General features: G+C 38.9%; 2 protein-coding genes across 7 annotated transcripts in view; both read right to left on the reverse strand.

Annotated features, from left to right (window-relative positions):
• The window catches only part of prkacbb (protein kinase, cAMP-dependent, catalytic, beta b), a 13,194-nt gene extending 2,463 nt beyond the window's left edge, over window positions 1–10,731 (reverse strand). The window contains exons 1-9 of the mRNA XM_084731512.1: window positions 10,356–10,731; window positions 4,326–4,387; window positions 4,123–4,251; window positions 3,784–3,882; window positions 3,600–3,682; window positions 3,382–3,508; window positions 3,194–3,289; window positions 598–720; window positions 312–476 (exon numbers count right to left, since the gene is read on the reverse strand). Of these exons, the coding sequence (XP_084587638.1) occupies window positions 312–476; window positions 598–720; window positions 3,194–3,289; window positions 3,382–3,508; window positions 3,600–3,682; window positions 3,784–3,882; window positions 4,123–4,251; window positions 4,326–4,387; window positions 10,356–10,401 (930 nt within the window). The 5' untranslated portion in view covers window positions 10,402–10,731. The remainder of the gene's footprint in view (window positions 1–311; window positions 477–597; window positions 721–3,193; window positions 3,290–3,381; window positions 3,509–3,599; window positions 3,683–3,783; window positions 3,883–4,122; window positions 4,252–4,325; window positions 4,388–10,355) is intronic.
• Window positions 10,732–61,305: 50,574 nt separating this feature from the next.
• Window positions 61,306–197,625, reverse strand: adgrl2b.1 (adhesion G protein-coupled receptor L2b, tandem duplicate 1). Of its 6 annotated transcripts, none has more exons than XM_084732759.1 (23): window positions 196,623–197,625; window positions 160,177–160,389; window positions 137,460–137,673; window positions 128,658–128,767; window positions 123,249–124,049; window positions 108,443–108,742; window positions 105,590–105,690; window positions 103,325–103,510; window positions 100,119–100,157; window positions 94,500–94,683; window positions 92,283–92,405; window positions 91,519–91,724; window positions 90,162–90,335; window positions 87,312–87,521; window positions 84,887–85,107; window positions 81,684–81,750; window positions 78,041–78,132; window positions 74,938–75,106; window positions 73,248–73,376; window positions 70,875–70,971; window positions 69,004–69,129; window positions 63,966–64,019; window positions 63,224–63,360 (listed from the first exon to the last, which is right to left on the reverse strand). In XM_084732759.1, exons 2-22 carry the CDS (start codon window positions 160,250–160,252, stop codon window positions 63,982–63,984), a joined length of 3,663 nt encoding a protein of 1,220 aa, XP_084588885.1. In that variant the 5' UTR covers window positions 160,253–160,389; window positions 196,623–197,625; the 3' UTR covers window positions 63,224–63,360; window positions 63,966–63,981. The 6 variants fall into 6 exon arrangements, with proteins under 6 accessions (XP_084588880.1, XP_084588882.1, XP_084588883.1 ...); XM_084732760.1 differs by having other exon boundaries at window positions 63,238–63,360; window positions 63,981–64,019; XM_084732754.1 differs by lacking the exon at window positions 63,966–64,019 and having other exon boundaries at window positions 61,306–63,360; window positions 196,623–197,620.
• Between the last annotated feature and the right edge of the window lie 50,833 nt (window positions 197,626–248,458).

Consider the following 248,458-nt stretch of genomic DNA (forward strand, 5'->3'; position numbering starts at 1 on the left):
GGTGATTTCCAAGTGGAAAAAAAACTGACTAGCCAGTTATGAAATCACTGTTAACATTAAACCATAAAATCCAGCTGCAAACAATGATCTTTGTCAAGAGACCATAAACCACAAAATGATGAGGAGACATCAGATAAATATCTAGAGACAAAACAGTATAAAATAATACAGTTTGAGCATCATAAATGGAGACTTTACAACTAGCAAAAAAATCAATATTAACAAATCAATATCTAATTAACTTGTTTTTTTTTAAAGGGAGAACACTAACAGTGTTTAGTGTCACTACAAAATGTGTACTGGTGTCTTGCCTTTCTCTCGTAGATTGCGATCCAGTCTGTTGTTGCAAACCATTTGTGTCCCTTGATGTCGTTGACTCCGTTCTTCAGGTTTCCGTAACGTTTCGTCAAATCCACCTGCAGCAGGTTTCTCAACAGATCCTTCAAGTCCGAGCTGAAGTGGGAGGGGAATCTCACCTAGGAAGTATGTACATATGTTTTTCTTTATTACCAGTTGAAACATGGGTTTTGTACGTGCACATATATACCTAATTTCTCTCAGACTACAGGTAGGAAGCTCATTCTAACACCCGCTTACCTTCCCAGACACGATCTTCTCGTAGATCTGAATAGGCTGATCTGCGAAGAATGGAGGGTAGCCAGCTGCCATTTCGTAGATGAGGACACCGAGAGCCCACCAGTCCACAGCTTTGTTATAGCCCTGAAAATATCCAACACAGATGCTGCAATAACTGACAAAACAGAAACATGACACAGCTCTGATGTACATATATATATATGTGTGTACTTTGCTGTCCAAAACCTCACAAAGACATAACTAATTAAAACCATTACTTAGCAATTCCCCGCATATTATGAATAATGACTAACCGGTAGAGACAGGACTAAAAGGAGGCATCTTGTACAGTGATGACAGGGATTATTACTGTAGGATCACTGTCACACACTGACCAATCGACTTAATTACCAACAAAACACACAAACTAGGATACAAGGCCCAAACAGCTTTTGACTTGTTAATCAGGGAAAACACTTGTGTTCTAAGATTATAAATGGATGCAGAAAAGTTAATAATCAGAAATTTAGCATCCACTTCTTGCAATTATGATCACCTGGAACAAATTTTGTACAGCCAGTCTGTGCATTCGTTACAGCTGAACCACTGGGATGGTGACAGAACAGACATAGGTTACTTCTTGAGTTTTTGGTGAGGATGGCTGAGTGTGAGCAACTACAGAAGGATACAATCTGAACGCAATCGACTGACTTAAATAGCTAGCGTATGGAAGCATCTTAGCTTCTGTGAAGTTGAAGCGATAAGGGATCTGGACAAAAGCTACACTGTATGCTAGTTGTGTCTAACTTAACTAAATATACATCACTTCAAATACACTGTTTCAAAACTAACAAGTAACCATGCAGTGAGAGCATTTAAGTTGTGTATCCATGTATTTTTTATCAAATTGCATCAATTTATAATCACACTGAGTCGAATCATGAGATGGCATATGTATAGAGAGTGAACATATTTCAGGTTCAGATCAATTTATTACTAGTTTAGCTTCTGAAATGATGCTAAAATTACATATCTGCTGTCATAAAATCATGTGGTTGGGTTGTTTCCTTTCATACCACAAATGAAGCGCAAGAGAAGAAGTCTCTGTCCTGTTGTTTGGCCCACACCAGCTCAAATGAACTGCGCAATACTGGCAAATACACCAGGGTCTGTTGTAATCAAACCAAATGGTTTAGGTGTGAAAGCACCCTAAGACTTCTTCTTCCATCTGAACTGGACTTAATGAAGCTGTCTTTGTTTCTACTCTTTGTATTAAAATCCTAATCACAATTCATTTCTCTGTGATGTACATTATGAAAAAAGAAAAGAAAAGAATGACTCTTAAGTAGTCCGAGACATAATACATTTATGATATATTGTTTTGTTTTAATTCACTGTTTTGTAATTTTCACTTTTCCTCAACCTGACTCATCTACTTTGGATAAAGGTTTTCTATATTTTCATATTAATACAGTTGTAGGTTTTAAATGCCAGTAGAGAGAGAGAGCTGTTGCCATACTGCACTGTGAGTTTTTCCAGCCAGCTGATAAAAAAGTGAGATTACTAAAAAATGCAATGTGTCATTTTCCTGTATTACATTTATGCTCCACTGAGGAAACTGACAGTGCAAAAAATGGTATCTCCTCATCTCATAGAGTGGATTTTGTTATGTATGATTTTTCAGTTGAAGAGACGGAAGAAGAAAGCCTGACCTTTAAAGGACACTTGACACTTCTCAGCTTTAAAACTTTGCATTTTTGGGACATAACTGAACCTGAAACATGGACCATGTTTAGCAACGTTGACATTTCCAGCACAGTTATGAAGAGCAAAGCTAAAAGAAAAGTGTGTCCAGTGAAAGGAAACTAGGACTGTCCCTAATATCACTTATTAAGCTTCAAAGCTTTGGCGCCACAAATATTCAAAGCTTTGGGTCAGGGCACAGGGTCATTGCTATTACTGTTACTATGACAAGTAAAAAAGTGTTGATCAGTTGGAAGATCATAGGGAGGATCAAGTTTGTGTTCGTCATAACCTCGTGCTCAAGGAAAGATGAGGCGGCTTTTCCAGATATTTTTGCAGATACTGTTATGTGCATTCAGGTTCTGAGACAAATTATAAAACATATAGGAGCTTTATTTGCCTTTTTTTTTTCAGCGTAGCGGACACAACAGGTTCTTCATCTCATCAAAATACAAAATAAAAATACTGATTTGGATGTTGATTTCCGTGGCAACAGTAGAAGCTACAAAGCATTCAGGTCAGCCCTACAGGAAAAACTTGGACAATCAGAATTTATGTTCAGACCCTGAACGGTATGGTAAAAAAGTTGTATTGGGATTGTTTTGACTGAAAGTTTCAGTTTTAGTGAAACAAAAAACCTATAAAAATCATGACAATTTCATATCTGTTGAGATCTGCCCCAGTAAAACAATGTTTTCTTTCATCTGAAGAACAAGATTTTTAGGCCAGGTCACCTCTGCATCACTTCATTATAATGCGGTTTTCTCACACACTCACAAAATTGTGATTTGGTTCTGATTCTGTGATTTGGATATTGCACTTGTGATTAACTGTGCAGCCCTAGTTCAGACATTAAAAAGCAGGAACTCCATACTTTGCTGAGAATGATTTCTGGCGCCAGGTACTCCGGTGTCCCACACAACGTCCAGGTCCTGCCTTTTACCCGCTTGGCAAATCCAAAGTCTGTCACCTGGAATTCAGGAGCACATATACGCCATACATACGTGGGCAAAGTGTGGACTTATAAGTCAGAGCAGCATTACGTATTAATTCGTTCCTCACCTGAATGTAGCCGTGGTGGTCAATGAGAAGATTCTCAGGTTTCAGATCTCTGTATATGAGATCTAATGAATGGAGGTACTCAAATGTCAGCACTATCTGGGCGGCGTAAAACCGTGCATGTGGTTCACTGTAGAGGAAGAGGAGGGAGAAAAAAGTGTGCTGAAATAAGTCTGCTATAACCCGCAGCAGAAATGAGTTAATGATAATATAATACTTACCTGAACCTTCCGATTCGTCTTAGATGTGAGAACATCTCTCCTCCTGGAACATATTCCATCACCATGTACAAATTGGAGTTGTCCTATGAAAAGTAAAAGGACTCTTGTACCATGCACGAAATTGAATTAAGGAATTTAAGATACTTAATAAAAAAAATAATAATAATAAAAAAGGGCACTGTACCTTAAATGCATACTCAAGTTTGACAAGAAATGGGAAGCTCACAGCCTGTAATATCCTCTTCTCATTTAATGTGTGTTCTATTTGCTTGAGTTTCACCACCTGACAGATAAAAAGAGATAAGATGACCTTGTCTGGTAAATCTCACTTACACTAGCAACAGGGATAGCAGACACAGGAAAAGCAGCTTTTAGCTATTTGTTTATTTATTTTACTTGTATCCCTGGTAACAACAAGTTTTAATGTCATTTTTAGGGAGATAAGAACAACATTTACGGCACATATCAACAGTATTATTTATTTGAAGCTGTTCTCTGAGGGCTGATACGTGCTTCCACTGACCTTCTGCTTGTCCAGTATTTTCATGGCAAAGTATTGCTCTGTTCCTTTGTGTTTCACCAGCATGACTCTTCCAAATGAGCCAGTACCCAGCGTCTTTAATCTGTCAAAGTCATCTAGGCACGTTGTGCTCTGTGGAAATAACAAAGTGTTAGCGAAATCTGTGGACGCGGCTGAAAGCAATATTAAGTTTTCATCGTTCTCACCTGTGGTGGGCATTCCCATTTCCGTAAGAAATCTTCTTTGGCTTTGGCTAGAAACTCTTTCACTAAAAAAGAGAGCAAAAACAAACCCAGTTAGTATGGAGCTCTTAACATTGAAGGGATAGTTCGGATTATTTGAAGTATTTAGCGATAGTCCATATATTACCTACAGCGGGTGGCAGTAAATACGTCCCCAGTTTGGAGAAGAAGGGAGGAGTACCAGCATCAAATCTAGGCAATGTACTGCGTTGCTTTAGCCATTTAAAAAAAAGGTCAGTGGAAATTTTTAAAAACCTGTATCAGTTCAAGGGCACGCTATACTTTCACCACTTTATCTTGCCATCAGACAGCCACTTCCGACAGGAAACCCTGGTTACATGAGCCAGATATCACTCTCTCTTACTAAACCAGACCCTTTAGCAAAATCGTTTTACCCCTCACAACATGGGAGTTGCTGGTCTACGGCTGCCTTGATCTGTTAGTTTGTTTTTGTTTTTGCTAACTGATCAAGGCAGTGGAAGACGAGCAACTCCTGTGTTTGGTGAGGTAAAATTACCAATTTTGCCAAAGCAGTTTGGTTGGTTTGGAAGGAAAGATATTTGGCATATATAATGGCAATTTACCATCAAAAAAGGCTGTCTGACAGCAAGGCAAAGCAGAGAAAATATTCTAAATACTGCGTACACTTTCTAACTGATAGATTTTTGTGGGCCTTTTTTTGAGGCTAAAAAGGTTTTGCTGCTGTCACAGCAGTTGATTGCTTAGTCTCCTACAGTGGGACTCCTGCCGCTTCCCCAAACAGGGGGCATGTTGACCACCGTCTACTGCAGGTATCTCAAATAATCCATACTATCCCTTTAACTGGATTATTGGCTTTAAAACACACTTGGATTTTATATTAAACTGGCAAAAAGACCAAATGCTATCGTACTAGAAGGGTAAAGGAGAAAATGTGGGAAATGTAAATTAAACTGTAAATCAATGGAGAAGAACATGAGGAAAGTGAGCTCTCATCTGGATATAAATTAAACAGGATACTAAAAACATCACATACTTTGTTCTTAAGAACAAAGCACACAAACACAAGACAACAACATCCAGGACAGGCGGACTAGTGATGCATGCCAAGACACTCAGTATATTCGTTTCTGTTATTTATTAGCATTATTCACAGGAGGGGGAACACAACAACACTTAGAATTACAGGAGTGGTCTCTCTGAGCATCTTGTGCATCACTTAACACAGTTCGGGGAAAGGCTATTAAACACAGCAGAAAAATGGTAAGCAAAGACAAACCAATGTATGGGGAAATCCAGATTGAGAGAATGTGGATAACAAAAACACAAACTTATTATCAAAGCACACAAAAAAGAAAAAGCAAGCACATCTAACAAGTCGTCACAATGAGACCAATGCCGTTCTGCAGCCATTCTGGTCATCTTTTGGAGGAATGAGCATACCAAAAGTCTCTATTGATCACCAAGGTTTTGCAGGAACAATCACCCACATGGATGGTGATGATACGGAAGAGAAGACAGAGAGAAATATAGAGTTCATGTACATAACAACAAGTATAACACATCAACAGACATGAAACTTATGTCGTGAGTAAAAGCAACAGGAATGAGAACAGAGTTGACGTTCATCTGAGGAATTTTAACAGAGACTGAGTGTCTGAGTGGTGTCTGAAGAACAGGTGTGCCACGATGCCATGAAGCAGAAATTCAGTCGTGCATATTAGGTCAGATTGACAAGATAACACTCCATACTGGAGAACAAAATGTTCAAAACCTATTGTACAACACAAAGATTTAGACTTTTGTGACACTTATGAGTGTTTTGTTCCTGCATGTCAGCCTGACAACTTCTCTCCCTATAACAGCTTTGAAATTACAATGACTGCTTTGAGAAAAATACAACTAAAACAATTAGTAGTTGACAGAAAAAAAATCTGTGGCTATTTTGATAACTGACTGATTGAAAGAAAGTAATTCTTCAAGCAAAAAAGCAGATCATTTCGTCGTTTCAGCTTCTCAATTGTGAGGACTGCTGCTTTTTCTGAGTCTTGTGAAGGACTGCAACTAACATTTACTTTCATTATTGATTAACAGAGATGTTCTGATACAATCTTTTCCTTTCCAATACCGATTCTGATACCTGAACGTCATGCATCAGCTGATAGTAGGCAGATTAGATACCAGAACACTACAAATAATGTACATAATATACAGCTGTACACTACTAACCATGTATGATGTGATATAATCGCTATCATTGTAAATGTAAATAAGGTTAAAAAAAAGTGGCGTATAGCACACCGCTGGAAAGCTGCAAGGTCCTGTTTCAGAGCTAATGAATTACATGATAATGAATCAGTGCATAGACTCACGCACTTACCAATAAATGAGCCAGCATTTTAGGCAAAATCAGAGTCATTCCTGATACTGGTAACCTAAAGTTATAGGAACAACCCTAAATAAAACATTTATTTTATCATTTGTTTAGTTTATAAGATGCGAGCAAATAGTAAGATTGCTTTTTTTAAAATTCTGATCCAATTCCAATATCTGAATTTGGATAAGTTTATAAGTTTAAGTTTGCTGTTTTATGTTCTACAACGCTTATGTCATTTTTTTGTTGTTTACTGTTACACAGGTGGCTAGAACATTTCCTCAGCCCAGCAGTATTTTTCAGTCACACACTTGGGAAATGTTTTCCCAGATATTTAGCACTAAGGTATGGATGACATGAAGTATTATGTTAATCTATTAATTTGCACAGTATTAATAAATAGATAACACAGTTTTTATGAACAACACATGGGTCTGTAGGATAGGACCGCAGATTGGTGTCAATATCAGCTCCAATACTGATATCCCACCTCCACCAGAGACAATGATGTCTGAACAAACAAAGATATTCAGTATATAACTAGGTCACAATGGGAGTGCAGACCTCCGCCAGGGCCAAATGTCCTATCTCACAATGTTAACAACAATGAAAACAAATGTTTGCAGTCGGCCTATGACCTGGATCCACTCTGAAATTTAAGTGGGTGTTTCACTGGCCCATGCAAACAAGTGCCATGAAAACTGAGCCAGTTCTTTTTTCTGTAATCCTGCTGACAAAGAGACAAACAAACAAATGACCTTTACTAGCAGAGGTAATGATGTAAAATTCAGAGAAAAGCAGCAAATATTCACATTCAGATGTTGTAATCATCAAATGTTTAGCATCTGGCTTATAACATGACTCAAACAATTAATCAATTATACAATAATTGTTGATTAACTGGCCTGACAAATTATAAGTTGCAGCCCTATAACAACCTAACATCCACAATGACTAAATATTCCCCATCCAATCACGGTAATTGTAAACTTTTAAATAATATGAGGTCTTTTTGCACGCACAAACGTCTCTCCAACATTTTGCACCTAGAGACCAGCACAGTTGGCCGGCTCTTCCTGGCAGCGATGCCAAAATCCAGACAAGCATAACATAGTTCAGTTATGTCGGTCTGCCCTGTTACACTACAGGGTGAAACACAATACACGGGCACAGTGAAATAAAATAGGTGTCATGATGGCAGCTGTTTAATCTCCCTGTGCAAGTGTGACTGCGTTGGTGTCGTTCCAACTGTTCCGGCTCATGGCAGCAGCTATATACAGTAAACACAGGTACTCTAGTTTATATACAGCGCTGTAGGTAACCAGGTCGTCTCGTCAGAGCGGCCGGCTGCACTCCAGGCAAATCTGCAGCTCAGGGCACAGTGTCAGCTTAGACAGGTTTAACAGTTAGCCACGCCGCAGGATCTAGGGATCATAGTTACACTCAAAAGAAATGCTTGGCAGTATAGGAACTATTGCTGATCTGATCATCTCTGTCTGTCTGAGAGTCTGTGGTTGGCAGTGTTCGCTGGGCCTGCCTGCTCTCTCTCAACAGGTCAATAAATCTCAGAGGAGCGTACTCACTGCATCATAAAGTGACGCTACTTTACACAAATGAAGTGAACACAGATGGTTCCCTGCATGTTTTTAAAATTATACCTAAAAATCCACGTAAGTGGTCAACAATTTCAGTGCAGGAGTGACCCAATCTAGGCCGTCATATGCAATTAAATCTGCAAAAAAAAAACAATAAACACCTACAGCTTTAATGTTTACAACCGGGCATAGGGAAACATTTCTGATTTATCACATGGGATGCTCAATGATGACGAGCTGCACACATCAAAGTATGTGAGTGCAAAGTAACACTGGCCTAGGCCTAGTTACGTCAAACCTTTCAAAGCTTGTAATACCCCTTATCCTCTGACGAAGGTCTGATGACAAGCTGCTCCAGTCAATGACGAGCTGAGTGTGAGAAGTGAGCCATGATGGACCTCTACCACAGCAAGATTAGAAAAGGGGGGCTCTAAATAAACATAAGGGACACAATTCAAGGGTGTGCGTGCAACTGCGTGTGTGTGCATATGCTGGGAAGACGGTAGTAGCTCCCAGTTTTATGAATGGAAAGAGGGCATTTGTCATTTCTTCACCATATTTGGTCACAGTGCTGTACAGAGGGAAAGCTTTGTTTATGTAGCCCAGAATAAAAATGTGGCAAGTGAAGCCTGGGGCAGAAACAGTCCCACACTGCCTTCAAGGAGAATTTATTGCCTATTTACAACAATTATTCATGGGTTTTGTGGTTTATTGCTGCAAATTTGAGATCGTGTGTGCAAACTGGGGCTGCAGCTAAAACATTACAGTCCTGATTGTTATTAAGTTAAGAATGACACCACAAACAGAGGAGAAGAAGAGGTGATGATTATCAAATGTTTTAAAGGGATAGTTCGCCCAAAAGTGAAAAATCAGTCATCATCTACTCACCCTCATGCTGGGTGAGACTGGGTTTAGTTTTTTAGTTGCACAAAACACTGCTGGAGTTTCACAGGAAAACAGTGTTGCAGAATCTCCCAGACAATTTAAGTAGACGGTGACCAGTTTTCAAACATGAGAAACAACAGAAAAAATACATAAAATGCCTCCACACTACTTGCCTGGAGTAATCCAAGTCTCCCAAAGGCCTGACATGTCAAGCTGACTTGAAAGATGTTGTTTTTAACGTATGTTTTTAGCCTAAATCTTCACTGTGGATCAATAGCTCGGTGCCACATTTACTATGCATGCACACCGTCTGAACTGAATGTGTGTGTTGTAATGGTGTTCGAACAACACGTTGGGGCTATAGAAGACTTCATGATTGTTTTTTTCCAGCTGTTTTTTCCATTTGAATTCTGGTCCCCATTTACTAACACTGTCTGGAAGATTCTGCGACACCGGTTTCCTGTAAAAAAAATCCAGCAGTGTTTTGTGGACTAAAAAAACTAAACCTGCCCTTCATTCAGCACAAGGTTGAGCAAATAAGGACTGAATTTTCATTTTGGGGTGAACTATCCCTTTAAGATAGGAAGCCACTGCTATGCAAGCCACAGTTAACTGTGTGTATATGTGTGCAGGCCTGAACAGCTCCCACCATCAAGAGGCAGTGGGGCCTTCTGAGGGCTAATCCCCCCTCTCCTAGCTAAAGTTAGCAGGCTAGCTGGTCATCAAGCTTGATCCTTCTTGTGCAGCATGCAAACAGACTTATAACGTGTGAGATTAATCAATACGAGGGGAGTGCATCGATAAGCATCGCTTTTAAAGGATATAACAGGATGTTAACAGGCTGTCAATGCTTCCACACTCCCTTGCAGCCAAGAAAACCACAACATCCATGGGGTCTCTTGCTGCTAGCTAACTTAGCTACTAATTTTACGTGCAAAATCACACAAATAGCTCCTTGCATGGTCATTATGGTGAACTAAAGGGCGAGTGTTTGCAGCGCTGATGGGATGACGGCCCTCCCCTGCTTACTGTAGCTGCCAGTTAGGACAGTTTTAAGGGGTTATAGCACACTAGCTATCAACATTGAGGAGCTTTTATGAGTGTCAAACGCCAAAATACACCATAAAACACAGCCGAAGCCAAACATTAGCCGGGACTCACCGCTCTCCAGCTCGTTGCCCTTCTTGGCGGTGGCAGCGTTGCCCATGGTGTGCAAGACACGGCGGTCGCTCCGACTCACAAGAGATGGCGGTGGCTACTAGCTAACCTTCCTGCAGCTGATACCACCGAGCTCCTTAAAATAAATAAACCTCAAATCGATACAAATATGTTCAAACGAAAACGAAATAAAGTCCGCTCTCTCCCTCTGTCTCCCCTTCTCTTCTCCTCCTTCTTCTTCTTGTTTCCTGTGAAAGATTTCCGCTCCTGCTGGCTCACTTCAGTACAGTCTGTATAATAATGTGTGTGGTTGACATGAAGCTAGCGGTCACTTCTGTTTCTGCTCCCCCCCAACCCTCAACACCGAGCTGCTGCTGCATTCACGGCATGCTGAGGATCTGGATCGGGGTTGCCAGGTCTGTGTGACAAATCCAACCAAATAGCCACTTAAAAACAGAACTCAAAATATGCCCGTACAAAACCACAAACACTGTTTTTTAAAGTCCAACAGCATTGCTTTCATTGCTAAATATATTGTAATATATACAAAATAATACCATAAGTGTTAAGTCTGTCAGCATTAAAAGCAATTTTCCCAAAACAGTTCTTTCACCTAGGTCCTAAAACGGCCTTGTATAAATATATTATCATAAATAAAATGCAGCTGTGAACCAGTGGCAGCTGATGATTTTTTCTCAGTGGTGGGCTATATTGAAAATGTTTAATCTAACTAAAAGGCTTTTATTTATATTTGCTGAAGTGAAAATTTTGATAGCCTAATGGAACTTTCAGAGCCAAAGTAAGAAAAGGTACTTCAATTAATGCAAATCTTTTATAATTACATTTTATATTACAATTTGTTATTCTGAAAGACTAAAATAACAACGTTAAATATTAAATAAATTAAAATGTGTTATTACATTTGAAAGTTCAAAATTGCCATCTTGTGACTTAAAATGTACTACTTTTTGGAGTTTATATAAAGGTCCAACTTTAAGTTGTTGTGCCCACTTTTCTGTGCAATACAGCACTATTTAAAAGTTTGTAAAAGACTAGCACCACACATTCAGCTTCTGTCATCTCCAGCTTATTGTTCTATTCATCTTTTTTACTCTTACTACTACATACATTTGCCTGACAGGTACAGTTACTAGCTACTGACAAGGAGCATTTTACTGCACAATACTCAACTTTTATTTTTCATACCGATAACAGCTAATAATACTTGCCTGCTGTTATTCAAGTAAGGTTTTGAATGCTGGTTTTGAAGTTTGTAGTAAAGTATTTTTACACTGTGGTATTAGTGTTTTTACTTAAGTAAAGGATCTGAATACTTCCATAATCCAGCATGTCTCACCTGTCTGAAGATCACCTGGACAATATAACTGTACTGTTTTTACTTAACATGCATGTACTGTAGTTAATGCAATACCTTACTTCACTGTGTTTTCATCATATACTTCCAGTAAATTCGTGTGGGTGTGTGCATGTGTGTTTGTGCTGATCTGGCCTGGAGTCTGTTTGAAAGGTTTGGGTATAAACATATAATTTCTTTAAAAAATAGGGATTATTCATTGATATTATTTATGTAATTTGCATACAAAAATAGTCTGCCCAAACAAAAATACTCGCGGCAACATTTCATAAGTATCTGATTCGGCGGGATAACAGCGGACCTGGCAACCCCGATGTGGATTGGCCGTATGTCTGTCTGAGTGAAGATACCAAACTTGACTTTCTGCCTCCTTCCTTCCTTCCTTCCGCGTTTTTGAGGCATCGTTCACGATTGCATTCACAGATATGGGATGGATGACATTTGACTACTCGTTTGCTAACTTTACTGGAGGCTAAATATAATTTAGGCGAGGCGCCTGTCTTTGTTTGATTGGTACTTTGTGGTTAATCCAGCTGTTAGTTGGTACAACTGCACCCTCAGGTGTGTTTATATGGTGCACAGAGTAATAAACCGATGCTAATATGATCTAACAATTTAGTATTCAGCAGGCGTGTAGCTTTTAGGTGGTGCTATAAACTTTTATCTCCTGACACTTACTTTTTATTAGCTGTACATATGTTATTATGATTCTGTGCACCAAGTACAGTTGTGAGGTACTTTACATTTTCATTCACTTTCTACATCTACTGTTGTACTTTTTACTTTACTAAATTTATTACTTTACTGATTTATCTTGTACATACATAATTCAAGTATTCATTGTCAGACAAGACAATACATGCCTTTTTTTTTCTTTTTTTTCTTTTTTTTTTTGCATGTTTAGGCCATAGCTCACTTTTTATTACTTTTTTATTATTTTATATTACATTATTTTACTAAATAACTAAAGCAGAAGTACTTTCTGTTAAAAGGAAAATTAATTTTATATGGACGAAAAATGCTGTACATATCAGATTTATTATTTAATAAAAGACTTTGTCAAGTTGTCATTTTCTTTGTTTTTCAGTATCACAATAAATAATATATTGTGGACTATTTTATTTTTTAAAAGGGATTGTACTGACTGCTGAAGTCTTTTTGTGTTACAACTGTACATACATAATTCAATAATTCATTCTTAGAGTCAAATCATGCATGTTTTTGCACATGTTTAAGTCATGGCTGGCTGCTTTTATTTTGTAAGGAATGAAAGAAGAAACACTTCAAGTTAAACGGAAAAAATAATTTTACACAATCCAAAAAAATGCTGTGCACATCAGATTTAGTGTTTAACGACAGACATTTTTTCAAGTCATAATTTTTTACTTACTTTCAATTTTTACTTGTTTTCAATATCGTGATACATATCATACTGTAGACTTTATGTTTGTAATCACAAGCTTTTGGTACGATATCATTACATCTCTACTAGTTACTACAAATCAAATCTTTTACACACAACACAATACGTGTTTATAAAATATGATTAGTGTTTTAAATTAAAGTACACAACAGTTTATACAAGTACAGTTTGAACAATTAGTCAATTACCAGAAAATAAATTGGGGACTAATTTGATATTTCTCTAAGTCATTTTTCATGTAAAAGAATTTAATTGTTACAGTTTTACAAATGTGAGGGTTTGCTGCTTTTCCTTAAATTTTTTTTAATCTATTTGTAATAACTTTGAGGTCTGGACTGTTAGTTGAATGAAACAAACATTGTAAAGGTGTCACTCTGGGTAATTATGATGATATTTCTCACTATTTTGAGAATCTTTAGAATTTTTACAAACCAAGCAATCAATCAATTATTCGTGGAACAGCTGCACCTTCAGGTGTGTTTATATGGTGCATAGACTCACAGACTGATGACATTATGTTATGTTATGTTTCTTTTTTTTTTTAATCCTAAAACATTTTAAGGCTTAAAAAAAAATGAAACCTCAAAATTTCACTTAAGTAATACTTGAGTAAACATAATTACTTATATTCCACCATTGCTAATCCAGCTGTTAATGGGTACAATTGCAACTTTAACAGTGTTTATGGTTTTTTAAGCTACCATATCAAATGTTTCAACTCTGAAAATCACTTTTTATGCACTCTGACTCATTGTCACAGGATTTCAAGTTTACGTATTTACATATGACAAGCATGAAGAACTTGACAGAGAAACAAACATCATAAAAAAACATATAAAAATATCCAAAGATAAAAGAATTAGGTCAGACTCAGTGGAAAAATATGTCCATTAATGTTTCTAGCCCAAAAACACTGCATTATAAAGAAATGTCCATCATTAATGCTACTTAAATAAAGCACAGCAGGCCTTTTATCAGCAACATCAGCAAAATGTAGGCCCAAAAAGTATCAAAAGTAAAAGTATGCAGCTGAAAGACCTCTCTCAGGGTAATCTTATGATATATCTTTTGATTATTACTGGTGTATTCAGCAGCATTTTAGTGCTGTAGCTAATATGTAATTTGTTCAAAAGCTGTATGTTAAGTTTTAAGAATCTGAGCTCACATGACTAAAGTTTATCCAGGGATTTGAGGGAATTATGAATTGTGCCTAAACATTTGGTGGACTCCTGACTACAGTCTCAACCTCCTCCTCTATTCTCACAGTGTGACCACATTTAACTGCGTGCAGTGAAAATTATATAATTACATGCACACATTTGCAACCTGATGTAATAACAGGGCCCTGCAGCACTCAGAATCATGGTAGCGACCACAGTGAGCCCTAGGTACAACTTTTTTGGTTTTCTTTATGCTCAATGCTAACTGTTACAGTAGTAATGAGGTGCAATTTTGTGGTGCAAGTACTTAACTTGAATTTTTCCATTTTATGCTACTTCTGCCTTTATAACCCACATAGGATCGCAGCTATGCTGCTGGCTAAATGCACATCCAATTAAGGTTGAAGGCAGCAGTTGGCTGAGGAAGTCTGTACGGAAAGCAATTGTGAAACGTTTGCATACAGACAACAAATTAAATTATAGTCAGAACAAATCAGAAAAAGAGGAGATACGATAAACAAGAATTTGTCCAAGGTACTGTCAAAAGAAAATAATGCTATACAGTAACAAGAAGTAAGCATAACTGATCATTTATAATTAGTCAACATTATATTTTCCCTCATGTCAGGAAGAAACCATGTAGCCTATCAAGTAAGTCTTCAATGAGGCGCAGCACACTAATTAATAAAGTAAACATGCAGACATGAGTCCACAAGAATAAGTAAAAACAATAAAATACAAAATGTCATCATGCTCACCAGTAAATGAAGCTATTTGCAGTGGTGGAAGAAGTAATAGCTTTTACTCAAGTGACACTGCTCTGTAAAAAATACTCTGTTACAAGTTAAAGTCCTATATTCAAGATTTCAGTTAAGTAAAATTACAAAAGTATTAACAGCCGAATGTACTTAAAACATTAAAGTAAAAGTACTTGTTGGGCAGAATGGTCCCTTTCAGAGATTTATATCATTATACATACCATGTTATTGGAATAATATCATTGATGCTTTTGGAGCTGTACCAGAATATGTTGCTACTAGCAACAAAATCTTCGACTGTAACCAACAGCTACACTGAGAGGGGAAAACTGTACATTTATATGAGAGTTTTCTCTTTTTTTCTTTTCTTTTTTCTGTTTAGAAAGATTTCAGAACTAAAGTGACAAGTTACTTTTTCGACTGAGACTGTTCATAAAACATCGGTTTACATTTTGCAATTTATAATTTATAATTTTATTCAGCAGACACTTTTATCCAAAGTGAGGCACATCTGAGAGCTAATATATCACAAGCAAGGATCTACGCATGCATAGAGTGCATGCATTGGACTTTTATTTTTACATATATATTTGCAACTTATAAAGTATTATTATATTATCAGTCATATTAATATTATTATTAGTGTTATAAAGTAAGCTGTAGCTTAAAAAGATTAAAAGAATTATTCTGCAGTATGGCTCAAATTAGGATTCTCTTTTAAAATACTCCTGATAACCGTATTTAACTTGGTATATGTAGGCCTGTGTATGTTCATATGTAATATATATGTCTATATATGAACTGATCAAACTTTCTACAATTTTCTCCTTGTAAAGCACTTTGTAATCCCAGGTGATAATTTTTTTATAAATAAATGTTTTATTATCATTATTATTGTTATTATTATTATGTAAGTAGCTCTACCTCCATCAGGCATGAGATTAAAATACTGCTTGTAATAATAGGCTTAAATATCCAGTAAAATATAAAAAATATAAAACTGTGAAAGGGGTCATTCTGCCTAATGAGTACTTCTACTTTGATGATAATATTTATATACTGTTAAGTACATTTTCGAGGGGTACATTTTGCAGGGCTTTTAATTATTTTCAAACTGTGGTACTGTATTTTCACTTTTACTCAGTGCTTCTGTTGACCAATCACTGGCTCTTTCAAGCTCGGATGGTCAGATGTTCCATCAGTTCTGAAGACCAACATCAAGTTTAGAAATTGTTGGATAACCAGGGATAAGCCGAATAATGTGCAGGGTCATGTAGAGTGTAGTTGTGGTTAGGATGACAGGACTGCTCAGCCCTATGCAGATACCATGGGTCTAATTATCATCAACATGTGGGATGGGAGGTCCCCTCCTTCACTGGCTCACTCAGCCAGCTGTCATATTTTGATAAGGTGTCCGATTTGTGTTTCATGTCTGAATGCAGACTTACTGTTCCTCACAGGCTTATTTATGGATTTGTGCCATGGAATACTTTACATGGGGCCATCAAAAGTGTTAAATGAACTTCATAGTTTTTAGTGCTGCAACAAAAATTTAGTTTTATTATCGATTCATTTTATTATTGATTGCAAAGTGACAGCTTCAGATGTTTTGTCTGACCAACAAGCAAAAAGCAAAAGATTCAATTTACAGTAAGAATACTAATTTTTGTAAAACCAGAGACCAGAAACCAAAGAATGATTTGTATTTTTACTTAACGAAATGACATGAGTATCATAACTATATGTACTCCTTCTGTCATCCTTGGTTGGACAGTCATAGACAATTGTCCTTGTGAAGACTTGGACTTATAGAGGGACAAGTTGGTGTGGTCAGGAGGGATGGTGTGGGAAGGTTGGGGTACCTTTCACACTTATAATCATTTGAATAATGCTGCTGTCTTGTGCTTTTCATTTCCAATAAATGTTGCAAACAAATGTATGGTGACTTTAATGGCAAATCAATAGCAAAAGCTTAACAAAACCAAAGACTTAAATGAGGAATTCATTATCAAAATGAGTACAGATTCATTTTCTCTGGATCATCTACAGTTGTATTTTTTTTTTTTTTTTAATGTTTAACCTTTGAAATTTCTGACCCACAATACAAATTGACCGTGATATGTGTGCGCTAACTGCATTTTATCTGAGATTTTTTTTTTCTTAAATTCCAATTCTCAGCTTGTCATCAACACTTTTACTACTTCTTCGAACCATTAAAGCAAAGTTCAAGCTAATTTACACTGCGTGTAATTCACCCATTTATATTCAGAACAGGAAATTTGAGCTGCTCATCATTTCAGCTGCTATTTAATGAAACTCTTGTCAGACAGATAATGTGCTGTGTGACATAAACGGTAGAATGCAAGCACATTACATTTACTCATGTTCTGTACTTAACAATAAATTTAAGATACTTGTATTTTACATGAGTAATTCCATCTTATGCAGCTTCATGTTTCTACTCCACTACAATTTAGAAGGAACCATTGCACTTTATTTGACAGCTATAGCTACTATTCAAAGTAAGATTTTACACGCAGAACAATTAATTATAAAATATGATGCATTCTTGCAGATAATAAAAATAAAAATTAACATGATCTCCACTTCACTCAGCTACAACAGAAGAATGCTATATAGGCTCACATTAATGCATCAATGATATAAGAGCCTGACTGATACAGGATTTTTGTGACAGATGTCGATACTGATTTTAGTGGTGGCCAATTTACCAAATTTGTAGATATTTTCCATGTTAACTGTGGACCAGTATGACTGTGCAAAGGTACTCATACGACTGCTTTCTAGAGATGAACACTGAGAAAATAAAGAATAAAAAAAAAATCTAATAAATAGCTGAATAAATATCAGCATCAGTAAATTACTGACTATTTCAATACTGTCAGTCAATTAGAGGCAGGTTCTGGGCGCTCATCTTGTACTCATAAATCACCTCCAGCATCATTTTCTGCATGATATGCTCTGTAAAAAAAAAAATAGTTTTCATATCAGTGCATATCAGAAAACATATATGCTGATATATCTGTGATAGACCCAGGCCCATTTCAGCTGAAAATATTGGGTGATTGATATATTTGTCGGGATTTAAATTATGTAATTATTATCCTGGGATTAATACTAACACGGGGCAATTCTAGTTTTGATACATGAAGTACATTTTGTTGACAATACTTGCATACTTGCGTTGTTCATTACTGCCTGCTCTCCTCTGGCTGTAAGGAATGAAATTGTGTTGAAATGACACTTTCCTGCACAAGAGGGCAGCAGATCTCTGTTACATAATCTGTGATGAAGCCCTGTGTCAGTGTGTGTGCAGTCAGTGATGTTGTTGCCCCGACCGCAGTCACAGGGACTTGATTTGAGTTCATTGTGGTCACTTATCCCTAATTATGTTGCATTTGGCTGATGCAAGTCTGCTGGCTGTCTGCTGTGTGAATGTCAGACACACAAACACGCCTTTCTCGTGTAAGTTAGTCGCACTTTTTGAGACAAACGTGATAGCGCAGTGTGTCCCGTTAGAGCTGTGGTATGTCTGATGGTTAAAAAAAGACGTGGATCTGTAGCTGTCCAAGAGTTTTTCACTCATCAAATGAAGTACAGTGCTTCATGTTGTTTTGTTTTTTTTTTACCAAAAATGCGTGCTAGCCTGTGAAGAAATATTTTGGTTATTGGATGTGAAGCTCATCTGTTTTCACTCTTTTATCTGCTCATTTCTCCTTTCTTTCTGTTTTCTTCCCAAGAAACAGCATGTCATGTTCATCCCAGCTGACCAGCTGCTCTCCATATTGGCTTTCTTATGTTCCTTGAAAACAGGCTCGGCTGTGCTTCAAAGGGAATGATTTATGTCCTTAAATGAATGAATGAAAAGCCATATCTTTCCTGTTTTCAGATTTGGTCTGTTTAGAGCTGTAACTATAGACTGCGCTGCATTATTTCAGTCTGACACATTCGTCTAGTTTTATCAAGACATATGATGATTATTATGTTGATTTCTTTGCTGTAACCAAACATCTATGTTCCCTTGTTTGTATATTATAACTTTAACACTATTTTGAGCCTTTATTTGTCCAGGCAATTGAAATATTGGGTAGAGTGGCTGCATTTCAGACACACCCTGCTACACATTCACACAGGAGCAGCCTCGTACAACCACAGATTTCCTCTGTTGGCTACCGACCAACTCCACTCCAGTGGTTGGGGCTTGAGTGCCTTCCTCCACAGCACATCAACTGAATTTATAGGGAGTGGGGTGTGTGATATTTGCAGCTCTCCAGCTTCTGCTTGTCACTGGATCCCTAAATTTCCTTCCTCTTGCTGGGATTCAAACCAGCAACATTGTATATGGCAAGCTGACTTCTATCATTTTAAGATTAGTGAGACCTGGAGAGCAGAATTATTTGACTTATTCTGCTTAAAAATCTGTCTATTTCTGTTTTCTCTGCGGGTGTGGCATGCATGGCGGCTTGGCGCTGCTTTCTATGAAGACTTTTACTGCTAAACTTGATATATTGCAGCTGTGCTGATTAAAAAATTAGACCATTATGATGTCTTTTGTGTTAAAATCAGCCCTATTTCAAGGTTATGGGCTTGAAAGAAAGGAAAGGTTACAGGTTGCAGACAGACAGAGATGATCTGGTTATCTCCTTCTTATCAGTCACCAGCTCCTATTAGGATGTTCATGTGGTTCCAGGACATTACCCATTTCCTCCTCTGTATATCAAAGCCTCTAGGTCCCCCTCCCTCCCGCAGCCTAATTCACTCCAGATGAGCACAATGGGACATTTGATTTAGTGCGCAAAGACACATGTATACAGCTGTGTCAGCCTGCCTCAAACAGCTGGCGTAGAGCTCCAGTACAACTTTTAATCATGCATTTGTTTATGTAATTAAGACCAAAAAAATGGCACCGAGGACTGTGTTGTATTGTCCTCAGCTGCAGCCTGATCAGATATTTCAGTATGATGTAGGTCCTGTCTTTGTTGTAGCTCACACACTGCTAGCAAATGCTCTTGGTTTAATGATATGCAGGTGATACAAATCATGTGCAAACTGCTGAAGGTCTTCCAAGTGTGTGTCAACACGCATGACAGCTCTCCCAGTGAATATATTTCTGTTGAATATGTACTTTGGATCCCAGACAACAGGCTCAAATGACCTGTTGCAAAGGCCTAAAGTCTGATTTTGTAACTTACATGTAGTTAAATGTTTTATCGGCTTTAATAAGATGTTCAGAACTTTTGACAGAGGAGGAAAAAATGGAGGCAATATGAGCTATAAGTATGCAGAACACGCCTTATCCTCACTTCCCATTTTTTGTTTTATGGCCATCAAGTATTGATGTCTGTATTTGCAGCTTGGTGCCCTTTTCCTGTGTTGGCTCCAAGCAGGGTCTCGTATGAATAGAGAACGCCTGTCTGGGAATGTTGATCTGGGGCAGTATTACAGAAACTTCCTAACTTGCAGATCATTTCTTAACTGTTTGGTAACCATGGTAATTATGGTTAAGGCCTAATTTGGGGGGGAAAAGCCATTACAGATGAATAGTTCCAGTCGTGTTAGAGAAAATGTATTACACAAGCATCCTAACCACCCACCTGTAGTTATAGCTAGCTATTAACTTACAAATTATATCTAACAGTAGCCAACTGTAGTGTAAGCTGATGGTAGCATCTTTTTACGGTAGTGTTTTGCTAATTTATTTAATCCATATGACTACTCTTTTATTACTTTTACACAATGGATGCTGCATTGGAGGTTGTGTCTGCTATCTTACCTTACTCTTTTTTTAATCTCCTAAATTAATGTTGTTGTAAATTTTCCAAAAAACCCCAAAACATCCTAGCTTAATGAATGTGTCAGCACCTTTAAACTATCTTAATTTTCACTTTTACACCTGTAGTAGTAGCTGTTAACCTACTAACTAGCTAATGTTAGTGTTCGCTAACAGTAGCTCATGGTAGTGTTTGCAAACAGTAGCTAATGATAGTGTTAGCTAACTTGTTTAATCTGTATGGCTGCTCATTTTTTGCTTTTTACACAATGGATGTCGTATATGGCGCTGCTATCTTAGCCCACTGTCTTTCCTTTATCTCCAAAGTTAGCGTTGTTGTAAATTTCCCAGAAGAACAGCTTTGGATCTTTCTACAGATGTTCCCAACACCTCTGACTCATTTGTCTTGAAGCTGAGCACCCATCATTGTTTTTGTATGCTTCAATGCATGTCTGAAAAAAACACAATGCTTGCAAAGTCGTTTGGCTCAGCAAGATGAGAGAAGTAGTGTCGGTTGCCACGTAACAGACATAAAAGTTGATAAGCGATGAGGGATTGAGTATTAAGGGATTTCCTAACTAGAGATAAGTTAGAATGAAGTAAGATGAGACAGGATTCAAGAATCTTATCTTACACTCTTCCCATCCTAAGACTTAAGGAAGTTTCTGTTATGCAGCTTCTCAAAAAACATCAGGACTTGTCTCTGCTCACAGTACACAGGTCTCCTGTGTGGCTTCATGCAGGGAATATCCAAGTTTTTTGTCCTTTGGCAGGCTCAGCGGTGCACTACAACATAAATGCCTGTAATTTCACAACCACAAGATAATGTATTCTTACCAACAGAGGATGGTCTCAAAGTGCTCAGACAGTTGCAAAGGCAGCTAATTTGGGATAGATGCGCAATATCCCTTTGAAGTTTTGCTTTAGTGCTAGTGCGCCTGTATCACCCCCCCTCCCCACAAAACAGCACATAACAGCTTCACTGTTTTAGTTGCTGAAGGGAAGGTAATGTTGCATTTGATTAAGTGTGGAGGGTTGATTCATTAACAAAACAGGGCATGCATGAGGAAGTCTAAGAGTAAAGTATAGCAAGGAAGGTCTAGGTCACCTTGCCACACTCACACTTGTGTATTCCATTTCAAAGAATTGTATTGTTTTCTTCCTCGACAGACTGAACCATGTGAATTTTTTTGATGTATTCAGTGTTCCCTCAGAAGACTCTTCCCCCGTTTTTTTCAGCCACAGATAAGGTGATTCATGCTTACTGCGAGGGGCGAAAATATCGGCCAAAGCATTGCAGAGACAGAGAAACCCTGTTAGTCAGTGTCTTTTCCACTGCAGCGTTTCAGAGATGGCAGAGATTATGGGAGGATAACACTGCACAACATGGCCGCCCCAAACCAGATCAAAGCAAAGACAATCAAAGCCAGAGTGAAAGCTACAGCAGTAAGCTCTTTTAAATGTCTGCCTCCCCCGCCCCAACTGAGCAAGAGTGTTACCCTCAACTCAACTGTTTCCATCCCCAGTCTTTCCACTTCTGGGGCCGACATAAGCCCTTTTGCATAAATGCTGGACAGTGAGTAGGCCGGACATAAATCCTTCAAAGCAATGTAAACAGGGCAGTAAATGACCTATGATAATATTAAACCTGAGCTGCTGTGCTGTAAAGCCTATGTAATGCCAGAGCTGATAAGACATGACACTGGTCGTAATCATTTATGGAGCTGGCTTTAGACTATATAAGATCATCATGACAAACGACTTGTCATGATTCACGTATGGTTTTACATGAAAGGGCGTAACCACAGGGCTCGCACACTACGCGGTCAAAGTTTTTGTCTCACTTTCTCACACCAGTTATAATGCAGGCTGTGGAAATCCAATGTCAGCTCACCATACATCTCAGAACTCAAGCCTCCTTGACTTTTCAGCCTTTGACCCTTTGACCCCTGCGACTTGTGCCCATATGTTTTTGGATTGATGAATGCATTTTTTCTACCTCCCAGACAGCTACTGGTTTCAGTTCATTTCAGCATGGTATGAAAATCAACATCAGAGACTTGCTTGAAAAAGGGTAATCCATCATAATGGACATTTAGTCATCATTATTCTTAGTCGAGGAGGTTATGTTAATGGTTGCATGGTAATGCACTTGAAAGGCTTGGATTGTTTTAAAATGTTTTCAAGTGCTGATGGGAAGCTCCAACGACCAAGACTTGGCTCAGACGTCAGCAGCTTAATAGCAAATGTTTTAATGCACAAAGCTACCAAATTCATATTTTCACCAAGTGAAGTGAATTAAACTGATGTTACACAAAGAGCTGTTGCAAATAACCAAAATTACTACAACTACTACAGCTTTTTTAACATCATTACAATTGATTAATACAAAAATGTGAATACCACGCATCATTTTGTATGACGTCATTTTAAGGACTCCAGCGTCCATTGTAGGAGGTTCTGTTTCAAGTTAAATGCTTTTCATGCCTTTCCTATTCTGGCTTTGAGATGACAGGAGATGGCGAGCAACCGCAGTAACCAATATGTTCGCATTTTTCCTTTTTTTCAACAGGCAACGCCTTTCCTGTTTTACACTTCAGTGCATGTTGAATGAATGAATCGGTGCTTCAAATAATTCAACAAACTACAGGAAGGTTGGTAACAGTTCCCTCAAAGATGCAAGTGCAAGTGCTGCAAGTTTTATACTGCATCACTAACATTCACTTAGTGAGTGTTAGCTTTGCTATTATATGGAAGCTCATTCTTCTTTGTACCAATATGTCTGTGTTACTGCTGCATGTAAATTTACATGATTGACATCTCCTGACGGTGACAATATAATTTTGTGTGAAATAGAAATTGTCAAACTGCAGGAATTCATTTGCACCACCGTGTCACTTTGACTAGCATCCAGCAGCTAGCTTGCTCAGACCATTAAGTAGCTTGCAGGGCAGTGAACAAACAAAAAAATGGTGCAAATACTGTATACTGTGGAGACAACCTGAATAACTCCAGGCGAAATCCTGTCACCATGGCAGCCCTAGTTAGACATTTGGTTTTAAACTTTTAGGAATAAGATCCAACTCTGCAGCCCATAGCTTTTAGACATTTTTAGTTCATTGTTTTCATTTTCCAGTCCACAGCAATATGTATGGTTGAGTCTGACTGCTCCCATCAACCCCTCTGTATAAACTCAGCAAAACCTCAGAAAAAATGACTGTACAGTGATTGTCGGGACTGAGTGGCAGAAAGCAGATGTAAACTAGTGCTGGAAAAGAAATTCAAGCACCTAGGAAGCTAAAAATACAAATATTTCTCAGAGCAGTTTGTGGACAAAAACAGAGATAAAAGGTGATTGAATGTTTGTCAGGTCTCTAGAAAATCCTTCCCATGTTGCTGGATGTCTGCTTGATTTGTAAGTAGTTTTCACTTCCTTTGCAGGCTTTTTACAGTCATGATATTTTAGCTGCGCACGTCACATATTGTTACTTTCAGGATAAGTTGGGCTCCACAGAAATGCCTCAATTTGCGTGAGTGAGTTGTATTTATTATTCATGTTTAGGCCATTTTTTATGCATAAAAAGTTTTATGCAATTTAAAATTGCTTGAGTTGTTTGCCTGTAGGTCCACAAGTTTTTTGACACATGGCGAATATCTGTATGTTAATGAGGCAGGTTGTCAGTATTTCAGTGATAAAAGAGCTGCATAGAGAAGACATGTTGAGCCTTAATAATGTCAAAAGAATTTCACAAATTTAAAACTTTAAAAGGTCAGTTAGGGTCACTTAGCATTAAGGACAAAGTCTTATGTGATAAACCTAAAGTTAACAGTCAGTGATAAAAAAAATCCATCAGATATTGGCAAAAATAAGAACTGAAGTGAGAAAAAGGCCTTTTATTTTCAGAACTATTAAATTATGGAACTGAATATGTGATAGGTAGGTACATTACAGTATGTGTGACAACATATAGGTTTTATGCATATATATATGTGTGTCAATAATTATGTGTTCAATTGTTTATGAATTATTGTGTGCTTCAAGCTATATTTCTGCACTGAAAATCTTCAGACATTTATATTTTGTTGAGTTGTGTACTCACATGATGTCAATCCTTCCATGGTTAAATTCTGCATCTTATTCAAAGTAAAAATATGTTTTCTATAAGCTGCCAGTTGCTATGACTTCTGTGAAAACATGGGATACATCAGATACATCAGAGAGGAAGGAAGTCGGCAAATGTAAAACCATAAATGTCACTCGAGTAAACCTTGATACATTACTTAAAGAAGATTGCAGCCTGAGTCATGTCAGATACATTTGTATTTATGAATTACCAAACAATGTTTTTTCATTATGTTTTCTATGATGCTTATGTTTTATATTATATGTTATGTGCTGTCATGTGTGGTCGCTGATGTCTTTTTGTGCTCCTTGTGCATAACGAATTCCCTTAGGGGCCATTAAGATTTCACTCATTTTCATCTGGTTGTTTAACAATGAAAAAACAACTCCCAGAATCCCTTGTTACTTAGATGTTATAAAACTATGTCTATTGATACATAATGCGCATTTAAATGTTTTTTAAACGCACAATATGGTAAAAAAAAAAAAAAAAAAAGAAAAAAAGATCTAAATAAATCAAATCAAGGTATCATTTCCCTTGGGGAAATTTGTCTTCTTTGAGTTACTTAAAGTATTTAGTACCATAGCACCTAAGATCCAACTCAGGTATTGAGGAGTATCTTTACGCTTTCAACATGTTTGTGTTCCAGGTTTGAATCCGAAATTTCCGCCAGCACTAGAATGCACCACCTGGATTACACTTCAAAGATATCTAACTATCTGAGGCAAGTTTCAAATCTCTGCAAGTTAAATTTCAAACTGAACTGACATTTAACAGCAAACAGAAGGCATGAGAAACACACTGATCAGTGCAAAATGCTTTTGATATGCTTTGGGAAATGTTTGGCAGTAGCATAAAATATACACAGTTTATACAGCAGGAAACAGGTAATGTGCAAAAACACGTATGGTCCTGTAAAAATATCCACAGACTGTGCTTCTGTCTCTGCTGTCTGATGTTTGTTTTCACCTCGGGGACAGAGGTGACAGGCAGACAGAAGTACCTCCCAGGGACAGGTTTACCTCAGGGAGCCTGGATCAAATGTTTCAGCTGGACCTGCAGCAGTAGGGGACAAACCTGTATCAATTAAGAGCATCGTAATGATTACGACTGAGATCAAACAGCCGACCTGGCGCTGCTTGTCAATTCCACAGACAGCAGCTTTTGGAGTGCCTATAATGTCTGTGAGAGCAGAGGGATGAGCACGCTGAGGGGGAACTCTCATTTTGATGATGTTTCATCAATCTGTTTGAAGTTTTTTTTTTTTTTTTTTTTTTCCTGGTCCCTTTTTTCTTTTTGGCCGTGCTCTTGCTTGGTTTGCAAAAGCTTTTCAGTCTTGGTGAATATTTTGCTGTCCTAAGTGTCCTTGAACCTGGATAAAAGCTAGCTGACAGCTCTTCATGGTGTTAGCAAAAATCCTGTGGCATCTAGCTACAGGTTAAGTGGTTTGTTGGACGGTTTGTGTAGACGTTTGCAGAGATAGATCAAATTGAAAATGACTATAGATGATAGTCGTCTTATCAGGTTAATCTTGGGCAGGTTTTTGACTTAACCCTAACTGTATTTACCCACCCTGTCAACCAGCTGCTGCTTATTTTTATCTCAGCCTTTGTATTATTTTTTTTACCATCAGTGTTATCAATAGAATTTATGTGTTGTCAGTTTAGAACTTTATAGGGGGAGACCAGGGGCTATTGTAACAGGGGACAACTGTAAGAAGAAGAAGTAAAAGAGGAAGAAGACATTTATTTATATAGTGCTTTTCACAGACAAAATTTACAAAGTACATCATTAAACAACATACAAAAACAAATATAAAAAAACATCTGTCTCTGTGGACATACTTTTCCGCTCACTTTTCTGCTCAAAATCTGGAAAGCTTGTTTAGTTTGTGTAATGTAACTTGTGTGATGGTGCCCTCCAAATGTTGTGGAGCACTGTAGGATTATGGCTTGGGACAGACACACTGTGGGACAGACACAATGTGTTGCAAATAGTGCCGAGAGACATCCTTCATTTCCCATGATGCATTGCTAAGAGTTTGTTACATTTGCTAGTTTATGTTCCAAAATGCAAATCTTTTACTTTTATTTTTGTTTGTTCAGAACATGGTGATTTATGTAGGCAGTTGCCATTTTTCTGTGAGTTTATTGCTTCAGAAGTGAGGTGATTTCTTCACTCCAGCTGTATTCAAAAGCATGAACTTGAAATGCATTTCCCTTTGATAATATGCTAATGCAGAGTAGACGTGAAAAGCAATGCTTCTTTAGTATTTATAAATACAAAACGTGTTGGGTTGTGGAATTTTGATCAGTGTGGATCTGTGATGAGTCCAGCATCCGTTGAGTGATTACAATAATATCAATATTGGCTCTGATCAGTCCCATCTCTATTAAATTTACTCAATTCAAATAGTTAAAATCTAGTTACCACTAGAATAGTTGACCAGTCTTCTGTAAAAAGAGAAATAGACTTTTGCTTTGAATGCATACTATTCCTGACATCTAAAAGAATTTGATCCATATACAAAAAAAATCTTACTTTAGTTTACTGTGAGGTGTGCTTTTATTTGAAATACAGTTTGTCTTTGTGACTTATTTTTGCAGTGTTACAACTGCAACGTCAATTGTTTCATTAAGTAGTGCACATGTAAAGGTTTTTTATACCAAAAGTGACTTGTGTTTCAAGAGGTCTGTGAGTTATGAAAGAAAATATTCTCTTTGTCAATATCAAAAGTCTCCCCTATTGTTCTGTTCCCACTCCTTAGCTTTCTGAGACGTTTTGGCATCAGCACAGCAGACTGCGGTTGTGTGTTTCAAGCAAATAAAATGACTCCTGCCTCTGCTCTAAATATTTAGCCATCGCAAACCTGCAGTTCATGCACTGTCTCTACTTTAATAAGATGTGACTGTGTCTGGATTTAAACTCCTTTTACGTTATTACAGATTTCAAATAGCTCTAAATTTTGCCTTGGACATGAGAGACAGTTTTGGCCTAAGGTACCAGTGTTCAGCAGGGAACAGGGTTGTTAAATAGCTTAAAAATCAGAGCTGAGAAGTCTGCACGGGCTTCTCGCACATGCTGTTCAAGACATTGCCGATTCCAGGAGTACTTTTCTGATGTTTCAGTATTCATCTTGACTCAAACTTTTTCCCTTTGTAAATCTAGAATGTGGGAGTGGTATATTCATCGCTCACCTTCAGCTTTTTTTAAGCTCTCCTGATAGCTCTGCCTCCTATGTTCGACATTTTTTTGTAGCCCAGGTCCGCCTGTTACCATTGTAATTAAGGCTAAGAATTATCAGACCCGAATCATATGAAAGGCTCATAAAGCAGCGCTGAATTTAGAATTCAGTATGCCAGGGGCCAGCTCAGTTACAGAGTTAATTCATATTCCCTTTGTTCGTCTCCAATCTCACAGAGGGCTTGAGGCAGCTGAAGGACTGGTGGCTCTAGTGACAATATAACAGGTATTAAATAGACCATTTCCAGTGTCACCATGTGGTAACTGAAAGCTTCAAAGAGCCAACAATTTGCTATGAAATTAAACCGGGGATCAGTCTGGCCCACACGATACTGTATATCTTCAGCACTGCAATGTGAAATGTTGTGATGCAGACATTTAGCATGCCCACAACAGAGACCCCTAAACAACATTATTTTCTTGAAGATATTAGTCCACTGTGGCAAACACGTGAAAGAGTTATGTTCACTCGCATGGTTTATAAATCATCATGTGTTCTCTGCACTCTTAGAAATAAGGGTTTCAAAATGAGTCTTTCTGAAGGGCGAACCCCTCTTTTGAAGAAAGGGTTTGTCAAGAGTTCTTTGTAAGACTAAAGGTTCCATTAAGAACTCTCTTTGTCCAAAGAACCCTGTTTGAGTTCGTCACTGATGAAGGAATAGCTGTTAAAAGATCACCACACTCAAATATACAACATGGTTCTTTGAAGAACCCTCAGAAGACAAGACATATAGGTGAATTGTAGGTGAAACCTATATTTTCCAAAAAAGAGAGGCATTTTTAGATCCACCTGTGTGGGTGGAATATAAAAGGGTTCTCATTAGAACACCCTGTGTAGGTTCTAGATGAAACCCTTTGAATTAAAAAGGGTTCTTGGTAGAACCCACTGGATGGATTCTAGATTGAAGTTGAGTTATAAAAGAGTTTTCAGCAGAACACCCTGGGTGGGTTCAAGGTGTAACCCTTAGAATATAAAAGGTTTTTCCTAGAACCTTGTTGAGTTCTAGATGAAACCCTTGAAATATAAAAGGGTTCTTGGTAGAATCCTAATGTGGGTTCTAAACAAAACCTAGGAATATAAGAGTTTTCAGTAGAAACCCTTGTGCGGGTTCTAAACAAAATCCTTGGAATATAAAAGGGTTCTCTTTTTTGGATTCTAGATAAAAACCCTTGAAATATAAAAAGGTTCAGAAACCCCTTGGTGCGTTCTAGATAAAACCCCTTAATTATAAAAGGGTTCTTGGTGGAACCCCATTAAAGATGGAAGGGTTCTGGATAGAATCCCCAGAAAAGATTCTTGGTGGAACCATAACATCATAGAAAGGTTCTCTGTAGAATCTCATAGGGGGGTTCCAAGTGGAACCTTTCACAGATGGTTTTAGGTATAACTCTTTCTGCTGGGCTCTAGGTAGAGCCCCCTGAATGTGGAACCTTATGAAGGGTTCTACCAGTAACCATAAAGGATTCTCCTGTGGAAGCGAAAAAACCCATTATGGTTCTAGTTAGCAACTTCATCTGTAAGGGTGTGGGCACGTGGCGTGTTCTACATCATCTGTTTTGCCTTCCTTTTTTGGTTGAAGCCCTCTAATAGGCTGTTTCAAGTCTATTTCTGTAAACACGGCAGAAATTATGCTACCTAACCTTGCAAGTAAAAGGACTCTGTTTGTGAAGGCTGCTTGGTATTCCAGTCATTCCCAACTGAACCATCTGGTGGCGGTCTTTGCACTCTCCCAGTGGAACATTACTCTTAGTGATCTTGTTGTCCTATCACTTGCTACCTCATTAAAATGAGTGATGATAATAAATCCCACAGGCCACGTTGCAATGAAATCCTATTGATCTGCATATCCCCAACATCATATGCATACATATCAATCCACAAACAACCCCAATGCAGAATCAGTACGGACCCACTCTACTATTAAAATATATCATTTCAAATTCCTTTTCACACTCCAGCACCTTTGTAGGTGCTCTGTACATGGGAAGTTATAGACACATACTGAAGGCTGGCTTTGCAGAATACAAACCAAAGAGGAATGTTTAATCAGCCAAGGTCACTGTGTGTTGCCACGCACTATTGTTGAAGGAGATTGTGGGAATGGAAGGGAACATCTCTCATCTGTATTCTCTTCAGATGGCTTGTGTTAGTAGGATCATGCAGATATGGGATTTTTTCCCCCAGAATTAAAACCCAGATGTCATGCTAACAGACACACACATCCTCGCCACAGTAAAATATTATTTATAGCTCTGCAGTCAGCATAACTAATGCCCCACACTCAGCAATCACTCACTGTGAACAATGCAAAAATAGTCCTCAATTTGAACTTGTTGGCAATAATCCACTTCCACCCATGTACCAGAATTTATCTGCCTCTTTACCTCTGCTCACACACTCGAACGATAAACATTAAATGATTTCACAGAAAAGCAGCAAGAAAGTGCTGTTTCCTTGATTTTAATCTTACCGTGGCCCCTGTTATTTCTGGATGGTGGTGTGAATGTCAAAAGCACTGAGTAAACTGACCTTTCTGCACGCTGCATAAATACAGCAGGTTTGGTCGGGCTGTTAAACCTTCACTTTAAGGATCATTTTCCATAATGTTTAATGTACACACTCTTTGAAATACGAGTTCCAAAGAGGTTCTTCCTGAAGGGCTGGGGTTCTACTCAGAACCATTTTCTTCTGAAAAAGATTTGTAAAGCACTCCTAGTAAGAACATTTAGAACCTTTTTCATCCAAAGAACACTTTTTGGAAAAAAGAGTGTTTCAAGGATTGTTGAAATCCTTGAAGAACTTTGTCAAGGGTTCTCTGTATTATAATATAAAAGGGTTCTTGGTAGAACCCCATGGGTGGGTCCTAGATAAAAGCATTGTAATATACTGTAGAAGGGATATCAGTAGAACCCCTTGGATGCATTCAACATAAAAAAAAAATGGCATTTAAAAGGGTTCTCAGTAGAATGCCCTTGGTGGGTTCTAGTTAACATCATTGGAATATAATTAGCTTTTCTGTAGAGCCCCCTCAGTCTCTTCTAGAGAAAACCCCTGAAATATAAAACGGTTCCCATTAGAACCCACTGGGTGGGTGCTAGATAAAACAGTCAAAACATAAAATGGCTCTCAGCAGAACCCCCTGGGTGGGCACTTGAGAAAACCCTTAAAATATAAAAGGGTTGTGAGTAGAACCCTTGGTGTGGGTTCTAGATAGAACCCTTGTAATATAAAAGAGTTGTCGGTATAAACTCCTGGATGGCTTCATGTGAGCACCCGTAGAAGGTGGAAAGGTTAAGGATTGATTCCCCTGAGCGGGTTCTGGGTGGAACCATTACACCATAGAAGGGTTCTCTGTAGAAGCACTCATAGGGAGTTCTGGGTGGCACCTTTCACAGATGCTTCTGGGCATAACCCTTTATGTTGGGTTCTAGACACAACTCTCTGCAAGAGGAACCAGAAGAGGTTCTCCTATGTTGACAAGCTGGAGAACCCTTTTACGGTTCTAGTTAGCATTTCTCAGAGTGCAGAGAATACCTCTGCCATTTGAATGATTCATGTGATGTTAGACCTGAAAAGTGTGAATGGAAAATGCAGTTAATTAATAAATTCATACCGAGGTGAGGAATGAGATCCTGTATTTACATTATGGAGTATCAAATAGCCTCTTCACTTTATAGAAATACATACAAAGAGAGTTAAGATCACATATCAGACGCCTTTCTCACAGAGAGGCTTTCTTTAATGCATTTCTCTTCATTTAATGTAGTTATGATAAAATTCGTATTTGCAGAGCCTTCCTGTATCTGCAGATAAATGTGACAATATGACATGTTCATACATTTTGTTGTGTGGCGGAAAATCCCAGATCCATCCTGAAGTGGCAATTGACTGAGCTACAGATATGAAGCCGCCGACAGCCTTTCCGCTGTTTTACATAGAGAACAGAGGCTTTGATGTTCCCCAATGAATTGCGCGGCAATAACTGTGTCTCAATATGAGGAATAACATCAACATGTTGCAGGTACACAAGCAATGCAACGGTATGACAACTGTGTTTCATGCAATATTTGATTATGCTAATGCCACAAACAAAGAAGGCCCAGGCATGAGTATAGACACCAAAGAACAGTTTAATATGTCGGTTCTTTCGCTTTGAGACCATCCAGATGCTGCAATAATTATTCTTGGGATTTCTGCCTTACAAAAGAGAACAAATATCCTGACTTTTCACCTGGTAATTCCCTAACTTGTTTTAAAAACCCCTGATGGGATGATACAAGCTGTAGTATGAACTGTTTTGCCCTACAAAGGAAGAGAGTATTACCTGCAGTGAAGATGAGAAAAAAGGGTTTAATGGTTTTAGACTTGCTAGAAAACTGGTAACATATAAAAAAGTTTGTAGTACCTTCATTTTATGTCTTCTTAGGCATACAAAATGCAGATGCTGCATTCTGCATTTTGATGTGCTAACTTCCACAGAGTGCAGGTGAAAACAATTATCTACAGTCTACAAATAAAATGTGTTGTGTAGCTTTCCTGCCCATTTTAACTAGTTTTTGAAGGAAAATAAACTTAATTTTTATTATTCTCATAACAGTTTGCATGAATTTGTTTTCATTTAACCTTTATTTTATCAGGAATATTCCCATCAAGATTCAGAACCTCTTTTTCTAGGGAGTCAGGGCCAACAATAAATTACATCAGACGAATTAAATCTCTGTATTGCTGGGTGTCTGTCCAACTATGACTTTAATTGAATTTATTCAATGTTACAGCAGCGCATTGCTGCCGCACCAGAAAAAGAAAAAAGGATCAGTGTTACATTTATTGCTGTAACAAGATGTTTTTCACATTATAACAAGATATTTTCAAATTATCATTACACACAAACTATCATGTCACAAAAAACTATTCATGATATAACAGTATACAAATTAGGCTAAATTAGTTTAAGCTAGTAATGGCTACCTCACCAGCTATTGTTGGCTTTTCTTACACCACTTTCGCTTTAGCCAGCTGTTACTGTGGTTTTTAGCTGTTTTGTAACTGTTTTCACAGAAAATACACATTTCTGTGTTATGATATGTTCCTCTTGAATACCTTAAAATAGACAAAATAGCTTAATTTTGACTAAAAACTGCATTTTGCCTTTTTATAGGCCAGTACTGATGTATGTTGGATTAAAATACTAATGCAAAAGAAATGATGGTCTTTATCACTGTTGTGTTTGTCCTGACATTTTTGGCAAGACGCGGAGTTCTTTTAGGTAACCTGGGAGTGAGACCTTGTTGAGCCGGTGCCAATTTTATTGCATTCTCTGTCCTGTCATTATAATTCCACACAACGGAAAAGCACTGTGAGCCTGTGCCAGCCACCTATACTTAGAGCGGAAGACATTAAATGGAGACATACCTGAAGTGACACAAACTTGGCAGGGCCGAAATAGTTTCCAGATAGTTAATTAACCTTAGTGACTGGTACAGCAGTCATGCGTGGCTGGTCAGTCGCAACCTGTGCAGGGATAAATACAACCAGTCATGTTGACATGTCACAGTACATACATGTCATGTGTGTACTGCCAGCCTTTACACTTTGTTTAGAGCTGAGCTCACGGGGTATTTTCATCAAGGAGGGGAAAACGCTGCGTGGCCATAATGTTATGCAAACATACCAGAAGTTTCTCTGCCATAATTACTCAAGTATTTTGTAAGATGATATTTACATAGACTTTTAGTTCATTTTTGATAATCATAGTTTAAAAAAAACAGATTTGGTCACTTCCCTATAGTGGTATCCAGCCGTGTAGTTAATTTAGTTTTATTTTCCCAAGTTAGGAGATTTGTGCTTCAACAGAAATATAATGGAAGTGAATGAAATTTGTATGTGTCACTGAAAGCTGTTAACTGAATCTTAAAAGACAAGTTGTGGTAATTTTGTAATTATTTTAACCAAATCACCTTTAAAGATTTGAAAACTTGATATTAATTCAGTTGTACTTAAGAAAATATGTTTGACCTTTGACATTTTCCATTTAAGTTTCCATCATGCATGTTTTCATCAAACTCAAAAAACATGTGTCACAGGAGAGTTTTAATTTTCAAACAATGCAAGTCTGCTAATATGCTGATCATCATGAGTTTGGGTTATAAGAACTCATGTTTATAAGTTCAGAAGTGTTCTGAAAATAAATAGTAGAATTTATATGTTTATTATGAATTCCACTAAATTCTTGTATGATTTTTACAGTGTATTTTTGATCTGGGTAGACTAAATTACACAAATTGCATCAGATCAGTTTGGAATGAGCATCTTAACTTTGTTATGTTGAAACCTGAGCTGAAACAATGATGTTTTGATAAGTCAGTTTACAAAAAATGAATTGGCAACAATTTTGATAGTCGATTATTCATTTATGTAATTCTTAAGCAAAAAATCAGAAAGTTGCCTTGTTCCAGCTCATTAAACGTGGATATTTACTGGTTTTCTTGGTCTTCTATGGCAGTAAACACAATATTTTGGGGTTCTGGACAGCTGGTTGGATAAAACATGACATTTAAATGTGCCAAGATGGCTTCTGGGAAGCTGTGATACACATTTTCACTATTTTCTTAAAAAATTGTGGACCACATAATGAATCTGGCAAATTAACTGCTGAAAATAATTGTTAACTGCAGCCTTACTTGAGATTTTTTATTTCTACATTTGAGAGTGAGTGAATACATTATTGAATTACCCTGCTGGGGCACAGTTTTAGTGCAGATAGGTAGTGACAACGACCCTGACGTTTGAAGTATTACAGCGGTTTGCTGCATGAAGTCCAGATGTCACTCTACTGTGATTTTATGGAGAGAAAATGTCAAACTAGGAGGTGGCTGCCCAGAGTAACTATTAAGAGCGGCATAGACATTCATGTGGATCACTCTCCTGGATTTGAACACTTCCACGTTTCTCACAGAACCATCACACACATAGCTACATTTCAACAAGATCTTTAAAAGTTATGTCTCCAAAACGCGAAATGTCTCCGTGAGCAGACGCACTGAGAATGAAACATCTGGCCGGTAACACCTCACAGCTCCTGGGGAAAGAGATTGCATGTGTCAGAAAAATGGATATAAAGTTGGTGGAATGAATGTCGGACTGTAATGAGGGGATGATGACACTTGCATGGCTGTGATTACACAAATAAATAGAAAGCAGGTGGAATCGGCATGCACCCACCAGAGACTCTCACTTTTACTGGTGTTAATTTTTTGCAGGCCAACTTTTTGTGAGGAGAATCCATCTCTTCTGGTGGTGCACAAAGAATTCACACATGCTTTCTTAGCTGCAGAGCCTCCGTGTAGTTTTTCCCTCTGTATACAAGGCTCATCCTCTTAGTTCAAAAGCTGAGGATTGAGACCTTTATGTCTAGACCTGGAGCGAGGCCAGTTAGTTCAGCACACGACTCCGTTCAAATCCTCAAATAGATGCCTCAAGACTTTTGTCCAGACAAACAAAATGACAGCAATATTTTGTAGCAATTTGTTGAGCAAACCTTGTCAGTTTGAAAAGGCATATTAGCGTGATATTGATGCCAAAAACAATCACGCCTGACACACTGGATATACCAGCCTCTTTCGTACATAAGCTCAGAAACACGTCAACCCCCCCCGATGTGTCCCTGTCAAATTGCACCCTGATATTTTGTTTTAACAGGGCCGAGGTGATTTAAGCAACCCTAACAGAAGAAGACATGCGGTTTGTATTCTCATGGCTGTCTCAGCTTAAATGTCTCCAGATTCTTTATGGAAAGGATTGTAGGGGGTGATTTGCTGACGTTATTTACATGGAGAAGGTTTTGTAGCCTCCCAGTTGGCCGGAACATCAGGATTTTGGAATTTTTTGGCAGTGACCTACATCTGGATTTCTGCACTAGAGGGTGCCCCACCCCCTGACAGCCTCTCACAGAGCCACAAGCCCGATTTTTCCTCTTTTCCTCTGCAAGCCACGCCGTTGTGAATGTAACCCTTCAGTGTTCCCTGTCACACCTATCAGAGCAAGAGTCCAGTTAAGTCCTAAATCAACACTTCCTAACTGCATCTCTGTTACAAATGTGAGGCGGAGGAGAAAGAGACAGGCAGCGTCCTTCGGGCCTTATTCTCCACGCTGCATGTGGAGCAGTACTATGTGGAGCACCCAATCTGGTTTTCATCCTCGGTGCCCCACCCTGGCTGAAATACAATGGATTGGGAGCAGGCCTGTGACTTCTAACTCACTCTGCAGATTCTATGCTCTGCCGCCAGTCTGGCCAATCTGCAGCCCAGAAAATTCCCTTGATGTGTCGGCCAAAGCAGCTTTGAATCCAATCATAAGGCCATAGGTTCCCTTGTAATAGTACATCCATGTTCTTTCACTTAGACACAGGGGAATTGCGTTTATGGTCAGCAATGTGGAAAAAGACAGATTGATTTTAGCCATGAATCCCAGCTCCCAAATGATGTATCGCAAGACACAGTTAGTTTAGTAAACCCTCTCAATAGTTAATCAGAGAACTCCCCAGACATCCTTTGGCTGGAAAACAGTTAAAATCTCATTTTTTTTCTCTGTCAGTTGTTGAAATTGTGTCATAAGTTTAATATACAGTCAAATACACTGAATCAGTGGTGGACTCAAGGCACCAGCTGTATGTGGTTAAACAGCTACAAACCCTGGTTTGATTAAAATCGTTTTATTGTCTGTCTTAAATTATAACTAGTACCACTCTGTAATAAAATACACTGGGAACTGTTTAACCATTTAGAGGTGTGTAGAGGCCAGCTAATTTTCTAGCATGTAGGGCTGCCTATAGGGCACTGCATCATGTTTTGTCCACTGGAAAGGCTACTGACAGGGCATTTAAGTGGGCTCAACTCCAGAGGGCACTTTATCTTTTTTTTTTTGTTCACTGGAAGGCACCCTAAAGGGCACTTTACATGTTTTTTTTTTCCACTGGAGGGGCACCCTAGAGGGCACTTTATTACATTTCCTCCAGAGAGCACTGTATCCAGTTTTCTCCCCTGGAGGGCAGGGCACTTTTGCATGTTTTGTCCACTAGGAGAGAACCCTGGATGGCGGTTTATCACATTTTGTCCAGTGCCAGGGAACCCCAGAGGGCACTTTCTACATATTCTCCACCAGAAGCCACCCCAGAGGGGACTTTATCCGGTTTTCTTTAAAGGACGCCACCCCAGAGGGCACTCTATCCTGTGTACTCAAAGAGGGCAATTTTGCATTTTTCTATTTTTTCAAACATGAGGGCAGTAGGGGTGGGCAACCCCCCACCCCCCTTTGAATCCACCAGTGTACCAAATGGCACACTATCCAGGGTGTGCAATCAAATCTATATTTGTCTTTGTTACTTTCAGCCTGTTATTGAGGCACAGTTTTCCATAACAGAACAAGAATGGACGCCTTAATTAAAGAAAGCTGGGATGAATGAGTGAGCGACTATGTCAGTCTTTGAAAGCCCAGTTGTTCATCCGTCAAACTTTGAACCGCTGTTCTTCAGACTTAAGTGTCACCGCAGTGGGTTTTGAATGATTTTCTTGTTGTAGCCACCGTACAAACAAAGGCACCCCTGTAGATTTATGTCTCATCCCTCTCTCTCATATTGGACTCTGAGGGCTTTAAGGCTGTAATTAAATTCCAATCCCCACTCTCACTTCTCCACTGACTGTCCCTGTCTCTGTGGGAGGCTGAGAAGCTGGGTTTTACCGCCTGTTGTGGTTTGTTTGAAAGATCCAGAGTTCTCTGGAAACCCCAGCCATTACGATAGAATTCACACATGTGGTGCAGAAAGAGAAAAGAGAAAAGAAAAAGGCCCTGTGCTGCTCATGCACAGACGCAGGACTGGTGGGACATCCGGTCTGGTCGAGCAGTTGAGACGTGTGTGTGTGTGTGTGTGTGTGTGTGTTTCACCCACATCGCTGTCTCTCCCTGTGAACTGCAGGATTTGAGCATTCTCACGTCAAAGTCAGGGAGTGCCATTCCAACACGTTGCTATTCCATGCATATGATAGTGCTTGTGGAGTGTTAAGATGCCCATATGAATAACTCCATCATTGCACCTATCAAAGCTTTTCCTTACCAGACGGCCACCCACTGCCAAAGCACAGATTGCTGCCATCGGCCCATAGCAGGGCCAACAAACTGGAATCAGCTGCAGCAGCAGGCTGTCAGTTGGGACTCCTGACAGCGATATGAGGGGCTAGACTGAGCAAGTCCAGTCCGGCGGGGACCAGCGGGAGAGGAAGGATGAGTTCTGCACCACTGATCCAGAGTGACAGTGATGGACAGGTTCAGAGAGGAGAGCTGATGGCCAAGGTTTTTCTCCTGTCTGGACACTGTTTGAAAAGATGGACATGACGGTCGCAAGGCTTCAAAGTCCAGCAGGGCATGTGTGCCAGAGTGTGTGTGTGTGTGTGTGTGTGTGCGGTGGGTGCGTGTGTGTATGAGTGCCTGTTCCAGAGTGTTGATGTGGGTGTGCATGCATGTCAAACGGTCAAGCAGAGCAATAAATGTGAAATGTGACACTGAAATCTCAGATCAAAAACTTGTTTATGTTCAATTTTAGGTCAATTTTTTTGACAGAGTGATGTATCACATACACAGTGGATGATGCAAGAATACAGGCGGGCTGCTGCTTATTTTCATTATCTATCTACAGATTATTTTGGGGATTAATAGATTAATCATATGTGCCAAAAAAAATGTCAAAAATTATTGAAAATGCACATCACAAATGATTGAAATGTAGGGCCACACAAGATTTAAAAAAAAATGCCACTGCATTTGCATATTGTGATTACTTTTGACAAATACTGCAATTGTAATATGATGATGCAATATGATTAGTGACTGATCGTTTTTACATCACAAATTTAATTTTCACTGAAAAGAAATATTAAAATCATGATGATCTGACATTTATTAGGGTTTGTACCAAACAAACACGTTTTCTTACATTTGGAGAACAAAAAGCCAGGACATCTCTGCTGGATATTTTCTTTTCTATTATATTCTACTGCACTTGGCCATGTTGCAGTTTGATTAGTTGTGCAGCCTTTCATATTGGAGATCACCGATAAGGTTCTTTCAAACTATTGGCACCAGTGGAACTTGACTATGATGGTGGCCGACGGCTGCGTGACCGCCACCAGTCACACGGGGACGAACATCACTGTTTTGCGCCTTTCAAGAGAGAATGCAGACAAGTTCTGTTTCCTCCATTATAATATCAAGCTTCTCAACTGGAGTTACTGACTTTGTAGAAAAAATAGCTCAAAAAGTAAAAATAACTCCCATCTACATTTTAACATTTAGTTTGATGTTTAGTTCTAGAATTATTTATGAATTACTTTGAGTTTGATGTTCACCGATCCTGACTTATTTATTTATTTAGGTATTTATTACTTGGACTTAGATGTTTAGTTCAGAGGCATAGCACAACATTCTGGATCCTGTGTATTATAGCTGCAACAATTAATCGATTAGTTGTAAACTATTAAATTATTAGTGTGATAACTGGTTTGAGTCATTTTTAACGAAACTTCAGGCTTTGGGAAACAGCAATCAACATTTTTCATCATTCGCTGCCATTTTATGGACCAAACAACTAATTATTCGAGAAATGAATAAAGGCAATGATCAACAGATCAATCAATAATGAAAATAATCATTAGTTGCAGCCCTAATCCACAGAGTGTTTTTGGAACTGATTAAATAATTGTTTGGGTCTATAAAATGTCATAAAATGACAAAAAATACACATCACAAATTACTGAAATCCCATCGTGAGCTTAATTAGCAGTTAATCGTCACCAATAGAAAGTTTTACAGACTAGCGTTTCAGCAGAAGTTGGCTCTGATGGTGGCCGACGGCTGTGCAGCCTCCACCGGTCACACAGGGAGGCACGTCATTGTTGTGCAGAGGAGTCGCCTTTCTGAAGAGAATGAAGACAAGCTCTGTTTCTCCATTATAATATCAGGCTTCTCAACTGAAGTTTCTGACTTAGAGAGAAAATGGTAGCTCAAAATATAGTTTGATGTTCAGTTCCAGATTTATTCATTAATTAGTTTGAGTTTGATGTTCAGCTTGTGCTGTCTGGCATCTCCTTGTCAGTAAAGTAGCCAGTTAAGTTAAGATTGTTTCTGATCAGTACAAGTAATTATGGGACTCCAGTTTTCCTTCATCCTTCATATTTTTACTAGATTTTATAGACATAAAATATGTCTTAAATTGCCTTCACAATAGTCTTAAAAAGTTCTTTAAAAGTCTTAAATTACTGTGTTGAAACATGCAGAAACCCTGTATTTTAGGTTTACATTACTGTGTTTGATGTTCAGTGATCCAGATTTTTTTTTTATCGTTGTTATATCAGCCTTTAAAAATCCACCATGGGTTGACCTCTATTTCAGATAGAGGATTATTTTCATTATCTATTAATCTGGCGATTATTTTTCAGGATTAATGGATTCAGTCTATTAAATATCAAAGAAATTTGAAAAATGCTTACCACAGTCTTTTGCATCGAAAAGTGGCGTCTTCAAATGGCGTCTTTTGTCCAACCAACAGTCCAAAACACAAAGACTCTTCATTTACTGTCATAAACGACAAAGAAAAGTAGTAAATCCTCAAATGAAAGAAGCAGCTAATGTTTTAGATTTGTGCTTGAAACATTGATTAATTGATTAGCAAAAGTTAATTAATTTTCCATCAATCAACTAATTGATTAATTGACTAATCCTTGCAGATCTAATTTTAGTCTTGCTTTGACTGACCGTCAGACTAAAACTGAAACATGTTCATTTTACTATCAAATGAAGAAAGAAAAGACGCAAATCCTCACAAATAAAGCAGCTATACAGAATTTTTGGCAATTTGGCAATTATTGAACTGATTAATCAGTTATCAAATATCTATATATTATATTATATCTATATAAATATCTATATATTGTCAAATATTTTACTGTTGTAATCAATAAATCCACTAATTCTTTCAGCTCTAAAATGCAGAAAGTTATGGAACAATATTAATATTGAACAAGACCTTTACTGGAGCTGCAATCACTGTACAAGCACCAGTCGCAGGGGGACACTTTTGCTCTTTATGGAGTTTGGGAATCAGCTCTGTCTTGTTAAAAACCTGAATTATTTGTCACAAAACATGCTCCTCTGCAGCTCATGCTTCATCGAGAGTCAGGGTTCCCTCTGACAAGTAATTACGTCAAGAACAAACGCTCCCAAAGGCAGCAATTAATGCTGAACTCATAACACACAATGATGCCCCAGGGCCTGCGATCTAATATGAACGCTGGCGCCCCTTGTTGTGCCGTTTACCCAGTTGTCTGCTTTGATGACTCACATACTTACACAGTTTTTCTTATTAAGTTGAGTGCATGTGTGTGCATGTTGCTCTATTTCCTCTGTGTCCTTTATTCTATGGAGCGATGTCCTAGAGACAGATTATATGTGCTATCGTACCCAAGGACGAGTAATAGAAGTCATTTTTTTTCAGACACATACATTATCGAATGGTCCAACTTCCAGATGCAGCCGCGCTGTATATCCTCTTCATGATGAAATGAATCTTTTTTGACTATGACTTCTCCTTCAAGATTTGCTGTTCCTCGAGGAAATATATGCCCAGTACATCCACTCTTCCCCCTCCTCTGGAAATAAGCTATAGCACAAGCCCTGTCCTCCCCATTCCTCCTGGATGCCTTCAAGGTCTCGGCCATATCTCACACACCTCATGTCCAAATTTGAATTATGTTTATTACAATTCAACCGTGGTCAGGAGATGCTTTCAAAAATCAATACTTGATAGGCTCAGTAAGAGGGATGAAAGTGAAAATGACCATGGCATCTGCCCGACGTGGAAGATTGACATGCAGCAGTTGGAGTCTGCGGTTTGAGGGACCGCTTCCTCTTTTGCGTGAGGTGGTCAGAGGCAGCTCTGGGTTTAGGCTTTGGGGGCTTTGTGAGGTTGTTAAAAATGTTCCTGTTCACTTTTCCAGCTGCAGCCTTTTAACGGTGCATTAAACGACGGTCTCACCCCCCCTCCCGAAAAGTCACCAGGGAAAACAAGAAATGCCATTTGAAAATCAAGGGAGGGTCAAGAACAATCCTTTTGCACCAGTCAATCTTCTCCCCCCCCTTTTTGAGACTTGTTTGGATGTGCAAAGAGAAAACCAGACATACTTTTAAGACCTTCTTATATAGGAAAAATATAATTTCAACCCTCATCAAGAAAGTACACGCTGAAAAAACATTCACTTTCATCTGTGAGGACATTTTTAACTGCAGCAATTACAACAAATAACCTACATCATACTAGGAAGACATATCTTTAATTATTCTAACTATGTTTTATTGTATTTACTGTCTGTTTCTCCACCAGCTTCCAGCTCTGCATGCCCACGGGAGTCATAGTGGTTGACAAATATATTTATAAACACTTATATCTGCTACACGATTAAATTTTTATTGCTTAGGAGGACTTGAAGTGTTATCCAGGGATGCTTGTTTTTTTATTCATTTCTTGCAAAACTGGTATAATTTTAAAAAGTTGTTGCATCTGTAAGTTTCAACCTGCACATTTTGGATACCACAGGTCATTTTTTTTTTTGTTTGTTTGTTTTTGTTGTTGTTGTTGTTGTTGTTGTTGTTGTTGTTGTTGTTGTTGTTGACCATCGTGTAATTTTTGTATGTAAACAAAATTATCTTTGGTGTCATTGTTTCCCCCTGGTACTCAGTAACATAACATTAGTTCTTTATGGTTCTCTGCTGCAGCTTGATTGGATGCAGTTGTCTTGTTTGAAACAAAGTGGACCTGGGGATTGTGGGGAATTAAAAGTTGACTTGCTAAGAATGAAAAATGTTAACATTTGATCACACCTTTGAATGCATGCTAACATTTGCTAATAAGCGATAAATACAAAGTGCAGGTTGAAATAGTATCGGATAAATGAAAACTTTGGCCTGTGGGTAGAACTATATGGAAAGTCATCATCATTTGTTATAGTTCATCCTGAGGGGAGCACGAACATCTGCACAACTGTCCAGACATTTAACTCAACACCACATAAGTAAACCTCATGACAGTGCTAGAGGAAAAGTTAGCTCACCAAAATCAGTACGGTGCAGTAAAGTTTTGTGCCAATCCATTTCATAGATGTCAAGATATTTCACTGAAAGAAAACTTTGACTTCATGGTGCAGGACAGAGATCAATGAAGTAAGTAGGAGACTGTTCGTTTGTACAAAATTTCACAGCAGTTCATCCAAAAGTTGTCAGGATACTTTAGTCTGTACAAGAGTGGTGGGCCGGCTGACATGGCTATCCCTGTAGAGCCATGCTAGCAGCAAAGACTCCACTGTCAGTTTTACACATAATATTTCCTATATTATGCTGTGTTAGGCAGACAGCCATGTGTTGATTTGGAGCTGTTAAAGGAGGTTAATTCCTATGTAACCCTCAGAGAAAACAGCTCGCACTCAAGGCCACATACTGTATATTTATCCTCATTTTACGGGTATAAACCTAAAGAGAAATACTACACCCAATGCTGTGTACTTCTTCTCTTATTTCTTCCACAACGTTTCATTCGGTTAACATCAAAATACGGAGCATCCACATTCTCAGCACTCTTGAAGCAGTTCTGAGTCAAGACCTTTATCGATGTAGAGAAAGCAGAGTGATAAGGAACGGGGCAGAGGGCACACAACACAGGCCCTGAGTGCATGAGTGCAGTCAGGGATTTTCCTTTATGTAGTTACTGAAAAGACCCTTCCTTGCCCTTTTTGCTCCGCCTAAGTTGAAGATGTGAGTTTCTAATCGCCTTAAGGGACTGGGGGTCATGTCCCTGCCAATATATGAGATATGGAACATTTGTAATGACCAGTGAGTCATCAAAATACCTCCAAACGCTGAAAGACAGCAAATTTCCTCCCCACAATATTAGTATTAAGTTGTCTCCAAAAAACTCTGGGAGGTCATGAACCCCTGCTTCATATTGTCAACCAGCAGAGGTGAACACAACAGCTGCGTGCTCTGCTTTTTGGCCGTTATGTATCCTCGGCACGCCATGCTCTGTTGATCACTCACAGGTCGACCACACAGGTAAAACACCGTCTGTTTAAATCACATCATCACTGATGCACAAATTAAATATAAACTGACGTGTTGTTTAGCACATTTGCTCGGGTGTTTGTCAGTGTAACGTTCTTCAGGTTGATCAAGTCTTTTGAAAAATGGGTTTGATGTGTCACTAAACTGTGTAGCTGTGAAAAGAACAACCAGGTTGTCATTGTGTTGTCGGTGAAAACACACACGCTCGCAGGTAGCAATTCTGTGCACTGGTGGATGCATTGTCTGTGAGACACAGTCCTCACACTCCTGTGTCCTGTGTGTCTTTTACCAAACATGTGGAAGCTAGAGTTAAAACTATAACATGAAACATTTCTGAATTTAAATTTCCAAAAACACAAGACGTACATTATCTATTTTGTTGAGCTGTATACTTAGACTGTCCCAAATGTTTTACTTTAACAAGTTGCTTGTTAACATTGTAAGTCTCATGTTGAGTCCCAAATACTAAACTTGAAGTTTCAAGTCCGAAATGAGTTGTGTTTACAGTGTTTTGCACCTCATTAATTTACAAAGTTACTTAGCTGTTAAGCTCAGCATATTTGGCCAAAAGAGAAAATAGAAATCTGTCTGGGACCAGAACTATTAAATTCTCTATTTTCCTCAGAGAGTTGTCTTTTTTTGTAAGCTATGACACAGATTTTAATTGACAAAATATATTTTTTAATTGGGTTTATATATAGGGTACAAAGTTTTACAACTGAAGAATGTAAGAATTACTTCAGGTCTACAACGATGATAAATGAAAATCAAAATGTTAAAATAAGAACTCTTATTCATCCATAGTCTTTTCTTTGTTTGGGGGCCCTAATAAAATCTCCTGTGACCCAGTATTTGGGAATGACTGGATTAGAGAGTATCATAGATCCAAGACAAAACTGACAGAAGGCTGAGAGAAAGAGGGGCAATTACAAATCGTGCTGCTAATTCAGGATCACGAATTTAGCACAGTTAGGCTACTGATACTGATATTCCAAAACCTCTCTGCCTCTGCACGCTCTGCTACTGGGGGGTGGAGAGAGGGGGCAGCAGGTTAACATGGAGGGTGCATTTTGGTCATTTGGCATCCCACCTCATCCCCTCTCAGATCATCTACTGCACCTTCACCTCCACTCTAGCTGGCCACCCTGGCGTCTGACTGAAGATTTTGCCCCCACTCGTGACTGGTGGGGGGCAGGACCAAGCTGTGCTCTCCATAGACTGACATATGAAATCCATGCGGAGGTGTGGGGTGAAAATTTGGAGATTTCCTGGGCTGCCTTGAGGATTTTTAGTCTGATCTCTCACAGAACAGAGAGCACAGAGCTTCAGCTCAGCATGACTTTACATAAAATATTATAGGTTCCTCCGCTGTCGACTTCTGAGTGTTCCTTCTCATATTGCACACATGAAAAGAAGAAGAAAAAGCAGTTGCTTCGGAACAACACAGGAGTAGATATTTGCCCTTGTATTTATTATTTATTTTGCATAATTTTACAAAATATTTTCTATCCAGGAAAACTAGCAAGCCTGTGTGAGTATTGCTCACTTTTTTATCAGCACTCTGATTCACATTCAGTCAGTCATTCACAACCAGCAAAAACTATTGAGCAGTTGGACCAAGGTCGAGAGGGTCCAGCTGAGAACCTCTCTCTGTCTGGGGACCCACAGGTCTGTGAGTCAGTGAGAGGAGAGCAGCAGTTCTTTTTAGTTTTACTTTACCAGACTTGAAAATGATTATGTTTCTGTGCTCTTTGAGAATTTAAGTAGCACTGACTAAATGTTTTCTGTCAGGTAAAAAAAAAAAAAAAAGCTATTCTTTCTTGATAAGACTTGAAAAGGCACTCTCTGGCATGAATTTTAATTTTAATTTCTTTGGCTGCTTGTGGGTCCCTGATAATACAACATGCATTAAAGTTTTTAGTGCACATGATGTATGGGATAAGGAAAACAAGCAACAGAAAAAGTGAGTGCAGCCAGTCACAATCAGAAGCTTTTAAGCCAAAACATCAAATAATCAAATAAACCAACTGCCTGTAATTACAGCTAACACCTCATGTATAAATGCTTCTCACATTTTCATATTAAACAACGTGTCTGGGGGGAACGTCATTCCACATAGGACTAAAAGAAAATACAACCTGGTTGCAACATAACATGCACATGATATTAGGCATTTATGGTAGTCCTATGAAACAGAAACAGTATGTAATATAATAATAGAAAAATGAGAACATAAAACTCTCTTGTGTTTGATTTCCATGAAGTATGCGTCTAAACTTGTCCTGCTCTCTAAACATGTACATAAAATATAGGATTTAAAAACTGTTCCTTCATACTCCTATATAGTTTGGACATTTATAAAACAAACAGTAATGTAAGCAAAACCACCTACAGAGAGCCAGCCAACCCACTCTTTACCCAATTAAAAGCACTAAGATTTAAAGACTTGGTCGACTTCAAAAAGGGTCAAATCATGTATGGAGAAAAAAAAATCAATTATTACCCAGCAGCGTTCAGAATTCAAGAAGCAATCAGTGAGGACTAACACTTCAAGTTTGCCTGGGTCCAGACCTTCGAATCCGCCCACTCCACTGAGCTGACTGATTCTCTGAATGTAGAAAGAGTCGACAGTTCAGTCGGTCTAACTAAAAGTCACTGCAAAAAGTAAAGGAGTTACTCAATGGAATAATTGCAATGACGAAATGAAGACACGTCCAAGAAGTTTAAATTAATGTTTAAAGACAATCTACTGAATGCAGCATGGACTGGATGATCACAGAGGGGATCTGTCGTAATAAGACAGGGGACAGGATGTGTATTTTTTGATTTTGATTTGTACTGTTTCATTTATTTTCATCTGCTTATTTGCTCTTGCTGTGTTATGTAAGCTTACGTTTGTTGATTGGATGGAATTTGTTTGTCTTGAATATTCAATCTTCATTTCACAAAGTGTATTGATGAAATATAAAAAAGGGGATGGAATTAATAAGTAATCGCTTCTTCCAACTCATTTTTTAACATGAAATATTTATTTCTGCTCAACATTTGCTGTTAAGTTCATGTATTTTACTTGTTTGGTGTTTTTGCACTTGCAGAAAATCTAGGCTAATCTGATCTAACAAAAACAAAATCATCACATCCAACAAGCTAATCTTCAAAAGCACATCAGCTGACGAACAGCGTTTAAAATCAGCATTAAGTTGAACCACATCTGGCTAATGTTAAACAAACATAAAAACCTGAAGATGAAGCTGCATCTCAAAAATACTTGAACTTTTGATTAGACTTGCACCGATTAATCTGCAATGCTCGGAATCGGGCCGGTTTTTACGTGACTGGCCTTGACCGGTGACCGGCCGGTCAGCGTCACAAATCCGGTTCTGTGCCCGTCATTGTCACACACGTTCTGCACGATCGTCACGTCATGCGCGCAGCAGACAAACTGACCGTGACGTCAACACAGCGCTGATAACAGCTACACACACTCAGACACACGTCTGCTTGAAGATGGTGTCAGCGACAGATTCCAAGAACAGGATAAAGAGAAGACAGACAGTCTACAACGAGACAGAGCAGCTGACAATGACGCAGAACAGCCGTTAAACTCTCTCGCGCTTCAGGCTAATGCTAGCAAGCTAGCGGCAGACTGCTGTTCACAGAGGGACAGTTCAAATCTCACCTCCTGTTCTGGCTGAAGAATAAACAACCTGTGTTGATGTGTCTCCTCAAACATTTTCTCATCCAGACTCCTTTAACTTCTGTGTCTGTTTTTCTCACGGCAAAGTTTTACTTCAAACTGTTGCACGCGTTAGTCTCCGGTTTGTTTACATCCGCTTCCACAAAAGATCACGTAAAATCGCGTCCCGCGAAATCCCGCGAGATGATCTCGCGAGATCACGTTCACCCAATTCACCCAATTCACCCATTTCATTAAAAAATATAATAAGGCCCGGTTGTAATCTGGATGATTTTGGAGAAAGTATTAAATGAATATTTAATAGTCAGTGTCTTATTATGAACACATTTACAAGAAAAGTTGCAAAAATGTTTGTGAATGCTGTCAATTACAGTTCTTAGAAAGACTGAAAATCGGAACCGGCCAAAATCGGAATCGGTGGGTCAGACCCCTCAAAAATCGGAAATCGGAATCGGCTAAGAAAGTTGAAATTGGTGCAAGTCTACTTTTGATTTTTATTTCACTTATTGCAGAATTTTAACACAGAAGATACCGTTCCCATCTCATTCTGTGTGAAAAGGAGTTAATTTAACTGTGAAAGCGCTCACCTATTTTCTTTTATACATTTGTGGCAGAAAAGGAAGTGTTCACTCATCTCACTTCTATAGGGACCCTTCTCTCTTCCTATTGGCTCTCACAGTCCCCAGACATGAAGTCCCCTGTCGGACCCTTCGTGGAAAGATGCTTTGCTTCGGGGCACGGTGATAGAAGGAAGTTGAAACAGCTGAGGAGCTTCTCCTTTCTGAAATATGATCTCTATTCTGTGGAGTTATGAGTCCACAGAAAACCATTTCTGATAATAAGAAAAATGCTTTATTTTTTTCTAAACATTGTTTGGACAGCAAAGCCTTCCCAAAACAAATGTCACAATGAAACATTTTAGTTATTTTGTTCTAGTTTTTCTTCTGTTTTCGTGTGTTTGTGGGTGGTTTGGCACATGTGTGTCTGTCTTAACTCCTAAACCAAATATTTTGATGAAACATGAACCTTTGTTGATGTTCTCTGTAGTAAAAGTCATTTAGTGACTACAAGAAAGCAATAATAAAACATGTCACCATGTGTAGTAGCTCAGTTCATCACAGCCCAACAAGCTGAAGCCAAACCTTTATTCAACTTTCCCTTTTTTTTTTTGGGAACATGTCACTTTGATTTTCAAACCAGTGGCCCAGGAAAACATTGCTTTGGGCATCTTTTGAAAGCGACTTCAAGCATGACATTGATTATCTTAGCTTCATAATTATCTCCACATGCTACTGTAACCACTGTATTTCACATTCAGACGGGGCTCAGTACATCCTGGGTGAGTGATTATAACAACTGTAAGTAAATTAGCTGTGAATAAAAGCCTTTTAAATAAAGCATTAGTCAGAGACACCCTGCAGTTTAATGCCATAAATGTTCTCAGTGATCCAACAGTGAAGTTTGTGGCAACACAATAAAGTACAAACAGCCACACTGTCACTCATAAATGATTTATGTAGCAATAAAACTACTATAACATTCACTTTACAGCTTTGCACTTTAAATTTAAAGCAGTATCTTTATAATAGCATAATTAATAATTAGTAAATTGGTAGTCAATTAAAGTTATTTCACTATTAGCAATGAAATTATAATTAAGTTTGTTTACTTATTATTAGCAATGCTATAGACTTATGTATATAGTAGACTTCTGTAGAAAAGCAGTCGGGTTCTCAGTAGTAAACAAGCAGAGTTTTGCTTTTTCGTGTTAGTGGTCAAAACACTGCTGCTTTGCTATACAGGCTTTTAAATACTCATCATGTAGAGGTTTTTCTACTAGCGTGTGTAGTGAGTCACAACAAGTCTACACATATCTGGGATGTAAGTAGTTATTTTTGTATGATTGATGAAACATTCCAGACTTTTAACCAACTTAAACTAAAAAGCTAAACAAGAGGCAGCGATGAAACAGTAATTGTAAGTAGAAGGCGTTTTCCTAAACCACACGCCATGTTCACTGTTTGCCTGTGTTCATTCAGATGATCATCTTCGAACGTTAGAAACTTTATTTGTAGAGTGAAAGAAACGCCAGACCGAGGGGGGCAAGTGCAGCACCAGCAGCTCCCACACACACAAAAAAAAATTACAGCAATTTCTGTCAATTTCATGAAAAATGTTGAAATAAAGTTCATGTGTTCTCATTCTTGTTTGATAAGAATAACTTAAATGCACTAGCAGACTGAACAGACAACTAGCAATGAATGTGTTCTTTCTGAATAGCTATTCAAAAGGGTTTGTGTAGAAATGAAAAGAAATTCAATAGAAATCAGTCGTGACACAACACATATACAGATGGAAGTAGTGATTCAATATGAATTGTGGAGATATACTCCAGTAAATGTGTAGGCATTGTGCAGATATTCAATAATAAATGTGAAGGGATGCATAGTTTTTTTTTTCATGACTGAAATTTGCACATTTTGTAAATGGAAAATAAATACTTGTGGTGCATCTACAAACATGTCTATGGTTATTGTAAAGTTGTAACTGATGTTTATAGTATTTGGTAATTGTGTAACAAATACTGTGTCATCCATCTAAACATTTGAACGGCCATTATCAGCTTGCAATTGCTTAATAAATATTTTTATAAGGCATACATGTTATTTGAATGTTTGTTAGTTAATTAGACAGCAAATTAAGTTGAAGTTTAATTAACTATCAGTTTACTCATATTTATTAATGATGGTACAAAAAGAATCAGTGTCTCATTTTGTCTCTTTGTTTTGTCCTTTGCCTCTCCCTTTTTGTGATAAATTGGGAATGCAAAACAGGCACAGATTTGTTTGTATGATGGTGGGGTTTTCGTGTAAATAATGGCTCTACAGTTTCAGAGAAAATATGGAAAACATCTGTAAGAATGACCCATAATTATCAGTGAAACACCACTGACTATAACAAGAACGAGGCTTTGTCTTGAAACATTTATATTCTATACAACATATAAGTTTCAGCGAGGAAAAATAATAATTCTCTTTCTTATTTATCAAAGATTTTTCAGTCTGAGCTGTTTTTGACAATTCTGTCTCATATCAAAATGCACTTTGAAGTGGGACACAGACTAAAAAATGACCGTATTTAATCTTCAGCTGTGTTTTTCACATGTTTGAAGTCGGTTATGACTGACTGGAATTTATTCACAAATTCACTTTTCTTTTTTTTTGACAGTCCACGCATGTTTTAAATTGCAATCATTACCTTTAGTCTCAAATGGCCAAAAACTGTGGGACCAATTGCTTAAATATGGGAAAATTCCTCTCTTGAGCTTTGGACTAATAGCAGTCATATGTTATGTTTGTGTCTCCGGGGATTGCATTGCTATTATTTCAACAGAGACAACCCAACAAAAACACAAGGCTCTGTTGAGTGTTTACTGTATAATGGGCGTGACAGGCTACCTTAGCCCAATTCTGAGGTCACTGCTGGTGTTTCCTACGAGGTATGACAGTTTTACAACTGCAGGGCTCAGACTCGGATTGTTTCTGACATCTCGGACTGCTGCTGCTCTCCGTCTGTCTCACAATCTCCCCCTTCTCCTCTTCTCTCTATCTGAAACACTTTCTCTCTTTCATTCCTTCACACACACACACACACACACACACACACACACACACACACACACACACACACACACACACACACACGCACAGGCAAGAAATTATATCAAGCCTTTCTCAGACGGACTCAAAGAGGACTCTTGAGCATATTTTAAGCCTAAAGTCTTAATCTCTCATAATAGGCTTCTTTGTGGAAGTCGAGGAGAAAGCCCATATTTCTTTTTAAACAGCCCTCTGTTGGAGGGAGGGTAGTTGTGGTGATATCCTAACAAGCATTAAAACAACAAACTAGAAATGCCATGAGGCTGAAATTAAAAATTTTGCAGCACAGTTAAATTGCAATAATTGCACATGGGGAGGTTATATGAAAACAGCACAGCAGGATTTCCAGGGCAACATGTGCAGCTTTTCTTCAGCACACATGTTTACACATTTGCGCCGACCCTATCACACAGTCTACACTGAAAAAAGACAATTGTTGGACCAAATTCAAAAAATACCTCAATTGGTAACTCTCAAATGAATTAAGCTTTTCACATCATGTTAAAAAGTTAGATGAACACAGTTTCTTTAGGTCAGATGTGCTAAATAATATGATTGCCCAAATCAACAGTTTCTAGTATTTTCACTCAAATTTAAGGCAAGTCATCTTAAACTATTTTGATTTTACAGCTCAATTATTGGTTTAACCAAAAGTAAAATGCTGCACCTTGACAACATGTGGTTTCAGGAAACAATGGCTGGTTTGGTCCAGTGAGTTCACAAAAACTTAAACACAATTTATCCCATTCAGGTGGACCATTTCATATCCAACATCATACACTGTTTGATCACAAAATATAAGTTTGCCTTATATTAGACTCACCTTCATTCCAAGTTCTTTCCAAGAGAAAAAACACAGAATTGTTGGTGCAAATTACAAAAAAATATTTCAGTTGGTGAAACACAAATGAATAAGGTAAATCATAGTTGTAATAGTAGTAATTAAGATAACATGAGTTAGATGAATGCAGTTGCTTTAACTCAGATATACTTAATAATCTCATTGCCCAAAAGTTTAAGGCAAGTCAACTTAAAGTTTTCAGGAAACAATTGCTTATGTTAGTCTGACTAACTAATTAGTTGGTTTCGTCCAGTGAATTTACAAAAACAACAAGGGTGACACATTTTCAGTGGTGGACAAAGTACTTGAGTCAAAGTATAGATACTCCTGGTCAAATATTACTCAACCACAAGTGAAAGTTGCTGGTGCCTTTACAGAACCTTGTAACTCTCTGAAACCACCTAATGATGCACTGATTTTCTTGTAGAACCACACTGCCACACAAAGCCTATAGAAACACCTATAAAAACTTAAGTACTGAAATGAAATCAAAAACAAAAAGGACAGCTATTGTTATTTTCTGACATAACTGTATTAAAATCACCAAATATAATTAGATTGAAGCCAACTGTAAGGAGTTCTTCCTAATCTGTTAAATAATTGAGATTTCTTTCTGGCTTCAGGGGCAGTATATACATTAATTATGGGGTATTTTTCCCCCAGGTTTTTTTTTTTTAATTTTTTTATCTTTTTGTAATTATCATAACATCTTGAGGTTTAATTCTTTTTCTCCTGCCGTCACCATTACCAAGTTTTGTTTGAATGAAAGAGGGAGATCTTGCTTGTGCTTGTTGCAGAGCGCACCTGGATGACGTGTTTCTGCTTTTACATCAATCCCAGTTGAGAACGGATACTGTGATTGGTATCCCTCTGAGAGGAACACAGCATGTGGCCAATTGCATTTTAGAAAAGAAAAAACAGCTGACTTCAAAGTTATGCTTCGCCTAAAACTAACGAGGAACAACAACCTTCCTAGAAATGTTGTGGAGTCAAAAGTACAATATTGTCTTTGAAATGTAGAGGAGTGGAAGTCATAAGTTTCCAAAAAACAAACACTCAAGTTAAGTTCAGATACTCAAAAAATGTACTTAAGTACAGTACTCAAGTAAATGTACTACATTACTGTCCACCACTGCACATTTTATATCTAACTAACACATTGTTTAATCACAAAATGTATATAATAATGTATATAATCTGACTGCCCAAATGAACAGTTTGCATTAATGTAAGTCAACTTAAATGTTTCCAGTGTTACAACTAAATTTTTGTTTTACCTAAAAGTAAAATACTGCTCTTCAACATCCTATAATATGGATTCAGTAAATTATAGTTGGTTTGGTTCTATGAGACCATTTTATATCTAACACTGACAATGACATAATCACAAAATATACGTTTGTCTTGTATTTGACTTTTATTTTCCATCTTTCCAAGTCACCAAGAAAAGAAAGAGAATTGTTGGATCAATCTAAAAAACACACAAAGAATTTTTTTTTTCTTCAAATCATGTTAACAAGTTAGATGAACACAGTTGCTTTAAGTCAGATGTAATTAGGAATTCCAGTTTTACAATTTATTTATTGCTTTATCCAAAAATAAAATATGGTTCCTTAACAACCTAATAGTAGGGTTTCAGCAAATGACAGCTGGTTTGGTTCAAAGAGTTTGCAGAAATCTTGAACAACAATTTTATATCTAACATCATACATTATTTGATCACAAAATGTAATTTTGTCTTGCATTGGATTGCAGATTAAGGGAACAGAGTATAATTTCAAGTTGTTATAATGCACAAAAGTAGACTGCCACACTAAAGCAGAAAGATAAATAAAACTCAATCAAAACATTACATTACTGCAGCTACTATATACTTTTTCCATTGTATAATTGCTAAATGCTTTTTGTGTCACAGCAATAAAAATGTGAGGGAACCTGATTTGGGCTTTTTCACTGGCAGGAATTCTCTGTTGTCTTCACCAGAGCTTTAAACACACACACACACACACACACACACACACACACACACACACACAGAAGCAGCCGAGTCAGCCGAGGCAGTGCAGTTGTTGTTCGGAGGGACGGTGGCAGGCAGCAGAGCAGGAGCGATTCAGATGTTCTTTATCTTCCTGCTGCAGAGTGAAATGTAGAGGAATGTAAGCTGTACATTTACAGAGGCCCTCAGGAAACATAATACTCCTTCTGCATTGTGGCTGTGCTAATGTAATTATGCATAGTTCCTCCTACATAAGCTAAGGAAGAGATTGCTATCCAAGGCTATAAACATTGTCTGTCTGAACACTTTTTCATTTTAATAATAACAATGTTATTATTATGGGTTTTTTTTCCTTAAAGCGAGACCTTGGTTGAGTGGGTCGCAGAGTTCAGTCTGTAAACATAATATAAAATGTATGAAAAACATACATTACATACAGCAATGTAGTGGAAATTACAATTTTTTTTCAGTAACATAGCATAAATATGGAGGGGTTTTTGTTCAAGTTGCTTAAACTTAAAATTCTAGTTATTTATTGGTAACATGAAGTCTTTTGACTTGACTTTAAATACACTAAAAGCTTCTAGAAACCCAAATCCACAATCACTTTCTAATTAATTAATTTAGGGTCTTTATTGTGAACATCTGAAAAGTAATCTGAAATAAATCTGAAATACTGTCCTTTAAGTTTTTGTTCATTTTCCTGATATCGGGTTTGAATTGGCCGTGCTCAGATATTTATTATGAAAATTCCGCAATAAATTCCACGAACCATTCATGAAAAAAAATCCTTGTCAATGGCAGAGTTGTCTCACTTCAAACAGGTGCAACAAAACATGCTTCTGCTGCTTCATCTACCTTGTTGAGTCTCAGCCAGCTCAACAATGGGGACAAAAGTAGTAATTTTACCTGTCAGAAATCAATATCGATTTAAGTGCATGCTATATAAAGAACATTTCCACCACCTTCCTTTCCATCAGAGAGCCTTTTCCGTCAGAGAACTGAAGCCGCCATCTATGCTCCTTTCACAGACATCAGACTTCTTTGAAAAAATTGTAAATTTACCTCGCAGAACACAGGAGTTCCTGGTCTGCTGCTGCCTCGAGCCACATGATAACACAAAAAAATTCATCAATCGAGGAAGCCGGTAGACCAGCAAGCAGCAAAGTGGTGAAAATGTTCTTAATGTGGCTTACACTAAAACTCATATTGATGTTTTTCAGATGGCTAAAACATGTTTTGCTGCTGCCTCCGTTTGTCCGCAGCAGTATATTGTTTAGCTTCCGTGTTGGGACTCCTGAGGGAGATCATCAATCCAACATGATGTGACACACCCTCACAGTCTTGAGAAATCATCTGAACAGCAAACTGAGCTGTTTTTTTCTAACCAGGATTTCTAACACTTTACTTTCACTCAGATCTTTGTGGATGCTTAATGAGAAACTAAACTTTGATAAATATGCATTTCAACTATTTAAAGCCAAATTTCCAGAGGCTTTATTTTTTTTTATAAATTCACTGGGAGCAGTTTCACATATTGTTTTTGTGCCAGTGCTGGAACAAAAAAGCTCCAACAGGAGCAGCTGCAGCTGTAGGTTTTTTTGTGTGTGTGTGTGAAATGAAGAACTGATATTTCAAACTCAGAAAATGTGACAGGAAATCAAATTTATTTATGATGTTTGGCAGTGTGGCTGAAGAGTTGTTGGTTCAACTTTATATCTTGAGTTTACTGAGCATGTTTTCTTGATTACACCTGAATTAACATCAAAATTATTTCACCAGAAAAAAAATGTTTTGAATCATTATATTACCTCAAGTTGTTGTTTCAAAATTCAGTCAAACTGAAATTTTAAGGCAGCGCAGACACTGATTTTTTAAAGTTAAAATAAACACTTTATTACAGTCAAAAATGATTTAGCATAATTCAAGAAAAATGTGTACACCTCAAGAGCACATACAACTATATATAGGCTACATGCAGTCAGCACACACTCACACACACCATATTTTTTGCCCAGACTCTGTGATCTGATTTTGAATTCAGCATCTTGTTTGAAGTCTTTTTGATGATGGACATGAAATAATGTCCAAATCACCAGAGGCTGGAACATCAAACAGATTCAAATGAAAACACGGTAATGTCTTCTCGGACTGAGCCTTATTGCGCCTTCATTTGCCACTGCCCCATGGAAGCTGGGCTTTGACTGCACTCAGATAAAAGATGAGTCGATAAATGAAGCACTTTCATCTCCAACAAACTTTGACAACTTTTTTCATTTGCAACGCAAACACTGCATGGCTAATATGCTGCATCATAATATAATCAGATCATCACAGATGGTAACAGTGACTCAATAAAAAGTCAGAGGTGCAGGGAGGTATCTTTGAAGGGGATGAATGGCCGGAAATCATCGCAGCAGGATAAGGAGAGCCCAGGATATGATGATCTTTGTATCAAGAACCCCCCGCTCTCCCTTGCAGCCTTATTGGGGAAAAGACGTGATCATCTATATATTGTTCAATTTCAGAATCCAATGTTCTTTAAGATAATAGGGTGAGAGAGCTAATACAGCGCACAGGTGACTTAGTGATAATGAACCAATATATATGCATCATGCAAAAACGATCCTTATGCTTGGCAAAGGGATCTCAGCACATTCATTCATCACGATTTTGTCTGTTATGAAAATGCAGACGGGGAAAACTTCCTCTCATCGCGGTGACATCACTGACACCCTGAAGGGTTAGTCTCATGTGAGCCGCCATGTCAGTTTCTCGAGTGTTTATAATAAAGAAGCTTTCGCAGACAATGCCGGTCCGTTCCTGCCTCGTGAAACGTGCGTGGGTCATCGACTTTGCATTTAATTTAAATCTATAACTGAACGGGAGCCAGGTTTCCGTATAATTTACAGACCAGTCCGGTGTCTCTTCAGGCTTTTGGACGGCTCTGTGTAAACTGAGAAGCTGATGCTCAAACAACAAGGCGGACAGCCATAGTGGACTCAGAGCTTTGCCTTGGCCTCCGTGTCAGTCTCTTGACAGCAAACTGGCACCCAGCTCCAACTAATAAAGTGCACCACCCATATCCTACAGCGACTGCATGTACAGTATGTCTGCTGCTCAGTGTGTGTGTGGTCATACCCCTGCAGAGCCACGGATGAAAGACACTAAATCTGCTAAATCAATGATGAGTCTCCTCTCCGGATGATGTGCTGCAGTTCAGCACATGGAATGATTTAGACCCTGATCACAAATGATTATTGTACTTCTTGTTAAACGTGCATAATTACTGTCATAGAGGGTTCTTACAGTGGCAGCGAGAAGATAAGGCTGGTGATATTCTGTTCTTCTAATGAATACAAAAAAACAAGTAATGAATTCGTCCTACTAATAAGTGTGCAGACGAATCCTGATAGCTTATTCCTCTGTGCTATAGACCTCCTAAACCTTATACACCACGTACCACCTCAGACAGCAGGAGGCAGACAGATGGTGAAGCACCTACTGCAATGCAACCGCAACTGGCAGATGCAGCAGAGCAGCAGAGATTTGAAAAGTTCCACCACTATTACCATGACGTACACATATGTTATCTCTAACTGAAACGAGATTTCAAATTGAAGCCGTTGTTGTGGCTGGTTAAGAAGACGGAGAGGTCAGCTGTCAATGGTTGTATAAAACAGAGCAGTAAAAAATTTAATTACTGCCTAGCAGTTGTATATCTCAACCAACCAATGAAGGAATTTAATAAAAGCTATTAAGTGCATGTATGAGTGAGAAACATGCTGTCTTCACTTAGAGACTATTTTTTACAGAGGAGTAGAGGGGCCTCATAGAGAGCTGAACATTATGATGTCACAGTGGAGTTGACCTTTGAGCTTTTGGATAAAAAAAAGTTCTGGTCAAAAATGACTGCCAAAATCTAATCAGCTCAACCTGTCATTTGTGTTTGAAGTTTGAAGAAATTCCCTCGAGGCGTTCTTGAGATATCACGTTCACGAGACCTGGAAAGATAATGCCTCTGTCCATAAAAAAACATGAAAACATAAAAGTCACCAAAAAGGCTTTTTAAGGTTTTGACAGAATTCTGAATCAGAGAGGTCCTTCAGCATGCAGTCATGAATTCGCACAAAAAGGCAAGCAAATTAGACTTATCGGTTCAGTAGTAATCAGGATTAGCTGTGGGCAAGCTGTAGGTCCAGTGATCATACACGCACTCACGCACGCACATGCACACACATTATCCCCTCTAGACGTAATTATTTAGAATTTCAGGTTTAGTGACTTTCTCCAGAAATGTAGATTTCTCACTGTATTATATTGTTGTGCAGCTGTCTGATTGCTTGTAATTATTTAAATAAGTAAAATATTCTATCTAAGTAACAATTTAAATTGATAGGTTTGAATTTATTGTTGGGTTCATTGTTTCCTTATTGAGTTTATACTGAATACAGGTAAATTGGTTACAAAACCATTACACTATTCTATGCATCTTGAAGAGAAGTGACTAACTATACTATACAAAAACTTGAATACATGTTGTTGAAAAAAACATATTAAAAAAACAATATACTACACTATACAAAAAACTTAATTCCATGCTTTTTGCAAAACTCCACTGGTTCCATCTGGCAGTTGTGGTGGCATTGCAGCCGGTGCTTCACCATCTGTTGCCGGGCAGAAATCTGCTCCCTACTGCAAGCACTCTTCTAGTTTTTAGTGCAATTCATCACATGCTGTCAAATGTTGTTTAACTCCTCATCTATCATTTCTCAAAACACATTTACACCACGGGCAACTAAACTGAGTTTTACACAGTGTCAACAGTGACGAGCAGACAGGCATGAGAGAGGGACAAAACAACTCCGATACAGAGGAGACGATGTAAAAGTGCACCGGCTGTGTTTTGGTTTGGTCAGTGGACACAGAGGAAGAGACGGAGGGAGGACAGAGACAAAATGTTGCTGTGAGAAGATAATGGCAGAAACGTGTACCATGCAAAAAGATTTCTTGTGTATTTTAAGGTCAAATATCAGAGACAGGAATATTTGAACAGACAAAAAGATGTTAGAGGGGATTTGCAGTTCCTCGTTTATAAGAATTTATTGCACAGAGAAATTTGTTTAATCTGTTCTGTTCTGTGTTTTCTATTCCCTTTTTAACATTACTGTCACATACTGTCCTTGTATTTGCGAGTGTGTATAGGAGTTCATTTGTCAGCTGTACAGAATATTTGACTTTTATTACATAAAGAGACACAATTTCAGTGTGTTCTCTCGTGCTGACACAGTTCCTCTGACATTTGACCACCTTGGCTTAAGCAATTATAACATTCAATTTTGGCAACAGTGATGAAGTTATTAATTTTTTAAGTTAAACGTTTTGAGCGAGTGCCCACTGCAGAGTATAAAATGATATCATGCTTGTTCTGAGTGTTTGGAGAATTGTAACAGTGTTTAAGAAAATTGAGAAAAACACATTACACTGTTGCACTGGGCGACATGTTCCTTCATTACACTGAACATTAGCACTGTGGTTTAAAAATCTTTACTAATACACCAAATGTGTATTAATCCCACCCTGAAAAGTTTCCTAAACTCTTTTTTATCCCTGTTCGATAAAAGTTAAAAATGTGCTGCTGTTAAAAGTGGCAATATTATGCTTTTGGGGTTTTTCCCTTCCCTTTAATGTGTTATACAGGGTTTTGTTCATGTAACATGTCAGCCAAGTCACAAATACCAAAGGTCCATGCCAAAGGGATTTACTCACTCCCACAGAAAACACTGCTCCTGAACTGCCTGAAACACCTCGTTTGTAATCCAGCGTCTGTTCTGATACGTGGTGACATCATGTTGTTGCATGATGTGCAGCTAGTTTGGAATTAAATTTTGAATGGGCTTGCGGCTTTAGGAAGACAAGAGCTAAAACAGCATGTTTCAAATACTGTTTTTACACCAAAATTAGTGTGTATATGCAGGGTTTTCTTTTTTTCTTTTTTTTTTTTTTTTACAGGTTTTCTAAAAATAGGTGATTAACCCTTTTCCTAGTGCCAGTACACCTGTTTAAATTTCTGTTTTTTTTCTGACGTGTGTGGGAGAGTGAGACGCAACCCCTGTGTGCAGGAGACCAGAGAGAAAAGGGGTTTTTAAAAAGACTGTGTGTTCAGGCTTTCAGTGCATTTGTAGCTTCTAACTGAATCTCTGTGGTGGAGTTAACTTTCAGATGAAAACCCAACATTTCCTGATTTTGCTGCTTCATAATAAAAATCTTTAAATGACAAAATAACAGGTGACTTTTACTGTAAAAAAAAAAAATGACACAAAGGTTGAATATTTATACACTGTTCAGCTGCTCAACTAAATACTAGCACTTCAAGCAGGTACAAAGTCCGCTGGGAATCGAAGCGAGTCAAGCCAAACAACACGTATATGAAAAAAGGAGCAAACGATACAAAATCCTTCTTTGCCTCCAACGAAAAAGGGCAAAAATTAGCATGCTCACCCCTGTGTGATGTTTCCATCATTCTTTCCATCAAAAATATATATATATTTTTAACATGGCAGCATCTAGTAGAAACCCAAAATAAAGGTATAAGCTTGAAAATGAGCAGAATATAGTGACTTTAAGGAAATTATTGAGCTAATCCCCAGACTTATCCTTTGTCATTTTCCAGCATGTTTTGATTATGACATCTTTTTTTATGCAAAGTGTGAATAAGCAGCCAGACATCTGCGAACAAGAAAAAATTTCACATTTATTTGATATCAAACAGGAGTTGAATTAAATATCAGCTGATGATGGGCTCTTACAAAAGAAATAAAATGAACCTAATCAGTGCTGCAACAACTTTTCACACTTTCCAACCATGTTCTTCTTTTTTTCTCCTTTTTTTTCTGAAGAGTTCAGTTAATAAATTAATTAGTGTCAAAGGATGAAACATGTCCGCAAAAACTGCTGCACTGATCGCATTGACACGAACATAAGTCTTTAAAACCTGACAATTTTCTTTCAAGTAAAATAAATTACACAAGTTTTCCAATTCACTCCAAATCTGTGCATGGCCTGGTGTTAACAAATATACTACTGGCAAAAAACTCATCATTCATGAAAGCAAAAAGCACTTCACAAGCAGAGACGTGAGCATGATGATTTCATATGGACTGATATCTCTCGAAACTTTTTTTTTTTCATATTCAAACATACTACAACGAGTCAAGTGTGAGAGGAAAAAAGCACATTTCCACCATTTTGATTAACCTTGTCTGAAGAATCGTATTAACATTGAAAGGGCATAACTACTGAATGGTTGCCGTTTCTTTTTTTTTTTTTTTTTTCTTTCTGTTTTTGACTTTTTACACTAGTGGTACAGCAAAATATATTTTCTTTAGCTGTTACTTGACAACAGTTAAATGTGCAATAGAGAAAATATAAGGCCTGAGTCTGAATTAGTGGTTTCTTAACTTTACAGTCCTGACTGTGTAGTGGAGCCACACTAGTTCTAGTTCTGTACTTCATGACTAAAAAGACCCTGGTTTTGCAAAGTCCCCCAGGAATATGACAGGAGTTTCAGAGTTCTTTGCTTGAGAAGAGTATTTTTTCATCCCTTATTCTTCGACAGTACAGAACAGAAATGCCAGACTTCTCTGTGACACAGCGGCCTGTGTGTTATTCTCTGCACCTCTTTAGTCCAACAGCAGAGCTTTCACAGTCCACATTTGTCTAGCCTCGGATGGACGTGTTTTGTGTGTTAATGAGATCTGTGTGCAAAAAGTCATTTCTTCATTACTTTTCCCACCCAACAACATCTCACTTCCTGTCTTAACAGGAAGGGCATGTGGAGTGCAGAGCCAGACTCGCCGGCTCGCTTGACATCAACCGAAAGGACCCATCTGTTAAGACGTGTGCAAACAAAGGCGGCCCGCTCAGAGGCTGGTAATGAGCTGCATCTGTCCGTCGCTGGGCGCCTCGCCCTCCTGCGCGCAGTCTTCGTTGTTGGGTGGGATGATGCACCCGTCGCTGGTGCCTCGGTTTATGTGGTAGTAGGACATGGGCTGCGGCGCATCGCCGAGCTCGGGCATGCTTTTATGATACGCGTCCTCGCCTTCACTTCGAGGTGAAGGGGAGAGCTCCTCCTCCTCCTCCGGGGGATACGGTGAAGCCGAGGGTGAGGGTGAGTCTCTCAGGTTTGGCATGCTGGTGTAAAGGGAGTCTCTGTTGTTGCTGGGGGACTGAGAGCCCATGTCCTCCACTGCGGTAACAGTCTCAGAGCCATGGCCGCCCTGCCCCTCCAGACGCCGCGGGGCCTTCTGGGCGCTGTAGAGCAGGGAGTGAGTCCTCTGGGGCAGGAGGGGGGCCTCCAGCGCCTCCTTGTGGTGGGGGTGCAAGAGCAGCTCCAGGGTGGCGTGGCCTCCTCTTCCACTTCCTCTCTGGGGGGATGAGGCCTCAGCGTGGTCCGCCACGATGGCGTCATCCTCACTGCCGCTCCCACCCCCGCCTCGGTCCACTGTCACTCTGGTCTGGGGAGGCAAGGCTCTGTCCCGTTCCCTTGGGGCGTCGCGACCTTTGGGGGCCCCGCGGGGCCTCAGGTTGTTGTGGACAATCTCAGATATGATCATCTTTTCAAATGCGGCATCGTCCAGGTTGAGGCCCCCCAGCTCACCCGGCGCTCTGACGCCCACGGCCTCATAGTCGTCGTCTCGCAGGGAGTAGCTGTTGTTGAAGTTGCCGTTGAGGGGGAGGGTGTCCATGGCGCTGATGTCCCTGCTGTTGCTCAGAGAGTGCTGTCCTGCAAAGAAAGGCAAAAAGAGAGCGCGTGAGGTATAATTTTTTGCCTTTTGATGGAACAAAACAGTCTCCACTACACCATCCACATACAACTGGATACTGCTCAGGACACTGCACTCTTGTGCTCTTTGATCTCGGGGTTAATTTTAATTTTATGCAAATACAAAAAGTTTTAAAATTCAAAGGAGAACCCAATTAGCTCCCCACCATGTCCATCCTCATCATGGCTGAATAGCATTAAAGCCAATCTAAGACATTATCCTGAACAATATTGGGAGAAATGAGAACAAAAGATGACTCAAAACTTTAAAAAAAAATCATACGGCAACACGCTGTACAGTAGCTGATGACCAGGTAACAACACAGCAGCATACAAAAAAGCAACAGGATAGCATGAGAGTAAAAATAAATAAATAAGTACAAGCTGATGAGGAAGTGTTGTGACATTAACAATGAATAAAACATTCCACCTGTTTAAAAGAAGGCAAGACAAAAGAGTAATGTCGAACACAGATGGCCAGCCACCTCTCTGCAACTGGGGGGGCCCCACAAGCACAGCAACAACCCCCACACACTACGACAGACAGGCACGGTGCAATGACTCACTTTGCCACCACTCACATCAAGTGTGTCTGCTCAGGCTATCTGGCCTAAGAACAGCTGATGTGCAAAAAAAGTAAAACAGATGCTTTTTTTCAATTGCAGCAGAAACAACAAAATCACTGAAAGAAGACAAAAGTGGAAAAGCTTGTAACATCCAGCCTGGATTCAGTCAATCCAACTCGGATTGTGTCCTTGCAAATTAACTGTAATTTAGCCCCACGTGGATGCTTTGCTCAAATTGTTGTAGGTGGATGGAGAATGACAGCAAAATGATGTGTTAAACAGTTTGAAATAGCTAAAGGACAAACCAAGGACAACTGAATCCTGGACTCAGCAGGTGAAAGGGTTCAGCAGCAAGCACAAATCTGTTTTTTTTTTTTTTTTTTTTTTGGTTGAAATAGTCTTCGGTAAAAGAACATTTTCTGATGAAATTATTTCCTCCTGAAAGACACATATTATCTTTTTCCCTTTTAGAAGTGTACATCTAACAAAAAAAAAAAAAAAGAAAAAGAAATACACACATACACTCGTGCACACACGGAGCGCATTACTCTAATTTCCTGTAGCCCTATGACTAAGCTCAAGTAGCTGCAGATGATTGATTAGTTTGATTTGATATGAGGATTTTATTTACTGGGTACACTGTGAGCCTGTACGTGAAAGGCTGACATTTTGTAGCGTGAGCAGGATGTCGTCACAGGCGCACAGAAGAGGGAAAACTATAGTTGCAGGGAAAAAGCTCAAAAACAACATCAAAGACATTTCTAAGAAGAGTGAAAGACATTTCTAAGAAGAGTGAAAGAAGTTGCCAAGGGGCAACAAAAGGGGTCGGGAGGGAAGATTATTAGGCACGAACAGCTAACCTAATACAGCTAGCCATTTCTGTTAGCACCTCCCCATAAAACCACACCCTGCTGTTTTTACAGTTAGATTTTGGTACAAATTCAACATAAACTCGCCCCTTTTTGCTCTGACCTCCAATAACAGTCTAGCAAACCAAATTTTAAGATTCTTAAAAGACGTTGCTGAGAGACCTGCAAAAGTGACAGACAGTCGCATCTTAAATTAGCTAATGTTAGCAAAGCTGGAAATAAAAACAAATTTTTAAGATGTTGACCCGCTACCTGCAAAGTCCAGATATATAGACACATTTTAAGTTAACTAATGTTAGCAATTTTACCACTTAGTAAGCTTGCTCTGGAGCAAGACACTACCTTAGTAGCTACCTAATTTACTAAACTCTAAATTGTTAGCTAGCTAGTTCCATCTGACAGCTGATATTAGTAGAATGCTAGCTAACCTGCTAGCTAATCTACAACAATTGTTAGCTAGTGATTTGCTAACATTAGCTAACTTAAGATGTGACTGTTGCTTTAACAGCATCCCCAGCAACATCTTTTAGCCATCCTCAAACTTTTCAAGCATGTAGCATATCAAAATACAGGAAATATGAAAGTTGACCAAAGTTCAAGTGCAAAAAGTGTGTGTGTGGGAGTCAGCTGTTTGTCTGGCACATACTCCAAAATATGCTGTTTTTTTTTTTTAGCTTTGGGGTTTACTTCTGTAGTATGTGGCCTACTGATGCACAGTAGTTTTCCTTCTGCTGGCCTCACCATCGACCTCCTCCTAGGTCCACAGAGTTTACATTGTGATTTTATGCAGCCTGATGATTAAGCTCAAGTTGCAGCAGATGAAACTGAAGGGAGGCTAGTTTGATTTGATATGAGGATTTTATTTTCTGGGTACACTGTGAGCCTGTAAGTGAAAGGCTGACATTTTGTAGGCTGAACGGGTATGTCGTCACAGGCACACAGAAAGCTGCAGTCTTAGGTTTCGAGCGAACGTGTCAGAAAATGGATGTTAGAAACTGAGAGAAAAAAAAAGCTAAAAACAACATCAAAGACATTTCTAAGAAGGAGCACAGAGAGCAAAAGGGCAAAAAAAAAAATAAGTGGGGGGGGGATTATTAGACATTTCTCTCTGAATAGACCCTACTACTTCCAAATTTGCATTTGTTTATGCGCAGGCTGTGATTTTATTGCAGGCAGGTATTGTCTACCGGGAGCGAGGGGAAATGATGTGAACAGAATTCAACTGGACACGGCGACAGCTGCACTCTGGGAACCGTTCCAGCAGAGGCTCATCCAAGATGTTCTCCTTACCGATTTTTACTGCATCGGATGAACATCTGCAGAGTATTACTTAGTATTAATACACTTATAATAGAAGACACGCTCATCCTTTTCCAGGAGCTGAATGTAATGACTATAGCAGGCGAAATTTTCAAAAAGCTTATGTTAAACTTGACAGCCTCTCTGCGCGTATTTCATACATGGTTGGTGATCTTCACACCAGGTTTTGACATTTGTGTGTCATACTGTTGCCGGGTCTCCTCAAACTATTTTCCATATGTTAGAGCTTTGAATTTTTGTCACCACTTCCTGATCTACTCCTGTGTTTGAGCACGGTTAAGTACAGCGGTTTGCCTCAGGGGGAAGAAAAATAAGAAGTGCTTCTACAGGTAGAGGGTGTTTACATTCAAAATTACCTGCTGATTAAATATTGTTTCTTTTTTTTTATGTATCTCTGGTGCTCCCATGTTAACATGCAATTATCCTACCATGATTAGGCCGGTAAACATTTGAGGGCAAAAAAGCACAAGCTGTCTGCATACATATATACTGCTGCTGTCTGAGCTGTTCGGCTGCTGCTGAGCTCACGCGCACACACACCCACACACACACCCACACACACACACACACACACTCAAAAAAAAAAAAAGGAAAATTCATAAAAAGTCTTTGATTTTCTGTGCAGACATTGTTTGGTCCCAACCCTGCTTCATTATCTCTGAGTGTGAAGTGCTCTCATTGTGCTGTAAGCGAGCTCGCAGCACAAAACAAGACCGTGATGACTGCGGTGGGTTAAAGCTATATGTTACTGAGTATCCTCTCCTTACACACTTTCTCCATACTGCTGTTTTTGTATATTCTCTTTTATCATCAAATGCCTCTGAATATCTGAGGGCTATGACTCTGCCCGCATTGCGTCATGAGCTTCTGTGTTTTTTTTTTTCTTTGATTGGGTTTCTTTTGCTCTGCCAGAGAGGAACTAGGTCACCATAAACACTGACATGTTTCAAATCGATCTAAATTGAAATAATTTAAAGAAAATGTAAAGATTTCAACATCCATGAATGCAGGGTAACAACATAAATGATGTGGACCGATGTGTGAAGCTCATACAGTATTCAGGAGAGAGGAATTCCCATACGACTGCTCAGTAGACGAGATTAGATAGCATTGACGTCTCTGAGTTTATCTCCTTCTGTGTTTACAAAGGAGAACCTTGCCTAGATAAGAACTACTGGAAATACAGAGGAGGTGTGAATAAAGAAGAACAAATGGCAAATCTAGAATAATTATTCTCAACAGTTTAAATGCATGCTGGGTCAGAGCTAAAACGAAAACCATTTTTCATGTCTTTAATAAATCTGACACACTTAGGTAAGAGAAGACTGATACCACTCTCCTATCTGTCTGTTTAATATAAAGCTTCAGCCAGGTGCTGGTTAGCTTAGCTTAGCACAAACACTGGAAACAGGGGGAAACAGCTAGCCTGGCTCGTTCAAACAGCTACAAAATCTGCCTACAACCATACTAAACCTGACACATTATGTCTCCTTTGTTTAATCCATGTAAAAACAATAATTCACTGTTTTACAGGGGATTATTATGTGCTGAACTATTTCTAGGCTCTGACCTGATTTGTTGTTTTTGTATGCATTAAACGTAGATATAGTTACAAAAATTATTAGTTTGGGTCCGTCAGGCTAGATTTTTCAGGTAATGCCAACTGTACAGTTCGATTTTGGTATGAATTCAACAAACGAGGCACAACCTGTTAATTAGTGACCTTTAGAGGTGCTGGGAGGTGGATTTTGTTTTTGAACCAGCTAACCTGGCCAGCATGTTTCCCATTAAACCACAATCTGTTTTTGTTGATTTTACTGTTCGATTTTGGTACGTATTCAACAAACAAGGTAAAACGTGTTAAATAGCAAGCTGTAGAGGTACTGGTGGGTGGATTTTGTTACTGAAATAGCCAACATGGCTGGCCTAGTCTGGCTCTTTCAGACTAGCTAGCTGGAGTCGGGCTAGCTGTTTCAGCTAGCTATTTCAAATAAAACTACAACCTGTTGTTTTTACCAATTAAAATATATATATATATTATATAATGTATCATGATATAATGGTATAATATATCAAACAGTGAGCTGTGGAGGTGCTGGTAGGCAGATTTTGTTCCTGAAACAGCCAGCATGGTTAGCCTAGCCTGACAGAATCAGGCTAGCTGTAAAAAAGAAAAAAAGAAAAAGAAAAAAAAGACAACAGTTTAATTTTACAGTTTTTGTTGATTTTTTTAAATAGTGAGCTTTAGAGATCCTGGTAGGCAGATTTTGTTTTTTTTTAATGAAACACCCACCCTGGCTAGCCAAGCACTGTTCTATCAGACTTGAGAGCTTGACAGTGACAGGCTCGTTTCCTATGCCAACTGTTTCCAATAAAACCACAACCTGTTATTTTTATAGTCTGATTTTGGTCAAAATTCAACAAACAAGATACAATTTGTTAATTAGTTAGGCTTAGAGATGTAGGTTGGCAGATTTTGTTACTGAAACAGCTAACCTGGCAAGCCTGACTAAGCTAGACCAGCTGTTTCATCTAATTGTTTCCTATTAAACAACAACCTGCTGTTTTTACAGTTCGATTTTGGTACAAATTCAAGAAACTAAGTATAATGCACTAATTAGTGAGCTTTAAAGATGCTTGTAGGTGGATTTAGCTGTTCATTTTCTCCTGTTTTTATGCTAAGCTAAGCTAATTGGCTGCTTGCTGTTGCATAATATTTAACATACAGACATGAGAGTTATATTAATCATCTCCCAAAAAGGTGTATTTTCCAAATTGTTAAACTTTTGCCTTAAAAAACAAAACAAAACAAATCTATGTAAGAGTAAAGGTGGAGGGTGGATGTGCACCTGGGGAGTGAAAGGCCGGTGGAGAGGGAGTGTTGCACACCACAGTTTCTGCCAGCAGGTTGTTATAAGGGTTAGTGTCGTGGGTTCGTAGGAGAGGGTTAGTTAGGAGGTAGTTGCCAGTCATCCCTGAAATAACAGGAAGAGAGAGAGGAGAGAGAGAAAGAGGGAGAAAAATCAGGAGGGAAAAAAACAGTTCAGGAAAAAGAGCTCGAGGAGGTACTGTACTGTACTTCATGGTCTGTGGTGGTGTGCTGGGTAGCTGTCGACATAAACAAACACTGACATTCGCTGTCCAACAACTGACCGCAAAAGATTTATGACCTGCGATCCTTCTGCCTTCTATTATGGACAAAAGACGCCATAGAAACGCTGGTCAGAGCAAGACATTACCCAAACATTCGGTCGATGTAACTGACAAACAATATTATTACGACAAGTGTTGACCAAAGCCTAGCAACACAATCAACTCCAGTGTTTACGTGAGACAAATTCATCTAAACAAACTCATCCAGTCGAGACACTAGACAAAACATGTCTAAATGGCCCGCCCTGAATAATACAGTATCCCTATCATCGTCGTCAGCGTGCTTGTGTAAATCTTCAAGAATGTAATAACTATCCTCCCTCAGTTATTTATTTGGACGGATGGCTGAGAAACTCTGCGCTGGCGTGTGTTTTTATTTAAAAAAAAAATCATCTAAACTAATTCATAACTACAGCCAAATCTGCTCTGGCAGGGGCTAGAGCCTGAGCTTCATGATGCCGGGATCCCTCCCAAAATCTGCTCTGACCTCAGCCTGACTTTGCTCATTTCCCCCAACCCCTACCTTCACGCTGACAATCACTCCTGGGTGAAGATGAGTTGGGAGGCGGCTGCACAGTCTGGGTCGCTTACATCTGAACTCGAGTCCTCATCAGTAACATTTCCTGCCGTCACTGTTCTGTCTCTGTTCCTCGTCTTTCACATGATCCACCAAAGTGCAGGGAACACGCTGCAAACTTTGATTCGCAGGCGCCATGTAACACCATGTCTAAATAAAAATACACTCTTAGAAATAAAGGTGCTAACTAGAACAATGGGGGGTTCCTCGGCTTATCCACATGGGAGAGAAGTGTTTTTGATTCCTCACAGAACCCTTTATAAAGGTTCCACCTATCCAGAACCTTTCAATCTTCTAAGGACGCTATCAAGAACTCGCTCAGGGGTTCTACTGAGAACCTTCTGATATTGTGAGGATTTTTACTAGAACACACACCTTTTCATATTCCAAGGGTTTCATCTACAGCATACTGAGGGCGTTCTACCAAGAACCTTTTTTTGTATTGTAAGGGTTTTATCTAGGACACTCAGGGGGTTCCACTGAGAACCTTTTTTTATATTCTACATGTTGTATCTAGAACATACTGAGGGGGTTCTACCCAGAACCTTTTTATATTGCAAGGGTTTTTATCTAGAACACTCAGGGGGTTTACTGGGAACCTTGACTGGGGAACCTTACTGAGAACCCTTTTACATTATGGCACAAAGAACCCTTGACAAAAGAGTTCTTTAAGGAACAATCCTCAAAGAGCTCTTTCCTCCAAAACGGGTTCTTCGGATGAGAAGGGATCTTACAAAGAACCCTTGCCAAAACCGTTCTCCATAAAAGGGTTCAAAAGGGTTTTCTGGGTAAAACCTCAGTCCTTCAGGAGGAGCTGTTTTGGAGCGTTTATTTCTAAGAGTGTAAAACATTAAATCGGGTTTTATCTTCCTCTTTTCCGAGCCGCGTGGCGTAAGCTGCTTCCATTGAAGTGTTTATCGTGAACTCAGAGCTTCTTCATCACAAAGAGAACGGGTGTATGTGTCTCATCTGGAAGAAACGCTTGCTTACCCTGGTTGAGTGTGGAGGTGCTGTTTATGTCTCCCGAGATGAAGGAGGACTCCGACTGCTTCCTCACAGTGTCGTTCCACATCCGCCTGATGCGGCTCTGGGTAGAGAGAAAAGCAACCATTGATCAGGGCTCGACATGGTGCCACTGTTATGGAAGGCTTCTGGCCCTGAGGACTGAGTGGCTGGCTGCGTGGGTTCGTGATTCAAACCTACACTTGTATACTCAACTAACCCGCTGCTTGATGACACGGTCATGCCGCGGTAAAACAAAGCACGGGCTATTGATCCAGCCGATAACAAGAATGAATCCACCAAGAATCTTACAGCCTGTAATATGAGACATCGGCCCTGAGCAGCTCTTTGTTCCCTGGACAGTAAAACCAGAAACCACCACCAGATTCCCAGAAGTGCTCTTAACATAGATCTCACAAAGTCACCATAGAAGAGATTAGAGACATGTACGTCTAATCGTATATTTTCTCACAAGTTATAACATTCTCAGTATCTTTCTTTTCAAAAAGCTCTTCCAACCACGATAATAGGTACTGCATGAAAAGAAACTTCAAAGAAATATTTAAATGGTGACCCGACCCCATACTTTACTCTAACATTCCCTGACATAAAACCTAACCTAACCTCTAACAGCTTGATAACAAAGCCTGAAATTAAGTAACTGAAATTTCTGTTTCAATGTTCAAACTGTGTGTTAAGCTGGAAAAAAAAAAAAAAAAATCAAGACTCTGCTTTAAAATAATAAACTTCAGCTGAAAAGGTTTTCACTAAAGCTGGTATCTATATTCCCCTTACTGTCAGCAAACCTATGAAAAGATAAAAACCAACAACGTGTCAGTCCACCTCTCCGTACTTTCAGACTTCCTTTCTGTGACTCTCAGCCACAAGGCCATTTGTCCCTACAGACATAAATCTTTAAAAATGGCAGACTTTATTGGATTGTTCTCCGCCATTGGAAGAGCAAGACAAAGCCTGTTTTTGATGAATGGTTAAAATTAATGACGGACATAGCCTCTTTTGAATCTTTAACTGCAAGGACTAATAATTATCAAGGGAAGTTTTATGAAGCCTGGGCTCAATATTTAATGTTTATAAAGAAAGAAACATAATGGATGAAAATACTCCTCACTTTTCCTTTTTTTCCTGAAAATGTACAACTTAATTTATGTAATACTTTTGTAGTATTTTATTTATATTTATACTTTGCATTCCCCCTCACCCCTTTTATTCCCTTACTTTATTGGTATAGTTATTTTTTTAAATTAAGGTTAAAGGTGCATGAGCATAGTGGTTAAAAATAGATCTGAGAGAGATAGGTGGTGCACAGAGGTGCAGAAGATGCTTCTTTGTATATTATATATATTTTTACACAAAATGTAAAAAAGTTAAATTGTAACTTTTCAGTGTATCAGGGGCCTTTTTCCCTGAACATAGTTGTAGTGTTTGCAGTTTCATATATCACAGACTGAGTTAAAAATGCATCTCCTAAAACTATAAACTGCACTTTTAACTACTATATTATGTACAGACATTTGTTTTGTTTTGTTCTTTTTGTTTTGTTACCTGGTCTTTATTCATTTACTGTAATATGTTGAAAACTTTATATAAGTTGAATAAAATGAATTATCAAAAAATAAAAAAGAGGCACAAATCTATACTTTCATCCAGAAAATAAGGTTCAGTAATTTCCTAAAATATGTGGGAATTGTAGTTTTTTTTTTTTTACAAACATTACTCAAGCTGGAGTAAATAATGCATTTCTAGTGGACTATTTTCAGCTGCAAATGAGTACACATTTGTTGCTCTCGTGAGTATTTACACTGCCACAATGGTGTATCTGGGATCGACTCAAAATAAACTACAGTGCTCATGTTTATTATAATGAAGGAACGTGTTACAGTGTCAAAGTACTGCTGTGTTTTTATGAGTTTTTGAAAAACAGCGGAGCTCTATGGGACAGAGGAATAAGCTGCTGTGTACCAGGTTTTGGCTACACAGAGAAATACTTGTTAACTGTATTAATTGCTTTTTAATTTTGGGATTTGTTGACAATTACAACAAAAGAATATCACCACAGCTTTTTCCATTAAAGAAGTAAACAGTAAGGACAAAAATACGTTTTTATTATTATTCTAAGGTGCCTAACAACTTCTTGGCAAAGGGAGTGCTAGAAACTAGCCTTTAGCTAACTCAGGTTGATTTTTATTCATCCTAATGTTAATTAATGTGCATTCTCCCTTTTCAAATAAAAAAAGGACACTGACACATAATTAACTGAAATTAATTTACATACAAACCATTTCACACATGGTTTTCTAAACCCTGACCTGATATGTCTGACTCCCCGTGGCGTTCACGTACCTGTGTTGCGGACGAGTAGCGGGCCGTGGATCGAGATGTGGCCGTCTTGGCTGAACTGTGAGGGCCCTCGGGTGGCAGCGCACCGCAGCACTGGGACTGACGGAAACATTTGCTGTACTCTTTGCGGACCTGCAGAGAAACAAGAGGTCAGGACACACTGAGCAGACAGGCAGCGACACAAGAGAGAACAATCCATCCACTATTAGCTATATTATCCTTGACGGGGCGGGGGGTGCGGGGCAATCCCAGCTGACACTGGGCGAGAGGCGGCGTACGCCCTGGACAGGTCGCTTTCACACCATTCACATTCGTACCTCTGGGCAATTTAGTGTGGCCAATTAACCTGCATGTCTTTGCTGTGAGAGGAAGCAGCAGCACTCAGGGGAAACCCACACCGACACGGGGAGAACATGCAGCGCTAACCACGACACCACCGCGCCGCCGCCCCCGATGAGAGATGCAAATCCCAAATCTTTATCAAATGCCACCCAGCTGACAGCAGTTTAAATGCCACATCTGTATGGATGGGGATAACAAACACTGTGATAACTTGTTGAATTATTGTAGAGAGGAAGCCCTTTGATACGAGTGAGAATGAATAAATATCACGAAATGTTACAATATAAATATTTACACATGCACACCTGCACTACAAGGATTAAATAGATTTGGAAGGAAATAGGTGATTTTTGGCAGCGCCGTGTAAAGCTGCAAATAATGATAATTTAATTAGCAATTAATCTGCAGATTAATTAATTGTTTTGTCTATAAAATATCAGGGGGGAAAAGCCGATCAGTTTCCTGAGGCAATGTTTTCAAAATGTCTTGTTTTGTCAGATCAACACTCGAAAACCCCAAAACCTCAAAAGTATAATATAACATAAAGAAACGCAACGAATCTTCACATTTGAAGAGCAGAAACAAAGACAATTTGCGTGAAAAGAATTACATGATGCTAAAAATTAAAGGCCTACCCCAGCTTTAATCAACTTATTGTTTCAGCTTCATTTTAATGAGAGTAATTTTTTTGTTTGTTTTGTTTTTTTTGATTCATTCATTATTTGTTTGGTCTAATTAATGAAAAATGTCATTACAGCTTCCGTGGTCGTCTGATCTGTCTTCTGATTTCTCGTTTTGTCTAGCCAACAGTCAAAAAACCAAAGAATATTCAATTTACAAATATAACTACAATTAGCACCTCGTGGTTGTAAAACTTCCCTAACTAGTCGAGTTCAAGCATACATCCCTGTCTGTATAATATATGTAGTAAAGACTTTGAAGGAAATGAATAAAGATAACGTGTATTTTTATCACTATATTGACATTTATGATTACAGTGAATAATTTCCAGTGAGAAACATGCTGCTTTCACATCAAACTGCAGCTGCTAAAGCAGTAATTGCAATAACTGACTGATGTTTTATCCTCATATTGTGTGCCATATTTATAAAACTATTTTCATATAAGTATTTCTTATTTCTTTTACATTTATTTTTATGTGTTGCTAAGTGGAGTGGATTGCTGCCAAATCATATTTTATTGTGTGTAACAAGCTATGGCAATAAAGCATGTCATCTAAATCTAATCTAATCATTTATGAGGCTGCAAGATGCAGTAAATGACATATTACTTGTTTAACTGATTAAGATTAACAAGCATTTCAAGAGAATGACAAGGGATGAAATCGTACCTTTTTCTGAAGAAGGCAGTGGAAGATGAAGATGAACATCCCTTGCAGAGTGTTGAAGATGGTGAAGAGGTACGCCATCACGATGGAGGATTCATTGAGGAAAAGCAGGCCGAAGGACCACGTGAGCCCCAACAGGCAAAGTAGGGCAAACGCTCCCAACACCCACGACCTGCGGAAGAGAAAGAAGAGCGATAATAACGAGCGCAACGGCAAAACTGCAGCAGGTATCATCTCTGCTCGGCTTGACGTTTCCCTCCCGGACAGCAGCTTGTTAAAAAGAAAAAAAAGCAACACCCTCATTTGCTATTTTTCCTTTTCGCGGCAGGATAGTGTATAAATGCTGATACAAACTTTTAGAGTGAATGTGCGTTCGGTATTTGACACCGAGTCAAAAAATATTTCCTTGGTCTTCCTTGGAGTTGTTGGCTAAAGAGACTGCAAACGCAGCAGGTTTCCAGGAAAGCCTAGAGGAAATAAGATCACTTCACAGTCACTTTCAATGACGGCGGCTGGTCGTTATCGATACACCAGAGAGAAGTGAGCCACCCTGAGAGCGATGCATGCAGAGGAGAGAAGAAATGGGACGACGACATATCGCATGAGAGAAAGACGAGAGGCGGTGTTCAGAGCGATGGCTGAGTGGACTTTTAAAGTGTGAAGATTCAAAATATTTATTTATTTATTCGTCACGTTTGTACGAGTACAACAGCAGTGGAAATGAGATCGGAAAAAACTGACAACAGAAGTCTGATAACTGGGCAAATATCAAACGTAGAAACTTAAACGCAAATGTAAACATATACAACAAATATGTCACCCATTTTTGAGAACTGGGACATGTCCTACCATATCACTACCGACACTCCAATTCTGTTTTTTGGGGTGAAAAATGTCTCTTTAATTATTTACATGTATGAAACATATGTAATCTTTAAAATGTTTTGGTTCACTTTAATTTTTTTTTTAATTTTGAAACTTGCCCTGTGCCAGAAAACACAGTTGTCTCAGACAAGAATTCACGACTTCAAACAATTAAAAAATGTGTCAAAAGCCTTCAAACATAATAACATAACATAGGTGTAAAAATGTTCCACAATAATCATCTTTATTTTAAAATATATTGTTTATGAAAATGTCCCAGGTTTCTGAAAGAAAGAAAGAAAGAAAGAAAGAAAGAAAGAAAGAAAGAAAGAAAGAAGTGTTCTCTGTGTCAAAATGATTTTGTGCTTCTAACTGAGTTGACGAAATTCCTCAAAGTCCTCAACCGCAAAAAATGCTGTCTAATAAAAAATGTAGTCACTATGTGGTTGGCCTGTGACAAGGTTTAATAGCCAAGAGTTTGACCTTTTAAAACATATTTTCCCAGCATAATTGAAGAGTAAAAATTAAAATGCCCTGAAGATACGGTTTTGTCACAGTTCTCCAGAATTAATGATTTATATAAAGTGACATACAGGGCAAAGTAGAAGAATATCAATACAACAAAATAAAATGAGAATAATAATTTAGCCATATACAGGGAAAAAAATAACAGAATCTCACAGAACTTTTATATAAATAATACAATACAATGACAGCAAGGTAAGACAAATATATACTATACTATACTGTCTTTTTATAATCATCCCCAGTTTATTAAAACACATAAAAATAGTCCTGGGCTTTCTGTTGTAGATACTTAAAGCTGTCATTAATAACCAGAAGTGGAAATATTCATCATAATTCCTCCTCACTATTGGAAACTGACGCTGTTTTCAAGAAGTGTGCTGAAGAGTCTCTAGAGAGGACTGACTAGAGCATGACTTAATATAAATTCAACCATTTTTCTCATATAAATTGCCAAAAACACTACCTACATTACTGTTGTTTGTTCTTGTAACATTGCTTTAGTTAGTTCTGTTCTTTCAGTCTGGCTGAGATTCATTTCATCATGGCTATTTAGAGCACATTTAATGCTACTTTTAGTTTAGTTTTTTTTAAATATCAATGTCTAAAAAGCTACACATGCCACATATTTGGTATCAAATTAAAGAGGAAATTGTGTTTTGTTCAGATGAAAACAACTTGTGATTGTCAATTTCTTTCTCTTTTTGAGACTGAGCAGGGAAATGCTCATTTAAATGAGGATTCGCAGTGAGCTGCAGCTGTTCTGCTGGGGCCTGGAGGGTTAACAAACGAGATTACGTTAAAAACTTTAGTGTCTAAAGCAATCACATATATAAAGGAATACTATTTTCTCTGTCTGAATGATCCCACAAAATTCAACCAATTACTTCACCTTTTTTTTTTTTTTTTAACCAGCTGCCACATTTGACACAGAAACTAAATACAAAGAGGATTTGAGGTAGACCCTAATTAATGACAGTTAATGAGTTTTGACTTCTTAGCGTAAAGTGTGAAATCCAGCATCCGTTAATGCAGCTTTCTGTGTGCTAAAAACAGACCTGAAAACCCAATTCAATGCCTTGTTTTTGGGTTTGGATCAAAATCCTAAAAATCATGCGCCCACATAACATGTGTTGGCTGGCCCTCAAACATATTGTTGAACAAGAATCCAGGCACAGAAATGTACAGAGACTTCTTCTTCGCTTTATCGAGCATATGCAACCCACTGCAAACGGAAAGATTCTTTTGGGGGGGTCCTTTTTTCCCCTTTTTACCATCTTTAAATCTACAAGGCTTGTGGTTTAGTCCATCTTCCTCCAAGGAAGAAGCCTGTAAACTATGCCAGCACAGGAGCAAAGACATACCAAAGGTCAAACATGCAGTTATGAAGAAATAAAAAAGGCAATATAACCCGGCGTAGTGCAAATACTGAAATCATAAAATGAACTAAAAAGGCAGGAACCCATACGGGCCAAAATAAAATCTGAAAGGCAAAAATATTGGTCTGCTCGGGTTTATGAGAAGAGAAAATCAAATAAACGTGTTGGTCAAATGCCGCTTTTTGAAAATTCAGGAGGGAAGCAAAAGCAGTAATGGTGCATATTATTTTTCTTTTCACACACAAGTGACTCGCTCACTCAACACACACACACACACACAGTCACAGAGCGAGCGACCACATGGCGGCCAGCTAATCTCCCAGAGTGACACCCCTCACCTGATACCCCCCAGCCTGGAGGAGTCGGGTTTCATGGAGGTGGAGTGCTTCACCATCTTGAACATCGTCACCACCAGGAAGATGACATTGACCTGTCAAAACAGACGCATATCAGGGTCAACAGACTGCACTTAGACAGGCATCCGGTTCCCACTGCTACTGTAACAGTGGAGGACTCAGATCCTTTGCTTAAATACAATCACTAACACCACACTGGATAAAAACTACAGAATATAATGTGTTTTACTACCGATCTTTGTTATTGACTGTATGTTTTTTTCTTTTTATGATGATTATATATGTTTTGTGATTGTACTAATCCTTTTCATGTGACATAAGGTGACCCTGAGCGCCATGAAAGGTAGAGATGCAACAATCTATTAGTGAATAATAGATTAGAATAAATTAATTGCCAAATGTTTAAGAAAAAATGTCCAAATTCTCTTAAACGTGAGTAGTTTCTGGCTTCTTTACTCCTTTATGAAAGTAAACTGACTATCTTTGGGTTGTGGACAAACAAGACATGTGAGGACGTCACCTTAGGCTTTGAGAAACAGTGATCGACCTTTTTCACCGTTTAGCTGATGTGACCGCCATACTGTTACGTACAATATGACAGTGAGAGTGACACCTTCACAAGGCTTGTTTGTCTAACCAATATTTCAAACCTTGAAACCTTGAAGGAAAAAAAAATAAAAAGAAAACAGAAAATCCTCTCATTTAAGAAGCCAGAACCATGAAATAGAATTTTTAGCATGAAATTGAAGAAAGCTATTATCACAATAGTTGTCAATTGATTTTCTGCCAGTCAACTAATCGTGTCATCTCTACTTGTATATCATGTTGGGTAGTTTAATTAATAACAAAGGATCAGATTTTATAAGCTCTTTATAGACATTTAATAGAAAAATCTTAATTTTTAAATCTTAAAACGACTGAGTAAAGCTGTCAGAAAATTGTGGAGGAGTGAAGCTGTTTTACACAGAACTGCAACTGATGATTGCTTTCACTGTGGAAAAAATTGGTTGATTGTGAGAATCAAAATTACCAATCGTTCAAACAATTGAAAGGAAATACAGCAAATCCTCACATTTGAGAAGCTGGAACCGAGAATTTTTGCATGAAAAATGAACGAATTGTGATAACATAATTAATTTTGGGTCTGTCAGCTAGGCCTGGGTGATAAAACATCAACGTATCAGAAACAGACACTTCATCAATGGCAAGAAGAAAATTGTTTGATAACATGTTCAGTTGTTTCAGTGAAATGCAAACTGCCATGAAAGCACATGTATTAAAACTGATAGTTTCATCAATAACAAATGATCATATTTGATAACCTCTTCATATGTTTTCAATGCAGAAATTGCAAAAATATGTGTAGTAACTATTGACTAAAAGTGTCAGGTAATTATAGTGGAGCAAAAAGTACAATCATTTGAATTGTATAATGTGTATAAGTATGTCAGACAATATAGCATGTCAAACTATTCTAACTATTGTACAAACTGTATTATGTTAATTATTTTTGGGTGCCAAACAAAATCTGGCAAAGGGACTGCAGATGAAAACTTGCCTCTCGCTAACTTGGGCGCATTTACATGTTTAAATGTTGATTAATGTACATTGTCCCTTTTCTAATACATGAAAACATATTAAAAAGTTAATTTTCATCCCACCAATTGTTGTTGTTGTAAAACTGTAAAATATTCGATCTCTGATACAAGATTTTTTTTTTTTTTTACTTCCTACCATCATTATCAGCCCCAGAAATCCAGTATCGGTCGGGCCCTATTTGCTAACCCCTGTCATTATGTTTCACACTGATTTAAGAGTATTGCCTAATCTTTAGTGGTTTTGGTTCAATATTGCGCGCCAACAGCAGCATACCTTCACAGAGAGGAGTAAGAAAATGTGAAGCCTCAGTGCAGATCATAAAGTGCACACAGAACAACAACAGTGAGAGGTTAAAGCTTTGGTCTACTTCACACAGCTCTCCCCTTTACCAGACGTTTCTCGTCCCTCTTTTGTTTAACATCATAGTCGATCCCAAAGTGCAAATCCACACTGAATATGAGACTGTATATCTGCTGAAGTCCAAACAGATCCGATGTACCGCGGACAAAAGCTCTAGAAGAGTAAAGAAAGGAAAGAGCGGAGCCGAGTGCCATATTTTAGAAACAATTTTTACTGAAGCCAGGAAAAACATTTAAGTGATTCAAGCCATACATGCAGAAAGGTTTCCATGCTCTCAGGATGTCTCTCTGTAAGCACTGCAGGGCCTGTGGCCACCGAGGGAACGGGAGGAGATGTGCTTCAATTTGGCTCGATACCATATTAAACCTTTGAAATGCACTTCTGTAAATATTCAACAACAAAAAAAACAAGAATATATCCGGATTCTTATGTTATTAAAACTTCTATCCCGTATCTGCTCAGAGCGAGTGTTACTGAAAGCGTGACCAATCTACTGTACATGAAGGAAAAATAAAGCACGAGCTGGCAGGAAAACAAAGCAGAATGATTTCCATGTAGTTTATCAAATACTTCATTTTCCTCTATTTTCTTCTTGTGGAAAGCAGATGGACAGGACCAGAAAAGAAAGACGGAAGAAAAAGGAGTGGCTACGACGACAGAAAGAGGCTTTTAGATCAGAAGCTTAGAGTAATTCTGAGTTTTGTCTCCCAGCCACTGGGGCCGATTTACGTCCGCATGAGTCGAGTGGCTGGAGATGCATTTAACACAGCCGCAAGAGATGACACAGATCCGATGAGACAGACAGACAGACAGACGGACAGAGAGGAGAGGCGAGGCGAGGGGAGAAGGCAGGGAGGCACTCTGCAGAAAGCTGAGGCAAACTACATATGGACTCCCCCCTCATGCCCCGGTCTCTGAGGGACTGTCCTCTACAATATTCAGGTCTCCGGATCCTCTGCCAAATACAGCGCAAAATAAAACAGCTCTGCCGACACAGCACTTTGGTTTTACATGTATTTACAGCCAATGAACAGATTTACATGTGTGTTTAAGTATGCGCCTATATGTGTGTTTGCATTCCTGCATTCCTGCATGGATGCATGTGTTGTAAATGTGTGTATGTGTGTGTGTGCACCCAGCGCACCGCATGAAATATTAAAAGGTGAAGATGGAGATGTCCGTGCGCTGCGATTGGCTGGGGATGTGTCATGATCCTCAGCAGGGCTATGAGCTGTAGTAATGGTTGTCTGGCCCACCCACTCATTACTTCCATGTTCAGCCCCCCCCCGCCCTCAACACCACCATCACCTTGTTTTCCCACTGAGCAAATGACCTTCATGCCTGAGACGATTTCTCCTCCTGATTGCGGGAGGAGGAGGGGAGTATTCTCTCTAGTTGTACAGCAAAGGACCAAACAGCTTTAAGTTGTTGCCGCTCACCAATTCTGATTTCAGAGGATTTCATAGCTGAGTGGACACTGATGTCCTCGTGTCAGCTATAATGGGACCACTTTCCTTTCATGCAAATTGATCGGAGAAAGCAGAGCTAAGAGGCTGCCAGCGCAGAGAGTAGAGAGAGAAAATCTATAAACTGGTTTCAAAGATTTTCTTTGAAAGAAAGAAAAAATACAAGTTATCACATGCGTGTGCACAAAATTACTACTTACCACAATTATGAAGGTTACAGGTCCGATGAAGCTCCAGATAAAATGGTTGTCAACCCTCAGCCAGCATCTACGAGATGCAGAAGGTGATGTACAGTCATTAAAAAAAATCTCATTGCCAAAACAAAGTTGTGTCTAATCCATTAGTGTAGCCAGAAAAAAGACTGTGGGTGTGCATCAGACAAACTGGGAGTGCCATGTCTAATTTTCTCTACAACACAGAGTAGGTTAGACTGATGAAAACATACATTATTTTCCATAAAGGCCCACCTACAACATAAACATGATACAGTATTAAAAGTGCTTTAGTCATTGTACAGTCCTTTCTTTGGTTGTTATATCTAATGTCACAGTCCAATTATTCTTTACACGGGCTTAACAACTAAAACAAAACATGCCTACAATAGCATAGATAATAGCTAGGCAGGACTAGAATCTACATAGAATTGCCCCACATAATAATACTATATTGGGACACACCCTACCTGTCCAAGTTGACAGCTTAAAGGGCAAGATGGCATGTCTCGGGCTTAAATGATTCAATTATTTCATTAGACTCCAAAGTCTCTCTAAGTTCCCTTTCAAACAGGAGGCTATTAAGTCTCAACAGTAATCTAGCATTAGCTGCAGACGTTGCAGTGATCACCACACTGCTAATCTCCCATGATGCTCGCTGGGGTTGCAGGTCAACAGCTACTTACACGTCTCAACTTGTATAGATTTGATTGGTAGGCAGGCTGTGCATGATGGTGGATGTTTTTTTTTAGATCAAAATAAGTGAAGCCATAACTAAAAAAAATTATTCAGTATCTTATTTTTGGCACACTCACGGCTCATTGATCAGGGCCCGGCAGAACTGGCTGCATTATCGGCCACAGCAACAGAGGAAATGTGGGACAAAATCAGTGCTAATTTCATTTATTAATACTTTTGGTCAATTACATTTTTTCATTGACGAAAATTAGTCCACGGCTAAATAAAAACTAATTTTGTAAAACTAATTTACATCAAAAATGATGCCAAGATCTATTGACACTTTTGTCATTGAGTGATTGAAGAGAAAACTGTCAGGGAAGGATGAGCAGGGAGGTTTGATGCACACAGCTGGAAAGCACTGATCTACCCAGGAGGTCAACCAGCATGCACTCGCTGCATGTCTCATGAACTGTACAGAAATCTCAACGTCTGGGAGAAAGAGAAGAACAGATATACGGATAAATGTCGCATCTGATGTCAAGGAAAACAAGACCCTTTGCAAACTGCATGGAGCAACAATCACAGGATAAAACACAACTTGAAGCGACATTTGCACGAGTCATCACAAAATTCATGTAAAGGTAATGTTAAGCATACATGAATGCTTTTTTTTAGGTAAACATTATTTTATCAGCTGACCCAAGCTTGTGTATTTTCACTGAACCTGAAATAAAAACAAGCTAAAGGAAACTACTGCCATCCTGCACCGAATGACCCAGAGATGTAAATCAACACGCTAAAGATAAAAAGTGATACTGTCCTCAAATTAAAACAAATATGTAAGAAGAAGAATGTGTCATGGTTTGAGTTTTTTGTTGGTCATTTCCTGTTTTATTCTGTAGTTCTTTCCTCTTGTTTCTATGACTTCATTTCCTGTCTTTGTCCTTTTCCTGCCCTTTTTATTCATCATTTGTTTTGCCTATGTCTGATTAGTTAATATCTATTTAGTCCTTGTGTTTCTCTGTTTCTGTGTCGTCTCCCTTTCATGTTTTCCCCCCATGTTTCAGACTTCTGTTTCATTTTTTGTCTCTGGATTTGTTTTTACGTATCTTGTATTCTTCGCTCACCCTCTTGGGATTCATTTGTCCTTTGGACTCATTTGATTTAGACCAGCCTGCCTCCAATGTGAGCCAGTATTTTGTTATTAAATCACTTTCAACTGTTACTGTTTTGTGTTGTGTGTCATCTTGTTTTAGTTAACCTGTCTGACACACATTCTGACAGAATACACATTTGAAGAATTGTAGTACACTTAATTTTACACATATAATTGGAGAAATGTTTATTAATGTTAATAACAGGCTGTTTCCTCCAGGAGAATATAATGAGTTTGGAAATTTTAGAGAAACATTTGAATAATGCATTATGATTTTACTTAACCAGAACAAGAACTAAAACAATTCTGAAAGAATATGAGTAAAACTAAACAACGTTTTAGCCAAAAAACTAAAACTAAATCAAAATTTGCTGTCAAATAAAACTAGGCAAAATCCACACTCCCTGTTCTGTGAAAATAAATGTTTATTTAAAGCTAACATGAGGCTTCAGCTGTTTGAGGTAACAAATCAAGAAGATATCCTCTTAAGTTCAGTCTTTTTTTTTTTTGAACAAAAACCTCGACAGACAGTGTTTCCCTGTTGAGCTGCAGTGGAGGGACAGAGACAAAATGGCTATCAACCGTCAGCCAGCATGTACAGGGTGCAGAAGGTGATATACAGTCATTAAATCATCTCATTGCCAAAACAAAGTTGAGTCTCATCGATCAGGGCCCGGCAGAGCTGGCTGCATGATCGGCCACAGCAACGGAATAGAGACTCCTCTGACCACAGCAGAAGAAAACACGACCTTGAGGGAGAGCTGGCCTCGTGCCATGAGAAGCTGCAGTCTAAAAGCCAGCGGTTATTGGACTCATGACTTCACAGTCTGCAAATGTCTACAAATGTGGGATGTCGGACTGTGTACCTCAGACTGTGAACAGTAAACAATGTGTTGTAAGAATGAATTGCACCTCGGTCTGTGTTTATCACTGGGAAACAGAAATGAAGTGAAGACTACAGCCATAAAAAAATGGAGTTTACTTAAATCCCATAAATTAGAGGATTGCACTCGTACAAATCATAAAGCTTGCTGCTTGGATGAAGACCAGCGGAGAAGTGCATAAACTTTTAACTGACAAGGGTGGCAATTATCCACATGCAAAGAATAAAAACCCAGCAGGCTGGTGCGGCTGGCCGGTGTGTTCATTAATGTTGCGGCTTTGCTCACAGCCTCCTCTGTTAGCAGTGACAGGGTGTAAATTTGCTGGGGGGCAGAGGTGGACTACTCTTTGTGATATTACTATCATTAGCACATACATGCATGCTGTGTGGGCCTGTCTAGATGGGGAGACGGGAGGACTAATGCTCCTGAGTTTAATCCCACAAAAGAAAAAGGATCAGTGCCACACTCACGCTCGCTGTGTGCCGTAGCTCCTGTAGTCGATGGCTGCTGAGATGCCCACCACCACGGCTGGAATGAGGTACCCAGAGACGTAGTAGTACTTCCTGCGCGAGAACTCGCTCTCGAACACCTCGACCAGCATGAGGTACAGCTGCACACCCTCCAGACACATCCAGGCGAACGCAGCCAGGAAGCAGAAGTGGAGAACGCCAGCGATGATGGAGCACACCAGCTGACAGGAGGACACGTGCACACAAAGGTAAGAGGTTGTTCAGAGGATAATTTGGGGTTAGTTGAATCTGACGTTTCCCCGTTACTCAGAATGACTGATTACTACTCACACAAACTGTTTAGAGTTTAAAAGTTCAATGAGCTAGATTCAAATGTCTGTGGGATCGAGAAGTGGCTCTGCCTAAAGCTGCTCTAATCAATATTTTTGTTTGGATCGAGTGTCTACGTGGAATGTGAAAGAGGTAACTTCAACTTTCTGGCATCTTTCAGGTCGACATTTTTCTCTTAAAGCCCGAGACTTTGTTGTTTTGGTTTCTGGTCACAGCAGGGAGCTGTTTTCTGCAAAACCCTTTGATAAACCGACCGTTCACTACTTGCCCAGAACAAAGACAAGCTGAAGATACTAGCAGGTGAACATGGTGGAGAAATTAGCTGCTTGAGCGCCAGATATATCGTTCAGGAGTTTGACAAAAGACAAAATCAGAATGAATATAGTGTTTGCACCGAGGTCACAGTTTGGTTAGTAACCAGGATGCATGGACATGCTGGAGGTACTGGAATTTAGGATGTCGAAATCACCTAAAAAGTTTAGGAAGACTTGGCCAGCAGGAAGGGCACAATATTTTGAGATACTAGGGTGAATGATGATCTGTACGAGCTGACTCCTTCGTCTTGGGATGATGACCCAACAATTTTGCCTTCCACTTCCTGTTCCCGACATGGTGAACTACCGTGTTTGTTTGCAGAGCCCACACACAGCTGAAGAGCTTAAATGTTACAAAAGTGTGGAAGCCTAAAAGCAGACGGTGTGTGGATGGTGAGAGAGGCTCAGTTTTAGGATTTCAAGCATAGTAGTTGTTCTGCGGCACAGGGCTGGAAGCAACTGTCTGATAGTCTTAGGAATGGCCCGACAATTGCAGCTTTTAAATCCAGACTGAAACCCTTATTGTTCTCAAGTGCTTTTAACTAAATATTTTTAAAAACCTAAGGTGTTATTATTATTGCATTGTTATTTTAAATAATTTATTAATCATTTTACTCTTTTATTTCTTTTAGATTTACCTTGCTCTTTTAATTGTGTTGTTTTTACTTGTATTGTTTTGTATCTCTTTCCCTGTACAGCACCTTGAATCTACCTCTGTGTATGAAATACTTACCTAATAGTCTACTAGTGCAACTTTTTGGATCAAAATGCTGACGTGTCATAAACATATAAACAATTAAAACATCTTCAACCAATTTATTAGCAAAGTCAATTGATGACAAACTAGTTTTTTATTCTTATAAGCAAAAAAAATCAGGAACAGTAGGGAGTTCGGTTTCGTCGTTTATGTTCAGTATCTCCAACATGTCTGACCTCTGGATTGATGACAGGCCATGAAAACACACTACTGGCCTTACATGATTCAGGTGGACAGAAACACAGAATCAAAAATCAATGCTGGATATGTTGCTGGCCAAAATTTATTTTAACACATTTTTTAAGCTAAAAATATACACACTGAACCATAGATGTCTGGTTAAACTTTTTGTTAACTTACATCACTAATTTCCAGAACAACTAAGGACAGAAATTATAGTATTTGTGAAAATGCATATTTGGCAAAAATTTTAATGGCAGATGGCCATAGTCTGATTCTGCTCAAGGTTTCTTCCTGTGAAAAGGGAGTTTTTCTGCACTACTGTCGCCAAATGCGTGTTCATGGCAGAAACTGCTGGGTCTTTGTAGGTAATATAACAAAAGTAGTAAAAACTGTACAATATCCCCAAAATTCACTAGTTCAAAGTTGAAATGCATATTGCACAACTAAGTTTTCTTCAAACCCACAGGACTTTACTTTCAGTTCTAGATAAGATCGAGAAAGTTTCTCAAGATAGAAATGATTTAGGAGAGCTGTGTGTAAAATTGAGCATAAAATATTTCCATTCTGTTAAAATGGTGCGGACATTAAAAAACAGAACATCACCCTGAGTTTGAATATTTCACCCAGAATCTGCATAGGAGCTCTTCAAGTGTCTGAAAAAGCAGATACAGAAAAGATATGTGGTATTTTAATCTAATGTGAATTTTTTGCTGTAAAGCCACTTAAAGGGAAATTGAAGGAGAAATTTGAGTGTTTAAAGGTTAATCACAGCAGATGAGCCCATTCATCAGAGGCATGAAAGTTAAAAACCCTCCATCTCCGGTATAATTTCCACGGTTACCTTTGGTTCCGTCATGTTGATGCCCACGAGGTAGACGAGCTCGCCGATGAAGAGGTTGAGGCAGAGGTTTTTGTGAATGGTGTTGCGGTCACTTTGCAGACCTCTGAAGAAGCAGAAGGTGAAGAGGCTGATTGCGAGGCAGACGAGCGACACGGCGATGCCCATTCGTGTGATGACGGTGAGGAGAAGCTCGTGGACGCTGCCGTCACCCTGCAGAGAAACAGATGACAGACTGACCTTCAGCTCCACACATATAATTTTATTTGTTGAAGTGCAAATACATTTACCTGTTTATAAAGAAAACTGATATTTCTAAGTGATGCGGTTATTAAGGACAAGTTTACAATTTTTCAAGTCTGTTATAAAGCTGGAGTAGGCTGTTTGTTTTGGCGTCCTTGGGCAAAAGTTCCATAATAACCGTTGAGCATAATGTAATTCAAGTGATCTGAAAGAGAACCAGACTTCTGCTCCTCTTCTCGGCTCTGTTTTCAGATTTTAGGAAATCTAGTCCATGGCTGAAAACTTTGGTCAATCACAAAGTCTCATTTCCAAAACATTTCATTACTTTCACCTGTATCTAAACTTTACACCACCTTTCACCTGGGAAACACACTGGGAACAAACACCTTACATGGTTACACATGACACATATTTTATATAAATCATCTTCTTTAAGCCATTTTTGTACTCTTTACTTTATTTGCACACACATAAAATACATTAATGGAGAAAAGAAACACTTACTTACTTTGGCAGTGTACTTTTTTTGTTGTTCTGTGGTGACTGTTTTTTTCACACTTGCTTTGGCAATGTAAACGTCTGTTTCCCATGCCTTTTGAATTGAATTTAATTGACTTGAGTGTTTGACGTCTGGGGAATGAAACTCAGAAATCAACTATTAACTTAATTTTTTCATTTATTTTACTGTATTTATGTTGTATAATTTTATTCTATTTTACTTTATTTCATCATTATTATTTAGTTTTGTCTTTTAAATCCATTTTATCTAGTTCTTAGTCTAGGATTTCTTTGCCTCCATTTCATCATTATCATTGCTTTTTATTTATTTATTTAATTGTATGTTATTATCATCATTTTATTATTTGTTTGGTCTTTTTTCCCTCTATTTTTCTGTTGTTGTTTCCCTCTCTGAGGGTCTTCTGTGTTCTGTCTTATTATCAGTTTGTCATTCATCTGTTAAGCACTTTGAATGGCCCTAACCTATATAACGTTGATGGCGCTATACAAATAAAGTTTGATTGTTTGATTAAACTGTCTTCAAGCCACCAATCTGGAGCATCGGTAATTTGACAACCTTCAACCTAAAATGGTACTCGTGTGCTTATATGAGTAATGAGACTGTTTTTTGGTTGCTGTAATCATTCCTCCTATTCACACTGGCCATTCAAATGTCCCTTCCTAATGCATTTTCATTGAAAGAAATGTGGGCCCAAATCCGCAGTATTTGTTCGGTGCAAAAATGTTTATTTGAAGCAATATAAGGCATCAGCCATCTGAGGTGACAAATCAAGCAGATATCTTCCTCCAAAGTTCAGTCTTTTTAGAACAAAAGCCTTTTTTATGTTTTCACAGACAGTATTTCCCTGTTGAGCTGCAGTGGAGGGACAGAAACAAAAGAAGGAAGTTGGCGATAAAAAGACAGGAACTTTAGAAGATATCTACTTTTATTTGTCCAACTCAGACTGTTGAAGCCTCACTTTAGCTTCAGACAAACTCCAGAATGCATTTTTGCACAAAACAATGACTGTGGATTTTGTCCTTCATCACTGGAAAGAACATTAGGGAGGGAAATTTTAAATTAAATTTAACAACAGCAAGTAAAAATGGATTCAATGTCCATATGGGAATGTAATGTCTTAAATTGTAAACCTATCCTTTAACCTGATTGTACCTGATGACATTTGGCACTCAAACTGAACATGCTCAGATCACATTATGTGGCTCTTGTTGCCGAAAGTGACATCAGTTGAAAAACTGCCACAAAGAACCGCGACCACGTGATGCGACGTCCACATGTGGGGTTCTCGTTTTGAGGTCAAATCACGCCGTGTTTCAGAAAGTCTAAAACTGAGCCCGTTTCAGGACGGGGCAGCAGGCACATGTGAAAATAGCCGACTTGACCATACAAAATATCACTCAAGGACACGGTGGCCTGAAAGTGAGGCAATTCGTCCTGTGATATTTGTAATTTTATTGAGGGCAGGAGTTGCAGTTGAGGTGATATGTTGGGAATTGGTGTGAGGCTAAGCCTGGCCTCGGGGCTCTGGTTTCAAGCTGTGGTTAAGGTTGAGGTTAAGACAGATGACAGGGACAGAGTTCATGAGTTGAGACTTATTATTAAAAGAACCACAAACTTATCCTCCACATTTATTACTGGCGAGGTCCTCGCTACACATGCTATTTATCATGTAATTGGATTGTAATTGCATTTCGCGACCAAATGGATCCTACACCACTTCAAGAGGGGTGGAAACATAAGTTAAAGCTGAGGTTATACTGTTTCCCATGATTCCCAGGGACATATGCATGGAGGAATATTAGACACGGACCACAGGTAAAATATAATTACTCCTGATAATGGTATAGCACTTCCTCTCCTGATCCACAATCTCGCTCTTTTAAAGTGACAGCCCTGCTTCCTTTTCTCCACCTCTCCCCCTCCTCTCCCCCGCCCCCTTACCTTCTCCTCCAGCAATAATCTAATTATCTCCACTGAAATGCCATTCTTGTTCGTGCCGTGTGTGCACAAATCTATCAGCGAGACGGAAGAAGCAACTAACTGAGACAGAAAAATAGCTCGTGCAAACCCACATGGAGAGGGCCACTTACCACATTTCCCCGATGAGCCATGAGGATGGCGAAGTTGGTCAAGTGACTGCAGGAGCAAGTGGTGTGGCTCTTGTTGGTTTCCAGCAGTTTGCAGCCCTGAGTGGACCAGTATCCCATCATGCTGCGCTCCGAGTAATTCCAGAAGGAACAGTTGGGATTGTAGTAGTGCTCCTTCTACAAAAACACACAAACGCAGAGAGGAGAAAACGATTAAACATATATGAATATGCACTGCAATATGCATGACTGTACACAAACACACCTTGTATATTTCATATCTGTGACTGTAAGAAGCAGGATGTTAATGTACCTGATGTGTAGACTGCGATCATGTGTGCTTGTTTCAACAATTAGTATCTGCCTACATACAATTCTGTAAATGTGATGCATTATTATTATTAAACTATTTCTGAGTGCTGGAAGAAAAGGGATGAAGAAGATCCAAATAAAAAAATTAATCAGAATCACAATTACCAAGCTAAAACACAGCAAAGAAGAAACTCAACTTGCTTCTCTAAGACTGTGTTGCAGCAACAAAGATCATTTTAATCTAAGATTAGTTCTAATTAGAGTTTAATCAGAATGGAGATACTTGCCTACCCAAACTAAAATAGCCCTTAATAAATTAATTTTTTTAAAAATAGCGCTGTTCAGCTGCTCTACATTCCTTAATAACACATTTCATGTTTTTCACGCTAGCTAAAATGTTAACAAAACATTACATTGTTTGCTAGCTAGCTAAAGGTTAATAAAATGTTACACTGTTTGTTAGCTTACTAAATGGTTAGCAAAACGTGACACTGTTTGCTAGCTAGCTACGAAGTTAAAATCTTACCTTGTTTGTTAGCTAGATAAAATGTTGAGCAAACTTTACGTTGTTTGCTAGTTAGCTAAGAAGTTAACAAAAAGCTAGTGGCTAGTTGTTAGTTCAGCCTTGTCAGTTGTAAGTTGTAAGTTTACAATCAAGACTGAATAACATTTTAAATTTAAAGTTTTGGTGCAATTAAATTTAATCTGGTTTAGATTTGAGTAAAAACTAAATTAACTGATCTTAACATAATCTGGTGCAACATAATTTAAAGATAAACCAGTATTTAATTGGCTTTAAAAATGAATCCTTGTGCAACCCAGCCTCTAGTAGACTACATCTCTGATTAGTGCCAATAACCACCCACGACACTTTAGCATTAATATAGATGCTTTCTCTTTACTCCGCCAGCTTTTCTACAATAATCCATTATCCAAGCGTTGTATTTGCCTTCCACCGAAAAAGGCTGTGCAGCCGTTTTTCAGTGTTTTAACAGCCCAGACAGCTCTATAGTGTTTGTGTCTGGGGGAGTCTCAGGAGGAGACTTACATCCAGGTGCTCCAGTGTGAAGATCACGGGGTCGGCCACAAACACACGGCTGGACTCCTTGGTTATAGACGCTGACAGGATGTGGGAGTTGACGGTGAGGGAGAGGTTGCGTTTGCTTAGGTCCCCCATTCCCCTCAGCGTGGCGTTCTCGGTGCTGAGGAACTGGCCCAGGTGTTTGTAGAGCACAAACACCAGCTTGGCTACACCTGCAACCAGCAAGAATAAAACCATCAGACATACAGAGGGAGCATAAACAAACACAGCAAAAATCTATTCAGTGAAAAGAAATATATTCATTCACTGATGTTGTACGAATGATCCAAGTCTTAAAGGAATAGTTCCACATTTTGGGGAAAACCCCTCATTCATTTTCTTGTTGAGAATTAGTTGTGAACATTAATACGAAGCTAAAGCCAGCAAGTGATTTGCTTAGTTTTAGGGATGGTTCAAAGCCAGTTTTCTGTTTCTTTAATTTCTTTATGTTAAACTAATCACTGTAGCTCTACAGTTAATGTACAGATATGTGAGTGGTGTCGATTTTCTCATCTGGCTCTCATCTCACTGTAAGAAAACAAATGAGCGTATTTCCCAAAATGTTAAACTTCTCCTTTAAAAACATCTCATCTTACTGCCCTTGTCTTGAAAGACAAACAAATCCACCAGGAAAAGATTTTACATCACCAGTCATGTGCTGAAACAACCCAAAAATGTAAAGAAAAGCTAAGACTTAACTATGATTTCTGCAGAAATTGTATTTCACTCACCATTTTTGCTGTTGACTTTGACCGTGTTGGAGGAAAGCTGAAGGGAGGCCCCACCCTTGCTTGTCTGAGGAAACCTGAAGTCTTGGACCTGACCGTCGGTGCTCAACACGTACACATCCAACACTGGGAGACGGCGGAGGGCGAGGGGAAAGAGAGAAATACATTAACCATAGGCAACATTTAAAAAGCAGTACATGTGGTTTAATAGAGCTGCGACAGGAAGGCCCAGCAGGGTACATATAAAGACGTGAGCTTCATTGTACCAGCCACAGAATCAAATCTTATTGGCAAGACCCAGTAGAGTGTCATTTACTTAAAAAACCATGTCGCTAAGCTGTTGGTTGGCATTGTGAAAGCCTCGGAGGCACGAGTAAAAGAAAAAATAACAACAAGGGCGGCGATAGAGGATGAGCGAATGCAAGCACACAGCCTACTGCAGCATGAATGTCAAATATTCATAGGATCAAAAATATCATTGAGCTTTTACTTTTACTTTTTCTCTCCCCTGTGGGTTCAGATAACTCTGGGCTCGACGAGCAAATCTCTGAAAATCCTCCAAATTCCTGCAGCCCCTCTCTCCGGTATGCCAGCTGCCGGGTGGTGCTCCCTTTGATGTGTGAAATTACTGAAGGGTCAGGAGGACACACGTATCAGCACACTCCCTCCCATCAGAAACGGCCTCACTTCCTCAGATAGATGGCTTCTGACAGACGGAGATGAGGAATTGTTCTCTCGTTGCACTCCCCCTCTGTCTAGTTTTCAGCTCCCTCCCTCCCCGCCCCCCCCGTCTTGCCCTTGATGCTCGCCTGGAGGTGCCATTTGGGCTTTGACAAACTGCTAATTAGGAGCAACAATCATTTTCACATTTTTTCGACTCTTCAAGGGAGGTCAGGTAAGCCGTTCTCTGGGGTTGTGTGTTTGTTTTTTTATTTTTTTTACACGGCTGTATTTATGTTTCTCTGCTGGAATATTATCTCTATTGCGCAGATAAGCAAGTGCTTGACAAGCTCATAAAAACTGCCTGAATGCAGTGATTAAGTAGCCAATATACAGCATATTACACAATGTATTAATCAGTGCTTATGGTAGAGACAGAGCAACTAGTCCTTATCAGCTTAGCTAACTACCACTTAATGGGAAAGGCTTGGAGAGAACAGATAGAGCGCTTCTGTGTGAAAGGAACAATGCCATTCAATTGGTTTCTTTGTTTTCCCCCAGAGGTCTGGGCAGTTCATCTTGCAGCACACACTCAATGAGGTGACTTTTTACGATGCAAGAAAAAGATTAAAAATCAGTGAGGTATAAGACAAAAAGGATGAGTGGGAGACCATATCCATAGCAACAAAGAGCTATGAAGAGAAATATGACAGTTCATTGCACAAAGGTGACTTAAATGAATGAGATCATGCTGCTAATAAACTGCTGGTGAGGACACATTTGCCTGGTTAAATCTTCTACTGTGACGTCAGGAAAAGATGTGGCCATTTTTAAAATTAGATCCTCCTTAAGGAAAAGCTGCCCAGGGGCCACATTACAGAAACCTTCTATCTTGAGTCTTGAGAGAAGTCTAAGACAGGATTTTTCCCAATTTGTTATTACAGAAGCAAATCCTAACTAACTTTAGAAATCCTGTTTTATCTTATGTCATCCTATCTTATTTCAGGTTAGGATATCCTAAATACTCCACACCAACATCACTCATCCAACACTGCTCATCAGTTTTTATGCTACCTAGCAACTGATCCTTCTTTTCTCATATCTTTTCTTACAACCCACTCAGGGACCCCTGTTGGTCGACGGATCCTAGTTTGAAAACAACTGACCGACTTAATAAATTTGCTACTACTAAACTAGAGTGTATTTTAAGATTTTGGGAAGTTAGGATGCTTGTGTAATACACATTTCCTATCTTAAATTAAGATAGCAACATTGACTTGCAGTAGGAACTGTTCAACTGTGATGGCTTTTTTTCCTAAATCAGGTCCTAATCACCATGGTTACCACACAGTTAAGATCTGCAAGTTTGAAAGTTTTTAACTGGCAAAAAGTACAAACAAAAAATCCCCCTGAAGACAATTTTGCCACTCAGTCTGAAACAATTTTACTGAGAAGTGGTGCACAGCCAGAAAGAAAAACAACCATCAGCATCATAAATTGTGACTGACAGATGTGTAAATATAGTTTCATCTGTTTTATAGTTATTGGAGAGGAACTTACTGATATTCTCCGCGGGCACTTTTACAATCGCCGGCTCTATCAGATTTTCTGCAAGGACAAACGCTCCTTCCTCCAGCGTATCCAGTAGCATTGTGGCGGCGTGACTTTGTTCTGTGGAATTCATGTCTTTCCAGGATTTCAGAGCTTCCGGCCTCAGGAGGTTGTCAACAGTGTCCACAATTGCCTGTATCCATGGAGACAAGTGAAATGTCAGCGTGTTGTTTCCTCCCATCATAACTTCAGTTTAATAACAATGAGTGGGGACTGGGCAGCAAAATGATAAAAAAAAGGGCATGCATGGCCAACAGTGACAGCAGCAGCAACGACAAGTGAAACTGAAATATCAAGATCACTGCGACTGAAGACACAGGGGTTCAAGAAAGTCAAGGGTAACTAAAATAATAATGATGATAAAAAATGCAGTATGTATTATTTAAAATTCTGTTTACAAAAAAAAGGCTTAATCCGAGGAAGCCTCTCTTGGGCCAATTTTTTTTTATTGAATAATGTAAAAAATGCTTGAGGGATGAAAAAGAAATACAAACCAAATGTTTTTTCCCCTCTTTGAATGAAGCTGTCTACAATGCTACAGTCTCAGTTCCTGGTTTTAAACAGCTATTTTCCAAAAGAACAATTATCATGAACAATAGTCCTATTTCCCTAACAGGATCTGCCCATAATGGCCTTGAATAGTACTTCTCCAGGAGGAAAGGGGGCATTATCGTTAAATCCATGTCCAGAGTGGCAATCTGAGTCGAGATGGGGGGAAATTTCTGCTTGTTTTCAATTCCAATCCTTTCATTTCCTGCTTTCTGATAAGCAGTAAGTAAGCAAAACATTCCACAAAACCCACACAAGTATCATATGTTGATAAAACATGAGTTTCCTTTGACCCTGGCAGGGCGAGTTCACGACTCCCACCTGACAATCAACCACGACTGTCTTAAAAGCCCGGATTCAGAATCTGGAGCAACCCTTGGTGTGATAAATCACAGTGACAATTTAACCATAGGTGCCATTAACCAGAGCAAGGCCCGCCACAATAACGGTAATTAACCACAACAAGCCCTTGCTCACTGTACCAATTAGTCACAGCTGTGATTATCCAAAACACTAATTGACCACAGACAGGATTATCCGTTTGCCTGGAATAACAAGGAAAGGGGATCAACCAAAGTCTGCACCAATATATGATTAACCGCAACATTTAACCACTGAGCTCATATTAACCACAGCGATGATGATCCGCATCCAGACACTGGGCTCTCAGCGTGTCTTTATATCTCGGGCCGCAGCACAGAAATCAATCTCTGTGGCCCTGACCTTGCAGGCAACTAGAAGCTTGCGAGCTGTGACTATGATGGGAGTTAAGTGTGTGTATGTGTGTGTGTGTGAGAGACAGTATAGTGGCTATTACAGGGTCGGAGCCATTACAACCAGACAGACACTAAATGGTCTTCCCCCCCTGGTGAGCCATCCTCAAAGGACCCATGAAATCCAAAAGGGGGGAAAAAAGTCGTCTGTCTCTAATTTGTGTAGGACAGGAAGGATCTGTGTTCTGATTGAATCCTCTTTAATTCTCGCTTGGGTGGAGGTCACTTTACAAATCACAGGGGTGCTACCAGGGGAGCCCCCACGGCTCGTTATAGCTGGAGAAGAAAATCATATGGCGAGAGCTCTGCGAAACAGTCAAACAGCGCTGACCTCAAGAGCAAAAGCGGATCATGAATGGTGTCGCAAAAACAAGCTAGCAGCTCTGCGATGGCGTAGCGAGGCTAAAAATCGAGACGTCGTTACAGAGTCCAATTTAAGTTTTGATGCCCACATCTGAAATATGAGACAAAAAAATAATGAATACCAACTATGTCCTTTTTATCTTTTATTGGTCTACGAATCACTAACTGGTCTTCCTCCTGACTTGTCTGATCTGGTTTTAACTGCCCACTAGATCCCTCAGCTCCTCTGGTTGTCGTCTCTCATTTGTTTCTAGGGTCGTCTTTAGCCACTATGACCCCAGCCAGTGGGAAAAAAAACTATTTTTTTAGCCTGGCTTTTAAGTAGTGCTATCAATTTTAAATTGCACTTTACTGTTATCTCATTTTTTTTTTTTTTTTTTTTTAGTTTTTTGGTTCATATAAATGTTTTATTGGGTCAAATATTTTTATTTAAACTTAAGCTCTTTTTATGTCTTAATATGTTACTTGGAGTTACATTTGATGTATGACTTGTGCTATATAAATAAAGTTTGATTGATTGATTGCAATTGTGATTAATTAATTGTGCAGCCTTACTTACAGTAGGCACAGCAGTGGCTTAAGTTAAATGCTAACATCAACATGCTCACAATCAGAATGCCAACATGCTGATGTTTAGCAAGTGAAATGTTTCCCTTCTTCAGCATCTTAGTGTAGTGTGTTAGCATGATAACACTGGCTAGTTAGCACCAGACACTGCACACAACACACCCGAGGCTGATGGAAAGTGAATAGTTCTGCAAAATTTTGACGTGATGATTGCACTGTGTGAAACGTTCAGGGTTCACCAAAGTTATTACAATTCATCCCGAGGGGGAATGTCTGCACCATTGACATCTATAAAGATGGACAACATGACAGCTCCCAAAAAGTGATCCGAGAACATCTTGATCAGTATAGGTCATAAACCCCCCGCCCCCCTCCATGTTAGCAGGTGGGACATGGGCCAAAATAAAGTCAAATAAATCTTGTTTAAACATGGTTTCCGTCATTTAAGGTTGTTCTTATCACGCTGACGGATGCTCAAGCATTCATTTTTCTGAGTTTGACGCTGTTAAACGGGGTTTCACGTTATGATCGACAGCTGAGCTCTGCTCGTGACTGAGTCAGCCGGTGACTAAATAATTAGTGTCTAACCATTATCACTACAGCACAGACCCTGGCTCCAAACAACTTCACCAGCACAAGATGGCAGTGCTTCTATCCGGGATATTTTGGCTTCATTTTTGTACAGTGGGAGGAGGTGGAGACTTGTCTTCCATCTTTATACACTCAATGGTCTGCACCAAATTTTATGGCAATCCATCCAATATTTGTTTGAGAAATTGCCTCAAATGATGTCAACTCAAGGTTGACAATAAAAAAAAATCTTGGATGGAGTTAAGGTCCATCCACACCAAGAACAATAACTACAACACTAACTGTAAATATAGTGTTTTAAAAATCAATCTAACTTAAGTGGATGCTGCAGTCCACACCACAAGGCAACCAAGGAGTCTCTAAAGTTCATTTGGTCTCTACTGACGTCCTCTTTCACAATTGCCAGGATTCCATCAAATTGATCCTGATTCAAATGAAAGTATGAATAAAATTAGTCCTCTGTAATAGAGTGTAGGGTTCTTCTAACTCCTCTTGTCTTTGAACCATTTCCTTCTGGTGTTCTTTTTGTTTCTATGTGCAGCATACAGCAGTAACTGGTCATCAACATCCATTTTCTCAAGCTGCTGATACGGTGGGAACATGCAGCGCGTGTAGAGACCATTCATCAATGTGGCTGCTCACATCATTATAGTTTTCGTTCTTAGTGTAGACAGTCCTTTAGAAATATGTAGCCCGGTCTTTATCTCTGCTTGAAACTAGCAACTAAATTCTACATGAGCCACTACTGGCATAACACACCTCAACCTCCAACAGAAATGTTGTTGAGGTGTATTGTGGGTAACAGGCACCAGGTTTTGACAAGGAAAAAAGACTGCATTAAGCTTTAATTCTTAAACTATCCATCATGTTATAAGAGCGCAAAGATAAATGAAAACCTACAATGATAACCTCATGGTGGCAGTAGAGGAAAATTCAGGGGATCATCACTCTTTACGATTCATCCTCTGGGCACCATGAGAATCAAAAAACCAAAAATTTAATCGAAATCCATCCAACATATTTCAGTCTAGACCAAAGTTGTGCACTGGTAGACTGGCCAGCATTGAGATCCAGAGAGTCATGTCGCTAGTACGGCCAAAACAATATTTCTAAATCAGCTAAGGGAAATGCATCGCCCTTATCTCTCCGTAAAAAGAGACTTCAAGTAAAAACAGCCCACACTTATAGGGGGAGAAATACTGAGAAACACAAAATCAGATCATTTGTATTATGTTATGCAAGGCATCTCCTCCCGAGAGTTCACACCATGCCCTTGTCTTTCAGCAGAACCTTCCCAAGGAAATAAATCCTGCCACAGCACATGAAAAGCAAAACGTCTTTGGGAGAGGCTGGAAAAAAAAATCAGAATGGAGCACAAACATATTAATGGGCTCAGAAATTAATATCACACATAAAACACTGCTGCAACGGGGAGAGGAGATGATTTTTTTTTTTTTTTGCTAAGGGGACAAGGGAGACTAGAAATTGTACAATGTAAGCAAGTGAAAATTGAGCACACTGCCACTTTGATCACACTTCTAGCTGACAGGGAGGTGCAATTACGACCGTGGGAAGGCAATTATTCACACACAACGTATGAAAAGCCGACAAGAGAGATGGAGGGAGAGAGAACGAGTGGAGGGAGGAAGGAAAGGAGGAGAGAGACAAATGAAAGAAAGATGTACAGGTGATTGTACACAGAAGGCGAACAGGACAAAGATGGAGTGATATTGACAGTGGCATCCACAGATGGACAGAAAGACAGGAGAACAGTCAGCTGCAGAAGCAGCCATAATCTTATGCACTCTTAGAAATAAAGGTGCCACACAAAGGACGACAAAGGATTCTTCCGCTTGTCCCCACAAGACAACCTTTTTTGGTTCTAAAGGTTCCTCTTGCAAGCCTTTCGGAGAGTCTTGCCTAAATCCAACATAAAGAGTTATGCCTAGAACCATCTGTGAAAGATTTCACCCATAACCCCCCCTTTTCACCCTCTAACCCTTCCTTTAAAAAAAGGGTTCTTCAGGTCCTTCAGAATCATCCAGAATCTTTTCACCTTTTAAGGGTGCTAACAAGACGCCGCCAAGGGGGTTCCACTGCAAATTCTTTTATATTCCAGGGTTTTTATCTAACACCTACACACAAAGTTCTACAATAAACCCTTTTAAATTCCAAGGGCTTAATCTAGAATCCACTCAGGGTCTTCACGGATTTCAACAATCCTTGAGGAACTCTTTGTTCTAATAAGCGTTCTTAATGGAACCCAAAAGAACAGTTGATGAACTGTTTCTGTAAAAAGGGTTCCTCAGAATCATTTATAATCTTCCCACCTTCTAAGGGTGCTAAGAGGAACTTACCCAGAGGGTTCTACTGCAAACCCTTCTATATTCCAAGGGTTTTATCTAGAACCCAACCACAGGGTTCTGCTGACTACCTTTTATTTTATGGTACAAATAACCCTTGATAAAAGGATTTCAACAATTTTTGAAGAGCTCTTTCTTCCGAAAAGGGTTTCTTTGGATTAAAAGAGTTTTTAAAGGAACCAAAAAGATTTCTAAGAGTCTACAAGCAGGTCAACATGCAGACAGACAGATACTGCAACATGAACAGTGAGACAGACAGACAGACAGACAGACAGACAGACAGACAGCGCTGCATGCTGCTGGTCAGGTGTTAGGGGATCGGGGTGAAAAGCAACATGAAAATCCTTCAATGGTTGTTATACCTTCATATACGCCCTGCATGTCTTCTCTCTTTTTTGCAGCTTTTCCACAAAATAAGAGGATCAAACACAAGAGACAGATCAGAAGAGAACAGGAAGCATTAAATCATGCCACTTACCATGAATTACAGAATTAATGAAAAGAAGAAAAGGCACAGGTTCATGAACTACAACCTTAAAGAGATGCAAAAGCTCCAAATGTTTTTCAGAGGGAGAAACAGTGTTTGAATGCTAAATATGAATATGGATCATGTAATAGTGAGGGAACAGAGATGAGAAATGCACAGCGGCGAGGAGGAAAAAATGCTGAGACTAGATTCTGATGCTCCCCATTAGTGATGCTTTAAAATACATTGAGAAGATAAACAATGTGGGACGAGGTCATTTGTATTTCATGCTATGGAGACAATAATATAGCACTGAGGCTTTGTTGGTCTCTTGGCATTAAATAAGTCGCCTTCTCCTTCTAATTGAGTCGAACCGGAGGAAATCACATACAGTAGCTCTCGCACAGAATTGTAAGACAATGGAATAAAGATGGTCTTTGTATCCAGATTACAACCTCCACATCATAATAAATACTTCTTGCAAACACACACAGAGGAAACGAAAATGTTTCTTCAACTGAGACATGATTGCTCCCATGGACACCGCCATTTACTTGTTGATTTGTGGGAAAGAGCTGCATGAAATTTAAAGGACCACACCAGTGCTTTTGTTCTTGAAAACAAATCTTACACACTGTATTTTTCCTGTTCATTGTCTAATGCATGCTGTGTATTTTTATTTTCATTGCAAGCACCAGTTGGTTTTCACTGATTTCTGGATGGCATCGAAATCCTTTGGCAAACTCTTGATACTTGCTCGAGTTGTCTCATGCGTTTACATGCATGTATGGTTGCAGTCAGCTTCCTGCAGTGACCTAAATCTCTTCGTCATGTAAACGAGAACGACAGTTTTCATAATCAGGGCAGGAGAATCAGGGCAAGTCTGATTTTAAAAAAGCTGATTTCCTGGTCATATATATAGGTAACTGGGTTTCTAATCAGCTGTATGTATGCATGTATGTAACAAAGACTGTCGATAAGTAAAATAAATAATTACATTTAAATATGAATTAAACAAGAACTGGAGCTAACTTAAAGTAGACTATTTAAAAAGTAACACAAGGCTGAAAAACTGTGTTTTACTGCCCTCTCTGGTGGTTTCCAGTCTGTTTCACCTCCTGTTGGGTGCGCTCCGTTGCACCTGTGACACTAACAGTGTGTTCATCACTGGAGGGAGGCTAAACCACCAGAGAACAGCAAGAACAGATTTTCAGGGGGTGTTGAGTTACTCTTTAAGTATAAATGAGTCTGTTTCCATAGCTAAGCTAAAACTTGTGCTAAAAAGTCAAACTGTGATCTGCCTGTCTGTCACAATAAAGCCTTGCTTCCACCAAACATTTTCAGTATAGTACCTTTGAATCTAGAGGTGTCACAATTTCAATATCAAATTGAAAATAGATTGAAATGAGTTTCGATTTTGATAATCTAAATCAGGCAGGATCTATGATTCTACGAGTGTTTTTTTAATCTCAGCCCACGCTTACTTGCATGCGTCTGGCACAGCCTGCAGCCGTACTTTTCACTGCATGAGTCAGAGATGTATCGAATCGAATCATCACCAGACAGTTCTCTTAGACTTCTCTTTTAGCGCGGTTGTTACCAGAACTTTGGAGCTAACCCTGCCACTTTTCCCATAGTTTGGAAGCAAGAGATTTTTCTTTGTATTAAGGAGCTGAAGCATTTATTAACTGACACACTTTAAGCTGTACTGTACATTTACTGCCAGCCTGACAAATTACTGCTAACCTTTTCTTCTGCTCTGTTCACATTCACAGTCACTTTTCTGCTGCTTAACCACACACTTGCCAAAAACCAGGAAAATCTGGGAAATTCTACATCAGAGTGCAGATGACAAGAGAACTCTGTTTGTGCCGTTTCTCTCTGGTCAATCAGTGGTCTGCAGTGTTTTAGCGTTACATTTATTGTTGGCTCAGCTCACCTAGAACTTCATCAGAGGTGAAACAAAAAACAGGAAGAAATGGATTAGTTCTAATGATTCCATCCACACCTTTTGCCAGTGCAAACACAAATAACCATTCTGATCTAAAATGAGGAGCCTTGGTAAGAAACAACTACAGTGCATGTAAAGACAAGGTCTGTTTTTTTTAACCTGGTTTCTTGTGTCTGCATTAATTTTTTGTCAGAGTTGCGTTATTGTTGCAGCGCAAAACAATGCAGACTTTTCAGGTCAAACTGCAATTAAACTGAATTAACAAGCGGCAATAATGCAATTTTGACAAAAAACATAATGAAGGTGTGATGCTCACAATGAATATTCCACAACTTGAGCAAGTCTGCTAATAGATTCTAATATCATACAGAAATGAATGGAAAACAATGGCTGCCTGGAATGGTTAAAAAAAAACAAAAAAAACAAAACATGTATGTGATCTCTAGTAAAGACAACAATATTTTCTGGTCCTTTACCTTCTGTCATTGTTGCTTGTAATCAGTCAATCACATGGTGGTGTTGTTTGATATACAACTACAACAACACTAAGAGCACTGCAGTGCTCTTATCTTCAAATGCAGTAATAGCAATGTAGCTGTCTGAACATTACGGGAACAAACGACAGGCGTCATTTTGGTGCAAATCACCTTGTTTACAGAGCAACTGCTGTCGAGCAATGTCTGAATAACAATGTAATTTTTCAAACTGTCACTCATCTCTCCATGGGACTGCCAGCAGCTGAGCGATGTAGGTACGTCTTAGGCCTACTCTTTTTCTCGCCGAGTGCTTGCAGAAGCTTCGGGGGAGACTTCCACACTTGTCAGCAATGAAGAGTTATTCTTTGTGTTGGTGGGGGGCTCGTGGCCATTGGCTCCTTTAAGGTAAAACTGCCAGGTGAGCCCTTGTTTCCAAAGCCGGTAATTACTAGGGAGCTGTAGAGGAATGAGCTTCCCCTCAGGGCTAGACCTGCCTCCCTAGCCCCCTCACCTGTGTCCATGAATGTGTGTGTGTGTGTGTGTGTGCATGTAAGTGAGTGCCTGTGTTTGTGTGTGTTGGTAGGTGTTCCACTAATGAATGTCCTGAGTCATGCTGACACAGAGTCGGGCCATAAGAGGGACAAAGCATCGGCCAGACAGGAATTTTCACAGTACCTTGTTGAAGCTGCGTCCAGCTGAGTCTTTCTCGCTGGGCCTGAGCTCCTGCAGCTGAGCATCCAGGATATCCACGAGCTGCTCCATCAGGCGCACCGAGGAGCTCACGTCTCCAGCAAACACCGGGCCCTGTGTGTGGCGTGCCAGCTCATTGGCTAAATTAGCAGCATTTTCGCCACTTCGGATCTAAAAACAGCAATGGGGAAAACGTGGGTGTCAGTGAAGCGTCAGTAAGGCATGCCTGAGATGCTTCTGCAATGTGAAGCTGAAATAATGTCTCCAACATACACCTCAGAGGAATAATCCATTGCGACAGGGCTTGACAGGAAAGTCATTGTATGCAGTGTGAATGTAAACACAGAGATTGTATGTTTAGCAGGGAAAATAACAGCATAACTGCTACACTTAAGCTGAAGAATATACAAGAAAGAAACAGCAGAAGCCAATCAACCTGTCTGAGCCGTGGCCCAATTTTATACTATACATTAACTATATACTTATGTTCATGGCATGACGCCTCTCCAGTTAGTGCCAAAGAAATAAATGTCTTTTTCCATTTTGTACTAAGAGGAAATGAAGCAATACATGCACAGATCAATTAAAAAGCAACTGTGGAATTCCACTGCCAATTAAATTTGACAAAGAGAAAGCTAATGCAGCTAATGTTTTATCATACAGACCATAATTACAACAGGCAGGGTGGGAGAAAAAAAAAAAAAAAAAAAAAAAAAAGCTATATATAAGCTATATATATACTGTATATATCACAAGTGTCAACAAACCTGTGGCATAATGGCTGCAATACCACCACTGTTGGCAATTACATCTAAATATAACATTCAGCATAAATGCTAATACAATAAGTTCAGCTAATTATACATTTTTTGTATCTGGTTTCACTTGCTAATGAGCAAATGCGTAGAAATAAAAATAGCTGACTCAGGAGTTTCTCCTGTGTCACAACAAGGCTATCTACAGGTGTAGCCATTTTGGAATAATGTATGTATAAATAATTCTTCCCATTAGAGGTCAGCCTATATGAGTTTGATGGCCAATATATGAAGCCAACATTAACAAAGAAGAGGAATATATAATTCCATTATTTCATGCACATTACAATCTAATATATATTGTTATCATAACCAGTAACCTTAATTTTTATTAATTAAATAGAAAAATACATTGTGTTATGTAATAGATTTCTGAACATGACTGGTATTTTAAGGAGATCAGGGTACAGTATTGCAGAAGCACCATCATTTAACAGCATTATTCTCTACAGTATCACATTATATGTATATTTAATGCTATCCAGTAAGATGAGATTTTCTGTCATTTAGGATGGGAGAAACATTTAGGAAAGAGCATAGGTGGAGGCAAAACAATTCCCTAAACACATTAAATATCATTAACTAACAAGTTTTTAAATTGGTTTTTAATCGTTGCATTTTATTTTGCTAAGTTAATGGTCTGCAGGAGTGACAGGTAGCTACTCTGCCATACAATCAGTAGCCTCGTGAGTGCATCTATCAGCCAATACAGATTATCTCAGAATTATACGCTGAACGATTAATTGCTCTAACACTCAGCACCCTGAGCAAAATATGTCCAAATATTAAATGATTATTTTTGTTTTTCCAAGATCATTCTCTATTTGAATGATTTGCCCCTGTGAGCACCTTCTATATGTTCTCTGTGCATTGATTTTTTTCCAAAACTGACATGTAATTAGTAGTTGTAGTATGGAATTGCGCCACAGTTCTTCAGTTAATTTAACCTTTATTTCCCACAATGCCCACTGCCATCCCCCTGTCTGAACCTGTTGTGTGGAGGGTGTTTTTCAGGTCAAGAAAATAAAAAGCGTGTCTTCCTCAGAATTCAAAATACTGTGTGTTTGTGTATCATTATGGTCCGTTAAGGCTACTGACAGTGTTACCGGTGCGTCTACATTAGATTTCTGCCTGCATGACTGTTGAACATCAAAGCGGACGAGTCAGTGAAGAAAGAAGCTGTGGCTCTTTGATTTTCAGTAACTGACTGCAGAACTTGGCATTTACTCCTGATGTTTTAGATAGCTCATTTCTTTCCCCTACCACTCTGCGCTTGAGAAAAGCTGAAGTATTTCCATGATATATACCCATGGCCAGTTCTCCGCTGCCGTAAGAAAAACAAACCAAGCAAAAGGTCAAAAAGTGCCACTAAATGTTTGATTTTAACTGCGTTTGTTTGGTGCTCTGTTTTGTAATTGACACATCCCCGCTTTACCTTTTGTGCCACTTGAGTCACCCAGTGGGAGGTGCAGTTGCTGAGGTCGGGCCCTTTGGAGCACCAGGTCCCTGCCACCGTGCAGAGGAAGGAGGCGATGCCTGCAGTACCACAGAATAAACACAACAGTTGGAGGGAAGCCAGAACCTTGCTCAAACACAGCTTCTCCTGCTGATCTTTCATTCACACAGACTCTGCTGCAGGAAACTTGGGCAGGAACAACCATTTCCAAACAATTTGAAAGCCTGCGAGCTTTGTGCAGTCTAACATGGACAAAACAAAATTGCAGAAGGGATACTAAAATGCTATCAGGTTCCTACATAGCTTGGACAAAACTGACAGAAATCAAAAACAATGGACTCTCTAAACATTTCAGAATTGTAAACTGTTTATATGCTCCTTTACGATACATGTCTAAATAAAATACAAGATAAGTGATAATGAATGCTTCTTCACCGGCAACATACTGTATGTAATGAAAGACTCATTTCCCTTTTCACCCCCACAGTCAAAACATTGTCTCTTTTGTCGCTTTCATCCTCGAATAGCCCTGCTTCATATTTTGACAGTTCTGTCAGTCTCTGTGATGGGGTGTTAAGGTAACTCGTGAGAGATTCCTGTGTGAGTATCATTATCAACTAAACTGGTATAACTGTCATCAGTACAATGTTGCCTTACTGTTGACTGCATACACTCAGAGAAGTGATTTGAAGTGTGATAAATAACTGTGAAAACACAGTCTGAGTGTAATTAGAACGGCTAGTAGAAACTGAACTTTTGTTGAGATTTCTTGATAAATATTGTCCATCATCTTCATTGATTTCTACACCCTTAGAAATAAGGGTGGGGAGCTGAGGTTCTACTGACAACCTTTTGGGTTTTTTTTGGAGAAAGGGTTCGCCATGAATCCTTTGTAATCCAGAGAACCCTTTATAGAAGAAAGAGTTCTTCAAGGATTATTGAAATCCTAGAAGAACTCTTTAGTCAAAGGTTCTTTGTGTCATAATATGAGACAGCTCTTCATAGAACCCCCTGAGCAAGTTCTAGATAATACCTTTGGAATATGAAAGGGTCCCCAGTAGAACCCCGAGTGGGTTCAACATAAAACTCTTGGAATATAAAGGGGTTCTCAGTAGAACCCCCAAAGTGCGTTCTGAATAAAACCCTTGGAATATAAAAAGGTTCTCAGATATAAATATAAAAGAGTTCCTGGTAAAATGCCCAGAGTAGGTTCTAGTTAAACTCTTGTAATATAAAAAGGATTCTTGGCTCTTGAGTTCTCACTGGCACCCTTAGTAGATTTTGGGTAGAACCATTAGAACATAGAAGTGTTCTCTGTAGAACCTCTCACAGGGGTTTCTAGGTGAAACATTTCACAGATAGTTTCAGGTATAACCCTTTATGTTGGGTTCAAGGTAGCCCTCTCTGAAAGGGTTCTAAGTAGAACCTAGGACCTAGGAAACAAAAAGGATTATCCTATGGGGAAAAGCTGAAGAACTCTTTATGGATCTAGTTTGTTCCTTTATTTCTGAAATGATAATGGGGAGAAATAGTCAACAGGATTTTCTTCTCTATGCACTCTCATTGCGAGAATAAATGGGCTTCGAAATTACACACAAACAAGAACAATGTACGTTATGCCATTATATTAAAACAGTAGTGTTACCTATTTTTCGGGAAAGTGAAAGGCTCTAATCATGTTAAATTATAGTTTCAAATCTGACATGCCCTCTAGGTGAAATGTCACAGACACGGTACACAGAGGCAAAGATGGAAATAGCACATTAACACCTAAATAAGCACAAATAAAGGAACAGGGTTGTTTTCACATATTTTGTCAGGATCTTTGAAGCTTTGTTTCAGATCATTTGTGTGCAGAAAGTGTGATTCTCAAACTCTTTGAAATGCTTGATTGGTAACGGAAAAAATATCCCTGTTTACCCCCTACAGAGTTTAGTAGCGAATAATCAAGATGATTAAAAATAGCTGGACTTACATAAGATAAACAAATAACGTGTACATACTTACAGTGTACAATCAAATACTACTGACCTTCTGCGGTAACAAGGAAGTGCTCCCACGCCATTATTTTGTCGTCTACAACAGAAATGTGTGTTCTGTTGCAAATTTTATTTTCTAACGTAAAATGTGAAGGACTACCAGAGCTTTCTTCTACAGCAGTCTGACAAACATCAAGCACCATTTAAATAGCGACAACGGTTTAACATCAACCATGGCCGGATGTTCTATGGCCACAAAAAGTCACTCTGTGGCCACCAAATATTCCATGTAGGTGGGCCACTGTGGCAACTATGTTTTATCCCCATACTGTGGGCCTTCACTAACACAAGTCTGACGATTCTTGGTCTTGACCCCCTTAAAGTCTTGACTTGGTCTCAAAGCCTAAAGGTCTTGGTCTTGACTTGATCTCAATCCCTCAAAGTCTTGGCTTGGTTTCAAGTCCTTTAAAATCTTGGCTTTGATTTGGTCTCAACCCTTTTAAAGTCTTGGTCTTGACTTTGTCCATTACAATTCATTGAGCATGTGGACAGCACAAGTGTATAGTTAGGCAGGCTGTGTTAAGGTGCCATTTCCATATTGTTTTTTAAATAAGTTTGCACTGAATTCAATCAATTTTTAAGACCTATCAAAATCAAATTGAAGATATTTTAAGGCCTGAAATTCAGATCATTGGATTTTAGATTTTACTTTTAAGGACCTGCAGAAAGCCTGATTCCGAAAACAGAAGAGTGGATGGAAGATGATTTTAAAAAACTGAAAATAAAGAGTAAAGTATAATTTCTGGTTTAGATAAAGTTACAGCATGCCATCAGTACATATGTATGAGCTTACCTCTGGTCCCTTTGGGGCAGGGCCTCTCCACAGTGCTTCCAGTGTGGGTCTGGGGCCAGTCGATGGCTCTCCGTCTGGTCGCCTCACAGAAGCGTCTGGGCGTTGGTGGCAGCTCAGGGACGGTGGGCTCTGCCGTACCTGAGCCACGATTATCCTCAAACGGGTCCCTGCCATCTCTGGGATCAGCTCCTGGTACAGTGGTGTCACCCGGCCCCTTCACAGTGGCTGCAGCGGTGGTCGTAACAACTGAGGTGGTCTTAGGCATGGACGGTGAGACGGAGAAATCTTCAATGGTTGGCACTGGAATGAGAGGAGAGTGAAGTCGTTAAAGCTCGAGTCATGAATGTCCTTGCCTTGAACTCCCATCGTTTCCAAGCAGTCGGGGAACTGCAACTATCTGGAGTCCCGTGGCTTGTTGGTATTGCTAGAGTTACTGCTGCCCATAATTCCTGGAAATAAAAAGCTTCGCGCTGCTTCCACCTCTTTGCTGCTCCTTCTCTAAACAAAATGAAGGCAAACCTGCCAACACGACACTGCATCTATCTCCTGCTATTTTTAGTTTACTTAAGCCCATAAATAAGACAAGCAGTGGTGGTGGCATCCTCTGACATAGCAGTGATTTCCTCCCAACAGAGTCAGTAGCCTGGGCTGATTAAATGTCAACAATGAAGACAAAGCCTGCCTGCATTTTACTTTTTTCCCGCCTGGTTCATCTCTCTCACTTTGATAAAGCTGGCGCGCGGAAGGAGAACTGCACTGCTCCGAGCAAAAACCATACATCAGCAATAATGCGATTCCACTGTATTCAATCCATGCCTACCCTGCGAAGCAAATCTATGTGTGAATGTGCACATGCACGTGTGCAACAGCGCTTGTGTTTGCTCCATTGCTCAGGTGTGTTCCTGCTTAAAACCCCTGCATGCGCACAGATGGATATCTGCAGCAGAGAGCCTGGAGATAACTAGGAAATGAGAGCAGAAATGGGAAATCTATAAATTTTATACAGTATGAATAGCCAATATGAATAAAAAAAAAAGAAAACACAGCGGATGTGCATGAGTGTCTACATGAATATACTAGCCTCCTGCATGAATGATCATACATTTTTACCCTCAACCACCTGATTGTGTTTGGAGATAAAAGCAGCTTCCCACAATGAGGTCCCACCGTTGTGAAAGGCGCTACAGTGTTGTCTTCATGGTCCCTGGGCGCTTCAGGAAAAAATGCAATATCATGCTATCTGACACTCCATCATCAGACACATATCTCCATTTCCTGAGAGAGACATGGTGACAAAGCCCACATTTCAAGTTTCACACGAATCAGACAGTCAGGGGATCTTTGCCTTTTCATTCCAGTGAAATATTTGAGTTTATTACAAAGCTGATATCTGGCGAGGTGGTCAGGAGGCCACAGCGGGGAGGGAGCAGTGTCTCTGTGATGCTCTCTGTAAAAAAAAATAAACCACAATCCACCCTACAGTGAGGCTGAATTGTGACATTTCACTCAGTGACCTTTTCCCCTGGCAGGAGCCCCGGCTAATTACCTTACACTCATTCAGTCATTGTGTGGCTGTCACCAAGATGTTCACAGGTCAGACCGACCAGCATGGCTGCAGAAGTAACAGCTGACAAGAGTGGTTAGCACGAGCGCCCATCACTATGAAGGTGTTCAGAATTACTCCAAGGGAACGTGTTAAAGGGAATATTTACTGGTTTTCATGTGGATGTCCAGTCAGTGGTGAAGGTAAATGTAGCCATATGTCGGTGCTATACTGACCAAGTTCTCCTGCCGTGGTGACCGTGCCAGTGCCTACATGTACCAGGATGCATTGCATACGAGCTTCTGATGCCCACGCCCATGCTGCGGTGTATTGTCACTAGTTGGGGTGTCACAATTCCAATACTAAATTTTATAAAATTACTACATTTTTAAAAGATTAAAAAATAAATCATCCTTGACTACTTGCAGCATCCAGCGCATGTCCAAAGAAAAATCAAGAGCACTTCAAAGATGACACAGCGGAGTTTACTGGCCGTTATATCACACTTAATATCATATAGACTTGACATTTAGATCCCTTTAATGAAGAATTTAAAAATGTAAATGACAGACGTTAGGGATTAAAACCAATGACCTGTTGATCTTTACTGATTAAGACTCAATAGTCCAACGATGGCATAGCAGTGAAAGTTGTATCTGATTGTGGATTTGGACAACTTTGACAACAACCACTAGGGTTGGTTGATTGAACAAATATATATTATTTATAGGCGATTGTTTTTTGGGGGGCGATTTTTGTCATTTAATTTGGCTAACTGCAAATTTACAAGTGACACCTGCTGCTCTAAATTAGTGGCACAGAGCGCACCCACTTTGCCAGAGGACGAATAAGGGCCTGTGTCCACGTAGCATTTTTTTCTGGCAGAAAGGCACTGGCAGGGCGCTGGGATGAAGCGTCTGTGCCATTAAAAAACAAAAAACCACTGCACCTGGATTTTGTTGCTATGACAACAATATCTTGGAAGCTCCTATGACTGCTGTTGTTACACAGCATCATTGACTGCTATTGTTGTCTAGCATCACCCCTTTGGTGTTTATTAGCAATTCATATCTATTTGTTTGACATGTTTTTCACGGTGAGCACCAACCAGAAGATGTGTTGCCTCAGTTTGACTCGTCTCATCAGCCCAGCGCTGCAGGGATTTTCATCTGGGCTGCCCGCTTGAAGGCGTGTCTTTATACAAGCTCGTCTTAAGTCAAGCAGCTATAAAACGTTGCTTAACCACATGCCGCTTACTATAAATTCTTCACAAAGATCCTACAATATTTTGTTATCTCAAAGTTTTATTATGCAGCAAAATAAGGAAATGTTTTCACCAGCAGTGACTTGACACGACTCCTATCAACTGAACGTGAACATGAAAGTAAAATAAAGCAGATAACTCAGAGTAAAAACAGAGACACATGAGAGAAACTACACTTCAAACCACAGAGATTCACACACAGGCTTTTTTTTTGAAAGCTACAAAAGTACTGAGAGCTGAGCACACATACTTTTAAAAACGCCTTTCCCAGTGGGCTCCTGCACAGACAGGAGTTGAGTCTCTGCTCTCTGGCGCACACAAATTAGCAGTGCAGCCCAACCTATAGCAATTAACTTATTGGCCAAATCACAGAACTAGGTAACAAAAAAAAACACACTTAACACGCCCACTGGCCACCCAGAGATGGAGACTAGTAATCCAAGCTGGATACCCTGAATTTCTTCCTCAACACCAATGACATCACTCCGACTATGACATCACTGGATGCAGGAAAAACATCAGATTTTGCAGCGAGAGAACTCTCTCAGTGTAGCAACACTGAGAAATCTATTGCTTCAACTGACTTCATTTACCATCAACAGCACTGGGCATCCACATGAAAAGTGGTGAATTTTCGCTTTAAGAATGACCAAAAAAAATATGGACAGTCCAACAAAAGGACCTCGGATGAAATGTCTCAATATCTTTCTTATTGGAGAAAAGGATCATCACAGTCCTTTCCCAAGGTTTTCTTTTTCGTATGATAGTAGTAAGTTAGAGTTTTTAAAAAGCAAAACTTTACGTTTTTCCTAAACAAACTAATAACTCTATATAATATAATAGCATAACAATGCAACATTTTAAAAAAGAAGTGTTTCAAATATATTATGTATTGCCAGTGAAGATTTTTTATTGACTCAGGAAAGTGAGATGATTCATAGGCTGACTCTGTTGATTCAATATACGCGTATAATGCAATACGAGGGCAAGTGTAATTGGGTTTCAGAATATTAAACCTCTCCATACCTGAGCAAACTTCTGCTCTTCCACAGGCTGATATAAGCCCTAATATGCATCTGCCTGTAACAGCGTGCTTGCATCACCTGATTAACCTGCGCCTGGGAACATATTGGTCCAACTCAAGAGTCTAAAGACCTACACTGTACCACCCACACTTCAGCACAGATTATCATACGCTATCTGGTAATATTTTGTTCGGTCTTGGCCTTTGTTTATAATGTATCTTTGTCATCTTGGCAAATGCAAATGCATATATTATCATTAGTGATTAAATCAATTCTGAGATGCTGCTGGGAAGCAACTGGGAATATCAAGTCCAAGGTGATCTACACTGTGCTGCAAAAAAAAAGACTATTTTCAATATTGATTAATCTGCGATTCTTTTCTAACCACGAAGATATAATATGTACTGTATGTAGAGAGCTATCCATCCCACTTTTATTTGTGATTCAGTGGATGAGTTACTCAGTGATTTTCTTTTCTCACTGATTTAAGAGATGAAATATTATATAGAGCTATCGTACATATGTTAGACAGGCTTTGACTTGTTGGCTGAGCGGTCGTGTTATGATTGAGTTTTACTGTGTGAATGTTACAGATGTGTACCGAGCGTTGTTGAAAATATTACAATTACAGTACACTGGTTAATGGGGATCCGAACAAACATGTCACCAATAACTACATCCAAAAATTAACTGTTCTGTTTAATCAACAGTCCAAAAACATTCAATACATTACCACTGAAGTCTAAAACCAGTAAATATTCACATTATGAACCAGACTAGAAACTAGAGCCAATGATCTTTTGATATTATTGTTAAAAATGATTATCCAGCCTAAAATATAATTTGTTGACTATTTATTGGGCGTTCTCTTTTGAGTTTAAATGATTAATCAGTAATCAGTTAATCAATGGACAGAAAATGAACAGTTATTCTGACAATCAGTTAATTATCTAAGACATAGTATTTAAAGTAAAAATGAAAAAATCTCTAGCTCTGGTTTCAACAATAGGGTGTGTATTTTTCTGCTTTTCTAGGGATGCACATATTTAACTGTCGGACGTCAGTATCAGCCTGTATTCACTTTGTTGACAGCAAATGGCCTGGATATGATTTTCACATGACGTACAAAGGAAAAGGGTGTCGTGTTTTTTCTCATGAAGATTTCTTTGTTTTCCTGGAAGAAAAGGGGGAATAAATAACAACAACAGAATAAACAACTACGAAGAACATTGTCTATCAGTCAAATTGTTATTTCAGAGATCTCCATCTGCCCAGAATTTCACAACTAGTGCATGCCCACTTTACTCTGTTTATTCCACTGTAAATTTAATCTTTGGATTTTGGACTGTTGATTTTGGACAACCAATTTGAAGACATCAGACTGGGCTTCTGGGATATTGTGAAGGATGTTTTTCATTATTTTCTGAAAGCCACTGATGGGTTGATTAAGAAAATATTTGTCACATTAATCCAAAATAAAAATTATCATTGCAGTCTAATTCCCTTCATCACTCACAAAATCCAAGGGAGATAAAACCTGAGGAACAATAACATGACATGCTCTATTCTAGTGTATGAAAAAAACACCAAATTAGCTTTTTTTTCCCCACAATTAAAAATATTTCTGAGTTCATGCCATGAGACACTTCAGGGGTCACCGTCTCTCTCATGTTCAGTCTTTCAGGCAGAATCACAAAATCATATCGATTTAATTAGGAGGGGCACTCAGATGTCGACTGAGTGATTTTTTTAATCAAAGACAAGATAAAAATCTTTGTGCATGTTTTCAGTCGGCATGTCTTGGGTAATCAGACTGTGATTGTGAAGAACATCAAGAACATTAAATACACAACATATCTATTTAATCTTACATCAAGTAATGTGTTTGTCAGATGTCGATGTATTTGCGAGCTTATTTTGATGCCTCTACAGCAGGCGCGCTGCAATTTTCTTTTGATTGCGAAGAGCACATTTTCGTCCAGTAAGAGCTCTGTGTCCTCTGATAGCACTCAACCAAGAGAGGGCTGCACCAATTAGCTACCATTTCTCCCAAGAGGCAGTGAAGTCACTCTTTATGGGCAATCTGACACCAAAGGCATACTGTTGCCATATGCTGAATAATACCTCTTGTAAATAATGGAAGAGTTTGAGACTGAACACTTGAAAAATGGCTGTCACCAGAGTCTAAACAGAGTGTGTAAATTAAAACGGAGCGGGAAATGAAGGAAAACCATTACGCAAGATCATCAATCAAGACATCAGAGATGAAAGAGAATTAGTTTTATCACTTTATAGCCCCCTAGAGTCATTTACGTATCAGCGAGGAAGATGACAAAAAATATTAAACCATAATCAGATGATCCGAGGCCTGGGTATGCTGTTTGTCCTTGCTTCTGCAGATTATACCACAGCACCAAAAGAGCCTTTTTATCTCAAATTACACACATAGAGTCAGAGCAATAAAAACTATCTACCTGTCCATACATACGCAGGGATAAATGGATCATAAGCCGCCTAATACCTGCTATTAGGGAAGAGCAATGACAAGTCGCAGCCAAATCAAGCTGTTTTAAGTGGTTTAATTTTCGGATGATGAATCACTTACAAGGCTAATCCTCCCAGTACAATAACAAATAGACACGTATAGGAAATATCGAATAGGCAGAGCTCAGTCAGAAATTATCCCCAATTATTCATGGTCTGTCTGCACTATTAAAGACTGCAAATCAATCAGAGTGCTTCTGTTCTGTCAGGTTATTTTTTTACCTTGAAAGTTTGCTTTCCTCAACCCAATTCAGCTACACACTTCTGGAGGATGAGTGGAGGAAAAACCTGTTTCAATTAGCAGTAGTCCATTTCTAAACCATATGACATGGTCAGCAAACCCCCTATATAGTCAATACAAATTATAAAACAGAAAAAAAAACATGCAACAGATGTGGTATTTTTCTTTTCCTTGCTCTGGACATGACCAATAGAGCATGGTTAATATGTGTAACAGTAAATGTAGGGCTATGGTCACCAGATGGTTAGCTTAGCTTAGCATGAAGAAAAGAAACAGTAAAGACCAACTATTAGCACCTCTAAAGCGCACTAATTAACACAATGTATCTTGTTCTTGTTATATCAGCATGAAAAAGTGTAAAAATGACAACTGGCCATATTATGGGTTATGTGCCAAACTATTCCTGGCCAAGCACTGTCCTGGAGTCTCCACTGGAGGCCTGGCAAGTGCCAACAACCCAAAAAAAAACAAAAAAACAACCTTCCACACATACCGGCAGTTAAACTGCAAATTTGTTACACATCACATAGGCCTATTCTGCATTCAGCGCATGTAGAAATAAAACACGAGAAATGATTTGAAATGGTTTAAGGAGCAGTCAACCTACATTTTAGAGGTATTTACTGACCACCGACAGCGAGATTAATGTTAATTTTGGAAAGTGAACACATACCCACATACCCTAACCCCACTGCTGCCAGCTCTACTACTGTGTACTTCATCACATCCTCATCTTTTTTGTAGTTTGACCAATTATTTCAGTTGTAGTCCATTTTTTGTAATCTGTTATTCTTTGGATCTGAAACTGGGTGGATGAGAAATAAGCTGCTGTGCTGACACCTCTACTTAAATTACCTTCCCCCCGTCGCCTCGCCCAAAGCCAGGTAAGCCTTGATTATGACCCTTGACTTCGCCTCAGGCTGCGATGACTCCTGCTTGGCCCATGGTTAAACGGTGGGCTGTCCACAACTGGATATCCTTGCCATAACATAGCCCCCTTAGACACGAGCTAAGCCTGGGACTGACAATGGAAACTGGCCATGTGAGATAGTGGAAAAACTGCTAATGGATGCAAAGAGACAAAACTAATATCATACGAGCCAAACCCATACTGTCAAAGTAAAGAACAATCACTGGGATTGGTAACTGTAATAAATCTCTTACAATACACGTTACTAAAAAAAGAGTAATCACATTAAAGTAACACATGACTGAGTTATGCAATACAATAATTAGTGAGCTTTAGGTTAATGCATCGACACAACCAAGCTTACTGTTCCTCCTGTTTCCAGGTTTTGTGCTAAGCTAAACTAACCAGCTGCTGATCGTAGCTTCATATTTCCTGGACGGGCATGTGGGTGGTATTGATCCGCTCATCCAACTCTAGCCCAGAAAGTAAATAACCCTATTTCAAAAAATGTCAGAGTTTTTGCTTTCCCCAAACATGAGCCATCTTTCCACATTAATTATGTCCAATATACCACACTGAGCAGGCTTGTGTGGGTCGTTATATATCCATGTGTCTTTATTTGAAGTGAACGTTAGCTCAACTCAATAAAAAGACTGTCTAGGAGGATAAGAACTGTGTAAGAGCTACAGTTGGTCTTTTTGCCTTTTTACCTAGAGCCAGTGCTGGTAATTAATGACAGAGAAACAAATCCCACAAGACATGAATTTTACATTAGGCTGTTTATATGCACTCATGCTGTTCTGCTTCATTCAAGCCTACGTGACGGCAGCATGCAGCTTGGCTTGGCATGGAAGGTAAAAGGCCACAAGACAAATCATGTGCAGTTCCTTATCCAAAGCCGTGGAATATGTCATTATTTCTGCTAAATAAAAAAAAACAAACTCCAACCATTGAGAAATTGTTGCAGGGCTCACTGCTTTATTGGCACTTGTTCTTTAAAGAGCAGTAGACAGAAAAAGCTCTGCTGGACATATCCTGTGTCTGTGAGGGGTAATTTATGAGGCCTGAAACTGAGAACTGTAGAGCAGCAGACAGCGCAGTCACAACGAGACGGTCTGACTCAGAGGAAGGTGGCAAAGCAGCTCACAACAAAGACGCCCGCCATGCAGACAGGAAGATATATGTGCAGACAGAAATACACTCCAAAACTTGCTGTCGTTTACGCCTATAAAGTCCACTTAAACAATTTCCTTCCATAATCTCGCCGGCGTTGATCCATGGTGAGAAGCAGAACAATTAGAGCTCTTGCAAATCTCCCGACTCCTTTACCTCAGCCTCTATTTCTGTTGCCGAACATGATGTTTGAGAGGGTGGAACACAGGCTTAGTGCATGATACATCTATAAATGTCCTCCGTCTGGAAGGCTCACCTGGAGGCGTCGCTCAGGGATATAAAAGCAAAACTAAAGAGCAGCAAGGTGTACAGCTGGGTTTAGCCATAAAATGGCTGAACAAAAGAACCAACCAACCAAACAAATAAACACACATCAGCTTTTGATTTTAAATTAAAAAGCCATTAAAATGAGCTTTCAATTATAATGATTGAAATCAAAGGCAGAATCAACAATTCTCTCTGTATTTTTTTCTCCATCCTTGCCTATTTGTAGTGTCGGGTGTGTATCTGAAGAAAAAAAAAAACACTTCAAAGATCACACAGCATACTTTACCAGATGTTTTCTTACACTTGATACCCTATAGAATATCTTTTTAAAGAAGAATTTGAAAATGTAATAAAACCAATGATCTGCTGATCTTTATAAATCAAGACTCTAGGGTCGAACAATGGCAGAGCTGTCAGTGCTAAATGTTCAGATCAAAAATTGAATCAAATCATGATCTTGAGACCAACAACAAAATCAGATCATGGATTTAGAGAGTTGTGACACCCCTAATCGTGTGGCATGGATATGGGATGCACCCAAATTTGAATACATTATTCTGAAAAGCACAAATAATGCATTTCTCATAATTATTCAGGAAAAAAAATATTTCCAATGAGTAGTTCAAAGTACTACTTTTTACTTTTAATCTAAGTACATTTTTACACAATTACTTACGTATATTATTCTAGTGCTGTGAACTGCAGTAAGATGAATACATCAAGAAACTTGAACACAGCGTTGTTGCTATTTATAATTTTCTCTTCAACTGAAGAGTATTATTTAATATCCTTACTGTAAAGAGTTCCTATTTTCACTGCAAAACAGAATCTTTTGATTTATAAAACATTTATCAGCTTGTTACTTCTCAGTGTCTCCTAGTTAAAGGGGAGTTGTTGGTAGGGTTCAGTTAACTTAATGCCATTAACATCCGACTTTTGACTTCAATGAGAAAAGGTACAGTCGCTATACAGTCCCGGGTCAAATGACTCTGCAGCAGTCGTGTACTTATCTCACAATTTTCTGGTGGAGGCACTGAAGGCTGGTCAACTCTGTCGGAAACTGTGTACTACTTTTCCATCCCCACACATGTGCTTGCTTGATTTGATTCAACTTGCCACTTTGCACCGACTTGAAGGTATTTACTGTATTTACTGAGATGTGCTCGACTTTAGTCAAGCAGCTGCAAAACTGCGGCACTTTTCACTTCCTATCATTCCTTCACTATAAGAGTCTCCTGTTATTTTGTTATCTCAAAGGTTTTAATATGAAGCTGCAAATCAGGAAAGGTTGTTTTTTTCAGTCAGTAGTAAGTAAATGCTGCTACAATCCAGCTGAGAGTTGAGATACATAAAAGTACAAACAGCAATGCAGGAGAGAAACTCAACTTCAAACCACAGAGATTCAGTTAGAAGCTATAAAAATGCTGCAAGCTGAATACACAGACGCTTTAGAAAGCATATTTCTCTGCACAAACATAAGCTGAGTTCTGCTTTTACAGCGACACATCAGAAAATAACAGAAAGGTAAACGGGTCTACTGGCAGTGGGAAAAGAGCACCCATGATTTAAAAACTTGCTAATTTTGAAGTAAAATTATTTTAAGTTTAGTTAAAAATAGAAATAACGCAAAAAGAAGGAGAGATGCAAATTACAGTATGAGGATGTGGAAATATATTTCATAATTGGTTATATGCCAATATTAAGTAAAATTTATGCTTTTGGGGCACAACAGTTGCATTGCAAATGACAATGAAAGACTTCTGGCAAAAACCACGCCCACACCTTTTCTTTTATTTGAATGCAGGGACAGATAATGATGTGTCTGTGCACTCTATAGGATATGAAACAGTATTTTTTTCTTGACATTTCAATGCAACGCAGCGTCCACTTGTGCTCACTGCAATCAGATTACGCCGAGTGGCAAGGCCTTTCGGACAAAGCCATTAATTTTATGCCTCTCGTCTTTAAGGCCTAAGATCAATGCTACCTCAAAGACAAATTAATTTTCTCCTTTCCCCCCTTGTTAGTTTGAAATGCTCTCAGCAATTACTGGCTCCTCTGATTGTTTTTTTTTTAATTCACTGGACTGAAATCAGTTCATGCCTTCGCACATCACAGAGAACACATTACCGGTGTCCCTCCAAGTCTTGTAACAGCAGGCACTTAGGTGTGCTTTTATTGGCATGCACCTCTTTTAGAGAGACCTCTGAGGAGGTGGACTCTCCAGGTATTGATCATTGCCATTTTGTGTTCGCAATGCATTAGCAGCACATGGGCATTTTCTTTAAATGTGTGTGAATTGTTTGGAACAATAAGCGGAAAGATCAATAATGAGAATGATCTTGGCTAATCACTTCAACCAGGGCCAGAATTAAGAAACCAGAGATGCCACAAACACTCTAGACAAGGTTAAGGGAATACCGACGAGTTGGTAAGGTCAGTTATTTTCTGCTTTAATCACTTTGCTAAAACTCCCTTAATATAAGACGTTAAACCTGCCGGCACTTCACCGCCTCTTTAAGATGAGCTTTACATCCAAGGTTGATGCTTCTGACAGAAAAGGACACAGACGCTCATTGTGTTACACGAGTCGTACAAAGCAGAGAAATACACCGGGTTTGGTGTTCGAGGTAACTTCACTCTGTGGTCGATGAATCTTAATGGGCACAATTAATTTCCTTTACGCCTCAAGTGCCCCTCAGTTTCAGAGAGAGAGACATTATTTCAGCACCATTAGATTACCCTGCAGAATAGGTTGTTTAATTCAACGCCATATCATGGGCAGCAATAAATCCTAATAGCTACACAGTAAAGAAGTTAAAGGTGCAGATCAGAAAAAAACCTAATAAACAAGAACCAATTATTTTCAAGTGCCATTCATGAAGCCCCGACATGCTGCTGGACGAGGCATCTCAAGAAGCCTCCTCTCTCCTTCTCGAGCTCGCAACATTTCAAAATGTTCCAATAAAACACACTTAATGATGCAAAGTGACAAGTTCTGCTGCAAGGACGCATTTCTGATTGGATCCCAATAACAAAACAGTGGCAGGAAACTGGTACTTAGAATAATGAGTGAAATCAACAACTGTGTTCAGTTGGGTTCCTTGATTAAACGCACTGTTCCTGCAGCAAGTGGCAACACTAAGCCTATGTGGCATTTATGTTTACCGAGGCATTAGACTAGCTGAGAGAGCACATTAAACCCTTCATTGAAAATGCTCTGCGATGGCCACTTTCCCTCCTCTCCCTGAGCCTCTTTTGAGACAAGGAGGGTAATTATGATAATTCAGTTGTTAATTACATTTACATACATCAGGACGTGAACAGTTGAGACGGCAGTGTGCATGCATGGAGAACTCATTAAAGTTTGAGTATTTTTCATATCTCCTCTAACATACTCTTAATTGAGGCTTTGGTTGTTCAGCAAAACAGACACAAACTTGGAGCCCCCTTCGGGTGTCGAGTTATCGCGCGAGGGGAGATTCCAGCGAACGTCAGGAAAACAAACAGACGTGTTGACAAGAGGCCAGAGTTCAGGAGCACACAGCCGCCATTGAGACATCAACGCCAAACTCCCCCGCTTCAACAGCTCAGGTCAAGAATCAGATTTCCTCCTGCCCCCTCCCGAATATCCAGAAGTTAGAAATCATAACCTAATCCAGACTGGGCAACCCGAGCCTCTAATACAACATGAAGTCAGGTCAAGCTCCTTGTTTCCCCACTTCATACAGGAGACTTAGCCCGGCTCTGTGGGGGTGAGGTGGCTGCAGTCAGGTAATTAAGCCCATCATCAGTTTAATGTAAGGTCCCCGTGTGATGACACGTATGTCGCCTCTCAGCACTTCACAGATTAATTTAAGCCCCCTAACAGCCTGACAAGATCCTTCACTGTAATTGATCTCTCTTTTCAGCTATTCTTCTACTCTGATTCACCATGTGCTGCATAACTCACACACACTTCAGCCTGCTGGTTTGAGAAATATTATGCCACAATAGGATGGCGATTATCTCCTGATCTGCTGTGAACAAAAGAACACTTCACACGTCTTTTTGATGAGACAGGTGCGTAGGAGAGGGACGACTGGACCAAAAAGTTGCAAAAGAACTGCCTCATGCACATTGTCTAACTTTCAATATCCTGCTAAGATAATTGAAGAGCCGTTTGTGTGTTAGTCCATTTGTCCATTTGTGTGTATCACCATTCCTCCAAACCACATGTCTCCAGACCCCTCCAAATTTTTATTTATAATTTCATTTTAATATTACATAAATGCTCTGCAGTTTTACTCTTTACTTAAAATCCTTTATTTTGAAATTCAGAATTGTCACCTGAAACTACTTTTACCACAACACAGAAATATAACTGAAACAAAAGAAGAAAAAGAGTTGCACTAACATTTACATCATATCTAAAAAGACACAAAAATGTGTCAACAAGTTGTGGTGCTGCAAAATGCAAGAGATGCACGGTGGCCAATCTCTAGACAAGTCAGTTAAGATTTCTGAAGCATATTGCTGATTAGCTATTTGATGTTAGCATGCTGATAAAATACCTAGCCTGCTAGCTCAGTATTTGTATTTGATGCTTCTTGCAGCCTGCATGGTTTACACGGTGCGGATGATGTGTTTAAAAGTAAGGGAGAAAAAGAGACTAGATATATTTTCTTTTTACATATTTATGTAGTCTGCTTAAAAGCCTGTCTAGACAGCAAGCGTCCCAGACATATTTTTTGAATAAATGTTTTTGTTGGGAAAAAAAAATCATGTCAGAGAATCTAGATAGCTTGTGAGAAAAATCACATTTTAGCAAGAATTGTATCCATTGATGAATTGTTATTTATTTATTTATTGATGCTGTCTTTTACTTGCCATATAAATATATCCCTACAGGTTCAAAATAAGAATGTGGTTTAACAATTTGGGGCTTTATGTGTTCATTTGGCCATTTAATATAAGTATTTTGGGATTCACTTATTATACAGAGTGTAGCTTTATTGATATTTTTCAAGCTGTTTTAGATACTATAGAGGGTCTGCTAGTTAATAGTTATTTATGTCTTCAAGTTAGACAGTGTGCGGGAGTTCTTTTGCAACTCCTGATCAATTGTTAAAAAAAAATGGCTTCTGTGAAATTGATGAGGTAACCATGGCAACACAACCTGAAATCCCAAGGTAAGGAGGAGAGGATAACCTCGGTCATACTGCGCACAATACTTCTCAAATGCATTCCCAGCATTATATATATATATTCATAATGGTTTTGGATGAGACCTGAGATTAAAGAATTTGATAGGGTTCGGGCTTCAGCTGGAGTGAGTGCCTCAGCTTGCCTCATGGTAATAAAGAAACGGGTTTTTGAGGCAGCGTGAGCCCACCGGGAGCTATCCCTCATTCCAAGGTGAATCTGTAATTTCTGTCTGCAAATGAGCCCTTTCCCCAAGACTAACACAACCCTCTTTTCTTTATCACACCTGAATTGCATCCAAAATTAAAAGGCAGCCATCTGTGACATGCTGCATGCTGCAACAAAACAAAAGAGGTACTACACAAAGACAATGGACTAGGGTTGGGTAACGCACATTTGAACTCATACTGTACCGATACCAGTACCTAGAATTATATTGCTATCCAGTGGGACCTTTTCCTGGAACTTTTCTCTCTCTACAATAGCAAAAACATTGTTTGTTTCAAATATTTTATTTATTTAGAAAATTTTTCACACTTTTTTAATGCTCTTTATGTTGGCTAACACTAGTCAAAATGCTAGGTACTCAGTAGTACCTAGTTCAGTACCCAACCCTGCAATGGACTGAACAACAAATGGCTGGAGCAGCTCTCACCTTCAGCAGGATCCGGCGGCCCGAAGTCCAGGTCATAGCGCAGGATGTAAAAGTTATTCCACACGTATAGCTGATTGTCCCTGGGGTTGTAATCCACAGCGGTGATGTACTGGTACTGGTTGGGGAAGAGGATGTCAGTGTACTCGCCCTGGTTCAGCTTGGTGTTGTAGATGTAATCGATTTGGCTCCTGCTGGCCTCACTTTCGTTCTCTTCATAGGTAGAGCGCACCACATGTAGCACGCCACACACCATGAAAGCATTCGAGGCGGAGCGCTTGTCATATGCAGTCTCCCATGTGGCCTCGAAGCGGAGAGTGTATGGGTTAAGCTGGCTCACCACAATGCGCCCATTGTTCTGTTCCGTGGCATAGATTACCCATAAGCCCCTCTCATCTACTGCCAGGTCAATGTCCGTTTTGCCACCCCAGCGGTAAGGCGAGGTGTCATGATAGTTGGCATTATTAACAATCGCCTCACCGCTTTTGATGCGGGTGCGCAGGTCAAATTTGACAATGTTGCGAGTGCGTTCCTTGTTAAAGAAGATGGCGCCATCATAGGCGACGAAGCCTGTCCCGTCAACACGGTGCGGCAGTTTATAGGTGGTCGTCTGACGACCGTTTTTGAAGTCCTCCAATGAGCCGTACTCAATAAGGGTGTCAGTGCGGTACGGCGTCCAGGGCATGAAGAAGACTTTGTCACCGGCCTGCAGCGGGTCTTTGCACCACGACCCCGCTTGCTGCTCCGCCTCAAACAGGAAGGTGGCGTCTCCTACACCCTTCAGAGTCCCAGGACAAATGAAAACTAGTGACAGAGAAGAGAGTGAAACAAAATACAATAAGGCAAAATATTTTAAATGTAACAAAATACATTTGACACTCGCTGCTGTACGACTCAAGTGCAGGACAAAAAGATCAGGGACTGCGAATTTGGAGGAATTTTAACTAGTGCTTTTGTACTACTGCCAATGAATAGGGAAAAAAGAAAAAATGAATGTGTCATAGTGATTATTATTCGGAATGAGAAATGTAAGGTTAAGAGAACTTGCATCTCAAGGGTCTGCTGCTACATCCTAACAGGGACAAAACAAAATAAAATGTGAACAGAAAGGGTAAAAAATCCTGCAAATGAAAAACATGGGAAATGGAAGAAGTACTGTAGAGGTCACACTTTCTTTTTGCTTTTTTTTAAATACCAGCCTGTCTCTGACGTCAAATGCCACATGAACAGCTGGGTATATGGACACACTGGACATGCATACTCACATGACTGAGGTCATAAACCAAAATGATAAAGGGAACAAGACTTCACATCTTGTGATAAGAATGAACAACAGGTTGTCAATGGCGATGGTGGTGGTGGCGGCAGCAAAGCAGAAGGTAAAATGAAAAGTGGAGGTTGGGGAATAGATCGAACAACAGTGGTAAAGGATTTTCACTACTATCTGTGGCAAAAAGACAAGAGAAACCACTGATGGGTGAGGGAGGTCATGGCAAGGTTCCCATTTCAGACGGTTTTAAATTAATTGGTTCTGGATAAAAAGGGACACACTGAATTCTTGTTTTCCTGTTTTTTTTTTAGTCTGTGCCAAACTCACTCAGCCATCACTGCTATTTCACATCACGTGCTATGAGTGCAGCAGAAGTTGGGGCCAAGCAAACTAAGAATATATATACACACAACTACTCATTCTTCAATGGTTAATAATACAGTGCTAGGCAAAGAGTCCCTGGAACAAATCAACACCGAACAGTTGGTGTTTTCTTTCACATTGCGAGGACAAAAAAACTACATTTGATGGACCGTGGATGTCATTTGGAAATTCTGGTTTTGAAAATTCATTTGGACTCCATGGGTGCAAACAATCCTCCTATGGGGTTTAGCATTTGACAGGAGAGGCAATCAGGAGGGGGAAGGGGGGGAGGAGGAGGAGGAGGAGGAGGAGGAGGAGGAGGTGGAGACGTGAGGGGAGCTGTACTCAACACCACAGAACAAGGAGCCAGAAGGAGAGGGGGGAGGGGGGAACCAGACCACTCATTTACCTTTTTGCTCCACTTCTATTTCAGGCATTGGAAAAGAAAGCAAAAAAGAGTGCAAAAGGGAGAGAAGAGGTTATCACGAGTCAACTACCAGGTACAAAGAGAAGAATTAGTCGGAGGATATGACCATGAGATGAACTGCAGGGGCTGCTATGGGAAGAAGAAGAGCTATGGAGGGAAAAAAAGGTTGTTTGTTAGTGAAACGGCCTCTCATCCTAGGATATAAAAACAGACAAGTTATGGCTGGAGACAAGCTATGTTCCATGTTTTCCAGCGCATTAAACTTCTCCTTCCTACCATCTTTTAACTGCCAACAAATTAATGCATTGGCCACTGCAAAAGCAGAATAAATCCCTCTAAAAATGTGACTCCTAAGTGGCAGGAGGGAGAAAAAAAAATCTCCTAGTCATATTTAGATGGATAACATTCTTAGAGAAACAGCACAGGAGTTATTTTTGGCATGTATTGACCGAGGGTGGAATTTGTTCAAACTTTTATAAACACAAATCAAAACTCGATTCCAAAACTTGCTCGACGCCCACACACGTAAAACATGACACGGTGCTAATGTTACAGACCAAACTCTTTAAATGAGCCAAAGAGAGCAAGAGCACATGAGATGACTGATGAACAGTCGGCCTAATATGGAGTTTCCTTTAAGCTGCATACGCCGGGTGGAGGAGGGGGGGAGAGGCTGGAGACAATATGTGAAAGATTGGAGCTTAAAAAAAATGAGAAGAGGTTAGTCGGGGGGGGGGCGGGGACGGGACAGGAGGTGAAAGGGAGGTCTGTTTGAAAGAAAGAAAAAAAAGAGGTGAATATTTCTGAAAATGTTTACAATTCATCAATTTTAATATATCGTACTTTCACAGGCAGGGATGCAGCCTAAAGCTGCTCGTATAAACTTCTCTAAAACACCCTTTTAAGGTAGATTAACTCAAATCAGATACCATAGACAGAGTTTAAAATAGTGGATAGGATTCAACTAACTCTACAGTACATTTAATTAAACAATTTCCACGGTGAGACACTAAAGCTGATCCATGACTGGAATACAGGAATTCGGTTAATCTGCAAAAAGATGCCGAGTCATCTCAGACTTTTAGGATTTTTTATCATTTAATATACTGTTTTACTCTAATATCCTCTGTAATGTGTTTCCACAGGACATTAGTGGATGTAGGACCTACAATTCTCTGTAATCTCTCCTTTATTATCTCAGCACAAGACACCAAATCTTAAGTCACTATTATTAAAGCCCTTTAAAGGGTCAGTTCACCCAAATTACATATTTTCACAGTTACCCGCGAGTGGTATCTAGTCATGCAGATAGTTTTGGTTTTATTTGCCCCCGGTTTGGACATATCTGAGTCTGAGATTTCCTCTACCACCCAAATGCAATAGAGGTCAGTGGAATTTTGGTTTTGGTGCTCACAGCAGGGAAGAAAAAACATTTTTATACGGATTATTTCTTAAGTGCAAAGTCGTTCCAATGAAAACAGCAAGTAAGACTCACAGGGATACAAACTACAAACCACAAAAATTTCATTTACTTCTGTTGCACTGATTTATAGGTAGAAGTCTCACACAAACAAGGATAGGTTTCAATAATTGAGAACCGGAACCATTGGGAACTGGTTCCAAATTGTCCGATCCATCGTAACTGTATGCCTCAGATCTAATTAATTCCTTTTATCAGTGCCTGCACTGCAAAACATGACATCAATATGTGTCGATGGAAACAAAAAAAAAGACAAGTAGTCACAAATTCCAAGAGTGCCGTGTATTAAACAACCTATGTACAAATGTCACTACTTCCTAACTGAGCAGCACGTCTGTTACCAAGTGTAAACATCCAGATGTTATAATAACATTACAGACAATAAAATCGAAATGAAAACAAACACTGTGCATATTGTGCAATATTTTCTAATTTCATCAGTGTAGATGATGACAAAATGTTGCCACAGCGAGCTCTCAGACAACAGCCGGCTCGACCAAAATTCAGTCAATAATGTATCAAATACAGAATGGCACTGGGATCAAGAAAATCTCATCAGCTCGGATCCCTACCTTTTGAATTCCTTTTTGAATCCAATAATTAGCTTTCCACTATTTGTAATTAACTAAAGTTATGTATACCCAAAAGTCAAAGATTCAGTTTAGAATTGTAATTATCTACATTAAAACACTGTACAGTTTTTAGTCAGAGCCAATTAACTTTCACAGCCTCAAGCTGCAACCTGAAAAGACACAAAATCTTAAATATGTATACATACGTTGCAATAACAGGTGTATACCGCTATTTTTACACCATATTTTTTATGAGCTACTTGCGTTAAAATTGGACATCCCATCATAGAAATATTAAATTGATCATAAATTGACATAATCTGTATAAACGCCGGTCTTGTTGAACAACAAAAACACCCAGTCTACTCGTGGATAAAGGATCAACCGACTATCAAATCTAATATTTGACATTTTTACAGTGATCAGAATTTTTTTTAAACCAATGATAATAATAATTTTAAAATATGCTACAATGGGTCAGATGTAGCCACCTGGTCACTATTCTGTGGTGTCACTCAATGTCCTACCTACAACTGTCTGACTTTTGAATGTTGAAAAGTTCAATTTTTATTCTAAATTTTGACGCCATGATTTTAATTTTAATTGCAAATGTATATCCATTCCATGTAATCCATACTGGCCCTGAAAATATATCTACACATATATATATATATATATATATATATATATATATATATATATATATATATATATATATATATATATATATATACATATATATATATATGTATATATATCAGTCATCCTCTATTGTGATTATTTAGTGGCATTACAGAGTGATGTTCTTTTCCTTTGGCTGAGTACAGACACCATTTTGCACGTTAACCAGACAACAGCCAGAGGTTTCATTTAAGCCATTAGAGAATTAACATTAACATTAATTAACAGTAAGGTCCAATAAGAGATTCTTTAGCCTCTGAGCTTAACAAATCTGGGTATTTTGCCAACTTCGAAACAGATCCAAAATGGAAGCAGCAATCAAAACTCAACCCTTAAGGCGGATCTCACATAACATGAGCGGATAAAAGCAAAAACTATTTGCACAGCTGGAATCCACCGGAGGAAATTAAGAAAATATGTTTTTTTAATTTCAGTGAACTGACCCTTTAAATGCCTGAAACACTTAATGCTTCAACTTAATTTATCATCATTAATGCCTTCCAGTTTCCAGTTGAAGTATCATCTGTAAAACAAACATACATTCACATCTGTCTATTCTACAGACACTTAAAAAACACACAGTAAGAGTTCAGTATGAGATTTGGATGGCGATACTTACTATAGGGAACACACTCATACTGGACCTCTAAGTACTTGTAGGTGCCAGGGCATGGATCAGGAAAGACATCAGAGCCAGTGACAACCACACACTGCGTACGGTTGTTGCACCTAGAAAAAAAAAAGATTGACCAGAGATTTCATCATGACTACCCACAGCAAGAGAACTCGGCAAAGACAACATTCATAACACAGAGAGGGGGGAAAAGTTCATTGTTACAGCTACAGGGAAAATTGACGAAATCCCAGCCAGGACTGTCACATATGCATTCTAGTTTAAACCTTGGCAAACAGAGAGAGGAATGAAAGCATTAAGGAAGAGTAAACGAATGTGATAATGAGTAACAGAGTGAGAGAGCTGCTAAAAGCATGTTGGGAATTAGCGATGGCATTTCCTTTCACAGCGTCTTCATATCGCTATTGAAAGGGATAACATTCATTAAGACACACACGACAGGTGGCGGTGGCATGCAGTGGACTGAATAGATGGCCTCTGGTTAAACTGGGAGGCTCCTCTGCACGTACGCAACAAGCACACTGTGAATGTGTCGTTCCTATCACAGATTATTTGCCTTTCAGTATGAGATCATGTCCCTCGGTGAATTAAATTGATTTTCAACCTGGACCTGGATTTCTTCTGGGACAACAATTTTTGAAATTAGTCGAACACTGAGGGAGGGAGCTGCAGCTGGCAGATATTAAACTAAGCTACAACGTAAAAGTAAGTCAACATAAGCCCAGTGCAAGTGCTTTAATTACACCGTTTTCACACCAAGTAGTTTCTAAATGAATCTGTGAGTTTAAGTTTAATTTCTCTCCTGCATCGCTGTTTGTACTTTCAGGTATCTGCTTTATTTTACTGTTACATGTTCGCTTTTAGCTGATAGGTGTTGTGTTAATTTACTGCTGATAAAAATTTCCTGATTTTGCTTCATAATAAATGCTTTTAGATAATGATATAACAGGGACTTTTATTCTCTATATCCACCGTTTTACACCTGCTTGACTCAAGAGGAGCAGCAATCAGTTTAATACACACCTTCAACCGGGTGCAAAATACACCATGCTGAGCTGATGGCTAAATCAAACCAAGTTAAGGCAAGCAGCACATGTGTATGGACAGAAAAAAAAGAGATGTAATTACTGACAGAGGTGAAGAGCTTTCTTTGTTTCCACCAAAAAAGGGGTTATGTTTCCATCATTGCCGATCGGAGCTGGAGCCTGTGACTACTGCAGAGTCATTTGACCCAGGAGTGAATGCTGATTGTACCCTTTCCCACTCCAGACAAAAGCCAGATGTTAGTGGGTGTTAGCTGGGGTTTTTTGCCTGGTGTAAAAGCAGCAAACTCAGCAGACTCCTGTCATTTTATCACCACCATCGTCATCATCATCATTCAAATTCAACAGAAACAAAATAAAACTCACCAAAAACGCCTTGGCCTGTTTTTCAATTGTTCCAACAATCACCAGCTGTGGATTGGTCAAAATAAGCCCTTAATTCACTGTGTTAGATGTGAAAATATCAGGGACGTCAGAGAAGCAGTGAGGCAAAACGGTGTGTAGAGCCAGAACATCTATATCTGACTCAGTAAATTAAGGGTTTATTTCGACCAAACAGACAGAGTTGATGATTGCTGAAGCAATGGAAAGACAAGCCAAATGGTTTTTGGTTTATTCTGTGTCTGTTGAATGAAGTGCGTTTTACGATGATAAAATTACTGTTTCTGTAAATGGAGTCTGGTTAGTTTGACGAGAGCAATAAAACAGCTGTTTCTGCTTAAAAAAAACAAGTATCTTACTCTTTAAAAAAAAAAAAAAGGTCTATCTGTGTAGTGATCCTTTCCATGATGTTGTCAGACACTTATAACAACAATCTGAGCCTGTCAACGGTAAAAACAAGCACTCTGAGTGGACATACTTCGACGGAAGGATTACATTGTGGCTTAGTTTCGCTTGTGCTTGCTGCAGTCTTCTCCCTCAATACTTGACCAATTTCAAAAATAGTCGTCACTTAGACACAAAAACATGGGAAAATCGGTCCAGGTTGAAAAATCCCCAAATAAGCTTTTATCAGTCTGATGTGTGAATTGCAAAGTTAGTGTGTGTGTGTGTGTGTGTGTGTGTGTGTGTGTGTGTGTGTGTGTGTGTGTGTGTGTGTGTGTGCGTGTGTGTGTGTGTTTGCAGATGTTTGTCTGTGCTAAAAAAGTTCAAGTAGAGAGGGAGGGGGAATAAAGGAACAGCAGAGGACTGAGTTTGTGTAAATACTGCATAGGGTGAAATTGGCTCCACTTCAATCAAGCTCACTTGAGGCCGAGGGATTGAGAATAATGTCAGCAGTAACAGAGGCAAACATGGAAAAAATGGCACCAAAATAGGTCATTCAACAATTTGCAAGCCTGAGATAAATATTTCAGAAGGTCAGTAGCTGTCATGCAAGTTCGACATTCATTTCAACATTGGACATGACTTTCAAAGAACCATTAGTAATTAAAGAGGCTTTTTTGTCGCTGCAAAATGGGATTCTGCGGCACAACAACAACCACACAAAACCTTGACTGTGCGCTTTTAACTGTGCAGAATGTTAAAAGTTGTAAATAAAAAGGCAAATGTGTGTACATTAAGCAGAAAGAGACTTTACTTTTCAACTGCACTCTAAAATCCACATATGCATTTTCAAAACAAAACCCTTCCCTTGAAAACTAATGGATTATTAAACATTATATATGAATAAAAAGGTGCAAGGCACATTATGAAGTCAACAAATAGCATCAGCACCATCAGCGATGGTTTAAACATCACTGACGATATGGTGCCAGCTGCACTTAAGAGATTCACTTTCATGGCTTCTTCACTGCAGTGAGAGCTGTTGTGAGGGAGAAGGGTCACTGCATCAAAATGTGACTGACTGACAGCACATGAGAGCACTTCACATACATCCTCAGATATCCCACTTAATTCACAGCTAAGAGTTTAGAAGTCTGACTGACACCAGTTCCTACTAGTAAAAATATATTTATTCAAGTACTTATGTGTACAATTTCTAAATACTTCAGAGGTAAGTAATCTACTCTATGTGTATAATTAGCAAAGCTGGATGATTATGACAAAATCAAGTATCAAGATATTTATGATCAAATACGTTGCTATTGAAATTGCAACAATATTGTAAATATGACTATGGGTGATTTCACAAAACAAACACAAACAGATTATTAATAAATAATCATCAGTAATGTGTATATAATGAATAAGTGGGTTAAGGCAAATAATAGAACAGTCTGGTAGGTTCAGAAAATGACGTCACTTTACTGTAATTCAGCATTAAAAACCAGGAGAAGACACTTATGCATATCACAATGTCCAAAATTTAAAACAATAATCTAGTTTCATATCACAATATCAATATAATATCAGTATATTGCCCAACCCTAATAGTTAGCATAGCAGATTAAGAATTAACATATAAAAGATATGATTATCTCATTTAATGTAATGCATTGCTATGAATTATTATTAAAAATGTAGAATAATATTTCCTGTGTTTCCATCAATCAATATTTCAACACTCCAACACCACTGTCCTTTTTACTTTGGATACATTAAGCACATTAAGCATACATGTTTTCTGAGCAGTAAACTAAATGAAATGTTATTATGTATATTGTGATAAAAATATTTTTTTCATGGGTTGAAAATGGCTCAACACACCATCTACTGTTTTAAATCATCCTGAACTTTGCAAGACCAATGTAAGACCAATAGAGTCAACCACTTGGGACTAATTTATATCATGAAATCTATATAAATAACAATTTATATAATAATTAGGTGGACTGTCCGCCTCAGTGAGCAACCTGGGGGTGAAGTATTTTTACTTAAGTAAAACTTTCAGTGCAGGGTTTTTTCTTCTGGTGGATAACTTTTACTTAAATCTGCATTAACTGTTTTGTTTTTGTGTGGGGGTCGTGCAATACGCTGTAAACACAACACTGACATATTATCACCTTTCTAAGTTGATATGACTAATGTATTTGTAACCATGTACTGCAAATGTATTTGCATTCTTTTGGAGTATTATCTCCTTTTAGCTCCATTTTGGGCTCAACCAACTCCAGAGGAATACATTTGGCTCTTTGGCTGCTCAAGGTTCCATTATGTCCAAGCTGGTGACTTTGTCTGCTGTTGCTGAGCAGGTATTGTACAGTCAGTTTATCAGGGCTTTTTCGCTGACAACAGCTGCCTGTTTTGGCTGGAAGAGTTCAATGAGAGCGGTGAGACGGAACGGAAACATTAAAGTTGCAGCCTGGAAAACTAAAAAAAAAAGAGCTAAAAAGATGTTAAAGCTGCAGAGTAGGGTGATAATTCTCTGTGGATTTGTCAAATGACTGTTTTCACATTACCCAAGGTCATTTGATCCATTGTTAACAGAAAATATTGATTAAAGCGGCTTGAAGTAAAAAAACAAAAACAAAAAAACACTTCTTCCACCACTCCTAATTTCTTTATAAGAATTCACTCTGGCATTTATACCACTGCAATTTTTAGATGCTTGTGCTGTGGAGAGAAGGGAGGTGTTGTTGCTAAGCATTTTGACACGCTTCCTCTGTTTTAAACTGCCACTGAAATCACTGCATGTAATCTCTATTGCACTGAGCACGATTTTCATGGCAGCAAAGTGTTTGAATCCTGCTTGCTTTCTATCTCAGAGCTGCACCTCTGACCGGGTAAAAGATTTATTCTGTTCGTTTCACTGGGTCACAGAATAGGTGGCCATTGAAATAAGGTAATGCAAGTCAGCAAAGCAGCCATTTAGATTATTGTGTGTGTGTGTGAATAGTTTTTATACCTACACAAGTAGAAAACAGAGAGGTGGAGACAACAAGGTCAGACATACCGTTCCATTTACAGTACACCTCTGAGGGAATGTCCGGCTGAATATTAAACAGTTTCCATCAGTTTCTTCATCCATTTTTCATCCAGCCACAGTCAACAACCAAACATTTATTTGACAAATCACTTTGATTCAAATGTTGTAGAAAATCAAGCCTGTCTGGTTGTTTTTGTTGTGAGAAACGGGCTGCTGATGAATACTTTTTGTCACAATTTTCCAAACCAACAAAACTGCCACTCTGTGCAGCGACTTCCCACTGTTTCCATCTCTCCAATCTTGCTTAATATGTTTGTTTATCTGTCTGTGGCGCTTTCGCCTTTTTGGTAATCTTCCCAATATTGGCAGCGCATTGTGTCTTAATGTGACGTAGTTTAAATATCCTCCTTGTTTTACTCCGCTGCAGACTGAAGGAGGACTAATCAGTCTCCCAAAGCTTTGTGACTGTTTTAACATCCCTGGTTTATCACATCAACCTTAATTATGGTCAGGAGCCCATTTCCTCTGATCTGAATCATTAGAATAATTCTGGTTAAGGGCTTGTGGTGCAGAGTCTTCTCAAAGCTTTCACTCCGCACACAGCCTCCGGGGAATCTACGATGGAGATAAGTTTGAAGTGCAGCTCGAGCGAGTGAGAGGCTGACTTGTCAACAGATGTGGTGCACGGTGGAGCAGGTTGCAGTCAAACCGAGAGGGCATGGACACTGTCAGCGGCGCTTTACTGTACCAGAGAGCTGTAAACTTACACTCTGAGAAATACGGGTTCCAAAAGGTTTCTTCCTGAAAGGACGAGGCTCTATCCAGAACCATTTCCTTCAGAAGTTGTCACAGGTTCTTTGAAAGGAATAGGGTTCCATTAAGAACCTGTTTTATCAAAAAAAAACACTTTTTGGAAGAAGGAGTTCTTCAAGAATTGTTGAAATCCTTAAGGAACTCTTTTGTAAATGGTTCTTCGTACCGTAACATAAAAGGGTTCACAGTAAAACCCCACTGTTGGGTTCTAGATAAAATCCTTGTAATATAAAGGGCTTATTGGTAGAACTCCTTGGGTGGGGTTCTAGGTAAAACCCTTCAAATATAAAATGGTTCTCATTAGAAGTGCCAGGGTGGGTTCTAAATATAACTCTTGCAATCCAAGAAGGTTCTCTGTAGAACCCCCTAACCCTTAGAAAGAGGAAAAGTTCTGAATTGAAGCCCCTCCATACAAGGGTTCTCTGTGGAAACTCTCATAGTAGGTTCTGGGTGAAATTCTGGGTGAAAAGGTTCTACCATGAACCAAAAAGGGCTATGCTATGTGACAAACCAAAGAACCCTTTAATGATTCTAATTAGCACCTCCATTTCTCATAGTGTAGAAAGACAGAGTCAGACTTGATCTATTCCTGAGCTGTTCTGCAGCGCTGCGTCTCCTGGGAGTAAATACAGGAGAGGATGAATCAGGGGAAGAAACCCAGAGGTGTAGGAAGGTGGGCGATGATGCTCAGAAGCTCGCTTTAGGGGTGCCAGGTCAGGACAGAGCGGTGCATTAGAAGATGAACTGTGCTGGTTACTATTTATGAATAGTTCATCCAATGCCCTTTAAAAATACACACACCTCTAGGGGTAAAGCAGCAGTCGAGTTGAAGTGTTGCTGCACTGTCGTTTGACAGCAAAGCAGAATCCTGTGAGAGGGTAACCAGGATAAAAGGCACGGTGATGGGCATTGCTCACTACCTGAGGCAAAGCCACTTCAATGCGTACAAGTGTTTGAACAAAGCAAGCCCAATGTTCCAGATAGGGAATTAAGAGGGTGTTCATGTGACTTGCAGTCTCTCTGAGCTACGCTGATTATGACTCAAACAGCAGCAACAACGCGCAGCTGGTGTGAAGAGCTCTGCCGCATGGATGTCAATTCCTGCCTGTCAAGAATTAATCTGCGCCCCAGTTTTCTGAATTTCAAAATGCCACCTACATAATCTAGTCAATGAAAGAATAAAAAAAAAAAACATTTAAAAGGTGTGAGATGTTGATTAATTGTCCGGTGCGTAGGCGGCTGCAAGAGCAGGGTGATAATTTCAACATTTCTTTTGTGTGCAGATCACAGGGGCACGGTTCCTACAAGTCGAATTCAGTAAGTTTAAAAGCATTTTTAAGCTTTTCAGCACCTTACAGCTGTGGTAATTTACATATTTATATACATGAATACTCAAAATTGTAATTTCACTCACTCACTTGAAATGTCTTTAAGTAGACTTGGCATCCTATATACAGTAATCTGTAGGGTTGGGTACTGAACTCTGCACTTTTTCAGGGTACAAACTAAATTAAGTTGATACTACTGAATACCAGTTCAAAATAAATCAATCAATGCCAAACTTTAGCACCTGAGAGCACATCTGGGTGAGGGATGAACTAGAGCTGCCAGCTAAAAAACTTTCCAAAACGCAACAAAGACACTCACTGTAATATTATTTATGCAAAGTACAAAGATGGCGAGGGCAACAAGTCTAATATATAAATAAACTCAAAATATATCTAAAAGCTGAAGAGTGTGTCGCTAATGTCTGTATGTGTGCAACCAGCTCCAAAGTTTAACCCTTTATGCACAAAAAAACTTTAAGTGAGGCGTCAACAACTTCAGGTGATTAATTAGCTCGGATAAATTATTGTGGCGTTAACTAGGCTTTCTTCACTGTCTTTGTTGTCATTAGCTTAGCATTGTTATTAGCGTTAGCCAACACTCAGCCACTGGTTGCATCGGAAATTCCTCACCAACATGCTAATCAGTGGGTTAAAACAGCAGGTGGGATTAATTACTATGTCTGAAATCTTAGTATGAAACCAATATTCATGAAGAGCAGACTACTGACAGGGGAATATCACAGTTTGAAGCACAGCAGGAGTAACGTCAGCAGCTACAAAATAACAGGAAGCGTATCACATGTGCTTCATCCGTGACACAAACAACAGCGCTGAACGCCCTGGTGACAGACTGACTGGCTGCAGGTTGTAGGGAGAGAGAGAGGTGGGGAGGGATTTATGTCATGCAGTGTGTAAAATAAAAAACAAAATATTCTAAATAAATAGCAAAGTTGAAACTGAGATGCTTGGACTCATTTTTTACAGCTCATTATATATATTTTTTTTATTACAGGGAGAGTAATACCAAATTTCAGGTATCAATACAATTATCGGATAGGTTGAATTGTGAATAGTACCCAACCTAAGAATATAAATTATCTAAGAATTTCTATGACATCTTGTCTTTTTTAAGCCAACACTCAAAGAAATAATAACCTCCCTTTCTTCTGCTTGTTTTCTTACTTTATCTACAAAGCAGATCATACAGTTAGTGAGGAATTGATTACAAAAGTAATGCTATTACAGCTGCAACAATTAGTCGATTAATTGGTTAGTTGCCAACTATTAAATTAATGGCCAGCTATTTGGATAAATGATTAATAATTTTGAGTCATTTTCTAAGAAAACAAGTCCAAATTCTCTGATTCAGCTTCTTAGATGTAAGTATTTTCTGGTTTCTTTATCACTGTATGACAGTACACTAAATATCTTTGGGTTGTGGACAAAATTGACATTTGAGGATGTCATCTTGGGTTTTGGGAAACACTGATCAACATTTTCTGACATTTTCTGAACCAAAGAACTAGTCAGTTAACTGAGAAAATGATCGACAGATAAATTGCTAATTACGATAATCATTAGCCGCAGCCTTAAATGACATTAAAATTTCAAGAAGTTTTAGGCACTTCACCCAAAATCCAAGCACTTTTCAAACACTACATTAAAATTCAAGTGTTTTCAAGGATTTTCAGCCCCTGTATGAACCCTGGAGGGGGCAAAAACAGGTCCGTATTTTGCCTCCCCAGATCCTGGTTATGTTTGTGAAATCAGATCCCTCATCTGCCCAGCGTTTTACCTTTGTGATATAATCTTGTAGGCATCGGGGAGGTAGCAGTTGACGTTCTCCATCTGGAACGGGTCAGCGTCACAGATCTTGTCGTCAGTCCGGCCGTAGTTGGCCGTCTCGATCATAATGACATCACTCCCCGGGCAGCGGAGATCAATTGCATATCCTTCGCATGAGAGCTCTCTCCTGACCAGCCCGAAAGGAAGAGCGGCCCGGCTGAACCCTGCCAGAGGAGAAGAGGAGACAGAGAAGAAACTTTTAGGCAAAATAATAAAATTAATGAGTGGAGAGGGATCACTGCTTCAGTACAATAAAGACCACACATCACGCGGTTAAAAATCCACTGGCACAAAATAAATAGGCGACAGCAGTCCAATATTTACCACAGTTTTAAACAGACGGACCATTACACGCGATACAGGAATGGGGAAAGACGAAACAATTCATCTCTCCATCTCTCTGTGGTCGTGGATGTTGGCTAAAGCATCTAATCTAAGTCATCGGAGACCCAATGGTAACCTCATAAATTCTTGAGCAAACACAAAGGCTACAGAGACATCAGGAAGGCCTCCACCTAGAGAACATCCACCGCAGAGCCAAACCTATCTGGACCGAGGATAGTTTGTTTTACAGTCGTGCAAACCCCCCTCATTTGTTTCTTTTGCTTTACTTGCTCTGTAAAGCGAGATAGAGGAAAAAAAAGGCAGAATCCCGGCAGAATGGAGTGTAATATAATCCATTTTACAGTGTCGGCGATCGAAGAGTCTGGAGTCCACACAGGAGGAAAAATCTATACATGGAACACAGCAGATGGGAGCGCAGCCAAATAGCTCTACTTTGGGGGAAAATTAACTATTTCACTCAAATCTGCCCCCCCCTTTTCAGCACATTACAATGAAATAGATTACTCGTCTGTATTTTCCTTTTTGTCATTTCACAAATAGTGTGGAACTACAGATATGGAGATTTGCAAAGTAAAAAAGTTCTTAAGTCAGTTTCAAAGAGAAAATCTGTAATATATTTACTGAAATGTATCATAAAATAACTATGACATGTCATCAGAGATCAAGGAAACAACACTAGAGTCCTCCTTTGAAATTTATACTCTGGAATAACAGTTTTTGTTTGCCCATTTCACATTAATTCCAGTTCATAATAATGTCAAATGTTAAGTGAATAAGTAAGTGTCTGTTTATGAGTCGCAAGAAATCAGTTTGATAGAAGAAATATGTTTCCACTGCATTATTCGTGCTTTGCCAAATAAAGTATCTGGATTTAGTGGTATCTCTAGTGGAAAATAACATATTACATACATAGTATATACCTATATATTTAGAGGCATCTAGTGATGTGCTGAGAGACTGCAAACCTCACCTTCCCCTTCCAAGCATGTAGGAGAAACTACAGCAGCTGCAAAACTTGCAAAAAAATGTAAAAGGACATATCTAGAGGCAGCGTTTGGTTTGTCCATTCTGGGCTACTGTAGAAACATGGCGGTGTAACATGGCGGCATCCATGAAATGAAAACACAACAATTCTTAGGTTCAGTTAATTATAGACTAATGAAAACACATTATAATATATTCCATTTCTGCTGTATTCTGCCGATAAATCCCTGTAAATTTTACACAGTGGGTGTTTCACTATCACTCAAATCTGCCTGTCCACAGATTTCAGTTAAACAGTTTTTTCTTCTGTATTTCCTTTTTCAAAGTAATGAAATGTCATGTCACAAATGGTGTGAAACTACAGGTGTGGAGATCTGCAAGGAGAAAAGAAAAAGCAATGAAGGAAGAAAAGAGAAATCCATTATCCAAGGTTAAAATGATCCAAAGTAAAAAAAAAAAAAAAAAAAAAAAAAAACAACAAAAGAAATGTAACTGTCTGCAATTCTGAGAAAACAATTAGGTAAAATCTAAGTAGAACATGCAAATGTGTTCCATTTAAGAAGTGCAAGCAGAGCGCTGCATGAACTGTCAATAATCGCCGTTGTTTGCAGCAATAGTGGGTCCCTGAGGGGGCAGCTACCATTTGTATTTTCTGCACCGCTCTCTGCTAATTAGCCCTCCTTTCAGCCTGTTACCTTTTTCCCTGCTCCCATTGGCTCCCGAGCATTGTCATGTACTAACGCTTACCACCCCGGGTTCACTTTGCCCCCTCACTCTAATTATCCTCACACTTTTGACAGTCAGGGCCTGACGCAATTAGCATTGTTTGAACGGCTCAAAGTTGAAGTGATTCCGGCTTGAAATTCCTACCCTGAAACCCCCGACCCACATGTCTGCTAGTCATTTCAGCCTGCTGTGCCTGGCTCAGCTATAATGATATTCTATGTCAGTCTGTTCATGTCACACAAGCAAACAGAAGAGAAAAAACACACCGACATCTGTGAAACATACACTGTTGAGAGTATGAAAAGTCATCGTGTATTAGGGGAAACTTCTGCACACACTAGTAGTGGTAGCAGTATAACAAAATATGAAACTAATGGTATAAATTCTCTGGCATTCAGCCACTAGACATTTCATTATAATACCATGATCTATCTAATGGCCAGTAGATTCTGCTTAGCTGGACTGTTTATCACCTCATTAGGAGACGTCAGTGTAGCCGGACTATAAGTGGAGGGCTGTGGGGTCACTCCATCTATTCCAATAACCACTACAATTACCCAAAGCCTTTCAGAAAACCTGTCCAGAATGGTGGATGATAAAACACAGAGTGAAGTCGCCGGCTTTACTGCGAAGACTAATGATTGTCCCGCCTGCCATTCCTCATGGAAGGAGTGACGGGTTTATCACGGCAGCCACAGAGAGCAGGCAGAAAAGTATGCATTTCATGGGGTTTTAAAATCCTGAGCGTCTTTCGGGCTAAAAAAAAAAAAAAAAAAAAAACACCCTCACACATGCACACGCCATCTGCCTGTGTAACCTCCTTTCTCTGGCTGTCTGCTGGAGACTCTGGCCATCTATCAGGCCACTATGGCACGATGGCATGCTGCTGTCAACAGAGGCCGAGCGATTGATTAGGCTTGTGCCTTGCCGGTCTCCTCCTCCCTCGCCTGTATAGATCTCTCTGGTCATAGGCTAACACTACATCAATTAGGGGGAGTATCAAGACTGTACTGGCGGCCTAAAGAACAAATTGCCTCCTCTCCAAACTGCGGATAGTCTCGGCCTCATTAATGACGGTCTTGTCAACTTGTAATTGGGCGAGTAATGACAAATCTGTCGAAAAAGTTAAAATATATATAAAGGAGATTTCTTTGCTCTGTAGGAGGAGGAGGAGGAGGTGGAGAGCTGAAAGAGAATATATTTTTGGTCGACTTAACTGGATGTTGCTTAAGATCTGAGGATTTAAACACAGCTAAGAAGGAAAAACCTTGTGACAACAAAGGTTTCTGGATGTAGGTATTTCTCTCTGTTGATTTTCTCGGTTTAAACAAGTTTTGCGAGGTTTTGGAGAGACTGGTAGACTGTTTGTGTGCACAAATGTCAATGTCTTAGGGAGGCATGAAAAGCTTTTCATCTCACGTTCTGTGCTTTGTTTGACTGCTCAACTTTGCAGAAGTTGAAGACTGCGACAGAAGGGCACCAGCTGCAGGGAAAACGGTGTCAAGAAAGCTGCAGGAAAAAATCCATAACACGATCCCTGCGTGTGTGTAAAAAAGAAGAAAGGGAACAGGGGGCTGCTCTCTCTGTATCTGTACCTCAGATTAACTTTAAATTACACAATCAGTGAGGGAATTGAATAATGCTCTATATAGAGCATTTAGTCAAATTGCCATGGTAACCACTTTGACTTAGCTATAATTGGCTGTGATCCCTATCCCTGGCCTTGTTGACATGAAGCCTTATCATGCATTCTGGTCAGTGAGTGACTGAGGAAAGTAGCTTTTCAGATTCCTCCCCCCTGACCTGCCTGCTAAGCCGTCTATTGAGCTCGAGAGAGCAAAGCATGGGCCGGGACAGCTTCTCAATATGTTGCATTCTGGGAGTTTTTCTCCTTCTCTCAGTTGACAGCCTATAATTCACTGCCGACAATCCCCCCACCTCATAATACATATTTTGTTTTCTATCAACACCCTTGAAATTGGAAGTGGCACTGTGGCTCAGATGGGTGCATCTGAAACCATCCACAGAGTTTCACTCGGTGGCTTTTAAAACCCTGGAGATGAAACGAAAAGATAATGGAGGTTTTGGTGTCGAGATATTGCCATTTGGCGACTGCAAGAAGCGCCAGACCAAAACACACATGTTGTGGTTCATCTGCTGTGTGTGTCAGCTCTTAAGAGTGCAGTCGTGACCAACTTTTAACCCTCACAAACTCCTCTGCGTCAGGACATCAGATGGTGGGAGAAAGAACTGGAGGAATGTTTGATCATTAAAAAAATAAATAAATAAACTGGAGCATTTTTTTTTGCACTAGCCAATTAGCACCAGAGCCCAGTTTCATAAATAGCAGAAGTAAAATAGTTACATAAAATCATCCTAAGAATTTCCTTAGGATGTTGTAAAGGGGGAACTCTTTCATCTCTAAGTATTTGCCCTCAGCTACTTGCGTCGCTAGAGGGGCCTTAGCGACCATTATCCTCAGAAAAGTTTAAGCAACACATACCAGTGCCTTAAATGTGAAATAATCTATAGAACAAAGGACAACGGCTGAAACGGTGACTGATAAGACACATTTTTCAGGACAGGGAAAACACTGTGAACACTGTGAGTGATGTGCAACTTGTTAGAGAGTACAGAGTTAAAGTTAGCACTAGCAACACTGTAGCTAGCTAGCCAAACATTAACACTGCTTTCTTCTTCTTCTTCTGCAGTAATATTTCTTCTTCTTTACTTCATCTACAGTTCATTTCACAGCAGATTTCTCACGTTGATTTTGTTACTTCTTGTTACCTGCAGGTTTAATTTATGTTAACAAAATTAAAAAGTGTATCTCATTTGTTTAATCTGTAAAAATTTAGTGTAAAAATGACAGGTTGTGATTTTACTGTAACATTTAAATATATATATATATATATATATATATATATATGTGTGTGTGTGTGTGTGTGTGTGTGTGTATATATATATAGAGATTTTTTTTTACAAGTTTAAGATTAATGGTTCAGAATTTTTACTTCCCCCTGTACAATTTGTTTAATTTATTGTTTGTTATTAGATAAAAACAAAGATTTAAGTTAATTCTCATTTTTAATCTAGGGCTGCAGCATCAATAAAATAGTAATTGCCATCCCAGTTTTTCAAAGACCAAGGTAGTGTCTTTAAATGTCTTGTTTTATCAGTCCCAAACCAAAACATAATCAGTTAAATATGATTTTTTTTTTTTTTTTTGTCAATTCTGCATGAAAAGTTACTTTGACAATTACTCAATCATCATAATAGTTCACCAGTGTAATTCTTTTTACTACTTTCCCAGTAGGGCAAGTGAGTTGCTTGATTTTCTAGCCCAATGTGGTATATTATTTGCCCCAGGGATGTGGGCAATCCTAATGGTTGAGCCCTGATATAGTTAAACACGGTGGTCCCACCGTAACACACATGTCGAGGTTCATCTGTTCTGTGTGTTAGCTCTTAAGGGCACAGTCGTGACCAACCTTTAACCCTTACAAACGCCTGTTAGGAGTCTTCAGATGGTGGGAGAAAGAACTGGAGGAATGTTTGATCAGTCAAAAAAAAAAAAAATCTGGGCCATTTTTGGAGGGTAGACAGAGTGGCGAGAGCTGGCACAGACAGAGAGCAAAGGCGTTGGTTGACGCTTGTCATCCTCCATTAAGGTTCCTTTGATTGGCCTTTGTGGTCCTGGAAACGGCAAACAGCTGCATGCAAATGGCCCTGTTTCCCCAAGGCTGGCCCCCATTGTTCTGCGCTTGGTTTTGACAGGGACGCTTTCTCTGCAGCATAAAGGACGGTGTAGCCTTTAGTCAAATAAGAGTGCCCCCACCGTGGTCACAGCAGGAGCGCTTCAAGATAGTTTGTCTCTTTACGTTGTTTTATTCCCGATATTACTGGTAGCCAACATCTTTGGAAGAAAGAGCTGATCTTAGAGTCAAGCCTTTCCTCCAACAGCAGGGGATGCCTCCATAATCCAATATCCGGAGTGACAGAGTGGTCATACAGCATGTTTTGCTCTGGTGGAGAAATGATTTACAATGGAAATTCATAAAGTAGGACAGAAAAAAATAAAAAACGCATTTGAAATTTTAATATTAGGGAACAAAGCATCATCAGTGTTTTGGCTCTTTTCTCCAGCTCCTTTGTTCTTTACTGCAGTATTTCTAATCTGTTCAGTGGAACGTTTTGATTGTCGGCCAAGGAATAAAATTAGCTTAGCAAAAATAAAATCCAAGAGACCACTGCGGTAAACCTTTTATGTATTAAATAAAACAAAAGTACACTTCACTGTCCATGCACATGCCTCTGAACTGACAAACTAAGTACTTCTTCTGCTAATTCAGCTTGCACTGTACAAAGACAGCCTTCAAAATTTCCATTTCCACGTGTCTGAAATTTGTGAGGCATCCACTGAAATGTGTTACACAAGATCGCAAATGCAGTACATGACCAGCCATCAGACGTGAGAGACGCATGGGGGGTGAGGTGGGAGATGAGAAAGGAGATTTGGGATTCACAAAATAACACCTGCTTTTCAAATACAGGCGACACCCCGAGAACGCCTCACTATGCCACAACGGCTCATATTTCATTTCAACTGTTCAAATGCGGTGTAACACTGAAAATCTAGTTGGACATATGGCACCATTTCCCATGACACTTTAGTCCCCGCTCGAGTCCACCTTGCTGGGAATTGTCTCCAAAGACAGTGTCAGACAAGACCACAAACCCCGGGGCTACACCCGCCTTTCCCAGACAACTGCTATCAGACACTCTTGATTCCGATATAAGTATTCTAAAATAGAAACTGGCAATATAGGACTGAGTCCATTTGTGGTTAGATGAAGCGCTCTGAGTCATATCTCTTTTCTCTTTCTGGTGATACATGAATTCAGTGTTGCCACTTCAAATTCCAACCATTCCACCATTTGTATTCATGGCCATGGCCTTTTCTCTAATGCATCTCTTGAACATTTTCTTCACTTAAAAAAAAAAAAAAAAAAACAGTGGGTGGGAGGAGAGAATCACATGCTCCATGTTGACGCATGTCTCCTTGAAGGGGTTTAAGGGTAAGGATTTGTCATATTGCTGAGGCTAAGCGTGACAGACCCTGCTGCTGCCTCTTAACTCCTCAGGTGGGTCCATTTAGAGACAGCTAGATCCTATCACACCAGATGCAGGCGTGTAATGTTTTCTCTTTTAGTTGAGCAGCAAGAATTCAAAGGGAGGAGGGGGGAATCCAACATTCTTCAACACAGGTCTTATGCATAATCGTGGCCACTCTGACTATTGGATTATTAACAGTGCACACTCAGAACATCTTAGGTTATATCGGGGCTAGCTAGCTGCAAGAACCTACCAAAGCTCAACTTTTTAGGAAGCAAGCTTATTTGCTTAATTAGCGCAAAGACTGACAGGAGGAAACAGCTAGCCTGGCTCTGCCCAGCGATAAAAAACCCCCTGCAATTTAAATTTACCTATGAAAACAGTTAAGACTATATTTAAATCTATTTAATACATACAAAAAACTGAAGTGTAACAACAACATATTGACTGTAGTAGTTTTAGTACGCTAAAACATTAAGTGACATTTTTGTCTATGTACAAAACCTCACGTATGAAACCAGTGATAGGCTATGCAAGTTGTACATGTTACTGTTTCAGGGAAAAATGACAGTATTCAAGCACTGGATGCTATTCCAGCATAAATACCACAATGCAAAGCGGTAGCGATGACCAAGGCAGCACTGACATCATGTCAATAACGCTTCACTTTAAACGTAAGTAGGCTTAAGTCTCACTTTTGGAGTCATATATATTTTAAATTAGTTTATCATTGGCACAGGTTACCACGGTTATGCATCTCCAACCAGCAAGGAGGCTCCGAGGAAGTGACGTAATATGCCCTGAACAGACCGAAAAGATAGATGCTACTCTTCATCTACAAAAAAAAGTGAGTTGATCAGTGGTGCAGATTTTGGGCATGTCATGCATAGTATGTACTTTTGGACTACTTTAGTAGTCATAGTTCTGTGTCGAACTTTTTCCTGGAGTCTTCTTGTCACAGTGAGGTTGCTAGGCAACTAGCGCACACACCACAAAGTGTGTACACCTGGTAAGGAAATAGTCTGGCACATAACCCCTGTGTTAAACCACGCCATTTTAAGACGAATTTAATGTCTCTGTGCTAAGCTAAGCTCCAGCTACATATTTATTGTACATCTAACTTTTTCTCTCAAAAACTATTCTTTTGAAATGCTTGTCTCTAAGTCTAAAAGTAAAAGTTAAAGACTAAAAGTAAACGGTGAGTATTTCACTAGATTAGCTACTGTTGCTAACTACAAAGTTAACTAAATAAACAGCTACCTGTTCATATACACACACTAGTTTATTTACAGTGCCGTGCAGGAGACGGTTTCATCTCCACAAAATCAACTGAAAAGACAGACTGGCTGGACCAGACAGTTTGCTCCCCATACAGTAAGCAACAGCAATAATCACCCCTACAAAGCAATCCAAGCCTTCAGAACATTTAGCAACATCTGTTTCCCTCTGTTAAAGTAGAGTTGTGTAATACGATAAGTAACAAATGCAGATTAATTTGTAATTCGCTTGTTGACCAATCTCAGACCCCCATCAGCCATCGTCTGATGACAATTTAGCCTCTGGGGGCAATTTGTTTCTTTTATTACATGAGTCAAACATTTCTCCATGCAGTACACAGCCATCAAAACTTTTTCTGGGTGTTTTAGGTCCAGACAATGTTTTGGCCAATGCGTTCCACCTCTTTCACGCCTGACACGGAGGATTTACGAAAAACCACAATGCTTCTGATACCAAAATCTTGGCCTTTGCCTACAGATCCTACAATAATGTGCAGATGTCCATTTTGTAGAGAGTAGTAGGTGGGCAAACAGTTAGATCGGTTAAATGGCTGGTCAGCTACAATACCTAATCCACTGGGATAATATCTGTGCTTTAGCTGACACATCTCGGTCAAGTTTGAAATTGTTTATGTAAAATTACAAATTTATTTTAAGAAGAATAAGAACTGTGTTAAGAAAAATACCATAATTTTCCTGTAAGCATATAAATCCCTTTAAAAATTACCTAACAACCACACGGTACACAAAATATTTGACATGCACAGACCGTTCTATTTTGATGCTGCAGAAATCACAGGCTGGAATTACACAACACAAAAAATGTGTAAGTTTTGCCACAACCGATGCACAGTCGACATGGTAGATTATTTTGGTTCAACAGAACAGCCAGCTCAGCTGCACAAGACTGCAGATGAAGAATTTCTCCCAGGGGAGCGAGTACTAAAGAAAAAAGCCAGCAAGTGGAGGCTATAATGACTGTGTCTTAATTTGGCCGCAGGAATCAAGGTTTTCTCCTCCGTCGATTGGTTGGATGATCCCTGACCCTGTGGGCGCACATCAAAGAAAACCGGCAAGGAAAGAGAGGAGCATCATTACATTACTAATACATATAATCCTCTAAATGCAAAGAGGGTCAGTGCTTAATATAAATCACACTGACAAGTGACAAGAGTAATTCAGTTGCAGAGACGTTACCAGATGTAATGTCTCCTTTTGTTCAGTACATGGACTCATCAGTTGGATTAAAGCAGAGTATAATTCGACACCTTGTATAGTCTATGGAGAAAAACAACCCATTCATAAAGATACAAATAACTGTCACAGAGGCTAAACATTTGAAAGAAAAAAAAATGTTTGACTTAGAAGATGAAAAAGCCTATATGCTCCCGGGAGAGTGCCATTTTGACAGAATTAGTTCATTGCTAGTTCAATATCTAACATATTGTTGCATCTCCTTTTGCAGGGGAGTTGATGAAACATGCAGAAAGAGGTGAGTTAAAGAAGCGCTCCCGAGTGCAGCAAGGGTATAGTTTCACAGGTTTGATCTACCCTGAGTGATGCTTAACTCCCCTCAAAGCCCATATTTTACCCCTGCACTTAAACCTCAGCTGGATTTTCCGCTCAAGAAGACGTCTCAGAATAAGTCAGGTGCCTCCCCCGCGGTGAAGGATGGAGAAATGGGAGGATGAAGTGGTGAAAGAGGAAGGGTTTGTCTCCATCACATGCTTGCGTCTCTTGTTCTTGTTTGCTGGAGCACAGTCTCCCCATTTCACCCTCCTCCTAATCAACCCCCCACCTCTTCCACCCGGGCCCCACCCGTACCGAGCCGAGCCCAGGAGGCTCACTCGGTACGTCACGCAGACAGGGTGTCAGGAGGAGCTGCAACTAGAACACGGATTACATGAATAATGAGCCAAAGAGTGCAAGGATGACAAGGAACAGAGATCAGGGCCTTAAGACGATAATGAACAGACAATTCTGATAAGAGACACAGGTTTTATCTTCATGCAGATGTCCTGTAGCACCCGCAGTGGCCTTTAACGCAGCTGCGCTATCACTTTCATTGGGCACAAGTCCATTTTGGTCCTTTTGTGCCTTTAAACAAACCCACTTGTGCCAAAAGTGGATGGAGTGTTGCAGTTGAGGTTGTGCTTATGCAGATGAGGTGGTGCAAAGCAATTTTGGTATTCGTTTTGGCATGAAATTGTTTCTGTGTTTCATCCCAACGCAAGAATTTTTTGCGGCTTTAGTTGGTCCACACAAGGGAAAAAAAATCCTTTCATGTATGTTTTGTTTTGTTTCTTTTATTTTAACATACGTTTTTAATCTAGTGCACATTTCATTGTACATTAAAATGCAATTTTTACTGCAATTAAGGCAGAGGCTGTGCTGGCTTAGATTAATGGATGATTTTTATCTGGAATGTCTTCAGGACACATCCTCAGCTGCTGCTAACAATGTCTTCCAGATTGCACATGCTCCACCAGGACTGGAGTTGTGGTCAAAGATTTGTTGGTCTGAACCATTACAACCAGTTTCAGAAAAATAGATGTCATGGACACACTGCTTCTATCTGCTAGCAATGTTCCTAATGAATAATTTCCATCTCAATTAAACAGAAATTTTAATTCAGACTAATTGACTGGTTTTAAAATAACAAAACAGCCATAAAGCTATTACTGTCATATTGGTTTGCTGAGTGTGGCTAATGCTAGCAGAGCTGTGACTTGTAACCTGCTCTCCTTGCAGGTTCACGTCGTTGCTGAATGTGGTTACACATAGCTTCAGTCAAGTGGTTATAAGCTGGTTCATTGTGACACAGCCTATGTACAACCTTATTTTAATTTTCTACATCAAAATACAAAATACATCAAAATAAATACAGTGCTGCTTTTACAAGATGTCTTCTTTGTAACATCTTCCTTCTCCCAAGTTTAACAGTTAACCAGCAGTGTATGTTAATAAAATAATGATAATTAGTTCAACCTACCAGTGTTTCTGTTGTCAACTAGCGGTAGTTGCAATGTTTAAACGAGTAGTCAACTAATCATGCACATCCCTGCTTTCTGCAATGTGAAGGCCATGTGCTGTGCTAGGACTACTGCTTGGAAGCTAATCTCCTAGCATGTTTACTTGCAGCTGATTACTATTGGTTGTGCAAGCCGTTACAATGTTTTATAATAGACCACCCTGGCTGTGGGTTTCAGGATTTTGTTTTATAAGTTTTTATTGAAAAAGGGTTACAACAGACACATTTAAGTTGGAACAGATTATTGAACAATGACATTTGTTGTTTATTTATAACGATGGCTGTGAGCTGTAACCTCAAGACTTTCTGAACAGAGCGGATGGAAATGTTTTGTTGGGCGACAATCTGAGAAATCTGTGATCATAGAACTGTGAGACTGAAAGCATTTATTTTGAGGGAATCCTTAAATGTGGTTTTCAAAATCAAATTTTCTAGACAATTTGTTTATATGAATGTTCAAAATAGATATACTTGGTTTTGGTGGGGGTTGGCATGCGAAAAAAGTTTAAGAAGTTTGTTTCTATTGTAATCATCATTGACATTTTTTTTTGCATGGTTCCAATCACAATTTGTCAAAACTCAACAGAAGCGAAAGAATTAAGAAATGTGGCAGGTTGGTTAACAAATGTTGCTGTTTTTTTTCTCTTTGCTGTACAGATTTTTACTAATTCTTCATGCACAGTTGGTATGCACTTCATCACTGTTTACCTTCTTCTGCTGCAGTAACCAATACAAAAAATAAGCCTACTGAGCATGTGATCAGGCAGTGACAGCCCATCGAGAATCTCCAGTGCATACAGCGATATTGCTAGCACACTGGGTATGCATACTACACATTGTACATACGGTGCGACAGGGGAAGCTTTTGTGGGCCTTTGTACAGCCCTGTTTGGAGTCTCTCAGAGATTTACCAGGAAAGTCAGTGAAAATAAAACAGCCAGGCACATTCCTTGGCAATAACCCCCTGCTATCTCTGGAACACTGACCACTTTGATTGGCTTGAGCGCGATGACCTTGCCCCATTCCCTTCCACCAGCATTCCGGTCAATGCGAGCAGAAAACAGGAGCGCTGATAAGAGATGCACAGATGGGGCGATCTTGATGACAGACAGTTTCCTGCCCCTCATCTTCGATGAGGCCATTGTGCCTCGCACAGTCAATGGGGATATTCGCTACAAGAGGGGGTCAATACCGATAGCGTAAGGCAAACAAAAACGTCCTTTGTGCTTCCCTGTTTCTCTGACTTTTTTCGTGCTGCGTACTTATTCAATTTCCTGCGCGGCAGGAGAGGGCTTCCTTATCTTTGACTGTTTATACCTGCAAATCGGCTGGTGGCCTTTTGTTTGCAGGTGACCCACCCTGAGGTGACATTTAATTCCTGGACAAAAAAATGTGTGGTCATGCTCTATGGCACAGCCTCTCAGCCTGAGGAGATTACTAATACAGTGAATGCAACAGAGCTGCATTCATGGCCTGTAGTGAGAGCTCGCCGGCAGGCACAGAGAGAGAGATCCAACACACGTTATTACACTGATTTGAGTCATATATGACCTGAAGCTATGCAAAAGTGAGTGAAACGAACAAGAAAATATTGGTAGGTGGACCACAGTGGAACCAATTTCATGTTACATTTACACATCAGCACCTCTCTATATTTTTCTGCTTCTTTGTCTTAAGAACAGACACATCAGAAAATCTGTGCGCACACTAAAACACACACCCGAGGCACAGTAAGCACACAAAAGCACATTTACAGAATCCATCATAATTTCTTTTATTGATTGTCATCCTTTCCCCACTGTCGGTATTAGTTTTAACACCGCCATTTACTCTGCAAATCATAACCAGCAGTGACAAAAAACTGAAACCTGAGCTGTTGTGACATTTCTGATACGGATCGAGGAGGACAGGTAGAGACAAATGCATCATTTTTTAACAATTTTCACACTGAGTAAATATAATTGTCGCCCGGCTCTCCTTTTCTTTTCCAAACAGCAAGGGGCTTTTTGTTCAAATGGCCTTCGTGTCCCTCTACACACATGATGTGTCTCCAAATTAAGCTCTCTTTAACAAATTAATGCTTAAAATGTATGCGACTACAAAACAGCTGGAGCGTGGCTGTGCTAAAAAAGAAAATTCACTGTCGTGGGTATTTAGTCAGAGCAACAATCTGCTTTGATTGCCTTAGCACAATGTCCCTTTGGTGCTAAATGTTACATGCTTTGCTTTTGTTTTTGCATGTTTGTTTGGCTCTTGTGCTTTTTTTTTTTGTTCAAATGAAATTAGTTCTGACATGCCTCCAAGCTATTTAAAAGTATTGGGTGAGCATTGAACCGCACTAAAATCCGACAGGTTCTTGTTGCCTCTGTGAATACTTTTGTTTCCATTCCAAAAACTGATTTATATTGTTGGCAAACACCTCCCCATGCACAAAGAAAGGAAAAACTCTACAGCTTTCTATAGCGTAGACTTGGTTTTATTTGAACCCCGTCTGCTTCCTCTCAAGATTAAATGCATTACTTTGTTATGACAGCTGAACCCTCCTGTGATGCAGCGACTCACACCGAGCAAATCCAAAAGTTTAGATTCTGAGGCAAACTACTTTGTGGTCGTAAGCCGGACTCATCTATTATTTGAATTAGGCTGCCTGGAGGAAAAAAAACAAGTGCGGACAGCATTTAAGAAAGGAAAGAGTGAGGTAGGCATCTGGTCCAATGTTTATACAACTTGTTACCATAAGGGGTGTGAATTGAACGGCTCTAGGATGATACGAGCAAGTGAGATTTAAAGCATGCTTAACAAATGAAATCAAACTGTCACAAAAAATGTAGCTCCTAGCCCATTAAATTAAGTGTTTGTTCATCAGCCTGGCCGAATAACAGCAAGTTTTACAATCACATCTAAACACACAATAAAGCACGAGCTTCTCTCCTAAAGGGGGGAAAAAGGGTTTGCTCTCACATTCGCATATTGGATGGAGACATTTCTTGCTGCTTTTTGCTTTACCAAAAACGCACTCAGGAAATCGCTGTTGCAATAAATCTAGGATGACCCTATCAAGGGTGATATTGTATTTCATTTCCTCTGAGTGAAATACTGATCCTGGAGATTCATGTGACTCTGGCTCATTTCAATTTCATGTTCTCTTATGATTCAAAACTTTCCAGGTCCATGGTTATTATTAAAACAGCATATTGTTACGCAATACTATACAGAAATATATCTGGCACTCTGTACAAAGACTGAAAAGCTGCATACTGCAGGGATTGTGGCAAACTGCTGACAAAACTGTATTAGAAATAAAGGAAAGAAAACAACAAATGTGATGATTTATCTGTCTCCATGTGGCTCCATATCTGCAAAAAAGTCCATTCAATCCAGATGATGAACCCCTGCCTTATTTCTCGAGATACTTCCAGTTGGGCAGAATTTCCATGCAAGACTGATATATCAGGTTTTTTTTTTTTTTTCTTCCACTGTGCTTGTTCTCACCACACAGATTGACCAGTCATCTGTGAATCTCCCATGGTTTAGCTGATAATTCATGATCGCCCTGCCATGGACCCGCAGCATTCAATATGAATTATAAAATGGCAAGCCAAGCATATCAATGGATGACAGACTGGATGTGTATGGCCCGGGGCCAGAGAGGAGCTAGAGCACAATGAGCTTCTCCATTCAGTCAACCCCAGGACTGGAAATACCAGTGTGGCACGAGGGAGGGTCTTCCATCAGCACAATGTATGGCACTGCTTGAGACAAATGTTGTGCTGAGACGTATTGTTAACCTTTACAACCTTTTGGGGAGAAACACAAGCATGCTGGTATGTTCAACCGAGGAATATTTCACAATCACAAGAAATCTCCCTTGTTACAGCATGTGTTAACCAGAGCAGCTCGAGACTAACAGGAATAACAGAGCAGAGAATATTTTGCAGGAGCCTGTTCTCTATTTGCACAATGTAGTGCCTAGAGAGGAAACAGTGTGAAAATTTCATATAGCAATTATAATAACGAAAATTCTAATATTTATCTGTACTTTTTTTTAATGTGTTAAAATGTTGTCTGTGTTTTCACGAACACAAACCCATGCTGCATCTGGAAGAATGCTGCTAAATTTAGCTGATGCTGGGCAGTAATTACCTCGGGTTTTATCAAAGCATGCTATTCAAACATGGTTATCACAATAATTCAAATGTGCAGCTAATCATCTGGACTTTTATAGCAATTTATAATGAAATTGATCATCATTTCATCCCTACAAATGGTACGTATAACCATTAACTTCCTGTCAGTGCTATAGTAACTTTGCTTTCACTTACATTTTGATAATCATCTCAGTGTCTTAGATAGCTGTTAGCAACATTAGCTAGTCACTCAGTAACCCTACAGACCCAGCTTATGGTAATTCTGTAATCGTCATCTCCATTCAAATCTCCATTCAAACTCATCAGAAACATCTTGGCTCATCTTTCCACTGCTACAAAACTCACCAACTCTGGTTTGGTCAAAATAAAGTAAAGGTCTGTTTACTTTAGGTCAACACTATAGTGATGTTACCTTCACCTACAAACTTGGTGATTATTTCATCCATCACCCAGAGACGGTTCACCCCAACATAAAAAAGAAAACACATATTTTTCCACTGGCTTCTATTGATATTTATCCATCTCTGCTGTTTTGGAGTTTAGAAGATATCTGCTGCAGAGATATCTGCTTTCTCTCCAATCTAATAGAAGTAGATGGCACAGTGGCCAGACGCTGTCCAGTGTCTTTTTACAAAAATCATGACCTGGTGACTCAAGATAATCCACAGACCTTGTGTGCAGTAGACTCTACTAGAACTACTTGCTGTCTAATAGAAAGACAGTAGTTCCTACCTGAAACTGCTCACATCAAAGTCTGTGAATTACCTTGAGTAACTGGGTCATGATTTTTGTAGATATGCTGCTTTTTAAATTTTTCAGATGTATTTTTTTATTCTTAATTTTTTATTTTGGTCCTTTCAGCACCACAGCCGAGTGCCATTTAGTCCCATTACACTGAAGAGAAGGCAGAAGGCCGATGGAGTCCAGAGTATTTTGATTTTGTTAGGTAGTTACTTCATGTTTCACAGTTTTCTTAGTACATATTCTTAAGAGTATTTACTGTTTGTTTTGAATATAGGGTTTTGGAGCATGTTAATAATCACCCCAGAGTCTTAGGTAACCAACATTAGCTAACTACCATCACTATCTCTATACAAGCTTGACAGAAACAAAATAAAACTTGGCTAAAATAATCACAAACTCTGGTTGTTTGGTTGAAATAAACCCTTATCCCTGGGAGAGGTGAAGTTCTTGCTATTTTCTCATACATGCTTCTTGTGTCTACTGAATTTTCAAAAAAACTGCACATGAATGTCTCTCACAAGCTGCAACACTACAGGACCTAAACAAACACGGCCTCTTCGCTCTGATCTCCTCACTGTCCCCGCAGATATCAAACACAAACCACTTAATCTTTTACATTTCCCTTTTGTGCAATATTCAGATATGAAGCCCAAGGTGTCTGCTCTCCTTTTGCCATTTAAACACAACAGCCAGCCAACTAAAAGTGTTGACACTGACTACACGACATAATCCTCCCTAAATCTGTCTTTCTTTACTTTAGAGACTTAGATAACAGCTCTCATTCACTCGCAGCAGGTATGTTCCTGTGCACTTGCCCCACCTTTGTGGCTGCTCCCTTTGAATCTGCTTGTCTTCTTTCATATGGGTAGACTGGGCGGTCTGAACCATCTAAAACAAATCTGATACCTGCATGACCTAGTTTTCTCTAGCAGCGGTGTTATCTTATAGATGTGTTATATAATGGCACAAGGATGTGGAAGAAACGGAGAACAAATAATGAGAACAAGAATTAGCATATGCGGAGGGTTCAGAGGTTTTAGTGTGATGTTTTCTCTGTATGGTTCTACCCAATTAAAAATATCAAAAAGATAGAACTTTGACATTACTCAAAGTTACAGTCCTTTTCATCCAGTCAATCTCAATTTCTGATACTATTTAAGGTCTAAAATGTTTTACCAATAGGCAATAAATATATTGACATTCTGTAATGATCCCTCTATGCTTTAGTTTTCATGTTAGCGACGGGTCTGCCATTCCCACGCTGGATTCAAATTGCTTTCACACACAAGAAATTCACAGTTTTTGATTTTGTCTCATTGTTGGCAGCCTGACTGTTAACTTTTCGCTCTCTTTACACAGAATCAGAGCTGTAAGTTGCTGCTAATGCGCTAAAAGCATTCAACAAGTGAGGCACAGGGTCGCTTTTACCTTAAAGCAATCACGACAGGAAGATATTTGCCACAGGCGTTGGCACTAACTGCAACAGCTCATCAAAAACGCATACAGACAAAACAAGAAAGATATTATTTCACGCACTTTTTTTCTGCGAGAGTAATGGAGACTAATGGAAAAAGAAAAGGGCAGCCACAGTGAGCTGCAGCAACAAGGCCAACTGTAGTGTGACAAACTATCTGCATCATGTGCGCCATTAAAGTGGCAACAATTCATCGATAAACCAAATATTAAATCAATCACCGACTATTTTGATCATTGATTAATCTTATTGAGTCATTTTTTAAGAAAAGAATGTCCAAATTCTCTGATTTCAGTTTCTCAAATGTGAATATTTTATGGTTTCTTCACTCCTCTATGACGTTAACTCAATATCTTTGGGTTGTGGACAAAACAAGACATTTCAGGATGTCATCTTGGACTTTTCTGAGATTTTATGGACCAAACAACTGATTGTTTAATCAAGAAAACAACTACACAGATTAATCAGTAATGAAAATAATTGCAGTCCTACACACCATCAAATCAGATTGCAGTTGCTCCTAGCATGATGAAAAAAAAGGAAACTTAATCACTTTATTTAACTTTTTTCTCGTATATTTTATAAGTAGCTGCTTAAAGAGCGTTTGCTGCTGGCCAAATCATCCAGAAATTAAATTTTAAACCTGCAATAACTGATGTTTTTGGGCATTTGAGGGCAGCAGAAACAAGTTGTGAACCCAACAGACAAACCATCATCTCATAAATTGACATGACAAACTGCTTCATTGGCAGCAGTTACCAATTTTTTAATTTAAATGTATTTAATTATTTGAAATGGGACAATGTACAATAATCAACATTTGAATGCATGTAAATGCCAGATGCTTTTAGGCACCCTAGAATACTAAATTAATACAATATGCACAATGGTTGCAATAGTTTAAGACATACTACATCGTTTATACAACAACAGTTATAAGTTATGATTAATTCTGGGTCATGTATTTGGCAACCAGATCGATGTTAGTGTCTTTTAGCTCTGTTTTTGGTCTCCACCACCTCCCGAGGGAAATATCTGCCATAGCTGCTTAATGCTTAACTATGTCCACCAGCTTTCCTCTAATTTTGTGTCTCTGTCTGACTGCTGGTGCTGAGTAGGTAGTGTACAGAGGGTCTTCAGAGCTTTTTGCTGAAAACAGCTGCAGCCCAGCTCTGCGAAGTCGAGGGCAGCTGCAGATTCAGGTGATAATCCTCTGTAGGTTCATCACTTTGAGCGACCCCTTTTATACTGTCACGATGATACATTGCTAGTATAAAAAATATTGATTATAGCCGCTGTAAGGATTGTCACTTTAACTGAATAATCTATGCTCAAGTACATGGACTTGCTGCAGTTTCTCTGGCAGCGGTTAATTTCATTCGATTTTGCACAAATTGACAATGTTTGTCAAAACAGAGGCCGACTGGTGCTCATTCCCCATACTGGCCGCGGAAAGTCAATACGAGGAGAGAGAAAAATCACTTCCTCTTCAACTATGTCGATGAGTGTTTCAAAGCATGAGGAATGTTTTGGGTGAAAACGATAACCTGATTATACTCTCTCCTGGTGAGGGACAGGAGGTAATTATCAAGTCGAGTTTTTTGTTGGCAGGACTCTGATGGAAACGTAGATCATAAGCGTCGGGATGCTGGCCCTCAGGGCTGGACAGGCTGAAGGTGAGTGGCATGTGGATAGAATCAGATATTGTTTTCAGAGCAACCCGCACACGCACACACACACACACACACACAAACACACACACACACACACACACACACACACACACACACACACACACTCCTTTATTGATGGATGGGCAAATATGCATTCTTAGGCCTGAGAGCTCTCACATCAACTGAAACCCAAAACCTGAACTTTCTGCATACCAAAGCAGTATTCCTCTTTAAGAAATTCAACAGGACTATTCAGCTCAGTTCGAGAGCAAGGCCAAGTCAGAGGGCTATTCTTCAAATGCCTTGAGAAGACTCTTCTGTATTATCTAAAATTAATCTACAAAAAATGCATCTCTGCTTGAGAGACTGCTGGGATAGTCTGCTCCATTGCAGTCCGTCTTTGTTAACAAATTGTGCATCGCAGCTCGACCTAAAATAAAACTTGAGGAGAAATCTATTGAAGAACAAAACATCGAGAGAGAGAGGGGAAAAAAGGCAAAATCCAAATTGAAAAGGAAGCCCCCAAAATGATGTGCTTCAGCATCTATCTGTAATCAATGCTTGGCACACAAGCATGTGATTTTGGGTTACTTTATTTCCCAGTACAATGAGACTGAAAGGGGGGGAAAATGTAATGATCATCATTAAGCAGACATACCAACATCAGTGGTTTTGATGGGCATGTAACAGACGGGTGTGTTTTGTGACAATACTTGTAATTACAGCCAAATGTACTAATCAAAAGTGAGGGAAGGAACCAAAAAAAGAGCCCTGGGATGTCATTTCAGACAATTAAAAACACTGACACATTCTTTCCCAGTTCCAGAGTCTGGCGCTGATTCAAGTGCCCTGCATTTGATGGTTGCAGGTGTACCGACTGCACAGGACAATCTGATTTAGGCATAAATAAAAAAAAAAAAGCATATTCTCTGCAGCTCCAGTGCCTCAAAGTACACGCAATCAGTTATAAAGCTCAATGTGCACAAAAGGTGTGGTTATGTACCTTTAGGGCAGTGTTTCTCAAACGGGGGTACTAGAACTCCTCGGGGTAACTTGGAGTGCTGCTAGGGGTTTGTGAGATGTTTTTGTAAAAATGTTAATTAAAAAACATCAGCCATGCATGATTCCTAGGATAATTATAGCCTGGTATAATACGTTTAATAAAAAATGTAAATGTAAGTGTGATTAAAGTGGAGTTATGGCATCCTGAGCAGAGAATGACATCACACTCTGAGCAAGTCGCTCTTTCAGTTTTCAACATGGCGGTCTGGTGGGCAACTTTCTCATATTACAGCTAAACAGTGCACTAAAATCTGTTTCTGAAAACATTTTAAGTGAGAAAGACGCAATGTAATGACATAACCTTGATCCATATATGATCAACACTGCCTAGTTTCATAGTTTCAGCTGAGTTTTAGTAATCTCCATTGGAAACCAGAGCCAAAATGGCGGCCACCAGGTCTCAATATAACTTGTATTACAGCTAAACAGTACACTAAAATCTTCTGAAAACATTTTTAAGTGAGAAAGAAGCTGTGTAGTAACATAACCTTGATCCATATATGATCAGCACTGTTTTGTTTCATAGTTGGAAACCAGAGCCCAAATGGCTGCCGCCTGCTTACACTATTCCTTGTATTGCAGCTAAATGTAATACTGAAAACATATCAAGCAAGAAATAAGAATTACAGTGACATAATCTTGAGCCATCTTTGATCAACACTAACTAGTTTAACAGTTTCATCTGAGTTTCTGCAGCTTCCGTTTGAAACAAGAGCCAAAACGGCAGCCGCTTGGTCACATCATATTACATTGTAATCAACTGGTTACAATATTTCTTGTATTTCAACTAATTATTACAGAGTAGTAGTAATGTAATTTAATCCAAAGTAGTAACATAATCTTGATCCATAATTGATCAGCACTGCCTAGTTTCATAGTTTCATCTCAGTTTTGAGTCTAAGTCGAAGTAGATGTTGTATACAGCACCTTTAAACCACAATTTATATTCTATATTCCAATTTTCAATGCAATAAAGGAACTGCCAAAAACTGTCAACTTCTGTAAAACCCCACGGAAGATGAAAGCAAGAAACGCAAACACATTCACTCTGCGCGGGAAGCCAGTTTTGATATCAAATGACAGTCAAAAATCAAGAAAATGGATTTGTGGTTGAAATGTAGCAGCAATGCAGCTGAAAACAAAGAGAAGGGAGTGAAAGGAAAGAAAAAAGGGAGCCAACAAAGTACCGTCAGCATCAGGAGGAATAAGTTTTAATGGGGTTTACTTTAATGAGGTGACACTGATGGCACAGCGGTGTATTATACTTCTTTATATAGGCTTTTTTTCTACCACAAATATTTTGCACTGATCAGAGGCAGGGTTGTATGTTGGCAAGAATCTGGCGTTACGATGCGTATCACGATAGAGGGGATACAGATACAGATTAGTCAGTAGTCTAGAAATTGCAGTAAATGTGCCTCATTTTACATTGTTTTGTCTGGTGGAGCCATGTGTTGAACAAGGAAATTTAAAATGAGAATGAAAATGAGAAAGCAATGTATTTATTAATTATTAATGATCAATCGAGTGTTAGCATTTTCAACTATCAGTTGAGGAAAATGCCCAAAATTTGCAACCCTAGTGCTTACTTCTTCTCTCAGTTAATGTTATTAGATTACAACACTGCAACAAATCTTTGCAAGTGAACTATTAATTAAAAAGCAATGCAGTGTTTTTGAGAATACTGCTATACTGAAGTGTAGTAATATTTTATTACACCCTAGTCAGGTGGCTGAAAAAGTATTTCAAATAGGGCTCTTTATTGAAAAAAAGTTTGACAAGCTCTGCTTTAGGGGAAGGTCTCTGAAGCAGCATGTGAGTGTTGTTTTGAAAGTGAAGAAAGATGTCAGTGAATGTGTCCATGAGTCACCTGGAATCCTCAATGAGTTTAGAACAAAGAGTTCGAAACACCTTTTTCAGATCTCCAAGGGTAAAACCACTGAAGAGGAACTATTAACACACCCTGAAGAATGTGTGCTAATAAATTCAACACATTCATAAGCTGGATAAGAATAAGAAGTGGCTTCTTGAAAGGTTGACCAGAATCACATTAACACCACTCCGCCACGTAACTCCATGGTAACTCACCTTCTGAAGAGTGAAAGCAAATGAGAAGGAGCAAGAGGCAGTGAAACACTGGACACCTCCACAGTGTAGAGGCCATTGTGTGTTGTATGCAAACGATCCAAGAGCCTTTTGGCTAATAATAGCGGTTCAGTGTGTTGCAGCGACGGAGGGGAAAGCTGGAGCGATGTCAACGATCAGTAGTTCTCAGAGAAGCATCACCAGTCATCTTCTCATCTGGAAAAAAAAAGGAGAGGAAAGAGCATAAAAATGGAGGGAAATGAACGGTCATCATCAGCTGCACCACAGCCTTGTTGTGTAATTACCTCCGACAAGGAGGTTATGTGTTCAGTGCCATTTGTTTGTCTGTTTGTCAGCAGGATTATGGAGAAGCTACTGGCTCAATTTTCATGAAACTTGGAAGGATGTAGCATGGATTGAGGAAGAGCCCATTTGGAGTGGACACAAGTTATTTTTCACTTTTGTTAACACTGTGAGACAGGGCATTTGGCATTCATGGAATAAATGCCATACATCTGAAAATCTACTAATAGTAAAGTTCAATGATGACTCCATATCACTAGTAATCCTCATAATTGCCAACCCTCCTGATTTTCCCGGGAGACTACCATTTTTCATTGCCCCTTCCTGGTTTTCTCCTAGTGTCACAATTCTCCCGTATTTCTGCGTGTATCGCAAATTTTCATACTTTTTTTTCCCATTTTGTTATTACAATCTTTTTCAAGTGTTGTGCATGTTTAGCCTGCTTTATCCAGTTGTCCCTAACACAGCCATGCTCGTGCACATCATAGAGGAGCGATCTCTCCAAGTGCCCTACTATTTTTTTAATCCAGATTTAAGTGTGTGAACTGCAAGACAAGATGTCATATACAAATACTTTGCTACTGTAGTGTTTTCAGGTATCTGTATTACACTTGAGTAAGTTTTTTTCCGACAATGTTTTACATTTACTTCCTACATTCTAAAACAAACATCTGCACTTTCTGTTTACGTTTTCAAAACAGGCTGATTATTTTAATTTTAATGCATTTGAGGGGAACATCAAGACTGATCTCAGCTTAAATGAATGAGACAATAACACAGGGAAGATGATTCCTTGGTGTATCCCATCAGTGCGTATCATGCAAAACAGACATAACAAGACGAAAAACTACGTAAAAGACATAACAGGATGAAACAGGCGGAGAGGAAGGCTTGATCGTGGAGAAACGCTCAGGTTCGGTTAGCTTTGCACAGAAATATCCGGCAGAAAGGGTAACTTTTTACTTTTATACTTTGAGCCCTTTTCAGAGGAGCCTGTATTTTTTTTCATTTCTACTTCAGTAAAGAAGTTGAATCAGTACCTCTACTCTTACTGGTCTTTTTTTCACTCAAGTGTCTATACTTCTACTTGAGTAAAGAGTGTGTACTTTTACCTCTGGTATTTTCTAGGAACTTCCACAGAAATATTAAAACTTTTTTCTCAAGTGTTTATGAGGACAAGGAAACAAAGCAGATAGCGTGCCTCGCCTTGTGCACTTATTCAGCACTCTGCGACGTGTTACCACTGAATGTTTACACTGCCTCATTCTCCCACTCTTCCCTGTTCCACCTTCCCCATTTACTCCCAAGATCCCCGCGGGAGAGAGCTTGTCGCTCCGGCAACACGTTCACACAGGACGCCATTAGAGACACGGCTGCTTTGTGAGTTACTTTTGTCTCCTTCCTTATCAAGGGGTGGCAAAAACAGTCCTTTGTCTGCAAAAGCAGCGAAAGGTTAGAGCCTGAGACAGCCTAACACACACCAGACAGATAAGCTGCTTACCAAAGTCAAACACCAAGGAGGGATGTGTTGTGTCATATGTGAAATGCCACACACACACTCACATATGCATGCCTGCACAAACATAACCAAGGACATGCACACTCCTGATGATGTGGACACACATGCACAAACGAGCGCACACACCGACATATTGTATCTTGTTTATTCCCATGTGGTTGCCACACAACGTCTCCCCAGTGCGCACACACTCACACACACACCAACATCATAAACAGGATTGGTCACTTGGTAGCCGTCGCTATGCAAAGGAGAGCGAATGCTTCCCGTGTCTGAATGCTGCTCCTTCAGAGCCACCCGTCAACCACCCTGATTATTTTATAATGAACCTAAATTTGAGCAGCAGAGCAGTCAGCTCTGATCGCTCTCCGGGCCTCACTAATGCGCTTGGATATTTTTGGCAACACAAAAACCCACAAAACATGGGAAGCTTTCACATTAGCACACTGAGTAATAATTTAAGTCACTACGGGTCCATGCTAGGGCTGCAACTAACAATTATTATCATTGATTAATCTGTCAATATTTTTCTCCATTAATCGATTAGTTGTTTGGTCCATGAATTAACAGAAAATGGTGAAAAATGTTGTTAGCGTTTCCCAGAGTTCAATGTGACATCCTCAAATGTGTTCTGAGATAGAGTTTACTCTCATAGAGGAGTACAGACAACTGAAAATATCTGTATTTGAGAAGCTGAAATCAGAGAATCTAGATTTTCTACATAAAAAGACTCAAAGTGATGATGAATGATTTAATACTGTAGTTGACAACTAATCGATTGTGATATTTTGCTAATCATTTTAGTAGCTTTCAAAGCAAAAACAGCAAAAATACACTGATTCCATTCCACAGAAACATGGCGGCAGTGAAACAGAACAGGTCAGTAGCGGACACTTTTGAATTGAAGTGCTATTTACTATTTACATGTCTGTATTCTCTCCAATATAAGGGGATGGATGGCACTCATACAACTCAGTGGCAATCTCTCTTAACAGTTACTCAAGATAACACACAGCTAACAACAAGGTCTGTGGGTTATGTTGAATGACTTGGTCATGGTCATTGCAACTCACACGAAAAACAGTCTAGATGGGTAAATAACACTGCAGGTAAGAGGAAAATGTGTATTTTTGATTTCTGGGTGAACTGTTCCTTTAAAAGACACACTGCTGCCAGGACACGATGTGGGTCCATCTTAAAAATTACTGGCAGAAACCCTTCTTCTTCTTCTACTGAAATCAAGGAATTTGGATATTTTATTAATGAAAAAATGACTTGAAATGAGTAACGGATTATCAAATTAGTTGGCAGTTCATTTAATAGTTGGCAACTGATCAGCTGTAGTCCATTCTATACATGACTGATGCCTTGCTGGGAAGATAATAGCTGAAAAAATGCCCCACTGGATCTGCACCTATAGCCTGACGCAGCCTGAGTGAGCGTGTTTATTTTCATTTGAGGTCACCCTGGCTGAGCGGTTGTGCAGCAAAGCCTGAGCCAAGGAAACACACATACAGCTAACTTATAATTTATCAGTTAAACTTGGGTGGTTTTTATAGGAGTTGCGGTTTTATTTGTCTTACAGCTGTTTATCTGCCAGTGGCGCCGAACCAGATCAGATAAGGCTGAAAATGGAGGGTACAAGCTCTCCTGCAAGGGAAGTCTCTCACACCGCGGGTCTACTGAGGCTGCTCATACGCTCAAGTCCTCTAACAGGCCTGCCACCAGTTCAATATTGGGCAGAACACCAAATCTCCAGAGACACACGTGACTTCTTCCTCGGCCATTTATCTTCAGTAAATATGAGGCCTGGGGCCATGGGGGTAACCATAATGGTGGTTGACAGGAGGAGATTGGAAACTGTTGGGGGGACATCCCCCTGCCCTTCTGGCCTGCTGGGCCCGCTGAGCCACTCAGCCCCTCCAGACACCAGGGGGCGAGAGCCTGCCAGGCCCCGCGGATGCAGACTTGCCCTCGCCACCCCAGGGTTCTTTTCTCCTGATCGGCCGTCGCCCCGCTGGGTAACATGTCTCCTTTTCTCCCTTAAGCTGGTGGAGGACACAGGCCTGCTCATCTTCCTAAAAACACTGTTTTGTTTGGTGGGATTTCTGCACTGAATCGGGCTGGACTTGAGATAAAAGGATTAGGCGATTAACATTAAGATGCTTTACACAAGTACTGACAGACGTATCATAATTTCACATCAGGGGACGGAGGGGGGATGATGGTCATGGGGGGCTAAGATGTTCTCAAGCAGAAAATGATTTTAAGAGGTAAGTGAGGCATCGTTAACCCCTCAGAGATTGTGCCGAGGAATTATCTACACCAATCCCCCCCTGAAGCCTGGGAATTGAGGTTACTTGTTTCTCGGCCAACGATTTCCGCATAATGATCATCATGTTCCACTGAGGCAGACGTTTAAAAAAAGGTACACAGTTATGACTAACTGTCACCACCTACACTTAATCTAATGAGCTCAAACATAGAATGCACACCAAAAGACCACTGAAAAGTACACACAGTCTTCACTCGAGGAGCAGTACAGATATTGGTGTAAAAAAACAGTAGAAGCACCGATTCAACTATTATATTCAAGTTAAACTGAAAACGTTCAGCCTCTGAAATGTACTCAAGGTAAAAAGCAACCCTCTGAAGGACAATTCTACTGACTGTTTCTGTGCAAAAATAACAGAACCTCACCTTTTTTTCCACAGTCAAGTCCCCCTGCTTGTCTGTGTTGGCTTGTGACAGTTTTTGAATTATTAAGTCTTTAAAAATGTTTTTGTCGTGTTACATCCTGATATGTCGTTTCACTCTTGCTATGCCTTTAGCATTTTTTTTTGTCTCGTTATCTCGTTTTCATCTTGTCACATTATTTTTCTGTTTTACTACGTCTTTTACATAATTTTCATCTTGTTACGCCTTGATATGTCATTTTCGTCTTATGTCGTTTATGTTGTTACATTGTTTTTTAACATCTTTAAAATCATTTTCTTCTTGTTAAAATGTTTGTCTCATTACTTGCTATGTCAAGTACCTTTTCATCTTGTTACGTTGTTGTCTTGTTGCATCTTTAACATTGTTTTCGTCATTATGTTTTGTTGTCGTTTTCATAATCTCACATCATTTATGTCTTGTTACTTTTTTACATTGTTTTCAATTTGTTACAAGTCTTATTAGATTGTTTTCGTCTTGTTACATAACAAGACATCTTGTGTTGTTATGTCTTTTATGTCATTTCTATCTTGTTACAGCTTCACAGATCTTGTACGTTGTTTCTGTCTTGTTACAACTCATTACATCTTTTGTGTTTTTTTTTTTGTCTTGTTACTACTTCTTACACATTGTACATCATTTTTGTCTCGTTACATCTTGTTCAGCATTATTGTCTTATGACATTTGTGTCATTTTCATCTTGTTATGTTTAGCTATGTCATGTTATGTCACTTTGGTCTTGATAAATCATTTCTTTGTGTTATTGTTACATCCAAAAATAATGACTAATTCCACTCAAATGCATTACAACTAAAGTAATGAGCCTGTTTTGAAAATGTAAGGAGTAGAAGTACAGACACCTGAAAACTCTACTGAAGTACAGTAATAATGTGCAGCTTTTATACTTTCTTACTTCCCACCTCTGCTGAATAAATAACAGTTATTCATTTTCATCTGAGCCCTGAGCTCCTCTTCCTAAAAAAAATAGCAGAACATGTATATTCCCACAGGTTTTCTCTCTCTATTAACAGTATATCTTTCTGGAAACAAGACAAAAAAAAGAAATGAAAAATGATACACAAACATTCAGGACATCTGTTTTTCTTTTGTCTCCTATACATACACAGTGGAAACCCAAGGAGAGAAATCTATCATCAGTTAAGATAATGGAGAAAATCACAGTCCACAGCCAATTTTTCACATCAGCCTGATAGAAATAATAAGCAAGCATTTAAAAGAGGACGGCGAGCAATTAAAACATAATTAAAATAAATGGATAGAAGGAGACAGCCCACATGTCTTAACATGAAACACAAGGCTGTGTGCAACAGTCGGGCTGAATGAATGTGAGTCTCCCTTTGACAAAGCTTGTGTCTGCCTCACTCAAGCTGGAGAGGCGTCCAATGAAAGAGAGAGTGAGAGAAGAGAAGGAGAAGGGGAGAAGGGGGGGGGTTGAGAGTTTTCTAAGCCGGGAGGGACTAAATGGATGGGAGACGGAGAGCAGAGGAGGAGAAGAATGGAAGGGGGAGAAAAGAAAGAGGCGGTGGGGTCACTGCGGAGGATTGACAGCCTGTGAGTATGGCCTGACCTCCTGGGTTCGCCTCCAAGTTTTCTCCACAGGCTTAGAGAAGACAAAAATAAAGCCCAGGAATGTTAATTTATTTTCAATTGTCAACGCCGAGGAGAGACAGATAAAGAGCGCATACATACATATCAAGTAAGACTGGAACAAAACTAATGCGCGAGTCCAAGTGTAAGCTGAAATCCTACAAGTGAAATAGAGATGTGGCTCCGTTGAAGCTGCATCTTGCCAACACAATGATCCGTCTCCCACTCTTTGAATAACTACTAATTTGGAGAACTTTCTGCCCCGCCCCCATGCCCTACATTCAGGACAAAAAAAGACGCACATGTGAGAGAGTGGAATTTCAAACATCAGAAAATGGTTGATGGGCTAGAAGTGGGAGACGGGAACTACAGGAACTAAGAAAACACAGCCTCCAGACACTTTTTTTTTTTCTCCCCCTGTCTTCGGTGCACCCTGATGTTCCCAAGGAACTCTTTTGTCATGACAGTCCTGTCAGGGCTGCGCTTTCAACCCCTGCAGGGACATGATGTCATTTCCTTGGCTCCACCAGTGATGTAGAGAACTTGCCATCAACTGCCAGACAGAGAGATGGGCCGACACCGAGCAGCAGCACAGTCTGCACACACTGTGTTCTCAACACACAGCTGATAAGATACACTATTAGGATAAACAGGTTGTAAACTGAGTCTTACAGAAGTGCACGCTGGGACAATACAGACAATACATTACAAAAATGTTGTTAATATGCTTTTTTTCTTTGTTTTTTTTTTGCTGAGGGTACAGGCCGCAATGACAGGTCAATTAATCAATCAATAACTATTCTACAAATCAATAATGAAAACAATGCCAACATTTCACTGGTTCCACCTTCTCAAACCTGACTATTATCTGCTTTTTTCTATTATGGTATAACTAATATTTACAGTATAAATGGGTTTTAGACTGTGAGACAAAACAAGCAATTTGAACATAAAAAGAGCAACACGATATCCTGAAACAAACTTTTTTTATGCTATTTTGATTAAAACAATGTTGCAACAATTAGTCGATTAATCAATCGGATTAAATATTCGGATTACTGATTAATTGTTTTGAATAAAAAAAAAATCAGGAAAATGTTCTGGTTCTCTTTGTCCTTTATTATGATAAAATGATAAATGGGACTTTGGACTAAAACAAACAATTTGAACACATAGAACAACACAATATCAGTTTACGCTTTTTTGGTGAAAGCAGATCTGCAATGATTAATCAATTAATCGATTAACTGATCAACAACTATTTTGGTAGTTGAGTCATTTTTCAAGAAAAAAATTAAAATGCCCAATTTACCTTGGTTCCAGCTTCTCAAATATGACATTTTCATTTTTTTTTTAAGTCCTGATGATAAAATGAGTACATAAACGGGAGTTTTGGACTACAGTTTTGACAAAATAAGCAAAACGAAAATAAAAGAATATCCTACAAAAGTTGTATTTGCTGTTTTGATGACAGCATGGCTGCAACAATTGTTGATTAGTCTATTATACCAAAATTTTACTGGTTCCAGCTAAAATTTGAATATATGAAGAGCAACATATCCTAAACAGACCTTTTTTATGCTTCTTTGATGAGTGTATAGCTGAAAATATTCTAATAATCAATTAATCATCATCTTTTTTTTCCCTCTGGTTGCAGCTTCTCAAACTTGATGCTGGTTTTCTTAAGTCTCCTATTATAATAACATCAGTTTATATACACGGGTTTTGGGACTATTGGTCAGACAAACCAAGTCATCTGGAATCTGTGATTGCGATTCATTGATAAAATGTCAAAGAGCAGAGTTAATTTTAACTTGAACTTGACAAAACATGCTAAACAAACCTCTTTATTCTGATGAGGCAGCGTGTGCTACTTATTCCATCATAATTACAGCTTGTTCCAGTGCCCATAAATAATTAATGTGTCAACAGGTGTTTTTGTGAAGATAGATCACAGAACTTCTCACATCGTCTGTTTAGGTCTGGGTCAGAATGAGTTCCTGTAGCGCTTAAATATGCACAACACTAATTCAAGGCACTTAAACTGCAGCTTTTATGTCTTGTTTTGTTTTGGGGATAAATTAAAAGGCTCTAGATTAAACACAGACATCTGAAGAAATGAAAAAAAAAGCTGATCTTCAGCTAAGCTCAAAAAGCCCAAACAGAAAACCCCTGAAAGGTGCAATGCTTCACTATTTTATTGAGAGAGCACAACAGTTGGTGTGTTCAGCGGCTCTTGGCCAAATGATTGAGGCAGTAGATAAGATAGAGTGCCAGCGGGCAGATGGACATGGTGAAACAGAGAGGGGTGAGCAAAGAAGCTTAGTAAAGTGAAGAGAACAAAGAAGACCCAGACTGAACAACCAGGTTAGTGTCAAGCAAAATAAAGCGAGAGTGGTGTGTAGTCTTCAAAAAGGAGCTGCAGAGGAGCAGACACTCGCTAAAAGGGTAAAAGTGGAGGTTTCTGTCAAGGTTTGTAACTGAAATTACAACAAAGTCTGTAAAAATGCCTTAAAGACTCATATTATCTCTGTCTACTTCATCCATCAATAGCAATACTGACCTCGAGGCTGCAACCTACTCTCATTATTGATCAAACTGTCATTTATTTGTGTAATTCGTCAATTATTCTCTATTGCCTGTAAAATGTCAGAAAATTCCAAGGAGACAAGGTGATGTCTTCAAATGTCTTGTTGCATCCAACTAACTGTCGAAATCCCCAAATACTCACTGTAGTCATTTATTTGAACAATTGCGCTATAATATTGATTTTCTGACATTTTATAGACAATATAAAGTTTATACTGTCCAATAATTATTAATTATTAATATCCAAAAGCCCAAAATATTCACATTAGTAGCACTGAAGACAAACAAAACCAGAAAATTCACATTTGACAAGCTTAGTCCAGTGGATTTTTTGCTTTAATGACTTGAATGATTATCAAAATATCACCAACTTTGTAAACTGAGCTGCAACAATTAGTCAAGTCATTGATTAGATGTCAACTATTAAATCAATTGCCAACTATTCTGATAATCAATTAATTGTGTTGAGTCATTTTTTGAGAAGAAATGTCTAAATTCTCTGATTTCAGCTTCTTCAAATGTGAATATTTTCTGGTTTCTTTAGTCCTCTATGACAGTAAACTAAATATGGCTGCAACTACTGATTATTTTCATCATCAGTTAATCTGTTGGTCACGTTCTCAGTTAATCAATTAGTTGTTAAAATTTGCCCATAACCCGAAGATAATCACTTCACAGTCACAGACAACTTAAGAAACCAGAAAATATTCACATTTGAGGAACCGAAACCAGAGAAATTGGACATGTTTTCTGAAAAAATTACTTGATTAATCAATTATTAAGTTCCCTGGCGATTAATGTAATAGTTTAATTGATTAATCAACCAATCATTGCATTTCTAATAGTGAATAACTTTGGGATGTGGACAAAACAAGACGTGAAGATTCCAGCTTTGGCTTTAGGAGACACTGATCGACATTTTTCATCATTTTCTGACATTTTATGGCCCAAACAACTAATCTATTAATGACTGACAGATAAATTGATAATGAAAATGATATTCAGATGCAGCTCTGTTTGTAAATACTCTGTTAATGGTAATATTGACATATTTAAACCACCTGCTTGCTGAAGATAATAAATTCATTATTAGATTCTCCACCTGACCAGTTTGTAAAGGTTACCTTGACTTATTGAGACCATATTTGTGCACAAATTTGAAAACGCGTGAGAAAAAAAAGAGTAAAATGTCTGTTTCATTCATTAATATCCGGCTGCAGATTACGCCAGGCTTGGTAGCTGTGCCCGCTCGGCATTTGGAATGAATGGTTCAACCTCTGAGCCGTTGGTTGAGCACTATAGGGTCACCGGAGAGGAGCAGAAGAGAGCTGCAAAAGAGAGGTTTCTCCTTTTCAATCAATCTCTTCATAAATGTACTGACAGCCTCACTTCTCACCTCCTCCATGCATAAATCTAGCACTCCCCTGCCCGCTCGTCAACCACACAAACACGCACCCACACACACACTGCTCACCTCCAGCTCGCTCCAACGCTAAAACACATTTTTTATAGCGGAAACCATGGTCGGCCTGGCAGCATCACCCCTCACCTAACAGCAACACACACACACACACACACACACATAACAAACACATTCAGTCAGCACGTTTGCAGCAGGTGATGTGTTGATGCTCACACCTTCTGGGGGAAAACACACCAACGTGACGTTAAAATTTTTACACACCACAGCTCCATTCAGACTGGATTAGTTTTCAGCAAACTGTACGTGAAGTAACTGCTAATACAGAACATCTGTGATGCTAATGAACAACATGCAGGGGAGGAGAGATCTGTGCAATCAGTCTTCAGTGTTACAGAACTCCATTCATGTGCTGCCATCACACCAAAAATCTATCATAATAATCAAACATCATTTCCTAAACTGACAGCAACTTGTTTAAACAACGAGGAAGAAAACAGCCACGGAGGAGAAATGCTGCATCTGGAGCACCCGGAGTGAACTCAGTTCGGGGGAAAGTGTGCACAGTCCTTCTCTGACACATTATTTGCAAACTATCTCAGGGTTGTCATTTCGGATGGGACTAGCTGAGTTTTTTTTTTTTTTTTTTTATCAGAGGTTATTTCTGCCGGGCGGGCGCGGGATGGAGGTCCCAGATTTGGGTCGGGGACGCTGAAATCCGCACAAGTTCCTGACATGGCAAGATTCGAGACGGGACTGAAATTTACAGACATGCTCCATTTTCGATTTCATTTCCTCCTCCCCTCCTTCACCAGTAAAACTAATCCCATCCAAATGGGGCTTATGACAAAGTGCTACAATGACAAAGTGACATTTTAGTTGCCAAAAGCGAGGAGTGGTTAGTTTTTTTTTTTTTTACTAAGAAATATATGCAAATTGAGTAAACTCTATTAATCCTTGAGGGGGTTAGCAAGCAGTTGGTGGTATAACCGAAAAATAAATATTGAATTGTATGCGAAGGCGTAGATTTGGTTTCACAGGTGGTGGGGGAACACATGAAGTGATATTTCCTGTGTTTATATATCAATCTGGCAAATAACATTTTTCAATAAAATTGGTTAGTGCATTTTTTTAAATTAAAGGTATTCTTTTAAAAATGTGAATTAGGGGTAGACCAGTATGTTTTTTTCAGGGCAGATACGATTAGGAGTCAAGGAGACCAATAACTAACATTTCGAACCAATGTACATTTGCAGGAAAAATGAACATCTTAGTGTAAAAATCTAGAATAATCATTATCTGCTACTTTATAGTTCCACTCCACTGCACTCTGCAGGCAAATATCGTACTTTGTACACCATTTGGCTACATATATTTAACTTTAGTTAGATAATTTGCAGAAATCAACTATGGACTATCATTATAAACTAGCCAGCGGGATATAAAGTTCATGAACAGTCAGATAGTGCTGTGGGCGGGACATTGAGCAAGAATACAGAGCGGACCACAGAAAAGAGGCGGTTACATCAGAGCCAAAGTAGCCAGAGCAGTTTTCAATTAATCTATTGTATCTGCGAGCAGATTTTTAAAAAATAACATGCTGAAATTGGAGCTGATAATCACCACTGAAAACAACATGTAGTTTGCACTGATAGAGACCTAATACTAAAGCTGAAATGAAAAGTTGATTAACAGAAAATTAGGCAGCAGCTATTTGAATTCTCTTAATTAGTCATCTAAATATTTTTGACATAAAAAAAATAAATAAAAAAATTACTGATTCCAACTGTCAAAACGGAGCATTTGTCAAGTTTATCTCGTCTCACATTATAATAAACTGAATATCTTTATGTTGATGACAGTTTGTTTAACCTTATTGACCTTGAGCTCAGGAAAACTGTGATTTTTCATTATTTTTTGACATTTCAAAGGGCAAAGTGATTAAGCAATTCATGAAGAAAATAATCAAATAGGTAGGTGGGTGGATCAGTGGGAGGATAGGTTGTGTTTGCATGATACAGGCACAGTCTTTCTGTCGCATCTTAGATTGATGCTCAATCCAAGCATCCATTTTGAGAATATTAACTGTAGTGTCAATGAAAATATACTGTAGATACGTGTAGACGAGTTTGCGGTATATTCTCCAGTCTAGAGTAGGACCTGCACTCCTCTAAACAGAGGGTAGGGAAGAAGCCTCTGTGTAGTCAGGTTGTCAAAAGTAACGATACTTCCATACTTTTTCAGTATATGTTAAAAACGACAGTATATCCGTTAAATATAGTAACTGCTCATTCAAGACCTCAGTTCATTTCAGTTTTGATTGTGCCTGCCTGAAAGCTCAGAGGCTTTTTTTTTTTTTTTTTTTTTTTTACCAGCACTGTGTGCAGGTTGACTTTTTTTATTTTTTGGCTGTGGTGTCAAAAGAGGTATCGATTGTCTTTTTCGTTTTTTTTTTTATACTTGCATTGTATCGAAGTTCAAAATTCTGGTATTGTGACAACTCTAGTATGTAGCCTGAGAGGCAAAACCCAGGACAAAGAAAGTCACAAAGCATCTTTTATCTGGAGTTTGGCAGGTGGACCGTCAGAGGACACTTTAGAGAGATTTTAGTCTGTAAATCGAACTAAAACTAAAAAAGCAGGTTGGACAAAAATGGCATTTTAAGAAGTACCTGGAGTTACACAGATTTTACATTAACTCTTGTCATCAAGAAAAGTCTCAGTGGCTCATTTCATTCAATCACTGCTGAACACAAATAAGACAATTTCTAACATGTTAAGAAGCTGTTTTCACTTGAAACTCACCTTCAACGAATAACTCTGATCTGACAGTAGTACAAACATCTCCTTTGCGTCCTTGTATCTCAGCCACACAGCTGTTATGTTCGTGTCTGTGAGGCTTCAGTCTTATCAGAGAAACATAAACTGTTAACCAGACACTTCCCATCACTCAAACAAGCTGCTCTGTTCCTCCTGCATGACGTCCACATTTACACTTCATGCTCAATGCATTTTCACCCTGATTTTAGAAGCTATTTAAAGTTACACTGTAGGCTTCTTTCGACTGGAAGCAATTTAATGCTTTTTGCCACAACGCCTCACTTCTCGTACACCGATACATACATCCGTCCTCCCCCTGGTTTCATCACCTTCCTGAAGTGGATTCAGTGCAAAGTTTTGTCAGACCTCAACCACATTTTTGTCCAAAATCTAGTCTGCTTCGCATTACCTATGCATGGTCAGCACATGGGCTGCATTCTAACTGTGGACGGTTTGTGTGGTCTCTATTCATTCAGTGTCTTTAGTGACTGACATGCATTAATTTGCCTTAATTCAGGGCTGTACTGTGCACCACTCAGAGGCACGGTGACAATACTGAATTTTTAGAAAACGCACACGTCATCGTCACAGAGGCGCAAATCACTTCACACGAAGGCTTAAATCAATATGACAAAGGTAATAAGAATATTTTCTGATATACAAACATGCATTAACAATTCAGTGACAAAACAACAGCCCCTAAAATGACTACAGAGATGAATGAGGCTCTTTTTAAACATAAACTGAACATTATAACCTTCATGATGTTAGGATTTAATGTAGGACAGATATCTAAAAACTACCTGCAGGGATAAGTTGATTAGTCAAGTACCTGTCAACTATTAAATTAATCAACAACTATTCTGATAATCAATTGTAAGTCTTAATAGTTTCTGGTGTCTTTAAATTCTTTATATGTATTGTTTTGTCCATCCAATTATCTAAATCCTCATGGGTTGTGGACAAAACAAGATATTTGAGGATGCCATCCTGAGCTTTGGGAAACCGTGATTTCTCACCATTTTCTGACATTTTCTGGAACAAGAGATAATCGATTAATTGAGGAAATGATTGACAGATCAATCAATCGTGAAAATAATTTTTAAAAAATGCATTTATTTTTCATGGAGGTGTAACAACTAAACTGGCAGTTTTTAAAGCAAAATGCCAAACATTTTCTCTTTTACTTTGTTGTGTATCAATGTAAACTTTGTATTTAAACAAGACTTTGGACTGTTGCTCAGACAAAACAAGCTTTTTGAAGATGTCACCATGTCATTTTCAACTGTTTTGCAACATTTTGTGGATGCTTTTCTGTTTTATATATTTGTAAACTGTATATTGGATTTTGGAGTATTGGCTGGACAAAACTAGCTATTTTAAGACATCATCGCTGAATATTTTTGCAGCATTTTATAGACCTTTTTTTGTGTTTTGTATAATTGAAAACTGATTTTTTGGAACCGATGGTTGGACAGAATGATCTAACTGAAGACACTGTCGCCTTATTTTTAACTGTTTCGCAACATTTTAACAGTTAAACATGAAAATAATGACAAATTCTCTAACAGTGAAAATAATTGGAAGCCGCAGCCCTAAAATGATCAAATTTCTGTTAAACCCAATGAACTGTATCACAATATCACGTATCATTTCACCCAAAACTCTTGGCACATGTAAAACAAAAACTTCCACCTCTTATTTTGTTGGTTTTACTTAGAAAATGACAGTTACTTTGGACACAAATGTGTAAAATGATATCATAATATGCTTCACACAATACATGACAAACTCAGATTAATAGTATACAACACGGGTCAATTATACCAAACACCTTTAAAGAAACTGAGCGATAAACATCAATATGGAAGAGCTATACTGAGTGAAAACCTATTAATATGTAAATGTGAAGATCTTAACAGGAGGTGTGTAGGACTACAGTATCTAAAGGTCCTGGAGTGTATAATTTTCCCGGTGAAGTGAAGTCTCCGCCTGTGCGAGAGCCGAATGAGACGGAAATCAACTCCACAGTCCGCTCTGCAGGGTTACATGTTAAATGATGTTTAGATCTGGTGACGAGGGAAACGACACCAGGAATCTGATTTACTTCATGAAACCACCGGAAAACACGGTGCAGCTACTGTAGTCCTGTAAGATTGCCTCATACAGCCTGGCCATTACACAACGGTGCGAAGTAATCGTCAGTCCTAATGAGTCCCATGAGATGGCTGCCAATGCTATTACAGACCCGCAGCCGACAGCAGACATGTTCCGTCTTTTTTCTGCAGGTACACCCGTCAGAATGGGAGAAAAAGTGCATCATCTTATTTTTTCCTGTTTCTCGGTGTTTGCCTCTTACATTTGGTAATCCGTTGCAAGTCTGTGTCTTGGCCTTGGATGAAAATGCTTTCAAAAGAGCATCATCATCAACAGTGCCTGCTTTTTTTAAGGGCAATGACATTTAACTGAAGATAGCTTACAGAGGTGTTGGTTCAAGTGTGTGAAAATAATTGTGGCCACAGTTTAATTGTGTTTAACGGGCAAAAAAAAGTGTGTGGATAGATACCTAATTAAGTTTGTGCAGCCACACTTATTTTGTAGTATGTGTCTGTAGATTTAATACCATTTTCATTAATGACACCAGTGGCTGTTAACTGCAGCTGTGTTGGTCAAGCATGCCAGGCGCACATGCTAGCATTGAGACTGAACATGATTGAGGTAAGTAAAGTTTGATGACAGTAGCAGACCACATTTCTAAGCCAAGCAGACGAAACTGTAGGGGGGGCTGAAGAAAGGCAAGGCATTCAGGAGCACGAATAAATGTCACATCTGTGTGATTTTCCTTGAAAAACCATCACAAGTCGGTTTTACAGAAATCAGTCCAGTTTTAGGCAACCAAGAAAGTTCTCTCAGGGTCAAAATGTTCCAATATTTCCCCTGATTCATGACCAATTTTCACACCTCTTTTTTTTTTTTTCTTTTCTGGGAGAGGACCTCCAGACACCCTGTTTTAGTTTTGAAATCTTCCAAATATTTGAGGCCCTGAGTTTGGCAAGTATGAAGGAAGGTTTTATATTACCTTATAATCCGTTCACACGTCACAATACAGAGTAATTAAGGCGTGTAATTGCTTCACATAGTACTTTTAATGTAATGATTTTGATAAGAGCAGCTTCAATTATAATTTTTGCAAAGTTTTGTCTATTTTATTAAGCAACATTTTGTTTGGTACTTATATAAAAAAAAAAATAAACAACCCAACACTATGTTGCCATCATTTTTGTATTCTGTTTCCAATGGCGCCTAAATTATGTTTAGTTTTGGCTCTGGCTGATACATCTACAGTACAGGCAATCTCAGTATTTATATCATTTCAGTTTAAAAAGTGGTGATTATCCCCTTTTCAGGCAGACAAACCATAACTGATAATTTAATTGCATTTCACTAAAAAAAAAGGGATGAAAGAGAAAATAAGGCATGCTTGATGACACGTTAGTAGTGGCTGCTAAAGTCAGTGTGTGTACTCCGATTTGGGAATAAGGGGACATTAAAAATATTCTGTGATGTCTGAGAGAAAGCAGGAAAACGACATTAAGTTCACAGACGTCCTCCGTGTTCTGGTTTAAGTATTTTGGGCTGTTAATAATCACAATCACAGAAACATCTCAAAGATCCTGGAGGGACTGGCTTGGACACGGAACCTGATTATTTTGACTTTAAATTTCAATCCAGTTTGTCAAAACATTATTAAAAATGCCTTATAATCTTGAATAAAAACATGTTTGTTCGAATCTAATAGCATTTATTGCAGGCAGATTATTTTGTATTACTGCTCTAATTAGAAACAATCCTTTTGTAGAGATGCAGTATTTCACCAGGGTTTAAAATATCAGGCTAATATCTGTTAGCCATATTGCCCAGCTCTACCATTTGGCTGTATTGAGTTGGAAATGAGCCATGGACTTAATATGCATACACGCGCTGTAGGCCTGGACTAGCTTTGTGCTTGTTTTCAATTCAAAGTCTTTTTTTTTTTCTCAGTATTGGTTTCTATTAATTTGTCCACCCACTCTGTCTGTTCCTTTGGAAACCAGAACACAGGCATCAATCTGCAGCATTTCCAGTGGGAAATGGGAACTGGTTGGACTTGTTTTTCTTGTTTCTTTGTACATAATTACTTTTTTGTTCTCTTCCTGTCTTCGCTGTGACAGTCTCAGGGTTATTATTTTAGATTTACAACCCCTGATTCAGCTGTAAACTACTTAATTTTCATCTTGAAAGATGGTCCGCTGCAGGTTTACCAGTGGGCTTAAAATGTCTCTTCCGTCACAGTGGTTACACTCATATGCCTGCTGTTGTGAAAGAAAAGGACTTTTCACAGTTGCAATATGAATTTAACAAGTCAGAATGGACAAAATGCAGTATAATTGCACAACATGGCCTCTAAACAACTAGATAAGTTTCCAGCAATTTGTGTCCAATCTTGGCCTGGAACACTGGCACTGACTTCATGTCTTAAATGCACCAAATCTGTGAGATTCTGACAAAAGCCAGACTGCTCACAGGGCCAAATGTAGCAATTCATGACTGAAAATCGTCCACATTTTCTGAAAAAATGTTAAAATGGAATCTGAAATGAAGCTTAAAGGACAATACCGCTGAATTTCAGCATGCCAAATTATACGCTTTACCAGTATTTCCATGAGTTTGTTCTGCTCGCTCCATTGTGATGCAAACTGGAGGGCCATACGAGTGCAGACGGAATGAATTGGAACAATGATGAAAGTGCGTGCTATAGGAATCAGGACAGCTGTCAGGGTGTACGGGTGTACATTTCCGTGGTTAAGGACCGATTTTACTGAAATGAAGCTATGTGTGTATGTTCAGGCAATCTTTCCATGTTTGCAGCATGTTTCACAGTTTGTCATTCAGGGTCAAAAGAGCAGCTCAAACCTCTGTTTTACTGTTTAAATCAAATTAGTCTCTGGGCTGTGTTGTTCCTTCCTCTTGAAACGCTGTTCATGCTGCCTCGGAAAAAGGTTATAACAATAAAACACTTCATATTTGAAAAACAGTCAATTTTCCTCCAAAACAAAACCACTCATGATGCTCTGCATCACCCACCAACTAACAACTGAACTAGCCTGTGCATTAATTTGCTGATCATTTGTACAATTAATCAATTAATCATTTCGTATTCAAAACATCAGAAAATAGAGAAAAAAGCCAGAAGTTCCCAATGTGAAATCTACTTATTGCCTTATTTGTCCAGTCAACAGTCCAAGTCCCCAAAGATAACCTGTTTACGAACAGAGAAAAGCAGAAAATTCTTCCAAAAGTCAAGAGAACAAATGGCGTTTTCACTTTAAATCAATCATGGTCGCTGATTAACTTTCTTTTGATCAATTACTTAATTAATTAACTAATTATTTTAGCTCAAAGTTTAATTGTCCATTCTAGTGCTGAAACTAATGATGATTTTTATCATCTACTAATCTGAAGATCATATTCTCCATTAATCTGCTGTCCTATAAAACGTCAAAGAAATTGGTGAAAAATGTTGAGGTGACGACCTCAAATGATTGTTTTGTCCACAACCCAAAATTTTACTTACTGATATAGAGGACTGAAGAAACACTAAAATATTCACATTTGAGAAGCTAAAATCTGAAAATTAGTTCTCAAAAAAAAACGACTCACAATTAGTCGATTATCAAAATAGTTGGTGATTAATTTAACAGCTGAAAACTAATCGATTAATGGATTTATCGTTGCAGATCGTTTTACAAACTTTGGGATATTTTGACACTGGCTCCATCTTCCAAAATGTGAATATTCTTTATTTTTATTAATCTTCAGTGGTGCTACAGTGAATATTTTAGGGGTTTGGACAGTTGGTTGGACAAAGCAAGACACTTGATGATGTCACCTTGGGATCTGGGAACAGTGATCAACATTTTTCACCATTTTCTGACATTTTATGACCAAACAACTAATTAATTAATTGATTAAATAATCTACAGATTAATTGATAATGAAAATAATCAGCTCTAGTTTTATCTAAAGAAACCAGAAAATATTCATATTTAAGGAGATAAAATCAGAGAATTAGGATAAAACGATTTAAAACAACAAATCATTTATCAAAGTAGTTGGTCAGTAATTAAATAGTTGAGATCTAACTGATTAATTGACTAATCCTTACAGTTCCAGTCCACTAAACTGCAAAAAAATAACTCCTAATAACAGCTTCCTAATCTGAGCGCCCTGTGTTAACAAAAGTGCCTAACTTGAAACATTTGTCTTTGACAAAATGAAAAAGGAGAGCCAGAGTGCTGTGTGTACTCCCGTATACACCAACAAATATAAGCAACAAACACACAGCCACCATACCGCTCCTCAATGCTTCAAAAACAGAGAAAAGGCTTCTGTAGATGCAATGCTTTTCTCCGCTGCCAAGTTTCCCCTTGTGCTGTGGCTTAGCTCAACAGTAGTGTAAAGGATGCATGCTTCTTTTATTTTATTTTCAGCCCCCTGCCTCCGTTTTTTCTTCCTCTCTCCTCCAGTACATCATTCCTTTGGGTGTTTGTGCGGTGTCCCTTAGTTACAGGATAAGAGACCCAGCAGCTCAGAGAGTTAAAAGCCTGCCCTGTCCCACTCATACGAACAAGACCATCAATAATTCACCCTCATCGGGAAGCATTATCTAACAGCCTTATGAAAATTTAAAGATTGTGGGTGACAACACGGAACCATGAAGAAAGTGCTCCGTAAGAGGACACTCCAGGTGGCAACAATGTGGGCCCGAGGAAGACTCGTCTGTGCCGCTGCGTCAGCCGTGCCCCTGCGAGGCTGATTTAACCATTACACATGAAAGACAGACGCCTTGCTGAATTAAGGCAAAGTCAACGAGAAGACACATCTCCTCTCAGCCCCTGTGAGTGCGCGGGTGCAGCACAGAGGTGGAAGCGTTTGCTCGGCTGTATTAACGCCCAGGCTCACTCTCATTGACAGTGAAATCCCTCTAAGCCTAGATCAATTACATCCAGCTCTGCTGTAATTAAAATGTCCTAACAAAGGTCTTAGGAGCACCGCGCACGAAACCTACCCATTGAAAATAAGCTCAAGTCCAAATTATAGCACCATCTCCTAGAAGAGAGTTTAAGATTAGATTCAGGCTTTCTGCATGGCCGCTGTGCTCAAAATAAGTCTTTTTCATCCCTTAATAAGGCTAAGATATGATGGGTGTAACATGAAACACAATTACGCTGTAATATTTTTTTTATATTTTAAAATAAGATCAGAAAATAGTCACATTTGAGAAGCTGACATTGAGAATTTGAACATTTTTTCTTAAAATAAAAAACAAAAACTCAAAATAGAAAAATTTCACTGGTTCCAGCTTCCTAAATGTGAATATTTTCTGATTTTATCAGTTTTCAATGGTACTGAAGTGAATATTTTTGGTTTTTGGACAGTTGGTTGGACAAAATAAGACAGCTGAAGACATCAAGTTGTCTCTGTGGAAATATCAGTGACAAAAGAGAAGTGAAATCAGATAATTTCTTTAAATACGACTCAAAAATACAATATCAATTTAGCAGCAATATTTTAGGGGATGACTGTTGGTGTTTTTCACACATTTTCATATTAACGCAAAGAGATTTTAGATAAATAATCTTCAGTCATGTAGGTATATGGTTGGGTATGGTTTGTTTGTTTTTTATGATACTGGTGCTAAGATGATATTTTTAAAACCCCACTGGTGCATAAAAGGGGCCTGAAACAATACATTTAGAAACATTAAACATTAAAGAACAGCTGTTTTTATCACTAAGGTAAATCTCAACTTGAAATTGAACAAGATACAAGCTGTCAGTGGTTTAAAGTATACTTAAATATATTAAAACACTTAAACTTGCACTACAAACCCACAAATTCACATAATAAATAAGACCTGATCCAACTGCAGTAACTTAACACCAACAGTCACATCAGTAATAACAGCTGAATAAATTTTGAGTTGATATTCCACAAACTGCAGCTTCAAGCGTCAGTAACTTTCTTTTAAATATAAACACATAATTTTAAATATTATGTGTTTGGAGATGTGTCTGTATCGAGGGAATCTATTTCAATCCGCAGCTCAGGCGTGTGGCACTGAAATAAGGCACTGTAGTTTATGACTCAGTCTGGTAGGTTCTGGTGCCATACTGGCATCACGTTTTGGGACCCAACCTTAATAATGACGAAGTGGATAAAGGCAAATAATAGAACAGCTAGAACAGTCTGCTAAGTTCAGGAAATTACATCAATTCACTGTAATGCAGCCTTTAAAAAAAAAAAACAGGAAAAGACAACACTTAGCCATATAACGATATAAAATCATCCAAAATCTAAGATGATATCTAGACTCATATCATGATATATTGATATAACATATACATACTCAAGAAAAATATAAAAATGCAACACCTCTGCACTCAGCTCAGACACCCATCCACTGAAAATACACTCAAATTCAAATTAGGGCACAATCTCCAAGAAGACCGTTTAAGACTGGGTTCAGGCTTTCTTTGCTGATAAAGCGCACATGCATGGTGCTCAAAATAGCTCTTTTTCATCCCTTAATAAGGTCAAGATATGATGTGTAACGTACATGAGCTAACATGAAACACAATTATGCTGTAATACTCTTAATCAATGCAAGTGCATAAAATAAAATATTCATTAATCTACAGAACAAAAAAAAAAGCGTGTGCTTGTTTTAACTAATAGGAAAACTAATTATTTGTTCTCTTAAGTTCATCTGATGCTTGACTATGCAGCTCTGCTGAGAGATGACATAATGCTTATGAGTCTCCTAATTAAAACTCAGCAGTGGAGTGATTAGCAATCACAACTCCACTCTTCAAATATCAAGATCTGATTTGCTTGGCTGATCAACAACAAGGTTCTTTCTCTCACGGAGCCTGCGCTCGCTCTTTCTTTCTCTCTGTTTTTAAGGAGGCTTTTGAAATGGAGAAAATAAGCACAACTCCACAAGAAAGGGCTCAGCTGAGATTTGAGTTCTATATTGCCAGGATGCCATTTACATTGCCTTTTTTCTTTGATGATGACTGCCAGCGATCATAAAACGGATTACACACCGCTGCTGATGAGCGCTTAAATGCTTTTGGTTTTTACGTGATAATTCATCGTCGTATGAAACCCAAGAAGAGAAAACAGCCATCAATAACATTACTTATGGCAGCCACCAAAATTAAAGTTGAAAGCTGCTCCCTCGTCGCAGCGGAGAACTGAGAGGCTGCTCCACAGACACAGCAGAGAGAGCAAGATGGCTGACTACCCACCACCAAACAACTCTGATATACTGAAGAAACTTTAGCACTTTCAAGAACCACATAAACTACACGAAGAACCTCACAAAAATAAAGAGGTTCTTCAATTTTGGATTCTCTCTCTGTAGAACCAGAGAGCCTTTTGAAGGACTATTATTATTATAAGAGTGGGTTTTATCAAGAACATGCTCAGGGGTTCTGCTGATAACCTTTCTATATTGCAGGGGTTTTTATCTAGAACACACTGAGGGGGTTCTTCAGGGAATATTTTTTTATATTCCAAAGGTTTATTCTAGAACCCATCCAGGGGATTCCACAAAGAACCTCTTTATATTCCAAAGGTTTTATCTAGGTCACACTCAGGAAATTCTATGAAGACCATTTTTATACTTCAAAGATTTTAACTAGAACCTACCCAGGGGGGTTCTACTGAGAACCCTTCATCTAGAAAACCCTTTATCTAGAAAACACAAAGGAGGTTCCACCTGGAACATTTTTACATTCCTATGGTTTTATCTAGAACACACTCAGGGTGTTCTGCTGAGAACAAAAACCCTTAGTGAACCCTACTTCAAGGACTTCAACAATACATGAAGAGCTATTAACAGAACCCTAGGTCTTACAGAGAACCCCTGTTGACCCCTTTCATCAGAAAAAGGGTTCTCCACAAACAGCCGATTCTGAGTAAAACCTCAGCCCTTCAGGTAGAACCCTTTTGGGAACCTTATTTCTAGTGTACTAAGGCTGCAGCTAACTATTTAATTATGTATGAATCTGTTCATCACTCTTCACTTAATCAATGACTCATTTAGTTTTTTAAAGGTTAGAGAAAATCAGGAAAAAAGTCACAAAGTGAAATTTTCTTATCGCTTGATTTGTACAACCAACAGTTCAAAGATATTCAGTTTACAGTGATGTAAAACAAAGGAACACAAAAAATACATCCAGAGGCGAGAGAACAGACTGTGTTTTTACACATAAACAATCGATTAATTTTCTGCATTATTGCTGAGTAATTTTCTTTTGACATCTGCTGATCATTTTCTTGATTATCTGATTAGTTATTTGGTTCATAAAAATGTCAGAAATAAGTCAGCGTCTCACGGAGCCTGCATTCACTCTTTCTTTGTCTCAGTTTTTAAGGAGGCTTTTGAAAAGGAGGAAATCATCACAACTCCACAAGAAAAGGGCTCGGAATTACTTAAATGTTTTTGGTTGTACGTGATTTACGCGATTACGTATGAAACCCAAGAAGAAAAAACAGCCATCAATAACATTATTTATGGCAGCCACCAAAATTAAAGTTGAAAGCTGCTCCCTCGTCGCAGCAGAGGAGGGGACTGCTCCACAGACACAGCAGAGAGAGCAAGATGGCTGACTGCACTGACACATTGTGAAAGCACGCCTTGCCATCCTAGGTAATAGATTCTCTTTGCCGTGCGACTCCCACCGCTTCTCATCTTCTGTGACAACGCCTGCCAATCAAAAGCCCGCGGAACATTCAAGGGCTTTGACAATATCTCCTCACCTTGAAAACACATTGGCTTCATCACAAGACACCAAGTGACACCAAGTAGGCATCAAATAGCCATTAGACATGGCAGACAAAGCGGTGGCAGACTAAAGGTGATGCCGTGCCTCATTTTTTTTCCAACAGGAAAACAGCTCTCTCAAAATTCGCAATAAAAGCATTCTTTCTATATATGAAGACACATTAACAGCCCTGACAAATGCCACAGTACAGTGGGAGGTGATGTGGAAGTGCTGGACAGAAAATGCACAGCATGAAAGGACTAAATGGGGACAGAATCTGCTGTGAAACTTTAAAAAAAATGTTGAATTTAACTTCCAACACGCTGAATAAGTGGTGTCTAAAGAAGAAAATGTACATTTAGTTTCCATAAAAGCATTTAATAGAACAATTTGAGCGACCTGTTACGTGTGTATACCCTGTACAAGGGCAGAGTGATAAAGACAAAATCAAATATCATGATATTTTTGACCAAACATCTTATCACAATATCTTACTATTACAGCTGCAATTATCAATTTAATCTTTCAATGTTTTTTTATTAATTGATTTGTTGTTTGGTCCATAAAAAAATCTGAAAATGGTAATAAATGTCGATCACTGTTGCCCAAAGGAATGTCCTCAGATGTCATATTTTGTCCACAACCCAAAGATATTCAGTTTATCATCAAAAAGGAGTAAAGAAACCAGAAAAATATTCACATTTAAGAAGCTGAAATCAGAGAATTTTTCCCATTTTTTCATAAAAATTACTTAAAATGATTAATCAATTATTAGAATAGTTGGAAATTAATGTAATAGTTGACAACTTATTGATTAATCAACTAATTGTTGCGGCTCTATTGACAAAGACTGTAATATTTTTTATCATCATTTAAGTCATTTTTAGGCAAAAATAGCACAAAATGCACTAAATATTTTGCAGGTGTGGAGGGATGGTTGGACAAAACAGGACATTTGAAGACATCATCTTGTCTCTTTGGAATCTGCTTAGATTTTATTGAAAATATTGAGCATTTAATAGATGACCTGTATAAATAAACAACTAAAGTGAATATTTGGTGGATTTTGATGGTTGTTTAGACAAATTTGGACAGTTGGTTGTACAAAGTAAGACATCTGAAAACATGACCTTGTCTTCTTGCAAAGGCAAATAATAGAACAGGTAGAACATTTTGATATGTTCATAAAATGGTATCACTTTACTGTAAAGCAGCCTTTAAAATCAGGAAAAGACAACACTTATGCCAAATAACGATATAACAATATCTAGCCTCATATCACAATATTGATATACTGAACAAAAATATAAAAAAATGCAACTTACACTCTAAAATGTTCAGTTTTATATTGAAATAAGACATTTATTATGCACTGAACTGTGTCTATTTCACATAGGGCCACAGATAACGTTTGTTTTTCCCAGGAAGGCAAAGTCACGACCCGCCATATTCTGTCTGTGGCTGGTTTACCCTGATATTCTTACATGACACACACTCGATGTGTTGGGCTGGTTAGGTTTAGGCATGAGGAGAGATTGGTCAGTGTTAAAGGTAAGAATATCAGGGCACACCAACCAGAGACAGCGTAGGATGAGTCATGACTTTGCCTTCCTGGGAAAAAGAAATGTTATCTGTGGAAAAACTGGTATCTGTAGATGTATGTCAAATAGCCATAGTTCAGTACTTAATAATTTCATTTAATCGACATCTCTACATGCCACATCTGGATGGATTAGTGCTCACTAACATGGAAAAACATACCATTTATATGCACAGAGGAAATCTTACATTTTTTACTTCCAACTCATGAAAAATGGGAGCAAAAACAACATGTTGTGTTTATATTTTTGTTGAGTCTATATTCCGCAGCCTACATGCTGTTTATGTGAAAGTATTTAATCAAAAAATGTGGAGGGTTTGCACATTACCTTATTTGAAAAACAAAACACCAGTTTGGGTGTTTACGTGCAACAACTCCTTTCTTTTCAATGCAAAACAAGAAATAACAACGTTACACCACATCAGCCCGGTGATTTACATTTTTATATGATTCATGAATAGCATGAAGGAGGACGGGGGGACATTTTTCTGCAGTGAAGCATGGCCTGAACCTCAATTTCTGGGATAATTATATGATACTATTTAGGAATTTGTGGAAGAGAGACGCATTTCCTCAGTTGAAGACAGATGACCTGTCAGATACACCTAACACCAACACAAAGCCTTCAGCCTTTAATCTGCACACTTCCTGTGACCCATACTACGACAGAACCAAATAAAGAACACTATCTTTGTATCCCCCTGAGACAGACCAGTGTCCTCATATGCTAATGCCAGCCGGTGCAGGAGAAGAAGCTCTGAGGGCGGCCCTAGACAACTCACAGGTCAGTGCTAATCTTCTGATATATGGAGCCTAAAGACCCGGGACACATCCATCACACGCCGCCGACGGCTCCCCAACTGGGAGAGATCTGCACGCACTAAAGGGTTAACACACTCCCCCAAAGAGACCTCAGATGATCCATCACTCAAGAAAGCAGCCTCCTTTTGAGCGCAGCCTCCTTTAACAACACTGAGGGGGTAGCTTTCCTCGCAGAGGGTCGGCGATGAGTGCGTATAGAGCCAGCGTGACTGCTAGACCTGAGCGCCAAGCCTCTGTTGATCATTAAACATCCATTTTAAACCAGTGGGGGAAAGTTAACTGTCATTTTAAACACAGGAGGAGGTAGTATGGGAGAGATTTTTTCCTCCCTCAGCAGACGTGTTTTTCTCGGCGAAAGGACCGTATATCCATCCATCGGGTTAACTACCCTAACGCATAATCATTCGTTCCAGTCATCTGTCTCTTTATTCTTGAGGCGAGCCACAAAATGGCCATGTTGGGCTTTTGCACTTAAATGAGAAACTCACCCCGAAGCACTTTGTTAAATAAACAAAATGCCCTTCGCTTGTTTTTATATAAAAGGGACGGTTCAGATTTTTTGAAGTGGCGTTTTATGAGGTACTTATTGATAGTCAGTGTTCTACCTAGACGGCGGTTGGCATGTCCACAGTTTGGAGAAGCAGCAGGAGTATCAGTATAGGAAGCTAAGCAATGTACCGCCGTGGAAAAATCTACATCAGTTTAAGAGCACGATATAATTATTCTACATCATAATATCCTCACCAATTTACCTTGCCGTCAAACAGCCTTTTCCAACAGGAAACCGCCGCTACCTACGCCAAATGTCTCTCCCTCCAAACCAACCAAACTGGCAAAAACCTAACCTTGCAGAACACAGGAATTGCTGGTCTACCGCTGCCTCAATCAGTTAGTTTGTCTGTGTTATTGTGTGACTTGTGCATTTTAAAAGTTTAGTTTGGATTCATCAAAGTCTTACAATAAGACAAATTAATCCGTCTAGGCAGCGACAGACCAATCTTTGTTCTCCAATGTAAAATTGCTTACGTCACCGATGGAATGTGGTGGTTTTCCTGTCAGAAAAGGCTGTATGACAACAAAGTAAAGCAATGAAAATAATCTATATATAGTGTACACTTAAAATAATATTGATATTTTTAGGTGGATCATTTTCAGGTGGCTATAATAAATGTAGTTGCTTCACCATGTCTACAGCAGCACATTGCTTAGCTTTCTACACCAGTACTCCTGCTGCTTCTCCACACTGGGAGTGTACCAACCATCATCTATTATCATTTAGGGCTGGGACGAGTGTGTGTCATGACTGAAATTCCCCCAAAAAACGCACATCATGCTTTTTATTTCAGCAGCATCATTGCTGCTCTGCATATAAAAGTGCTGCAACACTTTTTGAAGTAAAGTGCTATATCAGTCTGTTCCTGTTCATCAAATAGTGACCAATGAATGAAACAGAAAATACAAAAATATGTGCTCCCCTCTCCTGTCATGCAATGCCTCCACCAAGTGAGTTTTGACCCTTTGATGTTGCTGTAGCTGCTCAGTGTGGAGTGTTGAAGCCACAGTAACAGACTGAGTCAACAATGTGAGGTCAGCACATGTTAGTTTGCCTCCACAGTGCAGAAGAAATATTTATCTGACAGTCTGAACACACGCTTTTTTTTATGTGGAGCAAAACGGATCTATTTGTTTATATAAATTTAGAGCGGCTGCGGTGCTAATTTCCGTTAACGTGTTAACAGGAATTCCCATTATGTGTTAGCATTGAGCTAACGGACTATACGATTGAACAATATTTTAAAAAATCCAGGCAGCAGTTAACAAAAACTCAATTCAGGAATTGGAATAAAAAGAATCACGATACTTTAGAGAATCGATTTTTTCTCCAACCCATATTGTCAATAACACATTGACTATGGATAAGAACCTCATACAACCCCACTTCAAATAATCTGAACTATCCCTTTACACTCGCTCCACAGATTTTCTATTCTTCTTCTTTCTCACGGCCAAATGTGAACAACGAGAGTCCAGCTTGGATGTTGCTTCAAAAAAATGTGTTTTTTTTGGGAGAGGGGGCGCCTCTTCACAGCATCACCAGTAAATGTCAGGTTCGGTGTCAGCCCCTCAGAATCAGAGACTACTTTCTAGACCATTTTGCAGCAACACTCACCCAGGAAGAAATCCATCTGAGAAGGAGCACTGATGCCAATTTCTCCAACGATAGCAGCCTCAACAGAGCAGAATGCATGTACCTCTCCCTCCTCTTCAGCAGCTTTTTAATAATTTCAACAACCAGGCTCAGCTCAGCACACCACAGCATGATTTCCACTCCACTCTCTCTCTCTTTTTCTTGACTCAACAAACTTACTACACTCGCTATTGTTATCACTCCTGCCCCATCCTCCTACACATACACAATGCAGAGAGCCTGTTCTCTGGGCGTTTGTCAGAAGTCATTGTAGGAAAACACAGAAAATCACTGACAGGAGGAGATGCAGACTGCTGTAAAGTCAACAGGAAAAAAATATATATATTTTTTTTTAAAATCTAGACAGTGTGTAATAAATATATATTTTAAATGTTATTTGTATACTGTCCTGACGCCTGCTCTCAAGATTCATATTATTGCTAAGCAATATAGCTACATTATATCTAGAGCTGCAATCAATAGTTTTTCTTTTTTAAGAAAAAATATGCCAATTCTCTGATTTCAGCTTGTGAATATTTCCTAGTTTCTTCACAGTAAGCTGAATATCTTGAAGTCGCTGACAAAACAAGACATTTGAGGACATCATCTTGGACCTTTCAACACTTTTTTCAACAATGTCTGACATTTTATAGAGCAAACAACAAAAGTGATGTTGACTGAAAAAAAAAATTACTTATTACATCTAAAAGTAGCTCCTTTTTTGCGGAGTAGACTACTAGAATAGACTGGGAGAGTAGACTGACACACGAGCTGAATTCTGACTGGGCTGAAGTTAATGCAACTTTAAAAGTAACATTAACTTTATCAAACCGTTTTTAAGGTCTACATTTAAATAATTGGATTTTCGACTTCTTAATACTGTTTAAGACCATGTGGACACCCTGTAATATTTTGTGAAAGGACCAATAGGCAGAGGTGGGAAGTAACAAAGTACAATACTTTGTTACGGTACTTAAATTTGTCATGTGTCCGTACTTTACTTTTATTTTTCCAACAACTTTTTACTTTCACAGCCTAAATTTCAAAACAAACATCTGTACTTTCTACTCATTTTCAAACAGGCTTTAGTTTTAAAGAATCTGAGGGGAATTACTGGTTATTTAGCATCAACTTAAATAAATGGGACAATAACACGTAGAAAAAAGACGATTCCTTGGTGTTTCCATCAGTTCACATCACGCACGAAAAACGGAACAAGACGAAAATCAAGTAAAAGACATAACAAGAGGAAACAGACAAGAGACGGAGATTCAGAGACAGCTGATAGAAATGTCCTCCAGGGGCCTACTTTTTACTTTTATACTTTGAGTACATTTCAGAGCCTGCGCTTTTGCTTGAGTAAAGAAGTAGAATCAGTACTTCTACTTCTACCGGTGTCTTTTTTTAATCTGTACTTCTACTTGACTGAAAAATGTGTGTGCTTTTGCCACCTCTGCCAATGAACTTTTTGAGTCGTGACCCCCCCACTGTGCGCCTGAGACTGTTCAGGAATTGTATACCACATGAAAGCTACCCAACTCACATTATATCACCGATACAGGCGATGCAACATAAAAATCTGGTTTCTGACTTTCATTTGACGCTGCCTGCCACATAATGTAATTTTATTTTGTTCTTCACAAGCATCTGGTGACCCCCAGAAATTATCCCAATTAACCCTATGCCCTTAATTATTACAATATCGGGAAACATCCACATTGAGGTATTCGTTCAAAAATGTTGTTCGCAATATGTCTTACATGTTTCACTGTTTTTAAATCAACTTAAACTGAACTGAATTACACAGTTCAGCAGAAAATGTACTGAACATGACAAATTGATTACATGTAACTGATGTAAAGAGCATTTCTCCTTCAAGACCGACACAATCAAATCTGTCTCATCCACCATTATTCATCACTCCCTCTCCCCCCTCTCTCTCTGTCCATTTGTTTGTCCAACTTTTCACAGCGAGCGTGTCAGAGGAATTGAACAAGACAGCTGTCAAACCCGCCCGCCATGAGTGAAGATGGCAGGTGAAGTCCTCTCTTTTTCTCCCCCTTCTCCTTCCTGCTCTCTGGGTTCAAAACTCCCACTCTGGCCTCTTTCTCCAAGTTTTTTTTTTATGTTATTTTGTCCGAACAAAGGCGGTGGCGGCAGAGGAGGGGAGCAAAGCGAGCTCTCTTCTCCAGCAGGTTGAGGGAGCGGTTGGCTCATGTTATTACCCAGGAGCGGGATGACCATGAAGGGGCCGCCGACCCCTTACTGCGCTCCCAATGGCATTTACATTCCCTGTCTGTGTGTAATATCATCTCACATGCTGCACTTTCTTTCACTATTAACCTGCGCTGATCCTACCTCCAAAGTGAGGCTGTGCACAAAGGCGAGAAAGCTCTTTGTTGTTTCTCTTTGTGTTTGGTCAAAATGAGTGTTTATTTTCCCTCTTTTTTAACTTGCCTAAAATTGCACAGAACATTAGGCCACGTATCACGAGACAAAGACGGAGAAGAGAAGAAGAAATCCATCAAAATAAACAGTGTCTTCTTGCATTCTTCCACTTGACAAACAACAGCTGCACAGAATGGGAAATAAATATTATCTCTGCGACAGAAAAACAATCAGGCACTGCTAGGTACTCAGAGTCTCTCACATAGCTTGAATGCTCTGTGTCTTTACATCTACACTCACTGAATGTGGAATTAAACCATTCTGCAAGAAAAACACTTGAGAGCAAATTCATTCTGGAGCGTTTTCGATGTAGACTGCTGCTGCGGCCAAAATACCAGCCGAAATATGTAAACAGATTCTCGTCAAGTTATTTATGCCTTTTTCCCTCCCCGGACAAAGTGGGCTCTTTTTCTCCTCAAAAAAAAAAAAATTGTTGATGTTTTATGCTCGTGTGGAGAAATACTGAAACAGACGAAATCTTTTTAACATGACCAGGTCTCTGAACGGCGTCCAAGAATTTCCACTAAATACATGGCTTTTTGGTGTAAGATTATGGCCAACGAATTCTCCAAATCCACACTAAATCTGTTGCTTCTCACACACAACCAACTGCAGTGTCCAGCAAGCCTTGTCAGTAGCCTCCACCACCACCACCGCCGCCGCCGCCACCAGCACCAGCGGCAGCAGCAGCAACACTCTATCAGAACAAAACTGCTTAGAGGAAGGGGGCTGGTAGCTCAAGTTCTCCCTATTGAAATGCAGACACTTTGATATGGAAATTGGCAGTTACAAAAACCCGCTAGAATTCACACTAGCATGCATTGAAACCATTTGCGCAATGTGAGATGAGATGGCACTTCCTCCCAAGACAACACAGACAAATGGACCAAACCAGCACGTCTGGGGCGGGTGAGAGAGATGGAGGGAAGGTAGAGGAGGAGGAGGAGGAGGAGGAGGAGGAGGAGGAGGAGGAGGAGGAGGAGGGTTGGAGAAAGAGGCAACAGAACATTTGTCCCCCCCAAACCCGCTCCTCTCTCTATTGAATTCCTACAATCCACTGTCCCCAGGATTTGTCTCAAGAAATAAGGAGAAGGATTTTTCAAAGTGCAACACCAACCAGTAAAACATCCCTTTATGGCTCACTGGCAGGGGAATAAAATGACCTTTTCATCTTCAGCAATCACTGCTGGACATGTCAGTATCATCTAGGGCTGATTATTTTCATTATCGATTGATCTCTTGATCATTTTCTCAATTAATTAATGGTAAAAAAAAATGTTGATCAAATGTCTTGTTTGTCAGCAACCCAAAGATATTCAGAAACCAGACAATATTCACATTTGAGAAGCTGAAATCAGAGGATTTGGACATTTTTTCTGAAAAAACAAGAAACAAAAAAACCCCCCAAAATTATTGATTAGGTTATCAAAATAGGTGACAACTGATAGTTGACAACTAATCGATTACTCGACTAATGATTGCAGCTCTAGCTTTTCATTACTGATTAATCTGTCGATCATTTTCTCAATGAATCAATTTGGTTTTTGGTTCATAAAATGTCAGAAAACTGTGTTTTCCAAAGCCCAAGATGGCATCCTCAAATGTCACGTTGTTTTGTCCACAACCAGAAATAAGAACTTTTGAGAGGCTGAAATCAGAGAATTTGGACATTTCTTCTTACAAAATGACTCAAAGCAGCCCACCCACTTTAACTAAAAGTGAAAGAACGGCCTTGAATGAACTGATGAACAACACAGACATTGTCATCAAGCCGACAGATAAAGGCGAGGGTATCTGTATTCAAGATGCTGAGAGGCATAAACATGAAATTCTTTCTCAGTTGACAAAATGCCATAGTTTTACAAAAAATTAAATCATGATCTTACCGTTTACAAAAATGACTCAAAATGCTAAAATCCATTGTTTCCAGCTTCTTAAATGTGAAGATTTTCTGGTTTGTTAATCTTAAAGTGACTATTTTGGGGAATTTGAACAACACCACCTTGTCTCCTTTTTTTTGTCCACAACCCAAAGACACTCAGTTTACTGTCATAGATGACTACAGAAACCAGAAAATATTCACATTTGAGAAGCTCAAATCAGAGAATTTGAATGTTTTTCTTAAAAAAAAAAAAAAAAATCAAGTGATTATACCAGTATATCGCAAAAATCCACTGGTTCCAGCTTCCTAAATGTGAATATTTTCTTGTTTTGTTAGTCTTTAGTGGTACTACAGTGAATATTTTGGGTATCTGGACAGCTGGTTGGAAAAAATAAGACATCTGAAGACATCACCTTGTCTCTTTGGAAAATATTTTGATTTATTTTAGTTGTTTGGTCTATAAATTGGCGAAAAAAAATGGTAAAAAATGTTTATTGGTGTTTCCCAGAGCCCAAAAGGATGTCCTCAAATGTCTTGCTTTGTCCACATTTTGGGGTATTTGGGAATTTGAGTGTTGACTCAAAAGATTAAACAATATCGATTATCGATATGGAAGTATGTTGAAAAAAGTCCTCTGCTTCCAGCTTCCAAATGTGAATATTTTTTGGTTGTGTTGGTCTTCAGTGGTACTGAATTGAATATTTTGGGGTTTCAGACAATTGGTTGGACAAAACTATACATCTGAAGACATCACCTTGTCTCAAAATTTTTCTGACATTTCTTTTTGTCTACAACCGAGAGATATTCAGTTTACCATCACAGAAGACTAAAGAAACCAGAATATATTTACATTTTAGAAGCTGATATCAGAGAATTTTGACAGTTTTCCTTAGAAAATTATCAAAACAGTTGGCGATTATTTTAATAGTTGACAGCCAATCGATTAATCAACTAATCATTGCAGCTTACAAAGTGTGTGATATTTTGATCGTCATTGAAAACAGAAGAAAGTCCACTGGTTCCAGCTTCTCAGATGTGAATATTTTCTGGCTTTGTTAGTCTTCAATGGTACGACAGTAAAAAAAAAATTGTTTTGGACGGTTAGTCAGACAAAACAAGACATTGACGATATCACACTGTCGTCTTGGAATTTTATCCTTAAAAAAAATGACTCAAAAGCTTAATTGATAATCAAAATGGATGGCGATTAACTTAACAGCTGACAACTAACCAACTAATCGTTGCTGCTCTAGTATCCTCCCATTATTTTTTTGTCTAGTCCTTCAAAATGGCCGCCCGTGATAGAATAACTTCCCCGCCACGGTCAAAATATGCTCGGATTTGTGTGGTGGGAAGTCAATTTCTCACACTGTGCATACAGCTTATATAATGTTGCTGTTTCTTTAGTTCAAAACTGAGCAGCCCGATGCTTTGGTTTGGATTTTATTTCCAAAAAACAACTGGATGTAAAAAAAGTCACCATCTATCTATACTTCTTCCCTGCATGAAAGCTGTTATATAAGTACATGCCGGGGAAGCTCTCAGTTCCCTAACTTGTCGGTATGGCTTATATAATGTTGCAGCACTATGCTGATTTGGCATTGACAGTATGGATTTATGTGTAAATGTTATTTAACCTTGATATTTCAGTCCATCATGGTCGTGCTGTCTCTCCAGGGGTTTCTTTGCTGGAGTCTACAGCGGCCCTATCTCTAAAAGCTTCACGTGAGAATGAGATATGGTTCCCTAAGCCTGTAAAAACTCTCTGTCTGTGTGTGTGTGAGCGTGTGTGTGTGTGTGTATATAAATGTGTGTCCCATCATCACACATGGCTGGCTCAGGTCTGTGAATTATACATGCTCTGTGAAATGATCTTATTTTATAGCCGCAAAATGGAGAAGTAAATGGAGACGGTAACTGACATCCAACTACTTAGCTGCTGGTGTCCTGGACTGGGTGGAGATGTTTGTGTGAGATCTGTTTTTTCACCATGTTATCACGCTCATTATCATCACTGAATATCTTATAAATCAGTGTGGAGCTTTTTAGAGGCTTTTTTCATAAATATACAGGACTTTATTTGCCATAGTGTTCGTCTTAAATAGAAAAAATAAGGCATTTAACTGCAGAAAGCACCTTGAATGTGAGCATTTTCACACATTTCATGCTACAAAATGGCTCTTTCAGTGAGATTTCAATGTGAAGGTCGCATTTAAACTAGCACTAAAGAATGCATCTTTTAGAAAGTATTTTAATTTATATTATAATAGAGATATATGCACTGAAATCCACTCTGGATGATCATAGCAGCCAAGCAACTTCATATTAGGCTTCAGACAGTCCTACAGAATGGATCTTTTAATGCGATTTTAATGTAAAACTCACACTGTGTCCAGTTATACAGAATACATCTTTTAGTGGGCTTTAAAATAATGCATTTAGCAGCAGAAAGCACCTTGAAAATGAGCATTTTCACAATTTTGTATCATACAGAATGGATCTTTTAGTGGGATTTTAATGTAAAATTCACATTTTATCCAGCACTAAAGAATGCATCTTTCAATGGGCTTTTAATTTGAAAGTCACATTTTATCCAACACTAAAGAATGCATCTGTTAGTGGGCTTTTAATTTAAATCATAATAGACTGAAATCCATATTGAAATGACCCCAGCAGCCAGGGAACTTCATATTAATTAAAAGTCTGGAGGCACCAGCATATACAAAACAACCTCCTAGGCTATACTACAGGCTGTGTATTGATCTCACAAAAGCACCTTGAATATAAGCATTTCCATGTTTTTTATCTTCCAGAATGGATCTTTTAGTATAATTTTAATGTACAATTCACAGTTTATCCAGAACTAAAGAAGGCATCTTTCAATGGGCTTTTAATTTGAAAGTCATATTTTATCCAGCACAAAAAGATTGATCTTTTAGTGGGATTTTAACGTAAAAGCAACATATTATCCATCACTAAAGAATCCATCTGTTAGTGGGCTTTCCATTTAAATTATGACAGACTGAAATCCAAAGTCAAATGATCCTAGCAGCCAAGCAACTTCATATTAATTAAAAGTCTGCAGGCTTCAGACACTATAGCCTACAGAATAGCATCATATCCTATACTACAGGCTATGTATTCCCATAAAAGCACTTTGAATAGAAGCATTTTCACACATTTTATCATGTACTAAAGAATGCACCCCTAAGTGAGCTTTAAAATGATTTATTTAGCAGCAGAAAGCACCTTGAATAATGAGCATTTTCACGCATTTTCTCATAAAGAATATGATCTTTCAGTGGGATTTTAATGTAAAACTCACCCTTTATCCAGCACTAAACGGTGCATCTTTTAGTCAGCTTTTAATTTAAACTATAAGAGACTTAAATCCATACTGGGGTGACCCCAGCAGCCAAGCAACTTCATATTAATTAAAAGTCTGCAGGCTCCAGACACCAGCCCTACAAAATAACATCATAGTCCATACTACAGGCAAGGTATTGATCTCATAACAACAGTTTTAAACTGCCGTGGGCCCGTTTTCTGACATTTGCCTGATCATATCCTGGGAGTGTAAATAAATGGTATTGATCCAGAGAGGCATAACCCAGCATCTCCCCTTGAAAGACTCAAAACATCCGCTTTAAAAGGCTACTTACAGAGGGTACGCCGTGCCAAAATATGGATCCCGGCATGGAGTGTGAATTTCAGATCAACACCAGGAGCTCCCCCTCCTCTCCTCTCTCTCTCCTCTCCCTTTTTCAGAAGAGGCCCCCAGAAACTAAGCAGCGGGTCGCACAAAGACGGCTGGGGCTCGGCTGCATGCTCCACTTTCTTCCTCCTCACAGCGGACAGACGGTGCTGGTGGAGGTGCTGGTGGGTTTTCCAGTGGCAGGTATCGCCCGGGACCGGACGGATAGCTCCATGGCGAAAGGTCCGTTCAAAAGTAATGATCGTTACTTTCCTCCCCCCCCTTCCTCCTCCTCCTCCTCCTCCTCTGGTGCGTGCACCCGGGCTCCTTACGACGGTTAAGACTGCATAAAAAAAGGATCACTTCAAGGAGACGAGATGCGCCCCAGTCTCGCTGCAAAATCTAACTCCGAGCACGTCTTCCACACTGTCAAGTCTTGTGTGAGGGTCTCCTGCGGCCTGGTTCACGCGTACGGCCCCGAAGAGGGATGGTAAGACTTCTTTTAGTCTGGCTTTTCGGTGCGCTCCCGGTTGTTCCCTCTGCGCCTCATCCACACGCCGCGCAGACAGTCGGAGCTACAGCCGGACTGGAGGCAAACAAGGCGAGGAGAGACGGCGCACCGGTCCCCTCTCTGCAGCAGCTGGCTGTGGAGGGAGGAGCACAAAACATGGAGCGGACTCATACCAGGGCGCGGAATGGATCCTGATGCTAATTATGACAGACTAACATTAAGGCTCATATTAAACCCTTATCTCAGTGTGTCTGATCATATTAATCCAGTGGTAGAAAGTAGGGGAGACCAGGGGCGATTATAACATTATTTACATTTAGCTCCATAACTTACAGACAGTGGAATCCTTTAAGAGTACTCATGTCTGCAGATGATCAACCTAATTTTTTCTTTTTCTTTATTTTTCATTCAGATTACCATTTAACTGACATTTGTATGAAGAATATAAAGTAATAAAACAGATACTTATCAAAATACTTTACAAATTAAATTACTGTAGCCTCCTGTGTATCATAGGGTAGGGCAATGTCTACCAAAATTGGCATAAGACCACAGTGAATGGACAATGATGGGCTCTTCATCTCAGCACCAGATGTCTGTAACTTAGTTGCGTTTTATGAGGAAAATAATAAAGACGATGGGGGAACGTAGTGCAAGAACAGCAGCAACAGCTTCTTTTTATTTTCTCTCCCATGTCAAACGCAGAACTTAGAACAGAGACGGAAAGATCCACACATCAAAAAACTCCCATTTAAGGTATTTATTTGCATTACTTGTGTGACGTTTCGAGCTCCGGGCTCTTCCTCAGTCTGAGGAAGAGCCTGGAGCTCCAGGCCTGTGCAAATCTTTCCTTCTCTGTTCAGGTATTTTTTATGCACCCATCCCATTAGTTATGGATGTGTCTGTTTTTTCTTTTTTTTTTTTTAAACACAGAACATAGAGAACAACTCTATGGTAATTCTGAAGGGACACACTACCTTTAATACTTTACAATTTCAATTTTAAATCGAACATCAATCAAAATTAGTTTTGAGTTTCATGAATCAAATCCAAAGGCAGAACTGGCAATTCTCTCCATCCCTACCTACTGTATTTTAGGTGTCAGGCTGAAAAACACTTCAAAGATGACACAGCTTACCAGCCGTTATATCACACTTGACAAATGACAGTTGTCAGACCATAAAAGCAATGATCTGTTGTTGATCTGGTTATGTTGGCATAAGCATCAGTGCAAAACAAAAGTTTAAATTGAAAAATCCAATCGAAACCATGGCCTTAAAATCGAAAGTCATATTGAATCATGGATTTGGAGAACTGTAACACTCTCACCCAATAGAAAAGGCTTTTAAATCCCAATGTTACGATGGCAGAGGGCTCAGTGGTCATCCATTGACCCAACCCTGGTGTATAAATTCAAATACGCACTATACAGCAGGCCAAACTAAAGCAGTGTATGTAAAATGTAGCTGTAGTTATGCTGCTGTATCTTGTTGGCTCATTGTTGGCAGTTTGTCATAAACTTTGAAGAGACTAAGTTTTTCACTGGGACTTTTTCCGTCATGATTTAAATGTGCACACAGCCTCAGGTAGCCAGACGGAAGCAGACAGGTTACTGCGGGGCAGAGTATGTTTTACATGTTCTGGAATGACAATAAAGCTTCCTTATCCTTATCGTGGGTTTTAAGTTAAAAAATAAAATTTGTTCTAATTTTTTTTTCCATATGTTGTCATGTATGAAAAGGCCTAAAATGAGAACTGTAAGCGGATTACTTCTTTACTGTAAGTGAATTATTTAAGCAACATGTGTTTTTTCCATTGTACTTTAAATATAGTAGTCATCTTTTAATATCAGAAACTTATACACACTGAACAAAAATATAAATGCAAAACTTTTTCTTTTTCTTTTAAGTTGAAGTGAAAAAATTAAGACTTCTTCAGTGCACACAGGTTTTATTCTCTCAGATAAAAGTGTTACAGAGCACTTCTCCATTGCCACGATAATCCATCCACCTGACAGGTGTGGCATATAGAGATGCGGAATAAACAGCAGGATTATGACACAGCTGTGCCACGGATTGGTCACAATAATAGGCCACTCTGCAATGTGCAGTTTGATCTAGAAAAAAGACATTTATTAGGCACTGAACCGTGTCTATGTCACACAGGGCCACAGATACCACTTTGCTTTCCCAGGAAGGCAAAGTCATGACTCACCCTACCCTGCTTCTGATTGGCTTACTCTGATATTCTTCCCCTAACCCTAACCAATCACTCCTCACGCCTTAAACCTAACCAACCCAACCAACAAAGGCCACAAGTGCTAGCTAATCAGAGGCAGTGTAGGCTAAGTCATGACTTTTCCCTGCTGGTAAAAAAAAAACTGCATCATATTCATTCAAAGCAAAAGTCTGTTTCTATTTTTGCAGAAGACTCTGCAACTTTTCTAATGGTAATACATTTTTATTGAATTGATGTAAAAGTAATTGTACATTTTAAATTTAGTTAAGAAAAATTTAGTTAGAGATATTCTACTTTTTACTCCACTACATTAATTTAATACCATTAGTTTTGCATATTGACATTAACAATACAAAATATAAAAAGTATAAATAAAGATTTTAACTTGTAACAGAGTATTTCTGTGGTATTGCCAATTTTACTGAAGTAAAATATCTGAAAACTTCTTCCACCGCTGGATTTCACACATGTTAAAGCACAAACAAGTTCTGCTGCATTTTCTCCAAGATTCTAGTCTCAAACAAACCCACCAAGCACAGTGTTTTAATCAGGATTCCCCGCTGTTTAATCAGGAGAAGAGTGCAAAAAAAGTGCAAGGCCGTTCATTACCAAAAAACATGTTACTGAGAGCAGCTCATATAAATAGCATACTAATTTTTATCCTCCTGGAATTTCAGCATTGTGGGCAGCAGTTTGCACCTGGATAATTAGTTTTTTATAATAAAAAACAACAAATAATGAGCCTGACATAAAACTTGTTTTAATTGGGTGAGTCCAAAGACTTTAAGAATAACTTCACATGCAGAATGCATCGATGTGATAAGAAATTCACCTTTTATGAGAAGCATTTGACTTTCTTTAATAAGAAGTGCCCCATATAAAAGGGTCATGTTGCCAGAGAGAAAAAAAAAATCCTCTCTGCACTTCTTGTAGATATTCAGTAAGATAACTGTAGATTTAAATGAACCGTCACTGCAACCAGTAAGTAAAAGTTTAGCATCTAATCAGATATTGAAAGTGAAAGAATTTAATGTGATAATAAACAGAATATTTTGGGTTTTGGACCATTGGTCAGACAAAGGGAGCCATTTGAAGACTAAAAGTGAAAGTCTGAGGACAATGTGATAAAAAAGACCTGGACTTGACATTTGAACAAGAGGTCTGGGAGAATACTGTCCATAAAATGGGGGCGCCAGTGTGCGATAACCAGAGCAAATTTATACTTTATAAAATAATTCATAGATATTATTGGACTCCAGTCAGACATAAGAGCCTAGGTATAATTCAAAGGAATTACCACTAGAAATGGAAGAGCTCTGTGGGTACTTTTCTGTGCCTCATGTTGGACAGTCCACTTGTTTCCCCACTCTGGACTCAATTTGGGACGACTGAGGACTGGTTGGATCAGCCCTTGCAAAGGATGGCATCTGTTTTTGTCTTCTTGGAGACAGTTCTATTCCAGTAAGTTTGTGTCTCTGGCACAACTTCACCGACTCCCAAGGGGCACGGAGAAGAAGAAAAGGACTCAAGAAGGTGCAACTCCAGCAACACTTGTTGTGTATCAGACAACAAATAAAGTTGTCTGACAACTACAAGTGTTGCTTGAGTTTCACCATTTTGATACAAATCTGTTCTACCAGTCGGACTTACAAAAGGACTCTGTAGTTGTTTTCTATAAACTTTCATGATTGAAATGGCCTTTTTTGGATGAAATTTAGCTTATCTTATTATCAGGTAAAATAAAGAAGAAATAATCACTCACTTCCCAGAATAAGTTTATTTTAATGTTAATTAACTGCACAGAGAAAAAAAAAAAAAACCTTGCATCAAGGAGCTTAACTGATGCTTCCAGTTGCAGTCATGCTATTCAAGCTATTCATGTTGGCTAACCAACTGCAAACTGCTAAACTGCTAACAAGCACACTGTAAGTAACATAAGCCTGTTGTAATGAAAAACACACCAGGTACCTAAAGTAAGCTAGGTGTCCATTAAGTCAACTAACATATGGGGATGGACGATGGGGGGAGTGGGAATCACTGCTTACTCAAATTGTGCAACATGCAGTTCTTTGCAACCAAGCTCAATCTCATTTGCTAAACCTAAAAAGATTACATTTTAAACATAAAAGTTCATAGAAAACAACACTGCTTCATTTCATATAGGTCATATAGGAGTTTCCAGTAGACTATAATGCAGTGCAGATCATACTAACTGGAAAAATACAAGTACACCCTGTTCTAAAGACTGGACTGAGTCCATGACTGATAGAGCCATATATGAGTTACTGCTGGCCAAACTGAAACATTCTGTGAATTTTAATGAAACAGAATCAGAAACCTATATGAGAAAAAAAGAAGCCATCTGTAGATGTCAGTTTGGGCTTCTGGGATTGTTTTTCATAATCTTCTCACATTTTATAGATTAAATTATTACAAATTAGTCAAAAACTGGTAGATTAATTGATGAAGGCAATTGTTAGTCGCAGCCCCATGATGCACAAAATGAACAATAAACCGGTGAGAGATGGTAAGAAAGGATGTAACTGTGATGCCCAGGCTACAAAATGAACAATTACCACTGTGCAACATTTGCAGAATGAATAAATGAAGCTACAGTATGACAGTGATGTAACTGTATTATGGACAACATGGAAAAAAATCAATGAATATTGTGTACAGTAGACTATAAAATGCACAATATAACCATCAACCAAGCATTAAATGTCCTTCGTTACTGTTCATGAAAAGGCTTCAAACCTGAAGATTCTTGACAGAAAATACACTTAACCCTCAACTTTCCCCTCAAGAAATACAATCATACAGTATTGACACAAACATTCTAACTACACAGTCCACAGTGATGAACATTTAGTTTGAGAGCAGACGCTGATGTACGTTGTGTGCAAACATCCAGTATCCGTCCATATGTCCACGGCAAGAAATTGCAATGTTTTCCGCTTCCCTTTGAATGTTATTCCTGTCGACATGGAAAAGCATCTGAAACAGGATTTAGACCACGAGACGTTCAAATGCTGCACTGAAATCCCAGGGATATATTGGAATACATTTACTATACTTACAAAAATGTCACATGTAACAAATCCCCCGGTGAATTCGTTCAAGGACATGAGATTTTTGGATACACAACATTATCATTTTTTTTCCCATCAAATTTGATGTGCATTTTTTTACTTCGTAGATAAATGTATGACTACTTGTTTTACACATGGAAATCTAGAGGAACATGTTGTTATGTTTGCTAGTTTTATTTCTAAAAGTTAATGTTCCATTGGAAAAAATTTCCAATGCATGTTTATGCTTTTCCTAATGTTCCAGGCAGCCATTGGTTTCTATTCATTCCTGTATGGTATGACAATCAATTAACAAACCCCTAGGCAATGCTTGAGCTGTAATCCATCACAGTCAAGAAGTCTGTGTTCATTTTTGCCAATTTTATATTATTTTTGTGATGCAGTGCAGACTTTCGATGTTCCAGGCAGTCGTTGGTTTCCATTCATTTCTGTGTGTTATGAAACCAATCAACAAACTCTTTAAGCTTTCTTGAGCTGTAATCCATCAGTCAACAGGAAGTCTGTGTTCATTTTTGCCAATTTTATATTACTTTTGTGATGCAGTGCAGATTTTTTGTGATGCAGAGCAGCTATTAAATTTACATTGTCCCTATGTGGTATTTTATGTTATTTACACTTTGTATCCCTTTTTATTTTTAAAAGTGTGTTGTCATCTCCTTTTCTCTACTTCAGTAGTCTTACATTGGCTTTGTCAGTGGTTCTTAATGGACTTACTGTATTGTTGACTGTGATGTGTTACACAACTTAAGAAAGCTTCAGGAGCTTGTTAACTTGTCTGGAAGTTAATATAAATTAGTGGCTGCAATGAATAATTGAATTAATATGTTCAGCTCTGTAAGAAACAGTAGCATGGTTTACAATTGGTAAGTGTTGATGTAAAGTGCAGTGATACTCAACATAAGGCCCATGGGGCAAATCTGGCCTGAGACAGAGTGCTGGGTGGCGCGCCGATCATTTTCAAATTCACAGTGAAAATAAACTGATTCACCCTGGGGATTTTGATTTGTTTATACCAATGAGTAAATGTCCAATAACGTCACTTGACTGTTGCTTGGAAAGATGCACACTAGCCCACACACACACACACACACATCTGTCCCTGGTAGCAGCAGTTTATCTTTATGACTCACTTCAACAGCTGAGTGATTATATGATGGAAGACGTCCCAGCTATGTTTAATGTTGTATAAACTTGTTCAAATGCTAACAGTGCATTAACAAATAAAATGCAGTTGCAGCTATTAAATGTAGTAAAATATCTGATTAATCTGTCTTATAGGCCTTTTGTCAATCCTTGTAGAAAGTTAATTTAGTTAATAGATTAAGTTGATGAGTCATTTAATCTGAAAATTAAAAATTAAATTTTAAAAAAAGAAAGATGAGTTATGGGCCTTTTAATGTTTATTCATTTTATCCAGTATATTATTGATGTTTGTTTATTAATTGGCTGCTGACCTCCAATTATTTCACAAAAGTGGCCCCAGGTCAAAGAAAGTTGGGAATCCTTGGTGTATTTCTATTTACAGTAAATGGGCTCAACCATGAAAAGCCAAGGTCTCCAATCCACTGCAAGGAAAAACGAGTTTGGGGGAAATTTGGCATTTTAGTGTCCAAATCTGTCGAAGAAGCACATATGCTCTGAATTCAAATTGTGTTTCACATACTTATTGTAGTTGTTTTTCCACATATTTATTAGCTTACACTTCATGTAAGCTAATAAATATGTACTCAAACAGCCTGCATAATATTGATCAAATGCTGGATGATGTTTATTCAATTTTCAACTCATTTCAATTCAATTGGCTCGACTGTTTTATAAACAATATTGCCAAATTTAGTGAGCACATATTAATTCAGTTCAATAATGATAATAAAGAAAAAGGAAAAACACAATTTATAAAAAAAAGGTTCATTAAATAAAATAAGATAAATATATAAAGAGTAAGGACGAAAATAATGGGTTTACTTATTATTATACATGTCCTTAAATAAAATGTGCAGTTAAATGTGCTGCATGTCCCTCTCCTAATAGAACCTTCAGTTTTACACTGTAATCTACCCCTCTGAAATTAGGAATTAATAACGTAAATATCTTATAGTATTCTGCTCTGATTTTAATAGGAAGTGAATCTCTTGTCTCTACCTCACCTGTCATGCTGTGACCACAGACTCTTCCCTCCACTGGTAGCCAGGACTTGGTGTATCGTCCTCTCTCTACGGTTACAGCTGTGGTCTGTATTTGGTCAGGATCTGTCTCTGTTTTGTATCTCTGACAGTAAAGACATAATCTGACAATTTATATTCATGGTTTGGGGCCAGATAGCAATTCAGTTTGTTTAGAGTTTTGGTTTGATTTGTTCCAGATAGGCATCTTTTGTTAATTTAATAATATAGTTTACTCAGATTGATAGTTGGGAAGCAGTGCTGGTCTGAGGTTGGACTGTACTGGGTGTGGTTTGATCAGTAAGTCTCAGGACCAGCTGGCAGAAGGGACTCTTCTGGGGATTCAGTTCTTGGGTTTGTAGTGCCTGAAATCTCAGCGTGTCTCGGGGGGCATGATTGAAGATGTATCCAAAATTTAAGTTTTCTTTTTTCACTGTTTATAATCAATAATTCTGCTCTGGATGCATTGGTTTGTGTTTTACTTCAGATGTTTGATATGGATCTGCATGCACGGCCTCTGTGGGATGTTTGTCCCACCCAGTGTAGTCCTGATTAGTGAGTGGACCTAAACATTTCACTTCCAAAAAGGGCAATAGGTTAAATTATTGTCAGTTGGTGTTTCCTAATTTGAACTGGTTGGAATTGGTTTCCTCAGATCTGGGCTTCTTTTGGAAGATCGTGATTTTAGATTTGGCAAAGTTTAGTGGGTTTTTTTGCGTGGATGACAGCAAGGTCATCAGCATAGAGTAAGAATTTAACTTCCTTGTTGTTCAGGGGGAGCCCAGGGGTTTCAGACACCCCTCCCTTGAGCGAAGAGATCAGTAGTTTTGTTGCCAACTTTCACTCCACATTTATTAAAGACATACATTGACTTAATTATGTCATAAGGTTTACTCCCGATACCGATTTGGAGAATTTATAATCCCTCTTGCCAAACAGACTCAAAAGACATTTTACATTTTACAAATAGACATTTTACCCTTTTACCCTCTTACCCTTTTTGGTGTATGTGATGATTAATTAGAGTGTGTAGTATGTGACCATGGTCGTTAGTGCTGTGATTTGTTAAAAGCCAATCTGCCCTTGACTCAGGACAGAGTGTTCTATAAAGAAGGTCAGTATCTGCTGCCAACAACCTTCCCCAGATTACTGCCCACATAAATGCAAACAATGGTACTTTTTAGGGTCTAATTAATCTCTTTTCCTATGTATTGGGGAAATAAGCCCCCAGTTCCAGATCTCAGGAAAGCAATCTGACTGAAGAACAAGACTAAATAACTTCAGCAGGACCGCTCTCATCACAGGGCTGCTGTGTTTCAGCATCTTTTTCCTGATGCCGTCAATCCACAAGCAGAACTCTTTGATTCTTTAAATAAAGGCTTGTCAGTTCAGAAAAAACAACAAACAAACAAACAAAAAAACAATTCTATGATGCTTTATTAATGTAGACTGTAAAACTTTACACAGCTAAAGAAAGTTTTGTTAACTGATTTCTATACTGTAAGACATTAATGGAAGTCAATGGAGCAATTGGAATGGGTTGTTGAATAAATACATTTATACAGTCAAATGGTTTAGAAATTGGTTAGCTTTGATGGAAAAAATGATTTACAGAAAATTCAGGGGTTTTCTGTAATTTCTGTATTTTATGGAAATGGATGGAAATCAATGGCTGCCATAAACTGTTGAATAAATACATGTAAAGATACAGTAGGATGGCTTAAAAATTGGTTAGGTTTGATGTAAAGTGTATGAGATTTATAGAAAACGGGCTCACTGATTAAACGTTACCGGTATGGTCTGCAATTTACTGCAAGAACATGTAATTTTCAGGAAAATTTGGCATATTAATGTCCAAATCTGTGGAAAAACATGCATATTGCTGAGTTGTTTTTCACATGTGACTGTTTATGTAAGATAATAAATGTATACTTAAACAGCATGCATCATATCAATTGAATAAGAATTGGATAATGTTTATTGGCTGTTTATTCTTTAAACCAAGGTTTGATGGATTATAACTCAGTTCTTTAAACCGCATGATGTGCTACAAGGCCAATATGTTGTTCTACAGGCTCAGTACAAGACCTTATACTAAGATTGTATGGATTTTTTAAAGTGTGGTGGTATTAAATGTTTGGTCAATGTGTTTTTTATGGAACGGAAGATGATCATTATGCATAAATTTCTGTGCAAAGTATTGTCACTGACGCTTGCTTTTAACTGAAGAAATCATCCATGATGCAAACGGGAATTTTGTTGCATTAGCCCTGCCTTCCTTTTTAGAGCACGCCATGTCTCCTCTGTTGGTTACAATGGAGAGGGGGGGGCAAATTGAATCCTGATTTTACGGTCCGTGAACGGAGACCAGAATTGTAACTGACTTGGCACCCCAAAAACATGAAACTATAACTGAGTTGACTGGGAATGATTCGGCTTTGTCGATGGAATTACACTTCAAAGCTGAAAGCCCATTAGGATTTTACTGTAAGCTGCAAAACATTAGCATTAAATTGCCATTTGCGAACAAATATGATATAATCTTAATGACAAACTGGACAACCGCATGTTTGTGCACGGCAGATCCCCAATTATTTAGTCATGATTTGTTGACTGCTCTGGATATAGCAGCTGCAGGCTACATATTTTTCTGCCGTGCAAAAAAAAAAAAAACCCAGGAACAAAACAAATGAAGAAATAAATGTATTTCATAATGTTCTGATTTATTCAGTCACCACACTAAGGCTATCATTAGAAACCAAAGCACCACAGCACCCTAATGGTTCATGAGATGTGTAATGTTTACTTGTGCTGTACTACCAGCTGTGTCCTCATTGTGAGCCGAGGTGTCTCTGCACAGCCACCTTTCTATTCAGACAGCGTGCAATTTTTAATATGCTGTCTGAGCTCTCTGTCATTCTGCCTCTAAATATCATGTGAAGTTTCTGTTGTCATTTCTCAACAATCGATGTACTGCAAGGAAAATGATCTGCCCAGCTGGAAGCAGGTTTATGGTAACATTTTCCTCAGGTTTCTAAAGTTCAGCCCCATGCAGCTTTCTTTTGAACATGATATTATACTGTTAGTCACTTTCATTCTTCTCCAACACGACTCCTATTTTTAGATCCTTACTTTTTTTTTCGGCGTTGTAATAAAAGAGCTACCTCAGTGGTGCAGATTCAGGCGAAGGACGTGTTTGCCTGAGAAAAGTCTGTCGAAGAACAAACACTCGGTCGCCAAGTTTGGAACTATTAATGTCCAAAATATCACTTCTCTTCTTCTTCCTCTTGTGAGCCAAAGTACATAGGCAGGTCAGTGGTCTCCGTTACACGTGGCTTCAATAAAAAAACAGTCCCATGGCCGCGCGGGGGAAATGTGAATTTGGGTCAGATTCACCAGGTGGAAAGTGAGAGGATTAGTGCAGAGCTCGCATGTTTTCCAAGGCGTAGTTTTACATAATAAAGAAAAGCGGAGTAAAAGAAAGCAGATGTAATGATGCTGATCCACTGGCACATATTCTTATTTAGAGAAACAATGTTTATGTATGGCCTACTACTGGAAGTGTAAACTCTCTGTTTCATCTGAACTGACCCGAGAGAGGCTTGGCTTACTGGTGTTTTATTCATTGTGGTCAATGCAGTATATATGTAAATACACACAGGCGGCGTCTTTTTTCTTTTTTTTTTTCCCTTTTGTTTGAGGACTGATGAAGTTGTCAGAAAATGCTTTGGTTTGCTTTTTTGCTGCAGCCTGTCATTCTTGCCTGCATTCAATGTGTGTGAAATCAAAACCCAGAGTAATGGCACAAAAAAAAGTTTTACTGCTGACTCATCTAAAGAGAGTAAATAAATTTCACTACTAGAGATCAGACTGTATCATAAAGACAGACTCCATGCTGCTAATTATAGGTCTTTATGAATCTCCACTTAAGCCACATTGAAATTATAGCAGTGTAAAACGTGCTCCCTTTTTCTTGTATACTTCCCCAATTTTTGGCAATAGCATCACTTCCACATTTGACGATAGGCCGTATATCCACTGATATTGTTTTAAAATGTAGTTTGTGTGTACTCTCTGGTTATGTCAAAGAATCTTGGCATTTTATTAGACCTCAGTCTTATATTTGGTAAACAAATAAATGCTGTTTTTAAGTTCCCATGATGTCAAAATGGATTTTTAGGTGTTTTAATCACATATATATTACACTAAACGTCAGGTATTCAACAGCTGTTTGCTACTGCTTTTCTCTGCATTATAGTTGATTTTAAGACCAAAACAAACATCCAGCAACACAAACAAAATGTGCACAAATACACTGTGGTTGTTTTGTTTTGTGTGAATACCGATTTTATTGGTAATTTCAATGTTAATTTATTGCCATGCATAATGCAGTGCAATGGTACACCCATTGCTTGGCAAATTGTTCTCATGTTGCTCGTACTTTTACTTGAAAATTAGATGCAGAAACACAACAAAACAGCAGCCCATATGTCTTAAAATACAAAGTCAACTCCGCTTCTCGTGAATCCAAACTTCAGATGTTACATTGGATTATAGGAGTGATAATTAAATTTTTTTTTTTGTGGTGGGGTTTTTGTGGTATCTGCAGCCGCCCACAGAGAGAGACAGTTTCAGAATTCAAGTCCCTTCACCTCTACATGTTGTCTTTGATTTTGTCCTCTCATGCGTTGTGTGTGTTCCCCCTCCAAATGTGCCGTTCGCATTATGGGCACAAAACCTCATGCAATAATGTGGGGTGTTCCAACAAACATTCATGCGGTAAATAAGAGGGTAGCCGGGAATGCTGTGGTAAATATGTCTCGAGTCATTATTAGGTGGTTTTACTCATTAAGATCAAAAGCCGCAAATTCAAAGGCGATCTCAAACCTTAGAAGGAAAAGACGGTTATTGAAAAAAGAAAAATCAAAGGATCTAAACAGAGTTTCTGAGGATTTTCTATGGGATTTGATAACGGCTCTTGTTCTCCATGTAGACAGAAACACTCTCTGTTCTTTCAGCGCTGAGAGGAAGCTAATTCTTTGCGGCATCCATTTCCCAGCGTATTGTGAAGAGCTGCTTTCTATAGCCTAGTTTTGTAATCACAGGGCAGCATAAAAAAGCGTGGGAATTATCATGAGCTTGACAGTCATGTACTGGCAGCTCCCATGATGGTACGGGCCCGATAATAAGGCTCAACCACAAGTGAACTCGACCATATTCATGATAAGGCAATGACTTAATTCATAAGAATTGGTTTGTATCAGCGATAAATCCATTACTTAGAATGTGTGTATGTCTTTCCTCAGTTCTTGGTACGTACTTGTTAGTTATTAAATCATGTTGCACCATTAAACTTAAGGGATGGGTTATAATGTATAAATCAGTCTGTAGTAATCCACAGTCAACACACAAAACAAGCAACCAACTTTATTTCCAAACTATCGTAAATGTAAGCATTTTTTTAGACATGGGTCCATTAAAAAAGTCTATTTCTAAGTCTGTTAGTTATTCAAGCATTTTAGAAACATACATGTAACAGTGAAACAAATTCAAGTATGCTAACATCACTGGCACCCTGAGTACCACAATGGTTTGTAGTCTAATTGTGTTACGTTTGCGAAAAGTAATTACAAAAATCCCCAGTTGTGATTTTTTTTTAAATCAAGTTTCAGGTCAGGTACGTTGACTATACTTCATACTGCCTCTTCTACTTCTCACTCGAATGGGTCAGAACGCTAACGTTAGCTTCATCACTGTTACACACAAAGCTAATCACACTAATCTGTATGAAGCAGTTACTGTGGTAGAACCAGTTTTAATTTAGAGATTTGTAAATCATTAAATTGTGTGCATAATCTTCCCTTAAATTCTTAGGAACTACTAGCTACCATCAAACATGTTCAAATGGAACTCGTGAACTCAATCTTCTAGCACCTAGCAATCAACACACATAACTTCCAATTAAAGTTTTAGGTGAAAACAATATTTTAAACTTTACTGCCAGTTTATTCTTTCATTAGCATAGAGTTATTTGGTGAAAATTAATTTACAAAGTTCTAAGTTACACTGTTATTAGCCTAAACAAATGTCAATTATGCTCGCCATATTTCATATTGCCTCTTTTTTTCCCCCTCGATCTACATGGAAAGCTGATGCTATCTTTAGCTAACGTTAGCCATCCAACAGTTACACCTGAAAACTAGTGAGTGTATTTTTGTTTTTTCTTAAGTAAAAACTGATCTCTATGTTAGAGCTGCTTTGTGTGATGCAACCAGTTTCAACTGAGTGATTTGTAAATCTCCAATTAAAACCTAGATTGCAGCTAGGCTAACTTTGAGCCTCCAAACAACTGGTGAAACCGGCTCTAGCTCTACCTAAAAGACACATATCTCAGCTTCATAACAGACATCCAACATATGACATCTGTATTTTTTAAATTACAGGTCTTGTTGACAGAAAAATAGGTAAGATATCAGTCCCTTAAATATTTTTCCTACAAATATGCTTCCAAACAATAAACATAGCTAGAAGCCAGCTAATTTGGAAGACGCGTACTGTAAAAATAGAATACTCAATTATTCATTTAGGCCTTTAACGTTGGTTTGGAGGTGGCTTTGAATTTCAGAACCACACATATATTCTCCCTTCTGCAAGCTATGTAGTCCTCCATTTTTTCCCCCATGAGACTTGTGTTGACTGCAGACTCCGCTGACAGAAGTTAGATCAAGCATAGAAAGCGAATTCAACTCTCTACAATAGATAAAATCTGACAAGCAACATGGATCCAGGCTTGTCTCCTCTCTAGATCTTTTTGGCTCAGAGAACTTTGCCTTTCCTCTGTCCTTGGGACGTCTGTAAAAATGCTCTTATATGGGGAAAAGCACTGAACAAATAAATGTAATATAACACAGTCACTGCTTTCCAACTGTGTGATTTGCTCCAAAAATATCAGTGTGTGTCAGCCTAAAAACAGGCTTATCTGAAAAAAGCATCTCAATCTATACTTGCACATTTGAAAGCACTTGGGAGCATTTGTTTTAATTTAGTTTCCAATGGTGAATGTTTATCTTAGAGTGTAGTTATAAGTGTTGTTGCTCTGTTGTTGTGCAGCAAGTCTACCCTCTTCCACATAGAGGCCGAAACGCTGAAGAAATGGAAACAGATGCTCATTGTTCCAGTGTGAAAAGGCAGAGAAAAAAGGACAGGAAGAAAAAAAGATTTACAGCATCTAATGATCCCGTTCAATAGGTTTTTTTCACACTGTTGAGCCTGAAAAGTCAACCCTTTCTTTAAAGAAAAATACAGAAAGCAGAATGAACTAGATAATACTAAAAACCAACTGGCCTGGCATAAAATATTGTAGTTGAATAAGGTAGTAAACTTATTTAAGTAACGCCATACATAGGCAGTGATTAACTTTTTAGGAAAAGAGGAAATGGGGTCATCTTTGCGTGCCAGTGAAAGGAATCCTGTCACTCAAGTCGGAGTTCTGGGACTGGCTCTATTTTTAGTACCTTGAGCTCAGACACATACCATACGGTTTAACCCTGACACAAACACAGACGCAATAAATAATAAATCCACCAAACAGGAAGATATTATCCTCTCAAGGGTTGCTTGGAAGTCATTAATTTGCAAAGCAGCTCACAAGGAAAATTGGGTGAAATAAACCGTTTATGCAAAAATACACTGTGGAATAGATGCGAAAGGAAACGCAAGCCATCTTTAAGGTGGGGTGGGACTAGCCCTCCTTACCCCCTTTCCAAACTGGTTTCTGTTCCACTTACCTAATATATTTCTCATGAAGGGTTTCTTTAATTGGTCTTTCTGAAAAGCTGAAATATGAAGCACAGGGGGGTTGCTATCCATTTTCTACAAAATAACTAGTAAATTGGTATCTGCCTCTGTACTGGATAGTAACATTTTTTAACCAACATGAGACACAAGAGACAAAAGAGATATTTTCTCAGGCTGTGTGGGTGTGACAGTACAGACAGTGTTATAATTGGCATCTCCCTCACTCTCCTGTTAACTGTCTTGCACCTGTTGAGGCAGGATAAATTACACCTTTACCATCTTTTATTTGTAATTCCCCGCATTGCTCCACCCAACTTTAACACAATCTGAGGTCTAATTAACCACGCCCACACACCTCTGTGGGTGTGGGCGTGTTTTGCAGAACATTGCTGTGTCATGTGCCATGAATTATGACTTTCTGTCATAAACATCCAAGTTGTAATTAGACTGCATTTATGCTTGATTATGATTAGACACAACAGTCTCATGGTAGCTTCTGAACATCCCAAAATTTAATCGATTAGATTTGTCCACATGGACACGAATTTCCAATATTTTCATGCACTCTTCTTCTCATTCTGCAGTGAAATTAGAAATAATGTCCAGATACTTATTACTTTGAAAGATGTGCTGACTATCACAAAAAATATTGACAATTCATACAAAAATTACATGTCATGACTGCACTGACTCTGAGCTGGGCTTCTGAAAACTCAGATATGTTCAACTTGACTCAATAATATGTTGAATGGCTCAGATAACAAACATGGATGCCTGATATAATGCACAGTTCACTGTTCAAGGTTATAAAACCCAGAAGAAAAGAAAACAGCCTTATATTGTATTGCCTTGTAAGTCCTCACACAATCACCTCTGCTATCACACAACTATATCCAGTCGTCCAATAATGTGATCACTGACTCTAACAGCGTCTTCCATCCCACACGTGTTGCTGTTGAGTTATGAGCAGCTGAGTGGAAAAAAATCATAGTCGCCACCCAGTTATAAGTCCAAGTCAGAGATATTAAGGATTTCTGATGGTGACCATTGCTGGCAGCTACATTAAAATCCAACATTAAAGGCAGAATATGCAACATTTTCAGAAGAAATAATGTATAGACTCATATAAACATAATCCCTTTCAATCATCACTTATCACGCACTAGAAGTGTGTGTTGGTGTCTGCATCTGCAGACACTCTGCCCTCTGTCTGTATTTACTTATTTTCTCATTATTTAGCTTTTCTCAGGATGATTTACCAACCCAGTATTTGACTCCCTGGCATCTTTGTGGTGCGTTTACAAATGGCTCAAACAAATCCTGCTGATTCTGCCCTTAACTCTAGTTCAGTCAGTAAAGCTAATTATACTATATACTGTTTATATCCGATTCCACTTGTTAACAAACTGCCACTTATATATAACATGATTAAATGAGCCAGATAACCATCTTGGATTAATGTCTGAACACCAACAGGATGCTTTACTGTTCTTCCAGGTCTGCTGACATTAGGTGAATGCAGCATTAGACACAGAAGCACTTTCAAATCCTCATGGGAGCCATTCTTGTTAAATGCTAACATAAAACACTGTTTTTTTTTTTTATCTTTGGTGTTTAATTTCATCTGCTTAGTGAAGTAGGACATGCCCATTACGTTTAGAATATGGACACAAAACCAAGTATTGTGTTTTAGCTTTCCAGAGAGGACAATAAAAGAAGTTCAAACACTTTTAGTATACAAGCTGGCCTGGAGGTTTGTTCTCCAGGGTGTGTTGTCAGTGTCAGTGGGTCATCAAGACAACATTTTTGATCCAAAATATCAGTTAACATACTGTCAACACAATCGCACAGCATTTTATGAAATTGTGACAAAAATTTAATGTATAGATTTAAGCAGTTTTCATCACAACTTCCAAACTAATGCACTATCCCACTGTCATTCTCATTAGGGTCAAGTGAACAAAAATTAATATGCAACGTCCGGTTACACTTTCAAAGTAAAGCAGTTGGTCATTTTTGCGCACCAAAACAACTGTTTAGGGAAAGGTCAAGGTTTGAGTTAAAACAACTATTTCCTTAAAACAATCAAGCCCCTTACTATCACAAAAAATGGAAAATTCTATAATTTTCACAATGCTACAAAGGACATATTATAGTAGAAAAAATGTGATTTTTTTACACTGTCACAACTGTTAGGGAAAAAAAACTGTGTCGCTTGAAAATAATGCATCCAATCAATAAATGAGCCTAACTGTTTAATCAATACTTGCATGAAAACCATCACTGCTGTCTACGACTTTTAGACCCTTTGTGTAAAAATTACCTTCACGCTCAAATGAATATGTTCAGAAAACATGAGTCATTTCTTGACTGCCACTCAGCCGCTAGAAGCCATCATCTCTTCACAGCTCCTTTCTGCACGCCGTTGCCTCAAATGATAATCATGGCATTTCACAGCCACAGGTATGTCAGTGTGGAGAGAGCCGACGAAAGAGGCTGTTGTAGCACAGGTTTCAGGCGGCGTGTGCTCTAAGTGCAGGCTCTTGTTATCTGAAATGCTACAAATTGATGGAAAATACAGGTACAGCGTGCTACCTGGTGGGAGCAGAGGCAGAAGTATAGTATGATATTGATTTGATAGCTCCATTACGAATGGCATATGTCTGCCGTGAAAACACACAGAGAGGAGAACATGGCTGTCTTGCCTGATGTAATACATCCACGCAGTTTTTTCTTAGTCCTGGAGAAAAACATGCTATCTTTTCTTCAAATTGGTGTTATTATACTTGCATTAAAGGTTTCCAAAGGAGCTATAGCAATAATAAACAAATACTAAGCTACATAGATCCATATACTGTATGTACTCTATTAGACTCACTGAGCTGTGGTAGAGGTGAAGTGGCAGGGACTTACTTAAAGGGATAGTTCAGATTATTAGGATTGTATGAGGTACTTATCAACAGTCAGTGTTTTACCTACAGTAAATGTGGGTCAACATGTCCCTAGTTGGGAGAAACGGAAAGGAATACCAGCACAGAAGCTAGGCAGTTAACCAGTGTGGACAAAATGTATTTTAGTCACTTAAAAAGGTCCACTTATAAATCCATATCAGTTAAAGCGTACACCACACTAAGATTATTTTTACCACTTTACTTTTGCCATCAGACAGCCTTTTTGGACAGAAAACCACTGTTATGCAAGCCAAATTTCGCTCTGTCCAATCCAACCAAACTCCACAGGCAAAATCAGTAATTCTACAATGCAGAACATGGGAGTCGCTAATCTACACACAATAAAACAAACTAACTAATAGATTGAGGTAGCGGCAGACCAGCTCACATGCTCTGCAGAGTAAAACTACTGATTTCACCTTTGGAGTTTGGTTGGTTTGGATAGAACGAGAATCGACTTGAATAAAGGAAGTTTCCAGTCCAAAAATGGCGTCTGACAGCAATGTAAAGCGGTGAAAATATACCAAATATAGCATAAAGTTGGGCTGGATGACGATGCTAATGTCCATTGCAGATGGCTGACAATCCCCTCTACCACTGTAACATCTTGATTTGAACGCTTTTTGTATTTGAGGTAGTGTTGCCTCAGAGTTGCCATACAGCAGAAATTTGTTCCATTATTGACACATGGGAGAGAAAATAAATAGAAACTGTTGCTGCTGGTTACTGTACTAACATTACGTCTCCATGTCCTGTTTATTATTTTCTTATTAAACCTGGCTGGTTAGGCGAACCCACAGTAACACTGATGTCAGCGGTGATTCTTTCCCGCGGGTCGCTGTTTATTTCATTTATGCTGCCATTGTTTTCATAGCTCAGCTTCCTAAGTATAGACAGCCGGGGGTAACTTTGCTTCATGCTTAACACAACTATGTTACGGTCATGTGGCACAGAGATGAAGACCCTTTTAAACTCGGCACAGGGAAGTAAGTTGGATGGATGCCCCTTAACTGAAGAGTTTTCTCAGCTGAGTTAGACAGTTAGAGGCTGCTGTCAAAGCGACAGTGGGAATTGGCAGTGATTACAGTGGTGAGCTGGTGAGCAAGTTAGCTTCTGGGACAGCCAACCCCCAACCATCCTCCCCAAAAAACAATCATGTCATCATTCATCGCAATGTCTCATAGTGGATAAGCCCAACTGTAATATAGCCTGCACTTAAACGGATATTGAAATTATCAGGTGGACTTTTTTTAAGTGGCTAAAATATCTTTTGTTGCAGACCTTGTCCATAGCAGTTCATTGTTAAGCTTCAATGATGGTACTCCTTTGTGCTTATTCTAACTGGAGTGTGTCAGCCAACAACCTCATACAACCCCACAGCACAAAATCAGAATTATTCCTTGAAGCCATTTGCAAGATAAGAGTAGCAACAGCGTTTTTCAAAGCATTCATCGCCACCACATAAATCTGGGCCCATGTCAAACATGTTTGACTTGATTCAAGAGCGCATTTCATGCCACGACATTTGTCTGGGGACTAAATTGAGACTGAACAGCAGGAAGAATAAATATGCCAATCTTAGCTACTGTCAAAATCTCATTGTTCTGGAGTATTGTATGATTTACGCCTTTCAAGTGGGATTGTTTCACATATCAGTTTTTCTACCTTTTCTTTTCACATGCATGCCATGTGTGGAGGTCTGCGAAGGCACTACTGTGGTAGTATTCAGCCATAAGGCTTCATGACAGATACTTTACACATGCCAGACTGTTAGACGATGGAAGACTGTGAGACAACGATAAAATGTTCATATTAAAAGCATTTACCCCTCTCCAGGCGCCAGACTGTCTGACACTGGCTCAAATTGATTCTTAATTGGGTTTGTATGGACCCTGGATCTACTGTTGATGAGCCCAGTGAAAAGTGGACATCCACGGCTTCGGCTCGTGCTCCGCGGAAACGTGATAACACAACTGACCTGGCTGGCGGAGAGGGGAAGGACTTCTTCCAGGTCTTGGCTCCGTTTTTAAAAAATAATAATTATGAAACGGCTCATCTGCACATCTTGAAAACGGATTTAAGAGAACGATCCATCATCCAGACACGACAGAACAAAGCTACTGACTCAAAGGGATGTCATTACTCATCACAAGTCACTACCAGTTGGCATTAACCAGCTGTGTAGCTAGATGTCTTTTTGGGAGACTTGTTTTTTTTTGGTAGTAATAAATCACTCAGAGTTGCTGTGGAATGCAATCCAGTCCTCTGGAACAGCTTGGTCTTGGTAGAGGTGATTTTCTGTTTCTAGGCTGACATTCCTCATTATCTATTTTGGCTTGCCTTGCGTGCACACTGGGTCGTGGAAAAGGCTGGTTAAAAACTGAGGAGTGAGGGGGAGAGGAGCTTGAATGCTCCCCAGTGCCCCCCTACCACCGCCCTCTCCAGTGAAGCTCGGCATGCCTCTATTTGAAGAGGAAGGGAGGGGAGGTTATCCCTACCTTTGCCTTGCTTATGAATTTTTTCTCCCCCGGTCACAGAAGAGGCTTGTTACCAGAGCAAGCAGACATAGTGGAGAGCCACGCTGCAAAGCTTTATTCAAGCTGAGGGGAGAATCTGCTGTGGATTAAGCCTCGTCCACAGTCTGGTCTGGTCTTAATTTCACTGCTTTTTGTGCAGTCAGACTGAAGGGGTGCTTCTGATTACTGTCTGTACCTTTGAAGGCTCGCTGCAATTTGATCAATGTCAGGAGTCAATAATAATACAATCAATAACAATAATAATAATAATAATAATAATAATAATAATAATAATAATAATAATACATTTGATTGCAGTGTGCATTGATACTGAATGACACGATTTTTGGAGTTAGCAATGGGAGTGAATGGAGATGCAATATCTTCATGGTCTTCCATTGTACACTGGTTGTGTAATATTAAAAAAATTGTGTAAGATGGTTTCTGATCGGCTGTAGTATGTGCTACTTTGTTTTCTATGCTGTTTGTTTATTTATTTATTACTATTGCTATGGAGGCATATATCATATTGTATTGTCAAACACTGCTGCGTTAGGCTTCAGTGCAAAACTGTACTATATTTAACTCGTAAACTGTACATGTAATCATAATGACTTCATTCACACTTAATCAGTGTGTAGCACTTAAAGTTTTGAGATTTCAATTGAGTTTCTACTGTTTACAGGTGATTAGTTATGAATACAATGGGCCTCCATAGACTTGTATGTATTATAAAGGCCCAACTCAAAATTACTCATAAAGAAGCGTTAATAAGCTCATGAGGACATTTACAGTTTATGAGTAATTTTAAATTAGGCCTTTATAATACATGGGTGCAATAATGAGCATCTTCAAATTGCTTGTACACTGTAAAACATCATCCAGGACATTAGTGGAATCAAATAAACTTTTCTCACTTACTTAATGTAAATATAAAGGTTTTATTAATTTAAAGTTAATTCAACTTAAAATTTAAAGCTTGAACCTGCTTTAAATTATTTAATTATTGTTTTTTTTAATAAATTTAACACCAATGACTTGTGACTTCATTTGGACTTGAAAATATCTGACACCTTCCCCCAAACCCAGAGAATAAGAAGGATGTTATTAAAAAGTGCACCATGAATCAATTCATTTACCCTCATTTCCTGAATTAACTAACATTTACGTTATTCATTCCTTGCAAGCCAATATTTAATCCCCCAGATCCACTTTGTTTGAACTAGCATTGTTCCGATACCAACAATGTTGGAAATGGTATGGGAACATCTTTAGTTGAACCAAGAGCATCTAATCAAGCTGCACGAGGGAACCATGAAGAACTAATGTGCAATTACAGTATGCAAATTATGCAAGTGAAAAATTACAGAGACACAAGAAATTCCAACTTTGTTCGACATTTGAAATTGCACAAGGAAGAGTAAGTCGAGACTCTTGTTAAAATGCCATTGCATTTGTTGTAGAGCGCATTATGACTCATCAAGGACTCAAAGTTTAGGACCTGGACTGGACTTAGGACTGTCAGTCTTGACTTAGGGCTTGAGTGCAAAGATTTGATGCTCACTTGTGACTTGCAAAACAATAACTTGGTCCCACCTCTGCTAATTACCATGACAAAGACAGGAATTCAGTGTAAATCAATAGGCTCCACAGACCAGGGGTTCTCAACCTTTTCGACACCCCAGAATAATCAGGTTGTTGTGCCTCCGCCTCCACCCCCTACCTCCTCCACTTGTACACACAATGCAATTTAAAAAACAGACTAAAATGCAATCCTCATTTCCCATCATGCTGCCTGGAATGAATAGTTTGTGTGTCAGAAGATGGTGGTTTATGTTGGTAATTGTCATGTTTGCGCTGGTTTATAATTGTAACTATCACTGCAGTGGCTGTTATATTTCTTGAGGCCAGCTGTATTTAGCATATTTTTGAGCACTTGTCCCCTCGTGTTTGAATGTCTTTAAAGGGCTGATGTCGCCGAGAGCTCATTCTGACTGCCACAAAATATTGTTTTTATTTTAGTGTCCACAACAATCTGGAGACCCCTAAAAATGGTCTTGTGACCCCCTTGGACAAAAATGCATTATGTAACTCAAAATGAACATATTTTAGCCTGAGAATTAATGATTTAATTGCCAATGACTGCTTCACTGTATTTGCTGTTTCTTTGTTGTATTTTTAAATTGTAATAGAGGCTATACTTCATACAAGTGCTGAGTTATAAAGTAGATAAAAATAAATAGACCTCTATTGACGTTAATGTTATATATAGAGATGAAACAGAATGTAAATTTACTGACTTAATCATTATCAGTTGTAACTGCAATATTGTTCACATGGAGATGCTCAAAGCTTCTGATACACAGACTGAAATAATTTCATTAAGTTTTCCATTAAAAACCTTTTGAAATGGCGTCATATCCTTTATGGTGTCACTGTTTTTGCTGACACAAAACAAATCAACGTTGCTGCCAGGCCTGCATCTGGGAGACTGTGGTTACTTTGGATAATCTGGAAAGTATTTATTGTGAGTTTTTCAAAGCGAGGTGACTAAACATGGTTTTAAAGATAACTAAAATTTGAAACAATAACACTAATTGTCTGGAAATTTATCACGTTTATTGTGAAACTGGTAATCTTTTCATCCCAAGCCATATGTAACTCATAATGACTCATAAACTGTACATGTTATCATAATGAGTTAATGTAGCCTTCCCTTGATTAGTGTGTGTTATTGAGCATTCAGGGATATCAATGTATTCTGTACAAGAGCCCAACCAATATACTGGTGTAATATTGGCTGATCACAGTTACATCAGTCTATTTTGGTATCGGCATGTATGTTGTCTGATAGGCACCAATATAAAAGCTCTTTTTTAAAAAAAAAAAAAAAACAGAGCATAATGCTGATTGTTTTCATCTGTTAGCTCTATAGGCAGTATTCTGTGTATATCTGATTCTTTTTCTTAATTCAAGTATAATACATGCATATACTTTTTTTTGTCCATTTGTGTTTTTTTAAATGGATCTATTTACCAGTTTAAGTTTACTGTTTCTGTGCCCTGATGTCATTTTAGATAAAGTTTGTTGTTAAACTGCAAGATATCCTGTCTCCATTACGTATCTTTGTCACAAATGCTGACCACATTTGAGGGATTATGGCAGAAATGTATATTTATGTATACACTCTATATTCTGTATATTATATTTGGTATAAAGAATATTAGCCAATATATTGTTTTCAGATTCAGATTCAAAGTTCAAGTAACAGTCAGGCCCTGGATCATACTGTATGCAGTGACTAATACACAATGTGTGTGGGATTTTCATAAAATATCACAACTGACAATAAGAAACTCTTCTAGGAGATCAAAGAGGGTTTTTTATGCACATTTTACAAAAATAAATGTAGAAAATTCAGTAATTACATAAACACATGTTGCTTTGACATATTATTTGTAGCACACATGTTTTTCAGCTAATAGTAGCCCAAAAAACAGGCCCAGAGGAATACTAATGATAAGTAGATAATATGAGATTGATGCTGCAGCATGGCAATCACACTAATAATGATGACAGGAAAGAAATCTGTTGGCATAATAAACAATTACTGTAAAAATAAAGCCTTGAATGGAAGCAGGAAGCCATGCAGCAGGTGTATGACTCAGCCACTTGCTTTCTAAAGTGTCTACAGTGCAATCTCCCCTTGTAGGTGTCATAAATTGGCCGAGGCACCCTGAGCTTAGCAGGCTGCTGGGGTGGTCCTCCAACAGCCTCAACCCAGGGTGGGCTAACGTCAGCCTGCAGGCCCAGTGGGCTCGTCAATGTCGCTCTGCTGCTGCTATTCTGGTCGCCAAGTGGTGAGGAGTAAGTGGGTGAGTTGTTTGGAGTGGGAGTCAGGGAAAAAAAAAAAAAAATGAAGAACCTGTTGCAAGGGAAGGTATGTTTCCAAGCACATGGTGGTCTCTTCATTTTCAAAGCCGTAAAAATGCATTTAAAGCAGCGAGGGGGGAGGAATTTACAAGGTGACACTGCAAAGGGGAGCAGGATTCACAAACTGATATTGCAAGAGTGTCATCTGTGATCTGCAAAAAGCCTCTCTGTTTATCTGGCAGGAGGAAGTAGCTACAAGAAAGTCAAAGCTTCTAACACTGATCTCCTTCCTAAATCAAGATTTACAATTTACCACACCGCTGTTCTGTCTCTGTCTCTGTCTCTGTTTTAAAACGTCTTAGTCATTAATCTTCAAAACAGACATTCATAACCACCGTCATTGCCAATAAAGCGAGGTTTGGGTGTTTTCCCAGCATTGGGATTTTTGTTATATTAATCTGCACTGTATTTAAGACATTTTTCATCTGTGCTGAACAAAAGAGTGAAGTGATGCCAAGCCGAATGCCCAAATGTTTTTCATTTAAAGACTTCCATTGTGATTCTGTAATGTAGCACATTTTTAAAAAGAGGGGTATTATCTTCTAATTGTACTCTATTAATTAATATGCAAATAACAAGTAATAAAACTGCCAACTTATTACTGCTGTTTCCACGATCAGTTCCAAATTAGGATTAACAAACTGCACGATCTTGTCTGCTGTAGATTTATTTCTACTCTGCAGAGCAAGCAGAACATTCCTATGTTATGTGATAACCAAAACCCTATTGCAGGATGTGACCACCCCTTTGACTTTATATCCCATAAATAAAAAAAGATTGTGATCTATTTGTTCCTTTATATCGCTTGTTTGGTTCTGCGACATTCTTAGATCCTTTGTGTAAAGTCAAATTTGGCCTTTTTTATATATTTTATTGCATTCCAGCTCAAACCAAATTCCTCTTGTGCTTTAATGGGTAGATGTTCCTCTGTATTTTCGCTGAGAAAAAGCCGCCGCTGCCAGATTTGTGGCCTGTTGTGGTCCAAAAGAACAGCACCACAGGGAACTTCAGAAAAACTCACTCAAATTTCAGTTTTTGAAATACAGTCGTGCCTAGGGGGCAACAGCATCTCCCAGCCCAATATTTCAAATCAGAGATGGAGTGGTGCTCTGTTCAGAGAAGAAGGGGAACGGCTTCCAACAGAATAAAGTACTAAATAACATTGAGACTCATGCACGATAGGCTGGCTGCGTGTTGCTGGGTGCACGTGGTTTCAGGCTGACACTTAAGTAACCCCTTGACAGGTGCTGAAGTCTTATGTGTCTGAAGGGCATCTTAAGAGTTTTCTGCTTTTTTTACAAGCCCAGCCTTGGTTTGTTCACCCCACACATGACAGTGTTTTACAGTGCTCGGGCAAATGGCATGACACGACTGCACTCCATAACGCTACAGTTTCCACAGAGTGAATGGAGCCATTGTGTATTTCTAGAAATACATGACCGTTTATAGTATCTGGTGTACAGTATAATACATTATGTAGTGATATATCTTTCATGTTATGTCAGGGTTTGTGTAGGTTGTGAAGCAAAAACAGCCTAAAGAACCCAGTAAACATAACTCAAAATACCTCAAATTGGCTTGTTAAAGGAATTGTTCGTTTTGGGAAATACACTCTTTCACTTTCTCGCCGAGAGTTAGATGAGGAGATCAATACCACTCTCATGTCTGTAGAGTAAATATGCAGCTGGAGGCCTGCAGCAAGTTAGCTTAACTTACCATAATAGGGAAAGCAGGGAGAATCCAAAAATCAAAAGGTAACAAAAGCCACCCATCAGCAACTCTAAAACTCACTAATGAACACTATAGCTTTCTTTGAGCTTTAGAGGTGCTGGTTGGAGGATTTTTTTTCCCCTACCTTTTGACACCATGTTTCCAGTCTTTAATTGTCTCCTCGCTGTAGCTTCATAAAGATGCAACATTTAGGAACCAGCCACTAGAGTTGGGCGATTGGACGAACACATCGCCTATCGACAACAGGCAGAATCCATCACTTGTTTTGTCTGTCTGAATGTTGGGGCGATATTTGTCATCCTATTTTGGATGCACTCTCATCCAGTCTCCGGCACAGTGCACACTCACTCAGTCTGACCGTGAATGCACCGAGCTAGGTGAGGAGTGACATGTTAACAGCCCACTGAGACTTTTTACACTCTTTTTGCACAGAGAGTTAAGGATTTAATTAGACAAAACCAGAGTTGGTGATTGTTGGAAGAGTGGACAGACTAACAAAGATGGTTTATGTGAGTTTTACATGTTTCATGTTGAGTTTTAATGAAGTGTGTTTTAAGAGGAGTTAACAGGCCAATTAAGCTCCTCTTAGTTCGGTAAAACAGAGACACTTGAATTCAGAAGGTGTACAGTTTTATTGTTCTGTTTAAAAAGGAAAATAATTGTGAGAATATTTATTTTCTTGACAATTTGTGAGTTTATTTTGTTTATTGGACAAAGTGAACGTACACAGCGTGACTCAAAAAGATGGGAGGAGGAAGGAGGCGAGACAAAGATATCACAAATTGCCGATGGATGGGCTGACGATGGTCGATTGGAAAATTTCAACATTTCACATAACCCTACCGGCCACCTGTCAAATTCATAATCCAAACAAAAGAGGCAGCATATCACCGGAGTTACTGCTAACCTCTGCTAAATGGAGCTGCCACTAGCTAGTGGCCTCAGCAGGCTTCCCTTGAACTCAGCCAGACCAGGACTGAGCACAGTCTCTGAGACAGACAGTAGCCAGTTTTGGAAAGCAGTACCAAGGTGATTTACAGTGGCTCAGGAGAGGCATGAAGCGGGAGAGGAGCGAGAAAGAGATCAGGCATTATTCAACACCCGCCTCTGAATGCCTCACCAGGCGTTATGGTGGGGTCAGCCCTGGGTGATGGTTCAAATGCTTACAAATTTCCATCGATAATGTCTCTATCCACTCTTCCAATAGTATGATGCAAAAGATGTAGCCTGCCATTGTTCAATTATTTCAGTTGGCATTCTCCTCCCCTTCTGCGTGTTACCATTTTTGAAGTCCTCATCGCTACGTGAAACAACAACAACAACAACAACCTCCAAGGGGCAAACCTACACACTAAAGGCTTGTCTATGCCCTTTACCTAGATTTCTTGGGTGTCAGTTTGTGAGTTTTGAGTTATGCCTTCTATCTTCTTGGTGTTCAAAAAAAAAAAAAAAAAAACCCTGTGTGTTTGTTCAAAAAGAATAATCCACACAACTTGACATGAGCAGTTTCATGAAGGAACCAGAATTGCTTTTTATTTCTTTCTACCAGAAAGAAAGTCTTCAAATCTCCAAAACTCTGCAACTCACAACAAAAAATTCTAGATGCATAAATAGCACTACAGGGCAGGAGAAAATTATGTATTTTTGATTTTGGGGGTGAACTGTCCCTTTAAATTTATGATACAATGCCATGACTTGTAACTGAGATCTATTTGACGCAGGATAAAGTTGTAGTATAGTATCTTCTAGTCTACACAGTATATAGTTAATGATGTATGTGTAAGTGAAGCTTGCAGTATCATGTATACGCAGCATACATTGATTAGTTCCCGCATGGGATACACCCCCGAATCCCCCATCTCTGCTTCTAATGTTGCTCATTGGAAATATGCTAATGAGATCCGTCACGATCGCTGATTCCCTTTGAACTTTTTATTTCGTCACGGGCTGACTGAAATCACAGAGGTAGAGAGCAGGAGGTTTTCTGCCGCAAGCCCACGGCCCCTCTTCCACCATCTGCCGGACCTCATTTCATTTGAATAATAAATGATAGTCTTTTTTTTTTCCTCTGCTACACAGAGGCACTTCGGCTCCTCATATGTTTTTGCAGTTCAAGTAAAAACGGCCACCAGCCATGACGGAGGATTGTTGTCTCTCGCTGCAAAGCCCTGCCCAGGGTCCACAGGCCACACCAGCCCGCAGAGGCAGCACACACAATTTACACTGAAATCTATTCTTCTAAGCCTCGCACTGAAGGGATTGGATCCTTCCTTTATTTTGAGTAATTGCACATGAATTGAAATGCCCAGGCATCCTGTTATTCTTAAAGAACAAAAAGATACTGAAAAATATTTTCATGCTGGGTTAATTTACCCAAATGAAAAAAGTTCCGTTCTGAAGAACAAGACCAGAAATAGATCTTATCAACAGGATACGCTCATATGGTTACATTCGTGCTGTTGATGGCCACCGGATAAGAAGAGGAGCATTTTCAGTCATTGCTACATGACAATTTATGGACTAGTCTTTTCAGTGTAGAGGATATAAAATGCCACTGCCCATGGCTGTATGAGCTGACGCTTAAACTTCGTCTTCTTGCACAGATAAGGTTCCTTACTGTCAATTTACATAGTTCCCAGCTGGAGATGTGCTGAAGCAAATCTAATTCAAACTTTTCAGACCTCAAAGACACACAGCAGCGCTCCAAATAGCAATAAAGCCACTGGCCTCTGCTCTCTGGTGTACTTCCCATCGCCACACTTTATAACCCCAGTTCTCAGTGTTGGGATTGGAACATGTGCTCACCAATGGATTCAAATAGAGTCAATAGGCGCCTCTTTCCCCTTCAGCAGTCAGCATGCGGATCTCAAATAGCAAAGCGGTGTGATTAGCATGCACATACTTGGTTAGAATTCAATCCATTATAATTTCCACTTCATATGAAACAGAATGAGAATATAAATGTTAACAGGATGCTAATCCCCCTTTTGTCAAAAACAAAACAAATGATGTCTGAACCTTACAGTGTACATTTTCTTTGAAGCAAATATTTTACAAGACTGTAAAAAGCTGTGGTATTTATTAAGAACAAACGTCCTGGCTATTCTGTTGAAGGGGGATATGGAGAGAGTACGTAAATCTGCTCCCCTGCTGTGCGCCTCCACCAGCTTTTAGAATGATTGTCCTCTGCAAGTTTCCAGAAGCCGGGAGACAGGGAATGCCCTTGACACACTAGGTAAGAGAGAAAAAAAGAAAACCCAGCTGAAACCCGAGGGATCAGCGGGGGCAGTGAAGCAGGTTGTTCCATTTCCCCTTCGTTTAAAAACTACTGCCAAGCTCTGCATAGGCTTGGACCCATGTGCCTGGCCAGGAACAATGGAAGCCAGCTAGAATTAATGAAACAATTATCGGCAAACCTTGCAATTAACCAGCTCTCCAAATTCTACTCTGCATGAGTTGCTGACAGTATATCAGTTTGGATAAAATATACATAGGTGCCATAATAGAAAAACACAGACTCTAATAGCCTCGGTTGGTCTCCGCGTCTCCTGGGACACAAAGATGGGCCTCCCCTTTCCTTTTCCTGTTTCCCGTTCCAATCAAAACTATTAGTAGTGATAATAGCAAAGCAAGCATCCCAGCTGCTACCTTGCACCAGCATTTCAATTAGCTTAGTGTTTAAAATATTTCATTATCATAGCTAAAGTGTGATCACTGATACCGACCAGGAGCAGTCAACAACCCTCAGGATAAAATAGTGCTAATTACTGGGATAAGCACAGGCCCTACTGTGAAAACATTCTGCATTGTCACCTTTGATCAAATGCGGACCAGATATATGAGAGGTAATGGCTCTAACATGAAACAGCAGGGGTTGCAGCACGTTGCAGCATTTGGTAGCGTTTGGAATCGTTCCTGATCTTGAAATTTCAATGTAATGTGACATTGTGTTGCAGCACCTTTGGGTACCTATTAAATGTAATTTCATGGTGAGTGTGGCTTGTTAGTTATACTGGTCAGTGTGCCAACTAATCTAGCATGCTGGAAATTTATTCTGAGGGAAAACAGTGATCTTGGATACAACTGTTTCAAGCACTAATTCTGACATTTTAATGCCTGTTTTATAATATAAAGAACATATTAAACATTAAATATGTGTAATATCTGTGAAAAAGGCTTCTTACATCACTATAGTAACAAAAAAAAACAGCTAAAAACCGAGTCAAACAGCAGTAAGAGGCAGCTGGGGGCAAGAGGGCTATATCTGTGTTGTTGCTTTTTTATGTTTGTACTATTTTTGCAGCAACTACAAAACAGAGCTAAAGAGCGAGGCGGACAGCAGTAACTATGGCTGAAGCAACAGGGCTATAGCAAGCAAAGGCTAGCTGGTGAGAGAGCCTTAGCTAAAACCAATCTAATTTTAATTATTAACTTTCCCTGGCTGTGTCCTGTAATCGAAAAATATCTGTTTTAATAAACTGACATCTTGGTTATTTAGTCGGTCATTCCACATAACCAAATGAGGCTGTGCTTGCTAAATCCAGTTATGATGGACAAGAAAATATCCAGCTTAACTTGAGCTAAAGCTAACAGGCAGAGTAGCAGTGATTCTCAATTACTCTAGTAGAATTTGTGTGATTTGGTGTGCTTAAGCTACCATTAAATTACATATTTAAATGTATTAAAGTGTAAATGAATTTAAAATATTGAATTCTATAAATATTAATTGTTGAACTGTCATTTAACAAGGCAGATAAGCTATGGACTGTAAATATTGTTTTGTAGATGTTATGTTTTCCTCCTGCGCTCTGTGAGGATTATCCAAAGGCAGAAAGCAGTATCTGCATTTTCAAGTATTATATAGGTTTTATGGGAATAATTAAAAATAATAATTAAATAATTATGCTAAAAAAGAAAAGTGAAGGCATTACAGCCTTTCTATATGCAGTTTAACAGCCAGTCTAAAACCACATAAAACCAACCACACTGCTTCTGTAAGCAGTGTTCTCTGTTTTTGTAGGGCAGTTGTCCATGGCTGCTGTTTTTTTTAGCCTATGATGACATAAAGTGCTTGGCATGTCACAGAAATAAAGTTCAAACTCAGAAATATCTTAAGGAGAATGTGCGCCTTCAAGAACATATATGAACCAGTGGATTTTTATACAATACACTGTGCAATGCTGGAGATGCAACTCGCAAATAAGCACATGTAAGTGTATATCTCAAGAAAGCAAAAGCACATAAAATGTTTTATGCACAACTGGCACTCTATCCCCTGGACAAAGCAGCTGCAGCAGTGGTTACATTGACCAATAAACAAACATAAGGACATTATCTTTCATGCCGTGCAGTCAAACAACTGTTCAGGTGTTTTAACTATCCTCTTGAGGCAAACCTTTAGCTTTGCTTTTCATCTTGCTTTACTTTTTTCGAGACATTTGAATTTGTCTGTTGCAGTGCCAGGTTCATGGTTTGTGTGTACAAATGCAAATGGAATAGAGAGACTTGTGGCGCATTGGCGCACATTTGTCTGACAGTCCAGAATTATGGTAGGCAGGCAGACTGGATCAGGGCCGTGAGCGTGAGGGGAGAGAGAGAGAGAGAAGAGGGCCCCCGGCAAGCTGCCCTGGCTTTGTTTACAACAAAAAGCCATTGTTTGATGTGGTCGCACAGCCGGCTCCAAAGCTCCCGCTCCCACAGGATGTGCTCTGGGTAAAATGCCAGACGGAGGCCACTGCTGGATGACTTCGACCTCGCCATACTGGGACTCTCAGCAAAGTCTTCCTTAGGCCTCTAGAGACTTAGAGAAACATATAAAACAACAACGGTTTGATGCTTCTTTGTTTTGTGTCTGTGTGTGTGGAATATTTGTCTGCGTATCAGTCGAGTTCAGGTGTCTTGGGTTTAACAGAGAATAGTAAAGGCAACAATATCAGCTTGTCTACTATTTGTTTATCTTTGACAGTTGGAGTATTCTTAATTTTCAATTCAAAGAGCGGTGTATTTGCCAATTTTACTTCGTTCCCACAAATGGCAGGATTAGTGACATTTTAAGTAGTGAGAGTCATAAAGTTATTCATTCCCACACCGCATATCTTCTATTCACAGTCCTCACTCCCCAGAAACATAATGAATTTCTAATTTTTTTCACTCACTGGAAGATTTCTCTCTCAGTCACGCTCTGCCTGTCGCCTCTTTTCACTGCCAAATCATCAGCACAATCAAGCCACACGCTACGAGTTTACAGACTACCACAAACCCAGAGAGCCCTCATTGTGTTTATGATACAACTATTCAATCGAAACAAATGTAGGCCATGTAAAGGATGTGCCGTCAAAGGAGACTTCAAGCATACCCGAAGCTTTATTAATCTTTTATCACACGCAGTTTCCTTAAAGGGGTGTCCGGCTGAACGCCTGGCTGGAAATCATAATAACAAACAGTGAGAAAATGGTTCTCCATAGTGCTATCATATCAACAAAGAAAAATAGCGTTTGGTTTTTAAATTGCTCAAGCAGCACACAAATAGGAAGTAAAAAAAACAGGGTTAAACATTCAGTCCACACAGGTGGAGCATATCCAGCTGCAGCTCTGTACACTCTTAAAAATAAGAACCCTGTTTCTAAAGGAGTTCTTTGTAAGACTAGAGACTCCATTAAGAACCGTTTTCAACCACAGAGCTCTATTTGGAAGAAAGAGTTCCTTCGTTAGATTAGAGTTAAGAGTCAGATTGTTAAAGTAAAACCATTATAAAAGATAATTTTAGATCCCCCTCGGTGGGTCTTATATGCAACCTTAAAAGGATTCTCATTAGAACCCCTAGGTGCGTTCTAGATGAAACTCTTGGATTATCAAAGGGTTCTTGGTACAACACCATGGATATGTTGTAAATAAAACTCTTAGCAGTTCTTAGTAGACCCGTGGGCAAGGTCAAGATATAACCCTTGGAATATAAAAGGGTTCCCAGTAGAACCACCTTGTTGCTAAATAGCACTTTTGAATGATACCGGTTCAAGAACCAGAGCTCATTTGGCATAAAAGAGCCCTCAGAAGGGGTGAAATCTGAAACGAAGTGAAACTTTTATAAAAGGTTCTACCAGGAACAAAAAAGCGTTCTCCTGTGAGGACAAGCTAAAGAACCGTATATGGTTATGGCTAGTTGGCTCTTTTATTTCTTAGAGCGTAAATATGGCTTCCGGCCATTGGAAATCCTTTAAGAAGCTCTTTAAATGTCTCAATGTTTGTGTATATTTTATCAGTGAAGTGAAGAAAGGGCTTTAGTTGTTTAAATATGGAAGGAAAAGTAAAGGGAAGGAGAGTCTTCTGGCAAGCCAATCAGGACCTGTGGTGGCACACAAGAAGCCACAAAGGTAGACTCTAACAGTAGCCGGTATATGGTGATAATCTGTGCCTAAAGCAAGACTGGGCAAGCAAAGAAACATGTGGTGGTGAGCCAAGCTCAAATCCCCTCTGACCTTACCCCCTTTCCTGCAGCCAGGAAGAGATGAAAGGAAGTGTTGATGCCTCTACTGCCCCCCAGAGGTGCTGGCTTCAGAGGCAGGAAAAGGGAACATCTTCAAGGCTAATCTTCAAATATATCACTAATAGCTTGGTATGTTACATAAACTCCACTTTGGCTGATGGGGCCCGAGCTTATATTTGAGTTATTAAACCCGCAGACTCCAGCATTTTAGCATCATGATTTACTGTTCTTAGACAAACTGGGGATCTAGACAAGAGGTTCAACATACAGTAAGTCCCAACTGCTTCACGCTGGATCCATTCCTTTAATTTTTCATGCCAGTGGAAGTACAGAGCAAGCACTAAACCCCTGAAAAAAGGCTACCTGTAAAGTCCTTGAGGAATCCACAGAAACAGTCCTAAGTGAACTGTAAGGAAATTAAATACGCTCTCTGTCCTTCCTCTTAAGAAGTGATGGTTCTGGCAGAGTTGGGGGAAATGTAGCACAAGTGATGAAAGAAGAAATAAAAATCACGGACACAAAGGCCGTCTAAGTGCGGCTGTCCTTCCTTCCTTTTCCTTTTTTTTTTTTTTTTTTTTTTTTTACACACAACACACAAGTTTGTCAAGATAGTTTATGGCCAGCTGTTTCATCTTTCAGCAGTCATGGCTGGAATTAATAGACCCCTAAACACAGGCAGCTGTGAAGTTTCTATACTGTGGCTTGTGGCATCGGGGAAATAACAGTTGTTATTCTGATATGATGAAACATCCCCCTACATTATAGTATGGCTACACCGTTTCATCTCAGTGAGAACAAGGCAGCCGACAGACAGCATGCTCTGCTAACTCAATCGAGCAATCACATTTATTCTGAGGTGGCTTTGATGGAAGCTACTGATCTCGCATTGGATTTATTAAAGAAATGTTTAAATATGAGGCCATGCTGACATCTGATTGACATTTTTGAAAAACTGGGATTAATAAAAAAACAAAGCTGTATGCAAACAAAAAGATGTTTTGTTTCACAAGCAACTGTCATATGTAAATGATTGATTTGCTTTTTGTTTGTTGATATCACTGACACAAAGAATAAGCAGATTGTTTTCTTCCACTCATATGCAGCAGCACTCTTAATACTTCTTCCTGCGCCATGATGAGTCAGGCTATATCTATACGCTGAATATAAATAAGATTGTGCCTGCAGAGCCCTGTAGTCTCTATCTGCACCTCCTCTCTCAGCGGCAGCAGCAGACTCTCCTCCTCACTGCAGGAGCAGAAATCTGGGAGTCTGAACTGTCAGTGACCTGAGCAGCGAGCGGCTCCTGCTGAATCTGCTCGGTATGCATGTGTACAGCTTGTAAGCCTCACCAGGAGCCTGTTTTGCCCCATGCTGTCAGGATAGCTGCCTCTGAACTTGTCATGTCATGACAACAACACCTAGCATCACGAGCTTTTCGCTTCCTGATCAATACCCTATTGGATGCTGTGCAGATATGAGCACCACCCTGCATGAGCAAACAAGCTTCAGTCAACACCCTCTGCATGATCACCAGCTGACTGCTTATCGTGAATTTTTGTCTGAAATTACTGTAAACCTGTTAATAATTAATGCAACAGTTTGAGAAACATATATATGTTTTTCAGACTTTACTTTTTTGAGGGTTATCAGATCTGGAAACAATGGTTGTCAAGGGCAACCCAGACATACACAATCTCATTTCCAGTCATTCCATATTTAAACAGTTAAATTAATTTGCTATCATGTTTCATGTAAATGATCCACTTTTTCCAAATCAATTTCCTTTGCTTTTGCTTGGCTTCACTGTTTGCCTTTTTGCTTGCCTCCTGGGTATCCTGCTCTTGCTTTGTCTGTCAAAGCACTCTGTTTTTAAAGGTACTATATAAAATAGGTTATTAGTATTAACTCTGTAAGCAGATCAATTCAACCTTTGTATAAATTCCCAAAACAACACTAAACAATTGCTCTTTCTCTGGAAAATTAACAACAGTCCCAGAATACAAGCAGTTGTCTCAAATCCTGTATCCTGTCCTGTTTTTCCTGAAAATTAACTGTTATAGAAATAGATAACATGAACAAAGTATTATGAATCAGTGAAAATACTATAATCAAAATCACTTCTAAACATAATTCCTGTATTTTGTTATTAAAAATGAATTGTTTGTTTTTGTTAAACATACAAGAGTACAGATGTGTTTTCTATCATAAATAACAGATTGTTGATGTCATTTGACTTGTTTAAACCAGATGACTGAGAGCGTAGCCACCACTGCAGGGGAATCTAAAAATGTGTTTGTAAGCTCCTACAGCTAGAAAGTTGTGCCTGCAGCCTGCAAGTCTGTTAATTGATATGGGATGGAAACAGGACAAAAAACAAGTAGAAATGTACATACAAGTATAAAAGAAACAGCCATGAATATGAGCGACCCACATATCCGTTCACTTATGTGCAACCTGGTCAACCACAGTACACGCCCACTCAGGCGGACCAGCCTGCAGACTTAGACACTTTGCACTCTTTTTGGGCAGTGAATTAAGAATTTAATTCGACCAAACAAGAGCTGTTGATAGTTGGAAGAACAGACAGCCTGACAAAGACACTTATCGTGACTTTTAGTTTTGTTTTTCTGTTGAGTTTGAATTAAGTGTGTTTTCCGAGGAGTTAATGGGACAATTAAGGATGTCTTAGTTTGGTAAAAGAGAGAAACTTCAAAGTGAGAATTCAGTAGGTGTACGGTTGTATTTCGCTGTTTAAAAAAGGAAAATAAGTGTGAAAATGTTTAATCCATTGACACTTGAGTTTATTTTGTTTATTGCACATAGTGAACGTACGCACACATCTCCCAGCTGAGATTCAAGAGGATGGGAGGAGTTTGGGGGGGGGGGTGGGCGAAGATATCGGCAATCACCGATTGATGGGCTGATGATGGTTGTTTGAAAAATTTTAACATATCATCCAGTGTTTCATATAGTAACCAAAATGATCAGTTATCAGTATTATCGTGTTATTGTTAAAATGTGCTGAAATGTTTTATACTGAAAACCTTTCATGATTTCAAAATGGCATCATATTCTTTAAAATGTCTGTATTTCCATAAGTGCAAAACATGCTGAGCAGTATTTGAGTTTTTCAAATCGCTGTAATCAAAAATGGTTTTAATGATAAATCAAAATCTGATGTTCAGAGTCCAAACAGCTACGCATTTTCAGATGTACCATCAACATGTGACACAACAACAGAAACAGCGGAGAGTAAGAAAATGGGTGCAGACGAGGAGGAAATAAAGGACAGGTCAGCTCTTAGCAGTATACAATGTGTATCAAGGTGACATCATCTTATTTAAGATTGTGATCATTTGAGTGTGTTCTGATATCAAGTGAAATTAATTTTTTAACCTCATATTTTTCAGCTATATCACCCAGCCCTACATACGAGTATAAAAGAAGCAGCCATGCAAATGTATCCAAACAGCTCTGAGGTATGCTCACCTACGTCCAGCCTGGAGAACCGTGATGCCAGCCCTTTAAACTTGATGATTACATGCAAAGTTTATCTATCTCTCCTTTACTGTCACCACCTCAGTGATCCTCCTCCTGTCTGCTTTGGATACCCTAAATCGTCCCAGAAAGACTACATTTGTGCAACTCCAGAAGACACGAGTACTGTTGACCTGATTGCTGGGTGTTTAGCTGTCTTCTTTTGTTTTGTTAGATTCTTCCAACACTCAGAAATATCTATTTATTTTTCTTTAAGCTGCCTGTGAATGTTAGACAGGTTATATTCGACATTTTGGTTTGGTTTTTTCCCGCTGTATGCATTTATGTACCCATTTTTTCTTCTAACAATGACAATAAGCCATTTCGGGGACAAAAAGCATACAATGGGGACAAAATAAACAACACAACAACAATGATAATAGACAATAAACCATAATAAATTAATAAAAAAAATACTAAAGTAGATAAATTAGCATAAATACTTGCCATCTACATTTGTCTTTGAGTGCTTAATTAGAGCTTGTCTGTAAAAAGGTAGCCACAGGTGTCACAGAACAACAATGGAGGGCATTTTGTTCAGCTAGTGACATTTCTGACACATTGTTGCGCTTGTCCGAACAGCTCATTTCTAGCCAATATGTGTATTATCCTGCATGGGAGTATTTGACAGCTCGGCTGCTTTTAAAACTGCGATTAGTATAATTACATAGGGCCGCTTTTCAGCTGAAACTGAGGACAACTTTGAATGTAGCACTAGAATTTCAATCAGGCTTATACACAGGATTGTGCGTCTCTGTAAAGCCATAGGAGAGGCAGAAAGTTTGCGGAAAAAAACAACACTTTCATATGAAATTTGTCTGAAGTTAAGCATCACTTTGCAGTCAAAGTAAACCGATGTCAGGCAGCTGAGAAATACAACATAAAAAGAATTGATGATACACAAATCTCAATGGAACTGCATCCATATCAAAGCCAATGATTATACGGGCAAAGCCTTGTCTGATTGCAATAGCAGCCAGCGAGGAGATGAAAGAATAGTTTGCCATGTGATGTCTACCTCCATGTCTTTGAAAAAGCTCCACATGTGCTATAGGGGGTAGATTGCTTCCACCTTTAAGTGGTGTCAAAAATGTGAGAGAGTCAAATGGACGCTGTGGCATCGTTCAGGTGGCAACACATCTCCTGTAGACTCCCACTGGGCTGCAAAATGTCAGCCATGGCTGCCATTTTTGCTGCCGGAGAGTAAAGGAGGGTGGGCAGATAGTTGGACAGACTAAAAATACTGAATCAAACCTGTTAAACTCTTTTCTTCACTAGACTCTTGACAAGTTTCAGATGTTATGTAAGATACCCAAGTCTGGTCTCATGTGAGATTTTTTTTTTTTTTATTATCCTATTAGTTTTTTAGTTTGATGGATAGTTTGGTGTTAATTGTGTCTAAATTGTTGTATGTATCACTGTTGTTAATGTTTCTATTTCAATGCTATTTGGCACAAATGTCCACTTGGACTCAAGGATGAACTGATCAGATTTTGATCGTCAAAGGTAGGGATGTACCGATGCCGATACCAGCATCGGGTAACGGTCTGATACTGTCCTCACGTACTCGTACTCATAAAACTACTCCAATACCCCACACCAGATACCACGTCACGAAAAGTAGCCGCTCAATACAAGTAAACATCTAAAGAACCAACGGGATGCAGAGTTCAAGACGTTTGTTGATGCTTACCTTCTGTTTTTTTGGACGCGTCTTCATCATCAGGCAAAGACTCGCTGTCCTCAACATCATCCATTAATAACCGCAGGAAACTGTCCGTCAAATTCCATGTAAGTCCATGTAAAACTGAAATAAACACCTGTAGACCGCAGCCAGCCGCTGTCCAATAAGTCCCGGCGGGTGTAAACTAGTTGATGCTTCGGCAAATTAATCCGAAGACGAATAAAAAACACCGCCTCCCCTTTCTTCATAATAAGTTGCTACAACTTCTCTTTGTGAACTTAATCTTCACTAAAACGGCCTGACAGCTCAGGACACGCAACTTCACTGTTTGAGGTTCACAACACGGTAAACAAATCTGTTGCACACATGGGACCACACTCATACCTGTCCCCCCCTAAACAATGACAGGTAGGAACTAATGAGCTCTTAGACACGAGGGACATGAAGAAGAAACTTAAATATTACATATGAAAATGTTAAATTGAATTACTAGGTAAAATGTTGTAAATGATAATGAAATAATTATCATATATAACATGATTTATAACAGTAAACTTAATTCTACAAGTCCATAATAATGTTGTGAAATTATTATACTGAAATATACACAGTATACTGCACAGCTTAATAAGGAACACAAAATCAGTAAAGTAACTTACTACAAATAACCTAAAAATGTAATGTGTACAGTAACTATGGTTACACTTGTAGCACGAAACAGCAACAGTGATTTGTTACACTGTACTTGTACTTGTACTCCATCTGAAAAAAAAAAGGTCACTGTAACCTCACAAAACACATTTTTGGCCAAGAATTCAGATGCTAATTCTGACAATACTTCACTCAAATGTCTAATTACATGTAACTAGTTACATGTAATTAAATTACAAAATAATGTAAGTGTAATCCATTAAAGTTATTGCAAAAAAGGTAACAAAATTATAGTTACTAATCAAACTGTTGGTGATTACAAAGGGTTTACATCCAAATATTCTCTTTTTGAGTTGCCTGGCGAAGATCTGCACTCCACTGAGTGCACTCCTCTAATTTTATTTTATAATTTGCATTTTATTTTATAAAAGGACTGCTACTGACTGCTACATTGTTTGTGCAGTTTCGCATGCATAATTCAAACACTCATTGCCAAAAAACAATTCATATCAGTTTTTTGCACACGTTTAGGTCAAGGCTGGCTAATTTTACATTATTTAATTATGTAAGGCAGGGCACTGTGAGTTAAAAGGAAAATGTAATTTTATACAAACAAAAACTGCTGTACACTTTAGAGGACTTATTTAATAAAGGACATTTTTTCAAGCTGTCATGTCTGTTTATTATTATTGTGATAAATGTCGTGATTTTTCTATCACAATATTACCTTTAGTTTTTGGTATGAAGAAATGTGACTGTTTCAACATGCCCGTTGCCTCAGGTCCATTCAAACAATTTCCTGTGGAGGACCGTGACCTTGGCCTGCACAGAGCCCTGACCTCAACCCCATTCAACACCTTTGGGATGAATTGACTTCACCGAGTGTGAGCTTGGCCTTATTGTCCAACATCGGTGCCCAACCCCACTAATGCTCTTGTGGCTGAATGAAAGCAAATCCCTGCAGCCAGTGTCCGAAATCATGTGGAAAGCCTTCCCAGAAGAGTGGAGGCTGATATAGCAACAGATCAATGCCCATGTTTTTGGAAGAAGATACTCAGCAGTGACAGCAAACATGGATGTAATCTTTTGGGTGTCCACATACTTTTGGTTGTGTAACGTAGACAGACAGATAAATAGACATTCATATTTCTAAAATCATAATTTTTGATCAATTTCAACTGGTTTCTCAGCATTATAAAAACTACAAACAACAAGGCAGGCAGGTAGGTGTCAGTTCCCATTCATGTTTATAAAATCGTAATTTCCGTCCCATCTCAGCACTGAACATTGCAAAAAAACCAAAGAAAGGTGGGTAGATAGGTACCTGGGCAGGCAGGTATATAATGTAGGTAGGTATCAGTTGCCCCAGGTCCATAGAATACACGCACACGCACACAGCTGGATGATATAGACCATAGATAACATTCATGTTTATAAAATCGGAATTTTTGACCCACTTCCACTGGTTTCTCAAAATTGTACTTTGCAAAAAACACAAAACAAAACAGAGCCTCACAGTGTAACAAAAACACCAGATGTGGTGTCAAAAGCAAGAGATGTGATCTCATCTAAACATGCAGCTCAACTCTATTCAAGAACAAAATGTGTGGTGAATTGTTTCGAGCAGCACATGTATTGAATTGAGAGCCTTGTGCCGAACAATCCAATATAATACAACTTATTGTTGCGCCACTAGCAGACAGACAGACAGAATAATATCAGTGGATAGTAGTAGTAAATGTACCAGTGGTGGTTGTTGAGAGGTTCTCACAGCATACAAAGGGAAAGTTGTTAGTGTTCATTGGCCCAGCAGCTCTGCAGAGGCCTGAGGATAAGCCTTAAGCCAGAGCACAGCAGATAGCCAGGGGTGAGGTGAAAGCTCAGACAATACGGTTAGGCTCTGAGGCAAGCATCCTGCTGCAATGGCAGACTACACCAGATAATGTGTCACACAGCAGTATGTTGGGTGTCGCAAACAACGAGACCCTTATTCACACTGTCAGGAGGAGCTTCATGGAAAGAATGAGAAACTACAGAGGGAGGAGTCTGAGGAATGAAAACCTCTTGAGTGGGATCTTAAAGAGTAGGTTAGTAAAGGTGTGATGCTGCTGCTGGCATGGAGAATAGATCTAGATTTTTCTTTCTGTCGTTCTTCCCCTCTGTAAGAATTGAAAAGGGCCTGGCCGGATAATATAATTGGTTCCAGGACCAGTGAATGATGCGGGGAGGGACTTAAACGTACCCCAAGAAACCTGACAGTACATGCCGGAGAAAGAAAAGAAAAAAGGAAAACAAAATAAATGCAAGTTGACAGGCAAAATGGGGGACAGTTAGGCTTAGTGTTATTACCATGACAAAGAGAAAAGAGCACAGTGTCTACTCCCTGCATGGAGGGTGAAGAGGTTTAAGGACAGAGCAGCAGGAGATGAGGAAGTGGCACACTGAGCTCTGTGTGTGTGTGTGTGTGTGTGTGTGTGTGTGTGTGTGTGTGTGTGTGTGTGTGTGTGTGTGTGTGTGTGTGTGTGTCACCCCGCGGGTGTGTGAATCTGTCGCTCTTGTTCCCCCTCTGTCATGTGTATGTATGTAATCATACCTCTTGCAAGGCGTAGCACTTTGTCTCCTCTGATATTAATACTCTGCATCCAGAACATAACTAGGAAGGCTCGCGGAGGATTTTCTCCTCTTCTAACGACAGAAATGATCAAGCGTGTTTGTTATGTGCTCACACGAGGCCTAAAGTGATGTTACAGATTGAATCGGCTGCAATAGAGACAACTATCAAAGACTGATAACTCCTAAGGGGCCCTTCAGGCATGCAGGAGACTGATTACTCCTCTGCAGGGCAAGAAGTGACATCATCTGTGGCTGGAAGCTGTTACCAAGAGGACTAGCAGAGTGCATGCTTCATATGTACCATCTTCGCATGCCTCACGCACAACGAGATCCCAGCATTAGCATGGAGACCGGTTCGTGTGTCTTTTTTTTTTTTTTTTACGCAGTTGGTTGTGCCGCTTTACATCAGCCAACCACATCAAACAGCAGAGGACAGGGTTAATCTCTCCCCATGGTAATGCCCAGAGGTTTCTACAGAGACGCAACTTTTCAGTGTGTGAGCAATCCTCACCGCCAAATCTAATGATATGGGCAGATGAAGCCCTATTTTACATTTTCTCTGTTCTAATATTGAATAGAACTTGATTCATTGATAAAAGGCAAAAAAAAAGGTGAATTTGGTCTCAATTTCGAGTCAAATTAGATTTAAACTTTATTTAATATGTTTATTTGATTAGGAGCAGCAGTATAAAAATAAGAAGTAAACATGCTGGATTTTAGCAAGAATGCTAATTTTAAATTTAATTAGATTTCCACAGAGCATGAAACATTACTGTTAATAAATATTGCACACATCACTAACAGAACAAACACAAGAATGCAATCTTTTGGTGTGTTTTTCAGGATTTGGGGGCTTTGAAATTTTTGGAAATTCTAGTGTGTGAGCAGTTTTTTAAACGTGAACTAAAATATCATTAGACGTTCAGAGAAAAGGTTATATACGAGTGCAAAGTGCAAAAGAGGACGGCTAAAAGCTTAATTAAAAAGTATGTTCTGTTAAACATAACTTCATACAGCTTTCAGTCCTGGAAGCCCTTAAAACTGACAAAATGCAGTAAAAGCTAATTAGAAGAGACAAAAATACCCCATGGAAAAACATTACTTAGAAGTTCACAGACACCATGTTTCTGTCTTCGTAACACCATCTTCATCTTCAATGTGTATGTGTCTAGTGTTCACCAAGGGATGGAATAATTTAATGTCTCTTCTCATAATTTCAAAAGAAAAAAGAAACAAAACCTTTTAAGAAGTATTAGCTAGCAAACTTTGTTAGCATTTCCTTGTCGGAGCCACACTGTATTTGGAAGAAGTGCTCACATCCTTTAAAAGTATCAATACCGCAATGTAAAAAATAAGTAAAAAATACTGCATTAAGATCCTACTTAAGTAAAACCAAAACAGTATAACCAACTAAATTTACTTCAAGTACTCAAATAAAAGTCAACTTTATTGTCAAATCTGCTATATGTACAGGACATATAGAGGATCAATACGCCGTCTCCCTGAGTTGGTAAACATACAAGTACTTAAACAACAAGGGTTAAAAATACTAGGATAGAAATACTATTCTAAAAAGTACTACGAATTTAAATATTTGCAAGTTTAGCAAAGAGGTCACTGGGGACAATAATAAGACACAGACAAAGAATGAGAACTGTAATGATAATATGAACTACAGTGAATGATTATAGTGCAAAAATAATGAGTAATGCAAATAAAGATGAACAAGTAATGTTTCATACAGGATGAGCGATGATCAGTCTGTGATATATGAAATAAATTTAACTACGGCACATTATTAATATTGATGAGTTAATGCATAAGCAGAATTTTAATATATCAGTCACAGCCCCTCTGCAAAATACTTTTATTTTAGTACTATGTAAGTAAATTTAGCTGATGATACTTCTATAGGCTACTTTTACTTAAGTGTAATTTAAATGCAGGAATTTTACTTGTGAGTATTTTTACATTTTGGTATTGGTACTTTTAGGGTCTGAGTACTTCATCCACACAGATCACAGACTCTGATAGGTCACCAAATTTGGCGTGATACCAGCAGGGCTCCAACTAACACTTATTTTTATTATCAATTATTAATTAATTATTATTAATCTGCTAATATTTTTCATGATTAATAGATTAATCATTTAGCCTATAAAAAAATGCTCATCACAGTTCCCCTGAGCCCAAAGTGACGTCTTTGAATTGTTTCTTTTGTTCAACCAACAGTCCAAGACTTTTAATTTGCTGCTGATGTGAATGACAAAGAAAAGCAGCAAACACACTGAAGAAGCTGCGACCAGAAAATGATTCGCATTTTTGCTTGAAAAATAGCTGAAAGGATTAATCAATTATCAAATAGCCGGCAATTAATTTTCTTTCAATCAACTAATCGTTGTAGCTCTAGACACCGGCTGAAATTCTTCAGCCACTGTCAGAGTGTACACAGTTCAGTGTATGGATGATTAACACTGGTCTAGTTTTATGACAAATGTTAGCCTCAGCCAGCCTGTTAGCTGAAAATGCTGCAGCTCGTGTGTTTAGCCACCAGTGATTTCAGTTACGCTACAGCAGCCACAGTACTCTTGATTGCTCCACTGATGGTACACACACACATAAACCCTGGACCAGTCACTGCTCTGGACACAAATAGATGTCCTTACCTTGTAACAGACTATATATGCTTGAGGAAAATTGGGAATGTGGTGAGAGAAAATGGGAAATATTGCATGGGGGAAATTATTTCGATCATATAAAAGTCTCTAACTGCTATATTAAATAAATTAAACAAAAAATAATACCGGTAAGTCGATGCATAAGCACAATTTTAAAACATTAATGTATATTATATTTTAATATATTAATCAAAGCCCCTTTACAAAATTTGTACTTTTACTTGAGTACTTTGAGTAAATTTGCTCATGTGTGTTTCGTCACCTCTTGATTACTCCAATTCTGTCACACACACACACACACACACACACACACACACACACACACACACACACACACACAAAGCCTGAACCAATCACTGCTCTGGGCACACATGGATACACCCATCTCATTAGCATAATATGCTTGAGGAAAATTGGGAATGTGGTGAGGAAAATGGGAAATGCTGCATGGGAAAAAGGGAATAGATAAATGACAAAATGGATAATAAAGGATCTGAGCAAGTGAAAGATACATTTTTAACTAGTAAAAAAAAAAGAAAGAAAAAACACTTAAATGATTAACTGACAATATTACTTATTGGTGTATTTAGTTAAATTTGACTTAAAATCTTTAACTACATTTTATCAGTTTTCAGGCTCCACAGAAAGCTTCTTTTTTGTAATTTTGTCAAATTAATTCCAAATTCACAAATATATGTATTATTTCTTAATAACAGCAGAGTGGTCACTTCTCCCTGGGTTATCTATTATGTTAAGTTGTTGTGGTGCATTCTGGTTGCCTTGCTTTGCCCCCATCTGTTAGGGCCTTGCAGACCCTCATCAAAATATTACGATGTTTTTAAAATCGAAATTGCATGGTTATCACCGGCTGTGACACAAACAGACGGCTAATTCATTTTGTCAATTCCAGGACCCAATTATCTGATTAGGCATTATGTTTTCTTGTCTGACTCTACTGAATTAGACCCACCAACATGTGCTATTTTCTCTCCCTGGCACAGGCTGTTGTTTGGGTTTTTCTTGCACTGGGAATTAGCAGAAGCAGCGGGTCCTTGCACACCATATTGCCCCAGACAGGCAGGTTATGTTTTCCTAACCTCTTGTTTTTAAGCACCATACAGTGTGACAAAATTCACTCTTCAGCTCTGGAAATCCTCAGCAAGTGATCCACAGAAAGTCAGTAAGAACAGTAGCAGCACGGCTCCAACATTGGCCAGTTTTACTTTTTCAGATTGACCTATCAATATGAATTTAATTTCATACAATAAACTGAGCACCCAGGGCTGTTTCTGCACTGATTATACAGTCGACACGGACTGTTACCAGACACCTATTATAAGAATTATGTTACTGTGAGAAAGACATGTGGTGACAACATGCAGCAATATGGATTTTTACATAGGGTCTGCACTCACAGCGGTTAAACAGACCACCACAGTTGTGTTAACAAGAGACCTGACACTAATATCAGTCAATTGCACAGTGTTGTTGTCTTATACTTGTCATGTTCTGGCTCTTTGTGGCCGGAGTGTTCTCCCCCGACTTGCTAAGAGATGTTAAGTGGCGTCGGACACATTGCTGTTGAGCATCCCGACGCAGTTTACAGCGCTGACAGTTGTGTTTCTAAAGTGCCCCAATGTTTATCCAAACACAGCGTGATGGGAGGGACAAACCAGAGGGTGTGAACTGACAAATGCATTGTGTCATCATCGGTATGACATGCAACACAGCAGTGGCACGGTGCGCTGTGAATTATACAGCAGCGAGACGTTTAAGAACGTAAGCAGGGCAGGGATTATGGCGCTGAGTCCTGGGTCGAGTGTCAAAAGATATTTCAGTCACAATTATTGTGTTTTTGTTGCAAACTCCAAGTTATTATTAACTCTCTGGCTTAAGATTGTGTCAGTCATGAAAAGATGATTGACATAATCTTTGACTGTTGTGGGAAAACGATCAATTTTCTGTCTACTATGAATAATTGACAACTGTTTTGATAACTGATTGAACGGTTTGAAACAAATTCTCTGATTTCAGCTTCTTAAATGCAAATATTATCTGCTTTCTTTTCTCCTCTGTGTCAGTAAATGAATATCTTTCGGTTTGTGGGCAAAACAAGACATTTGAGGACGTCACCTTGCGCTTTGGGAAACACTGACCAACATTTTCCACCATTCTATAGACCAAACAACTAATTGATTAATTGTGAAAATAATCATTAGTTGTAACAAATAAAATACATTAATTGGGCTGATTATCTGGCATTTTGAGATAATCAGCCTCAGCCTAACCACTGTGATTCTGGGGAAATACACGGACCAGGGCACCTTATATTATGAGGACCACAAGAGCTTGCAAGGGATATAATTAAACACATTTTTTTGCTGCTTAACCGAATTACAACAATACACTACATGTCCCAGAATGCATCCCAATTTTGATATCTGCCCAATGAAGGTGTTTGGCTACTAGATATCAGTATATCAGTACAGACCTGCTACATTTCCAGTAGTGGCACTCCAGCTAAGAACAGAAAAGATGATGGAACGAAATGGCAGTTTAATGAGAAATGGTAAAGCAAATATACTTTTGTGTTTTTAAATTAAATTTTACATTAGTTGTGCACTTGAATGTCAACTTGCTTCTTCTTCGATTACCTCTGCATCAGAGCTCATTATTCATTATTAAGTTATTACTAAAACCAATACTAATCAAATGCAGAGGCAATTATGTAATATGATAACTAGCAGATGTAGTCTTACATTTATAACTGGCCCTCTGAGGGCAACTGTAACACCGGTGTGACCCAGGATTAAATTGAGTTTGACACCCCTGGACTAGGGGATGTGAAACACATGGTTACAAAGGGGATGTGAAGTACACTCACTGCTTATTTTTATGACAATTGTTGGTATATTGTTATTGCCATGCACTTTAACGCCCGACTGGACTGTGATGATATTTATGATGGCTGCCACAGATGGTGTTAGACTATTGCTGTTACTGTCCGTTGTCTATATTTTTTAATGTGCCTATATGCTCTGTGCTCTACCACAAATGGCCTCTCAGAGGACATTAAAGTTTTCTAACTCTAAGTCTAAGTAAGTCGACCAGTGCCTGATAAACAACAACTGTCTGCAGACACATCTGCAGGCGGGTTACGTCTCTGCGGCTGCTGATAGTCCTCAACTTTGTGAGTTTTAGGAAGGTGGTGAAAAAGTCAGTTTCAAGTCCTGTGCTCTAACTCTTGTTAAACATTTTGCCTGAATCTCCTTTTCTTCTCTAAATGTTAACAAGTTTCTCCCTAAATGACAGCAAATCTAATCTAAAACCATAAATATATCAAATATTATAATGCAGCTGAATGATGTCACTTCTGACATGCTGTACCCGGCTCTCCCTTACACACCAGGCACATTCTTAAATCTACAGCATAACCCAATGTATTTTTTATATTCATTACTTAATAAAATTCCATCTAAGACTACATGTTACTGGCAAAGAGAACCATGTATATCAGACTGTGCACAGAATAATGGAATTATAAAAGCTCATAATGGTCGACCACTACTTCACACCTTGACATAAATAATATTACATATTTTGGGGTAGGCTATTTTTTTATTTACATAATTACAACATTTAAAATGGATGTTTAGATGTGGGAGATAATGCACTTTTTACACAGTCAGGAAAAATACATTTAGAAAATGGCATCACTACAGTACAGCCTTTAAGACCAAGGAAGGACAATTATATCCAAACAGAAATATCATAATATCATATATAATTTAGCATATAAATAAAATGTGTTGGTGTTATGTGTTATGTGTTCTGTAAAATAAAGTTTCCATTTTGGTACATATCAGTAAGCTGATACTGATATATCTGTGACAGGCCCTTATTGGACCAATTTATCAGCCAAACGATATATCGATCTGGCAAATTGTGGTATTACACTACATTAGCTACTGTAGGTGTAACTACTAATAAATAAAAATAAATACATTATCAGATTAATATATTAAATAAATAAATCATCAGAGCAGCTCCTCCTCCCTTTACATGCTAATTCAGGAGGCTAACTCGGTTGAGTCATTCAAAAATAAACTCAAAATGCATTTATTTACATCAGCCTTCAACCTCACTGTACAAAACTACAGTTATCCAGCATATCTTCAGTTTTATGTGCGCATGGTTACATATATGTTACACATTTTTGTATGCATGTATCTTTTGATCTGTATCCAGGTATAAATTGATGGGAGTGCACACTGAGTACTGTGAATTCTAATTCTATTTGTATATATTTTCACATATTTTAAATATTTTGTCATTACGTTTCAAGTGCAGTTGTGTGTGGGAAGTACAGCATCTGATAAAAATAAATGCATAAAATGTGGAGGTATTATTTCAGGTGTGCTTCCATTCACATGAGTATTAAATGAAGTACTCGGCTGTTATTGATATGACTGGTATCTTTTTAAACAATACCAGCCAAACTTGAACTTGACTTGCTTAAGTTATTAAAAATGTCAAATATAACATGCATGAGATGAAATCTAGAGTGACAAAGTTTAGCAGTTGTCCTAGAAAACTGCAGTTTTATATGAGTAATATTGTTTTTGGCATTAAAAAAACCCACATCTATTAGAGCCAGACCGATATTTTGGTCAACTGATATAATTGGCCAAATATTGGTCTAGCACAGCTATATCAGTATCTGCACATATGTTGTCTGATATTTTCTACAAAGCAATACAGATTTTTTTAAATTAGTTTTAGGTTTTTAGTTTTAGAGGATGCATTTTATGTACATTTGATCCTTTTCTTTAATTCAAGTTGCTCAATTTGCATATTTTTTAAAATTTAAAATTATTATTTATTGTTATGTATTAAAAGTTACTAAAAATACCAGTGAATGTTTACTGTTTCAGTGCCTGATGTCATTTTGGATTTTATACACATAAAAATAAAGAATATCAGTTGATATATCGATATCAGAATTTTATCGGCCACAAAAATCTAGCATCAGTCGGGCCCTAATTAAAAAATTAAATGCTTTCATCTTTTTAAATGAATTTCTTTGAGTGCCGATATACAGTATGTCACTGCTCTAGTTGGCACATTCGCAGATTAATTTTGATTAAACTGAAGTACAGCTGCTATTAATACCACAACTATATTTTTATGGATTGTGTAACGCAGTGAAAGCTACAGGAGACGCTGAACTTGACAAAACTCTGAGACTTCAGACTGAAGATGTCTGTCATGAGGGCTTGAAGCTTTTAACTAAAAGAACAAAAGGTTATGTCGTCTATTTTTGGAAGGTTTTATTTATAATATAAATGTTAACTAGGGAGACAAAGGAAGCAGGCACACGAGAAAAAAAAATTAACCATCTTCTCATCTTTTTTTCTCATCAAGCAAAGGTTAACCTTCATCTGTGGCTAAAAGAAGGTTACGGCAGAAATGTGCACCATCACTGAAGAGACAATTAGATTTATGATGTAGCTAGAAAATTACAAAACTTAAGCCAAAAAAAAAAAAGTCTGACATCCATGTGGCTTCCCTGTCAGTTTGCATTAGGTGTGATCTGTAGCCTGAGCCTAACTTTGAACACAAGCAGAGAAGCAGTCTGTAACCCTGAGCGACAGGGAGCAGCCTCGCTCCGGAGCCTATATGAAGGAAATCTCAGATCTCACTTGTGAAAGCGCTCCTAAATTTAGGTCTAGCGGCCATCGTTCAGCCTGTAATCAATTTGGAATAGTCGAGCACATCCAACCCTCCAACCAACACCTGAATGGCAAAGGCTTCCTGGCTCTGTTTGCCTCGACTGCAATTTGAGACAGGCAGAGCAAAAAGATTTCACTTGCTTTGCCAACTTTTCTTTTTCTGACACTTAGCACCCACATGACAACAGTGCAGAAACAGCTACAGTATCAGTACTGTAGCAGCAGCAGCACACAAATTAATGCTTAACACTGCACCCGCTACTTATTGAGTAATATTTTTTACACTCCTGTAGCGGTGTTAAATTGAATCAGCATGACTGTACATTTCTGACCATGCAGAGGAATTAATGATTTTTTTTTTCTTATTTCCCCTCCCGAGAAGAAAAAGCGCCTTCTCTTTATGCTAGGTTTCTTTGTATTGTTGCCGATGAATGGGATTTACATGGAGTCCAACATTCCTTGTATTTGATTCTTGGGCTTGTTGCCAACAGCAGG

The sequence above is a fragment of the Lutjanus erythropterus genome, chromosome 12, assembly GCF_056507025.1.
Source record: "Lutjanus erythropterus isolate fLutEry1 chromosome 12, fLutEry1.hap2, whole genome shotgun sequence".
Taxonomy (NCBI): domain Eukaryota; kingdom Metazoa; phylum Chordata; class Actinopteri; order Lutjaniformes; family Lutjanidae; genus Lutjanus; species Lutjanus erythropterus.

Coding starts and splice junctions, on each gene's coding strand:
- adgrl2b.1 (XM_084732754.1), bottom strand. CDS start 160,252: ATGGCCTCTACACTGTGGAGGTGTCCAGTGTTTCACTGCCTCTTGCTC. Junction 81,751..84,886: donor AGCTACGGCACACAGCGAGC/GTGAGTGTGGCA, acceptor TGCATCTCGTAG/ATGCTGGCTGAGGGTTGACA. Junction 73,377..74,937: donor ACTGCCTTCTTCAGAAAAAG/GTACGATTTCAT, acceptor GTTTCTCTGCAG/GTCCGCAAAGAGTACAGCAA.